The sequence below is a fragment of the Lissotriton vulgaris genome, chromosome 3_1, assembly GCF_964263255.1.
Source record: "Lissotriton vulgaris chromosome 3_1, aLisVul1.2, whole genome shotgun sequence".
In the NCBI taxonomy this organism is placed as follows: domain Eukaryota; kingdom Metazoa; phylum Chordata; class Amphibia; order Caudata; family Salamandridae; genus Lissotriton; species Lissotriton vulgaris.
Genome location: NC_141689.1, coordinates 1,926,573,933 through 1,926,862,290, shown reverse-complemented (window position 1 = coordinate 1,926,862,290; position 288,358 = coordinate 1,926,573,933).

The window sequence follows — 288,358 nt, the reverse complement described above, 5'->3', positions numbered from 1 at the left end:
CGAAGACGGATAAAGGGAGCTACAAGCCAAGAAAGCATCCTCTTGTTCCTGTGCTCTGAAGCTGCACCTCCCCGCTGCACGTGAGCTCGAGACGGAACGAAGAGCCAATTTTGAGCGTTGTAATCTTTCTCTTTGTTTTACAGATATCTTCGCTTGAGAATGCCGGGCAAGAAGGTCGGAAAGCGGGTCGGGACCGATCAGATGCTCCGCATGCTCATAAAGGAGGTAGCCGATTTGAAGAAGCAGATGGTGGCTAAGAACGGGGAGGGAGGACCGAGGCGAGTCATCGGACCAGCTTTGCCAGGAGTAGTCCCTAGTGGGAGAGGCAAGAGGTCCAAAAGGGGGGCACTTGGGGGGGAAACCCCGGTTCCCGATACTCCACTTGAGGAGCCAACCTCGGTTCCGAAGGAGGGGCATCCGATCCCCGTGGTGGTCACCCCCGTAAACGGGGAAGATATGCCTCCCGAGTTGGCGGCGCAATTAGCAGCGTGGTTGGGAAAAGATAGTGAGGGCGCCATGGCTGACGACGCCCGGGCAGTAATGAGACAACTGCGGGAATCTAGAGAGGCTGCGAAGGCACCATCTTCTGTTCCCCCACAGGTTCCGGCGGCTGAAAGTGCAGCAGGCCCAAGTTCGGCAGCAAGTGCAGCATCTAGTTCAGGTAAGCGGCCATTGCCGATTGCGGGGGAGGGGTCTGTACCTTCACGAAGGGAGAAAGTTGCCCAGCATGTGCCACTGGAAACTAAGGAAAAGATTTGGGCGGATAAGTATGTGAACATGTTTTCTTTGCTTACCGACCATTACGAGATGGAGCATGTGAAGAGCCAAAAGAAGCTCATGCATCCGAGTGTTTGGCGCGCAAAAATGGCCGCCTTTAAGGTGGATGAAAACATAGGTACTTGGGGCAGAGCGTGGGGCATTTTTACCTCCATCATGGGTGAACGCAGGCCCGAATTGTTGACCGAGTTGCCTATTTATCAGTCACGTATCATGGAGTATTCTCTGGCGTACCGGGGTAATCAGTGGTTCTGTTATGACATTATTTTTAGAAAAGCTAAAGAGCACGACCCAGTTCTAACATGGGATTGTTTCGACTCCGTTTCTTGGCAGAAAATGGAGAGTTCAGGAATGTTAAAAGTGCCGTTGTCAGGGAGTAACGGGGGTGAATCTTCCCGCCAATCCTCTGGGACACCCTTTCGGACGGGTGCAGGTAACGAGAACCACTCGAAGCCGAGTGGCAACACAGGTAAAAGGGGGATTTGTTGGAATTTTAACAGGGGAAAATGTACGAGGCCCCAGGGGTCATGCAAGTTCAGACATGAATGTGGGGGGTGTGGGCAGTCATCCCATCCTGAGTCCATGTGCAGAGCCAAGACGGGTGACAACGGTGGTAGGGGAAGCGCCAAACAGGTCTGAAATAGTCCGAGGGGCGCCTTTACCTACTCCGATTGATACCATGGCAATGATTCCTTGGCTCAACGAATACCCGGATCATGCTTCCGCTGGGGTGTTGCGGGACGGGTTTTCATATGGTTTCCGCATCCCAGTGGGGGATTTTCAGGGTGTAGCTAGCTGTAAGAACCAACTGTCGGTCTTGCAACATACGGCGGTGGTTCAGGTAAAGATTGGGAAGGAGGTGACTCGAGGTCGTGTCGCCGGTCCATTTGATTTGCCACCAGTTGCTAACTTTGTTTGTTCCCCTCTAGGGGTGGTCCCCAAGAAGGACCCGGGGGAGTTTCGGCTAATACATACCTTGTCAGCCCCACGTGGTCTTTCTGTGAACGATGCGATAGACCCGGAAGTGTGTTCGGTGCGGTACGCATCTTTCGATGAGGCCGTCGCCATGTTGAATCGCCTGGGCCCCGGGGCGCTGATGGCTAAATCAGACATCGAGTCAGCGTTCCGGTTGCTCCCGGTGCACCCACACGATCAGCGTCTCCTTGGTTTTATGTTTCAGGGTCGCTATTACATGGATAGATGTATGCCGATGGGGTGCTCTATATCCTGTGCCTATTTTGAAAAGTTCAGTTGTTTTTTACAATGGGTATTCACAAGGAAGACGGGTTTTCAGCATGTTATGCATTATCTCGATGACTTTCTGTTCTTGGGGGCAGCTGGGGATTCTGAATGTGGAAAGGCCTTACATGAATTTTGTGTCTTAATGAATCATTTTGGTGTGCCATTGGCGCCAGGTAAGACTGTGGGTTCCTCAACTTTGCTCGAGTTTCTGGGGATCGAGCTCGACTCAGTAGAAGGTTGTTTTCGATTGCCCAAGGAAAAAGTGTTAAAATTCAGGACATCCCTTGAAACATGTATTCGAGCGACGAAAGTAAACCTGCATCAATTGCAACAAGTGGTGGGCCAGTTGAATTTTGCCCTGAGAGTAATGCCAATGGCTCGCCCCTTTTCCCGCTCGATTGCACAAGCCATGGTCGGCCTGAAGGAAGGACATCACCGCACGAGACTCTCGGCAGAGGTTCGCCAGGACATGCGCATTTGGTTGGCATTTCTGGCGGATTTCAATGGTCGAATTGTCTGGAACAAACCAGCGGTGTCCTCCGGGGAGCTGGGGATTTGGACAGATTCGGCGGGGAGTATAGGTTTTGGCGCCATATTTGGTACACAATGGTCGACTCAAAAATGGCCGTCATGGTGGCGCGAGTGCGGGCTGACGAGTAACATTTTCTTTTCTTGAACTCTTCCCTATTTTGGTGGCCTTGAAAACATGGCCGGAGGGGTTTCGGGATCACTCTGTGGTGTTCTGGTCTGATAACATGACTGTGGTTGAGTGTATCAATAGTCAGGCAGCACGTTGCAAATGGATTCTGAGACTGCTCAAAGAAATTGTGTTATTGTGTATGCAGTTGAATGTGCTCTTTAGGGCAAGACATGTCCCGGGGGTGCTGAATCAAGCGGCTGATGCACTTTCTCGTTTCCGTATGCAGGCCTTCTGGGGTTTTCTGCCCACAGCGGACCCGGTGGCGGCACCCTTTCCCGAAGCTCTCTGGTCTCTCGGTGCCCCGAACTACAAAACCTCGTGGGAGAGAGTTTAGCACCCAGGACAAGGAAGGCATATGAAGGGGCGTTCCGTTCCTATTGGTCCTTTTTAGGTTCTGCTGGGGGGGAGCTTTGGGGACAGGAAGAGCTTGTCGTAAAATTTTTGCTGTTTTTACATCAGGCAGGCAAATCAGTGGCTACGGCCCAGAGGCATCGGGCCGCCATTTCCTTTATGGCAAAGGCCCATGGGATCCAGGACCCGACAGCGTCTTTCGTGGTGCAGAAAGCGCTTCGTGGGTGGCAACGCCTTGAGGGTCGCAGAGTAGATGAGAGGCACCCGATAGGTCTGGATAGGTTGGCCTTGTTATTGTCCGTACTCCCTGCAACGTGTTCATCTCGGTATGAAACAGTGTTATTCTGAGCCGCATTTGCGCTAGCATTCCATGGGGCTATGCGGGTAAGCGAACTAGTGGCGAAGAACAAGCAGGATACGATGGGGGGACTGTGCCGAGAGCACATTCAGGTCAAGGTGGAGACGATGACTGTCTCGTTTGTCAGGTCCAAAACCGATCAGGGTGCGACTGGGGACTGCATAATCATTCAGAGGTTTCCCGGGTCTTCCATGTGCCCTGTTGTTTGCGTAGAGGAATATTTAGCGCAGAGGGTGGCATCATGGGGGGGGACCTTGTTGGGACACGCTGACGCCACCCCACTGACGAGGTTTCAGTTCCAGCGGGTGCTTGCGATGTCAATTTCGGCCGCGGGCTTGAACCCCGGCGAGTTCGGGACCCACTCCTTTCGGATAGGGGCTGCTACTGAGGCTACAGCCAGGGGTCTGAGTGTTGAAAAAGTGAAGCGTTTGGGGCGTTGGTCCTCGAACTGTTACAAGAGGTATGTGCGGTTGCACATGTTGTGAAGCTGTAACGATGTACTCACGCTTCTTGTTTTTGTTTGGTTTTCAGTTGCGCAAGCTTTCGAGGCGGGGCGGACTGTGCAGTCGACCCGACACCTGGGCACCAGCGGTCAGACATCACCGGCTGCGAAAAAGGAGGTGTGGGTCGTTGGCCACTCATACGTGAGGCGTGCCGCGGACGTATTCAAGGCAGGTGACATGATTCACATGGCTGGGGAATACGGGTACAGGGTGACCTTCTACGGAAGGGGCGGGCTCTGTATTGACCAGTTTCAATCCTTTTTCGAGGGTTTGTTAGGGCGGACAAGGTCACCGCCGTCTGTAATCATAGTCCATCTTGGGGGTAATGATTTGGTGACCACTGGTAGACGACTGCTTCTCGAGGCAATGCTTTCCACTGTAAGTTGGTTGGCGAGGAGAGTTCCAGGGTGCACAATTGCATGGTCCCATATGATTCCACGAAAAGTGTGGCGGGGGGCGATTTCGGTTTCTGCTCTGAACTCAGTGAAGAAAGTAAATAACAAGTTGGGTAGACTGTTTCGTTCAAATACACTGCAGTCTATTCCGCATGGTTGTATCAAGGGGGACAGTATGTATATTGAAGATGGGGTACATTTGTCCCGGGTGGGGAATGAGTTACTCATAGGGGACCTCATTGCTTGGCTGAAGAGTTTAAAACATGACCTTTAGGTAGGAGTTGTTGTGGGGGGTCCGGATAGCCGGTCAGCTATCCGGCCTGTGGCGGTAAGGTCATGATCGGTGAGCAGTAATTGGAAGATCCCTATGGGGGGGCGTCACCCATTACGGATGGGAGCGCTCGGGGGAGGTGGCCATTGGCCCCTCAACGGGGAGGCGGTCCCTTCTAAGGATGGGCCGCCGGAAGGAAAGGAAAGGCGGTCAAGGCCCCTTCCTGGATAGGAGGGGCTACGGGCCCTCCTGGGGAATTTCCCGGGGCCAGGACATCTGCGACGGCAGATGGGGTAAGTTGTGTGGGGTTTGGGAGGGGGTTTACGCTACCTTTTAGACACCTCACACGAGTCCTCGGACGACCGTTAAATGGCGTCGAGTTCATTGGGGCCCCCGTCAAGTCAAAGGGAAATTGGTAGATGCACTTGAGGTACGCCTCTGTGCGGTCGCCCCCCTCATAAGTGAGGGGGGTATTTCTGGTTTAGGGATCTGACACCGGTTACGACCTTGCCGTTGGCCCTTAACGTTAGGATGTACAGTTTCAAGTCAAATGTTTTGTAGGATGTTAGTTCGGCTAGGAGAACCTTTGTATTAGAGATCTGTTAAGGTTAGCCAAACATCGTAATGTGGAAATGAAATTGTACATAATATGAAACAGTTATTTTAATGTTTTAATTTTGTTTCATATTTTAATAAATACGGCCGGGAAGGGTCACTCCCTTCCCGCCTTCCAAAAGTTCAGAACAGTTTCCAGTTTCCCATCCTTGGGGATTGCGTTGAGAGGGGGTGGCGGGTATCTCAGCCATATGGAAAGGGGCGACCACTCGGTCCCCCCGAACGTATGGTGGAGTACCCCGATCCCTCCGGGAGGCCATCTTGGGCAGGGGGCGAGTCCCGGCTGGTATGCCCGAAGCGGCGTAGCCGGGGCGCGCCTTTTTCCCGCCCTGGAGTGGGTTGTCCTAGACACTGATACCGCCGGCCACGCCCCCGGGGGGCAGGCGGAGGCGGGTTTACGCCCGCCCGAAGACGGATAAAAGGAGCTACAAGCCAAGAAAGCATCCTCTTGTTCCTGTGCTCTGAAGCTGCACCTCCCCGCTGCACGTGAGCTCGAGACGGAACGAAGAGCCAATTTTGACCCACCCACCAGCCCCTGAGGACAGCCAGTTGTTTTAAATAACATTTTTGATGTGGTAACTCTATTTCTTGCAGGTTGTGATGATTGTCGTGTTATTTTGAGTATGCAATAAAGAATGGTCATTTACAGTATGTTTTTTCAAATAAAGTAATTCTGCATTTGTGTTGATCAGTAATCATACGTGAAATAGTTATCGTTGTTCTAATTTAGTTTTTTAGTTAAATGTCGTATTTATTTTGGTCGGGCGGTAAGGTCATGATCGGTGAGCAGTAATTGGAAGATCCCTATGGGGGGGGCGTCACCCATTACGGATGGGAGCGCTCGGGGGAGGTGGCCATTGGCCCCTCAACGGGGAGGCGGTCCCTTCTAAGGATGGGCCGCCGGAAGGAAAGAAAAGGCGGTCAAGGCCCCTTCCTGGATAGGAGGGGCTACGGGCCCTCCTGGGGAATTTCCCGGGGCCAGGACATCTGCGACGGCAGATGGGGTAAGTTGTGTGGGGTTTGGGAGGGGGTTTACGCTACCTTTTAGACACCTCACACGAGTCCTCGGACGACCGTTAAATGGCGTCGAGTTCATTGGGGCCCCCGTCAAGTCAAAGGGAAATTGGTAGATGCACTTGAGGTACGCCTCTGTGCGGTCGCCCCCCTCATAAGTGAGGGGGGTATTTCTGGTTTAGGGATCTGACACCGGTTACGACCTTGCCGTTGGCCCTTAACGTTAGGATGTACAGTTTCAAGTCAAATGTTTTGTAGGATGTTAGTTCCGCTAGGAGAACCTTTGTATTAGAGATCTGTTAAGGTTAGCCAAACATCGTAATGTGGAAATGAAATTGTACATAATATGAAACAGTTATTTTAATGTTTTAATTTTGTTTCATATTTTAATAAATACGGCCGGGAAGGGTCACTCCCTTCCCGCCTTCCAAAAGTTCAGAACAGTTTCCAGTTTCCCATCCTTGGGGATTGCGTCTAGAGGGGGTGGCGGGTATCTCAGCCATACCCTCACACGAGCATTAGAGAACCTGTTACTTCTTTGACTCATCCACTTCTTTCCGGGATATATACTAAGTCAAACTTTCACCAGCGGACTCCTTTGCTTACCACTCAAGCTCCGAGAAACCAACTACTCCTTCCGCATGCGACCCTTATTAGGCGATATCACAAAGGGAGTTTCAACCGTGGACTCGTAGCTATCATTTATTCACTAATTCATTCAGGAAATCCTAATTAGCGCTTCCAGTTCTGCCTAACCATGCACTAATCTCCCTCCCAGCCAGTGACCTCACAGCCAAGTGGATTCTACTCACCACTTGCTATTCTATTTCCCCGGGGATTCCACACAACACAAAACGATTACTTACAATTTGTTAATAACATGCAATAATATAGCAGCATTTCGTAACATATAATTTTCAAAACATTTTATAACACTTTTAAAGCAATAATAAACTTATTTTAGCAGCAATAAGATTTTAGCAGCACATTTTATTTTTCACGGTTCAACAGAAACTATCTTATCTACCTATCTTAACTAGTCCTAACCATCATCTTGCTACCGGAAAATTACTGATAGAGCGTGCAGGTCGCCCGACTCTTTATTTCACCAGATTACATGCACTTGGGCCCATGACGTGTTTATGACTGTACTTTTATGAATCGGGCGAGTTTACACATTACTATCAGTAATTCGAGTGTTTTCCGTACTACTATTTCCAGTGTACCTGTTTTACCAATCCTTGTCTCAGGTACCTATATTCCTGATAGATCAGGAGCTAAGCTAGCAGGGGTAGGAGATAAGTCTAACCAATAATACCTCATACATTTGCATAACAATTTACGATTGTAATAACCACAGACACCTGAAGGGTTTTTAAGACTTTATATAAAGTATTTTTTAGAGTTTGTGTGCCATGAGAATAAAGTTAATACAGATTAGAATATCAATAACTAAAATTATAACAATAATGTAACTATGGATGAGAGCAAGCACCATGAAGTGCGAGTGAAAAACTACAAGGTAAGGGAAACAGAGAACATGCTATTCAGTCTTCAGACTTATACTAAGGAAGGAAAAACTGGAAAATCATACTATTTAGTGGAGCGCTAGAAATACTATATGTGATGTAAACCATACTCTATTCTAACTACTGATTTAAGCATAGGTTCAAAACTGTGTGTAAGATAGATCACACTAAGTACATAAACAGTTTTAATAATGTCCTACAGGTAAGGGAAAAAATTGGAACATAACTAATAAAACAATACCATGTAAATCTTTGGAGAAGACAGAGGAAATAATACGGGCAAGAATGCTTTATTAAAAGGAGAAAGGAAAAGAGAATAGATAGACGGACACCCACAATTATATATTTACCTAGGACGGGAATGAGGAATAACCCTGGCCACGGGTCAGTTAGGGAAAAGGCGAGGACAAGGACCCTCAAGGACTTAGGATGCCAGTAGGCGAGCAGGTACAGCTCATGGACAGTCAGGACAGGATACCCCTCAGGATTTGGATCAAGACTGGGCTCCCCAAAGGGCATGACCAACACCTGCAGCTTCGGATGCAACGCCTGCGCTACTCCCTCGCCAATAACCCCGATTGGGTTTTTGAATCTCCCAGAAAAGTGCTTCGCCAGCACTTAAGACTATTCCACCCCTTGGAGTTTGTGGAAATTACGGACAGAGTGCTCTGCAGCTCTCAGTATCAATCACCTATAGAGTTCATAGGGTTGGTGACAGGTCAGCTACTCGGACAAGTCAGACAATTTCTCTATCTAGAACTAGGCTAGTTATACTGTTTTCGGGTCTATGGACCACCCATAAATGTTGCAAAGACAGGATCCCCAACTTTGGATTGGACAAGAGAGGTGGTTAGGTCACTGTCACCACCTAAAATTTAGTGTTCCCACAATGAATATAATTTTTCGTACCCACCCCTTACATTCCAGCTCCCATGGCATACATGTAAAGAGAACAATAAGGCACACAAACATTATCACATAAATTGTTGCAATTCAGGTACAAGTCGAAGTCTTCTCCTAGGCCAAAGGGTAGGTTCCCAGGAGCATCTCAGCTTCGGCAGCCAGCTGGCTGAGTTCCACTGTTGCAAGACTTCGTTTCTCATGTCACGTGGTGAGTCCCTGTTAGACTTCTAAGATATCTTAAGACTTAATAATATCTATAGCATTAGAGGTTACGCAGAAATAGACAGTTAAGCAAAAGCGGCAGTAGCAAGCGGAGAGTATGTTAAAGACAAAGCGGCCATATTAGCAGTAATGCGCATGTGCGAAAAATCCCTCCAGAATTACGAGTGTGTCACATCACATGGGTATGACCGACGCATGCGCAGACTAGATTTCTGCAAAGCAGCGATTCTGTAGTATGCAAGTTTTGTTAAGATTAATAGACACATAGGCAAGCATCTCTGGGACACCCGCGTGTTGTGTGAAAGTGTATTATTAATGACAAAACAGGTTGATTAATGACATTATAGATTAAACGAGGTACTTGAATGTGAGCAAGTCGCTTTACATGCGAATCCTTGCTCCATCACATGAACTGAGGCCTGTGCACCATGCTCCGGAAAAGACTAGTTGGACATGCACTCTGGTGCCCGAGGAGAAATCGACTTGCTGCCTGCAGTGGTGCAGAGAGGTCTGCTAGGAATGGATTCCGCTGTGAGGACTATCCCCCACACCATGTCCGCGGGCCCCTAGACCCACAGGTAAGCCGGCTGCATAGGTCCCGGGGGCCCTGCAGTGAGAGGGGCCACAGGCAAGCCTGGGAGCTGGTCACTTGACTGGCATGTCCGGCCTGTGCCGGCTGGGGGCCAGACGGAGCGTGTGAGCAGCTGAGTTTCTGGGAGGCTGCGGGCCGCATGAATGATACAGATGGCCGGGGCCGCCGAAGTGCTGCTTTTGCGCCTAGGCAGTACCATTATTGAGTACGCATTGGCCCTGATTAAATTGGCTGCTGGCTGGGGTGCTATGCACGGCGGTCCCTGTGGACACTGGGTGCAACACATTGCTGCGTGAGGGGGCCCAGTCCAAATTGATTTCTGCCTGAACATTGGGCCGCGCACACCACGAGACAGCGAAGTAGAGATTCAGACTGTCTCACAATTTTCCATCAGACTCACCTACTTTAGGGGACGTGAATCTAGCACATAGTTGAGCTAAGGGAGGCCCTGGTCATCCAAGAAGGCGCTGATCACATGATTGAAAGGGTGCTGTGCACCGCCTCCTACACTGGTGGTACAACGCATGCCATTGCAACTGGGGGGTCATGGGACGGAAAGACCCTAAACAAAGGATATTGCAGTTTCCGCACCAAGTTTAGCTCAGACAAACCCGGCCATAGAAATGGCAGAGAGGGGCGCGCAAGCAACCAGACCGGAAGGGGCTCTTCTTGCCCAGATGCATTGAAGATGGAATTGAGAACAGGATTCAAGGCCCTAGACGGACGCTTTGATTCACTGGAAAAGCGATTGGACACCATGAGGGCTAAATTGGATGTGCTCGAACGGTGATTAGACACAGTTGAAGGTAGAGTGTTGGATTTATAGGACGGAGATGCACCATCCGATAAACACCTCGAAAGAGTGGAGAAAATACTGAAGGGCGTCGCCATGAAAAACGAAGACTTAGAAGCCAGAAGTAGGCGCAACAATGTGCACATCCTTGGAGTCTCAGAGACCACAAGCACTAGTAGAATGGACACCTCTGTGGAGTCACTCCCAATGGGAATATTTGGTAGGCAATCCTTTACCACCACTTTTGTGGTAGTGGGCGCACTGCACTACAGGTCCTTGCCCCATTCCAGGTGACCCACTGAGACCTATCCTGGCCCGCCTTCTCAATTTCCAAGATAGGGGCACAGCACTGTGAATGGCAAGGGAAAATGGTAACCTATCCTGGCAGAGATCAACTATCATGCTGTTCCCGGAGTTCAAAGCCATGGTCCAAGAGGCTTGAAGGAAGTACACAGGTGTGAAAGCCACGCTCCAAAATCTGGGATTGAAATACAACATGATTTACTCTGCTCGAATGCCTGTTGACGTGGCAGGGAAAACTCGTGTATTTGAGACCCCCTCGGAAGTCCAATAATTTTGCCGCAAGTACAAAAAAAATGAAGGCTCCCAAAGGAAAACCCCGGTTGGGGCCTCCCCTCCACACAGTGGCTCATTGGCCAGTGTGGAATTATACTCCACAAAATATTGTGAACATTTGATCCACCAGTGCATTTTGTCAGAATTTTTCTGTTTTTTTTTCCGTTTTTCCTAAACGATTTGTTAATCTGCTGGAATTACATATGTCATTGTTTAAATGAACTAATTATCCTAGCAAATTCGGGTTGGTTGGTGAGGCGTTGCCACACCCCATGTGTGTATCACATTGATTGGATTATACTACTCTGAATGTATAATGTTCTCTCTCACTGCTCAGCACAATTCGGTTCATACATGGCACACTCTCTGTATTAGGCAACAGGGCATTTCCCTGTGGTTGTGAATGCAGGGATGGGTGGGTGGTGGGGGAGGGGATAGTTTATTTTGTCTACCATTCATTTCTTATTTTCTAGTCAGTGTGGCAGTTGTTTCACAGCAGGGGTAATGTGACCTTCCACTCCAGATTAGTGTTGAGTACATGGAACGTCAGGGAAATAAATAATGAAAAGAAGAGTAATAAAATGCCGGATTGATGTAGCGATTCTTCAAGAAACACACCTGCCTAAATCAACACAGACACATTTTGCCAAAGCATGGCCACCTCACAGATATTTAGCAAATTACAGTACGTATGCAAGAGGTACAGCCATACTGATACACAAATGCATACCTTTTCAACTCATCAGTTTTCAACCAGATGTAGGGAGCAGATATACATTGGTAGTGGGAACTCTTATGGGCCGACGAATAGCTATTATTTGTTTGTACGCACCTAACACCAATGATCCAGAGTTCTTACATGACGTGCACCCGCAGATTCTACAGCTTGATTCGGACTATGTATGCATGGGTGGGGACTTTAACCTTTTGCTAGAACCCGCATGTGAAAGTACATTTGAATCCTCAGCCATGAAGCCTCATGCGCGACGTGCGCTGTTGGCCCTTTGTGACGAGCTTGGTCTGATAGATGTATGGTGACATTGCTGACCAGTGCATACACACACTACTCGCACAACACAACATGCTGATAAGACTGGACTTTTGGTTTGTATCCCCTAACTTGGTTGCTTAGTACAAAGACTCTCAGCACTTGCCTAGAATGCTATCTGACCACTCCCCAGTTATAATGACACTAAAGTCTCATGCCTGGAGGGTACCGAAAGACAGTGGAGATTTGCCACTCAAGCCTTATAGGACAAGGTCTTCTGTGCTGAATCGCAGGAGGCAATCGATTAATATTTTGAGTTGAATATGGGGTTGGTCCAGTCCTGGGCCATACTCTGGGAGGCATTTAAAGCCTATGCTAGGGGTGGTTGCATTTTCAAAGAGTGCTGGGGTGCTGAGAGACCTACTGCGCACACTCACGAGTATCGAACAACAGCTAAGCTTATTAGAACAGGAACAGGCAAGAAACTCTGATCAGACTACAGGTGGTCAGGAGGCGGCGGCGTGAGAGGCAAACTTCTTGAGCAAGTACTCGGTTGCATGTCGTTATGGAGAAGGGGTGAGATCAATTGTAGCACATTGACGCGACTTCTGAGGCCCTCTTCGGGACGGGCTTACATCACCAGTCTCTGCTCGGCAAAGGGTAGGATAATTACCGGTACCCCTGATATCCAGGACGAGTTAATGGATTATTACTCCAGTCTGTATACGATGCGTGATAGACATGGAGATGAGGCCCGGGTGGCATTTTTGGAAAAAATTGCATTAGTATGGCTGGATAAGGTTATGCAGCAGTTCCTAGCAGAGCCATTCTCAGCAAAAGAAATTATCGGCACCATTGACGCCGTAAATGGTGCAACTGCCCCTGGCCTCAATGCTTTCACCAGAAATTACTATAAGGCCTACAAAAGCACCCTAGCTCCCTATTCATTAGAATTATATAATGAACCACTTGAACGGCAAATACTTCCTCCCTCACAGCTGGTAGCCATGATTATATTGCTCCCCAAGCCTGGCAAGTACCCGCTTTTATGTGGTTCGTACAGACTACTGTCCTTGTTAAATCTAGATTACAAGCTCCTGGCAAAAATGTTAGCACTTAGATTGGGACTGCTGATGGATAAGATCATCTTGCACGCCCATTCGGGATTTGTCGCACACAGGTCAACTGCCCTCAACATCTGTACGTTATTTGCGGTCCATCAGAGGATATCCCTGGAAGTGCCGGCTGCGAATGTGCTACTCGATGCCGAAATGACATTTGACTCCCTGGAGTGGCATTTTGTCCTTACGATCATGCAAAGGATGGGCATACCGAATGGGTTTGTTAATATCACAGCACTACTATACACTCCTCAGTAGCTAGGCTTTGACTAAATGGTACCTTGTCTTCCCAGTTTCAGCTTTCCCGCAGCACCAGGCCGGACTGCCCCTTGTCTCTGCTACTTTTTATCATAGCACTGGATCCCTTGATTGGACATCTACAGGAAAGACATTTACACAGGGGACTCCAATTCAATACTGGCCCACTATTTATCTCCCTATATGCTGACGACATTGCACTGTATGTGTGTCACCCTGAGGAGAATCTTGACCCGCTCATCAGAGAGGTTATTCGTTTTGACGGGTTCTCAGGATTGGGTGTCAATTGGTGAAAATCTGAAATCTTCCCGCTGACCACATCCGCTGCTAGGTGGGAATGTCCGTTACCCTTGACTTGGTGTGATGAGTCCACCAGATATTTGGGAATAGAGCTACATAGGGAGGTCGACCACATTATATTATTGAACTACGGCCCTGCACTTAGCACGCTGGAGCAACAGGTCGAGCGTTGGATAAAACTTTTTTATACTTGTTTCAAAACATCCCCATCCCACGCCCTAACATTTTCTTCCGCACAATATGGTCCCATTTGATAAGATTGGTATGGGGTGGCGGCAGAGCGAGGATTAGCTAGGACACTCTGACTCTACCATGTGAGAGGGGTGGTCTGGGGGTCCCCAACTTCCACATTTATTATTTAGTAGCGCAATGTAGTTTTGCTCATTCCTGGTACCACCCTGATGCAAAAATACCCTATTCTATACCGGAAGCTGATTAAGTAGCCCCTGACCATTCAAAATGATCCTACTGAAAGGGTTCCCTAGAGACTCTCGGGACATACAGACTGTATCCACCGCCAGCTGGGCTTGGGAGAAGCTGGCGAGAATGACTGGAGAACACACTCTATACTCCTCTAGCCTACTGGTAGTCAACAGCCTATGGCTATCCATTCCAGGAAGAAAAGCTCGTACAGTGTACACTCAGCGCATACTCATTAGATACGGTTGAGGATGTGTTTTCCGGGACGACATGTCTTCTCCAGTACAGAGGATAGGTTTAGTGAAGCTTTCTTCATGGACCACTTAGTATTGAGGACACTCCGTAGCGCTCTGAGGGCACGAATAACTGAGTTCCCACTGGAGCCCGCCTCCTTTCCACTGCTGACCCTTTGATTGCAAATCAAGATGGAGCCCACCTCATTTCCAAGCTGTAGAGAGCATCTATGGCATTAATCCCAAGCAGAGACTTCAAGATACGTGAATCCTGGGAATGAGATCTAGGTCACCCGATAGCAGATGAACATTGGGTTTTCAGTTTTACCCAGACTAAGGAAGTATCATTGCATAGTAAACATAAACAAATCCATTTTAAATTTTTCTGGAGGGCATACATGTCACTGGCCAAACTTCATTCCATAGATCCCTCTCGTTCACACTTGTGCCCGAAATGTGGAGCACGTCAACCTGACTTCGCTCACATGACCTGAACTTATGTTATAGTGGGGGATATTGGAAGGCAGTATATACAATAGTGTCACGTATGATACAACTTGAGATTAACCCTTTGCCAGAGGTAGCCCTATTGGGGTATGTTCGTAATTTCCCAAGACACGTGCAAAGATTTATAGCCATTTCCTTGTTATTAGCTAAGCGAGAACTAGCACTACAGTAGGGTAATAGATTCATTCCAACAACTAAAGCCTGGCTTAACAATCTAATTTATTGTAATACCAAACTGTGATTTATTTGCTACCACAATGCTGCCGTCGTCAAACCCCAAGGGCATATGGACCCCTTGAAAGAGCTCTGACTCAACATCGCAGCCCCCTAACTGGATTGTCCTCGCCATGGTGGGTTGACCAACAGTGAAAATGGAACTATAAACATATTGCAACACAAAGAGTAGCACATCCATGATACAATGTGAAATATGACGTTATTTTTGTTTCTTGCGCTTCATGTGCAAAGCACTCACGGAAAGATGTATATATGTGACACTGCTATTCATTATTGAAATTGATGTACTGCTGCATTGAGTAACTGCTACATATGTTTGTCAACTTAACATGCAAAATGAAAAAAAAATTACAAAATAAAAATGTAGTAAGCTAACCCATTGTTATCCTTTGTGAGATGTAGGCCTCGCAGTACTGAAAAACAAATTTGTGAGGTTTCGAAAACTTTAAAGTACATGTCCAATTTTTAGAAAGACAATGCACCCTGCCCTTTGGGCTGTATATTGCCTACATTAAGGTTGACTTATATATACTGAAAAGTTTGTTTTAGGCCTGGCAAGGGGTTTATTTTGCCAGGTCTAATTTGCAATTTAAAACTATATGGAAGGCTTGGGAACAGTTTTGTTGTAATTGTTTTTTATTAAACAAATAATTAGTGCACCATCACAAGCATCTGGACACAGGGTATTATAAATCTAATAGATAGTATAATTAGCAATACATTTCGCTCATGCACACATCCTGTCCTACTATTCTTGGTCTACCCCGTTGTTTTGGTCTCCCCTGTGTTCTTCACCCAGTGTCAGCCCTATATGTTTCCAGCGCCAAACATATCTTCTCCCATTTTGCTGTCCGACCTCTACTCTGGTAGGTCACTTTTTCTGCCTGTTGGTACCAATCTTGGTAATTTCCTGAGTCATTAATTTTTAGTGTGTCCACTTTTTTCCCAGTAGGTGCCATCGTGCATCTGTCAGAACCTGCTGCCCCACCACCCCTGTCATTTTCGAATCACTCCCCTCCAGTAACGCTGTATCACAGGACAGGCCCAGATTATATGGAAGAAGGTACCCTTCTCTTTGCATCCCCTAACGCAATGGACCGAGTGGCTCCGGCCCAGTCTGTAATTAAGTGTTCTAGGGGCATAGGACCTGTGTAGTATGCATAACTGCACCAGCCTAAACCTTGATCTTATGGCAATCTCTCTAGGCCTTTGTATGGCTTCCCTCCAGTCCTCTTCTTCCTGAGAGGAAGATCTGATTACCACGCCTCCCTCAGGGGGACTAAGGGGTCCCGGGAGTTATTCATGATCTTCCGGTGGGTGTGCGATACTGCTTTATCTATCACCAGATCTAATAGTAACCTGTCTTCCAATGGAGAGTACTCTGGTAGTGTATCGCCGTCAGCTATATGGTTTCTCGAGCGTGCCTCAACCGGAAATAAAATGAAGCCTTTCCGACTCATTTAGTGGATATTCTGTCTGTAACTCCATAAAAGTAATCATTGAGCCCTTTTTCCATATGTCCCCCAGTCGTTCCACACCTATAAGGCGACACTTCTGGAATCCATGGAATTTCCCCACTTCCCTCGGCATATCGCTGTCCCAAAGTGGGGTCTGTTCAGTCAGCTTAGCAATCCACCATAATTTTTTCGTGGTCTCCCACCAGGCACGTGCCACCATCTGTGTGCGTGGTGGAAATGATTGCCAGGCTTTTTTTTACAGTACAAGGCCCTTACAATGTTCCAATTCCCCATGGCCTGTCTGTCCACCCGATAAGCCGATTCTGCCACAGGTGAGAAAGCCCAATCATTGACATTTATGAACTGAGATGCCAGATAGTAACTTCTGATGTCAGTGATAGCCAACCCGCCCTTGTAAACCCCTTGCTGTAATTTTCTTAGTGCAATGTGTGGGAACCCCTGTCCCATAATAGATTTTGGAGCTCACAGGCTATTCTCTTGAATGTTGAATATTGAATCTGGGATCTGGTATGGCATATTTTGCAGTACATATAGCAGGTGGAGGAGTGCCACCTTCTTAAATACGACCCCCTAACCCATTATTCAGACCAGGAGGCACAACCAGTAGGCCACGTCTTCTCGTAGTCTCACCATCACTGGGTTTAAGTTCAGCATCAGGAAGTCCGAACCTTACTTGGTAATGTTTATTCCCAAATATCTAAATTGGTCCCTCCACTTCAGTGCTGCACATGCCGACATGAGTGTTGGTTGCTCCAGCGTCAGAGGCAATACAAATGATTTTTCCCAGTTTATCTGGCAGCCTGAGTACCTGCTGAATAGCTATAGTATATAAATGAGTCTATGTATTGTCTGATGCGGTTTGAAACTGTATAGCAGTACATTGTCTGCGTAGAAGGAGATGCGTTCCTCCCATCCTCCTCCTATGTCAATCCCATATACGAGAGGGTCATTGTGAAACCAAGCAGCAAGTGGCTCCATTGCCATTGCAAAGATTAGAGGAGAGAGTGTCCATCCCTGACGTGTCCCTCAATGTATTTTAAAGGACCTGGACACTGTCCCATTTACCCCTACCCATGCAAATTGGTCGCTGTATAAAAGGGCTCGAAACCGCAGCCGGAAACGCAGCCTGGTCAGGACCTCAAACAGCCATTCAACACTATTGAATGCCATATGCATATCCAGTGCCAGTACCACTGCTGCCTCCTCCTGCCTTTTCGTTATTTCATGCATTACTCCAAAGAGTCTCCTAAGGTTCAGCCTAGTGCTTCTATGTGATATAAATCCTGAATGTTCTGGTTAAATTATCGTTGTGATTACAGGTCGCACTCAGTTTGCTAGGTCTTTAGCTTGTACTTTAGCTTAAAAATGAATCAGAGATATGGGTCTGTATAAGCTGCACCGATCCATAGACTTCCCTTCCTTGGGTATTACTGCTATTGTGGATAATCTGATATCATCCGCTAGTTTGCCCTCTTCAAGCGCTGATTGGAACATAGTTAGCATTGGTTGTGCCCCCTTATCAGCGACACATTTGTACAATTCCGTTGGCAGCCTGTTTGGCCCTGCCACATTCCCGGTCTGCAAATCTCTTATGGCTCCTGTTATTTCCTCCACTGTCAGGTCTATATGTCTTCCCTTTCTTCTGCTGAAAGATTGGTCAAACGAAGATCTCTCAGAATCTCTGCACAGTCTCCAATCATTCTAGTGTTTTTAGACTGGTATATCATCTCATAATAGGTTGCAAAGGCCTCAGCTATTTCTCCATTTAATTTACTTATTGAGCCATCAAAGTTTTGTATTTCTAAAACCCAGTTGCGAGGTTTATCTCGCCTCTCTAGCCATGCTATTAATTTACTTGCTTTATCCCCTATATCATAGACTTGCCATTGTGTAGCTATTGCCTGTGCTCTGGATGCTCTCTCTTTTAGGTCTTTAAGTTCTGACTGGCCTAGCCGCAGTTTGTGTTTCACGGGGGGTTCTACTGTGCCCCTCTTCCAATTTGTTCCTCTAGTTTGAGTATTTCCTGCTCATACTCCTCTCATCTAGCCCAGCTTTCTTTCCTTTCCCCCCATGAGTGGCTGTGCCTGTCCCCTTGCCACTGCCTTATATACCTCCAATAGAGTAGCGTGAGAGCTAACCGTTCTGGTATTTTCCTCAAAATATCACTCAATTTGTTCCCTAAATTTGTCAGTAAATTCTTCATCTCTGAAGAGCCAGGGTTATACTCACGAATGTAGTGCCCATTCTCTCACTGGGCCCTGAAGCGTTTCTTCTACGGGTGAATGCCCCGATATTCCTCTGGCTTTGTGTTGCACTTCCCAAAATAAACCCCCATATATGTTTTGTGTGAATATGCAGTCTAGGCAGGACCCACTGGCATGCACTGCAGAAATGTGTGTGTACTGCCTAGCATTTCAGTTGTGAGCTCTCCATAGGTCTGTAAGGCCCATTGCTGTCGCGAATGGCCACAACAGTCCTAGCACAGTTGTTGATTCAGGTCTTATGCTCCTATCTGTTTCTGGGACATTTCAGCATTCATGTTTCCTTCCAGTATTAGGAGTCCCTAGGGCATTTCAAGCAGTGTTTTGTTAACCTTTGGGAAGGTGTCTAATTGCAGCTTTGGTGTTATGTATAGGGAGCATATGTTAATAGTTCATCCCTCCCACTTCCTAGTCCATGCTATATATTTGCCTTTGGTGTCTCGTCAAATCGGGTTTTGTTTTTGCTAAGTATCACCATCCCCCTTGAGCATGTATGTGCCCTGCATGAGCTATTAGAGAGTAGCCGTACTGGTTCAGTATAAGGAAGCAACACTAGTTCTGGGGAGTGCCTATGTGGATATTGGAGGACCATTGTGCGTTTGATTTGTTTCCAAGACTGTTAATGTTCCGGGGCAGAATCTTGAGGGCGTTAGTCATTTGTGTCACCATGGTTAAAGTGTGGATCCCCCCCACTCTTACTCGTCCCACCCTCTCCCTTTCCCCTTGTGTCTGTGGCTTGTGTATTGAGCTCTTAGGTGCCCTTAACTCTAACTTGACCGTAACATTCCGCTTTTGTTGCAAACAATTATTCAAATTACTAAAACCTTTCCCTTGTTCCCACTCCCTCTACCTGCCACCCTGCACGATTGGTGCCTGGGCCACTGGAGTATGACACAATAAATGCTGCTGGACCACTATCAGCATGTAATTGCAGGCCCTTGTTACGTGTTGTACCACTTTACTAGGGACTTATGAGTAAATTAAATGTGAAAATTGAATGTAAGCCGCCAATTGTTCCAATGTTTTAGGGAGAGAGCACAAGAGCATTACCCCTCGTCAGCAATGGTAAAACGCACAGAGTCCTAAATCTTACAAACACAAACTGAGAAAAAAATGAGGGGAGAAGGGAATATCTTTGATGGTGACACTGCATAGTGGGCCAAGTCAAAGGAACTTCAAAAGAAAACATCTATGCAATGTCTCACACTCTCACATTGGATATCTAGCCATTTCCATTTACTGATTTAAGAAATTGGGTTGTTAGTTGCATGGGGTGTGAGCCCTAATCAAGCAGCAACCTCAGTCCTTGTCAGGGGAAGGCATAAGCAATCCCAAATTAACCTGATTTCAAGGATCCCATTGACAAATGCTTGCAATGTAAAGACCAGAGTTGGTGATGCATCACACAGTTGAAGCGATGCACCAATTTCGAGGAGCTGCGAGGCTGTGATAAGGAGGTTGTCATTGAGGCTGCTGTCAATGAGGGCTGGGAGGGACTGCACCAAGGATGCATTGCACAGCAGTGGTTCCAAAGGCTATGCAGGTTACAGCAGTGATGAGAGTCAGTGCACTTGGTCCAATCCTCTAAGCAGTGGAGTTGCGTAGGTTCTTCTTGGGGTTGTGCAGTGCAGTGAGGTGATGCATTGGTTCCACTAGATCCACAGAGGCTGGCAAGGTACCTTAAGCCCCCTTCCAGTGGCCCATGACTGGGTGGGTCAACTTGTCAGGGTAGACTAACAGATGGCAGAGTCTAGTTGCAGAGTTGTTGGAAGCTAGTTGTGTCTTTGAGGCTTCAGATCAGGAGGCCATTATGGGTCAGTCCTTCTCACCTAGGCAGCAGGGCTGCAGGTAGCAGGTCAGCTTTGCAAAGCAGGACTCCAGCAGAGTGCAGTCCAGTAGGGTGGCAGTTCTTCACAAGTGTAGCAGTCCTTCTTCTTGGCAGAGTATCCACAGGTCCAGAAGAATCCTGGAGTTGCTGTCTGAGGTCTAGTACATATACCCAGTTGTACCTTTGAAGAAGGGAGAAGCTTCTAGAGGCATGCTGTTGGAGTGCACAGATGCCCCGCTTTCCCTGACCTGGCTCCAAGCTAACTACAAGGGTTATTCAGCCCTTCGTGTGGAGACAAGACACAGCCTATACAGTTGTAAGTATGGCTGTGATTAGCATCTCCTTCCCATCCTACCAGTGATGGCCCATCCAGTCACACCTTAATTCCCATGGTGTGTGGCTATCTAGGAGGACTATACAAAGCCCACTGTAGTATATGGCTTGTTTGGTAAGTTATTCCTGTATCTTTATGGAATGTAAAGAGTTTAGAATGTTGTGAACTGTCCATATTCCTAGGCTTGTATTTATTCTGATGTTGTGGAATGCTGTGACATTCTTCTTCCTACTTAGCTGGCACATCGACCTGCACTGATTTCCTCTGATACAAATAAAAGCTGTTTACTAAGAAACTGCATTGAGGATTTATATACTATTGCTACATTGATTTGGCAACAATTGGGGTTCTTCTCCAAGATCCTCCCATCAATTATACTTCAAGCTGGATACAATTTTGCCTATTTTCAGCCGCAAGATTTTTTTTGTAAAGAGCTGGTCCAGTCCTACTGAAAACGACGGTTCAAGCAATTAAATTCACTCCACTGGTGAGTTTTATTTTTGCCAGTCAGTTTTAGTCAGTGTGAATGAGAGAAAGTTTGACTTTTCAACTTTTTGTAAAAAAAACCCAACAATTTTAAGTTGTCGCGCTCCTGACTAACGGTCAATTTTCAAGAACAAGAATTCTTACTGTTTCCAACGATCTATGCGTTACCTGGTTTCAAACTCCTCAGAGCTTCTAAGCGTAAGCTTTTATTCAATGCATTTTGGGATGGAACGTGACGTCTAAAGGACATGCAACTTCACCTTTATGCAGCGTACGTACTGCCATTTTGCCTCTATTTTTACTTTTTCTCTCAATTCAATTTATAAAGTGTCCAGTTTCAGTTTGCAAGCTCCTGGATTGTAAACTTTTACCGATATATCGACCGGATCTCTCATTAGTACTGCTCCTTTTAATTTTCTTGCTCAAGTAAGTAATTTTTATTACATTTTCTTTCATTTATTATTTTTACTCACGGACGCCAGTGACAGAGCAGCCACTGCTAGTTCTTCCTACACCAATATTAATATAAATGTAAGCAATCCAAAAGAATTTCTGACAGCACCTGGTGATCCCATTATTAAGAGGGTAGAGTGGAAAGAATATTTTTTAATTACATAGCTACTTTAGAAGAAAATTCTGGAATCTCATCTCCTGAAAGAATAAAAAGAATTCTTTTACATTCCCTAGGTCCGGAAGGTTTGAGAGTTTATAATCAAATGCAGAAACGTCATAGACCTGGGGACATTGACGTTTTTAAAGCAGCTATTTTAGATCTTTCTGAATATTATTCTCCTACTGTATGCATAGGCGTATCTAGATGTGCTTTCTTAAAGGAAAACAACAACAACATGAATCAGTGGAAAAATATGTTTCATCATTAAAAACACTAGCTGCATCTTGCAAGTTTGCACGGCAAACTGATTTGCGGCCAAGTAGTTGTATGTACTAAATAAAAAGGCATCCAAGATAGGTTGTGAATTGAAGGTGACTCAGCTTAAAAGTCGTATTTGGCTTAGGTAAAAAAGCGAAACTTTCTGACAGGAGTTCCAAGGCATTATCTGAGCAAAATGATTCTCTTATTGTAAAAAAAATGGCAGACTCCAAAAACAGAAAATAATTTAGTGGGAGAACTAACAGCCTGATTCATGCACATGCCGTTTTGCGTGTCCCTAATAGCGAATCATAGCGAATCGCTATTGAGGACACGCAAAACGGCATTCATGTAGGAATTGCTACTTAAATAGCGATTCCTACATGTTCTTTATTTGCGAGTAGCAATTTGCTACTCGCAAATACTCCCCAATCATTCCTATGGGCCAAGAGGCCCATTGGAATGAATGGGGATTTGCGAGTAGCAATTTGCTACTCGCAACTGAGATAGCGATTTTAAGGGTGCCAGGGGTGTCCAAAGGACGCCCTGTAGCACCCCTAAAATGCACTTTTGGACAGGTGTTGCGCACACACATGTCCAAAGGACATGTGTGTGTGCTACATGCAACTTTGAATGATGCTTTTAAAAGCATTTTTCTGAGTTTTTGCTATTTACCGACAGGTCTGACCTGTCGGTAAATAGCGGCCCCAAAAGTCCAAAATCGCAATTTTGTTGTGTGTCATGAATAGCATTTGAGGAATCTCTATTAGAGATTCCTTAAATGCCATTCCACGCAAATATGCGAATTCTTACATAGCGATTTTTGCATTTGGTATCATGAATACCAAATGCAAAAATCGCACTCGCTAAGGGCCAGATTCTGAGAATCTGGCCCTTTGCGAGTGCAATTTACCTACATGAATCAGGCTGTAAGAATTTTCAAAATAAAACTTTAAATCCAAGGAACACATATAAACCAAGAATATAACAATATTATTCTTTAACTTTTGTTTGTTACCGTTGTGGTAGCAAAACACATAATGCCAGTTCTGAAAAGTGCCCAGCAAGATCTACAAAGTGATTAGAATGCAGGAATTTAGTGCATTTGCCAAGGTTTGCAGAAGAAAACCTAGACAGAAACCAAAAGTTACTTGCCTCACAGAAACTGATTCTAACTCTTCAGACTATATGATTCTGAATCTCACGATTCCGAACAAAATGTTATGGAAAACAAGAAATGTAACATTTTTCTCAATATTACTGGCACTGACAGTAGTAAACCTTTATGCATAGTAAAATGTGGGGGTATTCCTTTGCAAGTTGCAGCAGATTCGGGTTCTCCTTTTACTATTATTGCAAATAATGTGTGGGATACGAAATTTGTTGGTGCAGTAGCATCACATTTAGAGCATACAGATGTTCTTCCTGAAAGCTTCACCGGTGACAAAATTGATATGTTGGGTTACCGCTCTCTAGTCTTTCATTTTAAAAAATCGTACCACTATTTGCAAACTTTATGTAGCATCTGAGGGTCCAAAAGTTTTGGGTTGGAAGTATCAAAGAGCTTTACATATCATTCTTGATCCTAGCAACCCAGATCAAGTTCTTGTTGCTTGTGAAGGCGAAAGCACCAAGTATTGGGTCCTCAAAGAATTCCCTAATGTGTTTTCAGGTAAAATTGGTAAACGCAAATGATTTGCTCATCGTATTAAGGTGAAAAGTAATGCTGTACCTAGAATACATAAGGTAAGAAATGTTCCCATTATGGTGAAAGAAAAAGTTAAAAAATAATTGGTTAAACTACAACAATGTGGCATCATCAAACCCATAGTGGGTACAGAATGGATTTCTCCATTGGTCATCGCTAGACGTGTTCAATGGAAAAATCTGTCTATGTGTTGATCTGAGGAGTCCCAATGATAATATAATTGTCGATCAATTTCCTTTGCCAAGGATAGATGAAATGTTATCTTTTACTCGTGGTGCCAAATGCTTGTCTACGATTGATTTATCTTCGGCATATCATTAGATTTCCTTGCATCATTATAGCCAAGATATAACTGCATTTTGCACTCCATGTGGGTGTTTTAGTTTTCACTGTTTGTCTTTGGGTTAGCCTCTGCGGCTGCTGTTTTTCCAAAGGTTAATGGTGCTATTATTTGAGGATATGCCAGGGATTACATTTTTTCAAGGTGATATTCTCGTTATGGGGTGTGATTCCCATCAACATGATTCTAGATTGAGGAAAGTGTTAGGTGTTGTAAATAGCAAAGGCCTTACTGCTGTAATTTCTAAATGCAAATTTTCTGAAAACAAAGTCATTTATTTAGGTTACAAGATCAGTGAACATGGTATTAGACCTAAGACAAAACTGATTGGAGCCATAATCAATGCTCCTGCACCAGAGGCGTAACAAAACCTTAGGGGGCCCCCTGCAATGTACTGCAAGAGGGTCCCCTTATTCGATCACCTGCTGGTTTACAGTACCTCACTTGCATAACCAACCTCAAAGCTATGACAGGGTTTTCACTGATAAGAATGGCTTCAAGGAGATCAACAGGTTCTGCAGTCAGGGAGACATTAAGGTATATAGAAACAGTTTTTGGTGACATGAAGGCCAGTCATAGGACTAAGAGCATTTCAAAGTTAGTAGTGAGCAAAAGTGGGACCTTTGTGCTATCGAAAATTCCATTTGCAATGCACCAATGGACCATGTTACCAGTCATTTTAATCTCTCACATTTCTCAATCAATCTTTCCCAGCCAGCCTTTCATCTTTAGCCCTTATTCTTTCATCACCGTCTCTACTTTGAACAGTTCACCCAATCTCTTACTCCTCCAGCACAGCTAGCCTGCTCCATCATATTTTGGATTTCCCCCCACTAGCACTCCTGTCATTTACCTTCGTCACTCTTATTTCTATCATTCCCAGTTTCCCTGCCCCCTTCCTGTTCTCTTCTCTCTCCCAGTTCTCTTAATTGCACTTCTTTACTCCAGTTTAATACATTTCTTTGAGGTTCCTCTTCAAACACAAGCATATGTCCCTCATGTTCCTGCTGCTGTCATGGCCCTCCACACTTCCCCTACTTGTTCGGACAATTCCTCCCACTGGTCTATTTCTCCTGTGTTTCTTTGCACCTCAGTCTCCCATTAGGTCACTCTATCTCTTCCAATTTGCTGCTAACCTCCAACTCTGATTTTCTCATTCTCTAACCTATACCTCTAACTTCTCGCACTCACCTCTATCCTTTCCAGTTTTATTGCCACCTTAACGCTCAATTTCCTCTCCCTTCTCATATTTACCTACAACTTGCACACACCACATTCTCTAATATCTATACCATCTCTCCCTCTAACATTTAATTTTACCTTTGACCACTAATTATAGCTCTTTAGTTCATTTCTTACTTTTCAGTTTATTCTTCACATTCTCTCACTATCAACTCTCACTCATACTCTCAGCACTGTCTATGATCTTCTTGTTTCTGCATCCCCAGTGTCTGAACTACCTCTATCTTTACCTATATTGCTTATTTCTAAACTCATATCACACTTGTTTCCTTCACAGATACTTCTCTTATTCCCATGCACCTACTTTCTTCTTGTTTCTGTCCTACTTTTATTACTCCAAATGTTCTTTTCAGCTCACTTAACTTCAGCTTCCCTTACTCCTTACCCTTTTTACTTCCATATTTTACACTCGTGTCGTCTTTCCTTCACATTCCATAACTTCACTCATCATGTAACATCCATGCATATCGAGTCTAAACTCCTTATCACTTTGCAATGTATATTTCTCTCCCTTTCGGATTAACCACCAACTCTTGCACAGTCTTTTCCTCATGGGCACAGGCTCCTGCTTATGCACTTCACCATTGTTCAGCCGTTGTTCTTACTCTTTCTAATCTTGCTGCCTCTTACTTTCTATTTTCAACTTTTGTTGTGTTCCAGTCAGTTCCTTTCTCTATGTGTATTTTGGTTACTTTCATTTTCCTTTTACGAATTCTCACTCACCTTGCATTTCTTAGTTATTAAACCTTTCTTATATCCATTTTGATTTTCCTTCATCATATGCTTTCTTTCTCATGTGTTACCCCATTCCTTTCATAAGCTTCCATAGAGGTGTTTTACATTCTTTTTCTTTTTTCTTCCTCTCACTTTTCATTTCCCCACTCACTTTCTCTCATTTTACCTCCACTTCATTGTTCCTTTTCCTTCACTATTCCTTCCCTTCTATCTTCCTTCTTTTAACTCCTATTTTGTCAGCATTTCTATGTCACCATGCTTAAGTCCCATCTCCTACACCATAAATATTGTTGTATACTTCCCCTCGCTGGGTTATTTATGACACTATGCCTACGTTTATAGGATTATTTTAAAAACTTGCAATAGAATGCAATAGCCAAAGCCTCAATAGAGCAAACCTCTCACTCAAACAGGTACAGCATCAACAGGAGCTTTCAAGTTTCTCACATTCACAATAAGCTGTTCATAGGTAGCAGTAGTGAAACCTTCATTCACACACCTACAGAATGTATTTAGCAGGTAGCAGCATTTGAAAGGAGAGAAAAATATCTTCATGCAGAATATGCACAAGCAGCACCAATGTAAGTTTTCTTCAGACAAAAGACAAATAGCACACATAGCTTTAATGCAAGCTGTCCTGATGCAAAATAGGCATAACAGAGGCAAGGTCTGTACAAGCTTCCTTCATACAAAGAACAGGCACACCACAAGCAACAACACGGCAAACTTTCCTTGTAAAGAAAAGGTGCAGCATGGACATCACAACCAAATTGCTATCACACCAGAGCATTACTGTGAGCATCAGTGTGAGTTTCCCTAACAGAACAGGTCAAGCATGGGCAGGAGATGTGCAAGCTTCTCTCACACTTAATATGAAAAATATGAGCATCAGCTGTAGATGTCTCCCTGAAGAAACAGATAAGGCACAGGAAACATGAGGTCTATAAACATCCCTCACAAGAGCGATACACCATGGGGAATTCGAAGCAAGGTCGACCATGCTCATTAGAAAGGTGCTGTAGTGGCAGCAGCTGTGCAAGCACCTCTCTCTCAAACACATAGAACCCCACAGTGGCAGAGCAAGCCTATGTGACAAAACATGTGGTGAAGTATGAAGGGATAGGTGTGCACAGGTGCCAACTGGCAACATGTGACATTGTCAGTCATTCCTGGCATGTTATCCAAAAGCACGGTGCAAACAAGGATTTCTGATTTAAAAGCTAAATACAAAACTACAAGCACCAGAATGCACAATGATATTGGATAAAAATCTAGAACAAGCTGATGTTTCTCATATGATGACAGAGAAGAGAGTTTGGGTGTTAGTGAAAATGTGCATTCCTCTATGTCAAATTTGCCAGGCACGAATTGTAAAATGTGATGAAATATACAATCGGAGTGTGCCATTAGGTGCATGTGGGTTTTGCATTTAAGAAGCTTTGTTTTAAAATCTTGTAGCTTTCAGAGTTATAATATAGAGGTTTTTTAGATAACTGCTGGATCAAATATGCTTTTTAAAGATCGTTTGTCTTTATTTTACCATTGGTTTCAATTCACCTTATGGATCATCCCTGGTTTCCATTTCACTATGTGTTTTTTTGGTACCTGTATATTATTTTCATCTGTTCAGGCCACTTAAATGAACAATATAAAACGTAGTTTGGAGTGTTTACAGTAATCTAAGTAAAGAGGTAAGTCAGGGGACTCGGCACCATGGAAAATGAAATGTGAATGGGTGATTGGCACTTTGCGTCACTTCCTGCACTGAAGACAAATCTAACATTTCGCATTAGGGTCACCCAATGTGGCAATCTTTGTTGGCACTCTGCCCCACTGCCATGACTTCCTTTTCCATGGTTTCCCTCGCTACCTCCCTCCATCGGTGCATCGCAACTCTCCATAACCCCAATGTATTGTACAAGAGCACGCTTTTCACACACACATAATACACAGAGACAAGAAATCATACACATGTGTAAATCAAATGTAAGTAAATGTTACATTACAATGTGAGCTGCAAGGAATCATCATGTCATCCATACTGATTGGCATTATGGGCCACTTGCATCATGCATTTTACCGGTCGTAAATGGTGGATTTGCAGAATTGGGCCATTTGAGACCACTAAAATGCATTTGGTATGTATGAATAACATGTTACCGAATCGTAATTTGGAACTGCGAATACATACCGATGCGATATTAGGAAGGGCTGTGTTTAGGAGGTCCCTTCCTAAAATTGAATTGTAGCAGTATGTTGTAATATTTTGCGACTGGGGCTGAAATTCTGTCGCAAAACTTCCACATTTTACCACCTTATTAAAGTTGGTGGTAACCCATTCGCAAACAGGTACGGGTCCCTTCCTTTGAGGATGTTTGTAAAAATGTTTTTTAAGAGTGGGCAGTAGTCCCACAGACTACTGCCTGCTCTTAAAAAATGAAGAGAACTGCACATTTTTCATTTTTAAACACAACCCATTTTCCTTTAAGGAAAACGGGCTGCATTTTGTCAAAAACATATTGCTTTATTTAGAATAAGCCACAGACATGGTGGTGTTGTAACGACACCAGGCCACCATCCCTGTGATTTTTGAGATCCCTAATGGGTCGCAAATTGCAACCTGCCTCATTATTATTAATGAGGCAGGCCCATCTGTGATCCATTAGGAAATGCTAAATGAAAGTCATGGAGTTTCATACATTGAAATAGCGATTATATAATTGCAATTCACAGAGAAACATAATTAGATAATCGCTATTTGAAACTGGTACATGTGGCCCTATATTCTCTGGAGAAACACAAACTCAGAATGTGAAATGTAACAGTGGTTGGGGTTGGATATACCAATGAGAAGTTTTTCTACTACTGAAATGAACCCTTTTTAGCAACTTTACAATAACAAAAGTTTGAGGAAAAAATAAGGTTCTAAGCTTATGCCTTGCAGTTTGCATGCAGCTCTTTGATAATGGTACATAACTCACTGTGCTATATTTTGAGAATTGTTGCTTACGAACTGTAAATACCAAAATATTCTCTGTTAGAAAAGCAGTAGGTTACTGAACTATCACTATAAAATGCAAATATGCTGGTTACACACTTGCAGGTAGCTCATTAACCCTATGTACTACTTCATGAGTCATAACCATGACTAGAGATAAACAGCTCTCTGCAGCGAGTACATTATTCACCAGAGCTGTTCTTACAGTTCTTATGGTGCCTTGAAACATTTGGGGCACACAAAGATCTCTGCAGGTTGCTTTTGTCTCCCCTGCCATAAAGACGGTGCTGCACTGCTTTCCAGTTTCCTCTCCAGTGCTCATCTCTGAAGCGCTGTATGTGCAAATTGGAACTGCAGCAGAAGAGGGAAACATGTTGTAATTCTCCAAGAGCCCCTCGCTTTCAAATGAAAGGCACTCTTCCATACATTCTTTTTTCCTGTTCACCTCAGCCACTAATGATAGGCCTCTGACCAGCCTCTGTTGCATTTTTATGGTTACACTCGTTTAGATGATATAGATTTTCGGCAGCTGGGCTGCTGGATCTGTGCCCCCCCCCCCTCTGACCTATAAGGTGCAGGGGCACCCCAGCCCCAAGGGGGCTGCGGGGGCCTCCATTACGCCCCTGTCCTGCACCTAAATCCAAGCATGAGTTAAGATCATTCTTGTGCTTAGCCAAATTTTATTCTAAATTTGTAAACAACTTCTCTGAAAAAACCCATACTATGAGAAACATACTTAAGATCAAGGGTGTTTTCTCATGGTCTGAGGAATGTCAGAAAGTGTTATCTCTTATTAAAAAAGCTATCTGTAGTGCATCCAACTTGCAAGGATTTGATCCATGTGCTCATACTTTTGTTACCACTGATGCAAGTTTAAAAGGTCTTAGTCCAGTGTTTACCCAATTAACTGATATGAAACAAGAGGTTGTAATCGCTTTTGCTTCCAGGTCTCTTACTCCTACAGAGGAGACATATTCAGTCATTGAAAGAGCGACTTTGGCTGTTGTTTGGGCTTTAGAGCATTTTAGGATTTTTTTGTGGGGGAAATGGTTTGTTGTTAGAAGTGACCATAAACCCCTCACAAAACTACTTACGACTGATGGACTCTCCAGAGCCACGACTAGATGTGCCAGACTCTCTATGCGTTTACAAGATTTTTTATTTGAATAATATAATCTTCATTGTTATGTCTGTTACTGCTGTTGTCTGTCTTACCCCTCTGTCTGTATGTGGTCTGTGCCCCTTTTCTTCCCTCTGTTCCCCTCGCTGTCCCCGTGCTCTCTCTGCCCTGTCTTTCCTTCTGTACCCCTCGCTGCCCCGTGTCTCTGCCCGGTTTTCCCTTCTGTTCCCCTCGCTGCCCCGTGCCTCTCTGCCTGTTCTGCCTTTTGTTCTTAGCTGCCCTGTATTTCTGTATTCTGTATTTTGCCTCTGTGTCACTCGTTTTTCTGGTATTTCCCTCGTTTTTGTGCCTCTTTTGCCTTCTGTTCCACTTGTTTTTTGTGCCCTTCTGCACCTGTTCCACTCGGTTTTTTGTGCCCTTCTGCCCTCTGTGCTACTCATTTTTCCCTTGCTTTTTGTGCACTTATGCCTTCTGTCCCACTTGTTTCTTGTGCCCTTCTGTCCTTTGTTCCACTCGTTTTTTTGTGCCCTTCTGCGCCACTCGTTTTTCCCTTGTTTAGTGCCCATTTTGCCTTGTGTTTCACTCCTTTTTTGTGCCCTCTTCCCTCTGTTCCACTTTCTTTTTTGTGCCCTTCTGCCCTCTGTGCCACTCGTTTTTCTCTCGTATTTGTGCCCTTCTGCCTTCTGTTCCACTCGTTTCTTGTGTCCTTCTGCCCTCTGTTCCACTCGTTTTTTTTGTGCCCTTCTGCCCTCTGTGCCACTCGTTTTTCCCTTGTTTTTTGCCCCTTTTGCCTTCTGTTCCACTCCTTTTTTGTGCCCTCTGTTCCACTTGTTTTTTTTGCCCTTCTGCCCTCTGTGCCACTTGTTTGTCCTTCGTTTTTTGTGCCCTTCTACCTTCTGTTCCACTCGTTTTTGTGCCCTTCTGCCTTCTGTTCCACTCGTTTTCGTGCCCTTCTGCCCTCTGTTCCACTCGTTTTTTTGTGCCCTTCTGCCCTCCGTGCCACTTGTTTTTCCCTTGTTTCTGTTCTCCTTTTTCCTTTCGTTACCTTTGTTGTCCGTCACCACCCTCGCCGCTGCGTTCCCTGTGGCCCTGCCCCCCTGACTGCCCACATCTCATTCGCTGCCCCCGCCTCCCGCCTCCCAGCTGCTCCTCCCTCCCACATCCCCATATGTGCCAGCGTCTGTGGGGCCGCGCCTAAGGCAAGCCCGTCTGCACCCGTCCGTGCCTGGATCGCGCCCAGTGCCAGAACCCCTGGCCCCCGCAACCGCCGCCACTACGATGCCAGCACTCTGCACGCTCTCAACTCTGGACGGAGCCACACCTGCTTCAAGGCCTCCCCAAAACACAAACACGGCCCCTTCACCTGCTGGAACTGCAGCTACACTAGCCTCAGAGCCGACGAACCACCTGCCAAGAAAGACCCCAACCATCGCCGATGCATACTACTGACCAACCGCTCCGCACGCAAGCATGCCATCGAGCCCTGGGACCTGCTCGACACACCATCTCCGGACGTCGCCTTCCTGACAGAGACCTGGTTTAACGACTCCTCCACACCTGACATCGCCATAGCCATCCCAGACGGCTACAAGATCTCCCGCAGAGTCCGTACCAATGGAGTCAGAGGAGGAATCACCATCGTCCACAAGAACATCATCAGGGTCTCGACTAGCACCGACGACGTGCTCAGCACCTCTGAACACATGCATTTCCAGATCTACACAGACCCTAACTCTACCCTCAGAGGTACCCTCATCTACCGACCCCACTGACCCTGCCCCAGTTCAGCGGCTCCATCGCTGACTTGATCAGCATACACGCCCTGACCTCCACCGACTACATCCTCCTTGGAGACCTGAACTTTCACCTTGAGAACAACAACCACAGCAACTCCACAACCCTGAATCGATAACCTCGCCAACCTCGGACTCAAGCAACTCGTCACAACGCCCACCCACTCCGCCGGCCACATGCTTGACCCCGTCTTCCACTCAAGCCTGCACGTCTCCATCAGCCACACCACCGAACTCCTCTGGACCGTTAACCGCTGTATCCACTTCACCTTCCAGAAACCCACCACACACCACCGCACCCAACAGATCCCCCGCCGCTGCTGGAGCAAAATCACCGAAGACCAACTACACGCAAACCTCGCTCTCACCCCACCCACTGAACCCTCCAACACCGACGACGCTGCACACAGCCTCAGACGCTGGATTGAGGAATGCGCCAACACCCTCGCCCGGCTGAAGAGGGCCAGCTGGTTCATCCCAGAACTCCTTGCCTCCAAGCAAGCCTGCCGGAAACTAGAGAAAAAATGGCACAGTGAACAAACTCTGGACAGCCACGCAGCACACAAGGACGCCATCCGCAACCACCACCACCACCTCATCAGGGTGGCCAAGAGGACCTCCTTCAAAGACCACCTCGACAACAACGCACACAATAGCAAGGAGCTCTTCAACATTGTGAAAGAACTCTCCAACCCCAGCTCCAACACCAACAACATCCTGTCGTAGCAAGCCCTGTGTGACTCCCTCGCCACCTTCTTCCACTGCAAGATAGAAGACATCCACGACAGCTTCAACACTCAGACAGCCACAACATACAACAATACAAGAGACCCTCCACACACCATCCACCATGACCCCCTTCTAGCCTGTGCCAGCGTGAGCATTGATGACACCATCAAGACCATGCGCACAATCCACTCCGGCTCTCCGTCAGACCCATTCGCGCACCACGTCTTCAAAAGAGCAAGCAACTACATCGCACCCCACCTGCGCAACGTCATCAATCTCTTCCTCGAGACCGCGACCTTACCAGAGATCTGGAAATGAGCCTAGATCAACGGCGTACTCAAAAAACCTAAGGCAGACCCAAGAGACTTCAAGAACTTCCGGCCCATCTCTCTGCTCCCCTTCCAGGCCAAGGTCATCGAGAAAATCGTCAACAGACAGCTAACCCCATACCTTGAAGAAAACAGAATCCTGGAACCTTCCCAGTCAGGGTTCCGCAGCAACCACAGCACTGAGACTGTTCTCATTGCCGCCACCGATGACATCAGGACCCTGCTGCACAAAGACGAGACCGCAGCACTCATCCTCCTAGACCTTTCTGCCGCCTTCGACACCGTCTGCCACTGCACACTAGACAAGCGCCTCCACGCTGCAGGGATCCAAGACAAGGCTCTGGATTGGACCACCTCCTTCCTCTCAGGCAGAACCTGCCTCCCCCCATTCCGTTCCGAAGCCTCCGAGATCATCTGCGGCATAACCCAGGGATCCTCCTTCAGCCCGACGTTGTTCAAAATTTACATGACTCCGCTCGTACACGTAGCCCGACAGCACGACCTCAACATAATCTCCTACGCTGACAACACTCAGCTGATCCTCTCCCTCACCAAAGACCGCATCACCACCAAAGCCAAACTCCACGAAGGAATGAAGGCGTCGTTGACTGGGTGAAAACGCGCCGTCTGAAGCTGGATTCGGACAAGACGGAGGTCCTCCTCCTCTGCTCCAACACTTCAGCCTGGGATGACTCCTGGTGGCCAACGGCACTGGGGGCAGCCCCGACACCCACCGACCATGCACGCAACCTAGGAATCATCCTCAACTCAACCTTCTCAATGACCAAGCAAGTCACGGAGGTCTCCTCCTCCTGCTTCAACACCCTCCACATGCTCCGCACGACCTACAGATAGACCCTGACAGATACAAGAAAGACAAGCACCCAGGCCCTCGTCAGCAGCAGACTCGACTAGGAAACGCCCTCTTTGCGGGAGCTCCGATCAAACTCTTCAAAGGACTACAACGCATGCAAAATACCTCGGCACACCTGATCCTCGACATACCACGCCACGGCCACATCACCCCCCACCTGAGAAAACTGCACTGGCTCCCCGTCAACAGGACGATATCCTTCAAGCTCCTAACCCACGCACACAAGGTACTCCACAAGACTGTCCCAGCCTACCTCAACAGCCGGCTCTCCTTCTACATCCCCAACTACCAGCTATTCTCCGCCAACCTCTCACCCGCCACCGGCCCGCCGCATCCTAAGAACAACCACCTGTAGGAGATCTTTCTCCCACCTCGCCGCCAAGACATGGAACACCCTCGCACTGAGCCTACGACAGACCCAAGACCTGCTGACCTTCAGGAGGATACTCAAGACCTGGCTGGTCGATCAGAAGCGTCCCCCCAGCGCCTTGAGACCCTTGCGGGTATGTAGTGTGCTTTACAAATGATTGATTGATTGATTGATTGATTGATTGATTGATTGAATGAATATGTTCCTGGAGCTAAGAATGTCATAGATGATTGTCTTAGCAGACTATAATTACCTCTCACAGAGATTGATTGTAACATATGTAAATAGTTTTCCGTTGCCAACGTTCTATCTAACAGTGATTTTCAGAATAGCAATTTTCAGGAAGAGTGGTTAAAGGCTGATAATAAAGACACCATTTTAACTGATGTTAAGTCTAAAGTTGATAATGGTTGGAACATCTCTAGTAAAAACATCCTTTGGAATAATCTGAGAAGTTTTTGTGAAATAGGCGATGAACTCACCGTGTCTGATCATTTACTTTTAAGGGGTGATAAAGTTATCCCCCCTGAATCGTTAAGAAAGCAAATCATACATTTATCCCATGAGGGTCATTCTGGCATTTCTCGTACCACATTCATGGTTAGAGACCATTATTGATGGCGTGGCGTTGACAATGCTGTTGAGAAGATTGTAAGAGCTAGCATAAATTGTGAAGTTGCTGACAAATCAAAAAAAACTTTTAATCCACCTTTAGGTGTAGTTTGTTCGCCAAATTTGCCCTGGGAAGAAGTGTCTTTCGACATTATGAGTCCAATCAATTGGATGGATGGGACAATCAAGTACATCCTTATTCTTGTTGATTTGTTTTCCAGGTGGTTTGAATTAAGAGTTGTAGAGAAAGTTGACACAAAAACTGTTATTGACTTCTTGGACTCTATTTTCCTACAAGAAGATTTTCCTGCTCCTATATTGACTGACAATGGAGTGCAGTTTAAATCTAAAGAGATGTTGAATTTCCTTACTTCTGCTGGCATTAAACTAAAATTCACCCACCTTTATCATCCTTCCAGCAATGGTACTGTTGAGAGACTAAACAGAGTTTTCAAAGGTACTTTACAGTTCTGTAACAAGTCAAGGCTTTCTTTGGAAAGTGAATGAAAGAAGATGTCATGGGCTTACAGAGTAACCCCCATGCTTCCTTGGGTAAAAGCCCTTTTTCTCTTATGAGGTGTAGAATTCCTTTTTCCAAGACTAATCCTAGTTGGATGAAATGTAACAACATGTCTTTTTGCAATCTAAATGAGGTCAAAACTAATTTAGCTGATTCCCAAGTTAGGAACAAAGGGCCAGATGTAGATAATTCTGGAATACCGAGTCCTTAATAGCGAATTTTACCGATTCGCTATTAAGAACTCGGTATTTCCGATGTAGGTAAAACATCGGTAAAAATCACTGATTCAGTAATAATCGGTAATAGTTAGCGATTCGGAAATAATTGGTAAAAATAATTACTGATTTCCCATTACCGAATCGATATCACCGATTCTTTAATACCGATTCAGTAATTAGCAATTCTGTAGTTAAAAAAAATGGAAATTGCCGAATCCACAAATCTTGTGCTTTCTCATGACCTCACAACCAGGAAGTGGCCACACCCATGAAGCTGCACTGATCCTGAATCTGTTCGAGAGTCAGGGAGCACAGTAAACAACCCAGGTGAAACTCTTCCAAGTGTTTGCTGAGAACACAGAGCATATATGGAAAACTAGGAGAGGGAAAAGAGGCAGCTAAACACAAGAGGAAACATAAATGTAGTATGAGGGAGCTGGAGGCCTTTATTGAGGAGGTCACAAAGGACCATGACAAACTCTTTGGGAAACATGCTCTGCATGTGCCTGAATCCCAGAAGAGGCAGATATGGCTGGTCGTCCAGGAAAAGATTAATGCCATTGGAGTAACCCAGCGCTCCATTGAGAAACTAATAAAATGCTGGTATGACCTCAGGAAGCGTGCAAAGGGGGCTGGCAGAGAGAAAGAAGCAAGCCAACCTGACAGGTGGAGGGAGAAACGCAGCACCTGCACCAACTGCCCTGGATCTCCTGGTGGAGTCCACCTTTTAGCCGGAGAGTGTGAGTGGGAATGGGGATGCAGACAGCTCAGCCAGAGCTGGCAACAGACAAGGTAGGATGCATGCTCTGCATGCTGTGCCCACCACTCCCTAACCCCAATCCCCAATGAGGCATTATGAATCCCACTCCAGTACATGTTTTACTAAAAACTAGCAATGCATTATGAGAGACATAGTCAGAAGTAACACACATCATAACAGTCAGTCCACTGAACCCAAAGGCATGTGACACACATCAGAAATTAGCAAGCAGAAGACATTCAGTTTGATTGGCAGTTATGAAATTTGTTATTACGCAAATACTGCCAGACAAGTGAGCAAATGTACATTCTTTCTCCACAGGCGAGCCATCGTGCAGGACTGCAGACGGGAGAACAGGAAAGGCACCCAGGAGAGAGAGAACACAGGAGGAGGAGGAGATCCAGTTGCCTAAAGAGCACACCACCCTACCACCACCACCATCACCAACACCATCGCCATCACCACCACCACCATCACCATCACCGCCACCAGCACCGAGAGCCAGGAGGCATGCAGTGGCTAGCTTCCAGCAGATGGAGGTGTCCGAAGAGGACAGCATGGGAGGCCAACAGTCCACGGTAGCAGAGGATGCCAACAGTGCAGGCACATAGTTCCCCACTGAGCGTGTCCACACAGGTGCCAGACACCGCAGGGCAAGGGCAGCCAGTCCATCTTCACAGGGCGAGGATCAGAGTGTACTTGCCGGTCTTGATGGAAACATGCTCAAGGTGCTGCACCTGCAAGGCAAAGCGATAAGGTCAGTCCAGCGGCAGATGGTACAAATGAATGGGCATATGCTGCAAATCGAGATGGGCATCAGTAGCATGAACAATACTGTGGCAGAGGGCATGAGGGACATGTCCAAGGCAGTGAGGCTGCTGTGCAACAAAATGGATGAGGACCACTTGGCGAGGTGCAGGGAGGGGCAGAAACTACACTAAGGCGATGAACCGCCTCTCCACTGCCACCTCTCTGCTCTGCAGGAGCTCGCTGGCCATTCAGGAGGAGGTGTCCCACTTCAGCCGTGACGTGGCAACGGGCTGGTCACAGTGACCAGTGCACTGGAAGTGCTACAGACAAACGAGGTAGCCAGTACAGGTGCAGGTGATGGGGGGGGGCTAGTGAAGAGGCAACTAGCTGGAGTAGCATCACGCCCCCTATAACAGCGTCCAGGAGGGGCAGTGAATGGCACAGTGCTGCCACAGGACAGACTGCCAGTGAGGATAGTGTGCCCAGGGAACGCAGCAGTGCTGCGCGTGGGCCCAGGAAGTAATGCCAGCTATCACATGGTATTGCAAAATGGGTGATGTAACCCATTTCGCCTTTGTAATCTGCATTTTATTTTTGCCTGGCATGTTAGGCCCTTCATGTTGTGACGATGTGCTATGCTAATTAAACACTGTCACTGACTTGTAGTAACTGGCTGTGTCTCCTTACTTACTCAGAAATAGTTGCGTGTGATCTCAGCCCGTCTGTGTCTCCCATCTGGTGCTGCTGCCACACCTGCTGTGCTGTGCTCTTGCTGTGGAAAATCCTCAACCTCGTCCTCAGAGTCAGTTCCACTGCTGTTCCTTTCTTTGTGGCAAGGTTATGCAGCATGGCACATGTTGGTATTATTTTACAGCAGATGATGGGATAGTACTGACGTGCACCTCTTCTTTTGTGGAGGCAGCAGAACCTGCTTTTTAAGAGTCCGAAGGTGCGCTCCACAATGTTGCGCGTGGTTTTATGTGCCACATTGTATCTTCTCTCCCTTGGGCTGGATGGCTTGAGGTATGGAGGCAGGATAAATGCCCGCATGGCATATGCGCTGTCACCTAATTGAGAAAGGAAGTGCCAATAATAACAGTCACCAACACATTCATCCAAGGTTTACACCAGGATGTGTCAAAATGATTCACCTAGCAGGTATCCTTCTCCAAATTCACCCCAGCTAGATGTGTGTAGATCCTACTGGTCCTGAATATGTAGCAGTCATGGGGACTCCCTGGAAATTTGGCAACAATGTCAGTGATGATGTGGTCCGCATCGCATATGACCTGCACGTTGATGGAATGTGTAGATTTGCGGTTCCGGTATATGTACTCTGTAGCTGCAGGTGGGCAGATTGGTATGTGTGTCCCATCATTGCACCCTATTAGATGTGGGAACTGGGCCTTCTGGTAAAAATCCAGCTTTGTCTTCTGCAATTCTGCCTGTGTGCTGGGGAAGTGTATGTAGTGATGCATTCTTTGCATCATGGCATCCAGGAAAGAGTTGAAGAAATGGGACAAGCAACTCTGTGACACACCACCTGCCACAGCTATCACCCCTGATAACTTCCTGATGCAAGTAGGTGCAGGCTACAGAGCATCTGAACATGTGTTGGTATAGTGTGCACCCTTGGTGGCTGATGCTCCAGGAGTGGGTGCAGGTCCCGTATCAGGTCTAGGATGGTTTGGGGGTCTAGCCAATACCTCTCATGGATTTCAGCCTCAGTCAGTTGGAACAGTGTAACACGTAGTCTGTACACACGTTCCTCCTGTCTCCAGATCCTCTGTCCTGCTGCTTGCAAACGTAGCCGCCTTGCAATTAAGTCGAGGGCAGCCATTGTGTTCACACTGTTGCATTTTGGGGCTGTTTAAATGCAATGCTCCTGATTACCACCTGCTTTGAGTCAGTGGTAATTAGCGACTCCTAAATACTGAAAATTTGAAAATTCTGTAGTACCGATTTTTGGTACATCGGATTTGTGATTTTTTAAGGATTTCTTATTTAGCTATTTGGTATTTGGGGGTTTCGGTGTCTGCAAATCACAAATTAAGGAATCGGTAACTGGGTTCCCTTATTTTTACAGATTTCTTATTTGCGCTGGCATTTGGTGTTACCTACATTGCACATGGCTAAATACCAGTCGGTAACAGAGAAATTCTGCAAATTTCGGCATTATCGACCGGTATTTAGCCTTCTACATCTGGCCCAAAGTATATTACAATGCCAAACAAGGAACTATACCTGTAAACTTGCATATTGGTCAGTGGTTTACATCAAAAGTGCTAGGAAAGTTCCCAAACTTACATGCTGATACTCACCAATCTCTTGGATAGGCCAAATCACCTTCCCAACACCATTTCTGGTGTTATGAGGACTCCAGTCAGGGAGGTAGGGATTTCAGTTCTGCTCCAGGTGTTGTTGTTACACCTAATGTTAGCAGTGACACTGTTGATGACAATACTGTAACCTGTGTTAATGAAATGTTAAATGTTAGTAGACCTTGCTCTGAAGTGAAATCTTCCTTTGGAAGAATTTTTAAAAAACCTGAAAGGTACAATGAATTTATTTGTTATTAAGTTTTTTATTATTATTATTTTTATCTTTAAAGAGGGGATGTGTAGTGTATGGCTTGTTTGATAAGTTATTCCATTATCTTTATGGAATGTATAGAGTTTAGAATTTTGTGAATATTCCACATTCCTAGGCTTGGATTTTGTTCTGATGTTTTGGAATGCTGCAACATTCTTCTTCCTACTTAGTGGGCACATTGACCTGCACTGATTTCCTCTGATACAAAACGAGGCCATTTACCAAGAAATTGCATTGAGGATTTATATACTATTGCTACACCCAACTGCCAACTACACCGTCATGTGACCAGAGACCAGTAGCAGTCATCAAATAGATAAGGCAAGAAAATGTTAAGTTTCTAAAAGTCGATTTACAAAAGGGGGTGGTGATGAACAGAGTGTCTGAATTGAGCAGACCACTCTTACCCAGTCCAAAGATCAGGGCTTGATCCATCACCGTTATTTATCTCACTGCCCCATCCCAGCTCAGAACCTGGCTATATGCAAATCAGTCTGTCCCTGGCCCAGTGCATCATGGGAACAGGGCAGACTAAACTACCAAGCCAATTCTTTACCAGAAAGGAGACAAGCTACCGGGGACCGGTTTCTGGCATTTCAGCCTCTTCGGCCCGGCTTGCTTGAATCCTGATGGAGCAGTGAGAAAGGGACTCATGTCTGAGTATACCCTGCCACACCTATAGTGGCCAAAATCGATTTACAAAAGGGGGTGGTGATGAACAGAGTGTCTGAATTGAGCAGACCACTCTTACCCAGTCCAAAGATCAGGGCTTGATCCATCACCGTTATTTATCTCACTGCCCCATCCCAGCTCAGAACCTGGCTATATGCAAATCAGTCTGTCCCTGGCCCAGTGCATCATGGGAACAGGGCAGACTAAACTACCAAGCCAATTCTTTACCAGAAAGGAGACAAGCTACCGGGGACCGGTTTCTGGCATTTCAGCCTCTTCGGCCCGGCTTGCTTGAATCCTGATGGAGCAGTGAGAAAGGGACTCATGTCTGAGTATACCCTGCCACACCTATAGTGGCCAAAATCGATTTACAAAAGGGGGTGGTGATGAACAGAGTGTCTGAATTGAGCAGACCACTCTTACCCAGTCCAAAGATCAGGGCTTGATCCATCACCGTTATTTATCTCACTGCCCCATCCCAGCTCAGAACCTGGCTATATGCAAATCAGTCTGTCCCTGGCCCAGTGCATCATGGGAACAGGGCAGACTAAACTACCAAGCCAATTCTTTACCAGAAAGGAGACAAGCTACCGGGGACCGGTTTCTGGCATTTCAGCCTCTTCGGCCCGGCTTGCTTGAATCCTGATGGAGCAGTGAGAAAGGGACTCATGTCTGAGTATACCCTGCCACACCTATAGTGGCCAAAATCGATTTACAAAAGGGGGTGGTGATGAACAGAGTGTCTGAATTGAGCAGACACCTACGCGTGGAAGGGTATTCTCAGATGTGAGACCCTTGCTCATTGCACCATCAGGATTCAAGCAAACCGGGCCGAAGACGGCTGTAATGCCAGAAACCGGTCCCCGGGAGCTTGTTTCCTTCCCAGTGTAAGAATTGGCTTTTGTAGTTTGGTTTGCCCTGTTCCCATCATGCACTGGGACAGGAACAGACTAATTTGCATACAGTCAGGTTCTGAAACTGGGATGGTGCAGTGAGCTAAAAAACGGTGTTGGATCTAGCCCTGATCTCTTGACTGGGTGAGAGCTTTCTGCTTAATTCAGAGACTCTGTCCCTCACCACCCCTTGTTGTAAATATTTTTGTCCACCCTAAGCGTGGAAGGGTATTCTCAGATGTGAGACCCTTGCTCATTGCACCATCAGGATTCAAGCAAACCGGGCCGAAGACGGCTGTAATGCCAGAAACCGGTCCCCGGGAGCTTGTTTCCTTCCCAGTGTAAGAATTGGCTTTTGTAGTTTGGTTTGCCCTGTTCCCATCATGCACTGGGACAGGAACAGACTAATTTGCATACAGTCAGGTTCTGAAACTGGGATGGTGCAGTGAGCTAAAAAACGGTGTTGGATCTAGCCCTGATCTCTTGACTGGGTGAGAGCTTTCTGCTTAATTCAGAGACTCTGTCCCTCACCACCCCTTGTTGTAAATATTTTTGTCCACCCTAAGCGTGGAAGGGTATTCTCAGATGTGAGACCCTTGCTCATTGCACCATCAGGATTCAAGCAAACCGGGCCGAAGACGGCTGTAATGCCAGAAACCGGTCCCCGGGAGCTTGTTTCCTTCCCAGTGTAAGAATTGGCTTTTGTAGTTTGGTTTGCCCTGTTCCCATCATGCACTGGGACAGGAACAGACTAATTTGCATACAGTCAGGTTCTGAAACTGGGATGGTGCAGTGAGCTAAAAAACGGTGTTGGATCTAGCCCTGATCTCTTGACTGGGTGAGAGCTTTCTGCTTAATTCAGAGACTCTGTCCCTCACCACCCCTTGTTGTAAATATTTTTGTCCACCCTAAGCGTGGAAGGGTATTCTCAGATGTGAGACCCTTGCTCATTGCACCATCAGGATTCAAGCAAACCGGGCCGAAGACGGCTGTAATGCCAGAAACCGGTCCCCGGGAGCTTGTTTCCTTCCCAGTGTAAGAATTGGCTTTTGTAGTTTGGTTTGCCCTGTTCCCATCATGCACTGGGACAGGAACAGACTAATTTGCATACAGTCAGGTTCTGAAACTGGGATGGTGCAGTGAGCTAAAAAACGGTGTTGGATCTAGCCCTGATCTCTTGACTGGGTGAGAGCTTTCTGCTTAATTCAGAGACTCTGTCCCTCACCACCCCTTGTTGTAAATATTTTTGTCCACCCTAAGCGTGGAAGGGTATTCTCAGATGTGAGACCCTTGCTCATTGCACCATCAGGATTCAAGCAAACCGGGCCGAAGACGGCTGTAATGCCAGAAACCGGTCCCCGGGAGCTTGTTTCCTTCCCAGTGTAAGAATTGGCTTTTGTAGTTTGGTTTGCCCTGTTCCCATCATGCACTGGGACAGGAACAGACTAATTTGCATACAGTCAGGTTCTGAAACTGGGATGGTGCAGTGAGCTAAAAAACGGTGTTGGATCTAGCCCTGATCTCTTGACTGGGTGAGAGCTTTCTGCTTAATTCAGAGACTCTGTCCCTCACCACCCCTTGTTGTAAATATTTTTGTCCACCCTAAGCGTGGAAGGGTATTCTCAGATGTGAGACCCTTGCTCATTGCACCATCAGGATTCAAGCAAACCGGGCCGAAGACGGCTGTAATGCCAGAAACCGGTCCCCGGGAGCTTGTTTCCTTCCCAGTGTAAGAATTGGCTTTTGTAGTTTGGTTTGCCCTGTTCCCATCATGCACTGGGACAGGAACAGACTAATTTGCATACAGTCAGGTTCTGAAACTGGGATGGTGCAGTGAGCTAAAAAACGGTGTTGGATCTAGCCCTGATCTCTTGACTGGGTGAGAGCTTTCTGCTTAATTCAGAGACTCTGTCCCTCACCACCCCTTGTTGTAAATAAGTTTCTAAAAGTGACATTTTCAGAATAGTAATTTTAAAACCCTACATCACCATAGGTTATAATTTTAAAATAGGATTCCAGAGACACCAAACATGACCTAGTTTATCTCTTCACATTATGAAAGTACACTTATAAAATATAATAAGGCATCTCCAGTGTTATCCTATAGGAGAGATAAGCCTTGTAGTAGTAGTGAAAATATTAATGTAGGCGTTTTTCACTACTGGAATATGTAAAGATTTACAGTACCTTTTCTACTTTTTTGCACCCTGCCATATGGGCTGCTCAGGGCCTACCAAATGGGTGACTTATAGGTATTAAAAATGATGGTTTGGGCCTGGCAAAACGTTTACTTTGCTGCTCGCAATGGCAATTTATAACAGCACACACAGGCTCTTTAATGGCAGGTCTGAGGCATGTTTAAAAGGGTACTTATGTGGGCGACACAATCAGTGCTGCAAGCCCATTAATAGCACTTAATTTTCAGGCCCTGGGTACCTATGGTACCACTTTACTGGGGTCTTATAAGTAAATTAAATATGGCAATTGGGTGTAAGCCAATATTTCCATGTTTATAGGCAGGAGTATATGCACTTAAGCATTAGTTAGTAGTGGTAAAGTGCTCAGAGTCCCAATAGTGGTAAAACAAGGTCAGAAAAGTGGAGGGGTATTGAAAAAGTTGGAGCTGCCAGTTCTAATGCCCAGTAGAAATGCCCATACATGGGTGCGCATGCGCGGTTCTTCCACAGAACGCAAAGAAGAGGAGGAGGCCATCCCGGGAACGCAGCAGCTAAGGTAAGGTGTTTTTATTTACTTTAAAGTCCTTTTATTGAACTTGTAAGCAATTGTTAATAGGGCGAGTGGGAGGCGGGTGGCATAGAGGAGCTCCACAGAGTTTGTTCTCAATTCTGTGGTCCTCCGCATAGCCCCGCTACACCCACTACGCCCAGAGTTACAGGTCAGACACTCTTGGAACAGTGGGGCACCACTAATGATCCAGATCACACTGCATGGCTACATAGGCCTTAGTTAACCCACGCCATGGAATGCCTCTCAATGATCCAGGAGCACAAGGGTGAGACAGAAGCTGAGTTATGGACCCCTTTTATACAAATATTGTCCAAAGAATTCTGGGAGGTAACGTGCCCCAATTATCTCCAAATACTACACTTGCTTCCTGAGGCAGCGACATCCTACAAATGACGGGTCGGTTATTGAGCTACTGTTCACTGGTGTGGAGGATCGCTCCCACATTAAGGCGAATGCTTGCCAGTGCAGATACCCCTTTTTTCTTTTTCGTTTTTGGGGGGATGGGGGGTCTTTTCATTTTTTTTGCATATAATCTATTATGCTGGGTTGTAGGCAAAGAAGCTGTGTTCGTGTATTATGTCTTCGACTTCCGCTGCCGGCCTGTATGGTTGTAGGCATACAGCTGTGTAATGCTAATACTGCAGGATTGTCATTTAAAATGAATAAAATATTGGTTCCATAAATAGTAAACTGACAATGTTAATAGTAACATGGTCATGCCTTCTGCATCTTGAGACAGTGACTGGTCACGTTGATGAGCCTCAGTTGCCATGAATCATAGGCCGTCTAGCTAGTGCAGTAAAATGCTTTTTTCTCATAAATGTTTTTATCTGATTCAATGTCAGCTGGGGACACTTTTGCCTCACATTCCTTTTGGACAAAAGGTAACCATGTCAATAATCCCAGGAACATAGTACACTCTTTCCCAACCATTTGGAGACTGTACTGTGTATCTATAAATGTAGAGGCAGACTGTGTATTCTGTCTTAATTGTATTTTGTATTTATGTAGCACTTCCTACCCCTGAGATGTTGAAGTGCTTTTCGGCGAATAGCACGCTACTATGGAAGGAAAGAAAAATGAGTGGGTATTAGTAGAGAAAAAATATTAATTGTTATCTGGACTCGTGGACTTGTGTGTCTATTACTTGGATGAATATGATAAAGGAGGTTAAAAGAAGGGAAGAGCTAGAAAGGGTTATTTGGGTGTTCACAGGAGTTTGAGAGGTTTGGGATTAATCAGAAGTAAAAGTAGGGGGACAGTTGGAAAGAGGGTTAGGATGAGTCATAGCGTGGTGGTTTGGAGCGAGGTCGAAAGATTTCATTTATCTCTGCAGTAGGTGGAAAATATATAAATACATATTCACACATAAAAGTTATACATACTTTAACGTTAACAAATTACATATTTGAAAAATGAGTTAGAAGTATAAAATTGTAGTATATAAATACCCATAGGTACATAAATTGATACATGTTTACAAACTCAGGAATTTTGTTTTCTGCTGTTAAAATATAAAGTTTACAATGCTGTCCCTCAATATTTCAATAGTGAAGCACTAGAGGCATTTTCCATAATCATATTTACACATTGTGACAGATATGTGTTATTATAGAAAAATAAACCCATAGGCATACACTAATCACCTTATATGTTTTTGATGTACTGATCTACTTATATATGGATATAAGGATCCATTTCTAGATTCAAAGGTTTAAGATTAGTTATAGTGAGGAAAACTTAATTTATTATTTCGATAGAAAACCAACCTAAACTATACATACCATATGAATTAAAAGGGTATAGTTATACTTCAAAGTTATTTTTGTGCCATACCCAAATCATATTAGAACCCCAGCACCTCTGTGCACAGTGTTGTGAACTTGCTAGTCAGATTACATTAACTGTAACCCGACTCAGCCCTCTACCATGCACCTTCTTATCATAAATGCTGTAAATTCAGATAGAATGACTTCTGTTATGAATGCTATGATTTAACATGCTATAAGCCATGTAATATGAAAGGGTATAAGCAGTGCCTGGGGAATGTGGGGAATGTGTGAGGAATAGTTAATGCATTCCGGCTAGTGAGTTCACAATACTGTATACGGATGTGCAGGAGTTATAGTAAGTTTTGGACAGGGCACAAAATATGACTTTAAGTTATACCTATACATTTTTACTTTTTATGGTTTGTGTGGTTTAAGTTGGTTTGTGCTGAAATAATACATGAATATTTCCCTACTACAACTAATCTTAATCACCTGTTTTTTCATTGAATTTTTATGTTGTATATAACATACAAATATATATATATATATATATATATATATATATATATATATATATATATATATATATATATATATATATATATATATATATATATATACATATATATATATTCGAGAACAGTCACACCTTTGTCCTTTTGGTAAAAGGACAGTATGAAGTATGGACTCCAATCAGTGTTTTCAACAAAGTTTCATTTATTCAGCATGAATGGCAGCAAAACATAGTCACTCCGACGCGTTTCGGGGCTCCTCCCCTTGGTCCAAGGGGAGAAGCCCCGAAACGACTTCGGAGTGACTATGTTTTGCTGCCATTCATGCTGAATAAATGAAACTTTGTTAAAAACGCTGATTGGAGTCCGTACTTCATACTGTCCTTTTACCAAGAGGACAAAGGTGTGACTGTTCTTGAATTATTTGGGCTCGCTGCCCGTACGGACCGCTGTTATCAAGAGGAGGGGTCATAGCAAGATGCGGCGGCTGCTGCACGAATGACGGATATATATATATATATATATATATATATATATATATATATATATATATATATATTTGTTTCTAATCATATAACGTTGAATATTACGGGACTCATTGATTAACATTTATGTTCTGGTACCATGATACTTTTGCAATATATTAATGTTTAATATGAAGCTTGGAAATGCCTCCAAGATCATTTTATTTTCAATAGCGGTTCATCAACAGTATCTCTGTAACATTTTAAGATTATTTTATATTTTTTGCTCTGGAAGAGGGAAAATCATTTGTTAAAAAGCCAACTTGGAAATTGTGGACAACTGCAATGGCTGAAGAAGATGATCCAGTGATTTTGCAAGAGGATGAAAAAGAGGTGGAGTGGAGGAAGACATTGAAAGGTTCCATAGTATGGGAACTATTTTCATTGTCACCTGGTGGGAAACAGTCCATTCTAAACTTGTAACATGCACAACTCCTGTGGTACAACAAAAATGGAAAAAGCAACTGCAGACAATTCATTCCATCAAGTTGGCACATGAAAAAATTAGGTTTCAGAAGGCGATAGAAGAGGTTGTACAGGAAGATCAGCAGCTGCTACTTAATTAGTTAGTACACCTCCTTTGACGACTTCATCTGCTTTAGCAGCACCTCCACCACCACCTGGTGCATCTTTTCCTTCAGCAATACCTGTTCCTGACACTGAGGTGCAATACATCATTTCAGGCACAATATAGTACAGCAATATATCAGTACAGCCAAATACTTTCTCTTCTTCCATGCTGTCATTGTTGCGGGAGAGAGATATGACCATCCATCATGAGCCTGTCATTGCTCAAACGTGTCCTCCTCAGATTTATTTGCCTTTTTTGGCTCCCTCTTTCCTCTTCAGACTATTGTTTTGGTTAATCACGTTCACCTTGTAAAAAAAAAAATCAAGAAAAATTATAAACACAATCAAGAATTATTATTATTTTTTTAACTATTCAAATGTCTCAAAAGATAAGGAGCTTCTACCAATATTAATCATACTTTTTCAGGCATCAGACATATTTACTAGTAATTAATATAGACATAAATGGTTAGTGTAAGGTAAGTCAATCATGAGCCTTAAGGTGAATTTATAGTAGATTGTAAATTAATATGAGACTGCTACAGTGATATCCAGTTGCATTTAATAAACCTACCAAAAAGTCAATCCATCATTGGTTTCCATTTTAAGTGTTTCTAGACATAACTGAATACACAAAGGGGAGCTTTGAGAAGATTTAAGGACCTGCGTGGGCAAACTCACCAATATTACTGATACCTGCCACACAAAAAACCCACAGGTCCAATTGAGTGAGTCTGATGGGCATGTTGGTAGAAACAACCAAGTTGGGGTTCTGTGGAAGGTGAGGCTGAAGGTGAGACTGAAGAAGGAGAAGAATGTTAGTCTTGGTTCCATAGTTTTATCAGAGCATTTAAAGTTATGCTTGAAATTGGAATGCTTTATTGACATAAGCTTGTTTTGACAAATGTTTTAAGGACGGTTCCCCTCGTACACAAGATTTCATGCTTCATCATGGGGCGCCTCCTGGTGTCATGAGCCTAGTTGTAACGCGGGCTACAACCGCCTTGCTGCGAGGGAGGAGCTCAGGCATGTTTAGATGAGAGAAGGGGTTATCCTTAAACCCTATGTGAGCTTAGTGTGTTGTGTTGAGAGTGCAGTGCAGGGGTAAATCATGGTTAAAACTGACTACAAGGTTAGCATGACAAAGTTTATTATGCTACCTTGTGACAGGTTTAAAATCAAAGAGAGGAAAATGTAACTGCCACCTTTAGAGACAGCTGTAACATCTGGTTTTACCTCTGTTACCCTCTAATACAACCTGGGAGCAACGTAAGGCCAAAAAGCGAGGATTGCCTGCATAGGAAAAATATATTTTACTTTAAAATCTCTGAACTGTAGTTGAAAGCCTTGACCTATTCTGAACATGTCTTAAATTCTGAAGAAGTCTTACTGGCAGTAACACTGCTATATGTCAATTGGAGGGAGGAGCTATAGTAGAGAAGGCACACTGTTAAACACACCTTTCAAAACGAAAATTCGTTTTCACCTTCCATCATGATGATCAGTCGTGAACCAGTGGGGTATTTTAAAGTTTATTCACCACAGGATTAAAATCTGCTGGGTAATAGCTTGTCTCTCTGTGCAAGCATCACAGTGTAAAAAATAGTGTGGTCCAAAAGGTCTTAGCGTTCATTTACAGACTTCCATAACACAACCTGTAGGAAGAAATAGACACGTTTAGGGTGGTGTTTCAAGGAACAGTTGAGCAGTTCAAAGCATCCACTATTCACCGACAAATATGTCATTAAGAGATGCTCCCAAGCACTGGAAAACAAGGTTGCCTACATAATATTGCTACCTCTAGACTTTTTAAAAAAAAATCTTTTTATTGGACACAAACAGATAACAATACAAATTCACATTTAATGCAGTATGCAATTCTCCTTTGACATTTTGCTTAAGTGGCACAGGTGGGTGATATTTATCTTAAGGTGGCACAGGCGATTAATTTGTTGCAAACAGCCCTCATTCATATTTAACAGTTCTCGTCTTTTATACATCCAATTCTTCTGAGGAGGTCTGCTTCGGTATCCTGGATGGTAAACATAAATCTCCCCTATAGGAGTTCTATTTACCCTAAATGTTATCAATATTTTTGGGCACCCCTAGACAGATAGACTGTTTTCTCACGGAACATGCACCAATCCATATCTTTCCCCCATTCCTTCACTGTCGCTACCTCTTGTGCTCCCCATTTTCTTGCAATGTTTTTTTTTTTAAACCATTGCCCCCAACGCCACCCACAATCTCTCCTTAGGTCTGTGTGCTACCACACATTAAGCAAACACCACTTAGGGTCTGGTACCAGGAGTACTCCCAATACTTTCCTCTTGCATCAGATAACAGCCCTCCAGTAACCACCGATGAGCGGACAATACCATCAATCAATCAATCAATCAAAAAATTTGTATAGCGGGCTACTCACCCGGAGGGTCTCAAGGTGCTTGGGGGAGGGGGGTCCGCTACTGCTCGAATAGCCAGGTCTTGAGTTGCCTCCTGAAGGAGAGGTGGTCTTGGGTCAGACGGAGGTGGATGGGGAGGGAGTTCCAAGTCTTGGCTGCCAGGTAGGAGAAGGATCTTCCTCCCGTGGCGGCTCTTCGAGTGCGTGGAACGGGGGTGAGGGCGTGGCTGGTTGATCGTAACTGGCGGGTGGGAGTGTAGAAGGTCAGGCGGTTGTTGAGGTACCTGGGGCCCAGGTCGTGGAGGGCCTTGTGTGCGTGGGTGAGGAGTCGGAACGTGATTCTCTTGCTGACGGGGAGCCAGTGCAGGTCTCTCAGGTGTCCGGAGATGTGGCTGTGTCGGGGGATGTCCAGGATGAGTCGTGAGGAGGCATTCTGGATGCGTTTGAGTCTTTTCTGTAGTTTGGCTGTGGTTCCGGTGTAAAGGGTGTTTCCGTAGTCCAGTCTGCTGGTGACGAGTGCCTGGGTGACCGTCTTCCTGGTTTCGGTGGGGATCCATCGGAAGACCTTTCGGAGGATGTGTAGGATGTTGAAACATGATGATGAGACGGCGCTGACTTGTCTGGTCATCGAGAGGTAGGAGTCCAGGATGAAGCCCAGGTTGCGTGCGTGGTCCGTTGGTTTGGGTGCGCTGCCCAGGGCAGGGGGCCACCAGGAGTCGCCCCAGGCAGAGGGTGATGATCCAAGGATGAGGACTTCCGTCTTTTCTGAGTTCAGTTTCAGGCGGCTGTCCATCATCCACTCGGCTACGTCTTTCATCCCTTCTTGTAGGTTGGTTCTAGCGGTGGCTGGGTCGTTGGTGAGGGAGGGGATCAGCTGGGTGTCGTCGGCATAGGAGATGATGTTGAGGTTGTGCTGGCGTGCGATGGCTGCGAGGGGACTCATGTAGACGTTGAAGAGGGTGGGGCTGAGTGATGATCCTTGTGGTACGCCGCAGATGACTTCGGGGGCCTCGGATATGAACGGGGGGAGGCAGACTCTCTGGGTTCTTCTGGCGAGGAATGAGATGATCCACTCTAGTGTCTTCTCTTGGATTCCGATGTTGCTGAGGCGCTGCACTAGGGTGCGGTGGCAGACAGAATCGAACGCTGCGGAGAGGTCCAGGAGGATGAGGGCCGCTGTTTCCCCGTTGTCGAGCGGGGCTCGGATGTCATCAGTGGCTGCGATGAGCATATGATGTCTGTAAACGTACCTACTCGGCTACATCACCTTCTGCACGTAGGTTCCTCTCTATATACCATCTTGACTAAGGTGGATCCTGTGAAATATATTCTATGCAGAATCTTCTGCTGTACTAGTTTCAATTTTGACAATATCGCTAGTACCCTAGGTGACGCCAATGCCTCCTGCCACTCCTCCCCCTCCAACATCCACAGATCTTGCTCCTATTTGTCACAGAGCTTTGGAAGGGGGTCAGGTGAGTTTTTAATAACCTTCAAATAAGTCAGTGATATCCCCTTACGGGGTATATATCCATCCAGGAGTCTGTCCTCGAGAGGCGAAGCCTCTGGGGGGGATACATATCCTGGAATCGCGGTTTATAAAGCATGTTGCACCTGCAGATATCGGAACCTCTCAGTCTCTGCTAGGTCATGCTCTTGCTGCAATGTCTGAAAAGTCACTACTTCTCCCTTTTTCCAGAGGACTGCCACCCGTGATATCCCTATAGTGTCCCATTTATAGAAACCTTTCGATTTCTAGAGGGAAGCTAATTTTTACGAATCCAGTAATGGGGTGGCTATGGTTCTGTGCCCATACCATGCTGCTTTATGCCATATGCCACACATGTACGGAGTGGTTTGTAGGACCTGTCAGTCCTAGCTTCTTCGGGTTGGAATACAGTGGTCACGAGTAATTACTTCCTGGCAAAAGCCACCTATCCATCGCATATCCCGGATCACTGTGATATCAATAAGTACAGTGATTAATGGCTGCTAATTGTGCTGCCCAGTAGAATTTTTTGATGGGCGGCAATCCAATTTCCCATCGTACCAGCTTTGTACCAACTTCAAGAATGACATTTGTGGTGGATTACTCCCCCAAAAGCAGCTCCCTCTGTGCACTTTCTATCGCTCTAAAATAGGACACTGGTGCTACGCCTGGTGAGTTCTGGAGGATGTACAAAAAAATGTGGTAGTGATGTCATCTTGAAGAATGCTGCTCTACCTAACAATGTAAGCGGCAGTGCCTTCCAATGTTCCATATCATGTTTAAGTCGCTGTAGTGGCGGCAACAAATTAGATGTATAATATAGCTTAGGATCTTTGGTAATGTATACCCCTAAACACTTGAATCCGTCTTTGACTATTGTCACCGGGCAGTCCTTGGGAAGGGCAGGAAGGTTGCCATGTAATACAAATATTACCGATATTTTTATTGACTACCACTTGGGCCAGCGGGTCAGTGTATAAGAGCCGCACCCATCCAATAAATTTCGGTCAAAATCCAAGCCTTTCCAGAACTGCAAATAGATATGGCCAATCTATGGTATTGAACGCCATAGTTGCATCTAAGGAAACCACTACTGCATCCTCATCTATCATGTCCACCCTTCCCATGATCCCATGTAATCGGCCCAGGTTCAGTGAGGTATTCCTGGCCGGACTGGTATGGGTGGACCAGTCCAGTAATGACTCGGGCCAACCTTGTAACTAGTAGCTTGGCAAGAATTTTCACCTCAGCATTTAGCATTGATGTAGGTCGATATGATGAACATTCATGCTTAGGTTTCCCTTCTTAATGAATCCCAACCAGCGTGGCTATTATCTGGTCTTGTGGGAGATATCCCTTCTCTAAACTCTTTTCATACATGTCCATGAGGTATGGGGCAATTCTATCCGGTTTCAATTTGCAAAGCTCAATGGGCAGGCCATTGGACCCATTGCCTTTCCAGACTGAAGATTCCAAATGGCTTGGGCTATTTCCTCTCTCGCTAGATCACTATCGAGTCAAGCTTTGTCGTCATCTGCCAGTGTAGGTAACTGCATTTTCACCAGCAGCTTTTTCACCTCGCTATCCTGCCTGTTAACTTCGTATGTATAAAGCTGTTCATAATATCTGGTGACTTCATTTGTGATATCTTGCATATCTTTAAGACTATCCCCATTATCTCCTTCCAGCTCAGTGACTAATCAGTTTGCCATTTCTCTCCTGTTGAGCAAAGCCAACAATTTCCCCACCTTATCGCCCAGCACATATATGCACCAAACACTTGTGCCTGTCTAAAGTGTTTGCCATATCTCTAGCTTCATCTCTATACTCTGCTTGTTTGAACTGGAGAGCATGTGTAACTTCTCACCCCTCCTGTCCAGCAAGTTAATTTTCCAGCTTTAATATCTCCTGCTCCATTCGGCTTAGCCCTGCATTGTTTTCCTTTTTGCCCCTGCTATTTGAGACACTGCATGCCCCCTTATCACCATCTTGAAGGCCTCCCAGAGGGTCTGCACTGAACCCACTGATCCCTCATTTTCTGTAAAGTACTGATCGATTTCCTCGGAGACCTTTTGCTTGATTGTCGGGTGCAAAGTTGCCACAGATTTATAAGCGCTACTCTGGTGCTGCTGCCCTTCCCTATCTCAACCTTCAGAAATATTGGGGAATGATCCAAGATACCTCTTGCTAGGTGACTAATATGAGAAAACTGAGGTGATTCTGTTCGGTAATTGTTCTCCTTCATGGTCCCAGATTTGGTGGGCAAATGATGATGGCCAAATGATCTGGGAGCAGCACCTATCCCGGTCCCCAAAGTAAAAAACCTGGGTGTGATTATAGACCAGAGACTGGACTTTGAAGCACAAGGTAAGTCAGTTTTGTCATCAAGCTTCTTCATGCTTAAGCCATTAAGAAAATCCTACCTCTGATTCCCATAGAAAGCAGAAAAACAGTAGTCACATCCCTTGTCCTTTCCAGGGTTATATCTTGGCACGCCAATGAAGCAACTTCAAAGTCTCCAGATGATCCAAAACGCAGTCGCAAGACTTCACCTGGGGATTCCCAAATTCCAGTCAGTGGGAATCCATCTCCAAAGTCTGCATTGGCTGCCAATTAAAAATCGGAGCAAGTTTAAAACCCTGTGTATTACATACAAGGCACTTCACGGGGCCAGCCCTCAGTTCCTGAAATGTTCATTGAACTGGTACTCCCCAAATAGATGTCTGAGATCACAAGGAGCATAAGTGATACTTTCTTAGAGAGTTTTTAAATCATTCTGTGGCTGCAGAAGATTTGTGGTGGGAGCCACAATGCTCCAGAACTCCCTCTTGTTTAACATCAGAAATCTTCCCCCTCTGACTTTGTTCAGGAAGGCCATCAAGACTGGGCTGTTCGTTGATTAATGCTTCTGCTTGCTTCTTGGTTTGCTAGCACCAAGACACCATTGGTAATCGGGCCCTGTATAAATAAATTTGGAACATAACATAATCTGCTAAGTATGCCTGACCTGATCTGCTGGTACGAGTATATAGTCTATTTGTGAAAGGCTTTAATGGGCCAATGTGAATGTTAGCTCATTTGGGTGGTGGACCCTCCATACATCCACCAGCCCAAGTGTGTCTAAAAAGTGTGGGAGCACTGCTTTTGGTAAGCCAATAACTCAGGGTGGATGTCGATCCATACCGCCTGATATCACACAATTAAAGTCCCCTCACATTACCAATTTTCCGGTGGGCAATGTTAACATCGCTGTCCCCAGGTCCCTCAATAACACTTCTTGTAGGCCTGCTGGCAAGTGTACCGAGAGTATGGTGAACACTTCACCCTCCCAGCTCCCAGACACTGCTGCATATCTCCCCAAACGGTCTGAGTATACTTGTTCAACAGTCATGGAGAAGGGCTTTCTTTTTAGCATACCCACTCCCTGTGAGCCCGTGGTAAACCCAGAGTGTGCCACTAATTGATAGCCCCATCTAGCCAATGCTTTGCTCATATTACCTATGAGGTGGGTTTCCTGGAGCAGGACTATCTCTGATGCCTGCCTTTTAATGAACTGCATTACTATCACCCTTTTCAACTTGTCCCTAAGCCCATTTACATTCCATGACAAAAGACGTAATCCTGAATCATGCACTGTTTCCATGTGACCGTTTACCATATTGTGCCAGATAGGTCTTAGGCATGAAAACTCTAGTTCTCCTAGACAGCCTCAGGGGGGAAAAAAGGCGAGGGGCCTTTTCCCGATCAATAATGCCTGTTCGCCTCTATGCGGCTAACCTTGTCACTTCTGTGCCCTTTAATGTGTTGCGTGAATCAGCAACTGTACAACATAATAATATTAACACAATCCTCATACTCCCCACCCTGCTCCCCTGCACTCTGGGCATCAAACTGCCCTCTTCCCCAACCATGCTGAGTGCCTACCGTCCTGTACAACTAACTAATGTAAACTGGGGGTTGGCCATAAGCCGGAACCCCAGCTCCAACCCCCGTAAACAATATTCTATCGGGTTCACTCATACATCCAGACCATTGTTATTTAGTAACTTATCGTTCTAAGCTCAACTCAGTTCTTTGGCGTCTTTGAGTGTTTCGATCGTTCAGCCATATACACCTTCACCCGCAATCTCCATTGTTGTTACATCTTGTCGTCTTCTTGGGTGCTAAGGTTTAGTTGTTCCATTGCGGTCCTTCCCTTTTTTAGAATTGGGATCCTTAGCAGACCTCCACCCCTCCAACCAATCCACTGCCGATTCTGGAGTGTCAAAAAAACATGACTTCCCATCTGCCTCGACCCTGCGTTTCGCTGGAAATAACATGGAATATTTAACCCCTTTGTCTTGCAGCTGTCTTTTGTTCTCCAAGAAGGTTCTCCTTTTCCTCTGGACTGTTATAGTAAAATCAGGATAAAATGCAATTTCACTATTCTCATTCCTGCATTGGAGATGTGTGAGCCATTTGTAGTATACTGTCCCGGTCTCTAAAGTTTAATAGTCTGGCCAACATGGCCCTAGGAGGGGCACCCGGCTTGGGTCTACACCCTGGGACCCTATGTGCTCACTCAACAGTAAAGAAGGTGGACAGTACCTTCAGCTTGAGGTAGTCACAGATAAGGGTTTCCACAAAGAGATCAGCTGCCTGCGCTTCTGCCTTCTCCAGGACCCCAAGCATACTCACGTTATTTCTTCAGGACCACCCTTCAAAATCATCTATAGCCTTTCCATTTTTTGGCTGGTATCTTGTAGCTCTTTTATTTCTAGTTGCATCTTTCTACCTTCTTGCTAAGTCCCTCCACGACCACCTCTGCATTCCTCACTTTCTCACTGATGGTTTGCATATCGCCCTCATCAGAGTCACTTCAGTTGTTATCGTGTCTATTCTTGATTCAACTGCTGTACATATTCTGATTATGGCTTCCATTATATCTTTTCAGGGATGGATCATCGCTCTCCGGTTTCTGCGCTGTATCATCACTCTCTTTACCAGCGACCACTAGATCAGTCGGCTTCTGCATGATATACTTATCCAGTTTAGTCTGGTGGGTTCCTTTCATAGTTAAACCCCCGACATTTTGGCCATGTGACCAATGATCTGCTCAGATCGAGGCAGACCTTATATTCTACTTTACTAACTTGATCTCTGTACTCCTTGGTTATTGTTGCTTGTTCCACTCAGGAGGCCACTCTACCCTGGCACCCTTTCACTTCCAGTTCTCAACTATTGCGATGTCGGAGTTTTGCATTCAGCATAGCAGATTGTGGCTTGACACTCGTAGGGAGTGTTACAGTTTGTCATCCGGGTCTCCCCTTGGTTTTCGGTACTGCTCAAGGCAATTATACTTGACCCCCTTTGGAGGTAATTGCTAATGTCCTCTTGATACTGTGACTGGGGTTAGTAGGGAACTCTTTGGTGAGATTTTCCTTCTCTTAGTACAAACTACCTCTGCTGCATAAGCCAATGGGACCGTTTTCACCACTCCACTGCTCTGTTATATGTTGGTTCACCCGCTACTGACCCGGCTCCGTTGCTGCATGCGTTTTTCGGCTTGCACTCAGTCTATCCCCCGTCTTGTTACTCACTCAGTGCCATGTTGAGACTTCGGAGTCTCCTTCTTTGTGCGAGGTACTACATTTATTTTTCCACACAGTAGAGATTTCTGCGTGTGTCCTGTACTCTCTTATTCTTTCCAGGGGGGGGTCATGTGTTTTCTATCCCTGCACTCCTACTGCTTCTCCGCCTTCAACTGTCTTCACGTCAGGGTGGCTCTGTAGTGGAAAATACCAGTTTTATTGCTTTGTACCCGGCCTCTGCACTCCGATCTCTGTTCACTGCTCTCAGGTCCGATGGCACACTGCACCGCCAGAGTGACAGTCCCAGCCAGGTCAGCCGCTTCTATGTGCTTGTCCCTCTTTTGCCGCTTCACCGTTCCCTTCTGGTCAGCCACTCTCATTAATCGAGGCTTCGGACTCTTTCTAACCTGCACCCTTCGTTGCACACCATCCGAGCCTCTGGTCTCTCATCTTCACTTCTGCCGCCTCTTTATGTTAGCGCGGTGGAGTTACACCCTGGTCCCACCTCTTCTCAGCCACCTGCTAACCCTCCGTCCTGGTGGCTCCATGACGGAGAATACCCGCTTTATTACGGTGACCCCGGCCTCTGTTCTGAGATCACTAGTCGCAGTCTACCTCTGTACCGATGACACCTCACACCTCCGGATATACGATTCTGGCTGAGATCATGGGCTCTTCGTGGCATGCCACTCTCTCACTGCCCTACTGTTTCCTTCCGGTCGGCTGTCCCCATTAATCACGGCCGATGCTTCAAGCTTTTTTCCGGGCCTCGCCCTTAACGACACACCGTCTGTGCCTATGTTCTTGCCAATTCACTTCTGACACATTTTTGTGGTGGTGAGATGTAGTTGCGCTCTGGTCCCAACTCACATGCAATTTATTTCAGCAGATTAATTAGGGGAAAAAGCTGTATCACGGAGCCTTAGAGAAGTGCGGCCTTAGCTCTCTGCATCGAAGCCACATCCTATCTCTAGACTTTTTGGAGGACGCAGACAATAATAATCTCACATTATACAGTGGTCAATTTAAAAACTGACGCAAACTCTTTTTTATGAGATAGATATATTTTGTATAAAAGTAAAACAATCCATTAATAAACTCAAGAAATGATTTGTATATAGAGCTTTGGATACCCTCTAATCACTGTAAACTACAGATTATTTATCATTGACTGATTAAACAACTTTCCAAGGATGAAAGTTAGCTTTGACAGATTTTTTACTTGAAAATTGGAAATCACTGCACATGCTTATATCATCTATGAGTGTTTGGAAAGCTGGGGCATACTACTAGCATCTTTAGTGTCATTAAGATCAGTTTCTGCAACAGAAGATTATTCAGGTTGGAGGAGGAGTGATACAACCTGTTAGAAACGGGGATTCCCGGTAGGCTAGGGCACGCGCCAGAGCCAGGCAGAAACCCCCACTCTAGTCAGGGCGAGGGAAGTACACACTGAGGATAACCCCTGCTCACCCCCTTGGTTGCTTGGCACGAGCAGTCAGGCCTATACCAGAGGCAATGTGTAAAGCGTTCGCGCAACACATGCACACAGCGGCCACATACTAGGCACACTACAAAAGAGACTCCACACAAGGTTATATAAAAATAGCCTTTGTATTATAAAAACATATTAGAATCACAGACATATACACTGAGCCTACAGGCACCAGGACATTATTTACAGGGGATTATGTACAGGGCAGCGCCAATCGGGTCACTGCCAGAACCATCACACAAGTACATGTAGTAAGCATAAAACAACCAGTAATAACAGCCCATAGCTACTGGCCGAATAATGAACTTAACATCCTTGTAATGAGCATAAACAACATTAGATCATGCATGAACCTAATGACCTGATGTCAGGCATCCCCCTAGCATAAATGCAACATTGTCAGGCATACGCAAATACATTATGCAATAAGCATAGGACATAAATCACATTTGCATGAGGCATCATCCTAAAACATCCTAGCATGACATTAGGCATAGCAACATGATGCACCTCCTTAGGCGTAAAACACCCTCGTTCACCAATACATTAGGCATAATATGGGAAATCTCATTAGGCATACACATCTGCTCTAGGCATCATCTACGCATCATAGGATGACCTTAGGCATCATCATCATTTTAAAACACGAGGCATAATCATAGGGACATAGGGCTTAAATCACATTTAGATCGGGCAAACAGCACATCACATTAGGCATAAATCATAATCTTCATAATAAGGGTAGCCAGTGACCATCAACTAGGGCTGCTTCTCGCACAACACATTATGCCTAAATCTCATTAGGGCACCTTAGGGATTACCAGCTGTATTGAAAGATCACTGCTAGAAAAAGGGGATCAACACATGTGCCTTTCCACCCATGCACTACAACCACGAGCAGTACTGGGTATGGGACGGAAAAGTATGATTGGAAGGAAGGCAGGGCAACCTCATTACACCTCATGTCCCTCGTTGCAGCTGCCCACGCTCTTGTGGTGCAGCTGTAGGAATATGCACTGGCCCTCACAATGTGCAGATTGAAGCCCAACTCTGGGACTCCACAGTACAGAATTGCCCACGTTGCAACTGCCCACTGTCCGGGGGGGCAGTTGTGTGAAAGGAAACAGCACTGGTTCATTGGAGCACCCTCCGGGACTCTGAAAGTAAAAAAAATGCCCAAACATTGCAGCGGCCCGCAACTGAGGTGGCGCTGTGTGTTCACAAAGCACTACCCAAGTTGGTGCCCCCCTCTGGGGCTCGAAAGTACAAAAGTGCCCTAACCGTGGCAGCAGCCCGCTCCTGAGGTACTGCTGTGGAGTGTGACCCGGTATTTGCACCACAACACTTGAGAAGGTGGCCCCCACCTCATCACAGCCAGAGCCCAGCCCCACTCCTTGAGGGCTGAGCAGGGGACGTCGCAGCCGGACCCGCTCTCCGCTGGGGCTCTATCCAAATCACTGGAGCCCCGCACACCAACAGTCCGCCTCCAGGCTTCCCCTTTCTTCACCCGGACCCCTACTGTGACCAGGGACGTCAATGGGAAACCCGCACGGCTCTGGACAACTTCTCCCAAGGCAGGGGGAGGCGGAAATGGAGCCCATGCGGTTCCATCTCAGTTGGCCCCGCCCACAACCAGGCGCGGGCGCCGACTTCTGTCCCCGGTGTTCTCGGGCCGCAGTGATGCTTCTGGGGACAATGTGCCAGCGCGGGGTAGGCTCCCGCCTGTCTTCCTTGCTGCTACGGGGCTCCCTCTGCCCCACGGGAGCCCCTTTTCTCACGTCCAATTCTCCTGTCTCTGGCCCAATCACAGCCTGACTCCCCTGACATCACGGGGAAGCCCTCGCTGTCCTTCTCGCTGCTCTGTCTGTGGCGGTGATTCAGGCTGCAGAGACGCGGTGTAGGCACCGGTGCAATTAAAAGTATAAAGCAGGTTGGACTCCCGCTGGTTAGACGGCCAGGCAAAATGTTTTATAAAAACATAAAAGTGCAGCAAACACTTGGGGTGAGCTCCCGCTGTATTCTAAAAAAACTAGAGGTGGGGTAGGCTTCCAGTTTTGTTTGAAGAGGGTCCACATGCAGGGTGGGCACACACTCCGTGTAGCCCACGAGGGATTCCCTACGCCGGGTGTTTCCTCCAGGGAACACCACGCAGTACAACGCTGCAAGATACAGACGACCCTCGCCTCCTGGGCAGCTAGACTATAGCGCAGAAATGGAGGATGCAGAATCCAGTCGTAGCACCTACAAGGTGCTAGGGCTCCAGAGCTCTAGGGATGAAAATTAGTGCTCCTCTTCTCCTGGAGCAAATGTCAAGGTCTCAGGTTGGGCAAGGATCAAAAGGCAGTAGGGCAGCGCAGCCAAGACAGAGTAGCAGTACCTAGGCGCAGTCAAACTCAGTCAGGTGGCAATCCTCCTGGCGCAGCAGTCTTTACTCCAGCAAAAGTCTCTTCCAGATCCAGTAGAAATGCAGAGGGGAAAATGGGGCCAGCACTCAACTTCCCATGGCGGTTCCTCCTGGCAGAGTGTCCCCTCCACGTCAGCGCAACCACCCACATGGCCTCACAGCCCCTGTATTTATACACCTCCCTGCCCTGCGTCTGGAAGGAGGTAGAAGTTTCTGGAAGGGTCCAGGGGTAAGGTTTTCCAAAAGGGTCCTGGAAGTTCCAGTCCCCACTGGCACTGGGAGGGGTGTTAGTAGGGGGCAGAGCTAGCCTTCTACAGGGCAGGCCCTGACCTGATCAGGGACAGGGGATTTCTCCACCCACTACTCCAGTTGCAGACTTCCCACTCAGCCTGACCCTGCCTTGCTGGAGCCACCCACTCCTCACCAGCCCCGGTCACTTCTAGAAACAGACATGCAGGCATGCTCACAGCACACACAAGTGCCAACTTCTAAAAGTGGCATTCCTAAAATAGTAAAAGTAAATCTACGCACACCATTGCACAGCATTTATCATATCCATTCCACACATACCAAACTTGCCATACTCATTTTGTTTTATTTAGGAATTATCCCACAAGGGGGGAGTTTCCAATGTTAACCCATGGAAGGCAGAGAGCGCACACACTCTGCACTGCTAGCCAGTTCTAAAGTGCCCAGAGTCCTAAAACCACAAACACCATGAAGGACTGGGTTCTGCTAAGACCCAGCGGTGCCAGGGATAACACCTAAAACCTTTGTGGGTAACCTGTTCCGGCGTACAAATGACAGAGACACGGGACACTTCCTTCGGCGTCAAAGATTCGAGGTTTATTACTGCAGGGAACACAGAAGTCACGAGAAGTACAAATCATGTAAGTTCACGGAGCCTGCTTCGAATTGCTACTGTGGGTCGCTCCTTTTATACAGTTTTTGGCTCATAGGTTAACATGGTACACAAAGGTTTACAACTTGGTTCCCATCATCAAAACCATAAGGGGTTGCTTTCATGTATTCAAGGCCCGGAACATAAGTACGGAAACGTTTGGTGGTTCCCAACTGTAAAAACCCATCTTCCCACCATTAGTACATTCCAATCGGTAGTAAACAGATCGAAGAAGGAACAGAAACAGGTGCAGAGGAAGACAGAAACAGTGGGGAGATCGGAAAGGGTGTAAAAGGGGTGATATCGGGAAACACGAGCTGCAGGCATCAAAGGGACGTGCCTAATGAGATGCACGGCTGAGACAATAGAGCGACACGGCAAGATGTGCCTCGAGCGGGGCCATCTGCCTTACAGTGTCATCCCCCTCATCATAAAGACACTTACAAAGAAAACGTGTCTTCCGCAAGAGTCTAGGGAATCCCAGGGTCGCGAAGCGGACAGAGGCCGTTCGCTGGCTACTTGAGGGCAAGAGACAAAATGGATGCCGCATCTAAGATGGAACCCGTGGGCTCGGATGTAGAAACCCACGAAACAAACAAACGGTTTAGGCTAGCACAGCGAAAATGCGTACACCCACTAAACTCGTCATTTGCGGTTCATAGATACCAGACTCGACCATATTCGTGCGAGTCCAAAACACCACTTATGATCGTCACGGAACCTCAGACGCTCCTTTTGCCCTCATGTAGGCAAGCACTAGTCGGAATCATACTCGATATTCATCAGACCATCCAGATGCTGCTGCAACATCATTCTATCCAACTGAGCTGCTTTGGTAACAGGCGGCTGTCTTATACACGTCGTAGTACAGAGGCCACATAAGGCAGGACCACACTGCACACAAAGGCAACACGTGAACAGAAATGCTGCAACAACCCCGATGATCATCAGAATCTTCCAACCCCAGGTCGACATTAGGCCCCAAAACCACCCAAGTAGCGTCCAATCCCCTACGTCCACGTGTATGGACTCGGAGATCTTATGCAACTTTGAAATGGCTTGATAGACAGTCGGAGCGTTATCTGGAATGAAAATACAGCAGCTCGAATGGATCACCTTACATACTCCACCTCGATCTGCTAAAACAACGTCTAAAACCATACGGTTTTGTAACGTCATGAGCCTATCCACCTGAAGTTCTGCCGTAATGTTGCCAAGGGCACTGGCAGTGATATTAGCTGTCGATTCCACCACTCGGGTCAACTGTCTCAGGTTCCTACTATTGACCATAGGTCCCCAAAACGGAAAGAAACCCTTGAAAAAGTCTCCTGCCTCTTGACCGGCAGTGTCCTCTTCGCTAATCACGTCCCTCACAATTCGAGTCTTGTGGTAATCGGAGGCGACTGTAAAAGTCGGTGGCAACAAATTTGCAATGTAACATGGGCCCGCAAAGTCGGAGGGCAACCACGTATACGCACGATCATGACACACGAAGTACGTACCCTTGGCAGTCAGAAACACAGGGGAAGAGAGCATCGGTAAGACATACGTCTCGGAGCAAGCACTCTCTCCAAGATATGCTCTCAATCTACGGCCACGACCTTTTAGACAGAAATTACCAAGGTGGGGTACGATCCATATTGGAGACGAGCTTCTATGCTGTCTTTCACCCACGAGCGCACTATACTCAGCCTCACTCAGATCCCTATAGGCTCGCACCTCTTCCTCTGGGATGAGCGACGGCTCATAGATATCCCTATCTAAATCAGCGATCGCTATAGCCAAAGGCTTGTGGTACGGACCAGGACCAAAGTGCGGAGGACGTGGCTCTCGATTGGGGTAGGAATCTAGTGCACTTCGAAACATTGTTTGGAATGCTCGAGCTGAACCCTGGGAACTATAAGGAAGAACCAGGTACGGAATTCCCTTATCGGTGGTATGTGGCATCAACCCACACACCCAACAATTGGCAGTGTTAACCACCAACTGATGTTGATGAAGGAGCTGAATGAAGGAATTGTTCAAAAATTCCGCACGTCTAGCCTGTTCGTGTTGGGGTAAGATGTGGAAGAAATGAGGGGAAACAGTAGAGGTAGGTTTAGGCTCGGGAGAAGGGGTAGGTGAGGCAGAAGGCAAGAACGTCAATATCAGGTAATACACCCCACCCACCAATAGTGAAGAAACAGTTAAAAACAACAGGAACACTTGAAGCATGAAGCATTTGGTACGAGTGATTTGCTGCAACTTGAATCTTTGCGCCTGAGCTTTTTCCAAATCCACTAGCTTAGAGAACGGCATCCTCTAAAACCGTCCGCAACGTTTCTTGACGCACTTCGTTCTGTGTAGCAGTAGTCAATCCCCAGGAGTTCCCAGGAACCGACGGCCTTCGACCTAGTGTCAAGACCTACTAACCAGAAGGAAGTACACGCGCGGCCCTATGGCTCACCCGAATGCAAGGTATTTATTTACAAGTATATACAAAATCTCCAAGCTGTGGAAGCAAAAACACATATGGAAACAAACTCACAATATTTACAAAAACCAAAATCATACGAGTGTGTTCAGACTGAATAGTATCAATGGGGTAATGCGAACTTCAAAAAGGGGGGAAGCAAAAGCTTTTTTTTATTTGTCCTTGGGATTGGATCGCAAAAAGTATCGGGTTTTCCCGGGACGTGTCTGTTCGTCAAACAACTGATCCGATGGAGGGACAGAGTTCTGCTGATCAGTCAATTGTTCAGATCTTGAGTTTGTCGATGGTGAGTGTTCAACAATGTCTTTCTGCTGCACTGAGGGCTCTCCAACAAGTTGAGCATCGCTAAAAGGGACAAAAGTCTGTGCAACTTCTGTTTCCGATGAAGCAATGCCTTTCCTCACCCACGAGTCTGCTGATAAAGGTATAGGCACCTTTTTGGTGTGGGTGGCATGCACCCAGTGCTTACGACCTTCCAAACGAACTGCAGTCCTCGTGGCGAGTATTACTTGGTAGGGTCCAGTAAAGCGGGGTTCGAGATTTCTTTTTCTTCCAAAATTACGAATCACCACCCAGTCTCCGGGCTGGAGCTGGTGGCCTGGACCCTCCGTCTGCGTCGGCAGTGCTTCAAAGACCTGTTGGTGAATTCACCTAAGTTTAGCAGTCAGATCATGAAGGTAATCAATCAACATTGGGTATTCAAGATCAGAGAACACACTCGGTCTAGGGACCTCCCAAACATTTGCAGGACGGCCGAACACTATTTCATAGGGACTGAGCCCTACTCGGGAGTGTACAGTCGCCCTTGTTGACAACAGAACTAGAGGCAAAGCATCAGGCCATGAAAGACCAGTTGTAGCCTGAATCTTCGCCAGCTTTAATTTGAGCGTGCCATTATAACCCTCAACCAGACCCGCTGACTGAGGATGATTGGCGCTATGGAACTTTTGAGTAATTCCAAGGCCCTTACACACATTCTTCATCACACTCCCCACAAACTCACTTCCGTTATCAGACCATACAATTTGTGGCATTCCGTACCGAGGAAAGTATTCCTTCAGTAGGATTTTCGCAGTGGACAAAGCAGTATTATCTTTGAGAGGGTAGGCTTCAATCCATCGGGAGAATGCGCAAACCACAACTAAAACGTATTTCAGGTTATTGCATCACTCCATATGGATGAAGTCTAGCTGAATTACTTCAAAGGGACATGAAGGGGGTGCAAAATGGCCAGGAGGTGTAGGGGTTCCTTTTCCAGGGTTGTACATCATACATATCATACAATTCTTAACCAGTCTCTCAGCACATTTAGTGATACCGTCATTCTTCCATACAGGGGACAACAACTTGCAGATACCTTTCGCACTAATATGTGCTAACCCGTGTGCCATCGTCACAACGGCTAGTACATACGCATCTGGCAACATCCATCTCTTATGCTCCGACAAATCAATCCAACAACCATTCGCATCCAACTTTCCCGTACTCTCTTTCCACTTGGTCTTTTCAGTCTCGGTGGCCTCATTCTGTATCGCTTTCACACTCTCGATGGTATCCTCACACATACCAGTCTCTGTAGGCCACCTTACCGAACTCGTCACATACATTCTCGTGCTAAGGTTCCGGGCAGTCTCCTTAGCAGTCTCATCCGCAAACGCATTCCCACGGCCAACATCATCCGTCACCTTACGATGCGCACTACATCTAACAATCGCCACCTGCTCAGGCAATGTAAGTGCATCCAGAAGATCATTCACAAGCTGTCCATGCTGAATCTTAGTGCCATGCGACGTCATGAAACCTCTCTCTCGCCACAATCATCCAAAGCTATGCGCGACGCCAAAAGCGTATTGGCTATCGGTAAACACATTCACCCGTTTCCCTTTCGACAACACACACGCTCTAGTCAGAGCAATCAGCTCTGCAGCCTGGGCAGAATTCTGATTCAATCTTGCAGCTTCCACAACCGTACTCAATGTCACTACAGCGTACGCGGTCGTTACATCGCCATTCGGCAACTTAAAACACGACCCATCCACATACAAAGTCCCATCGGGATTATCCAAAGGAGTATTTTTCAGGTCCACACGACCTTTGGTTTCCTCCTCAGTTCGTAAGTAACAGTCATGGGCTGCTACTTCATCTGATTCCATACTGATCGGCAACAAAGTTGCCGGGTTCAGGACGTTACAGCGTTTTATTTGAATGTGACTTGCCAAAAGCGTCAACTCATACCCAGACAACCTTGCACTCGTCAAGTGCTGAGTTTTAGTACGATTCAAGAGAGTGTCAACTGCATGCGGAACCATCACCGTAAGCATATTATCCATGACCAATCCTGCAGATTGTCGGATGGACACCGCAGCTGCCGCTGTTGCCCTCAGACAACTCGGCAATGCTCTTGCTACTGGGTCCAAGGTCGAGGAAAAATATGCACATGGACGCTGCTTACCACCGAATTGTTGCGTCAAAACACTCACACCACAACCTTCCCTCTCGTGAACGTATAGTGTAAACGGCTTACTGTAGTCAGGGGTACCTAACACAGGAGCCGAACACAATGGGTCACGCAGTTCAGAAAAACTTTTCTGACATTCTTCCGTCCATGGCAAAGGAGTTGGAACGTCCATGCATGTAAGAGCCACCAATGGTTTTGCTAGCAATGAAAAATTTGGAATCCAATGCCTGCAGTATGACGTGATACCTAAAAAGGCACGCACATCTCTCTGAGTTGTTGGCACAGTCATTCGGGCAATCGCTGCAATTCTCTCTGGGGTCAACCTTCTTCCCTCCTTTGACAATAAGTGACCTAGATAGGTTACTTCTTGACAACAATATTGTAGCTTAGAAGGTGACACCTTGTGATGTAAGTCACAGAGATGCTGCAACAACGACACCGTAGCAATTCTGCAAATGTCCTGAGTGTCTGCAGCCACCAATAAGTCATCGACATATTGAATTAAGGCCGCACCGGCCGGCAACACAAACGCATCAAGTTGACCCTTCAAGGCTTGACTGTATATCGATGGACTTTCACAGTAGCCCTGAGGAGCACGTTTAAACCGGAAGCTGCGGCCACCAAGAGAGAAACCGAAAAGATCTCTACTCTCCTCAGCAATTGGTATACTGAAAAACGCATTTTTCAGATCGATCACGGAGAACCAAGATGCAGAGGCTGGAATCAGAGTGAGTAGTGCTGTGATGTCGGGCACCACAGGGAACTGAGGAACCACAATTTTATTCACCTCCCGTAAATCGATAAGAAAACGATAAACAGGGGGTTTTGACGGATCAGTGCGCTTCAAAAAGGGAAGTACAGGGCTATTGCACACGTTTCCCCGAGTCTCCTCGATAACGTCTTTCTCAATCAAATCGTAGATGATGGCTAACAGTGCCCTTTCACCATCAAGGGAGATACGATACTGGGGAATACGTGATAAACGCACATTAGATTTCAAGTGAACAACATAAGGGGAGATGTCAAGCAGGCCCACGTCATTGGGACCTGTCGCCCACAAAGATGCAGGAAGAGAACTCAATTCCGGTGGAAGCTTATCGAGAGACAAGTACATAGGAGAGACAACTCTCTCACCCAACGTAAGCTTTACTCCCGCAGGAGAACAATACAAAGTCGCATACAAACGTTTTAGCAAATCCAGGCCCAAAAGATTTTCACCACAACCAGTGGTCAAAATCAACGGAGCTTGCAGCTCACGAGGCCCAATTGTAAGGGGCAAAGGGCACGAAACCGGATTGCTAACAGGGGCGCCAGAGAATCCAACGGAAAAATTTGTTAAGCCAGACAAAGGTGCGCCAGGGAGTTTCGAATGCATGATAGAACTTTTCGCTGCACCAGTGTCCAACAGAAAAGGCTCAACGACGCCCGAGGTGGCAACTGCGACTTAAGGCCCTCTCTGATCAACCGGAACTGATACTACTACCTCTCTTTGTACATGGCTGTCCTAGTAATTACTATCGTCGACATTGTGATCAACGTAATAATCGTCTACATTATACAGAGCAGATCTGCTTTGCGATGATCCACGCTGATCGAAGCAATTGTTAGAATCGGAAGAATTATTGGAACGATCAGTTTGAACACCACGACCTCTACCACGTGATGCTTGTTGGGGGCCGCTACGACCTCCCCTAGAAGAATTACCGCTGTTTCGATCACGCAAAACCGGACAATCGAATTTCAGATGACCCTCGTTCCGACAATAGGCACACTGATTGTACCCCAACGAAGATCTGTCAGAAGAGGAGTCATTCCGAGATTGCGATCTGTTCGACTGAGACTGCGGTCTATTCCGTTGTTGTGAATCGTTCTGATTCGAACGTGGAGGATTCGCTTGCTGCAACAACACTTTTGTTTTGAGCTCTTTCGTCTTTTTATCAGCGCGATCATTCTCTTCTTTCTCTCTGTTCTCATAATATTGTGCTGTGGCCAATATTTGAGCAGAAGTAGAAACAGCCCAAGCACTTTCCGAATTACGCAATTTATTGCTTAAGTCAGGCAGCAAGTTTGAAACAAACTTATCCACAAACAATCGCTGTCCACCCTCAGTACCCATATCCTGACCACTATGATCAATGAATGCCTCCTCAAATCTCGTAAAGAAATCAGAGACACTCTCGTCCTTCTTTTGCTTGCAAGCGGACAGTTTGTCCCAATTCACCTTCATGGCTGGCATAAGCGTTTTCATAAGAGTGATAATTCTCTGAGGAAGATCCGTAATCAACTGTTCAGGCTTAGCCCCACCAATTTGACGGGTGTCTGCTGCCACAAGAGCAGGCCAGTCACTACCTAATTCTGCCGCATGATTCTCCTGACGAATCTTTGCCCATACCGGTTGCGGTACGACATTACCGAACAGCATATCGATATCGGCAAGATTCATTATCGTAGCATCCACGAGCTGCGATAATTCTTTGTAGTATCCTGCAGGATTTTTGCGAGGATCAGGCAAAGATTGCTTCACCTGCAAAACCTCCGATCGTTTCCATGGGAGATGTATCCATACCCTCTGAAAATGTGGCAGAATAATAGGAACAGCCTGTGCATCACCAGGCATCCACACCGGTGGAACTTCGCGCATGGGATACTGACCAGGCGCTCCTGACGGTCCCTCAATGTCTTCTACAAACAATGCTCGAGGCATTATGGAAGGACGGAAAGACAGCAACTGCTCGACAGCACGTAGAACATTGCTGCCCACTACCATTCCGCTCGAAAACTGAAGCTGAAGGTTAGTTAGAGCAGACATCGTTTCTTCAGGTGCATCAACTGATATTAGATCTCGCAAAGCCTTGCACATTTCCTCAAATACGAACCTCTGTGTCGGTATATTAAACTGAGAAAACGTGTCAAGTACCACACATGGTGGATTTCTAATAGGATATTTCATCCAAGCTATCACCATATCATATAGACAGTCACGTTCCCGACTACCGGGAAGCTGACTACGTCTCTGAGGACCATCTGAACCAGCGGTCTCAAGAATCGGACCAAGAGAATTGAAGAAGTTAGCGGCTACAGAAGGGACACGACGTCCAGTAGACGGGGTAGTAGAATAACCCAATGGGGTAACAAGAGAAGTACCAGGAACAGAGGGAACAGCAGGAGAAACCAGAACAGTAGAGGCAGCGGGAGCAGGAGTATGAGGAAGTACAAGCGGAGGAGCAGTAGGGACAGAAGCAGGTAGAGGAGCAGGGACAGCTGGAAGTACAGGGACAGGAGCTGGTTGGGGAACAGGAACAGGGGGAACCACAGGAGTGGTGGTACCCTGTACATACGGAGGTGGTGACTTCATAAGATAAGACATTAAACGATCCTCTGTACCTTCCTCCTTTTTATCCGTATCCACCGGTAAAGCGGGATACCACTTATCTATAGACATACGCTGCAATCTATCGAAAACTTCCTTTTCCTTTTCCTCCTTATCTCGCTGAAACTGCTCTGCTTTTCTTACCGTGGTAACAACTCCATCTCTCTGATTACGTTTAATCTGTCTGATTTCTTTCTGCTTGGCTTCCTTACGCCACAACCGAAAGGAATCAAACATGGCCGGCCTTGATTTTCTTTTAAACAATTTGGCTTCAAGATTATCTAGAATCGGGATTTCAAAACTACCATGAGGTGGCCAGCTAAGGGCACCATCATCTTTAGTATAGCGCATCCAACACTCATTGAATGTAATCGGACCTAACCCATGCTTGCTATACAGCTCATAATTTGGAGTTCCAATCGGAGGTATCGGACGCGAGTCCTACAATTGGGAATCCGCACCACAACGTCTAAAACAACTGAACAAAGTACTACGGCCAGGCATCTTGCACACTAACCGAGTTTCACAAACTTCAAGCGTTATAGGATTAACAAAGTCCCTGCAAAGAGCAAAAACCCTCGGTTTTTGGCAACTGCAGACGTCAAATATCACAACAAAGAACCAAGTACTAAGAACCACAAATGCAATGGAACCATGCAACAACTAAGCACCCACAACTAAGGACTCTAGGAGCGACCCACAAATACTTAACTCAAAGATCGATGGCGTCACCAGGAAGGCCCGTCTATCGTCTCGCTGTACCAAGGTCTACGCCAAGCGCCAAAACAGGTCTACAGTCAGGGCAGCAGTCCGTCGCAGCCGTCAGGAGGCGGGAATCTTCGCGGGAAAAGTCGTCGACAACAGGATCGATGAAGCGGGGTGCACCTTCCCTCGGAGATTTCACACGAAGTTCCTCACGATCGTCGGGCTTGGACCGGTACCACTGATGCAGCCCCACGTTGGGCACCAACTGAAGGACTGGGTTCTGCTAAGACCCAGCGGGGCCAGGGATAACACCTAAAACCTTTGTGGGTAACCTGTTCCGGCGTACAAATGACAGAGACACGGGACACTTCCTTCGGCGTCAAAGATTCGAGGTTTATTACTGCAGGGAACACAGAAGTCATGAGAAGTACAAATCATGTAAGTTCACGGAGCCTGCTTCGAATTGCTACTGTGGGTCGCTCCTTTTATACAGTTTTTGGCTCATAGGTTAACATGGTACACAAAGGTTTACAACTTGGTTCCCATCATCAAAACCATAAGGGGTTGCTTTCATGTATTCAAGGCCCGGAACATAAGTACGGAAACGTTTGGTGGTTCCCAACTGTAAAAACCCATCTTCCCACCATTAGTACATTCCAATCGGTAGTAAACAGATCGAAGAAGGAACAGAAACAGGTGCAGAGGAAGACAGAAACAGTGGGGAGATCGGAAAGGGTGTAAAAGGGGTGATATCGGGAAACACGAGCTGCAGGCATCAAAGGGACGTGCCTAATGAGATGAACGGCTGAGACAATAGAGCGACACGGCAAGATGTGCCTCGAGCGGGGCCATCTGCCTTACAGTGTCATCCCCCTCATCATAAAGACACTTAAAAAGAAAACTTGTCTTCCGCAAGAGTCTTGGGAAGCCCAGGGTCGCGAAGCGGACAGAGTCCGTTCGCTGGCTACTTGAGGGCAAGAGACAAAATGGATGCCGCATCTAAGATGGAACCCGTGGGCTCGGATGTAGAAACCCACGAAACAAACGAACGGTTTAGGCTAGCACAGCGAAAATGCGTACACCCACTAAACTCGTCATTTGCGGTTCATGGATACCATACTCGACCATATTCGTGCGAGTCCAAAACACCACTTATGATCGTCACGGAACCTCAACCATGTCAGCAAAAAGGCTAGGAGAAAAGCAAAATGTTTAGGGATGACCCTGCAAAAAGGGCCAAGTCAAACACAACCCAAGTTATTTTAAGCACCACAGAGCTGGGCACGCCCTCACAAGACCCGAACCAAGGCCGCAAAATGTTCACCCAGGCAATGTATCTTGTGAACAAAATGTTGTTTGGGTGTGGAAATAAAGCAAGGAGATGATGAGATTAATATTAGTCTACATGTTAGGAGGGTAAAGGAGGTTTCCAAGTCAATTGCTGCTGTAGCACTTTAAATTGATTTTTTTTTGATGAAGCTTGGGGTACAGAAAAGATTTACAACAGGCCTCTGCGCTCATGGCAGAGGCCTTACAGTCGTGGAGGAGTCTCCGCATTCGAGGCAGAATATCCACAATGAGAATTCTCATTGCAGAGATTCTGCTTGAGTGCAGATACTGCCTCACGACTGCAGCGCCTCTTTCACGACTGCAGGGACTCCCCGAGGACTGCAGCAACTCTGCCATGAGTATGGAGGCTCTAATACGACTATAGCACCTCCGTTATGAGTGCAGAGACTCCCCCAGGACTGCAGTGCCTCTGTCATGAGTGCTGAGACTCTCCCACGACTGCAGTGCCTCTGCCACACGTGTGGAGTCTCTCCCATGAATGCAGTTCTTCGGCCACAAGTGCAGAGACTCCCCCAGGACTGCAGTGCCTCTGCCATGAGTGTGGAAGCTCTCCCACGACTGCAACGCCTCCTTTACGAGTGCAGAGACTTCCTCAGGTCTGCAGTGCCTCTGTCATGAGTGCTGAGACTCCCCCATGACTGCAGTGCCTCTGCCACAAGTGTGGAGGCTCTCCCATGATTGCAACGCCTCCGCCACATGTGCGGAGACTCCCCAAGGACTGTAGTGCCTCTGCAATGAGTGCGGAGGGTCTCCCACGACTGCTGCGCCTCCGTTACAAGTGCAGAGACTCCCCCAGGACTGCAGTGCCTCCTCTACAAGTGCGGATCTCTTTGTGGATCAGGCCCAAAATGAGAGAGACACACAAAAAACAAGTCCAAGAGTGAAAGCGAGATTACCCTGAGAGAGAAGGCCTGGTCTAAGAGAGAGGAAGAGAGAGAACAAGACTAGCATGTGAGAGACACCACAGATAGTGAGAGAGGCAGAGTAAAAGAGTGACTGAGCTCGGAGTGAGAGGCTTGCGAGAGAGAGTGTTTCTGAGTGAAACTGATATGAGTTTGAGGTAAGAGTAGTTGACTCATGGATCTATCCATGACACATTGTGAGTTATTTAGCATCATGATTCTGGCCAATAGGGGTCGGTCCTTCGTATATTATGGCCATACTTGACATCATTCACTGTGGCAGCCTCTTGCATAATAGTGGCTGCTCAATCTTGACCTTGTATTGCCCTTCTTAATACAATTCTAAATATTCATGGAATAATGGTAGTGAAAATACGTAACATATGATTGGCAGCGCTAGTATTTCATGTTGATTAGAAATTAAAATAAAACAGAGTCTTGCACGGAAGTCATGTGCATTGGATTTTGTAACAACTAGTTAACTCCCCATTTGAAGTAAATGTTTGGGTCATTGAAATGTAAAAACAATGATATCAGCTGATTTTCAAAAGTTGGAAAAAGACTCAAAAAGAACACTTGAATTCACAAAAAAAACTGAAAACGGGACACACTATATCGTTTGTGCTATTAAATATCTTTTTAATGCATACCTCTTTCCTTTCTATCTACTGCCTTAGTAATTATGTTGATAAAGTGCTGCAAAAGTGGTACTTAAGTAAGACTACACTTTCAAACCATTCTGCAAGGAAATGGCAAATGGCTAGTAGCACTGTGTGGCACTGTGCAAAAATAAAGAAAACAAATACTGTTTCTGTGCACTAGGTGCACTGATTGACTTGCATGGTGAACTCCTGCAATAAAGTTGATCATAATGACAGCTGGAAGTGTCAAATAAGATGCCCTCTAGCCTGACCCTGCCTCCCTGGAGCGACCCACTCCTCACCAGCCCCGGTCACTTCCAGAAACAGACATGCAGGCAGGCTCACAATACACAGAAATGACAACTTCTAAAAGTGGCATTCCTAAAATAGTAAAAGTAAATCTGCGCACACAATTTAGACTGCATTTATAATTTCCATTCCACACATACCAAACATGCCATACTCATTTTGTTTTATTTAGGAATTATCCCATAAGAGGGGAGTTCCCAATGTTAGCCCATGGAGGGCAGAGAGCGCACGCACTCTGCACTGCTAACCAGTTCTAAAGTGCCCAGAGTCCTAAAACCACCAACACCATGTCAGCAAAAAGGCTAGGAGGAAAGCAAAAAGTTTGGGGATGAACCTGCAAAAAGAGCCAAGTCCAACCCAACCCAAGTTATTTTAAGCACCACAGAGCTGGGCACGACCTCACAAGACCCGAACCAAGGCAGCAAAATTCTCACCCAGGCAATGCATCGTGTGAATAAAATGTTGTTTGGGTGTGGAAATAAAGCAAGGAGATGACGAGATTAATATTAGTCTACATGTTAGGAGGGTAAAGGAGGTTTCCAAGTCAATTGCTGCTGTAGCACATTAAATTGATTTTTTTTTTATGAAGCTTGGGGTACAGAAAAGATTTACAACAGGCCTCTGCGCTCATGGCAGAGGCCTTACAGTCGTGGAGGAGTCTCCGCATTCGAGGCAGAATCTCCACAATGAGAATTCTCATTGCAGAGATTCTGCTTGAGTGCAGATACTGCCTCACGACTGCAGCGCCTCTTTCACGACTGCAGGGACTCCCCGAGGACTGCAGCAACTCTGCCATGAGTATGGAGGCTCTAATACGACTATAGCGCCTCCGTTATGAGTGCAGAGACTCCCCCAGGACTGCAGTGCCTCTTTCACGACTGCAGGGACTCCCCCTCAGGACTACAGCGCCCCTGCCATGAGTGTGGAGGATCTCCCATAACTGTAGGGCCTCCGCCACGAGCTCGGAGACTCACCAAGGACTGCAGTGCCTCTGCACTGAGTGTGGAGGCTCTACCACGACTGCAGGGGCTCTGTCACAAGTGCGGAGATGTCCCCAGGACTGCAGTGCCTCCGTCACGAGTGCTGAGACACCCCCACGACTGCAGTGCCTCTGCCACGAGTGTGGAGGCTCTGCCACGACTGCAGCACCTCTGTCACAAGTGCAGAGACTCCCCCAGGACTGCAGCGCCTCTGCCACAAGTGTGGAGGCTCTCCCATGACTTCAGCCCCTCCGCCACAAGTGCGGAGAATCCCCCAGGCTGCCATGAGTGTGGAAGCTCTCCCACGACTGCTGCACCTCCATTACGAGTGCAGGGACTCCTCCAGGACTGCAGTGCCTCTGTCACGAGTGCTGAGACTCCCCACAACTAAAGTGCCTCTGCCACAAGTGTGGAGGCTCTCCCATGACAGCAGCGCCTCCGCCACAAGTGCGGAGACTCCCCCAGGACTGCAGTGCATCTGCAATGAGTGTGGAGGCTCTGCCACGACTGCAGCGCCTACATTACGAGTGCAAAGACTCCCCCAGGACTGGAGTGCCTCCTCTACAGATGTGGAGCTCTTTGTGAATCAGGCCCAAAGAGATAGAGACACACAAAAAAGAAGTCCGAGAGTGAAATGAGATTGCCCTGAGAGAGAAGGCCTGGCCTAAGAGAGAGGAAGAGAGAGAACAAGGCTGGCATGTGAGAGGCACCACAGATAGTGAGAGAGGCAGAGTAAAAGAGTGACTGACCTTAGAGCGAGAGACTGGCGAGAGGGAGTGTTTCTGAGTGAAACTGATATGAGTTTGAGGTAAGAGTAGTTGACTCATGGATCTATCCATGACACATTGTGAGTTATTTAGCATCATGATTCTGGCCAATAGGGGTCTGTCCTTTGTATATTATGGCCATACTTGACATCATTCACTGTGGCAGCCCCTTGCATAATAGTGGCTGCTCAATCTTGACCTTTTATTGCCCTTCTTGATACAATGCAAAATATTCATGGAATAATGGTAGTGAAAATCCGTGCCATATGATTGGCAGCGCTAGTATTTCATGTTGATTAGAAATTGAAATAGAAGTCCTGTGTATTGGATTTTGTAACAACTAGTGAACTCCCCATTTGAAGTAAATGTTTCGGGCATCGTAGTGTAAAAACAATGATATCAGCTGAGTTTCAAAAGTTGGAAAAAGACTAAAAAAGAACACTTGAATTCACAAAGAAACCACTGAAAACGGGACACACTATATAGTTTGTGCTATTAAATATCATTTTAATGCATACCTCTTTCCCTTGATTCTATTTCCTTTAGTAATTATGTTGCTAAAGTGCTGCAAAAGTGGTACTTAACTAAGACTACACTTTCTAACTATTATGCAAAGAAATGGCAAATGGCTAGTAGCACTGTGTGGCACTGTGCAAAAAAAAAAAAAAAATGCTGTTTTTGTGCACTTGGTGCACTGATCGACTTGCATGCAGTACTCCTGCAATAAGATTGATTATATTGACAGTTAGAAGTGTCAAATAAGACGCCCTCTATCTTTCACTTTTCTTGTGGCTTTTTATATTCCACGGATATACAACCTTCTTTGTCAGGCAGGATGCTATGAAACAGAAATGCACATATGTACATTATTTGAACTACCTCATCAGTTCCATAATTGAAAATCTCCAACACTCAGACAAAATGAGTAACAAACTACAAAAGCTTAAACAGTCTAAGGGATAAATCCCTTCATTTGTATTTTTCCACCTGGTATGCAATTCCTGTTCTCCCTACAGTCATTTAAACTTGTGATCCCTCTGCTCGGCGTTTTGCCAGCGAGTATCGACGCTCATTTGACCTCTCCTTCTCATGCCTTTTTCACCCCTCGGCCTGTTGCACTAAACCTCCCTTCCATGGTCAGTTGCCCTCCTTGATGTCCCCTTATCCTAGCCAGCCTTCCCTTCCATGTACCGGTCAGCCCCCTGAGACCATCTCGCACACCACCCTTTTCCAAAATAAATACCCTTGACCGACCCTCCGTCTACTTCCTTCAAGCACAAATACAATCGCAAATATTATTTGTATTGCTATGTTGCAGTGAATAGGCCTGGTGAGTGGATCAGCCAGTACAGTCTCCAAGTACATGCTTTCTGTTCTATCTGAGACAAATGTGTAACTGTGGACTTCCATTCTTCTTTTCCTGATAGAGAGGGGAACCTTTTTGTCCAGCAAGGAATCGATGTTTTTTGCTTTGTAGAAGTTACATTGGGTAATAAATCTCTGATCTAAAATGTAAATGGTTGGCTGGAGCTCTCGGTTGTTAAAAGTGATAATGGAGAAAGAGCGTGGCAAGCAGGGTGACGGATCTGCGAAGGTGGGAAGGAAGACAAAGCAGACTCGTTGTCTGCATTTCCTTCTGCTTGATTTATAATGTTCACAGTGAAGCAGGCAATAAAGATGATGGATGTACTCTTTAATTAGAGAGTTGTAAAACCTATAATTATAGCTATTATCTCCACTACTACAGTATGCTGCAGACATAAGCAATTTCAAGAGTCACTAAACCTGCATAAGAGTTCCAAGCTCTACTTTGTTTTGTTACTTTCTGCAGTGTATAATGGCTTGCAAATGATATGTTGCATCTGACGAGTTTTATTGAGACGCTGAGACGACTAAAAGACTTGCTGTTTTCTAGCGTGCTACTTTGTTTTATTCAAGTATATCTAGCGAAGCCGAGAAAGGCTGAGTGTGTATCTTTGTGCATGGCTATTTTTAGCAGGAGAGATGTACTATCTTCTACTTACATTTTAACTTGAAGTTAGTACAACTTGTTTGCATACTTTTTAAACATGTTGTAGTAATATTTGTCCGAGATGCATCAAGCCATAGTTAACACTTCATTAAATCATACAGAAAGGCACTTTGGTGATGGTCTGGCTTGACAGTGCAGCTGTCACCTCACAATTTTGTTAGCATCACTAGATAGGGCTTTGTATCTACTCACATGTTGTAAGCCAGGAGTACATGTTTTGATTGGGCAGAAGTTCTGTGATTCCACAAAAAAGTGCTCCATATAACTGTGATCATTTTGTTTATTTAACCTGCTGACTGAGCGGAATGTTTAAGGGCACAAACATTACATTGCAATGTTATTAAAGTGTCTTAGGTAACTGTATATTTTACTGTGTTTTCTCTGACAGCATCACAGATGGGAGGAATATACAGCCCGAATCATCAAGCGAAATTGCGCTCGCAAAGGGCCAGATTCTGCGAATCTGACCCTTTGCGAGTGCAATTTTTGCATTTGGGATTCATCATCCCAAATGCAAAAATCGCTATTAGAGAAATCGCATATTTGCGAGGAATTGGATTTAAGGAATCTCTAATAGAGATTCCTTAAATGCAATTCATCAACCAATTATAAATAGCGAATTCGCAATATTTGGTCGCAATTTACCACAAAGTCTGACTTCGTGGTAAATTGCGAAAAAAGAGTAGAAAGCACTTTAGTGCATTTTTTTCTTTTGCATGTTACACACACACATGTCCTTCGGACATGTGTGTGCGCAACACCTGTTTAAATTTGCATTTAAGGGATGCTACAGGGTGTCCTTTGGACACCCCTGGCACCCTTTAAATCGCTATCTTATTTGCGATTAGCAAATTGCTATTCGCAAATAAGGAATACTCCCCATTCATTCCTATGGGCCTTTTGGCCCATAGGAATGAATATGGAGTTATTCCTTATTGGCGATTAGCAATTTGCTAATCGCAAATAAGGAATGTGTAGGAATCGCATTTTATTTTGTGATTCCTACATGAATCCCGTTTTGCGAGTCTGTAATAGCGATTCCTTATGAATCGCTATTAAAGACTCGCAAAACTGGTCTTTGATGAATCTGGCTGATAGTCATTAGCCTACAGGGGTGTTTAGGTCTGGTATAGCAGTGAAACTGTCACCTGACCTTTTAACATTCACCAATATTGTTCTACAGTTCTTTGGTTCCACAGAAATACTGTCAGTTCTCAAGCTATTTACTGGTAAAGCTTCCCATTCCCGTACAACAGTCAATTAAAGCTAGACCTCTTGGCATTGCCAATGCTTGTCTTATATATGGGAAACCATGAACAGTGTTTTTATTTATATTTGAGTGAACACAGTTATTTTTACTTTGTCAAGTCTGTGAGAGAAATGATGTACGGCTCCTTACCTCTAAACTGTAACTCTTGATTTCAATATTGGAATTCGTGTTACACACTGTTATTCAAAAGTGTTATTATGAACAGCTACATGATTCACCTATATTTGATCTAATACCATAAATATATACAGGCACAATAGAGCATATGAGAAGCCACGGCAATGTATCTTAAATTGTGAAATGATAGTCCACCACAGCACAATTGTAAGACTGAATAAATCTTAATCATGATGCGCGATGGTGAGCACACTGGGACATGACGAGGAGATGTTTTATCGGTGTTAGTTTGGTTTGGAGGAATATATGACAGTTATACCTGATCAAGGGGAGTTGGTTGGGAAATCCCTGACATAATATTCAATATGTATATGCTGGACGTGGCTCTCCGTGCAGAGTCATCCCCAAACTATTTGAATTTTCCTTCACCCCTCCTGTTTTCTTAATTTCATTTTTGTTGGCATTGGTACAATATACCCCTGATGTCCACTGCTAAAGAGCTCGGGCTCTCCCCCTAAAAGATGGTAAAATTAACCTATACCTTATTTGCACATATAAATTACTTATAAGTCCCTAGTATCTGGTACTACATGTACCCAATGTCTATAAGTGAAATGCTATTAGTGGCCTGCAGTAATCATTATGCCAGCCACTAAAGTAGGCAATCAATTAATCAAAACTCCTGTTTTCGATCCGAGAAAAAGATCATTAAAGTTCAGAGATAATTTTTTTAATACAATAACAATATACATACAAAATTCAATTGACAATATGTAATTGTATACATTACAAAATCATGATCTTAAAAACAGCTTATTTGATTTCATATAATCTCCACAGATGTTCTGCTTCGAATGGACATTTTAAGAAAACAACGGACATTAAAACAGATTTGTGGACTATTTAACAATTGGAGATAAATTAGTGCTGTTCTACATTGTCAGAGAGCAGACCTAATCAATAGGGGTTTGAGACAGAATCAAAAATATGTATAGTAAAATCCACAGAAAATGCATTAAAGACTGTTACTACTTGGAATAACAGGGACAAGGGGGGAGTGCTGTAGTCCACGTACCTTCAGTTCCATAAAAAACAAACTAAACGGCAAACCACCCCAACATAAATCTAAAAGAGATCTTTCAACCGAAGTATCCTGTGTTGCAAACACAGTATAATAATACCAGATATTATGCTTACAGCCAGCTTTCTGGAACCTCAGTGCAGTGAACAACTCCAGAAATCTGTTTTACCATTTTTTTGGTAGAGTTGGTAATCAAATCAGGGGTGGTAAATACTTTTCGCAAGACAATATAACTCAAAGGTTTGCATATGTAACTCAGTCAAGAGATGGTAGGCCCATATCCAATTTCAGGCAGTCTTCAATAGCTGTCCTATTCAGGCAAGCCTCCTTGTTGCTCCAAAGACTAACCCATAACAGAAGAGGAGCTAGTTTAATGCAGTATATTACATACTCTAGTTTTGATTCAGAGTGTACAATAAGACTTGTGCTTGATTGTGGGAGATTGAACAATTTCCAACAAATTCTTTTCTCTTCTACCTGGATAGGGGCAGCATTATGAAACCCCCAAACTCCCGCTCCATATGTGGCAGTGGGTATGTGTTGAGTTTGGTAGATAGTGAAGAAGGGAGAGCTAGTAGCCCTTCCATCCCTCTTAGTGAGATTAAAAAGGAAACTCAATGCCCTCCCAAGTTTCCGGAATGTGGTATTTACTTTCAGCTGCCAAGAGTTGCTTGTATCAAAGGACAGTCCTACATAGAAAAATGATTCACTTCGCTTAGCTGATTGTCACCCAGATTTAATACTGCCACAAATTTCTTCACTGCCCAGTGGCCATAATGTGTGGCTTTGCATAGTTGGTTTTCAGGTCTAGATTTTTCGTGAAAAGGACAAAAGAATCCACCAAATGTCAGCGGGCGTGGGGGGTTCTAGTCAGCAACACAGCATTTTCGGCATATAATCAGGACAGCATGGCTGGATTGGAAATTATGAACACATTCTTGGTGAAGCCTAATGAGGAGGCTCTCAAGTTGTTAATGTGTAGAATAAAAAGTAGCAGTGCCAGTACACACCCCTGGCGCACTGCAGTAAACAAAGTGAAAGTATTGGAAAGTTCGCTTGAGTGGCCGTACCGTACTCTTGCGCTTAAGTTTTTAAGAAGGCCATGTAAGAAATTCATCATTGCAATATCAACCGCTAATTTAATTAGCATCATCCAACATTTAGTTCTATTTACACATTCAAAAGCGGTGGGAAGATCCATGAAGGCTAGGTACAGTGGACAACGCCTGGTGAAAGTATGTTTACTTACTATCAGATGTAAATTCAGGCATTGATCCACTGTGCCCAACCTCGGATGAAAACAATATTGGCTGTTAGTTAGAATACTATTATTAATGGTCCAAGTCTGCAGCAGGTTAAAAATAACTCTTTCCAGTACATTTATAGAACTATCCACCAATGAGATAGATCTATAGCTTTTAGGTGATCCCTATCACATTTTTTAAAATTAGGCACTATTGTAGATAAGAACCATGATTCGGGGATAATACAGCTTAAGGAGTTATTAAAAAGATTTGTAAGTAATGAGCCCCAGAGTTCAGTATTGCATTTAGACAAGTCCATATGGATCCTGACAGGCTCCGGTAACTTGTTGCTCGAACTTGCTTGCATAGCATCTTTAACTTCACCAGGGGTACACTGTAATAAAATAGGATCAGAGGAATAGATAAAAAGTTGTTTTAATAAAGCCTTCTGTTCAACGTCCCTTTCACACTAGTAAATACAAGAAAAATGTTTGACCCAATCCTGGCCTGTAATATTACAGATCAAAAGAGAGTTTGAAGGAGCATTCCTCAAAGAGACCCTATTTATGGTTTCCCAAAACTGTTTACTGCACTTTTGCGTCGCTGTCAATTCTAGCATCTCCCAATCTTTAAGAAATAAAAGGTGTTTGTTTTCTTTGATAGTAAATTACTAGGGCTTACTGTCCTCCTGGAATGCCACCACATTCCTAGGGGAATCAGGTAATACTTTTCTCAGATTACAATTGTCGGCGGAACATTTCCCATGAAACTACTGGGGAGTTTTAGACACGGGTACAGGGGGTTTCAGTGAGGATTCTTAATAATAATACATAGTCGACGATAATGATGGGATAGCTCAGCCCATGATCCGACTTCAGACAAAATCTTTAGAAAAACTAGAATAATTAGAAAAATTAAAAAAGTGGAAGATTATTCTTCAATAGATCTACTGAGATTGCCAAGGGATGATTCATTTGCCAGACTAATCTCAGGTCATCTTTACAATATTTCTTTATACAATTGTTCATTGAAGAACTTTTATCCCTAGATTTAGAAAAAAATCCTTCGAGAAGAAGGGTATTATGATCGCTCCACAATGTTTCAATTATAGTGCCCTGCCTACACCACTGCAAGAGGTATTTGGATGCAAATACATAATCAATAGTAGATACTGCCTTTTTCCTCCATATGTTGGTTTAGTATGATTGCTCCCCTGAAAATAGGCAATCACATCTTCTAAATCCATTTTGGGCAGTTAAAACCAGCCCCCTGGTATTGCACTGTTAGACATTGGGTTTCTGGTTGGCTAGGGTGTACACCTATGGCAGTCAGAACCCGCCAATCTAGTCAGGGGAAGGGAATTACACACAAAAGGTAACCCCTACTCATCCCCTTGGTAGCTTGGCAGAGCAGTCACACTTATCCCAGAGGCTATGTGTAAAGTGTTTGCGCAACACACACACTAGTGACACACTAGGCGCCCCACAAATTGAGACTCCAACCAAGGTTATATAAAAATATCATTTGAATGGTTCATAAAACACTTTAGACCATAATAACATAAATCATTTTGGCATCCAGCCAGTTGTCATTAAATCACAGGTAGTGCACTCCAGTAAATCTCTATAGGGTGCACACATTATAACACATCATACCAACATTATACATAACCCCATCACTGTGAACATAATGCAACGTCTTGGATGATGCCTGTTATCCTGATAACGGCAAGGTATGCATGTAATACATCATTACATTAGGGGCATAAGTATGGAGCAGTTACCTTATGGAGTGAAAACATGTATCAACATACATCGCTAAAAGATAAATCACCAACTCATTTATAGGATGCCCATACCCTTGCGCTCCTATCAGGCACTATGTGGTAATTCCTGTACCCATACGTAGGCTACATGGCCACCTGACCACCTACAACAGTGAGTTTGGTAATTCCTTGGAGTTTTACAAGGAAGCAGGGGCCTCAATTGAGGGCCCCACCATAAGGCCCACAAAACGACAAGTGCCCCCCTCAAGTGGTATGTCACAAGAGGTAGAGGTGGGGCACACTCACTTGCCACCTCTGCGGGAAGACGTCACTTGTCCAACCTGCATGGGAAATCACCAGAGGAGGCTGTCCCAGACAAGCGAGGCAGATACCATAGACAATGCAGCAATAATTAGTGACCCCACACCGGCCTCTGCAGGCAAGGAAAACAATTGCAGAGCATCACCCACCAGCCAGCCTTGAGCTGTACAGGCTCCTCTTGGGCGGCAGCACTGAATGGCACTTCTTTCGAATGCGGCATCCATAGTACTTGCCCTCCCTCTGTTGAAGTTTCCTCCATTGGCTGGGCCAACCTACCAGGGTATGCTACACAGTTATGGCACATGTCCTACCTTATACCTACACAGTATCCTGCATATAGGGATAGCTAGGGCCTACCTTAGGGGTGACTTTTATGTAGTAAAAGGGGAGTTTCAAACAGGGCAATCACTTTACATGCCACATCACTGTGTAGTTAAACTGCACGTGGAGGCCTAGCAGAGGCTTGAGACAGGATTGAAAGGCTACTTCTGTGGGTGGCATAAGCAGCACTGCAAGCAGACTAGTAGCATTTAGTTTACAGGCCCTAAGTATATGGGATGCCACTGTACAAGGGACTTTAAGGTAAATTAACTATGCTAAACTGGTGTAGACCAATCTTACCACGTTTACAAGAGATAGCACATGGACTTTACCACTGATCAGTAGTGATAAATTGCCCAGTTATAAAACTAACAAAAACAGGTCAGAGAAAGTAAAGGAGGAAGGCAAAAAGTTCTGGGATGATCCTGCAAAAAGGACCAAGTCCAACACACAAAACAGTATCAGCACCAGTACGACATATGCCCACACCCTAAATATCGCTTCCCATTTTTGCATAAAAATCTCCTCAAATTAACATCCTCGAAATAGACACATTTTCTATTCCATTTGGTTTAATAGTTGCAATAAAATAAAATAATTCTCAAAATAGACTGAGATATGACATTTATTAATCTTTATTGTAAATGTAAAAATTAACCAAATAAAAACTAAAAAAACTTCTGATATCTTTAATTAGCAGGACCTAATAAGCTGGTTACCCGTATTCATAATAGATATTTTAAGATGTAAGTTAAGCTTTACCCATATGGTATGGCCTCCCTGAGCTCTCCCATAAGAGGAGGCAACAGCAGGGCAAGAATCACATGAGAAAGCATTGTTTTTTACAGGTTCAAAGGCCCAGGTCTCCTGGAACACAATATGATCAAATAGTTTTTTGTAAGTAAGCCAATCGGGGATATAAATCTTCCTTCTGAGCCCAGCCACATTCCACCTAATCAAAGCAAAACTATTAGGGACGCATAAGTCATCTCCCTGCTGAACTACTGCTGAAGATAAAGGGTTAGTACTTGAACTAGAAGAATTTCATTAACCACTATATCCTCCACAGGGACAATTTCATTATTACTCAATTAATTGTATCGAGAGGATGGGTCATAGGTACTCTTATACAAAGTAGTCACTTCTTCAGTATCAATGGGCTGCTTACAATATCTTAATCTGAGAATATTTTAAATTAGTTTGACAGGGATGGTTTTGTCGTTGCTATTGTACTGTGCAGCTGTTATTATTAATCCCAGTGATAGTATCCTGGTGCTGGGGCAGGTAAATCCATGCTTGGTATTTATATGAAGTCAGTCCTGATCCTCCACATTTGCTAGGGGAGCAAAAGGATTACTGCACCCAATATTAAGTTTATCAATAGAAGGATGCAATGAGGGACACCTGGGCTGGTTAGAGTGTGACTCAAGAGTACATGGTCTATAAAAAAAACAAGTGGGAGAGCATGAATGCCACTGTTTACAGCAAAGGGCAACAAGTCCCAGGACAGAATTCTCTTTGCATTTAACAGGTATCTAAAATTACAAGGATTCAGTCTCCAAGAAGAAGAGAAGGGCCTACCCATGCGACACGTTGAGTCATTATAATGTTGTTGTAAACCTGCACATTAAAGTTTGCGTTTTTGGCCAACTGCGGCATACCTTATTGTGGAGGTCAGTAGAAGACTCACTAGAGAAATTTGCTAGGACAACAACATAGGGACAGCAGGCAGGAGGCAAATTAATGTCCTGAAATTGGTGATTATTTTGACAAACTGCGTGCCCCTAATGATGCTAGTAGATACTTGGATAGGGGAAACAGGCTCTTGCGTACTGGGGACTGGAATTGGTATGTCCAAGGGCTTATTAGTTTGTGTAATAGACTGTAAACGCAGAAAAGGTCTATGGCTGACATTAGCTTCCGCGCTGCTCTTTCATTTGGGACCTTTCACTCTTCGTACCTGCTTGTGTTGTTGGCGCTGGACGCTCTCCCCTTCCCTGTGAGTACTCCCGCTGCCGCTTTTCCTACACCTGCGGCTGCCGAGTGGGGGACTCAATTACCCAGGATCCTTTGCGGTACTGTTTGACGCCGTCATACCTGCGCCCGGAGGCGCTTTAAACTTCATGCAGCCCCCGCGTCGCGGGATCGCGCGCGGATTGCACCGGGCAAAGCCCAGGCAAAGGGCGGGCCGTCTGTGGCCGTCCGGGGCTGGAAGAGGCTGGGCTTGGCCACCCCTCTTTTATTTTATTTATTGTATTTGTCTTAATATTTGTTCATTGTCCATTCTATTCCCTTAGGTTTGTCCCCTATACTCAGTATTGTGGCTTTGTATTGGTTACCCCTGATATCTATGTTATTCTGTTTTTTGCTTAGCGTACTAAGTGTCTAGGCTTTTTAGGCTGTGCCATTGCCCTGTACTACTCCTTACTTGGGTATTCCTCAATTACTATCTGTATGGAGGTCCCATAATGTCATCTACTTCTGGGAAAAGTAGGGGGAAAATCAATGCTGCTTGCAATACGGGTGGGTCTATTTCCAGAACTATGGACCAGTTTATAACTCGGGCAGCTGTCGTGCTGGAATGAGAGATAGCTCTTACAGAGAAGAGACTCTCACTTGAACCTATTTTTAATAAGCGCTCCTTAATAGGTACCATAAGGGATGCAGTTACGCCGGACCTTTCTTCCTCACACTCTTTCAAGGAAGTAACTCGATTGAACATTAGCAGTGCTGTGGATGTATCCGCTGTATCTACTGATTGTTCTACTGTAGCTTCCATTATACTAAAGACCACACCAGAGCAGGGTTCTGTAAGAGCTGCTGCTACACCGGCCAAACGGAAAAGAAAGCGAGGGGGAGGCGCTCAGAGGGGTAGGTGTCCTAAAGTTTTTAAAACTACTATTCCGGGTAGTGCTTCTGCTACTACGCCCTTTGAGGGAGCTGCCATTATGACAAATTCTCCCTTAGCTTCAGTTAATAGGATTCCCAACCATTTGTCAGTTCAGGCTCCTGATAAACTATTGTGTCAAATAGAGCACCTCATGAAGTCTCTGATGCTCCCCCTTTTCGAGAGGATTAAACGGATTCACGAAAACTTGAGGAACTTGGAAGTAATTGTTAAGACCAATACTACGGCCCTAGAAAAGGTTGCGAACGAGACAAGGTCTCCAAGTGTCCAGCTGTGGGAGACAAAGTCTTGGACTCAGGTACTGATACAGTAACTGGCTCCATAAACCTCCTTCCTACAGTGCCCACCAGCCATAGCCAGTTTGATAGGAAGGGCAATTTAGGGGAAGACAACTAGTACTTCTGACAATAAGAGAGTCGAAGTGCTACGGTGTGTGGGAAGGCAGCAGCAAGAACCACCCTTAGTGCCAGAAGTAGTTACCCATAATGAGAGGGTAGGAAGTCGAAAATGCTCACTATTGATCTTCCGCCTGACTCAGCCCCATATACTGTAATCCTGTCAGGAGTACCAGAGTTGTCACAGTTTAAACTGGAAAATCATAGGGAGTTGAAGAATAAAGTCATCTTTTGGCTCCGCAATTTTAGGCCTCTCCCAGCCCATATCAATGGGGAGATTTTACTTGTAAGGAGGGTGAGCTGGCTGGGTAGTAGACGTAAGGTCAGAGTAGGGGATTGCGTAATTGTAAATTTTAGAGATCCCAGAGCCGTAACGTATATTTGCGAAGGATGGGAGAGTGGTGGAGAGGGAGGGATACAATCGCACAGCTTATGCCACTTCTATCCGAGATCAAATATGGGTATACCTTTGCTCTCGATGAAGTGGTTTGACCCTCATCTTAGCCCTTGGAACCCGGTATCCAGGGGCGAGCGTCACCGTCCCAGGCTTAACCAATTTAATACCCAGTTCAGTCACTCTATTTCCACACATAATCGATTTGCCCCGCTATCGACTCTAGAAGAAATTGACTGACTTGGGGAAGGGAAGGTTTGGAATAAGCCTTTACTACCTGGGTGTCTGCCTTCGCCTCTGTAGTCTTGCAATGCAGATGCCGGACTCGGCCCTTCTCCACATCACCCCGTGTCTAAATTCTATTCCCAATATAAACAGTTCCATTCCTGTCGATGCCGAGGGTTGCCGGGTGGAAGTTTTTAACCCGGTTATTCCTATGGCGAAGGCTTCCTCTTGGAAAATGGCTGGCTTGGAATCCAAACTAATGCTACCTGACTGGGCTAGCTATATTGATAAATCTGACATTTGGTCTTTTCAGGAAACTTGGGCTTTAACCCCCGTTTATCGCTCAGGCTTTCTGCATTTCTCCAGACCAGCAGTGAAAGGTGCAAGGGGTAGACTGGTGGGAGGCTTGACAATCTGGGTACGCCAACGTGAGGGAGGGACAGTGGTGGAGATCCCGATTGATAGTCCGGACATCATGGCAATTCGGGTAAGCTCTATGAAAGGGCTTGATGCTATTATTATTAACATTTATTTGAGGGGTCTTCCAGGGGGAAAATGTTCCCCGATCGCTCACTTACTGGAGAGTTTTTTAAGCTCAGTGTTAATAGGGTGGTGACTGGGGATTTTAACACTTGCTTCGAGCCCCTAGGTACGGATGATGGGAAGCTCTCAGAGGTTGAGGATTCATTGTGGGGGATCCTTCGGCTGGAGCTATTACCCATCAAGAAATGGACACAAGCTGCTCTGTTCATGAAGGGGTTGTGCCTGGATAAGGGCATGCGGGCAGCTAATGGTAGATTGAAGTCAGATAGGTTAGGGGCAGTGACATACGAAAATGGAAGATCTGGGTCCAGTATAGATTATATTATGGTAAACTTAGAGATGTGGTCTGGTTTGATAGACATGGAGGTCATGTGTAGAGCTGAAAGCGACCACAACCCCCTAGTCCTTTCTATAAAAGATAATAGTTTTTCTGAGCCTAATATGGTTGACACCCCTATAGTCCAGGCTGAAGTCATCATAGCCAATGACGAAAGAAGGGTAAGATGGCCGAAAATAGCCATTAATGTGGGTGCATTGTGTAGGATCAGGAGTTTGCTTACTTCCACACTTGACAAGCTCAATAGTTTTGGGTCGCAGGCTGAGCTTATTGACAACATTTCTAATATACTTAGCGACTTTTTCTCAAAGCTCAAATTAATATTTGTTAAGGGCCTTCCACCCAATTTTAGGAACAGGGAGCTGAGACCCTGCACATGGTTTAACAATGTATGTAAACAGGCTCAAAGAGCCTTACTTTCAGCCATAAAATTCAGAGCCCCGGATGCTATTTGTTGCTGCAGGGCTTCATATAAGGCTGCCCAGCATTCAGCAAAAAGGAATTGGGATGAGTATCGCTGGAGGGGGTTGCTTCAGGTTTGTCAGGGGTGTAATATGACAAAATTCTGGCATTACCTTAAATGGGGCAACCGTCCTCAAGACTTGGTTCCTTCTAACTTTGTGGAGCCAGAGCAGTGGGTCTTGTATTTTGGCAATCAATTCAAAGTTAATATTAATACTGCTGCCTTAAATCCATCCATTAAGTGTGATGAAGCCTTGGTATTTGCCCCTAGTGAAGTAAAGGCGGTCCTAAAGGCAATTCCTTGTGGTAAGACCTGATTGTGTTCCTGCAGACATGTTCAAACATGATTACGATCTATGGGTCCCCTATCTGACTCTGTTAGCTAATGCCCTTGCGAAAGGAGCAGTGGTTCCCGATTCATGGTTGGGGGTACAAATTCTGCCTATTTATAAGAAAGGCGACCGTTCCGCACAAGCTAATTATCGCACAATTAGTCTTATTGACGCAGTTCAAAAAATTTGGGTCGTATACAGTGCTGGATGTCGGATTTTGATATCTTAACGCTGTTACAGGCAGGCTTTCGTTCACATGTTAGTACACTCGAACAGGTATTCAGGTTTATGCTCCTATATTGGAAAGTGGTACTCTAAGGGGGTGGTTTGCTTTTTGCGGCCTTTGTTGATCTTAGGTCTGCTTTCGACCTAGTACCTAGGAATAAGTTGTGGGAAGACTTATTGGGGATGGGCATTCCCAAAGAGCAGGTGGCTCTACTTATCAACATGCATGCAAATACTTATGCCAAAGTCCGATGGGGCAAGCCAAGTGAGTTGACAGATAGGTTTGAGGTCTCTAAAGGGGTTAGACAGGGGTGTGTGTTAGCTCCTACCCTGTTCTCCCTGTTTATTAATGGGGTGACGAACTATGTTTCTAACTTCTCGACCGATGCACCCTCCCTTGCTGGCAGGAAAGTCCCCCTGCTCATGTTCGCTGACGACACGCTCATAGTTTCAAAAACGAGACAAGGTTTACAACTTGCTTTGTCTCCTTTTGAGCTTTTTTGCAGCGAACATGAGCTGGAGGTGAACCTTGGAAAGACCAAATTTATGGTCCTTCGGGGCCCAAGAGCCGGTAAAGCTAGGGTCAAAATTAGCAGGGTCACCTTAGACCAAACAGAGGTCTTTACATATCTAGGTGTCACCTTGAGTGAAAACCTTAGTTGGAAACCCCAGATAGACCTCTTGACCCTTATGCACGCCCAGCTTGGGGGTGCCCTACTGAAGGAACATTCTAACTCTCATACTAAGCCCATGGCCTCTCTGGTTAAAATCTATGGCTCCAAAATTTTACCCTCTATTATATATGGTGCTGAACTGTGGGGTTACAGCGATATTTCCCAATTAAAGGTGGCTCAGAATAAGTTCTTTAGATCAGCAATAGGGTTACCCCAATCCACACCTCGTCTTCCCCTATTATTTGACCTAGGATGTAATCCTGTAGAGGACATGGTACGGTATATACCCCTGGCGTTTTGGCGGCGCCTGTGGACCACACCAAATCTGTCCATGTATGCTGAGGCCCTTCTTGAGATAAAAGGATTACAGGGCGCTTCTAGAGTTCCCTGGTTATCCGCTCTTAAAGCGTCATTGTTGGATATGGGGATGGGGCCTTATGGGCCAATCCTGCTACTGCTGTCTTTCCTTCGAAGAAGGCTTTTAAGGAAATGTATTGGAGTAGGATCAAGGATAAGAGATTATGTACTGAGTGGGGTATCTCTATGACCTCGGCTTTTCTTGTTATTAAGGATGTTCCGAGTTATGAAGATTATTGGGATACTTTAACTAAGCCACTAGATTGAAAATTGCATCACCAGCTTAGAGTGGGCTCACTCCCCCTACGAGGGTTAACGTGTTCTTGGAAGCCACAAGGCAGTGATAAATGTCCCTTTTGTGTAAAGGTAGAAGAAACTATTGATCACTTTTTATTTTGTTGTCCATTGTACTCACTACCCAGACGTGTCTGGTTAAGACCCGTATGTTGTTCACTGGGAACTAGATCTGCAATGACCGCCAGTAGAATATTGAAAACAGACACCTCAAACTATATTGTTATTGGTGTGTCAAAGTTCGTTAGTTGGGCCTGGTCAATAGGTTCACGGAACCTGAGTTCATAATACACCAATAGAACAACGTATTTGAGGCAAATGGTGGTTTTAAAATTTTGATGAGAATCTTTTTTTTCGGAACCAGTCATGTGTCTTTTGTTTCAAATATTTAATAATGTTTTAACATTTTTAGGTTTTAGTATGTATAGTATTTATGGTTTTTAATGAATATTATGAAATGTGCTTAAATGCATGATGTGTATTTTGTCTTTTATGATGCAAATCGAAATAAAGACCTTCTTGACTGACTGACTGGAATCTGAGGACTATTTCTTACTGAGAGAGAAAGAGGGTCTCGAGCTGGCATATCAACTCCATTAACACTTTTGTAAATGGCCTTTTGATGCTCCAGGCTTACTGATTCTAATTTCCCAATAGTTAACTCCAGACTATCTAGTCTATCTCTTATACGCTTCAGACAATCATTTAAAATGGCAGTAAATTTACACTTCATTGTTTCCCACATTCAGTCCTGCACATCTCCCAAATGTAATACAATGTCAGAAACCAACTTTGTGGTGGGTGATAGTAATGAAGAATCTGACAGATGCCTTGATTTATGCATATGCTTAACAGCCAGTGGATTTATGGGAGATGGCTAAGTCAAAGTAGACGTGTTTGTCTTATTCTTTGAGACAGCAATTCCAACAGGGCAATTGCTTCCAATTAAAGTTTCTGCATTAGGCTCAATGCTTTCTTATGCATCAGACCTTGACACTTCCCCAGCTCGCACATCTTGATCCAAAAGGGGAGATTCTCTCCGCCCCCCCAAAGACACGCCCCTCTCCGTTAAATCAATCTCTTTATAGACTACGCTCACCGCTCTTGCCAGAAAAGAGTCCATTGTGTTCTAATTGCTTCTTGTCTCCACCTTGATGTTAATATCCCTTTTTCCCATTTTGATGTGCGTAGTAGGAGGAACTATAAAATATTGGGCTTACCCCAGTCATTGCAAGCTGCCTTGAATGCTCCTTGAGTAATGGATATTTCAGAAAGCAGAGACACAAGGTGTTACTATTCTACACTTTCCCCCCTAAAAGACCTCCTCATAAGTCTCCTGGTATCAGCTTGCTAATTGAAGAACCAAAAAGCGGGCCCACACACAGCCGCGTCTGGCTGAGGACAGGTATGGACAGGCCAACTGTTGGCCCAGTCTTTGCCTGGTCATGCTCCCGGACGCGTCCTGCAACCGTCCCTCACAGCAGAAGCCCAACAGTAACAAATATCCGCCTCCGGGCCTGGAGAAACAATGTGGGCAGTGGCTTGCTGCAAGTGAGTTCGGAGCCTGGAGTCCTCTACCCCCTTCAACTTAGTAAGCTTCCTGTGAAGCAGGAGGCCAACAGCCACAAATACGGTCTACGGGGGAGGAGAAACAACGTGGGCGGTGGCTTACTGAAAGTGAGTTCAGCATCTGGATTCCTCTATATCCTCTGACACAGTAAGCTTTCCACGAAGTGGGTGCCTAACTGCAAAAAATGTGCGCTTCTGGGTGCAGAGATACAACATGGGCGTTGGTTTTTTGCATTTAAGTTTGGAGCCTGGAGTCCTCCGCCCCCTCTGATGTGGTAAGCTTCCTTTTATTTCTTTAAAACTTAGGATATCTCAATCCTGCCACTGCAGCCTGTAGTGCAGTTTTAAACCACCATTTTAACCTGGCCAGGTAAACCTTGTGCCAGGCCTAATAAGAGCTAACTTTTGATTGGGAGAAGAGAGAAATGTAATGTTTGGTCTCCGATGAATTGCTGATTAAAATCATGTTGATGGTAAAGTTGGATTTTACATTACAATTTTGAAAATGCCACTTTTAGAACTTGACATTTTCCTTCCCAAATGCTTCTAAGGCCTTCTAAGAGTTTTCAGCTGCTCAGACCTATTAATAGTAGAGTGCATGACTTTCACTACTGATGAGTGGTGTTTGTTGCATACAGTTTGGGAAACCCGAACTTGTGTTCACATGCTACCTCACCAGAGTTGGGGTAGGCAGCATCAAATGCAATTTGACATTATCTCTTCGGTACATTTCTCATGCTATTGCTTTCTTCCGATGTGAAGATCAAGACCTTTGCAAAATGTACTCCCAAATATATGCTCCATACAAGCAACATAGACTAAATTTTTACGTTTTTATTCTGTGGTTAATCGGGTAATTGCCTCCACGTTATGGAATCCATGGGCAGTTAATATTATCAGGGCAACTTTACCAATGCTTGTGGATTATACTCCTCATACAGAAAAGGAGATGTTGCCTGCAGCACAGGTTAAAACAATGCAAAATGAATAGATAGATGTGAGAAAATGGCTTGTTAGATGATGGAGTGACTAATAAGTGAAGAAACAAATATACCCCTTGACAGGGTGAACCACTTAAGTGACTACACCAATTTGAGCACAGATCAGACAAGCTTGACTTAGAATTATATGAAAAGTATTTAATACATGCCAAAATAGTAATTATGTCAAAACTACACAATAAATCCCCCAATCTCAATTGGAAATACTGAGAATATTTGAATTTAAAAAATGACACAAAAATGACTACAGAATGACACAAATCCAATATATGGAACTAGAGATATGTCATTTTAGATTAAATTAGTGCCCAAAACATTAACATCCCGCCACAATCAACTGGTTGTGGTAAACAGGGACTTAAGTTTGATTTGAAGTTCACCACAATGAGGTGGTTTGGATACAGGGACTAGGTTTGACTCGGTCAGATGACGTGCTTTGGGTCTCAAAAATGGAAGTCAAAACCTCCAATGGAGCAAGGCATAAGGTTGTAGCAGAGAAGGTTTCCAAAAGGTCAGATAACAATTGGACGCAGGTGTGGTGAAGCCACTGGTGTTTGGCAGGATTGGTTAGAGTGGGAGAAAATTTAATTTCATACCCGGTAGAGGTACCAGGCGGGCCGTATACCTTTGCCGTCATCACCCAACAAAGTTGTCTTCAATCTTATTTAGTCACTTTTTTGGAGCTTGGGCTTCTTCTGCAGGGCAAGTTGGCAAGTTGTAGCCAAAGAGGGCCCATACTATCTCAACGAGGTTCCACTGCAGATGATTTTCCTTGACACAAAACGCATTCAGCAGGAGAAACCTACATTTTCAGCAGATTTTTGGTCAGATTGGCTAGACAGGATTGTCCTTGTCCTGGGGAGGTCTTTAGAGTCAAAACATTCCTAAGTCCTAGGTCTTCAGGGGTCGTAGGAAAAGGCCAGCTATTAACAGCCAAAGATTGCAGGACCTCTGGAACAGCATTTGGGGTACACGATTCAGCCCAGCACAGGACACCCTCAGGTTCCAGGCCAGGAACAGTTGGAACAGGTCAACTGGGCATTTTCAGGAGAGTCTTCTTGTTGCTAGTTGTGTCCCTATTGCACTAATAGAAGGACAGCGTATAACCCTTGGAGTCATCTTCTTTGTTCGGGGTACAAGAGAGAGAAAGTCTAGTACTACAGACATAAGGGTTAATCCTCTTCTGTTGTTGCTCGGGTTTGGTAGTCATTTGAATGAAAACAAAACTAAAATAGTAATTAATGACAAAATAGATCTGGTGGATCAACGTATCGTGGCAAATGCTAAGTATTTAGGTGTTGATATTAGCTCCAACACTACTGCCATTGTAGATTTGAATCTAGCCCCATTATTATCTAACATGAAAACCGATACCAAGAGGATGAACAATCTCCATCTGATACTTATTGGCAGATGTAATGATATTAAAATGATTTTTTTGCCCAAGATATTATATTATTTTAGAGCTATTCCTTTGGAATTCAATAGGACTTGGTTTCGGAAATTCGACCAGGTAGTGTCGTGGTTTTTATGGGCAGGTCAGGGCCCAAGATGGGCATTAAGGTCTATGACCTTACCCAGAGATCGGGAGGCTGGTCTGTCCCTAATTTCCAAACTTATTATTGGGCTATCACATTGAAGTATTTTGGGCAACTGGTGAATGAGGACAGTCCGGACCGGTCAGATATTTCTATTTTTCAACTTATCTGTGGGGTAGAAGCAAGTTGACTTCGCATACTACAAGAGGGTCAACTTTAAGGTTTTGATTGGGGCATACAAAGTCTGGACCGTAGACAGCTTCATAGGCTCTCCGCTTTAGCTAATAACATGGTTTGCTGGCGGAAATTTTTTCTTATGCTTACTTTAGAAGATGGGGGGAGAGAGGGATCCATTACATAGGGGACCTTCTTTGTGGCAATAATCTACTCTCCATTGATGCCCTTAAAGATAGATTTGGCATAGAGAATAGGGTTTTTTTTAAATATCTTCAGGTTCGGTATTTTTTGAGAAAACATTTCTAAATAGGAATAGAATTCCGTTATTTGATATGCTTAAGGGCAATCATATAATAACTGCGGCCATCTATAAACTAATTACGGATAGAATGGGGATGGCCTTTTAAGGCATTTTGATAGATGGCAAACACCATTACAAGCGGGACGGGGGGAGTGTGAGGACTCTCTGCTCTTTAGCCAAACATCCTGTATGTCAGCCAATTTGCAAGAGCAATGCTTTAAAACTTCGTGTGATTTATATGTAACCCCCGCACGTATACATCGATGGGGTGGTACCACAGGGATACACTGTCCACGTTGCGGGCTGCTAGCCGTGGACAGCACACATATGTTTGCCACATGTCCAGGTCTTTCCCAAGTATTATCTAAAATCGAACAAAGACTCAGGGCTATATTGGGCTACATGGTGTCATTGACCCCGCAGGTTATTATGTTAGGAATATCTAATCAAGCCATGGAAGAGAATGATAAACAAATGGTGTTTATCGTAATGGCTGTATTCCGTCTCTGTCTGGACACGGTTTGGCTTGATGCAGATCCCCCAACAGAATATGTTTGGTTTGGTAAATTTTTCTTTACATGCAATTGGGAGATCGCAGTGAATAGGAGGAAGGGAAGGCGGGGAAGAGAGAAAGGGGAGAAACTGTGGCTGTCTTTAACTAATTGTCTTAACAAGGAGGTATGAATGATCTTGATTTCTGGCACATTCATTTATATTTTCAATTCCATTTCTTTACTTACTGCTATAGTTTGTTTTAGGAGATTTATTTATTTATTTATACAGGATTTATAATGCGCATGGCTGCCTCAGTGACGAGGCGTCCCAGCGCAACCAGAGACCAAAAGGGAGCAGGGGGGTTACAACAAGCGTCCTTTATTATTAAATGGCAGGGAATACCCATGTCTTTACAGACTTCAACATCATCAACATCAACAGATTAGATATGACTCTGATGTTCACTGGGAGGGAGATCCAAAGGTTGGCCGCCAAAAAGCCAAATGAGCCGCCTCCGCCCTAACTTTCCTTCCTCGGGGGACACAAACCAAACCACAGTTGGTGGATCTCAAGGCACGCCCAGGTACATAGGGCTTCAGTAAACCCGAGAGCCCAATAGGGGCTTGGTGCATCAAGATTTTATGCCTTCCCTGACCTACTGTTGCCTTCCCTGACCTACTGTTGTATTGCCACGCTTTTCATTTTAAGCATTTTAGAACCATGGCGGGCCGTTTGGACCAATCATCGATGGGTTTACTATTTTCTGCTTTGTTAAAAGAGGTTCCCAGGGATTAAGTTTCTTCCTTTATAAGTTCGGGGACCCAAAATTCTTTAAAAAAGTGAGGTTGAAGATCTTGAGGTCAGCCTTGAAAAATTGGGTATTTGTAAGGAACAAACTAAACATTTCTTATTATGCGCCGCAGGCACCCATATGGGACTCACCAGGCCTTCCAGCCTGTCTAAATGATCAACTATCATTACCATTGAAGCAGGCAGGGCTGGAGAGGTGGGGAGACTTGCAGGGAGATGGCCAACTTTTAAGTTGGGATATATTGTCGAATCTAACTAGGGGATCTCTGACGCGGTTTAAATATTATCAACTATCAGGTTGGTGGGTAACGAGACCTGTGACACCCGGAGATAATAACCCCCCTAACCCCAAATTTGATGCGGTAGCTAGAAGGGGTAAGTGGAAGAATCAAATATATTTTTGATATTCAGCGATGTTAGAGGGTGAGGATGTCACGGAGGCTGAAATTAGCAAACTGTGGTGCAACGCTTTTACCCCGGCCAGCGGGCCCTTCATGGATTTTTGGCATGACTCTTTCAGGGTGTTAAACGCTGTAATTAAGCCGGCAGCGCTGAAAAGAAATCACATATACACTATGTACAGGGTTTATATAACTCCTAAAAAACTGGCCAAATTTTCAAATATAGACTACAACTGCCCAAGGTGTGGCCTTTTTAAGGCAGATGATGTACATATGTTCGTGGATTGCCCTGAATTGGTGGATTATTGGAGCAAGAAAAGGGAATTCCTGGAAGAAGTCCTCTTAATGTCTATATCAGTCCCAAGGTTTACAGTAATGTCTGGGCTTGTCACGAACTATCAGGTGAATGATCTTCCCACGAAATTTGTATTTTACATTATCATGTTAGCAAGGCGTGAGATTTGCAGGGCATGGAAAGATCCAACTCCCCCCACTTTTGCTAACTGCCTGAGGCAGATTATGATAACTAGTAAATCAGATGTGGCATGTGATCCCAGAAGTGAGACGAACGTTTGGGCGGCCTTGGCGGCATGGCAATCTCGATGATTGGTATTCCAATGATTTGTCTGGAGCCCTGCTGGTTCCCCGATCTTCTAAGCAGCATGGGGCGCTCAAGGATCGGCGAAAAAAGGAGAATGGAGGGGAAGGTAGTGGCTACTTGAGGGTACGGGTAAACCAACTTGCATCAGGCCGAAATCAACGAGGGCCGGTACAGAACGACTATTGGTGCATGGAGGAGCCAGTTTCCCATCAAGAGTTCCATCTGTGATATATGAGGATTACCAAAAAAAAAAAAAGATTTTATGCACAATGCACAGCACCTTAAAGTGAACCCGGGCTTCAATGGGCAGCCAGTGCAACTTTAAGAGCACATGAGCCACCAACTGCGATCTAGGCAGTGCTACTAGCATACGTGCTGCCGCATTCTGGACTCTCTGGAGGCGTTTAATACTTGCTCTATTTGCGCCCAGATATAGAGCATTTCCATAATCAAGTATCGCCAAAATGGAGGCTTGCAAGATGGTTTGGCGCACTTCAGATGGAAAAAGACCTAGCAAAGGTCTAAGGCCTCTCAGAAGCCCAAAACAAACCGCAGCAACTGCTCTTGTCTGTTTCTCGAAGGTTAGACCGGTGTCGAACCAAACACCTAAGGTCTTTACCATCTTTTTCGTTAACGGAGCGGGTTTAAGATGGTCAGGCCACCACTGCTCCGACCACAGCTCTTGGTCTTTCCCATAGAGAAGAATCTCAGATTTGCTGGCATTCAATTGAAGGCAGTTAGCCTTCATCCAGTCTGAGATCACCAACAGATCCGTCCAAAAACGTTCCAAATTTGCACTGCAATTTTTGGAAAAGGCAATAACCCACTGGGTGTCGCCAGTGTACGACACCAAGAACAGCCCCCTACCTCTGGCCACCTCCGCCAAAGGTCCCACATAAAGATTGAAAAGAAGTGGGCTCAAGATGGAACCCTGCGGCACCTCACGAGATGAAGGATGATCCTGCGAGTGAAAAGGGGGGACTGACACCTGAAATGATCGTCCAGTCAAGAAGGAATGAATCCACTCCAGGGCAACATCCCTGATTCCGATCGTCCAAAGGCGTTCAAGAAGGATCGCGTGTGACACCGTATCAAAGGCGGCGCTCAGATCCCATAGGACCAAGGCCGCGGAGTCTCCTGCATTCAGCCGGTTATGGATAGATTCCGTAACGGCAAGGAGAGCTGATTCGGTACTATGGCGGGAGCGAAACCCATGCTGAGAGGGGTCAAAGATGTTATGAGTGTCCATGTGTTTAGATAGAACTGAATTTACATGTGCCTACACCACTTTCGCCATAAAAGGTAACTGAGATATAGGGCGATAGTTACCTGGGTCGTCCGGATCAAGCGATGGCTTTTTAAAGAGTGGAATCACTTCTGCATGCTTCCACTCCCTAAGGACTGAGGCAGATTTCAGTGACAGATTAACTATATGTACTGCCATAGGGGAAATAAGAGAAAGAAGCTGGTGGAAATAGGCTGACGACATTAGGTCTGCTGGCGATCCCGATTTGATTTTAGCACTCAGGGCCCCAAACTCCTGCAGCGACAACAGAGGAAAGGCTGACAAACAATTGTCCACCCTCAAATCATACCCTGTCAACACAGCGTTCTCAGTGGGGGTACTCCCAGTGGAAAAGACCTTGTAAATGAATTCCACTTTCTTCGTAAAATGAAGTGCCAGGTCTTCGTAGCGATGGTTCGACGTAACAGGGGAAAGATTAGACATCCCTGCACTCTTCATGTTTTTAAGCAAGGTGAAAATAGTCTTCATAGGATTAGTACTGGCCATAATTTTATTGGCTTCAAACTCTGCCCGCGTTTTGCGGATGAGTTTGTGATTGTCTTTAACTGCCTTTCGATACACTCCTTTGGCAGAAGGCTCATAGGAACGGCGCCATGCACGTTCAAGTTGTTTACATCCGTTCTTTGCCTGAGTTAGAAGGTTGGTGAACCAAGGGTTGGATAACCCACGTCCCTTTCCACTTCGCTTGGCTGGAATGCAACTGTCCAAACCAGCTATTAGCCAATCGTGAAAGCTCCTAAGTGCCCCCTCAATATCTGGTGGAAACTGGGGGCTATGCTCCTTTAACCAGGTAGCAAGCCGCTCCTGGTCTAGCTTATGCCAAGGCCGTTTCACCATTGTAACTGGGCGAGCTACATCAATCCTACCATGCCACAGTAGGGAGAATGGAATTACTGAGTGGTCTGTCCATGTTAGTGCAACGGGAGAGGCAATTTTCAAACAATCAAGATTGGAAAAGATGGGTTCAAGCAAGTGTCCAGCTACATGGGTGCCTTCTGCGACCAGTTGTGGAAGCTGAAAAGCTTCTAGATCTGCGAGGAAATTATCAATCTCAGCCTTTCCTTCCAGCTCGAGATGCAAATTCAGATCCCCCTAAATAGTGAAGTTGGCTGCTTTACAGGCCAGCTGTCCAATTTTGGTTACAAGGTCCTCACAGAATTTTCCGGAGGGCCCTGGGGGTCTGTAAATTAAAAGGCCCGACAATGTCAAATTGCTGTTAAGTTTTATTTTAAACAGTGTACTCTCACAATCTACTATTTGTTCCTTAGACAGGCTAACAGCGAAAACAGCTTTGGCTTTCACTGCAATGCCACCCCCTCTTCCCCCTTCTCTATTAATATTATAAAGAGAATAGCCATCCGGAAGGGCTAACCCTGGTTCTGCCACTGTATCCTGAGTAAGCCATGTTTCAGTTAGGAAAAGAGCGTCTGGACACTCATCCATTATTAAATCAAATACCTCCTCATAATGACTTACCAAAGACCGACAGTTAAGGCTGAAAAATTTGAATTCAGTGCAACTGGATGAGCAAGTAGGTTGCTCCTCAAGGAACGCCTTAAAAGCACAGAATTTGCACGCAAAAAGTAGGCTCTTGAAATCCCACGGTACTGATGGACATTCAAGCAACCCCCTTTAAAACACAGGACAGTTCCCGTCATGTTTCTTCTTTTTTTTACTTTTGAATACAATAATTTACCTGAAATATTTTGTCTGCCTCTTGAGTTCATAACCTCTGAAAAAAAATATATTTTGCCATCAGGGTGGGAGTGGAGGGGTTAAAATGGTTAAAAAATATGGGGTATCTGGCACTGTTTTTTCTTTTTTTCGCTGTATCTAATATTATGTTTTTTTACTGTGTTCTGGCATCCCAATAAAACTTTATTAAAAAAAAGAAAAAAAAAGAAAATGCCTACTTTTTTATGACCTGTTATGACCAAGTTAGGCCCATGTATCAAAGCGCCTCACTTCTTACATGGTCTCATTTTTCACTATACCATTTCTGCTGTGACATTTTGCACTTATTTGCATGCAAAACAATGATGGATTATTTTCTCAGAAACTACTTTGTTTACTCATCTATCTGTGCACAACATTATCATGATGCCTCAGACATCATGTACAAGGCCTTTTTATACACTATGTACAAATGTTGTTCTATCTTCATCCAAGGGACGAAAGGGCTATCTACATATCCATATCATCGCTAATCTATACGCACATCACAAGGGTGCTTTCTATTATAAATGAAGAGCATCCCTAAACATTGATAGAGAAGGCACCTCAGGTGACATTGAGAGTCTCTAAATGCTGGGACTACACTATGCAGCGGTCTGACATCTACTTGAGGGCTGTCAAGTTTGTGACTGAGACGGGCTCTTACATTCTCTTCTGCCAGGTTATGAGGTTGGATCGTCCCTTGGGAGGATTCCTGGCTTCACACCAATACACACTCTAGGTACACTTAGAGTAAGGTTTGCATAGTAGGAGTATGCCTGATTGCAGCCTTGTTTATATGCCTGCATGTACACACGGTTTAAGCACTGTAGTAGAACTGTAACTACTATTCACACTTTTGTTGCTTGTAATCACTTTAATCGGCTTCTATCTACTGATTATCGTAACACATGTATTCTATATAAGAATAACGTTGGTTCAATAAATATATTAAAATGGCCCACTGTGTATGTTGTATATTTCTCTGAGCACAAGTAGGCACCTGTGAATGAAAGGTCCTGATCTGTTTCTACAATCCCTGAGGGGTCAGGGATGTCAAGTTCGGTGGTTGCCAGAAACTATTTGCTCCCTGGTAAGATTAGGGGGGCTTATGGCGGTACTGTGAGCTAGCTGGTGATCCCTAGGCCAACATATCCTCCGGGGTGTCCAGAATCAGTCTATCAATCAATCAATCAGGGGAATTGTAAGGGCGCTACTCACCCGTGAAGGTCTCAAGGTGTTGAGGCGGGGGGGGGGGGGTCCACAGATCTGTTTAACCAAAGAGCCAGATCTTGAGGATCTTCCTGAAGGTCTGCTGTCTGCCAGTAGCTTTTTCCAGGTCTTGACTGCAATGTGAGGGAAGGATCTCCTGCCTGCTCTGGCTTTGAGAATGTGCAGGGTTTCAGCCAGTGCGAGATTGGAGGATCTGAGGTTTCTTTTGGGTACGTGGAAGTTGAAGTCTAGGCACCCTACCCAAATTTTATGTTGTCCAAACAAATGGGCAGGTTCTACTGATTAGTGGAAACTACACAACAGATCACCCCTATCATTTTAACAGATGCTGTTGGTGTTTAGACTCTGTACACTGGGACTCTGTTAAATAGGCCCCAGTGGATGTGCTCTAAACCCTAAAACCTTAATGAATTGGTTAACAATCTTAATTGGCACATTGCCTAGAAGTTCCCACTACAATGTTTGCCAAACAGTGAATCGGGAACCTCTGGTGAGTTGTGAGCCGATTGTTGGTGGGTTGAGAAAGTCCTGGTCTATATGAAAGTAATACTTAAAAAGATTAGCCCTGTATGTATGACAGTGTACTGCTTCCATGCATCAGACGGCCCATGGGGGTAAACGTGTTGAACAATGACCCTCTGTTTAGATTTAAAACAAATTCTTGCAAGTATTTACAACCAGGGCTCCATGTGAACCGCACAGGATATGTTTGCCGTTTTTATTTACTTCACAAAGCAGCTTAAACATAAAATGTGTTTACTATCCATGATCAAAACAAACAATACTACTAATTTATGACTTTCACATATAGGTTGAGAGAGATGGACATAGCTTCATGGCCAGAGCTGCTGAATCTGCATCTGGAGAACCAAGTTCAAGTATCGGTGTTAGCTCAAAATCCTTTCTTCTGGACAAATAACATAGGGCCAGATGTAGGTGGCCCATTACCGGTCGGTAAACCAGAAATTAGGTAAATTTCAGGCTTACCGACCGGTATTAGGCCATTTCCTATGTAGGGGATGGTTCGGTAAATACCGAATCGGTATTTACCATTTCGGTATTTACCGAATCATTATTTACCGATTCGGTATTTACCAAATCGGTAAATGGCATGTAGTAAGCACTTTAAAGAGTGCTCATGTGCTTTAAGGATTCGTTATTTACCACCAACTATTAGTTGGCGGTAAATAACGAATACCTTTGAAAATGCAAATCTGTGCATTTTCAACAGTGCCATGTGGCAGACATACATGCCCTATTCAGGGGTGCAACAGGGTGTCAATGTGACACCTTGTCACCCTTGAATGTTTCCCTATTTTACCGATAAGGTACTTACCGATTCGGTAATTCACATTCATTCCTATGGGCCATGGGAATTACCGAATCAGGAAATACAGAATCGTACCGATTCAGTAATTTTTAGCAAATTTTTTCCTACATTGCATTTACCGATTCTAAAATACAGAATCAGTAAAATTCGGTATTTTAGAATCTGTAAATGTACTTTACCTACATCTAGCCCCCAATCTCCTCTGCTTACAATAAAATTAATCTGACCATGTGTAATGTAATCTGTGTGTGTGTGTGTAAAGCACTCCCATGTCCTTGGAAAGTGTTCAAGATGTTACTCTGTTACAGAAGGGGCGCCTCAAATTTGCTGAAATCACTGTTTTTAACACTTAGATTTTCCAGAAGCTGTGTGATTTTAATGAACTAATGCCATAGGCCAGCACCTCTCTCTGAAAAGTATTTCAACACCAGACTCCAGTGCATGTCACCATCCGCCACTTTTATGGGCAGATCAATATCTTAGCCATAGTCCCATACTGAAGGGTGTGTTCAAGGTTGTGATGTTTACAAACAATAGCTGTTAACATATTAAAAAATCACCCGCCTCATATCTACTAATGATAGGAGGGTCGCAAAAGTTTGTTATTCTAAAAAAATGGCTCATGCCTCTTAAAATTTTGGGAGCACTGCACTAGTACATGTTACCATGTGTATCTAGGATCTGCAATTTTAATGTCACTAGTGGACTAGTGTGCCCCTACTAAAATGTTCACAAATAACATAAACCTAGACATGCCACAGAAGCCTGAATCTGCAGTTACAAAACTGCCAACTTGACCTGTCAAAATAACCTTTTTCCTAAGCTTAAACCCTCCTGTTAGGTTTCGCCTGCACAGGGCCTGCGCTGTTCTTGCGAAATCTCTTGTATTGAATACATCTTAAAAGGGGGCTATTATCAGTTTCCATAGCAGAATTACTTTGTTCACTCACTTGTATGAGGAACTTTTTTTTGTTAAATTTCAGAGGGTACACGCCCTTATGATGCTTCTACAAAAGCTGTTCACGCTGTTTAAGCCCCATTCACTGTCAAGATAAGATCTCTTCCCACAGAAAAGGCAGACAGCTTCTAACAGCATGCTGGAATGGCTGGTTTTAACTTTTACTTAGTTTTGTAAAGCAGATGCTTTTGCCTTAGAACGTTTGTGATATTTCCGATTCATGACTCAGTACTTTATTTTGCACTTTGTAGGCATTATCGTTTTTTTTAGCTTGGTCATTATGATCAAATTCCAAATGTAATAAATATTGCACGTTAAAAATAAAGTTAATATACAAGAGCTATTCTATACATGTTCCACTAACAGGCAGCCACAAGTGCAGTTACCTTGCAGACAATAGGGTCATGATTCGAATGGTGCAACAGGTGAAGTGGCACTGGGGAAAAAGCTTTAGGGACCCCACCAAACAACTAAAATTGCTATATTTTACTACTAAATAAACAGCCACAAGTTCAGTTACCATGCTGATAGCAGGGTCATGATTAGAATGGTGCTGCAGTTGCAGTGGCACCAGGCCCACAAGTTGCCAGAACCCCTCTAAACACCTTATATTGCTATATTTGACTACTATTCAGGCAGTCAAAAGTTGTCTTAACTCCACAACACACCAAATATTGCTATATTTTACTGCTAAACAGGCAGTGACAAGTGCAGTTATCATGCAGGCAACAGAATCATTATTTGAATGGTGCAGCAGGCGCAATGGCACTTGGCTCAATAGTTATCAGAACTCCTCTAAGCACCTAATATTACTTACTTTCACAATTAAACAGGCAGTAACAAGTGCAGTTATCTAACAAGCGCTTGGATCATGATTTTAATAGTGCATCTGGTGCAGTGTCATCGGGACCAAATGCTCCAGGCACCCTATTAAAAACCAATTTCTTCTATATTTTACTACTAAACAACCAGTCACAAGTATAGTTACCTTGTAAAAAATAGGGTCATGATTTGAATGGTGCAGCTGGTGCAGTGGCATCAGGTCCAAATGTTGTCAGAACACCCCTAAATGCCTAATATTGCTATATTTCGCTACTATATTGGCAGACACAATTGCAGTTATCTTGCAGTTATAGGGGGCTTGATTTGAATGTTGCAGTGGCACTGTGGCCAAAAGCTTGAGGGACTTCACTAACACCAAAAAGTGCTATTTTAACTACAAAATAAGCAGTCACAAGTGCACACACTAGGGTCATGATTTCAATTGTGCAGCAGGTGCAGTGACACCGGGGTCCAACGCTATAGGAACTCACCTAAACACCAAATATTACAATATTTTACTACTAAACAGGCAGTTACAAGTGCAATTACTTCTATTGTAGCTCCAGGAAGTGATTTTGGTCGTGTGTTCTGGCATTGTAACTGCGCTGCAACTCCCGATACGAAGCGTCTCTCTCAGAGCAACCTAAATCACTTCCTGGAGCCACAATAGAATTACCCTTTATGATCACTAAACTGGATCTGAATAGAGATTCACTATCAGCCTGATTCATGAAGTAAAATTGCTCCCGCAATCGCTGCGAAAATGCAAATGCGGGCGCAATTTCCGTAATCGGCATTCAACATCAAAATAGCGAATTCGCAAACACATATTTGCGAATTCGCTAATATATTCGCAGAATCCCGGCAGGTGAGCATTAGCGATTCGGAAATAGCGACACACCACGGATTCTGCGAAAATAATTGCGAAATCGCAATATAATCGCAATCGGTATTCAAGAAAAATCGCTATTAGCAAAAAACCCAAAAATCGCTATTTGCACCGCGCAAAATAAGGACAACTCAAAGCAGGTGGTAACCATGAAAGCCATGCAAAAAAAACATTCAAAAAACCGTTGTCCTATCACCAACAGGTACTGGCCTGACCAATCACACATAAGGACCATCATCATCAGCAGCATTAGGAGTCCCACAATGCCAGGACTGTACATGGTGGTGAGGCGTCGCAGGCTAGAGCGATTAGCACGGAGGAGACGCAGGATCCAGGACAGGATATTCCGCCAGCGGGTCACCTTGCTGGGCCAAACCAGAGAGCAGATATATGCTAAATACAGGCTGAATGGGGAAATGATAATGCAGCTAATACAGGACCTTGACCCCCTGATGCAGCACCCAACAAGCCGTACCAATGCTGTGCCTACACATGTGCAGGTATTGTGTAGCCTGCACCTCCTGGCCTCCGGGAGTTTCCAGGGGATAGTAGCGGCTGCTGGGGGGATATCCCAGCCCACCATGTCACGCTGCCTCCACACTTTTGTTGACGCCATGCTCACCCAGCTACACCGTCACATCAAATTCCCCGCCAGCCAACAGGAATTGGACATGACCAAGCTACAATTCTACAATGTAGCCCATTTTCCACATGTGCTCGGATGTATAGACTGTACCCACGTCGCCATCTGCCCACCAGCTGGCATGGAGTATATGTTCCGCAATAGAAAGTCCTACCACTCCCTCAACATCCAGATGGTCTGCAATGCTAAGACATACATCACTGACATTGTCGCACAGTACCCAGGGAGTACCCATGACTCCTTCCTTTTCCGGCACAGCGGACTCCACACACGACTGGTCAGGGGAGAGTTTGGGGAAGGACACCTACTTGGTAAGTACACTTTGTTTGAAATGTCACATTGCAAAGATGCAACAGCGCAGCACAGGCAATCACCATCTGCTCCTCTCATTCAGGTGACAGTGGCTACGCCCTCCGTGAATACCTCCTGACCCCATACCTCAACCCTGCTACACCCCAGCAACGGCGCTACAATATGGAACACATACGGACAAGGAATTGCATTGAAAGGACATTTGGCCTGCTCAAAAGCAGGTTCCGCATACTGCACAAGACAGGTGGGGCCATGTATTACAGTCCTGAAAAGTGCTGCCGCATTGTGGCTGTCTGCGCAATACTACATAACATTGCAACCAAGCGCCGGATACCTGTTGACATCTCTGGCAGTGAATCTGAGGGGGACAACCGGCCACCTGCACATGCGAGCCATGCACATGGGGAGAACCCAGCAGAAGGGCACAGACGTCGCAACCACATCACAGTGAACAGTTTCTAGTACAACCACTTCCATCACCCCACAAATCAACAATGCATGCAAAATGTAATGATGACACAACGCTAATGTGTGTAGCAAAATAAATGTATTTGTTAAATTCACAAAAATAAAAATAAGGTTCCAGTCCAAATAAGTACAACAAACAGTATTACGCCATACTGCTGTGCATCACTACATGGCAGGTTTAACCTCAGCCTGTGCCATTGATTAACTGCAGTTCTCAGGAGCGCCTAGTGCACGTTGCGCCATAGCGCCTCTGAGGGGCATCCTCCTCCGGGGCTTCAGGCAATGGGGGGGGCCTGGTGCTGCGGGTGTGTGGTGGGGCCTGTGAGGCAGATTGAGAGCTGACGCTGGACGCCCCCTCACTCGCATCATCACCCCCCACAACAGATGGAATAGCTGGAGGGTGAAGAGCAATGACGGCCGCGGTGAGGGTCTCCAGCACCCTTGTCATGTCCTCGCTGCACTGTATGATTTGGTGCTGCTGGGTCAGGGAGCGCCGCGCCAACAGAGAAGTAGCATTCGCTGCTACGTAACTTGCCCTGCTGTAAGTGGCCAGCCGGGTCATTAGTTGGCGGTGGCGCCGGCGTGCTCCACTGCGCTCTCTCGATATGGCAGCGGTGTTGGCCTCCATGGCTGCAGCCATGCGGGCCATTCCATCTCCCACACCTGCCATGGCTGCAGTCATGTTCTCCAATCGTTCTCCCACACCTGCCATGTCTGCCCTCATGCCTTCCATGTGGCCTGCAACAGAGGCCACATTGCGCCCTATCATGTGCAGTTGCAGCTGTATAGCTCCCTGCTGCTGAGCCTGGCGCTGGTGAATGCGAAGCATGCGTCTCTTGACGCTGAGCCGCGCCAGTCCCTGAGCATTGGCCCGCCTGCTAGCTGCTGTGGAGTGCTGGCGTGACCTGCCACGCCTGCCCTGCTGGCCTGAGTGTGAGGCTGGCCGCTGTGTGGACACTGGCGCAGCCCCGGATGTAGAGGCGACAGCTGCTGGGGGTATGACCGCCGGTGTTGCAGATGCGCCAGACGCAGGGGGTGTGACTGCTGGTGTGGCTGTTGTAGTAGATGCAGGGGGCACAGGAGTGACTGCCCTGGCTGCGGCTCTGGGAGGAGCAGCGGTGGCAGGAGGCACAATGGGGGCTGGCCTGCCAGCGGATGTGGGTGCTGCACCAGTCGCAGGGGGGACGCTGCAGGTGGTTCTTGCTGCTGGTGTTGATGCAGCGGCAGGGGCTGGTGCCTGGGTTGGTGTTGGCACTTCCTCCTCCGGGACGCCCTCATCGATTTCCAGCCTATCGTTGTCGCTGGTATCGCCACCTGTGGGGGTAAGTGGTGGATCATTAGTTGCATGTATCTGGCAGACGTGCAGTTGCTACATGCATGCTGGGTGACATTCCCTGAATGGCAGTGGCTTTGTGTGCTTTGGGACCTCTCTGGCTGCATTGTGGTACTACAACATTGTGGCCAGACTACATCTCCCACAATGCTTCAGGACATTCCTTGATGTGCAACTATGGCATGCCTATGGGACATTGGGGGAGCCTATTTGGTCATGGACATCCATAGGGGGCAGGGTCGCAGTCGCATGCCACTTACCTTGGGTGTCTTGGGTGGTGCGGGATGAGTCCAGTGTTGTAAATCCGACACAGGCCTCCTTCTCCAGGGTGTTCTCGGCCTGGTCCTCCATGGGAGTGTTGGGTGGTACAGTTGGTCCTCCCCCTCCAGTGCCCGAGGATTCCCCAAGGCGCGCCGCCACCTTCTCCTTGGCACGGCCTCGGAGGTCGTACCACCGCTTTTTTAATTCCTCGAGGGACCTGTCCGCCACTCCCACGGAGTTCACAGCCGAGGCTATCCCCTGCCATATGCGCCGCTTCTCCTGTTCAGGTACCCTCCGAGAATTTGCGCCAAACAGTCTGTCATGGTTGGCCACAACCCCCTCTATGAGGTGTTCCAGCTCCTGCTCTGAGAATTTCAATTTTCTTTTGCGCCCAGACGAGCTGCTGGTGCCAGGTGCAGGTTCCTCAGCCATTGTACCAGGGTTGTGGATCAGTGTTATTTTTCCAGATTAGCTGCAGCTCTCCAAAATGCTCCCTCTCTCTCAGCCTTAATGTGGAAAATGGTGGTGGGAACCGGCAGCTTCCTGGTTGTGATGTCATCACTGGGCTCGAAATGCGACTTCCCGTTTTCCCGATCTCGCGAGTTTGCGATCTCGCAAATAGCGATATCGCAAATAGCGATATCGCTATTTGCGAGCTCGCAGTCCAGGCGCGGGTAGCCGGAAATAGCGATTATTCAGCGATTATCGGTCATCGCTAACGGAATTAGCGATCGGGTGCGAATCGCTTTTTTTAATCGCAATTCTTCATGAATTGGGATTTGCGATTTCTGAATAGCGATTCGCTTTTTTTCGCTATTACAGAATCGCAAATGCCGATTTTCATGAATATGGCGGTAAATCTTTCAGAGGAGAAACAACATTGAATTATCTCTTCTCATGCGAAATAACTGAGAGGATTACACATCTTACTATAAGCCCTGAAGAAGTCTCTAGAAAAAGAGACGAAACGCGTTGGCTATGGCTATGTGTGGGATGATTTTATCGAATGGAAGAATTCTCTTACTCTGAATATTAAAGGAAGAAAAAGTTTTGAAAAAAGAACACCGACTACATTTGGATTATTTCTTATGTGCTTACTTGGAACATGTTTTGAAATATAACTGTATATAAGAACTTTTCTCTAACAGTATTTATCAAATTGTTAGTGCGCTGAGACCATTTTTTGTTGTACCAGTTTTTGTAGGTTGTTACTTACAATTTGTGGGGATGGAGGGGGAAGCACTCCCAGGTTTCTTGCACCTAGTTACAAAACGACACTACCGGTTAGGTAGTGTGCGGGTTCTATTGGCCTCTGCCTCTTGTATCTTGTTAGTTTCAGTATTATTGAGCCTATTGAGTCGGCAGAATATGTTTCTCCCATTGTTTTAGTGAGGAAACCCGATAAAAGTTTAAGAATGTGTGTGGACCTTCGAGCTCTCAATGCAGGTATCATTGTAGATTGTCATCCCCTTCCAAATATAAATGAAGTGGTATCGATGGTGGAGGGGGCAAAGGTGTTTTCAACTCTAGACCTGAGATCAGCCTACCATCAGGTTCCCCTCACTGAAGAGTCAAAATGCCTAACAGCTTTTATCACCCCCAAGGATTATACCAGTATACCAGAATGTCGTTTGGGTTAGCATCAGCGGCATCAGTATTTCTAAGAGTCATGTTCAATATATTTAAAGATTTGGATAAGTTTGTTAGATGCTTCCAGGAGGACATTTTGATTTTTGCAAACAATAATGATGATCATTTACAACATTTAAAGTGTGTGTGTAAAAAGTTGAGAGAAAATGGTCTTACATTAAAACCTAGCAAATGTAAGATGTTTCAACACTCTGTAGAGTACTTGGGACACACATTGTCAGGTGACGGTGTGGTGCCAAAAAATCAAATGTTGATGGCATCACTAATGCTCTTGCTCCTGAAAATAAGGAACAGTTGCTCTCCTTCGCAGGTATGTGCGAATACTATAGCAAATTTGTATATCATTTTGCTTCCAAGATGGAGCTTTTAAGGGAACTTCTCAGACAGAATGCTGTGCTTGTTTGGGAACAAGAACAACAAAAAGCTTTTGATCTCATCAAGTCAGATATTCTACAAGCTCCCATCCTTAGACCGTGTTGTTTGAACAAAATGTGTATAATCACGGTGGATGCCAGTATGTATGCTTTGGGCTCTGTACTGTCTCAAATATCTGGTAAAGAGCAAAGGAATGTTTGTTTTGCTTCACCTACACTGAATGAAACTGAAAGGAGGTATACAGTTATAGAAAAGGAACTTTTAGCCTGTGTCTGGGCCATAGAACATTTTTGTAATTACATATGAGGTAGTAAGTTTCTTTTGAGAACGGACCATAAACCGTTGGTAAACATTCTTTCGACGGGTGGTGGATGGAGTTCTACTGCTCGTATAGGCAGAGTAACATCAAGATTGCAGGAATATTGTTTTACAACAGAGTTTGTGCCAGGTAAAAAGAATGTCATTGCAGATTTTATGTCTTGCATGCCTTGTAAATTGAGTGGTGATGAAGTTTCTGTAGAAAATGAAGTGATTACTTGTTTACAGGATGTTCTGTCGGGTTCGTTTGAAGATATTTCTGAGCAGGCTTGGAATCTTGCGGATGATCATGATGTCACTTTACAGACTATTAAGAAGTACATTTTGGAGGGTTGGCCTGATAAAAAGAGTATTTTGGAAAGTGCTATGCCTATGTTTACGGTTCTTGATGATTTGGAATTAGAAAATTGTTTGGTCTTCAAGTCTAGGAAATGTGTACCTTCTTTTGAAATGCAAAATGTAATTTTAGATATTGCACATAGAATGCATCCTGGAATGTCTGCCATGAAGCGTCTGATAAGAAATTATTTTTGGTGGCCCGGTATAGATAGAATGGCGGATCGCAAAGTAAGAGAACGTGAGGTTTGTATTGGAAGTGAGAAGATGTTGAGGGTCAATGTTCCTCCATTAAAAACTTCAGTTTGGCCAAATGAACCTTGGAAGAAAATTGCTTTTGATATTTCTGGTCCGTTTATGTGTCTTCCTATTGATTCCCGTTATGCTTTAGTTTTGGTTGATTACCACTCTAAGTGGCCGGAGGTTAAGTTTGTTTCTTCAGTTTGCACTAACATGGTGATAGAGTTTTTCAAGGAGGTGTTTTCCAGAGAAGGGCGTCCTTCCATTCTTGTAACAGATAATGGGGTGCAACTTACCTCTTTGGAAATGGAAAATTTTCTCAAACTACAAAACATCAAACATTGTACTGTTTCTGTGTATGAACCGCATGAGAATGGTTTAGTTGAACGATTCAACAGGGTTTTGAAAGGTTTTGTTTCTGATGTCATTAAGATGGGCTCTGGGTGGAGAAATTTATTGAGAGAAAAACTTTGGTTATACAGGATAACTCCACATTCAACAACGGAAGTTAGTCCTTTTCATTTATTAAAAGGGCGTGACCCAGCCTCTACTATTTGCCCATGGTGATTTAAAGACAAGTGTTCTAATAAATCTTTTTCTGATGGTCTGATAAAAAATGTGGTAGAAAGAGTTGAGTGCAAACAAGCTAAGGTTAAAGAATGGTATGACAACAGGTGGAAGGTGAGGAAGTCAAATTTTTGTATTGGTGATTGGGTCAGGATTAGAAAACATGGTTTTCTCACCAAGTGTTCAAATAAATGTGGTAAACCTATGAAAGTTGTAAAGGTTTTTAGTAACAGTATCATTACTCAAGATGGTAAGTTATGGAACATCAAACGTGTTGCTAAATATCCTTCTTTGCAAAGTTGTACCAATTATCCTTCTGTGCAAAATGCTTCTGTGCCAGATGTACAGTTAAGTTCCAATGGTGATGTTGCCTCGAGGGTTAAGACATCTGTTCGCTCCAGATGTCCACCAAGTAGGTTTGCTGATTATGTAACCTGATTGTTCTTTTCTTTTGGCAGATTATCATTTTTTTTGTTCTATACTGTGATTGCTATTGTTTGTTAAAAAAAAGGAGATGTGTTACATTCTGTGTTGTACATATTTGCAATATCTATGTCTCTTTAAACACTGTGCATCTTTCAGTAGTGTTGTTGTTCCACTTAGAATCTCCATTGCTGCTAGGCACCAGGTCAGTTGCCACTGTTCCTGTCTGTCAGCCAGATGCAGTTGTTGCTGTGCCGCAAATCCTGGAATAAAGTTCTTTAAATATACATGTTTCAGTGTACGCTGTAACAGTAGTGCCTCTATATTGTTTACACGTCACTGTGGGGGCGTGATTGGCTGAATGGAAGACGTTTGAATGAATGACATTTCCTGTACATATTCAGCCGGTTTAGGGGACGCATGGTGTTAGCGTACTCGGCTACACATGGAGTTGGCGACATCGCATATACAAAAAGGAACCTAAACTCTGGTAAGGGATGATGAGTACGTGGTCAACTATCTAGGGTCAAGGGACGTACAGTTTGTTTTGACCAGTTGTGTTAGTTTTTCACATTATGAGTGCGCCTCACTTAAACGGCATGAGATTAGCACTCTCATTCTGAAACGGCTTAGTGCAATTATAGATGCCTTTCATGCCTGCTCAATACGTAGGCTTGGAGTCCAGTTTAAAGGGGGTGAAGAGATGTAATTTTATCACCATTCGATTAGAAGCGTTAGAACGCATGGCAATAGATTTCAAACAGAGGAATTTAGGTACTAGAATTGTTCTATGTAGATACAAGGAAAAGAGCATTGGTGCTCGTACCGGCCACCAAGTTGAGTATGAATTAAACTCAGCACACATTAGTGATTTGTGGTGCTCGTAACTGCCACCAAGTTGAGTATGAATTAAACTCAGCATACATTAGTGATTTGCGGTGATACGTCTAGATATTAAGATGCGATTGAGGTTGAAGTGCGCGCTATACTTAATAATGAGTTGTCATCTGTAAGTTCTTTAATTAATGATGTGATAACCACGCTGATTGCTAGATAACGGTGAGGCTTGACACTAGTGACTCAGACTGTGTACATATGATATTTTACAACGGTTTGAAGACTGGATATTTTGAAAACCTGAGATATTGAGCAAGATATTGATTTGACGTCACCTGAACAGAAACCCTCTGTGGGTTGGAAGTATCATCACAAATTGAGTAGGTAGATTTTGATTGCTCACAGAAAATGGATTAAGGATGCTTTGGTGGGATGATGGACTCACCTATATGTGATGTATATTTCTCTTGATTTACAGAGTACTTTACAGAGGAGACATAGGGATTTATGGCGTTTGGTTGACACATCGTCGGTTTTCACTTCGATTTCACATAGCTAATACCTAATTGGCCGCATGGCCTAATCTTGCTCAATGGAATGGGGTCTAATGTTTAATTTTGCAACACCCACTCACTTCCAAATATTCACTGGCATCTGATCCTTCAGTCTGGTGAGGGGTGACGCACAGAGGTTGTTCACTTTGTTATTGGCTCTGTCTCTCCATCTGTCTTAGGTTATAGACAAACTGAGATTTCCTCATGTTATTTCATTTTTGACATGAGTGTGTTCCCCAGTAAATACAATGGTTTCTTTTGTGTTTGTACTTGCACACCCTTGACAAAGTCGCGGGATATCCTCCCTGTTTGCGACAAAACACGTGTTGGCTGTTGGGAGCTATTTGAAGACCTACGAAATTAAAAACAACCAAGAACAAAGAGAAAAGAAGCATGTTTATTACACATAAAAGTGTTTATTAACTATGTACATTACTTAATTGAATAATTTGACTTATACTTGTCGTGTGCTGAGGAGTGTTATTGTGGGATAGGAAGTGCTTTGAAAGTGAGTAGGAACACCCCTGAGAACTGTTACCCCTTTGGTTAGGGAGTGGCCAGGAGTTACTTCCTGCCACAGACTGTCACTGGGCATAAAAGTGGCACACTCAGTAAATTCCTCAGAACACATTTGGACCTGTGGTAGACAGAAGAAGGACTGCTCCTATTGTGAAACCTATGAAGAGAAGCTCCAAGGGCTGGATTTGATCCCACTTGTACCCAGGACGGAAATCTAGACTCCCTGGGTCAGTTGGCTGACTTCTCCGTAAGCTACAGGAACACAAAAGCTACATGAAACCCACTTTCTTGAAGAACCCAAGTGACCAGCTCCAGCTGGACCTATTCTGGACACCGCAGGTGGCTTTCCCTTGAGTGAGTCCTGACCTCTAAGTGGAGTTCCTGATGTTCTCAGGCCCTTGGATAAATGCGTGAGTGTACTAACCCTAAAAACAGGATTAACCTGCCAAGTCAATTTTATAAAGGTATGTTGCCAATGAGCTGAAGAATTCAGGCTGCTCCAGTTCAGAGCATTTCACAAACAGAAAATTCATTCAATAGAATTTCACGGAGAACATGTCCATCTCATGATTCCCTGTTTGACTATAGCTTGGAGCCATGCCCCGCTGAAGGAATCCAAGGTCCAGAAAAGTAACCTAGTCTAAAGGTAGAAATCTTTACTAGGTGAAGGAGTCAAAAGTATTTGACTGGCAAGGGACCTTCCTTGGGCATGAATTTTGTATTCCTACCACTGTGAGCTTTACCACCAAAAGTCAATTGCATAACCAGGACTTCACCCGATGGATGTACGACATTGTGCAACCCGTCTCAACCACAGCCTACCAGTGGGCCATGCTGAGGATTTTTGAATTTTCACCAGACATTTCAGAGACTAACTCAGAAGGTAAACTTCTTACCAGGGCAAACCTGGACTCTGTATATGGCTTGCAGTCCATTGTGGTCAATCTTAAGCTTTGACTTAGAGTAAGGCTAGTGCAACCAGTTGCCTATTTTTATTTGTATTTGTATTTTGCATTTATCGAGCGCAATTATCACCAACAGGTCTGTAAGCGCTATCAAAAAAGAGAGGCAAGGCCTGGCCTGCAGATGCAACGGGGCTAGTATTGGAGAGAGCCCCAAACCTCTAGGCAGAGAACCGTTTTTAGCTTCTTCCTAAAAGAAGAAGGGTGCGCTCTTTGCGCAGTGTCTCTGGTAGTTTATTCCACAATGGGGGGATAGCGATGGAAAAGGCTCTACCCCCTTTGGAGGCAAGCCTGAAACGATGACAAGTCAGTAAGCAGGCCTCTGAGGACCAGAGCGCTGGACTCGGAATGTAAAGTTTTAGGAGATCTTTAACATACGTAGGAGCTTGGCCATAAATGGCCTTATGCCTAATGCAGAGACCCTTGAACTTGGTACTCTGCTTTACTGGGAGCCAGTGCAGGTGTTGGAGGAGAGGGATGGCATGGGCTCCTCTGGGCAGTTTGAATATTAGCCGGGCAGCATCATTCATGGTAACCTGATGTCTGGCAAGTAATTTCTCCGGGAGGCCAATGTACAAGGTATTTCCTTAGTCAAGACGAGAGATTATCATTGCCGACATGATCAGTCTGAGAGTGGGGAAGCTCAAAAGGTGGATGAGCTTAGGGAGCTGTCTCATCAGGCCGGCGCAGGTTTCCACTACTGCAGACACCTGCTGGGTCATGGACAGGTTAGCATCTACTTTAATTCCTAAGCTCTTAACAATTATGGCCGGGACTGGGTCAGCGCCCAGTTCCTGGGGCCAGAAAAGATTGCTCCAGGGGTTAGAAGCGGTGGTGATGGCCAAGATCTCCGTCTTGTCCGGGTTGATTTTTAAGGAGTTAATCGTCATCCAGTTGGTGATACATTTAAGGATATTTTGTGTATTAGCATGAGAGGCTGGGGAGTTGTCGATCTGGATGATGAGTTGAGTCTCGTCCGCGTAGTTATAGATCTGGCAATCCATGATGTTTAGGGCGGCTATCAAGGGCTGCAGGTAGGCATTAAAAAGAAGAGGGTACAACTCTGATCCCTGCGGGACTCCACAGGAAAGACTACCCGATTCAGACGTGTGAGCCAACAGCTGGATTCTCTGTGACCGGTCGCTGAGGAAAGATGTAAACCATTTAAGGGCTGTGCCCTGGACTCCAAGATCATGTATCTGCGACAAAATAAGACTGTGATTAACCGTATCAAATGCCGCGGACAGATCCAGTAAGCCCAGGGCACACAGCCTTTTCCGGTCAGCCCGGAGCCTAAGATCATCCAGCACTGCTAGCATGACCATTTCTGTGCTATGATAGGCCATAAACCCTGACTGGTTGTTCTACAGGAGGTTATTTATTTCAAGATGGTAAGATAGAGATTTCAGCACTTGCTGCTCCAACACTTTTGCCAGGAAAGGGAGTTGGGAAATAGGTCTAAAATGTTTTACATTCTTCACATCCACTCCTGGCTTCTTTAGAAACTGGATGACACGTGCTTCTTTGAGTTTAGCGGGGACAGTACCATATGCCAGGGATTGATTGAGAAGTGAAAGTACCTCGTCCTCAATCCCTGGTAGCACCATCTTAAAGATAGTTGGTAGGCACGGGTCTGCTGGGAGCCGGACTTGACCCGTCCCATTAGGGGGGCAAAGAGTCAGTGGTCAGAGTCAGGAAGACAGTGAATGGTGCCGCAAACAGAGGTGCCAGGAAAACTGGTGACAGTGAACAGGGCACGGTGGAGGTGGTAGTAATCACGTTCAGTAGGTCCTTGACTTTGTCAAGGAAGAATGATTGTAACTTGTTACAATCCTCTGGACTATGTGCGGGCTTCACAGTCTCTGTTTGTCTTAACTCCGAGAGTACACAAAAGGTTTCTTTTTGAGTATCCTTAGCTGAGGTAATCCTAAATTGGTAACATTTTGCTTTCCATGCAATGATGGCTTTTTTATAGGCTCCAAGCGCTAAATGGTACTCTGTGCGGGAATCTGCGTTGTAGGATTTCTGCCATGCTCTCTCCTGTTGGCGGAGGATTTGCTTAAGGGCACTTAGGGAGTTATTGAACCATGGGGCCCCTTTGCCTCTTTCCCTAATTATGACTCTCCGCAGGGGGGGCAACTATGTGTTTGGCCTGCCTCAACCTGGTGGACAGGGCAGTGCTGGCAGAGTCAGGTTTTCCCCCAGTTGGATTAGAGGGGACAATGTTTTATAGGGTGTTAACCAGGTCGTCTGCTCGGATTTTTTTTGCAACTTCGCAATACTTTCCACTTGGGAGCAGTGTTAGCTACACGCTTAGTAGATGGTAACTGGCCACTAATTAAATAGTGATCTGACCAGGTGCAGGGACTGATGTCTATTGGACAGATAAACGGGTGGGATGACCAAACTAAGTCTAGTTTATGGCCTTTCTCATGTGTAGGAGCGTGTACCACCTGTTTAACCCCTTCCATGCTGCCGTCGGCCATTGGCCGACGGCAGCACTTCCTCCACAGTGCTGCCGTCAGCCAATGGCTGACGCGGACCCGCCCGTTTTGCGGAAGTGCTGCACTGCCGCGAAATCGCGGCAGCATGGAAGGGGTTAAGTTCCAGAGAGGTCAGTGCTTCGTTGAGTTGGAATGCCTGGCTTTCCATGGGAGTCTGATCCAAGAGGAAGTTAAAATCTCCCATTATTAATAAGCATTGGTAGTGTGTACTAATGTAACAGACTAGTTCACTAGAAGGCTCCACAAATTTGGGGGATGTATGCGGGGGCCGGTAAACTATTAAGATGGCTTGGCAGGTAGTTGGAGAGCAAATTTTTGCCCCCAACATATCTGCCCCCTCAATGCTTTCTGCGCAGATGATTTCGGCCTTCAACTCTTGTTCATGTAAAATTGCTACTCCACCCCCTCTGGTGCTGCCCGGTCTGTTGTAGTAGACAGCAGCATAGTTTGGAGGCAGGGAGGCAACTATATCAGGGGTAGAGGACTCCTCAAGTCAGGTTTCTGTGATGCCAAGGAGGTCTAAGGTGTTATCTTGCAGGAGGAAAAAACCTTGAGGTTGTGTTTTCATAAGGAGCTGGTGTTAAGGATGGCCACCTTGGGTCCACAGGGTACAGGAGTGGCTTTGAGGGAAGAGCAGGGAGCCTTTGTGAGACAGTTCCCCTATGGGCTCTAAGTACTTTTTTTGATCTGAATGTATCAGTAGTAGAAGCACTGAGAGGCACAATATTATGGGCCAGACTCAGGAGTTCTTCCATGCAATACCGGGGGCGGGGGCCAGATGTCTTGGTCCCGGTTGGGCGCGGGCGGGCGCAGACGGGCGCCGACGGGCTTCAACGGCGCGCCATCGGCACGCCAGCTGCACACGTCTGCTGCACGTCCAAGTTAACATCTGCTTTTATCCTTCCTTCGGGGAAAAGACTAGAGCGCTACCCGCGCTGTCCCCCCAAGTTGGCTGCCTGCTCCTACCGGTGGTGCGTGTGTGTCCTTCCAATCCCCCCGAGCACCTAAATCGTCTGGGAAGTCGGCAGGGATCATCAAAAACAGTGCGCGCAGGTAGGAGTGTAAATAACAATGAAAAAGCCTATGATTAGTACTTTGTGACTTTTGCAGCTAAAACTTCATTTAAACTTTAACAATTTATATCTCTGCTTCCCTTATTAAATTTTTGTTGTTTTGGTGTCTATTACTTCATTATAAATTTCTCAATTTTTATCAAATGGATTAGTATTTTTATTGTGTTGTTTTTCACCTTTTTAACAGTTCTTGTACTGAAAAATGCTTTAAACATTTCTCCTATGTTAAGCCTGTATGCTCAGTGCTACATATACCAAGGGTTGAGCTCAGGTTAAAATTATTGAGACCTAACAGGTTCTGGTACAGAATAGTGACCATTAGTAATTGGTGAGGACTCGCATGCCTTAATACTACGAATCCACATTCTTATAGTAATTTTCTAAAATCCAACTTCAACTGTGAATTGGACTTTTTAATAACTATGACAAAATGTTCTTGAATTATGATTCGATATGTTTCTTAGCTTACGATAGCATTATTAAATTTAATAGTGAAACCCAGTGTTTCAGAATGGAACAGCTAGCCTTGCTACTGTGGAGGTAGCATTTTAGGGGCTTATCACTGTAAGCACATTTTGAATATTAACTTTCTACATGTCATACATTTAACTGCATTCTTCTCAAAGTAAGAGTAACGAGATGGACTTCCCTTTAAAACATAGGGGCAGATTTATGAAGGGCTTGCGCCACGTTTACGGCGCCGTTGCGTGACGCAACGGCGCGGAAACGGGGTGCATCCCTGCGCCCTATTTACAACGTGACGCATCTAGGAGATGCGTCACGTTGTACAGCACTGCGCCATGAGGAGGCGTTCCTGCGCAGGGGGGGCGTTCCTGCGCAGGAACGCCTCCTGAAAGTGGCTGAGTGAAATCTATGAGATTTCACTCAGTCACTTTCAGGGCAATGCTGCGTCAAAACCCTGCGCCTGCTTGAAGCAGGCGTAAGGCTTGAGGCAGCATTGAAAGAATAGGCCCCCCCAGAGCATTGCTGGAGCTGCGTCGCGCTTGCGACGCAACTCCAGCAATGCGTCACTTTTACGGCACAGATGCGTGACGCATCTGTGCCGTTTTTGCCCCATGGTGCGCTGCATCATAAATGCGGCGCACCATGGGTGGCGTAGCTGTGGCGCACTGTGGCGCATGTTAACTGGCGCATCCCTCGGGATGCGCCAGTTAACATAAATCTGCCCCATCGAGACAACCGACCAGACAGGGCAAAATCACTATCAAAAGAGGAAACTCTGGCCTTAATCCGAACATATGATCTATCGGACCGCAAGGGAGAGGAAAGAATCAAAACAATACCACTAGACTCCAACAGAACATCAAGAAAAAACGATAGAACATCCAACCTCCACAACTTACAGCACATACAGCTAACACCAAACGAAGCCGAAAATGAGAACCCTACTAACAAAGAAAAACCTCTGACCTGTCTACTAATCAACTGTCGATCGGCAACCAAACATGCATCGGACATAGCAGACCTCATCATCAACAAGGACATTGATTTGGCAATCCTCACAGAAACATGGCTTACGGAATCCTCATCCCCAACCATGGATCTTTTAGTACCACCCCAATTCAACATTTTGAGACTTGATAGACACATAAAGCTAGGGGGAGGGATAGCCTGCATTCATCGATCTGACATTGAGGTCAAACAAATTCAGGCCGACCCGCTAGAATCCTGTGAGTATCTAGGTCTTAACATAAGATCAACCAACAGCCAACGATGCAACTTGCATACATTTTACCACCCACCAGGAGACAACGCAAAGTTTACAGAAGAGTTAATGGAGATCATAACAGCCAACTCTAACAATGATGCCAATAACATATTTCTAGGCGATTTCAACCTTCACTGGGAAGACTGCAATGACAAACTGGTCAACACGCTTAAAGGTTTCCTCATTGAACTAAACCTCACACAAGCGTGCACACTACCCACACACACAAAAGGAGCGACGTTAGACTGGATTATCTCAAGAAACAAAGATGCATCAATCCGCGCCATAACACCATGTGACTGGTCTTATCATCACGCCATAACATTCGTGATACCCACAGTGGGAAAAGGCAGGACCAGACAACCTTTTAAGGCCAAAAAATGGACTCGAGACACAAAAGAAGCAAATATGGAGCTACTGGTCGAAAGCTGCGAAAGAGAGTTAAAGCCACCCAACAACCTGGAGAACGTCAACGAGCTGACGGATCACTACACAGCAACTGTCGAAAATATCGTCAATAACACCATGCCATTAAAATTGAAAAGAATCTCAGAGAAGACTAAAAACCCGTGGTTTAGCGAAGCACTAAACGAAGAAAGACGCAAATTGAGAATGGCTGAAAAGAAATGGAGGCAACATCCGTCATCCGTTGAACTGGAAGCACTCAGAAAAATTAGAAACCAATATAATAAAAAGATCATCAGCTCAAAAAAGGAATTCAGAAGATCAGAACTGGATAATGCCAAAAACAGACCACGAAAACTCTTTGAAATCCTAAAGGAGCAATCAAACAAACTAGCCAAATCGGTGCAAGAAAACTCAAAAACATCTCTACGCTGTGATGAATTTTCCACATTTTTCACGGAAAAGGCCAAATCACTCGAAGTAGAGCTTAGAAACGCTGCGGTGAACCTTCCCACCGAACCTCGGTTTACCAACGATTCCGACTCTACAACGGATCGCACTAAGGCAAAAAATAAGGCAAGTTGGGAATCATTCGAACTGTACGACCAGCACACTATTGCCAAGATGCTCACAGAAATCAAACCAAACAACCACTACCAAGACCCCCTGCCTGCAAAATGCGTAAAAGAAATCAACCACATCCTGATTCCAATATGGACCGAAATAATAAATGCTTCACTTTCACAAGGGATCCTCCCCGACTGCCTAAAAACAGGTCAAGTCGTACCCATAATCAAAAAACCCACAGCGGATGCATCAGATCCAAACAATTTTCGCCCAGTGACCAACATCCCTTTACTGGCCAAGCTGACTGAGAAATGTGTGCAGAACCAACTGAGCCAACATATCACCAAGTTCTCCTTGCTAGATGAATGCCAATCAGGATTCAGAGCAGGGCACAGCACGGAAACAGCGATCCTCCATATTGTTGATGATGCGCTACAGGCTCTTGACCAAAATCAAGCATGTTTACTGATTCTCCTTGACCTGTCATCGGCATTTGACACAGTAAATCATGAAGCATTACTGACCAGGCTACGGGACAGGATGGGATTGTTGGGAACTGTGCTGAAATGGTTCGAATCCTTTCTACAGAACAGAACGCAGCGCTTCCTGGTTAACCAATCAATCTCACTTCCATGCCCGATCTCATTAGGAGTCCCTCAAGGATCGACTCTATCCCCTGATCTTTTTAACCTATATGTCGAACCACTCACAGAAATTCTCCAAAAGTCTCAACTATCCTATCACATGTATGCTGATGACACGCAAATATACTTAAAGATCGCATCCCTGAAAGACTTGGAACTAATGAATGAGACACTAAAAATGGCACTTCAATGGTTAACCACAAACCATCTGAAGCTGAACGCACATAAAACAGAGTTCCTACTAATCTCACCACCAAGGAACAACTCAGAAATAAAGGAATGGACGAAAGTCGTGACTGCGCTGAACTGCACCCCAACCCTGGTCAACTCAGCTAAATCACTAGGAATCACCTTAGACGAGAATCTTGACATGAAAGCCCACATTAACTCAATGGCGAAAAGTGCCCGCTTTCACTTGAACTACTTAAGAAAATTGAAACCATTCATCACAGAGGCGGACCTCAAACTGGCAATCCAATCCTTAGTTATCTCGAGGATTGAATATGGCTGCACCACCTTAGCTGGCTTACCAAAAATGTCTACGGCACCTCTAAAAGCCTGCCTTAACGCGGCGGCAAGACTTATCACCGGAACCAGGAAATATGATCATATATCCCTGCACCTGAAAGCTTTAAACTGGCTACCTTATGAAGCCAGAATCCAAATGAAGATAGCATGTATCACACACAGAGCGCTACACGACAACACACCAAGGTATCTAGCCAAGAAAGTTCAACTGTCCGGCGGCAACCGACCAGCTAGGAGTGCTAAGGAGTTGCTGCTACGGCCAGCCATCTTCCGAAAGAAAAAAACCTATGACAGAGCGTTCACAGGAGCTGCCCCCAGAATATGGAACTCACTCCCTCCAAATATCAGGAAGATCCAGAATCTGGTTGCATTCAAGCGGGAAGTGAAGAGCCTACTGATGAATAGATACATTACCTAGTGAAGATCACTGTTCACGATTCTGATATACTAATGCCTTAGTACTGAGCTTGTATGGCACGAGTAAGGGAAGCATAATCAATACTAAAAGGAACACATATTCTTTGATATGAGAACAACCTAAAGGCCACCACTAATGGATATTCTGACAGATCACGAGAACAGCACCCCATACGAACATATACCAAGCTACCTCATATTGGTTATTTGTTATGTATACCTGTTTTAGTTACAAATTTAGCCATAGCATATTTTAACGCGAACGCCTCACGTGTTAGGAATATATAGTTGTTGTACTTTAACTGTTTTTATATATGTTAACTGTTTTTATATATGTTAACCTTCTACCTCTCCTATGTTAAGCGCTCTGATACCCAAGGGTCTTGTTCGCGCTATACAAAACTCTATAATAAATAAATAAATAAATAAATAAATGCCTATTTAGGGGTAACTTATTAATATTTAAAATGAAGTTTAAGACCTTTCAAAAGGGTTTAATTCACCAGGGCAAATTGCAGTTTTAAGACTGCTCCAGTCAAGCTACAATGGTAGGGATGACATCATTTTGAATCTGCCACAGTAGTCGATGGCACAGTAAGTGTTGCAGTCTACTAGTGCCATTTAACATACAGGATATGTGTACACATTGTACAATATACTAGGTATTTATAGGTAAGTTATGTGAAATCGATCATTTTGAAAGGGGGAGCACATCACTTTACTATTGGTGAGCAAGGGTAAAGTGCACAGAGTTCGACAGTCAGCACATACAGATAGGGCAAAAAATCCTAGTGGCTCACCATTCAAAAGATGGTTATTTCCTCTCTTCAACGGTTTAGACAGCTCCTTAAAACCTCTTTAACAGGTAATTCCACCTTTGTCACATCTCCTCACACCCAGATTAGTGCCAAGACACCCTCGGGTATACGCCGCGCTCTAAAAAAAATAACTTAACATAACATGACATATTTGCTACAATAGCTATATCTTGTCTGCCTTATCAAGACAATTGTTTGACAAGGTGCACCTACACCCACTATTAATCTGCTAACTATTAAGGCAGTGTAGGAAATTGTCCAACAAAGCATTATAGATTTTCCTTCCAGATCATCTGCAATATTCACGCCTTAGTAGAAGCTTAGATTATTGATCATATGCTTCCGACATGCACGATGACTGATGCCTAAGAATGTACTATTTGGGGAAGAGTATTTGCCCACATTGAAGTCACTACACATTGACTTCCTTGACTGTGGTATAAGCATATGTTCTAAGAGAAATTCAAAATGAACTTAGAGCTTCCCCAAATCTACTTTAAGGTATGGATTTTTGAGTAATGTTGAAAGGGTTGCTGAGATCTTTCTCAGCAACATCAAACATGAAGCAGTTCTCCTGTACATGTGCCAGCATCTTCCAGCTTTGCCACAAGAACAGAAAGTTATAGAGCTACCTAAAACTGTATTGGAAGTGTAGAGGTCTATGTGCAGTCATTTCAATTGTACATGCACAATGAATTCTAAGCTCATGACAGAGATATTGAATAACAAAGGCAGAATCCTCAAGACTCAGAAGAAAACTAGTCTCTCGTCTCTATCTAGGATGCCTCCCTTGGTGATGGAAGATGTTATGGGATCATCCGCACTTACGTTGTTCATTTTTCCTGTTTGTCTTTCATATAGACATATAGGGGCATATTTACAAGGGAAGTGGCAGAGTGAGGCGTTAGCCTTCTTGACTTAATGCCTCACTCCGTCTCTTCAGAAATGCAGCTCTGCACCATATTTATAAGAATATGGTAAAGCCCTGCATTTCTCCCAGCGCTGGCGCTAAACTAAGCAGCCTAGTGTTAACGCAGGCACTCTTGCACCATAATGCATTATAGTGCATTTTCGAAATGATTGTTTATGTGCAGGAAGGGGGAACACTTTATATATATATATTTTTAACAGAGTGATCACATATAGACATTTGAAGTGATAACATGGGTATGCCAGATCTCCTTCTCTTTGACCAGTTGGAGGCGAAACATGAAGCATGTATTGATCAGCTGCGGACCCTTCAAGAAACAGCAACAAAGTTAACTTTGCAGAATAGCACAACAGGCATAACCTTTAAAACTGCTATAACTGCTACTCATTGATGACTTCTAAATCCGAGGGACATGTTAGAGGACACAGGGGTATATTACCAACAACTAGCGATAATTATCGCTATGTTGGTTTAGCGAAGATATTTGTATCGCCGAGCTGCGGCGATTTTTATCATTTAGGAGCCTTGCTATTATCTAGGTTTATCTCCTAAGCGATAAAAATCGGCCGAAATGCATGAATATTGCTGTAAAGTCAGCGATATTCATGCATTACCGAGCAAATGCTCTTATGTTATCCACCTACCATTGGATAACATGGCTAAGAACTGCTGAGGGGCAGATATTAGCTTTTGGAGATAATCACACTTAGCGCGAATATCTCCAAAAGTTGGTAATAGGAGATAGCGATGTTAGCGACTGTTTCCAGTCGCTCACATTTAGGCACGCCCACTTTGCATGTCATTAGTGATAAATATCACTGACATGCAAAGCGTTGCCCAAGATGGTGACTATCTCCTACTAGCTGTCTCTAACTGGTGTTAGCGACAGCTAGGTAATAGGGAGATAATTTTATCTCCGCTTTCTTGGCTTTTAAAGCCAAAAAAGCGGAGATAAACCCCCTTGATAATATGCCCCATAAATTCCAATAAAATACATTTTTGTCAATTTTCGGACCACCTACACAGGTGATTGTGTTAGATTGCATGTGCATCATTATACCTTCTCCGCTACCCGGTATAAACCAAAAGTAATGATTGCTCGCCTCAATAAGTGTCATCTAGCTGATTTTCTTCTGTCGCAATTTACCGACTCTTAGTGCCTCCAATTAAGACCAGCTTAAACTTGCTCAATACTGGACCTACCCCAATAAAGGGTTGACCAAGTTCTTGAACTATACTATGCTATCTCCTGAAGAAATTGTTGGTCATCCCCTATGATGTCTCCCGAGCCTGGTGTCAGTTACCCTGTCAGCATCTGTGCCCTCTAAAAAGTAATAAATACCTAATGCAGCTACAGGCGCCTTGATCTCTCATGTGCTTAGCTTTCCTCCTTCTTACACCATTGTAAGGCGTACATGGATTGTCATTTTACAATAGGGCTTTGGCAGGTATTTGCAGTTGTTGTGGTTGTATTCTCAGGTTGATCTGTCAGGGACATCACTCCTTTTCTGGAGTATCATAATTAAGCAGTTCCATTTGAATTACCTCCCCATCCACATGCACTTGGCACACCCGTTCTGTCTTTAACTGGCTCATAGTTAGCATGAGGTCAGCTTCTTCGTGTATCCTTTATGGAACACAGGGGCATATTGCCAAGCAATAGCGATAATTATCGCTATTGCTTGGTTAGCGTGAAAAAATTATCGCCGAGCTGCGGCGATTTTTATCGCAGATAAACCTTGGTATTACCAAGGTTTATCGCAAATGAGATAAAAATCGGCCGCAATGCATGAATATCGCTGAAAAGTCCGCGATATTCATGCATTAGCGAGCTAATGCTCTTAGCCATGTTATCCAACTCCCATTGGATAACATGGCTAAGAACTGCTCAGGGCAGGTGTTAGCTTTTGGAGAGAATCGCGCTTAGCGCGAATATCTCCAAAAGTTGGTAATAGGAGATAGCGATGTTAGCGACTGTTTCCAGTCACTAACATCTTGGCACGCCCACTTTGCATGTCATTAGCGAAAAATGTCACTGACATGCAAAGTGGGGCCCAAGATGGTCGCTATCTCCTACTAACTGTTGCTAACTGGTGTTAGCAACTGCTAGGTAATAGGGAGATAATTTTATCTCCGCTTTCTTGGCTTTCAAAGCCAAAAAAGCGGAGATAAACCCCCTTGATAATATGCCCCACAGTGGGATCCGGCCAACTATTAAACTTTGGGCCAAAATGAATTGGCCCAAATTCAAAGTATTCTTCGAATGACATCGTCATTCCAAAACTATTTCCCATCCCATGACATAGCAATGTAGTACAGCACTGTTTGAATGATTTAATCCTTATGCATCATCTGAGAAGAATGACCCATATCTCGATGCTGATAATTATCAAGAGACGAGTTGTTTTATCCCTACAGTTATCACTACATTCATCATGGTAACACTCCATGGTTTCTACCGTTCCATGTAATAGGCACACTACCGCATGCCATTCACTAAGCACCAATTAGTCATTCCAATAATGTTATATTTCGTTCGATATGGACCATAGTCATTTTTCTGGTCATCTATGAATGCCTCCCAAAGCGTTGGTGTCTTGGAATGAAGAGATAGATTCATCTCAAGTTCTTGAAACCTTTCTTGTGACTAGTTAGACAGATTGTCATAAAACAATGCCTTTCCAGAGTGTATGGTGAAATGATTGTTCACATGCTATGAGTTTCCTGCATGGCATTATGCTTTAGAATCAATTTTTTTCAATTAAGCAATTCAACAATCCAAATCAAATGGTTTTAACCTCTTGACAATATGCAGACACCCTCTGCTCCTAGAAAAATCGATTCACACTTCCCCTGTAGAACTTGGTAGAGGGACCTTTCTTTGAATTAAGTTAATACACTTTCTTTTCAAAACTTTCACTTATGTTACCAAAGGCACGACCCTTTGGTAAACCCAACGCAATGTAAGCAAGGTACCCTTAAATTTCCCTGAGGAACTCAAGCTTGTTAGCAAATAACCCCAACTCAAGATGTCTTTCTATCCAAATAGCAACATATACTGGGCTACGTTGTGTCAAATGTGGGTTTCAAAATCAAAATTGCCTCTGTTAAACTTCATATGCACCTGATACATGATTTGATGCTACCAGCCTACTTATTGTGATGAACCCAAAAAAATAATAATAATTGTTCCAATACATGCATTATCACAACCTGTGATTTTAAAATTATTTATTTATAGATTTGGTTCATAACAGAATTCATAATAAAATATGGTAATTTCGTTATGGGCGAATAACACACACCAGCAGCATCATAAAGGAATCAGCAGAGCATTCATACAATCATGTACAAAGTATAAACCGCCATTGGTGAATCACCAAAGTGAGACAATGTACAAACCAGCTTTGTGAATTCAATTGTGTCTGGAAAAGGGTTGTGAATGTTTCATAGCAGCTGTTAGACTTGAAAAACTAAAAAAAAATGGTGCTTCATACTTATCATTTTATGATACGTAAGAACATAGAGGAGTCCAGATGTCAGATGTGATGTGAGAGATAATGTAATGTGCAAATATCCTCAAGTTGTCACAATAGATTAGATCGTCTATCCATATTTTCACCTTAGTGTGCTTCTTTCCCCTATCTCATGGCAGCTTTTCCTTTTGAAAGAAGGAGAGCAAGAGCTGCATACCTACAGGAGTGCTTGGTAATGTATTTCACATAAGCCAATAGGGCTTGAATTGGGAATAGGAATATTGGCATAGACAATATTTCAGATAGATTTATAAATATTACCTCCCATATTGCAAATATCGGGACAGGCCCATGCTAGGTGAAAAGAGTCTTCCCTGAAGTCATGACATTTGGACCATCTTAAGGTGGTTGTAAGACATATGGTGTGCCATCCTTCTGTGGTATCATGTTGTGTATGTAAGAATTTGAAGCAAATTAATCCAATTATGCGTACTGTTTGTGAACACTTTGTGTGTATGCAAACTACAGATTTCCAGATGACATCAGTTAAGAACATATTAAACTCTTCCTTCCATTTCTTTGGACATAATATTTTCAGTCAGTGTTTGCCTCAATCCGCCCTCACTTAGAATGTGCAGAATGTCTCTAAAGACCCACAAAGGTTTATTAATTTTGCTAGGATTACAGTGTGGGGGTCAACCCAGCGGTCAGAGGGACCTGGGTAGTTAAGTGGTATAGAAAGAGTGGTCCCTGACCAAGTAAGAATAAATTTAAGTTTTGTAACAAACATTCATTGGCAAATATATTGGTGGAACACTATTGTTTATTCACATAGTGTCAATACGTGTTTCACTGTATTTTTTCATTTTTAATTTTTTATACACATATAAATAGCATTTTTACAGTGCCCACTGTAAAGGAAGGGGAGGGGTAGTGCAGTGATCAGGATTGGTGTGGGTAGGTGAAGTGACAAATCAATTGCACATTGCTTTTAACAATTGAAAATGGCTTCTCAAGGGAGCCATACAGGAGTTCATCCAAAATCAAGTTGGCATTATTATGACATCATATTAAACAGGTGTTCAAAATCACACTCTGATTATGTGTTCCAGTTAAATAGTCAACGTTTCGACCCTCGTTGTAGGGATGTTGCCCCTTACATGGCGGGTCTTCTTCAGGACAGGGGGAGTGGGGTGGGCATATCCTTATTCATGGGTACTGGAGCAATCCGAAAGGAGGTATTTTTGAATCACGTTATTGGAAATCACGTTCCTGGTGTTGGCCAGGGAGTCCTCTTGGTTATTGGAAATCTGAACGGTAGCGTCCCGATCTAGGCATGGGTCCTAGTTCTATTCTGACTCAGTCGCTGGGGAAACGGGTCGGAAATCCTCGTCCCCAGCATCCTACACCTTCTGCAATCACACTGCTGAGTGATTGGGCATTAGCAAATCATCTGATTTTCCCAACATTTGGCCCAAATGATTTAGAACAACAGGTAAATGTGCAATGATTAACATAACATTTAAAAGAAATTACATGCATTATAAAACGTACAAACTGTACTAGGCAGAGGTAGTCATTCGTATAGGTCACAGAAATGATTAAATGTAAGTTTTTCTTTAGTTAGAAGTGAACACGACAATGCTGAAATGTGCACAATGGAATTTAGAGACCTCACCTTAGTATTTGTTATAACTGCAGAATGTTCTGCTTTAACAAAAGGATTCAACTTTGGTAAGAAACATTTGATGGTGATAACCAAACTTCCTATTTACCCCATATTTCACATAAGATTTGAATAGAATAGTTGTTTATATTACTAAATAGTATTTTTGCAAGTTGATTTTTCTCTTCTACAGCAAAGTTCATGGTTGCACAAAGACACATTTAATATTTAGAAGGTTAAACTGTGTTCAATGACTACTGGAATGGAGATTATGAATCAAGAGGCTACATACTTAGATGTCTATAACAAACTTTTTGATAAAACTTTGGACTTTCCTGAGAAAGGAAGAGCTGAACTCACACTCGGACAAATGCTGTTGCCTGATTGGATCTGAAGAGGAGAGACCTGCTACACATTTTACAACATTATTTTTGCCTTTCATATTAATGTGTGCTCCTAGTATAAGTCACTGCTTTTTCCACACAGCTTTTCTCAGACAACTATTTAATTTCCTCATGTCCCTGTGTGGAAGTTGTGGCTACCCCTGCTGCTGTTCATCTTGTGCGTTATTATTGATGTTGGATTCCTTACATATTTCTGCTGTGACCGTATGCTTATTAAGCATTATGCTGTCTTTGTCTCATTCTTTTTTCTTTAAGTTTGAACTTTTCATTAGTTCTTTTACCTCTAAAATTCTGATCCAGTTCTTAATAATAGGATATTTTGCCTTTATGGAACACGCTTGATGAATTATTTGATCATTTGTTCTAACCACACCTTTATGATAATAGTGTAAACTTACTTGACTTTATTGACTAATCTGAATAAAAATAATTTAAGTAATCTCTTAGTGAGAAATAAACCTTTTAAATCTAGTTCAAACTCTCATCATTAAGTGAACTTAGAACTATCATTGTAATTTATTGTATAATGATGAACAGGCTCCTGATTCAAAAAGCTGTGACAAAGATCTGTCCCCTGAAGTGAGTTATACTCAGAAGCCAGCCTGAGAACAGGTGTTAACCATGAAATTGATGGTAAAAAAAAAAGGTTGAACCATAATATTGAAATGTTGCCCCGATTCTGCGCTTTCAGCCTTAAATGCTCCCACGAGTGTAGAGTTACTGTTAACAATGACTTTATTAAAAGTAAAGTTGCCTGCTGTTCTTCCTCCTTAGAGAGGCTGTTAGTGCAGAAATGTGAAATACTTGGGGCAATGAGTTTCCAGTGTATGTCGCATTCTTAAAGTGAGTAATACCTGAGAGTATCAAATAATGTCTGTTAGCAACAGTGTAGTTCGTATACATCTCTGGTTGCAAGCCAGAAATTATTATGCAAGTGTGTGTCATGTACTGTGGAGTTGTCTAAATATTCAAATTTGAGGGGGGGGGGGTTATGGCACCAGACATCAATGATAATGTGAATATGACTTAACTATTGTTTTCCATGAGCAGCATTGGATAGGGAATGGCAGATAGAAGATGATCTGTATATGTTGACTTCAATAATCATTCAAATCCCCTCCCCATGCACTGTAGCAGCTTTTATACCAGTTGCAGGATCACCCTTTACCAACTGCAAACTCTTTCTGAAATTCAATTCAGTGTTGTGGACGCTGCTATGAGGGAGGGGGGTGTCTAATACCACACATCCCCTTAGAAAAGTGTTTCAGACCGGTGTTTGAAGGGGAAGTAGCCACACCGGCTGTTTGCTTGTATTACTGGGCAGCCTATCGTCTTACTATCAATGACTGGTGGTTGAGGGGGTTTGAGGACCCCGCCTATGCCCTTCAGGGGAGAGCTATGGGTATGCAGGATCTCACAAACCTTCTTTATGGGTTCGATGTGCCCAAATCTCTTCTACGGGCTACCAGGGTGGTACTTAGGATATGGGCTGTGGCCAACAAGGCTAATGGCTGGTCTGGCAGGCTAACACTATAAACACCTTTGTAGAGAGGAGCATATCTTTCACAAGTTGTGGCCTTGCAAGGCTTCATGGTGTGGGCTAATATAGTAATCTCAACTTTAGGAGATGTTTTACACAATGGAGTGCAGAAATCCTTTCAGGAGATAAACAAAGAATATGATCTACACCACTCACAGTTTTCAGGTATCTGCAACTCTGACACGTGTTGCAGCTGACACTTCAGGGCAAAACTGAGGTACCAGAGTTCCCTTCACTTGAGGCTATTCTTCTCCTCATAAACATGTAAGACCAAAAGCTATCAAAGACATAAGATGTTGCTGAGGAGTGTCCCAGATTCTATGTAGGTGGTACTCAGGGTCTGGGAAAAAGAGCTAGGAGCACTTGATGATTATGATTGGAGTGAGGCCCAAGAGGCTTCTAGAGAGGCAGTCATAGCTTCACAGTTAGGAAGTATTCAGTTGAAACTGCTTCGCCAAGTACATTAGACCATGGCCAGACTCTCCTGCGTGGGCTTTATATCAAATGGGGGGTGCTTAAGGGGCGTAAGCTTCCTGGGATATTTATGCCATATGGTTTGGTACTGTCCTGTCCTTTCTCCTTTCTTAGAGAGGGTTCTTGGGAAATTAGAGAGAGTGCTGAGCCTGAGCATTCTGAGGGATCATACGTTGATATTAATTCATCTAACAGACAAGTTGGGTGGCATGCGATACCAGAAAGCACTCCTTTGGCTGGGCCTCGCAGTAGTAAGTAGCCAAGAGTGACATTGCAAAGACTGGGAATGTGGTATGTGCCTCGTCGGTTGTGGCATGAGCCAAAGGCAAAGACACCTGGAGCCTTGGCCAGGCACCCCATGGCCTAACAATGATATTGTTGACCAACATGGAAGAGAAGGGCTGGATAGGGGAACAAGGGGATATGAGGGCTTGGATTGCACAAATATGTTGTCATACCTATGTGATGATTATGGTCAAAATATCACTGCAAAGTGCTTTCGGCTTGGTGTTATGAGATATATTTGTACTGAGCTCTCCTCTCCTTCCCATAAACTAGTGGAAGCCATCAGAGTGAGACAATGTTGCATGATGTTCTCATAGAATGAGGGTATGTCGGATTTAGGCTCACAGGTGTTAATGAGTGTATCTTGAGCATGGCCCATGATCCCCTACACTAGTGGATGATGGCCCTGGGAGTCTGCAATGGTGGTTTCCTGTATGTAATACTGAGAGGACTGAAGCAGTATGATCAACCTTTGGGAATGTGTGCTGTAAGTAGGGCTAGGTGGAGCTCGTTGAGTTAGTACTCTGTCTGATGAATTCTGCAGAGTCATCGAAAAACGAAGTGGAATTCTGCACTGTTACACCGGCAGATGGAGTTTTGCTCCGCCAGCAGGAACAGATGAACAGGGTTGTCAAATATGTGGCTTAGCTGCATCTGGCACCTCTCAAACCTTTAGCAGTGCGGCCGGCCAATGCACATGAATAAACAACAATGAGATGGCCACAGATCAATGTACAGACTGCTTCTGTGAAATACCTATGGGGGGCTGCGGTGCCTGTTATAATCTGCAGTGCATGTGATTCTGCTCAAGCTGGCTTACTGCAATTGTAAATAAATAGATATTAACGTGAATAAATATTACAAGCTATTTCAAAGAAACACATGACACCTCTCACCCCTGTAACCTGCCACTGCCACCAGACACCGGTGCTGCATGTGATCTCAGTGCTGCCGTCATGCACGGCGCACTGTGTAATCTCTGCACTGTCTTTGATTCTTCATGACTGCAAACTGGAACACATGGATCTGAACAAAAGGGTGCCCATTTGGTCTGCAAGATGGCCACCTGGGTACAATTGCTCAGCATGACCACATCATTATGCTATACATGAAAGATTCTGATGTTAGCTTCCAGGGATGCTTACCTGCTGTGGCGGTAGGCATGCACACTGACATGACAGCCAACACATCCATGCTTGCTTTGACATCCACGCATGACAGAGCCCTCAATACCAACTCCGCAGTCCCCTGCAGTCTGTGCGCCACATAACAGCCCCAAACTTGCACTGGGACTGTGGTGGACAGTTTCAGAGCGGACTCAGGCACTGGCTTCACTCTCAAGCAGCCTGCGAGGGCTACATGCACCTCCAAGATGGGCGGACTCCCAGTACAATGAACACAGCAGAACTCACAGTGGCAGTCAGGAGTATGACCTCCATAAGCAGTTGAGCTGCCTGCTACCTCTGACGAGTGTGCTCTATCTCCTGCAGTCTCTCTTAGTCTGGCTGTTCTGCTGTGGGAGTGGCTCTTGTGGCGCCTCCCATGAGTTGGGTAACTTGGATTCCCTCAAAATGCCAAGAAGGATTGTAGCAGGGATTCTGCTCATACTCAGAACTGTGCATAGAGACTTGGAACCTCAGTAAATTAGGGTGTACCAAAACTCACCTTAGTAGCCAAAATCACCTACCAGACTAGCAATCAGTGTCTCATTGGTTCTTCCATACCGCCAATGATTTGACAACCCAGAACATGGAACTTAGAATACCTCAGGCAATGTGGAACACATGAACACTCTTTCGTTATACTCTCATATCAGTCCAAAACGGGGAGTAAATGAAGACACGTGCAAGTTTGAAATATTTATTTCTAATGCCATGTTCTCAGGCGCAGTATCTTAGCTAATACTGGCAGACATATTATAAGCAACAAGATTATCAGCATAGTTACTATTCTATAAAAAAGAAAAAGAAAAAGCATGTTAAAATGCTAAATGGAAATAGGCTACATTACACCTAGATTTCACCCTCCCTTGCTATTTGGTTATTTTATATCTAGAGAAGGTCGCTTGGGTTTACAAGGGTGGCCCCATACCTCTGGTCCTAGTAGAAATGGATCACATCATTTCCTACACCTGCTCTCTACATGCGAATGTTATCCAAAGTGTGTTTGCATGCCTGCGCAGTGCATTAGTAAATGCGCCAAAATCAGAGGTGGCCACAGCTGCACATATGTTATGTCTAGAACGTGCGCTGATCAGACCGAACAACAACCACTGTGTTGAAATAACCTTGAAGGCCTCGGCACTCACTGTTCAGACAAAGCTTACCAAGCAAAGCTGCTACTATAGGAAAATATATTATTCTCGTGTGAAGCAAAACAGTCTGCTAGACTCTAACCATTTGTAATAATGTGTGCCTTGTGCAAAAGGAAGCAGAAAGTAAAAATGGTGGTTAAACCTCTAATAAGCTCATGCTAACTTAACACAGTGTAAATGCAAGGCACATTTCCATGACACCCTCCTTTGATCCAAGCACAGATAAGACAAAGGGCAAATTTGGAAAGCAGAATTCAAGAACAACTGTCGGAACCTAGTTCAAGTTGCCAAAGGGAAAAAACAGGAACAAAAATAAAAACTCCATACTTTGAATGTACTACAAATCAAGTAATTCTACCTAAGGACATAGTGAAGTCAATAGGCAGCAAAAAATGAAACTGAGAAAAAAATATCTGATGTCCAACTTGTGACCTCGGTCATGGAAGAGAGAGAAGTGATAACACAACTCAATCCAATATTGTATATTGCAAAATATGTAGCAACAGCCTCTAATAGGAAGTCACTGTTCTCATCCAAAAACATGTCAGCCATCCAATTTAGCAAAGGGAAAGAACATGCATGTTCTTCAATTACCGGAGCCTCTAGCACCATCAGAGGGCAACTCGGCGTATCCTCAATGTAGCTGCGTGCCATTAGGGATTAGGGAATCGCAAATAACGATTCGCATAATATTTATGATTCGGTAAAAATCGAAATTTTTACCGAATCGCAAATATTATGCGAATTCTAATTTGCCATTTCGCAATTCACATTGATTCCTAATGGCCAAAAGGCCCATAGGAATCAATGTGAATTGCGAATTCGCAAATTAGAATTCGCAAAATGTTAATGCATTCCATGAGTGCAAGGGGGGGTTGTATTTTGAAGTGCATGTTTCACACACACATGTCCTAAGGACATGTGTGTCTGTAACATGACAGTGTATTAAAATGCAATTTTGAGCATTTTAATACATTTTCCCAAATTACCACGAGGTTCACCCTCGTGGTAATTTGCACCCCCTAATTGCGAATTCGCAATTTTAAAAGTAATCATGCATTGCTTTTAAGGAATCACAAATTTGCGGTTCCTTAAAAGCAATCGCATTTTTGGAATTCGCTAAAAACCTATTTAGGAATCGCAAACGCCCGAATTTACCGATTCGCACCGTTTGCACTTCCTAAATAGGTTGATGCATGTGGCCGATAATCCCACCGCCAGAACAAAGCAATTCATGAGCAACTAAGGGGCTCATAAGCTGATTATAATCCGCATCTGGAGACACCGTATTGCAGAGACACAGTGGAAATCACAACTCAGTTGAATGAAAGACAGGCTGAACGCATGCAAAGTAGGAAAATCAAAATGATAATCCATAAGCCGCACTCAATGTAGCAAGAGGCAGCGCTCCATAAAATTCAAGTATTCGGCCGCAGAGCAGCAGCAGTCGTGACAGATCTTCTCTCAACACACACAAGACGTGCATCCATTTTGAAATAAACATAACAGCAGAAGTACGCCTGCAACCAGAGCTAGCATTAAGGGAAATCCACCAAAGAAGGCTGGAAAAAATCAAGTGATAAAATGCCCGGAAGACACCAAAAATAGTTTTAAAAGAAGACACAAGGCCACTGCTAACAACTTTAAAAAAGTGAGCCAGCCCTGTGGTGGAGGATGCATTAAAGATAGTGTGAATTAATTCACCAAAATGCAAGAGAAAATCTGTATTTAATAAAGCATGCACTTCTGTACGGGTGTTTGCCACGTGAAGGACAAATGTTTCACGAGCAGATGTGAGGGCGACTTCTTTCTGGGACAATAGAGATCTTATACGAGTCATCTTGTTGAACTCGGCTTTCAAGGTCGGAATCGTCGGCCAGATGGAAACATCAAGCTTCACATGCGGAGGAGGAAACATCACATTTTTACAGCAAACCACACGCTCACTGACGGTAACCACGTAAGGAATTCCTGTCACCATCCCACAACAATCTTCATTATTTAAAAGTAAATAACTCCTGTTTGCCAGTAATGTGAACATTGGTATGATAGCAGGTGCTGGTGTACCTTTCAAATTACAGGCCACATTTGGCTCGTTCTGGTTACAAGAGCCATGCAATGGGATATTCCTACACATCAATGAGTGATCAGGTGTTGTAGTGCAATCCTCACAATTCAAGTAAACCTCTTTTCCCTCCCTAAGGCATCTATAGGTAAATGGTAGCGACCAAGCTTCATGGAGATAAGCGGTGCCCAGAGGTTCATATCTGCCAATTGCAAAGTACTTCATACAGGCTTCGAATTTGAAAAGGGGAAAAGGTAGAGTTATAAACCTGTGGATAAGCCACGTTGCCGAATTGGCCACAGCCACAGAAAATGGTAACGGTTCTAACTTTTCAATGTGTAACATAGAAAAAGTTGCATCTTTAATGACATAAAACGTTGCTTTTCAGTCAAATTATACGGGGCAAATAATGATGACGTTTTCATGTAGTGCCACAGCACTTTTCCTGCTTTCGAGGTTTGTAAAGTCCATGCAAACTGCATAATAGAACTCAATTGATTTTGACCATGGTGCAAAACAGACACTTCATCTTGCACAATATCAACAACAGATGACACAATATTATCTGAGGTGCAAATGAAGAAAGCGTGTTAATTATGTTATCTACAACTGCTAGCACTTTTTCGAAATATGCTTGATCTATAGCTCTGATGCGGGAAGCTGCCTCAATTTGGGACAGTTTCCAAACTTCGTTGTAAATAGCATATATACATCTTTTAGATCTGCCGGAAGCCGGGCCTTTCACAAAATCATTCAGATCAACATCGTTAGTCAATTTAGATAAATGCAGCTTAACTGACGCCAAAGTGGAATGTTTGTGCCAACTCTGACATAATTTGCCTACAGAATAGGTAGTCACAGAATGGCCACTTTCAAAACGGGGATCCACCCTGACCTGTGTGTAGCCTGGAGTGTAGCCTGGAGCTAAACCCAGAAAACAATGCTGGCATAAATCAGCACTTCTGTGCCACAGCAACCAACCCTTAGGATCCAAACTGGATATGTTAAAGGAAGAATTCAGTAACAGAGTCTGCACTTGGTATTATTATTCCAACCGGAATATTCTTCGAATTCAGGAAAGGAAGGAGCATTTAATTATTTTGTGGTAGCCGATCCAAAGCAAGTAGTTTGTGAAATTGGAGAATTCAAAAACAAAATATGGTTCGGGGTGAGGCATGCACGATGCAAAGCCTCACTGCCTTACACTTGCCAACATTTAGAACCCCAAACAGATTTAAGATCCTTAGTATCTTTCCACAACTCATAGCCTTCAACGGCCAATTGGTCTAAAAAGGTCTTTGAATACAATAATTTTGTGTGGCTAAGTCTAACCTTGGAACTGGACTTTTTCAGTCATTTTAAAATAAAATGCATTGGGATTTGACTGATTAAAATCAGTAAAATGGAACTGCCTTGTACAGGAGAGGGACAATGTTCCCACTGGGTATAATTAACAGTATTCCTCCTGGTATTTGCTTTATGCAAATAGTGATTGCCAAAATGTTGATAACAAAACAAATCACCATATTTTGTAGAATATAGATACAAATCTTCAGCATCAAAGGCAGCATAATATTTCAAATCAGAAAACAAAGCTTATATGGCCTGAACATCCCAATCATCAGAACGTATATTTTGTTTAATTACATCCCCCATCGAAACTCTTAGGACATTCGGGACATTTATAACCTCATTGGGCCCATTGATTTGAAAACTAATAGCATCCCACACAATCCCATCTAAGATGGGCCAAGCAGTGATATTAATAAAAATCAGGTCCCTCTTCAATCTGTGTAATGAGGAATGGGGAGCCAATGTTCCATTAATATGTCGAATGCATGTTCTCTCTTCAACATAGTGTCCGTTGACAAGGCGGAAAAAATACACCACAAATCCAATAGACATGAACAGGTAAATTGAAAAAAGCACCAACCAAATGTAGGTCCAAGGAGGAATCAAAAAATGTTTTTTAAACAGTACTGCGAGAACAGAAATATTGGAAGGGGATTTCAATGTGTGAGAGTCAGTGTCAAATGAAAATCTGTGTTCTGTAGCCAAACAAGTTTGCAAATCAGGCATCGATAAGTCAGTGGGGTAAGTATATTCACTCTCATCAAGGTGAGCACCAGGTAGTGAACTCAATAAAGGACTTGAAACTGCAGGCATCTCGGGCAACATCAGGCCTGGGGTTAGGAGCCGGGGCCAAAACAGAATTTCTCAAAATCGATGGACATGAGACTGCAGGAGTAATACTAAGAAGAATCGGCCACTCTGTGTAGTTTGACATTGTCAATGGAGATATACCTTCTATCTTTACAACTTAGAAGTGGTGGTAAAATTATTGTTCTTGTGCCCTTCACTCAAAGCACTGGAACCGGAGCTCGATATGAGGGACCAAACTCCTTCTTGTTTTCGATCTTCTCTCGAACCAGTTCTCCAACTTGGGGTAGCCAGCCAACTATCGGAATCTGCAACGCAGCTTCAGATGTGGAGGGCAAGTGTTCCTTTGAAAGACTGTCTCTCGTCTTTTGTAGATCCTGTAAAACATTGCAATGTTCATCTACGTCAAAGGAGGCAGCAACTTCCGCCTGGCCTAGACCGCCAAGGTCCGGGACAAACATCTTGATACCGAAGAGCATTTTGTATGGGGTCCGCCCACCCTGAGACCTTCTAGGAAGATTATTAAGGGCAGGCTGCATGTTATTGTGGTGGACCAGCCAGTTCCTGCCAGTGCCTATAACCCTAGCTGTCAAAGACTGCTTTAAATCTCGGTTAATTCATTCCACATCACTATTACTCCCAGGTCTGTATGGAGACGAAAACTTGACTTGGACCCCCAACGAAGTCATGGCATCCTAATATGCCCTGGAGGTGAAAGCAGGACCCTTATCCGAATGGAAGGTGCCACAGGCAAAAATCCCTACAAAGACACGCAAGTCAGTTCGTGAATCAGTGCTACGGTGTGGCTACAACCACACAAAGCGTGTGCATGAATCAACAGCTACTAAGATGTACTTATACGCAGTATCAGAAGAAAAAGAACCGCAGTGATCTAAGTAAACTCATCCAAGTGGCTTATTAGAAATGTACAACTGACTCTGGGGCCGACACGCAGCAGTTGAAGGTTTAATCCGCTGGCAAATGTCACATTGATGGACATAATCACACGTCTGTTTGTACAGCTGCATATATGTTATGTCTAGAACGTGCGCTGGTCAGATCGAACAACAACTACTGTGTTGAAATAACCTTGAAGGCCTCGGCACTCACTGTTCAGACAAAGCTTACCAAGCAAAGCTGCTACTATAGGAAAACATATTATTCTCGTGTGAAGCAAAACAGTCTGCTAGACTCTAAACATTTGTAATAATGTGTGCCATGTGCAAAAGGCAGCAGAAAGGAAAAATGGCATTTAAACCTCTAATAAGCTCATGCTAACTTAACACAGTGTAAATGCAAGGCACATCCCCATGACAGGATCTTCAGCACATCACTTGTGGGCTTCTTTACAAGGCTATGCGCAGCCGGTGCATCACTTCAGAAGTTGTAAGAAGTGACATAATAGTAGTGCTAGGGCCTCTTTATGTATGATGTATGTTATCTGATGGCCCATCAAAACTGTACAGCACGCATGATAAATGAATGTTGTGAAATAAGCAGCTCTGGAGCACAACTGCACTACCTGCTCTGTCATCATATACGTTGTGTGGACAAGTTATGCAACGCACGTCAGCTCCATGCTTCCCTGGTACTCATTTCTATCACCTACAGTAACACACATACTAGTGCATTTCTATGTGGATATCAAATGGAAACTTTTAACCACTTGCTGTTCTGCTCTTCTGTCCTTTTGAATTAAAGTTTTGCCTTGCTAAAAACCTTTATCCTTCAAAACAGGATAAGAACTTGCAATGAGGCAACAAACTTGGTTTCTAATACAGTGGAGCCTGGCAACCTGGCAAAATTTGGCAAGTATGTTTTCATGTTGCAAGCAGAATTCAAAGTTGCTGATAAATTGGACTAACATCCTAACCATCACCGTGAAGCACCACAGACTTTATCAGAGTCCTGTAAAAACGAGATACAACAGGTCAGATTTCCATGCCTGTAAGCACAGCTTTGTACATTTAGGGCCAGATGTAGGTAAGTATATTTTACTGACTCATAAATACCGAATTTTACTGATTCAGTATTTATGAATCGGTAAAATTGAAGGAGGGAGATTTAGGTAAATTTGGTAATTGAATTACTGAATCTGTAAAAATCGGCATTTACCGAACCGGTAAATACCGATTTGGTAATGCCCATTGATTCCTATGGGCCTTGAAGCCCATAGGAATCAATGGGCATTACCGAATCGGTATTTACCGATTCGGTAAATACCGAATCCTGCAAGGGTGCAGGGGGTGTCACTTTGACACCCTCTAGCACCCCAAATACAGGTATGTGTGCCATGTGGCACACAGACATGCCCTAAGGGCATGTCTGTCTGTCACATGGCATAGGTGTGCATGCACACATGTGCATGCACACCTGGATTTGGTATTTTACCACCCAATTGGATTGGGTGGTAAAATAACGAATCTGTAAGGCCTTTGGGACTCAGAAGAGTCCCACCTACATCTGGCAGTTACCGAATCGGTAAAAATACCGATTCTGTATTTTACAGATTCGGTAAATTTACCGATTCGGTAAAATTGCCCACCTACATCACAAATACCCATTTGCCGGTCGGTAAATTGCCTCCTACATCTGGCCTTTAGTAAATATGGCTCTTACTAAATATTCACTCCTAGACATCATGTGCCATTTTTAGTCCCTCAGGAGGATCTTTAATTTTAACTCTATTCCTCTTGCATTGAGAACATGATGTACCTTTACTGTCCTAGCACTTTCTGGACATTAATGAGATGATTTTAGTTTCGATCTTGCATATGAAATGGCAATTTTATGATGCCTACATTAAAATGTAACCGAATCTTTAAGCTCTTGCATGTAATTTATTTGATTTACACTTATGTTTCTCTGCATTAATTGGAAATGATTTTAATTAAGTAATTACTTAAGCAATTAAGGAATTTTGACTGACTGACTGATACATACTAGTGTGAGACACACAGTGTCACAGAAAGCTCTTTTGCACATATTGTGACAGCACTCTAGGCACAGCATTTGACCCTTTTGCATGGGGGCATCTCAAATTTTCTTGTGAATACTACACAAACATATCCACGGGTCTGGACAAACATACAATAGACTGAACAGAATCTACCTCACTATCAAGTGGAAACTTATTAATGTCCTTAAGGAAATTGGATCCAGTGGTTCCATACTTTGTCATCATCTGGGTCTCCTCCTGGTGTCACTGTAGTGACTATGAGGGCTCAACCCCTATCAAAATAAAGGGGGGAGATGACTCGAGGATGATAAAATTAGGACCTGTTGATTTTGTCCTAACAAAATCATGAGTAACTGAATGACCTACAGACGTTAACAACTAATATATGTGATAGGAAAAAATGCACTGCGTTTTTTTGCACTGCATTTTTTGCACTGGTTTTTTGCACTGCATTTTTTCGCGGAATGACTATGCCCAGCATGCTCTGACCTACAATTATCTGCCCAAAAGACTAAAAAAAAAACACCCTTTTTGCTCTATAACAATTAAAACCCAAGGGATAAACACCCGACAGCACACAGGACAATAGACAACAATATGCAACAAATATGCACAAAAATGACTTAGGAGACACAGCAGGGACAGCAGACATGACATACCAGCTTAAAAAACTCCAACACCACTCTCCAGCACAAGCACAACACCATCACTCTCAAGCACAGGCAGTAAAACTGTGATTTATTGTGAAAGTGAAACTAACTTCACAGTTCCTGGTTTGCAGCATGCAGGATCCATTACATCACTTTCCTTATCCATAACTTCACTTCCTGGTTGGAATGCGGAAGTTCTTCAGCTGAGCCATATATTTTTCTTTAACTCTACTGTGCAATGCGTCGATTTCACAAAAGACCTGAATATGGAAAATACAGTTTGTATTGCTCTTAGGTGGAGACGTGGCATTTTTCACTGACCCTACTGCAGGAAAATTTCCCACTGAATAATATTGTACCATTTTTTGTATTCAAAAGGACTAAATTATGTTTTTGGGGTGTTTTGGGATGTGCAAATAATGCAGAAAGTTACAGTACACGCAGTGTTGCATGTGAATAGTGGACTTGACATGTTTTCAGTGTATGCATAAGTTTTATATGTGAGCTCAGAAGTCTACATATGTGTGGATTAATGCTGTTCACAGATATTACCATGCATCGTACCCAAACACTTGTGTAACACAATGGGGCAACTTACCAGAGGCGCCCTGTGTGCTAAGTTATTGCTAGCACCCATTTACATATTATTAGCTTCCCACAGGGGTGCCAGGAACTACAACTGCCATGGGGTCAGTTCACCCACATATACGACTGCTCAGCCTACTGTCAAACAGTGCTGCGTCCCTAAGTTGCGTCCCTTGACTGGGGTGAATGTTTGATGCATTCAGATTTCCAACCATCATTTGTTTCCACAGCATTTTTTGCCCTAAGTGAGATAGTAATTCCAATACGTGGGCCCCTTGCTCGCTATGCCACTTGATTCAAGCTAGCCTGGCTGATGAGTGGTGATACCCCGAAACCTGTCTCAGGATACTTATTTCTAGTCTAGGGGGACCTGACTTGGCAGTTTGGGCTGGACTGTTCCCAGGAGAAGCTGGGTCAAGACTGATTTGCATATGACTGGGTCTAATCTTGGGTGATGTATCGGGCAAAAGAACTATGGTTTTAACCCAGAGTTCTTGACTCGGGGTGAATGTTTGATTTATTCAGCATTCGGTTCACTATTTGCTGCTGCAGCAGTGTCCCTCAGTAAAGGCATCAGCCTGGGTGGACATTTGTGACTCTTCATCAATCGTCTGCACCCACATGGAAGGGAATGTAAGACTGGTGCCATTTGTTTTCATAGAGTATTTGCATTCCATTTCAAAGGGACATATCCTACAGGAAAGTTAAAATGTCATATCTTGTGTCCATCATAATCCGCAATCATGGTGATTGTGCTATGTTCGATTACCATGGATGCCTTGGTGTGGCCTCCTACATAGGGCTGCAATTAACTTTATGTGAATCACACTGTGATTACACTCTGCATCAAGGTGGTGTTGCTTGTGCAGAGGAGTGGGTGTTCACATGCAGATCTGTTTGACTGGCAATGTATAGTATGTATCATTAGTCTCTGTGAGATGTGATGATGTAATGGATTATGCATGTAGATACAGCTATTGTTGTAGCATTTTTGAACTGTAGTTTAGTTATTGCATTTCCATTCACATACTATGTGGAACACTGAAAGTCATCATACAATGAGTGACCTCTAATATTGTGCACAAATATGAGGCTGAACACATGATTAGCATCAGTAGGCACACACAAACACACACAGTTATTGCACGCTCTCTACGTGACTACACCAGGTTAATTGAGGCAGCCAATGGAGGACTACCTGTTACATGTAGTTAGCATGCAGACTAAGTTGGTCAAGGCTGTTAGTAACACATAGCTACATACGTAATCTGAGGGACAAGAAGTAACAGGTACAATGTGAATCTTTAGGTGTTCACTTTGACTATGGAAATAAGAGGCATACACAGTGTTAGTGCTCAGAGATGTATTAACAGATTGACGAATAATGTGTGCTATTTCATATTTATTGGCTATAATTCAAAACATTTATGGTTCTATGTAAAGATTGTTTATAATCCTGTCCTTGCACTGTGTTGCAGCAACCTATGGTCCTGGTTGCTGACACTCCTCATCTTACTCCTCCTCATTATCTGGCATTTCCTGCTCCCCACATCTGCTCATGACACATTTGTCCTGACACAGGAATAGTGCAAAATGCATGAGACCAAAGTCATTTTACACACCATTGGTAGTGAGAAAAGTGATCTGAACTAAGATGTGTCCAGGCTCTGGAAGTAGTATTTTAAAACTCTGAAACATTGTTCAATTATGGACATGGTGCAGCATTGGGCATGATTGTATGTCTGGTGTGCTTCTGTTTCTGGGTTATTGACTGGAGTCATGGCCCACGGCATCAGAGTCCAATATTGGTCATCTCAAAGAAAGAAGATGTCATATTAGTCAAATGTCATGACAAGGGATAGCCCAACATTCATTTTTATTCAGTTCTGTATCCTGCTTGACGCATACACCTTCCTTACAGTAATAGATTTGTTATGATATAGATGGACATACACGTATGTGGGAAATGGAAATGCCTAACACTGAGCTACACATGCAGTGGCTGCTCTCTGTGATTCACTTCCTATTTGTCAATCTGGTGAGTCTACATGCCATGCCGGTAATGAATTTTCAGCAGTAAGGAGAGTCAATTTGCCATTGAGTACACACATGTCCTACATTCATCCATTGTGTCTATTAATGCCTACTAATGCCACTCATGAACAGATACCTGTCTGATTTGACAACTTGTAACAGGAGCAGGTGTTGTGTGTTACTTCAGTCACATATATTTTGCATTGAGATTTGGTGTTAATGTTGACCTATGTGCTACACCAAGGGAAGGAGAGTGAGGGGATGTATCTGTGGGGCTTGGTAGTATGCATATGGCAGTGCACATTGTCCACTAGGGTGACAGTAAACAATGGGTTTTGGATAAGAGTAAATCTTTCACCATACAGTCCAACTGGTTGACTAACTTCACCACAAGGTCTCACGTCTTGTGAACACTGTAGGTTATATCTTATGCAGGATTCCGAGTTCAGGGTTGTGTGGCTACACAGGCCCGACCCGTGCAGCATTGCGCCCAGACAGTCACAATATTTCCTTTGCTGTTATGGGAGATGTAGTTTGTGCATAAGTCTGCACCTTGCTGCACATTTAGGCGTCCTGGCTGAATTATTTTGTATTTTGTGCACAAATGAAATCAAGTGCACATAGTATGTGATGTGTGTATAAGATGAGTGCTATGATTCCACATGCTAGATCTGATCCTGTGAGGTTCATATATGACCATGATTCTCACTTTCAAAGGTCTAGGATACAACTTCTTGCCTTTTGACCATGGGATTTACACGTGAAACACGGATCACTGAAAGAATATCGATGATACAAATATAGACTTACCAAAATATCAAGGATAAAATATAGAATGCAAAAATATCGAATCCCTATCTCCAAACAGGTAAGTACAAAAATATTTAATCAAAAATATTGTTGTAAAAAATATAGTCGGTCAAAATGTCGATTTTTTTTTTATGTCTTAAAAGTAATTGAAAATTAATGAAATAATAAATATAATTAACTTAAACATACATAAAATACTTAAATAACCTTACAATTAATAAATAATTCATGTAAGTAAAAAAAAATACAATTTCATTTTTTAGTACATACATATATATGAACATAATATTAATAAAAATTATACAATATTTTTACCGTTGGATAGCGTAGTGCTAAAAATTACTATTCCCACTCCAGAGAGTGCAACAGTAGGAAAAGCGTTGGATAGTGGGAAGGGTAAAAATTACTATTCCCACTCCAGTGAGTGCAACAGTAGGGAAAGTGTTGGATAGCGGGAGGGTAAAAATTACTATTCCCACTCCGGAGAGTGCAACAGTATGGAAAGCGTTGGATAGCGTCGGCATAAAAATTACTATTTCCACTCCAGTGAGTGCAACAGTACGGAAAGCCTTGGATAGCGTAAGGGTAAAAATTACTATTCCCACTCCAGTGAGTGCAACAGTAGGGAAAGCGTTGGATAACAGGAGGGTAAAAATGACTATTCCCACTCCAGAAAGTGCAACAGTAGGGAAAGCGTTGGATAGAGTAGGAGTAAAAATTACTATTCCCACTCCAGAAAGTGCAACAGTAGGGAAAGCGTTGGATAGCGTAGGAGTAAAAATTACTATTCCCACTCCAGTGAGTGTAACAGTAGGGGAAGCGTTGGATAGCGTAGGAGTAACAATTACTATTCCCACTCCAGTGAGTGCAACAGTAGGGAAAGTAAATACTTCATATATGAATAAAAGTAAATAAAATGTTAATACCAAAAACAAATTATTTAAAAGTAATTAGCAATTTAATATAATATAATATTTAATCAATTAAAAATACAAATAAGAATTAATTATTTAGAATAATTACCTATTAATACAAATTATTTATCAATTAACAATCAATTAATTAACAATTAAAAAATTATTCAAAATTAATTCAAAATAAATACCAATAAATAAACTAAAAAATGTAATTAATTAGAATTAAATTACTTCCCACCCTATTCCCCATAAACCCAGAACCCCCAACAGAAAATAAATTAATGCAATTAACATAATTATCAATTAATCAATTAATAAAAATTAATTTCCAATTATATTTTAATTAATTACTAACAAATAATTCAAAATAAATACCAATAAATAAATAAAAATATTTAATTAATTATAATGAAATTACTTCCCACCCTATTCCCCTATACACCCACAACCCGCTACAAAATTATGTTACTCAAAAATTAAATACCATAAAATTAATTACTTGAAATAAACTATAAAATAAATATACACTTTTCACACATATATTAACATAAAAAACACTTTAAAAAAATTGATATTAATAAAAAATCGATATTAACTTACTTCCCTCAAATTCGATATTTGTGTTGTCTATATTCTATCCATTCGATATTGAGTCCAAACTAAAGGGGAGGGTATGATCCTAAAAAGCTTGTTCTCGTTGCCGAAATCAGCAATGGTACAAGCAGCAAGATTGGAGATAGGAGTCACTTCCTGGGCAATTACAACCAGGATGGCACTAATACAGTTCTGGCAGCGTCTGGAGACAGGGGAACCTCCCAGAAAAATATCACAGTGGTGTAGAGAGGAAATTACCTCCAGCGAGTTATCATTGGCTAAAGAAACAAGACTCTCACAAAGGAAGCTTATGGGAAGCTAGGAATAGAACTAGATACCCAGTTAGGACACACCAATATAGGCAAAAAAGAACTACGGTCATTGAGAGCGGATGTGTCCTGCATATGCGATCAAGAGTATCTCCGGCAAAAAATATTGGTGTCCCATATGATCCAAGTATGGGTTTCAGAAGTCCACTCCTACCCTTACTTTGATAGGTTGCCGAATCAGCACTTAAGAAGAGAGTTTTTAAAAGTGAGAATGGGCATAAACCCCTGTTATGATAAATAGTAATGGCAATTGCACATGTACGTTAGGTACCTCCTGTGATATTATTCAGATTTTATTAGACTATAGGATTACCCTTGATATACGTAAGGAGATTTTAGGCCCGCTATTCAAAACTTATGGGATTATGAACAGAAAGCAAGCTGTAGATCTCCTGGTGGGGATGGTAAATCTGGATATAGCTTGCGCTTTGGGGAAATACATGAGCCGAGTCAGGGGGTATCTCCAGAGTACAGAGGTATAGGCGTATGGTAACGAGATATCACTTTAATGTATGTATTATGTTTGGAAGGCCTGGTCACATATGTTTTCTCATGTTCACCCTTGTGATTTTAACATCCTAGGAGGATACTGTTTAATAACAAAGCTATTGGGGTTTCCTCCCGGAAAGGACTGAATTGCAATTTTATACATTTTACATATTTTGTGTTTTTATAAAGTTTTATAAATGTATTGTGTATACTTTTATGGTTGTAACAACCCAAATAAAGTTTTAATGACTGACTGACTGACTGAGTCCATTCTATATTTTTGATTCGATATCACTGCTATTCTATTCGATATTTTTGTTGTCTATATTCTGTCCATTCGATATTGCGTCCATTCTATATTTTTTAATTCGATATTACTGCAATTCTATATTTTTAACTCGATATTTTGACTGTATACAGTGAAACACAGACTAAACACCGGGTTTGCCTAGCTTCAACAGGCTATTTGGAAGAAAGTGTTTACTATTTATAGCATTTATAATTGTGTTTGACACTATTGATTGCACACACAGGGGCTCATGCAGCATCTGCTGCCCCTTGGAAGCAATGGATGTGAACTGATTTATCTGACCTGCATCCAAACAGATTTTGCGGATTGTGCCTTTCTGTTGACATACAGCACATCCACGGTTTGTCATCGTTTGCAACATCACATGATAGGGAGTGCTGCTACCACCAGCCTCCCCTTGCACCATAGTGCACGTGTCAGCTTAGTTTCCTCATATAGTGTAATGCTTTAAGAGACACATTCCAACACCAATGACATTCCATGTATGCAATTTCATCCTTCTATATCTTGTGCAGAATGCTGGACACATAGTTATTGGACATGGCAAATGAGATGAGATTCTGTGTCGTAATTTCACCTCCTCTTGAGAGGCACACTATTTGCACACTATCCCAGGATCGTTGAACTAAGTTATGTGTGTATGTGTAAGGTAATTATTGGTGTTGGATGGGACAGGCCACCGCAAGGACCATGGAAGATATCCTTAATGGTAGGGTGGATGAATAAAGCACTTTGGTTTAAAAATTGCAGCAGGTTTTTGAAAAGTAGCAGTGTTTCAGAAAATCCTTTTACATTTGGCGACGTTTGTTTTGCAAGGATTTTTTCCAAGGGAATGCCTACCTTGCATATCATCTTTTGTAAATACCTCTAGCAAAACTGGTGCAGAAAAAAATAGGCGCCACCAGTGGAAAAGTGCTGCTAATAGGCTCTAGGGTCACTTTGCAACTATGTTGCTAAAAAAACACTGCAGCACCAAACAAGTGATGCTGCGACTGCATTAACTCCTTGTAAATATGCCCCTTAGTTTCAGACCCTCAACTCTTTACCTCATATCATCACCCCTTTTGAATGCCTAACCTATAGAACACTTTTGATCTTTTTCACTCTACCAGTAATTTTAGTGCTCACTTTCCTTACCTCACTATCTGAGTAGCAGTATCGAACTTTATGTTGCTCCCACTTTCAGAAGAAACCACCCCAATTAACAACTCAGTACTCAAAGAGCTTTCTCTGCTATTTTATAAATATCTTTAAAAGAGGAATTGAAGATTGCTCTCAGTAGCCTTAGCCTCATTGCACTGGTTTCAGGAATAATCATTATCTTTCAGAATTGTCAATTTCCTGCAAGAGTATAATGCTAATAGCCAGCTATGTATTTCTATCACACAAAGGAGGAAAGCAGCTAGTTTTTAACTGTTTCAAGATGTTTTTCTTTACTTGTTTGTGGAAGCGCTTTCCCTGCATCATCATAATCAGCCACATCTATGGCCTGCATAGTTTTAATTACATCTGTCAGAGGTGTAACTGGATCTCCCATGTGAGGATACACCTGTACCTCATGTTTCGGTCACAATTTCAATCACTTTTATATTTTATTCACCCTGCTCCTGCGTATTTCCTTCCGTTTACCCGACGACCACAAAATCATTAGTTATTTCTCAATAGAGAAAGAAAGTTATAGGCTGGTGATAATATGTAGCACCCTGCCTCACCTTAGTTAAAATCCCACTTTAATCTGAATGATCAGTACTATACTCTCTTAAACTTACAAATATGTATTATTAAATACTGAGCTGGGAAAATAGGGGTTTTCTTTTTCTTATTCTCCTCAGCAAATACTTTACTGTCTGTTGTCTATGTTTTTTTTATTTGCCTAGTAGCACAGCTGGAGGCTTTCCCTCAGAACAGTTTGATAGCTGGGCTTCTTGTTTCTTAGAAAGGTGAGGATTTCATAAATGTGAGTTTCCACAGGTTTAAAGACTGGGCATGCTGGCTTTTGTGAAATCCTTCAAACCCAGCATCATTCAATACAGAGCTTGATGGATAATAACTAACCATAGCAAAGATTTTCTTTAGTTTACTTCACTTTAATGAACAAAGTTCAGTGGTCTACCAGTCATCTGGTCAAGCTGCGTAGCCTGCTCTCTGTGCTCTGCAAACTGCACCCACACCCATACCTGCTGCTCAGTTAAATACAGAGCTCTATCAACTGTTCTCAAGTCAAGCCAAAGAGTAACAAGCATTGGCATAGCCAATAGGTCTGGCTTTTGGGACCTTCTAAGTATTTAGTTATGCAGCACAATATCCTTGGTGCAACAACATCAACTATTGCGTGGCGAAACACTTCTAAGGTCCCAAAGGAGAGACCTACTGGCTATGCCAATGTTTGTTAATTTTTGTTCTTTGGTGAAACCGGGCAGGTGCCGGGGGGGTCAAGGGTGAGGGGCAGGGAGGTGAGGAGTGAATGCCAAGAGGGACAAGGGTGACTGTCAGACCATGGGGGTGAAGGGTGAGTGCCAGAGAGGTGAGGAGTGAGTGCCAGGGAGATGAGACGTAAGAGTCAGGAGGGTCAAGGATGAGTGCTGGGGAGGGGAAGGGTGAGTGCAGAGAAGGGGGAAGTATGAGTGAGTATGAGTGCCAGGGGTGAGGGTTATCTGCCAGGCCAGGGGAGTGAAGGGCTAGTGCCACAGAGGTGAAGGTTGAGTGCCAGGTCAGGGAGATAAATGGTGAGTGCCAGGGAGATGAAGGTTGAGTGCCATGGAGGTGAGATGTAAGAGTCAGGAAGGTCTAGGGTGAGTACTAGGGAGGGGAAGGGTGAGTGCAAGGGGTGAAGAATAGCTGCCAGGCCAGGGGGATGAAGGGCTCGTGCCATGGAGGTGAAGGGTGAGTGCCAAGGTAGCGAGTAGTGAATGCCAGGAGGGACATGGATGAGTGTCAGGGAAGTAACAGTTGAGTGTCACGCAGAGTCAATGCTGAGTGCCAGAGAGGGAGAAGGATGAGTGCCAGGTGCAAGGAGTAACTGCCAGGCCTGAGGGGTGAAGGGTGAGTGCCAGGGAGGTGGGGGGTGAGTGACAGACTGCAAACAGTAGTGAGCTGGGGTCTAGAAGGAGGTGCGGAGATCATCACCAGGTGTGTGCCAGGCCAGATTTGGGTGTATGCAAGAACCTCTGAAAGGTGGGTGCCAGGTCACTCATAACCTTAGTACAGGTTTGGGGTGCACAGGAGACAGAAACATCTTAAAACAAGAAACTATTCAAAATCCTGAATACTCCACTTTATGGTCTTACAACCTTATGTGGAAAATATTTAGCAAATGAATGGGCTTCCATAGCGGACTTGCAGCTTGTTACAGCAACCTATAGAGATCAAGTTTGCTTCACAAATAATCCAAAGCTAACACAATTTGAATTAGTAATGGTAAGATTCACAATGAACTAGAGACAAGTAAAAAAAGCACCCCAGAATTGAACCGAGGATACAGAATAATAAAAATTGTGGCAATATTGGTCTCCTTTTCACAGCTGACAGCCAAAAAACAGTGTGTTGTGGAGGACTCGGATTCTGGTAGAATCAGAATTTTCAAGAGTCCATTTTTCATGTTGAGTGTGTGATTGAGTGTGTGGTTGTGGCTGTGTGTGTTTGTGGGTGGTTATGGTTGTGTGTGTGTGGTTGTGTAAGTGTGGTTGTGTGTGGTTGTGGGATTGGTTGTATGTGTGTATTTGTGTGTGTGTGTGTGTGTGTGTGGCTGCGTGTGTGTGGTTGTGTGTGGTTTGGGTGTGGTGGTGTGTGTGGTTGTTTGTGTGGTTGTGTATGGTTGTGGGTGTGGTTGTGGGTGTGGTTGTGTGTGTGGTTATGGGTGTGGTTGTGTGTGTGTTTGTCTGTGTCGTTGTGTGTGTGTGTGGTTGTGATTGTGTGTGTGGTTGTGTGTGTGTGTGTGTGTGTGTGGTTGTGTGTGTGGTTGTGGTGTGTGTTGATGTGGTTGTGTGTGTGTGTAGCTGTGTGTGTGTTGTGTGTGGCTGTGTGTGCTTGTGGTTGTGTGTAAGGTTGTGGTTTTGTGTGTGTGGTTGTGCGTGGCTGTGTGCGTGTGTAGCTGTGTGTGTGGTTGTGTGTGTGGTTGTGTGTGTGGTTGTGCATGTGGTTATGTGTGTGTGGTTGTTTGTGTGTGGTTGTGTGTGTGGTTGTGTGTGTGTGGTTGTGTGTGTTTGTGGTTGTATGTGGTTGTGCGGTTGGATGTGGGTGTGTGGTTGCGTGTGTGTGTGTATGTGGTAGTGTGTGTGTGGTTGTGTGTGTGTGGTTGTCTGTGGTTGTGGTTGTGTGTGTGGTATTGGGTGTGGTTGTGTGTGGTTTTGTGTTTGTGTGGTTGTGTGTGTGGTTGTGTGTGTGTGGTTGTGTGTTTGTGGGTGGTTGTGTGTGTGTGGTTGTGTGTGTGTGGTGGTGTGGGTGTGGTTGTGGGTGTGGTTGGGGTGTGATTGTGTGCAGGCGTGGTTGTGTGTGTGGTTGTGTGTTTGTGGGTGGCTGTGTGTGTGTGTGTGTGTGTGTGTGGTTGTGTGGTTGTGGTTGTGTGTGGTTGTGGGTGTGGTTGTGTGTGTGTGCGGTTGTGTGTGTGGTTGTGGTTGGGTGTGTGGTTGTGGGTGTGGTTGTGGATGTGTGTGTGTGTGGTTTTGTGTGTGTGTGTGGTTGTGTCTGTGGTTGTGGGTGTTTGTGTGTGGTTGTGTTAGTGTGTGTGTTAGTGTGTGTGATTGAGTAGTTGTGTGTCTGTGTGGTTGTGTGTGTGTGGTTGTGTGTGTGGTTGTGTGTGTGGTTGGGTGTGTGTGGCTGTGTGTGTGTGTCGGTGTGTGTGTGTGTGGTTGTGTGTGTGTGTGGTTGTGTGTGTGGTTGTGTGTGGTTGTGGTTGTGGGTGTGGTATTGGGTGTGGTTGTGTGTGGTTTTGTGTTTGTGTGGTTGTGTGTGTGGTTGTGTGTTTGTGGATGGTTGTGTGTGGTTGTGGTTGTGTGGGAGTGGGTGTGGTTGTGGGTGTGGTTGGGGGTGTGGTTGTGTGGGGGTGTGGTTGTGTGTGTCATTGTGTGTTTGTGGGTGGTTGTGTGTGTGTGTGTGGTTGTGTGGTTGTGGTTGTGTGGGTGTGGGTGTGGTTGTGTGTGTGGTTGTGTGTGTGTGTGGTTGAGTGTGTGGTTGTGGTTGGGTGTGTGGTTGTGGGTGTGGTTGTGGATGTGGTTGTGTGTGTGTGTGTGGTTGTGTGTGTGTGTGGTTGTGTGTGTGGTTGTGGGTGTTTGTGTGTGGTTGTGGTTGTGTGTGGTTGTGTTAGTGTGTATGTGTTAGTGTGTGTGATTGAGTAGTTTTGTGAGTGCGTGGTTGTGTGTGTGTGGTTGTGTGTGTGGTTGGGTGTGTGTGGCTGTGTGTGTCGGTGTGTGTGTGTGTGGTTGTGTGTGGGTGTGTGTGGCTGTGTGTGGTTGTGTGTAGTTGTAGTTGTGTGTGGTTGTGTGTGTGTTTGTCTGTGTGTGGTTGGGTGTGGGTGTGGTTGTGTGTGTGTGTGGTTGTGGCTGTGTGTGGTTGTGGGTGAGGGTGTGGGTGTGGTTATGGGTGTGTTTGTGTGTGGTTGTGTGTATGGTTGTGTGTGTATGGTTGTGTGTGTGGTTGTGTGTGTGTGTCTGTGTGGTTGTGTGTGTGGTTGTGTGTGTAGTTGTCTGTGTTTGTGTGTGGTTGTGTGTGTGTGGTTGTGTATGTGGTTGTGTGTGTGGGTGTGGTGTTGTGTGTGTTTGGTTGTGTGTGTGGTTGTGTGGGTGTGGTTGTGTGGTTGTGGGTATGGATGTGGGTGTGGTTGTGTGTGTTGTTGTGTGTGTGGGGTTGTGTGAGTGGTTGTGCATAGTTGTTTGTGTGGTTGCGGGTGTGGATGTGGGTGTGGTTGTGGTGGTTTGTGTGTGTGTGGTTGTGTGTGTGGTTGTGTGTTCGTGTGTGTGTGTATGTGGTTGCATGGTTGTGTGTGTGGTTGTGGTTGTGTATGTTTGTGTGTGTTGGTGTGTGGTTGTGTTGATGTGTGTTTGGTTGTGTGTGTGGTTGTGGTTGTGTGTGTGTGTGTGGTTGTGTGTGTGGGTGTGGTTGTTGTATATGTGGTTTTGTGTGTGGTTGTGGTTGTGTGTGTGGTTGTGAGTGTGTGTGGTTGTGTGTGTGTGTGTGTGTGCGTGGTTGTGTGGGTGTGTTTGTGTGTGTTGGTGTGGTTGTGTGTGTGGTTGTGTGTGTGTGTGTGGTTGTGTGTGTTGAGGTTGTGTGTGGTTGTGTGTGTGTGTGTGTGTGTGGTTGTGTGTGTGTGTGGTTGTGTGTTTGTTTGGTTGTGGTGGAGTGTGTGTGGTTGTGTGGTGTGTGTGTGGTTGTGTGTGTGTGTGTGTGTACTGTAATCCATGCAAGCTGCATGTTGGGAGCAATTAAATAAGGCCTGATACCAATTTGTATAGTTGGTAGGCATTGACGAGAAGAGTAAATACGTAGTTGTGCAGGGAAGAGACTACAAAGTCTGAGACCAATAAGTTTATTCATAAGACTAATAATAATAAGACAATTTTGATGCAACTTGAAAAAGTTTGCACACCATGGTAATTTACATTTGGATTCAAACGAAAGTGAAAGTGATCAGATGGAGGAGGAGGGGAAAGCACAGGAAATAAAAACAAGCAACTTGATGACCCATGACAGAGGAAACAGATGGTGGCTGCGCGCGTGCACGCTCGTGTGAACGCAAGCGTGTAGGACGCCAGTAGCACTTTGGATCAGGCGAGACCTAAAAAGGAAAAAAAATGTATTAAATACAATATGTCAATGTCTTCTCTCCCTCTCCACCTCCAAAAGCCACTCACCTACCCCGACCTGCTGCCCTTTTTGTTTCTGAACAAAAGTAGCCCAAATGTTCACATCCCGGCACATTTTTTAAATAGTAACCCCCTCTTTCAAAAGTGGCAACGTTGTGCAGGTGTAATAGGAGCATGATTAATGAGTGGATCAAATGGTTCGCAGATCACTTTTTACACTTATGAAACTAGATTTGGTGTGATCTGAAACAGCAATGTAAATTGTTTTCCTGGAAAAATCGACCAAATTGAATAAATGGTTGCTCTGGTTAAAATGTCTTCGTTTGGAACAATTATGATGTTAACAAAACATTCCTCCGTATTTTCAGAACATTCCCTTTGAGTATGTTATAACATTATATGGATTGCTAAATACGGTCTTAAAAATACCTTATGTGGCAACAAGGGAAAATGCCTACTATTCACACTGCAATGCTAAGGGAAAAGGATTAAGCCAATATGGCAGTTCAAATGGTTGGCCTCTTGTTTAATCATCTTGTACCTCCTGCCACAAAACCTGCTAATACAGAGTTTGCACCTGTCATTGAGATTGTTGTGGCACAAACAGTTGTTACACTGAGGAAAATTATGTTCCTATGAGTTTCAGTTACTCTTAGGATCTTTACATTGGTCCAGGAAGAACTAAACATGTTATTAGATGGAGCAGTTGCCTGAAGTTGTTTTTAAACCCACCCCATTATAAACATGCTCTGAGAAAAATCCCAGAAAGAAAGGGCACATATCAACCCTATCAACACCTGGGATTCCATCACTTCTATTTCCTCTTTCATCTGCACTTTGGTAGCCAGTGGTATGAACACTGCCCTGATGGACATTTACGAGATACTCTCAAAGACACATTCAAAAAAACTTAATTTAGAGGTTTTGACAAGGAGTTAGGTGTGCTTGGTGGTTAAGGGAAGATACTGGCTTTGGACACGTTATTTGTTGGAAATCACTTCCAGCAAGTCATTGTGCCATCCTTCATTTGCACAGTATTCTGGGTTGCACATGGTGTTACACAAACTTCATGCTTAACTCGCCAATAATTAAACAACTGTATGAGGCACCTTGCAAGATGGTGCAACTATATACAGTGCAGATTGACTATATGGTATATGGTAGTGATAACTAACAATACGTTTGGTATGGAGAGAGTGAAAATGATCTGTGCTGACTATTTGTTATCTACTGTTGGATACAGGCAACTTGTCTTGATGATTCTAAAATCTTGGTGTAAGTGGTCAATACACTAGCAGTTTTGCCCACACCTGTCATTTTCTTTCCTTGACCCATAGGTAGGAAAACACTTTATGAGGTACTAGCAGCCTGCCCCAGCGTTGCCTGGGGCAGAAAATACAAAATACCGCGCAGTATATATCAATATCAGATATTTGGGACAACATGTATAAAATGCTAATACCTTAAATTTTGGGCTATACTGACTAGCCTTGTAACAAAGCAAATTGAAAACTAACTCCTGTTTGGGTTAATATATAAATAAAATGCTGCTACTTAAAGTACTTAGCGAAATTAACCAGGCTTATGGGTGGGAGGCTATACTTGTATAGAGTTCGCTCTAATATAGTGCAAACAAAAAGGTTTATCCCCCCCCTTCTTCTTCTCCGTTTTTTAGAAGTAAGTTGTTCAGTGGAGATAGGCTAATTGATATTGTTGGTCTCCCCATTCTCTAGTATCACAACGACCTCATATAGACACAGGCAGGGAAAGGAAAAAATTAGATTTCCTGAACTATCTTGAGGCAACAACTGCCAACATTGGAAGCGTGGAGATATATAAGGGAAGAAATACATTACACTGGCAAAAGGTAGGCATGAAAGGTAATAGATAAATATTAGAAAATCTCAAGATCCCATTGAATGTAGGTGCCTTAAATACTTTCTCTTTTTGAACAGATCAATATAAGAATAAGTAAGTGCAGGACCGATAAGTAAATAGCTTGAAAAAGGGAACTACTTCACCCCACACTGCCAGAAAAGACCGCAGTGGTAAGAACCTTTTCCAAGATAATATAATGTCAATATTATATATATATATATATGGGAATAGGAATTATACAAGGTAAAAAGCATTGTGATGTATAGACAAGACAAGACAGTATACTAGCAGGGAAAGAACATATGCCACAAAAGTAACCTCCAGGCTTAGATCGATTTCTACTTCTCTTTTTCTCAGGTGTTAATACTCTCCATCTGCCCTTGCCCTCCTTTCCTTCTGTCCTTAACCTTGAAAAACCCATACTATAATGCACAGGAATATGACGGAAAAGCATATTCTGTATAAAATCTCTTGAAAATATACATTGAAACTGTACCATGATGATATGACTTGATAACGAGCAGACAGGGAACTATGTGTTGTTAATGAAATTATGATACATGATCTTAAACCTGTTTGATGCTGTTCCTTATCTTGAAGTGTGTTAAATCTTGAAAGTTTTGAAAACCAACAAGAATCATCTGTGGCTCTGATAAAAAGCTGTTGACTTTCCATTTCTCTTTTAAGGCCTTCCATGCAAATCTTTCTGCCCCCCTTCCATGGCGGCACATCTTAGAGAGATGTTTCTGGGACAACCAAAAAGCGTTTTTTATATGATTGTACAATGTGAGTCAGTGTTGAGTGTTTTTTAATAGCTCTTTAGTAGTCTTTCCCTAAATTTTTGGATTTTGTGCAATTCCTCTTTTGGAGGAAATGTGTCCTTCAAATTTTAAAAATGAATTGTGAAATGGGAAATGTGTAACAACCTTTAACACAGAAAACTGATGTTAGTCTTTTTGTATTTTCAGCCCTGAAGAAACTCCCTGGTAGGGAGTGAAACGCGTTGGCTGACCTTTTTGTATACTACTTGGTGATCTGTATTTTAAGAATGGATAAAAATAAATAAAGAATTTTTCTACTATCTAAATGAAACGTTTTGTTTGGACTTCTATTTGGTGCGCCCCCACAAACATCGAACAAACCATCTAACTGATCTGGAAAGCACAGCAACGCCAAACAACAGCTGGAGTTGGGGTTGGTAGCACAAAAAATATATACACAAAAAATAGGACTAACTTTGAAACTGGATTTTAGGTGCGGCATCATAGGGTCCACTGCTGTTTTTTGTATTGATCTTCATTTGTAAGTGTCTCAATACTAAGTGCCTTATTAGGAGTTTGGTAAACATGTTCCGCCATCACAATCCTGGTGGATATCTTGTCCACCATATTACATGTGTCATAGGCTACAACGCACTTGTAATAAGGCAGACAGGATATCTACTATGTTTGTTGCAGAGTATCCTGTCCAATAAACTCTAAATAAGGTTCTAAGGGTCCCATGTATCATTGGAAATTGCGGTCGCGAAGGGGCAGATTAGCAGAATCTGCACCTTTCCTACTGCAATTTTTGCATTTGGGATGCATCCTCGCAAATGCAAAAATCGCCAATTAAGTAATTGCTACAATTTTTATTATTTAAATTGCGATTGCATTTAGGGAATCACAAATTTCAATTCCCTAAATGCAATACAACAACCCAAAAAATGTGTGATTTTGCAATTAAGAAACGCAAATTAGCATCAGTTCAAAGTTGATGGTAATTTGCGAAAACTTTGAAAAATGCACAAACGGGCATTTTTCAAAGTTCTATGTTGCACACATACATGTCCCTGGGGCATGTGTGTGTGCAACATGTGTTGAAAGTGCACATTCAGGGGTGCATCAGGGTGTCCTTTTGGACCCCTTGCACCTTTTAAATTGCATGCACAATTTACGAATACCTATTTGGTACTCACAAATTTTTCATGCAATTCCAATTGATTCCTAAGGGCCTCTAGGCCCATAGGAATGAATTGGAAGCAATTCCTTATTTGTGAATCACAATCTGCGAGTCGCAAGCGATTCCTACATGCATAAGCATTTGCGATTCCTAAATTGCAATTTCTTAAAAATGGAAATTTAGGAATCGCAAAAGGCACAGTTTGATGCATGTGGCCCTAAATCTCTCTGCTACGGCGGTAACTGTTTTCCAGCTCATACGGGTTACCATGCTTACTTACCGATCAGCCTTTTACCCTTTTAGAGGCATACTATTATTGGTAAAACGTTGCTGACGTGGTAGTAAATAAAAAGAGTACTACAGCTAAAGGAATAAATGTGCACATAAAAAGGGACTGTTTCATCGGCTATTTAATTGGAAGCATATACAGGTATTTCAATACAAACCAATGCAGGTGATGTAGTATGCAGTCTAACAAACATCTATCTGCATAGTTTATCAAGCACATTAGCAAACAGCAATAATCTTTACATAGGTAATGTTCTTTTAAAATAATTCAATTATTTAGCTTTAAATAAATCACATTTGACGCCATCACGTTACAAATAGCAAATGGGGTCGTTTTTCATTTTCTAGTTGCCATTCTTGGATATTTGCACTCATAAAATGTGACCTTAAAGTGTCCTACCCTTTCTATTAAACATAAGCCAAAATTCTACCCAATGAATTTATTATTTACCAGTGGGATGCCTGATGGGCTCCTATTTTACAAATCTTAAACCACTCATTTTAAATTATTCACAATATAACTAGGACCAGAAGAATTCCCCGCTTCCACGGCTCACACAAGCGGGTGATAAAACATTCTATTTATTTTTGCACAAGCTGTAAAACTGATTTGCCTGATCAAATAAAGCGAGCTATTCATTTTTTATAGCTGACACATTACTGAAGTGTATCATAAACATGGAGCCACACTTATCTTTAAAGATTCAGTTCATGCAATACAATTATTCTTCAGGAAACACAGGAAACCGGCAATGTAATATAAATGACGGGAGAGGCAATATCTGGATTATGAATACACATAACAGTGCGAACAAATGATTTTAATGACTTTATTGAGTATCATTCATCCCGGGCTATAAGGCTCGTGACAGTGATCTATAACCCAGAATATTGTATCCAAGATAGCTTGATGAAAAAGTGCCTCACTTCCCATGCCAGCGCGCGGCGTTTTTCATCTCTTCCCATATTTTCAGAGCATTGTTTATCCATGGCTCCATTATTCACTGAGCTCTGCAGTTTACAAACACGGGCCTGGCAGGTGGGAAAAAATAGTTGGGCCTGGAATAGGAAATCAATCAAATCCTCGCCATGCAGCCGCCCGAAGCCTCTTTTTAAGCTCGTGTCTGGGCCGGATCCGCGGAATAGAAAACATTTGCTCATAATAGATAGATTATTTTCTTCTGACTGCTTACTCTGCCTAAAAAAAGCACCATTCATTCGCCTTATTCGTCTCTCCTCTGAAGAGGTGCAGCTAGTAGGCCAGTTTCCTAATATGGAGTTTAGATTGTGTCCGGTGTGTTGGTCTTTGTGTAACACAATGGCCACGCTTGGCATATCAGGGCACGGCATTCTGATGAAAAGATGACGACATACAATAGATAACGTTTTGGAAATAGTATCAGACCTAGACCCAGGCACCCAACCATTGCTCACTGCCTGCACAGAGCCAAGGATTGAGCGAGTCGACTGTACCGGGAAATATCAACAACAAACCCATTTGTCTCAAGGAGTACTTTAATAATGATGCAGTTGTGCTGACGGCTAACGGGAACTCACTGCAAAACGCCATCCAGTACGGTTTTAGGTAAGGTAGTTGTATTTTGGAGCAGTGGCTCAACGTATATCTGCTAATTGGGAAATATGTTGTTGCTAAGATGGGGGGGGGGGTGTTCTAGCATTCATGGACCTGAGCAGTGCCTTTAACCAAGTGACATGTTCAAAGCTGCGGAGAAACTTAATGGTTTTAGGATTAACCCGGCCTCTGGTCGATTTTCTCAGAGCTCCTCCCACTGATGTGAATGCTTCGGTCAGGTACGCATGGGAGGGGGATGCAGGGATTCCTTTACCCTCCCTAGGGCGTTCATTAGGCAACTGCTGTGTTTTAGCGCCAATTTGTTTTTGCTTTACAACAATGGCCGGAATACCTTTCTAATGAAAAGGGGCGACCACTCGGTCCCCCCGAACGTATGGCAGAGTACCTCGATCCCCCCGGGAAGCCATTTTGGGCGGGAGGCGCGTCTCGGCTGGTATGCCCGAAGCGGCGTAGCCGGGGCGCGCTTTTTCCCGCCCTAGAGTGGGCTGGCCTAGACACTGACGCGGCTGGCCACGCCCTCGGGGCAGGCAGGGGCGGGTTTACGCCCGCCCTGAAGACGGATAAAAAGGGACGCAAGACCAGAAGGCATCCTCTTGTTCCTGTGCTCTGAAGCTGCACCTCCTCGCTGCACGTGAGCTCGAGACGGAACGAAGAGCCAATTTTGAGCGTTATAATCTTTTCTTTTGTCTTACAGATACTCTGTCGGAGAAATGCCCAAGAAAGGTGGGAAGAGAATGACGACTGAACAGATGGTTCGGGTCCTCATGAAGGAGATGACTGAGCTGAAGAAGCGGGTGGCGGAGAGAGACGGGGAGGGGGGGCCGGAACGTCCGTCGGCTGGAGCAGCTCCAGGAGGTAGAGCCAAGAGGCCAAGGAGGGGACCAGCTGGGGGAGACGTCCCGGTTCCCTGTACCCCGCTCGAAGCGCCAACCCCAGTACCGGCGGAGGGGAATCCGATTCCTGTGGTGGTCACCCCGGTGTCCAATGAGGATATGCCGCCCGAGCTGGCGGCACAACTTGCAGCGTGGTTGGGCGACAGTAGTGAGGGCGCCACGGCTGCCGAGGCCCAGGCGCTGATGAAGCAATTGCGCGAGAAACGGGATGCAGCCAAGGTGTCCGCGCCGGCTGCAGTTGTTGACAAGCCACGAGGGACGATTGCGACCGCGGATGCAGCGTCCGGTGCAGGTAAGCGGCCATTGCCGATTGCGAGGGATGAGTCAGCACCCTCTCGTAGAGAAAGGTTGGGTCAACATGTGCCTTTGGCAATTAAGGAGAAGATTTGGGCGGGGGAATATGTGAACATCTTCTCGTTGCTTGTTGATCATTATGAGGTGGAGCATGTTAAGGGTCAGAAAGATCTTATGCATCCGAGTGTTTGGCGCGCTAAAATGGCCGCCTTTAAAGTGAATGAGAATATTGGCAATTGGGGCAATGCATGGGGAATTTTTACGTCGATCTTGGGGGAACGTAGGCCTGAGTTGCTTTCCGAGTTGCCGACCTATCAGTCACGAATCATGGGGTACTCGACATCACACCAGGGTAACCATTGGTTCTGCTACGATAACCTTTTTAGAAAGGCAAAAGAGCATAATAAAAGCTTAACCTGGGATTGTTATGATTCTTTGACATGGGATAAAATGAAGGAGACAGGTATGTTGAAAATGCCATTGGTAGGAAGTAATGTTGGCGAATCCTCCCGCCATTATGGGGGGACGCTCTTTCGTTCAGGTACGGGTACCGACGATTACTCGAAACCTGCCGGCAATACAGGAAAAAGGGGGTTCTGCTTCAATTTCAACAGAGGTAAATGTACCAGGCCCCAGGGATCGTGTAAATTTAAACATGAATGTAGTGGGTGCGGGTCGTCCCATCCTGAGTCCACGTGCAGAGCCAAAACGGGTGATAACGGGGGGAGAGGAGGCGCCAAACAGGTCTAACGTAGTCCGAGGGGCGCCTTTACCTACCCCGATTGATACCTTGGCGATGATTCCCTGGCTCAGTGAATACCCGGATCGTACTTCTGCTGGGGTGCTGCGGAACGGATTTTCGTATGGTTTCCGCATCCCGGTAGGGGACTTTCAGGGTGTGGAGAAGTGTAAAAATCAACTTTCCGTCCTGCAGCATACGACCGTGGTTCAGGATAAGATCCGGAAGGAGGTTGCTCGAGGTCGGGTCGCCGGCCCGTTTAGTGTACCCCCGGTACAGAATTTTGTTTGTTCTCCTTTAGGGGTGGTCCCCAAGAAGGACCCGGGTGAGTTCCGACTGATTCATAATTTGTCAGCCCCACGTGGTCTTTCTGTAAACGATGCAATAGATCCAGAAGTGTGTTCGGTGCGGTACGCATCCTTCGATGAGGCCGTAGCCATTTTGAATCGCCTGGGGCCCGGGGCGCTGATGGCGAAGTCAGATATCGAGTCAGCGTTCCGGTTGCTCCCGGTACACCCAGACGACCAGCGTCTCCTGGGTTTCATGTTTCAGGGTTATTATTACATGGATAGGTGTATGCCGATGGGGTGCTCTATATCTTGTGCCTATTTCGAGAAATTCAGTAGTTTTCTACAATGGGTCTTCACAAAGGAGACGGGTTTCCGACATGTAATGCATTACCTTGATGATTTTCTGTTCCTTGGGGCAGCCGGGGATCTCGAATGTGGCCGGGCCTTGGCCGAGTTTTGTGTATTAATGAAGCAGTTTGGTGTGCCATTGGCACCAGGTAAGACGGTGGGTCCTGCGACTTGCCTCGAGTTTCTGGGGATCGAGTTAGACTCCAGAGAGGGTTGTTTTCGTTTGCCAACTGACAAAGTGTGGAAGTTCAGGGCAGCCCTGCAAGTGTGTCTAAATGGATCTAAAGTTACGCTGCATCAATTACAGCAGTTGGTGGGACAGTTGAATTTTGCACTGAGAGTTATACCGATGGCCCGCCCCTTTTCCCGTTCAATTGCCCAAGCTATGGTCGGCCTAAAGGAGGGCCATCATCGCACGAGACTATCGGCTGAGGTCCGCCAGGACGTGCGTATTTGGTTAGCATTTCTGGCGGACTTTAATGGTCGGGTCATCTGGAACAAACCAGCCGTGTCCTCTGAAGAGCTGGGGCTCTGGACAGATTCAGCAGGTAGCATAGGTTTTGGTGCCATCTTCGGCAAAAAATGGTCGGCACAAAGGTGGCCGACATGGTGGCATGACAATGGTCTGACAAGTAATATTGCTTTCCTGGAACTTTTCCCCATTTTTGTGGCCCTGAGAACCTGGCCAGAAGGGTTCAAAGATCACTCTGTGATATTTTGGTCTGACAATATGACCGTGGTCGAGTGCATCAATAGTCAGGCAGCACGATGTAAACTGATTTTAAGACTGCTCAAAGAAATTGTTTTACTGTGTATGCAACTGAATGTGCTATTCAGAGCAAAACATGTTCCAGGGGTAATGAATCAGGCGGCTGATGCACTGTCTCGTTTTCATATGCAGGCTTTCTCGGGTTTCCTTCCCTCAGCGGACCCAGAGCCGGCACCCTTTCCCGAAGCTCTCTGGTCTCTCGGTGCCCCGAACTTCGTCACCTCGTGGGAGAGAGTCTAGCACCAAGGACGAGGAAGGCATATGAAGGGGCGTTTCGGTCCTATTTAGCCTTTTTGGGGACTGATAGAGAGAGGCTTTGGGGCCACGAGGAATGGGTAGTGAATTTTCTGATGTCCTTACGTAGGGCTGGGAAATCGGTGGCTACGGCCCAGAGGCATCGTGCTGCTATTTCCTTTGTTGCCAGGGCTCATAGTATCCAGGACCCGACAGCGTCTTTCGTTGTACAGAAAGCGCTGCGTGGGTGGCAACGCCTTGAGGGTCGCAGAGTAGATGAGAGGCGCCCGATAGGTTTGGATAGGTTGGCCCAGTTGTTGGCTACACTCCCTGCCACATGTTCATCTCAGTTTGAGGCGGTGTTGTTCCGAGCCGCTTTTACGCTAGCATTTCACGGGGCGATGCGGGTAAGCGAACTGGTGGCAAGGAACAAACAGGATGTGGCGGGGGGTTTGTGCCAAGAACACGTTCGGATCAGAGGAGAGGCAATGACTGTCTCCTTTGTCAGGTCCAAGACCGATCAAGACGGGATGGGTGACTGCATAATCATACGCAGGATTCCCGGGTCCTCCATGTGTCCGGTAAAGTGTTTAGAAGATTACCTAGCACGAAGGGTGGCATTATGGGGGGGGACCTTGTTGAGACACGCGGACGCCACCCCACTGACAAAATTTCAGTTTCAGCGGGTGCTTGCGATGTCAATTGCCGCTGCGGGCTTGAACCCGGGCGAGTTTGGGACCCATTCCTTTCGGATAGGGGCTGCTACGGAAGCTACAGCCAGGGGTCTTAATGTTGAACAAGTGAAACGAGTGGGGCGTTGGTCCTCCAATTGTTATAAGAGGTATGTGCGGTTGCACATGTTGTGAAGCTGTAATGATGTACTCACGCCTCTTGTTTTTGTTTGGTTTTCAGTTGCGCAAGCCTACGAGGCGGGGCGGACTATGCAGTCGACCCAATACCGGGCCAGCGGTCAGACATCACCGGCTGTGAAAAAGGAGGTGTGGGTCGTGGGCCACTCATACGTGAGGCGTGCCGCGGACGTATTCAAAGCAGGTGACATGATTCACGTAGCTGGGGAATACGGGTACAGGGTGTCCTTCTACGGAAGAGGCGGTCTCTGTATTGACCAGTTTCAAGCATTTTTCGAGGGTATGTTAGGGCGGACGAGGTCACCGCCGTCTATAGTCATAGTACACTTAGGGGGCAATGATTTGGTCACCACCGGTAGACGACTTCTCCTGGAGGCAATGCTTTCCACTGTAAGTTGGTTGGCGAGGAGAGATCCGGGGTGCACAATTGCGTGGTCCCATATGATCCCACGAAAGGTGTGGCGGGGGGCTATTTCTATTCCTGCTTTGAATCAGTCTGTTAGAAAGCTTAATAACAAAGTGAGTAGGTTGTTCCGTTCCAGGACATTGCATTCTATTCCGCATGGCTGTATTAATGATGACAGTATGTATTTGGGGGATGGTGTGCATTTGTCTCGGGTGGGGAATGAGTTACTCATAGGAGACTTCTTAGCATGGTTGAAAACGTTAAAACATGACCTTTAGGTAGGAGCTTTGTGGGGGGTCCGGATAGCCGGTCAACTATCCGGCCTGTGGCGGTAAGGTCATGATCGGTGAGCAGTAATTGGAAGATCCCTATGAGTGGGCGTCACCCAACACGGATGGGAGCGCTCGGGAGAGGTGGCCTTTGGCCCCTCAACGGGGAGGCGGTCCCTTCTAAGGATGGGTCGCCGAAAGAAAAGGAAAGGCGGTCAAGGCCCCTTCCTGTGTAGGAGGGGTTACAGCCCCCTCCTGGGGAATTTCCCGGGGCCAGTGACGTCTGCGACGGCAGATGTGGTAAGTTGTGTGGGTTTGGGGGGAGGTCTACGCTACCTTCTAGATAACTCACACGAGTCCTCGAACGACCTTTAAATGGCGTCGAGTTTATTGGGGCCCCCGTCAAGTCAAGGGAAATTGGTAGTTGCACTTGAGGTACGCCTCAGTGCTGTCACCCCTCCCAAGTGGGGGGGGGTATTTCTGGTTAGGGATCTTGACACCGGTTACGACCTTGCCGTTGGCCCTTAAACGTTAGGATGTACAATTTCAAAATTTCAAGAAAATGTTTTGTAGGTTGTTAGTTCGGCTAGGAGAACCTCTGTATTAGAGAATCTGTTAAGGTTAGCCAAACATCGCAATGTGGTAATGAAATTGTACATTAATATGAAACTGTTTAATGTTTTAATTTTTGTTTTAATAAATACGGCCGGGGAGGGTCACTCCCTCCCTCTTCCAAAAAAAAAAAACTTCAAGAACTGTTTCCGGTTTCCCTCCTTTGGGGATTGTGTTGAGAGGGGGTGGCGGGTATCTCAGCCATATGAAAAGGGGCGACCACTCGGTCCCCCCGAACGTATGGCAGAGTACCTCGATCCCCCCGGGAAGCCATTTTGGGCGGGAGGCGCGTCTCGGCTGGTATGCCCGAAGCGGCGTAGCCGGGGCGCGCTTTTTCCCGCCCTAGAGTGGGCTGGCCTAGACACTGACGCGGCTGGCCACGCCCTCGGGCAGGCAGGGGCGGGTTTACGCCCGCCCTGAAGACGGATAAAAAGGGACGCAAGACCAGAAGGCATCCTCTTGTTCCTGTGCTCTGAAGCTGCACCTCCTCGCTGCACGTGAGCTCGAGACGGAACGAAGAGCCAATTTTGACCCACCCACCAGCCCCTGAAGACAGCCAGTTGTTTGTAATAAACATGGATCGATAATTCTATTTCGTTTACAGGTTGTGGTATTATCGTCTTGATATTTAGTGTGTAATAAAGTTGGTCGATTTTATGTATGTTTGTGAGTAAAGAAATTCGGATTTAGTGTCCATTTATAAGCATGCCTTTTTCGGGCATAGTGGCCAATGTATTGTTGGTTTAGTTAGCATTGTCGTATTTATTTTGATCGGTCGGTAAGGTCATGATCGGTGAGCAGTAATTGGAAGATCCCTATGAGTGGGCGTCACCCAACACGGATGGGAGCGCTCGGGAGAGGTGGCCTTTGGCCCCTCAACGGGGAGGCGGTCCCTTCTAAGGATGGGTCGCCGAAAGAAAAGGAAAGGCGGTCAAGGCCCCTTCCTGTGTAGGAGGGGTTACAGCCCCCTCCTGGGGAATTTCCCGGGGCCAGTGACGTCTGCGACGGCAGATGTGGTAAGTTGTGTGGGTTTGGGGGGAGGTCTACGCTACCTTCTAGATAACTCACACTAGTCCTCGAACGACCTTTAAATGGCGTCGAGTTTATTGGGGCCCCCGTCAAGTCAAGGGAAATTGGTAGTTGCACTTGAGGTACGCCTCAGTGCTGTCACCCCTCCCAAGTGGGGGGGGGGGTATTTCTGGTTAGGGATCTTGACACCGGTTACGACCTTGCCGTTGGCCCTTAAACGTTAGGATGTACAATTTCAAAATTTCAAGAAAATGTTTTGTAGGTTGTTAGTTCGGCTAGGAGAACCTCTGTATTAGAGAATCTGTTAAGGTTAGCCAAACATCGCAATGTGGTAATGAAATTGTACATTAATATGAAACTGTTTAATGTTTTAATTTTTGTTTTAATAAATACGGCCGGGGAGGGTCACTCCCTCCCTCTTCCAAAAAAAAAAAACTTCAAGAACTGTTTCCGGTTTCCCTCCTTTGGGGATTGTGTTGAGAGGGGGTGGCGGGTATCTCAGCCATACAGCGAATGATAGTGATCGGCCCAAAGTGAAATCCGCTCTTGTACCCTCCCTGCTGTATGCAGACGATGCAGTATTGCTATCTTATAGGACTAATGGTCTTAAGAGACTTATTGACCTTTTTGTTTAGTTCATAGATAAATAAGAACTGGATACTAACATCTCAAAAGCACACTAGATGGAATGTGGTAAGCAGCCCTTTTAAACCAGATCTATTATCACCAAAGGGAAGATGATCTCTAGGGTAGAATCCTTTCAATGTTGGGGGGTTACCTTTGACCAACAGAATAATTGGATCCCTTGCCTCCCTGATCGCTATAGGTGTTTTAGCCAAGCATGTTGAGCTCTCTTTAGGGTTGATTCCACAGTGGGTGGCAAGCCTATCCGACCGCTGCTGCAAGTCTATAGATTGAAATGTCTCCTTGTGCTGCTTTGTGGGGCTGCTGTTTGGGGGTACCATAATTGTGCGAGTATCCAGCATGGGGAAACTCGATTTTGTAGGAAATTGATGGGTCTGGGCCTAATAGTTCCACTCTTTTTGTCCATGATGAATTGAGGCTTGATTGTGTGGATGATCATGTAAAACTTGCCTTGCTGCTTTTGTGGATTGCTGTGTGGTCAAGGGAGCATACTGCTTTTACTATCAACGTGATGAAAGATTGCCTTGGGTTTATTTTTGGCCACCAGATCCTGTGGCTTAAATATACCACGTTTTTTGCCTCATCCTTGGATCACCCAGACTTGTAATCTAGTCCACAGTTGTTAAAAATAGGTGACAGGATTTTAATCAGGGGCCTGTTTCTCATCATGAATAAGAAGATCACAGAGAGCATGGCTTTGTTGAAACCAGCTTTGAGATCTCTTTTGCTCCTGAGAACGAATGCTGGCCTGGATCCTTACTTTTCTTTGACAGGCACCCTAGGCAGAGATCACTCCTCACTATCTTGCATCTGTGCACCATGCGTTCAATTATTTGCTTTCCTCCATGTCAGGCTGACCCAACGTCACTAACAGCATGCCTCTGTGATGGCTGCTCACCACACTGGAGCATTTGGTTTTATTTTGCAAGTACTAATAACACCCCACGACGTAAATACCTTATACATGTTTTAAAGTCCAGAGGCTTTTATCAGTATAGGCTAGCTTTTCTGTATTTGCAGCTGCTAACCAACAATACTCTGTCTTCTGCTGTTTCCTCCTTTTTAGAAGGTGCCCTGAACAGGAAATAAATCAAGAATTCTTAAAGTGTGGCAGTATCTTCCAAGTGAGGGTTGATTTGTTGCTATGATGTATAAAGCTTTTTATTTACTTAAACCATGGGGCTGTGAAGTTGTACCCTAATTTTTGTATATATGATCTTTCGTTGTTTTTTCATTTTTACTGTGCGTTTTATACTGTACATGGATGTATTTTATAATTATATCCTATTATCAAAGAAAGATTTTTATTCATTAATTAAAAAATTTACTAAAGTGGCAGTCCTTGTCTGTACCGTCTTTTGAGTATGGTAATACCCTGTGTCCTGCTATGGGCTCTGCTTAATTTCTGGCTACAGATGGAAGTGGAAGATGCCATATTGTTGACTTCAGCAAAGCAGTTCATGTCTAACTCATTTTAACGATTGCATCGCTCCATGTGGCCTTTACTTGAATTTCAAATATTGACAGGAACTTTACCCTCTGTTTGTTTAAGCGAGGTGAGAAGCAATAGTGGTATATACGGTAGGGGTGCAAGGGTGAAGTTAGACACATAAACTATTAAACTGAGGGGAAACACTGATGGGCTCACTATCTGCCCATTCAATGACATCATATGCTATACGAATGAACTCTACCTGGATTGGTAATGTAAAAGGAACTGAAACAATGCAGCCATTTACATCGGATGGCTAAAACTATAATGCTTACCTTAGTAGGCAATTGACTAACAGGTTAGGGATGAGTATGATGAAATAGAATTGGGGCTTAGTTCGCCAAAGCCACTGGATGGATGAAAACCTAGTGGCCCAAGCTCAACACAGACAAGATTGAAGTAGTTATTTCCAGAAAATACACCTTGCTCTACCTGGTGACCTGCTGATCTCAGATCTAAATCCAGCCCAATTTACCATGTGAGGAACCTCACAATAGTAATCAATAACAAGCTCAATATGAGAGGCCATTTGAATGTAGTCTCCCATCCTATTTCCACACACTCATCCGGCTCAAGAAGAACTTGAAGCGGCTTCCCTTCAACACCTAGAGAACTGTTACCTAGGCCCTCATCAACAGCAAGTAAGACTACGGCAACCCAACTCTACGTAGTGATCAATGCCTAACTGACCAAAAGGTCCCAGACTAAACAGAAGTCGGCTGCCATACTCACACTCAGACTGCCCCACTTGCACCCACCTCACCCAGTACCTCAAAGATCTCCACTGGCTTTCTGTCCACATAATGATACTCTTTAATCTCCTCATGGACATATATATAGTCATGCACACTATCAGCCCCTCCTAATTCAATAATTGCATTAACTTCCACATACCTACCCGATTCATCTGTTCATCAGGACTTTCACTCCCACACATCCCCCACATACTGAGAACCAGATCTGGCTGCTGTGCTATAGTAACTAGGTCTTATTAGAGTATAGAATGTAGTATGAGGAATGTGTTTATGTTATGTAGAATGGGTATCATAAGTCCAAACTGACTTTCACCACAAGTGTTGTGGGTAGTGATTCTATAAGACCAAATATACTTGTTCAATTCATCACTCCAATTCTTGTTATTTTTACTAGGTAATTGTAACACACCTTTGATAACTGTTGACCCTCTTCACCACTGAATTACCGCTTGGGTGGTACAAAGCTGTGAATCTTTGCTCAATACCAGTGGCTTCCATGAACTTCCTCATTCTTGCAGCCGCAATCGCAGCGAAGACAGAAAATGACTCTAAATAGTACAAAAAGGGGGACCCCCTCTGGGAATTACTTTCAGGTCAGGGAGTAGAGGGGAGAACAAATACCAAGACAACAGAAAAGGCTCCCTCTTGACCTATAATTACTTATATAATGGGAGTTACCTCTCAAACACAGGGCATACACCAACAATGTCTACACAGAGTGTACATCTTTTCACATTTTATTTCAGTGGCTCTTTACCTGGTTGTGCACATTTAATTGATTTTGTGTTCTATATGAATTTGACGAATCAAGGATATATTTTCATAATCTCACTGTGTTGCAATATATTTTTCCTGAAGCCGTTGTGTAGAATGTATATATTTTTATAATTGTTGTATTTGAAAAATATGATATAAAAGAAAAAAAGACTTTTTTACTGCAAAATGAAATAAAATGTGAAAAAATGTACACTCTGTGTAGACATTGTTGGTGTATGCCCTGTGTTTGAGAGGTAACTCCCATTATATAAGTAATTATAGGTCAAGATGGAGCCTTTTCTGTTGTCTTAGAAAATGACTCTAACCCTTCTACAATTTAACTTAGGTACCCATTCTACATGACATACACACACTCCATATACTACATTCCATACTCTAATAAAGAACTAGTTACTGCACATCCTCCTTCCACAAAAAATTTGAAAAACAAAAAACAATAATTTATCCTATATGAAAAGAACACCCCCAACGGGAGGTGGACATTTAATCACATATAAAATCTTGCAAAGTATTAGGTGTCACAATACGTCTACCACATCTAGTGGATTTCTCTTTGTTCTCATAATCACTAACAGTCCTGGATTGTCACACAGGTGCAGATATCTGCTGAACATCAGAATCACAGACTTCAACAAGGCTGGGTTCTAAGTCACGATCCTTGATAGAAACATTTGGCACAGTGATATCAGGCTTACACATACAATCATTTGTAGTGGCAGTAGACACAGTGATATCCAGATTAATCATACAATCATTTTTATTGGCAGTAGGCACAATGATATCCAGATTAATCCACCAGTAATCACCATTCCCTTTTTCCTTGATACATTTTAGAAATAACAGCATGTTGTCGTGCCAAAGCAATACAGCTCATGTGGTGAACACTGACATCATCCAACATGACAGTATTGCGCATTACTTTGGTGATAGATCTGGGTTCAGAAAAGCGGGGAAATGTCTTACCTACTTTCTTGCCACTCTTAATTCTAACAAGTTGACCAATCTTTAAAGATACTTCTTTAGTGCCATGTTTAGCTTCCAAATAGGCTTTGTTCTTACTTTGTGAATTGGAAATACGCTCCCTAACTTGCATTCTGTCGCAAACATACTTCCTACTCTTGCCCATCCAACCAGGATTAATCTTACAGTAGGGAAATCATCTTATACGTCCAATCGGACTTTCACCACAAGTGTCGTGGATAGTGATTCTATAAGACCAAATTAACTTGTTCAATTCATCACTCCAATTCTTGTTATTTTTACTAGCTAATTGTAGCACACCTTTGATAACTCTATTGACCCTCTCCACCACTGAATTACCTCTTGGGTGCTACAAAGCTGTTAATCTTTGCTCAATACCAGTGGCTTCCATGAACTTCCTCATGCTATCTGAATTAAATCGATAGGTTGTCTCTACCTTTGAGAGTATTGGACAACAGTTCTTGGAATGACTATTGTGTTGCTAGTATTTTTTCAGATTCATGTGGTTTGTGTATGGAAGAATGGGAACAAGAGGTTGAGAAAGATGAGCTCTTACAGTTGATAAAGGACAAAATCACCAATTGGTGGTCTAGTGACTGCAAAGGAAATCCACTTTTGAGACTGTTTGGGAAGTTAGGGATGAATTGAGTTTGGATGGCAAGTTTGTGTGTCGGGGTGAGACAATAATCCCTCCCAAAGGAATGCGACAAAAGATTGTTCGAATCGGCCATGAAGGACATCAAGGTATTTCTAGAACTAAAAGTAATACCAAAGCACTATAATTGTGGTCTAGAGTGGATTTAGATGTCGAACGATTGGTTCGGGATTGTATTAGTTGTGGATGTGTTGACAAAACCCAGAAAACACTCAATCCCCCTATCTCTTCATTAAGGTGTCCTAAATTACAGTTGCAAGAAATTTCCTTGGACATAATGGGACCTGTAATTTGGCAAGACAGTAGTTTTAAATACATTCTTGTGCTGGTGAATTTATTTTCAAGATGAATTGAGGTTGAAGATGTCGATAATGTTGATACTTCCTCAGTCATTTTTTTTCTGGAGAAATGTTTCATAAGAGAAGGTTTATCCCACCCCATTCTCACAGATAATGGCATTAAATTTAAATTGGATAGTATGAGTAAGTTCATGGAAGCCACTGGTATTGAGCAAAGATTCACAGCATGGTAGCACCCAAGAGGTAATTCAGTGGTGGAGAGGGTCAATAAAGTTATTAAAGGTGTGTTACAATTAGCTAGTAAAAATAACAAGAATTGGCGTGATGAATTGAACAAGTTAATTTGGTCTTATTGAATCACTACCCATGACACTTGTGGTGAAAGTCCGTTCAGACTTATAAGAGAAAGATTTCCCTACTGTAAGATTAATCCTGGTTGGATGAGCAAGAGTTGGAAGTATGTTTGGGACAGTATGCAAATTAGGGAGCTTATTTCCAATTCACAAAGTAAGAACAAAGCCTATTTTGATGCTAAACATGGCACTAAAGAAGTGTCTTTAAAGATTGGTCAACTTGTTAGAATAAAGAGTGGCAAGAAAGTAGGTATGACATTTCCCCCTTTTCTGAACCCAGATCTGTCACTAAAGTAATGCGCAATACTGTCATGTTGGATGATGGCAGTTTTCACCACATGAGCCGTATTGCTTTGGCAAAACAACATCCGGTTACTTCTAGTAAGTTTATCAAGGAAAAAGGGAATGGTGATTACTGGTGGATTATTCCAGATATCACTGTGCCTACTGGAGAACCAGGCCTTATGGGCCTGGCGGGGCAGGGCACGCCTTAAATCTCCGAATTCACCTGCCTTGTCGGACAGAGTCACGAGAAACTCTGTTAGGCGTAGAAAACCAAGTTTATTAGCTGCAGCTAAGCACAGTTGTCCCCGAAGTACAGAGTAGGTTCTCAGGAGACTGCCACTTTATTCCTTGGCGCACAATCTTTTATAGCACACATATTTACAAAGTATACTCCCAATACATACAAGGCTAGCCAATAAGAAAAGTTGGAAAACAAGTTATCAAGTGTCTCAAATACGCCCTTCTTTCAGACCCTGTGTTCACCCCTCCCCTCAAGTTAATCAGTGCTAGTGCCTACAATCCAATTTGCAGGTGGAAGGACGTACTTGTGTGCCTCAAAGGATAGTTATGTAACAAGAGAATACAAGGAGAGAATAGCGAAGGCCAACCGGATAAGATAAAGTAAGGAAAGAATAGGGGAAGCCAAATAGTCAGTCGAGACAGGGCTCAATCAACCCAGACATGGATTAGTGAACTCGGCCAGACCCTGACATTGGTTTCGTAAACAAGGGCAGGAGGTTACTTTTTAACAAACGAGACACGTAGCAGCTGGAAAAGCCAAAAACACTCCGTTCGCCGAGCTGCCTGAGTGAGGGCAACACAAAATGGCGACGGGACACAGCGCCTCTGGCCTGGTTGCCCCCTCGCTCCTCCGCGCTCCTGCTCCAGGGCACCTTGCTGTGCCTGGTCTTCTCTGACGCTGAGAGCGGCGCCCCAGCCGCCGCAGGGCCGCCCGCTCAACCCGATCCCGTTTCCTGCCGATTCCCGCCTGCGGCCCCGCCCCCTCGCCAGTCCATTGGTGGACGCGACCCCGCCTCCCAGCTGACCCGCCCTCCCGGCTCCCCTCCTATGTCGCCCCCTCAGCGACCGTGCAGCGGACGCGCGCAGCGGGAGCACCGACTGAGCGCCCCAGCCTACTCGCCGGACGTACGACGCCGCCACCCTCAATGCACTCAACGCCGGCAGAGTCCCGGGCTGCTACCGAGCCACCCCGAGACGCACCCACGGACCCTTCAACCCCAAGACCACCCTCAGAGGCACCCTCATCTACAGACCCCCTAGACAACGCACACAATTCAGCGAAGACATCGCCGACTTCATCAGCCCACACTCCCTCTGCTCCGCTGACTACATCCTCCTAGGGGACCTCTACTTCCACCTGGAGAACAACAACGACCGCAACACCACCACCCTGCTGGACAACCTCGCCAACCTGGGACTCAAGCAACTGGTGACCACCCCCACCCACTACGCCGGACACACACTCAACCCCGTCTTCTCATCCAGCAAGGACATCGCCTTCAGCCACTCCACCGGACTCCACTGGACGGACCACAGCTGCGTCCACTTCAGCTTCGCAAGGACCACGATCCACCACCACCAGCAACAGGCTGCACGCAGGAACTGGAACAAGATCACAGCCGACCAGCTCGCGTCCTCCCTGAGCATAAACCCTCCCACCAGTACTACGAACCCTAGCCAGGCGGCCACCAACCTCACGAAGTGGATCAGCGACTGCGCAGACGAGCTCGCCCCCCTGAGACCCCGCCCAGCAGACCCGGTAGCAAGAAAGCCCCATGGTTCACCGACGAACTCAAGAGCTCCAAGAAGAACTGTCGAGCCCTTGAGAGAACCTGGCGCAGAGACCCAACACCGGACAACATGGCTGCCCTCAAGCTCGCCACCCGAAAACACCACCAACTCATCCGCGCCACCAAGAAAACTGCATTCAAGGAACGACTTGATAACAACGCCCACAACAGCAAGGAACTCTTCAACATCGTCAAAGAGCTCTCCAACCCCAACGCCGGAAACAACGACATCACCCCTTCGCAAGACCTCTGCAACTCCCTCGCCTCCTACTTCCACAACAAGATTGCGGACATACACAACAGCTTCAGCACTCAACCAACTATCACCACGACGGAACCACCGCCCCCCACCACCACCCTCCGTGCCTGGACTCCGATCAGCAACGAAGACACCGTCCGCACGATGAACTCCATCCACTCCGGATCTCCGACAGACCCCTGCCCTCACCACGTCTTCAACAAGGCCGACGCCATCATCGCACCCCACCTGGGGACATCATCAACACCTCCTTCGACACTGCTACCTTCCCGGAGATCTGGAAGCACGCCGAACTCAGCGCTCTACTCAAGAAGCCATCGGCTGACCCCACCGACCTCAAAAACTACCGCCCCATCTCGCTGCTCCCGTTTCCTGCAAAAGTCATCGAGAAGACCGTCAACAAGCAGCTGCGGGATCCCTCGACCCCTCGCAGTCTGGGTTCCGGGCCAACCACAGCACCGAGACCGCCCTGATCGCAGTCACCGATGACATCCGAGCACTGCTCGACAACAGAGAAACAGCGGCCCTCATCCTCCTCGACCTCTCCGCGGCCTTCAACACTGTCTGCCATCGTACCCTAGTACAACGCCTCAGCAACGTCGGAGTCCAAGAGAAGGCACTGGAGTGGATCATCTCCTTCCTCGCCGGAAGGACACAGAGAGTCCGCCTCCCTCCGTTCAGATCAGAAGCCACCGAAGTCATCTGCGGCGTCCCTCAAGGCTCCTCGCTCAGTCCAACCCTCTTCAACATCTTCATGAGCCCCCTCGCAGACATCGCACGCCAGCACAACCTCAACATCATCTCCTACGCCGACGACACCCAGCTGATCCTCTCCCTTACCAACGACCCCGCCACCGCCAGAGCCAACCTTCACGAAGGGATGAAAGAGGTAGCCGAATGGATGAAGAACAGCCGCCTGAAACTGAACTCAGATAAGACGGAAGTCCTCATCCTGGGATCCTCACCCGCCGCTTGGGACGACTCCTGGTGGCCCCCCCGCCCTAGGCAGCGCACCCAAACCAACAGACCACGCACGCAACCTGGGCTTCATCCTGTACTCCTCCCTCTCCATGACCAGACAAGTCAACGCGTCTCCTCGTCGTGCTTCAACATCCTACGCATGCTTCGTAAGATCTTCCGGTAGATCCCCACCGAGACCAGGAAGACGGTCACCCAGGCCCTCGTCACCAGCCGTCTGGACTACGGCAACACCCTCTATGCCGGAACCACCGCCAAACTCCAGAAGAGACTCCAGCGGATCCAGAACACCTCAGCACGACTCATCCTGGACATCCCCCGTCGCAGCCACATCTCCGGACACCTGAGAGATCTGCACTGGCTCCCGGTCAACAAGAGAATCACCTTCCGTCTCCTCACCCACGCACACAAAGCCCTACACAGCCAAGGCCCAGGATACCTCAACAGCCGCCTCAACTTCTACGCTCCCAAACGCCAGCTTCGATCAACCAGCCTCGCCCTCGCCGCCATCCCCCGCATCCGTAGAGCCACCACAGGGGGACGGTCCTTCTCCTACCTCGCCGCCAAGACATGGAACTCCCTCCCCACCCACCTCCGCCTGACCCAGGACCACCTCGCCTTCAGGAAGCAACACAAGACCTGGTTGTTCGAGCAGTAGCAGATCCCCCCCTTTCCCCCCCCCCCCCCAGCGCCTTGAGACCCTCTGGGTAAGTAGTGCGCTATATAAATGCGATGATTGATTGATTGACACAAAATGGCGGCCGAATATGGGACGAAGTTGGAAACCAAAGAACCTCACTACTGCCACTAACAATGATTGTTTGATTAATCTGGATATTACTGTGCCTACTGCCACTACAAATGACTGTATGTGTAATCCTGATATCACTGTGCCAAATGAACGTGACTTAGAACCCAGCCTTGTTGAGGTCTGTGATTCTGATGTTCAGCAGGTACCTGTATCTGTGCTTCAATCCAAGGCTGTTAGTGATTATCAAAACAAAGAGAAATCCACTAGATGTGGTAGACGTATTGTGACACCTAAAACTTTGCTAGATGTTATTTGTGATTAAATGTGCACCTTTTTTGTTGTTTTGGTTTTCTTATTTTTTGGAAGGAGGATGTGTAGTAACTAGGTCTTATTAGAGTATAGAATGTAGTATGTGGAATGTGTGTATGTCATCTAGAATGTGTACTTAAGTTAGAATGTAGAATGTGCAGAGTCATTTTCTGTCTTTGCTGGCATTGCTGCTGCAAGCCCCTTTTTACCCTGTACAACTTTACTTGAATAAAGAAGGTCAACTTGTAAGAACATTCTCCAGTGTGTTCATTACTACATGTGTCTTCAACTACCTCACTCCCAAAAGCCTGGAACAACCTACCTCAACAGATCAGAGCTGTCTCCTCAATTTTACCTAATCTCAGCACAGGTTTGGTTCATGCCGCTTTTGATTTCAGTGGAAGGGTACTCCACTCCAACCCAGGATGAGTAGTGCACTCTACCAATACCCATAACATACCAAACAAAGCTGGATCTTATTTGTGGTTGGTTGCATGAGCGGGGCTTAGAGACAGATACAAGGACAATCTCAGAGCCTCAGCAGCATTGATAGGCTGGTTTTTACTATGCACTGATGTGAAATCTGGGTCCTCATTCCAGAAGGCTGAGGAAAGCTTGTATGGAAGAAAAGCATAGTGGCTTGTGGGGCACACTAGATGCCATTCCTATTGGCAATTTGACTGCCATTCCATGGTCCGATATTCCCCAACCCACTTACTGACAACAATTATTGCAAAATCCTTTGAATTTAAGGACCCACATTCATTAACTGAAAAGTGGAAGAAATAAACGAATGTGAAATGCTCACTTTTGCAAATCCCGAAGTATTAATTGAAGGTAGTAATTACTGCTCAGAAAATGATAAATAGATACTCACTTTTTGTTCTAAAGCATGACATCTCTTTTGTGCCCAAACCTTTTTGATTAAACAATGAGTTAGCACCACTCTTCCCAAAACCTCTTCAAATCCAAGACAACATGATCAACTGCAGCAGACCACTAGAGCTCACATTTCCCACCAGTAAGAATTCCTAATCTCTTATTTGGCTACAGACAGATTGACTGAATTCACAAAAAATTCTAATTATCCTACAAATGTAAATATATTAGATGAAACTCCAATCATCATGAGCTCTGTCATAAAACGTGTTGTAAATATCCATATTATGTCCCACAGTCTTCAATGTTCAATAGCCACCATTGACCATAGGTCTACTTGAGAAGATTTTTCCTCTTCCCTGCACACAAACCTGCCTCTGACTGTGGCAATTAACAAGATGCTGTCGATAAGACATGGATGGAACAAAACACATATTCTAAAGAGCCTAAACTGAAGTTATATGATGGGTGAGTTGATTAAACCAAGAAAAACAAATTAATCGATAATGCCTCTCAATAGGCACCGTAGAATAAAGGCAAAAAAGTCAGTGTTTCGTAAGAAGAAAAAATAATTGCATAAATCAAACAAAGACATAAAAAAACAAGGAAGTAGAAGGCAATGTGCTTTGCTAAGAGATGAGATGAACTTCAATACTGTTGCAGGATTCACTCACTGTCCTGCTCTTCATGGTTGTAAGAATTAATTGAACACCGACACCTACTTACTGGCACCCTGCAATGGAAGGTTCTAAGTGCCTGAGGAATAAAAGGAGTTAGGATCAAGCACAATTTTCCAATTACAGTGTAACCCATTTGGTCACACAGCAAAGCTCATATTGATTGATGGGATTGGATATGGATTTACTATAAATTCAAAGCCAAGCTGATGTAAACCAGTCTCAGAAACATAGTATAAAAATACAGAATGACTAAAGGATATTTAAAGCAATGGATAAAATAGATCCTAAATACCAGAAAACAAATGAGGAATTCAGTAGCACCTACACAATGTATGTGTAGATTAAACGTTTTGATCCTCTTGCCTATACATGAGGTTGTCTAAGCACACCTACTAAACCCTATATTAACTTGGAATCAGGGAAACCCAATTAAATCAGGGAAGTAGAGAAATGTGTCTGCATAGTAGGAGGGGCGTGCTAGTGAGCCAAGATGGCGGATGCATCCTAGTGAGGCTCTGCACTTTACCCCTAGTATCCCGCAAAAACCTTTGGTAACAAGTGCAATACGAGCACTGCCAGGAACGTTGCTACTTCCAAACACTAGTAGGATGCAATGCGGTGATCGACGCAGCTGTACACGGTGCAGCTGAGGAGAAAATGGAAAGAGCAGTGGCAACATGCATGTAGGAGCCGGGAGGTTGCAGGAGATGGAGGAAGGTCACACTATTTCCATTGCAGGGCTACACTGCGACCTGGATCGAGAGGCAGCAGGCGCGGCCAGAACAACAAAGAGGTAAGCAGCGAGGTAGTCAGCTACTGGCGCTAGGCTTTTTTGACTTGCGTGAGAAGCAGCTGACATCATAGTGTGACTGGACCGAAACTGGCAACACTGGTCAAGGGACAACTGCATGGTCCAGCTTGACTCTCCGGCTCTGACGCTGTAGAAGACCCGGAGAAGACCTAGTTTGTTACTTACCCTGTTTGTGATGTAGCTGGTGATATTCAGCACTATACTGTCCCTCCACTCCAACCACTGACTCCTCACAGATGACTGCGGACACCTGTTCCTCCAAGACATCAAGCTCCTCCTGTGTTGCTGGATTCCCACCTCCAGTCTGCAGTGGTGCCTGCCGATTGTTGGACAGTTTCTGTTTACTCTTAAGCTTCTTGCAGTCAGCACATGTCCTCTTGACTTATGCTACTGCATTCACCTTGGTCACAATGGAGTGACAAATGGCATTTTTGGTCCCCAATGACACCCTGGAGCTGACGGAGAGCTGGTGTTGATTCCCTATCACACTGCACTCAGAATCGCATTTTCCTCCCGACTGAATCTTGTTTTCCTCTTCCTCCTCCCCTGGCACTCTAGCTGGTCATCCTGGCTGTTAAGGAGTTTGTTATCTACTGCTGACCTGGGTCCAGCCTGCTCCATTTTGCTTGCAGGTTTTTTTTGTGCTTTCTCTGGATGTTTGTGGTTTATTTTACCCATGAAACATGAAAAAAGTGACATGACGCTGACAAACGTAAATTTTCTGACCACTAACTGGCCAGCCGTCACTTTTTTCAGATTAGCGGCAACATTTTTACTGTCGATTGTTACTGTTTTGGGCAACATTCGCAGACGCGAGCAGATCCTATCGCCCTGTAGCGATGTATTGTAAATACGTCGGTACCATGGCTATCGTTTTTGGCAATACACGGTGGTAAGAAAATTGGCGCTGAGGAACGCTAACTTTGCTTTGCAGCCATTCTTGTAAATATACCACATAGAAGTTACAAAACGCAATTTAAAGATTGTAGGCAGAACTACCCGCACAAAAAGAGTCTTCCACTCAACAAGGCCACTTGCACTATAGTGCAAGGGTGCTAGGCTGCTAAATTTAGCGCCAGCACAGGAGTAAAGGCAGGGCTGTGGAGTTCTGGACTTTTTGGTTCCGTCCAGAGGTGTCAGGGAACAACACCCAAAGACCCCGGAGTTCCACCTGCCTTGGTGCGCAAATGAACAGAAACACGGGCTTCTCGATGGTGGCGTCAAAGACCAAAGGTTTATTACTGCAGGGACACAGAAGTCACAGAAACTACGCATGGGCAGTATCTAGGAGCCTGTTCAAATTGTACAAAGAGGGTTGCTCCTTATATACTAAATTTTGGCCTTCAGGCGAATTCTTCACATGTTGGTACATTCCCAAAACCTTTGTGTCATAAACAATAAATATTTGGCGTACACAGGAACCGTTGATAAAATCTGATACAAAACATCTACGAAGAGGGGTTCCCACTAGTTCATCACAATCCCTTGTCAATATTGTATTCAAGAGCCGGACCGCCTCATCGTAAATTTCGTTACCTCCCCCTAATAAAGATTTGGAAAGAAAGGAACGGAGCCAGGTGTGGAAGATAGGAAAGCGGGATAAGAGATGTTTGTGGGTTGTAAATGGGCAAGGCTACCGGCTTCGGCCGCCTAATCATGATCGGGACAATGGACACGAGAACCAGTTCAGTTGGGCTGGCCCCGGGCAGAGGAGGCAGCCTTTGTCGAGTCATGTAGCTACAGCGTGATCTGGTTTAAGGTGCACGTGTCATGAAAGAGGTGAATCTTCGGCTAAGGCTACGTGTCCTTAATCGAAATGAAGTGATCAGAGGTTATTGCGTATGTGAGGGCAAGAAACACAAAATGGCTGCCATGATCTAAGATGGATGCCGCGGGTAGATCAGAAATGTGTTCATAACAGGAGTACTCTTGCTCGTATCGTAGCGAAAACACCAGGATATGCTAAATGGATCATTTGCGGTTCGCTGATACCAATATTATGTATTTCCGACAATATTGAAAACACGGGTTCAAATCGTCACGGAACCTCAGACCCTCCTTTTGCCCTTACATAGGCAATTACTCAGTCTAAGTCAGAATCTAGTTCTATGCTCATCAGGTCAGTGACATGTTGTTGTATCATCATCCTTTCTCGTGCCTTTTCTCCAAACGCAGGTGGTTTCCTAAAACAGGTTGCAGCACAAAGACTACACAGGGCTGGACCACACTGGATAATCAGGCAGCATGAGAATAGGAATACTAAGATGACGCCAATGACCATTAGAACCTTCCATCCCCACGCTGAGATCAGAGTCCAAAACCACTCCATGAAGGACCAGTTTCCCTTGTCTACGTGAATAGAGTCGGAAATCTTGTGTAGCTTAGAGATCGCCTCATAGACTGTTGGAGCATTATTGGGAATAAAGACACAGCAGCTCGATTGGATCATTCTACATACCCCACCTCGATCTGCAAGTATAACGTCTAGAACCATACGGTTCTGCAACGTCATGAGTCTATCCGCCTGAAGCTCAGCTGTCAAATTGCTAAGGGCACCAGCAGTTTCGGTAATAGTAGATTCAACTACCCGTGTTAGCTGACGTATGTTTCTACTATTGGCCATAGGCCCCCAGAACGGAAGGAAGCCTTTGAAAAAGTCTCCAGCTTCCTGACCAGCGGTATCTTCCTTGCTGAAGACACCTCTCGCTACTCTAGTCTTGTGGTAGTCAGATGAAGCAGTGTATGTTGGAGGCAACAATCGAGCAATATAACATGAACCTGAAAAGTCAGCAGGTAACCATGTATATGCTCGGTCTCGACAGATGAAGTAGGTACCCCTAGCAGTAAGGAAGGCAGGGGAAGAGTTAGCCGGAAACACATAAGTCTCAACGCACTCACTCCTCCCTAGCTGAGCTCTCGGATTTCTCCCATTACCTTGCAAACAGACCTGACCTCGGTGAGGTACGACCCAGATTGGAGTTGAGCTTTTACGCTTGCTTTCTCCCAAACTAAGACGATACTCTGAAGAATTCCAACTTAAATATACTCGCAATTCGTCTCTAGGGTATGATGGAGTATTATTGACGTCCTTGATCATGTCAATAATTCCCTGGACTAAGGCTTTGTTGGCAGAGTTATATTTAGTAGAACGTGGTGGACGTGGAGGATAGGTTTCAAGGGCATAAGCAAAGATGGTTTGAAGGGCCTGAAATGATCCATTGTAGCTAAAAGGCAAAACCAGATAGGGAATGCCTTTATCCATAGTGTGGGGTATTAAGCCACACACCCAGCAGTCTGTAGTGTTAACTACCAGTTGGTGTTGGTGCAAGAGCTGTACAAAAGTGTTATTAATGAATTCTGAGCGTCGAGCTTGTTCATGTTCAGGAAACGAGTGAAAAGAGTGTATAGAGGAAACAGTAGAAGTAGCAGGATTAAGGGGAGGTACTGTAGTTACTGGCACAAAAATCAAACTTATACCGAAAACGATTCCACCCACCAACGTTATCAAAACAATTAAAAATGTAATGGCACATTGCATCAAAAAGCATTTGCTGTGAAGAATTCTGTAAAGTCTGTTTCTGCGAACATAAATCACATTTTCTCGTTGCAGCGCAGGCAGCTCCATCTTCTACAATCCGCTCGCGACCACTGATGATGTGTACGTAGATGAAAATGCCTCTATCAGCCCTGGGAGTTCCCAGAACTAACAGAAAGATCGACCTTGTGTCAGACCCCCACAGATTCAACTAGGCACACAGCCACGACCCTACGGCTACCCAGACGGCAAGGCAATTTCAAAAACAATAAAACAATAGCAAACTTCCTGGCTGAAGGCAAAAGTTCAATATTTCAAAATATCACAATATGCAGTTGCCTGCTTTATTTGTAAATTATATCTTTGCTTCGCAGGTACTGTTTGATCGGCAAATAGCATATCACTGGTATCTGTTGCAGTGTTCAAGTTCGCAGATGGCAGAGTTTCTTCTGATGCAGGAGACAAATGTTCAGAGTTCAAAGGAGTCTTTTCAGGAGGAGAGTCAGATTTCGGAGTGTCAGTAATCAATTCGGCATCGCTGAAAGGGATGAACTTTGGCGTGCGTTCAGACTCGGAGGCAACAATTCCCTTCTTCACCCAGTCGTCGTAAGGAAGTGGCAAAGGGACACGCTTAACATGGGATGCGTGCACCCAATGCTTGCGTCCAGCTACACGAACTGCTGTCCTCGTTGCAAGCAGGACCTGGTAGGGGCCGATGTATCTCGGCTGAAGGTTCTTCGTCCTCGCGAAATTCCTGATAACCACTTGATCTCCTGGTTTCAGCTGATGCCCTGGACTCTCCGGAGGCTTTGGTAAAGCATCGAAAACCTGTTGGTGAATAAGACTCAATTTAGCAGTCAAGTCGTAAAGGTAGTCTTATTAACATAGGATATTCTAGAGAACAAAACTCCTTAGGCCTCGGCACACCCCAAATATTTGCCGGGCGGCCAAACACTATCTCATAAGGGCTAAGCCCCACTCTAGAATGTACAGTTGCTCTCAGTTGATAACAAAGCCAAAGGAAGTGCGTCTGGCCAGGCTAAACCTGTGGATGCTTGTATCTTAGCTAATTTCAGTTTGAGGGTGCCATTGTAACCCTCCACTAAACCAGCAGACTGGGGATGGTTCGCACTGTGGAACTTTTGTTTCAGACCTAGGCCGGCACACACACTCTGCATAACTTTCCCTATAAACTCACTTCCGTTATCTGACCATACAATCCGTGGCATACCGAATCTAGGGAAATATTCTTTGAGAAGAACTTTGGCAGTTGATAGGGCAGTGTTGTCCTTTAGTGGGTATGCTTCGATCCACCTGGAAAAAGCACAGACTACCACCAGGACATATTTCAAATTATTACAGCGATCCATGTGAATGAAGTCTAACTGAATCACTTCAAAGGGGCAGGAAGGAGGAGCGAAGTGACCGGCAGGAGTTGGAGTTCCCTTGCCAGGATTATGCATCAGGCATACCATACAATTTTTCACCACTCTCTCTGCACACTTACTGATCCCATCATTCTTCCAGACCGGAGCCAACATCTTACAGATTCCTTTAGAACTGATATGTGCTACTCCATGCGCCATCGTCACCACTGCAAGCACATACGCATCAGGCAACATCCAACGCTGCTGTTCTGTCAAATCAATCCAACACCCATTCGAATCCAATTTGCCCGTACTCTCTCTCCATACACGTTTCTCTTACTCAGTTGCTTCTTTCTGAATCTCTTTCACACTTTCCATTGTATCCTCACACATTCCAGATTCAGCAATCCACCTTGCAGACGTAGCAACATACATTCTGCTCATCATGTCTCTAGCTGTCTGTTTAGCGGTCTCATCAGCAAAAGCATTTCCACGACCAACATCATCCGTGATTGCTTTATGAGCACTGCACTTCACAATTGCAACTTCAGTCGGCAAGGTTAGAGATTCCAACAAGTCGTTAACTAGCTGACCATGTTGAATCTTAGTCCCATGGGACGTAATGAAACCTCTTTCTCTCCACAAACGGCCAAAACTATGGGCCACGCCAAATGCATACTGACTATCTGTAAAGACATTCACTCTCTTTCCCTTAGCTAAAACACACGCTCTGGTTAAAGCTATTAATTCTGCAGCTTGGGCAGAATTCTGATTCACTCTTGCAGTCTCCACAATCGTCTTCAAAGTCGTTACTGCGTAAGCGGCAGTCACATCACCATTCTCCAATTTAAAACATGACCCATCCACATACAATGTGCCATCTGGATCTGATAATGGAGTATCCTTTAAGTCAATACGTCCTTTTGTCTCTTCCTCCGTTCTAAAGCAACAATCATGTGGTTCAGAATCACTCGACTCTTGATTAGCCGGCAACAACGTTGCTGGATTCAATACATTGCATCTTTTGATCTGAATATGACTCGCTAGTAATGTCAGCTCGTAACCAGATAGTCTCGCACTGGTAAGGTGTTGTGTCTTCGTTCGATTCATGAGTGTATCCACCGCATGAGGAACCATGACCACTAGCATGTTGTTCATCACCAAACCAGCAGATTGTCGAATGGAAGCCGCAGCTGCCGCTGTAGCTCTCAAACAACTAGGTAACGCTCTGGCTACCGGATCTAATGTTGATGAGAAATACGCACAAGGGTGTTGTTTATCACCAAACTTCTGTGTCAGAACACTCAACGCGCAACCTTCTCTCTCGTGAACATAGAGCGTGAATGGCTTACTGTAATCGGGTGTACCCAATACAGGAGCTGAACACAATGCCTTTCGTAATTCAGTAAAACTCTCTTGACATTCATCAGACCATGGCACCGGACTCGGAACATTTTTCCCAGTCAAAGCTACCAATGGTTTCGCTAAAAGAGAAAAATTTGGGATCCACTGCCTACAGTAAGAGGTAATACCTAGAAAGGCACGTACTTCTCTCTGTGTGCGAGGAACACTCATCTGCGTAATTGCTTTTATTCTCTCTGGGGTCAACTTCCTTCCCTCCTTTGACAAGAGATGACCTAGGTAGGTCACTTCTTGGCAGCAGTATTGCATTTTTGAAGGTGATACCTTGTGATTCAAATTAGACAAGTGATGCAATAACGAAACCGTAGCTGCTTTGCAAGTTTCCTTGTCATCGGCAGCCACTAGAAGATCATCTACATACTGCACTAGAGCAGAACCTGGAGGAAGGACAAAGGAATCTAACTGACTCTTTAATGCTTGACTGTAAATAGATGGGCTCTCACAGTAGCCCTGTGGAGCGCGTTTAAATCTGAAACTGCGACCTCCTAGACAGAAGCCGAAAATATCTCTGCTTTCTTCGGCTATCGGAATGCTGAAAAAGGCATTCTTCAAGTCGATGACTGAGAACCAAGTGGCTGTAGCAGGAATCAATGTTAACAAGGCAGTAATGTCTGGAACCACAGGAAACTGCGGGACCACAATCTTATTGACTTCTCTGAGGTCGATGACAAACCTATACACTGGAGGCTTTGTAGGATCAGTTCGTTTCAAAATCGGTAATACTGGACTATTACAAACATTTCCTCTAGTTTCTTCAATCACACCTTTCTTAATCAAATCTTGCACTATCAATAAAAGTGCACGCTCACCTTCACTAGATATTTTGTATTGCGGAATTCTTGGAAATTTCACATTTGCTTTCAAAGTTACTACATATGGTGGTATTTCTAAAAGGCCTACATCATTAGGACCAGTCGCCCAAAGAGAATCAGGGAGTGAACGCAGCTCTGGCGGGAGTGCATCCATTGACAAGTACATCGGAGAGGTGATTCTTTTACCCAATGTAAGCTGTACTCCTTCCGGAGAACAGTACAATGTCGCATATAGTCGTTTTAACAAGTCTAAACCAAGCAGATTTTCATTACAACCTCTCGTCAAAATCAAGGGTGCTTTCAATTGACACGGTCCAACAGAAATAGACACAGGACCAGATATGGGGTTGTAAACAGGGGCGCCTGAAAAACCTACAGAAACATTTGTTGAGCCGGACAAAGGTGCGCCAGGGAGTTTCGCATGAATGATAGAACTTTTTGCCGCACCAGTATCCAACAGAAACGGTTCGACTACACCTGATGTTGCTACTGCGACATAAGGCCCACTCTGATCCACTGGAACTGATACTACTCCCTCTCTCTGTCCATGGCTGTCCTAGTACCCATTTTGCTGAAATCCCTCATCCACTTCACAATAGTCTTCAACAAGATATTGTTGAGATCTATTTTGCTGAGTAGACTGCCCATTTCGTTGATCAAAGTGATTGGAAGGACGATCATTTGTCTGTGGAGGCATAGCACCTCGCCCTCGACCTCTAGAATTCTGCACAAAACCACCACGACCTCTCTGAGCTGCTGCTGCATTATTTTGCGCTAAGATCGGACATTCATTCTTGTAGTGACCCTCTTTCTTACAATACGCACACTGGTTCCATTGATATTGAGGCCTCGTTGAACTATAATCTGTCCTTTGATACGAATTCTGTTGCGTGTTAGTCTGATTTGTGCGAGGCGGATACGCCTGTTGCAAAAGAACTTTAGTCTTTAAATCTTTCGTTTTCTTGTCTGATTTCTCTTTTTCCTCTTTATCCCTATTTTCGTAATACTGTGCAGTTGCAAGTATTTGCGCAGTTGTAGAAACAGCCCACGCACTCTCTGAATCCTTTAATTTATTGCATAACTCAGGTAACAAATTATGCACAAATTTATCGACAAACAGTCTCTGTCCTCCTTCCGTGCTCATATCCTGACCACTATGATCTACAAAAGTCTCTTCGAACCTCGTGAAAAAGTCGGAGACACTTTCGTCTTTCTTTTGCCTGCATGCGGATAACTTGTCCCAATTAACACGTAATGCGGGCATCAGAGTCTTCATTAAGTCTATTATCCTACCCGGAAGATTAGCAATTAGGGGTTCAGGTTTTGCACCACCCGTTTGCTGACCATCCGCTGCAGTGATAGCTGCCCAATCACCACCTAAGGCAACTTGATGATCCTCCCTACGAATTTTAGCCCACACTGGTTGCGGAACTACATTTCCAAATAACATATCGATGTCTGCTAAGTTCATTATACAAGCCTCAACTGTCTGTGTTAATTCCTTGTAATATCCAGCAGGATTCTTACGCGGATCTGGTAAAGCCTGTTTCACTGCTAGCACTTCGGCTCGCTTCCACGGAATGTGTATCCATACTCTTTGGAATTGCGCCGGAGCAGCTACAACACCATTAAGAGCATCAGCTTGCACAGCTTCGCGCCAAATCGGAGGAACCTCCCTCATTGGATATTGGCGACTCAGCTTCGTCTTACCTTTCTCTAAATCTCTCGGTGAACGAAGAGATGGATCATTTCTAAAACTTAAGATCAGTTCCATCGCTTCTTCTATATTTTCACCTACTATCATACCAGCAGCAAACTCTTTCTGAACCTTAATTAAGTCTTCTAAATTTGATTCAACATCATCTTCTTCTATCTCCTCACGTAACAACGAGCACATCTCATCAAAGACATACCGTTGCGTTGGTTCCTTCCACTGCATAAATGTATCTAGCACATCTCTCGTACTATATCTCCTACTCTTCGAAATCCATCTGAGAGCCGTGGAATCTAAAATTCCCCGTTCCTCAGTGCTTGGATGCTGACTACGTCTCTGAACAGAGTCAGAAGTAGGAGTCTTGATTAAAGTTTTATAGAAAGGAGACAGCATATTAGACACAGAATCAGTGATTCTTCGACGAACAGAAAGTGGAGTCAACACACTCGCAGACGTAGAGAACACAGTAGAGGTAGGAACAGATAGAGGAACAGTAGGAGTATCGAGAAAAATAGTTTGCGGAACAGTAGGTGTAAGCGAGATAGATACAGGTATAGAAGTCGGCAACCCAGGAAGAGGAGGAGCCGTAGGAACATTCACATTAACTACAGGAGGTACAGGAGCTTGATTCTGAGGGGCAGGAGCAGGAATACCAGGTTGTCCAGCAACCGGCAATTGAACATTCGGTACAAGTGGAGCCGTCGCACCTTGTGCATACGGTGGAGGTGACCGTAACAGATAAGACAACAGAGGATCGTTTTCGGGGTCCTCTAGTATCTTAGCTGTTTTCGATGGCAAGGCAGGATAGCACTTGTCGATCGCTAAATTATGCTCTCTAATGGCCACCTCTATGGCCTTCTCACACTCATTATCTTGCAACTGTTTAGTTGCTTGCTCTAGAGTCAACTCTTCTTTCTCTTTCTGTTCTTTCTTTAACCTCTTCATTTCTCTTTGTTTGGATTCTTTTCGCCAGTAACGGAAAGAATCAAACATTGCCGGCCGGGCTTTCTTCCTAAACAATTTTGCTTCTAAATTTTCAAGAATTTTGGGTTCAAAACTACCATGCAGTGGCCAACTAAGGACACCGTCTTTCTCAGTGTAGCGGACCCACACCTCATTATAAGATATAGGACCCACACCATGTTTACAATATAAATCATATAGGGGAGTCCCAATCGGAGGAACCAGACATGAGTCCTCCAATCGTGAGTCACTGTTGCAACCGAAACAAGACAACATACAATTTCTCCGACTTACCATTTTTCAGTCCGGAACACAAAACAAACAAAACACGAAACAAATATGTGCACCTGAACCAAGAACTTTTAGGCCTACCAAAACGAACTAATGAATCGATACCCAAACTGAACCAAATAGATTATCGTAACCAGAACAACCAATGATAATCTTACGAAACTAAACCAAACCAAGAACCAAAAAGGATTTTAACAACCCTCACGAAGTAATCCACTAGCTAGCAACCACTAAATACTTAACTGAGGCACTGAAGACGTCACCAAGGAGAAACCCGTCACGTTTCGCTGTACTAAGGGCTGCACCTCGGGTCCAAGACAGGGCGACGGTCAAGGCAACGGCCCACTGCAGCCGTCCTGAACGGGAACCCTCGTGGAAGAGAACTTCGGGCCACTTTTGCGATATGCCGGGATCGATGAAGTGGGGCGCCTCCCTCAGGAATCTTCACACGAAGCTTCTCGAACTCTTCAGGCTTTTGGACCGGTACCGAATGACGTCGCCCCACGTTGGGCGCCAATTGGAGTTCTGGACTTTTTGGTTCCGTCCAGAGGTGTCAGGGAACAACACCCAAAGACCCCGGAGTTCCACCTGCCTTGGTGCGCAAATGAACAGAAACACGGGCTTCTCGATGGTGGCGTCAAAGACCAAAGGTTTATTACTGCAGGGACACAGAAGTCACAGAAACTATGCATGGGCAGTATCTAGGAGCCTGTTCAAATTGTACAAAGAGGGTTGCTCCTTATATACTAAATTTTGGCCTTCAGGCGAATTCTTCACATGTTGGTACATTCCCAAAACCTTTGTGTCATAAACAATAAATATTTGGCGTACACAGGAACCGTTGATAAAATCTGATACAAAACATCTACGAAGAGGGGTTCCCACTAGTTCATCACAATCCCTTGTCAATATTGTATTCAAGAGCCGGACCGCCTCATCGTAAATTTCGTTACCTCCCCCTAATAAAGATTTGGAAAGAAAGGAACGGAGCCAGGTGTGGAAGATAGGAAAGCGGGATAAGAGATGTTTGTGGGTTGTAAATGGGCAAGGCTACCGGCTTCGGCCGCCTAATCATGATCGGGACAATGGACACGAGAACCAGTTCAGTTGGGCTGGCCCCGGGCAGAGGAGGCAGCCTTTGTCGAGTCATGTAGCTACAGCGTGATCTGGTTTAAGGTGCACGTGTCATGAAAGAGGTGAATCTTCGGCTAAGGCTACGTGTCCTTAATCGAAATGAAGTGATCAGAGGTTATTGCGTATGTGAGGGCAAGAAACACAAAATGGCTGCCATGATCTAAGATGGATGCCGCGGGTAGATCAGAAATGTGTTCATAACAGGAGTACTCTTGCTCGTATCGTAGCGAAAACACCAGGATATGCTAAATGGATCATTTGCGGTTCGCTGATACCAATATTATGTATTTCCGACAATATTGAAAACACGGGTTCAAATCGTCACGGAACCTCAGCTGTACCATATTGTTGTAAATATGGTGCAGCCTTGCGTTCCAGAAGTGGTGGAGTGCAGCTTTAAGCCAGGAAGGCTGACACTGCACTCTGTCACTTCTTAGTAAATATGCCCCATCGATTCTGAAATTAAAGCAACTGAGCCGTGTCTAAATACATGTAACTTCTGTCCTTAATTTTATACTTCATATGTGTAATCTCATGTCGCTATTTCAATCAGTGGCTCATTTTGAAAGTCTGGCTTTTGAAAAGGTGCTTTTAATGAATGCAATTTTGAATTATGTTTTGGCAGAAGAGGACAATTTTGAAAACATCACCATTTGCTCCCAGTGTTTACCCTCAAAGGGGTTTATTATGTTCTGCTTTGCAGTAATGGGGGTGATTACCAATAACGTCCGGCTGATTTTACATTCTAAGGTAGTCATATTTTTATCTAGCAGCTGTCCTCCTCTGAAGCGAAATGTTGTCTGACATTGCATACATTTTTCTCATTAACAAGTTGCAATTTATGTAATACTTTCCTGAAAAAAGAGGGTTGCATTTCCATTAAAAATCCAAAGTCATTTGGTAGGTTCTGCCTATCATTAAAACACAGTGCAATCCATTTGAGCTTTGTGGCCTGTGATCATTAAATAATACAAAACGAAAGAGCTTCATTCTTCATTAATTTGACTTGCTGCTGAGTTCAATTCAGGTCTTTGCAACTGGTGTAATAATGATGGAAAGCCACTGAGTAATTGAACATTTTTCTTAATTATTGCTGTGATTATGTTAAGAACGCCATTTTTACTTTTCCACTTAATGCACACCCAGTATTAAACAGGCCTTTCTTCTGAGGTACAACGTCCATATAATGAAAGAAATGCTAGAAAGCTTTGAAAGCTTGCGTTAACAAGAGAATTGGCTAGCAAGCGCCTGAAGCGTTGCCAGAGGTGGATGCAACATAGCACAGAGCAAAATGAAGATAACTATAAACAAGTAAAACTCCCATGTCTTATTTTCTACTTTGTTGTTCTAATTTTTGTTTGTGCACATACTTAAAATACTTGAAAATGAATATTAGAACGATAAGGCGCACAATATTTATTTATTCATTCATGTGTGTTAAACATCATACATTTATTTATTCCTTCTGGGTCTAGTGCTAGTGCTTATTTGTGACTTTTAGCGAATAATAGTTGCAAATACCTGCTTATCCATACTAGTACCAGCCTTGTGTGAGCGGCTATAAGAATAGCCAATAAAAATGTTCTGCTGGTAAGGAGAGCAAGAAGAGTCGATTCTTGCTTTTCAGGCCAAAATGAACTCCCTGTTCCACCTCACACATACTAAAGAGGCAACAGCCTACCGGTGTACCCATGGTACAAGCCAGGAGGGTTAGAGTGGCATCTCCAATCACAAGTACATTTTATTCAGATAAAATAGGCAAATAGAAGTAGAAGAATTGTAACAAATGAAGAGATGACTGGAACAGTTATTTATGAAATAAGAACATAATGATAGCTTTCTGAATGATACAATAGTGCAGATGTCTAGAAATATAAAGGGCGCAATTCGCAAAGCTCTGGGGATTAACAGCCTGATTCATGTACATGCCGTTTTGGGTGTCCCTAATAGCGAACCATAGCGAATCGCTATTGAGGACACGCAAAACGGCATTCATGTAGGAATTGCTACTTAAATAGCGATTCCTACATGTTCTTTATTTGCGAGTAGCAATTTGCTACTCGCAAATACTCCCCAATCATTCCTATGGGCCAAGAGGCCCATTGGAATGAATGGGGATTTGCGAGTAGCAATTTGCTACTCGCAACTGAGATAGCGATTTTAAGGGTGCCAGGGGTGTCCAAAGGACGCCCTGTAGCACCCCTAAAATGCACTTTTGGACAGGTGTTGCGCACACACATGTCCAAAGGACATGTGTGTGTGCTACATGCAACTTTGAATGATGCTTTTAAAAGCATTTTTCTGAGTTTTTGCTATTTACCGACAGGTCTGACCTGTCGGTAAATAGCGGCCCCAAAAGTCCAAAATCGCAATTTTGTTGTGTGTCATGAATAGCATTTGAGGAATCTCTATTAGAGATTCCTTAAATGCCATTCCACGCAAATATGCGAATTCTTACATAGCGATTTTTGCATTTGGTATCATGAATACCAAATGCAAAAATCGCACTCGCTAAGGGCCAGATTCTGAGAATCTGGCCCTTTGCGAGTGCAATTTACCTACATGAATCAGGCTGTATACTCGATCCTAATAGTGTTGAACCTGTTTTAGCTATTGGAGAATGGAATGAAAGTAATGTTCTGTGATGAATTCCCTGAATTTATTATTGCACAGTAAGGCCATTTAAAGAATTTCCAGCATAGAATTAAATTTGAGGAGAATGTAGAACCAGTGCTACACAAAGTTACCTCATCGGACGTGTGATCCTTTACAGGAAGAGTTAAATAAATTGGTTATACCGGGTATTGTTAAACGTTTCGAGAGTGCTCTATAGCTAGCTTCACATGTGATCATCCAAAAATCAGGTGGGAGGGTTTAGTGCATTTGCATTGATTTAAGAGACATAAATGCAAACATTGGGTAGACCAATTCCCTCTTCCCAGAATAAATGAGACGATCGGTGTAATCTCCTCCATGTACCACCAAATGGAGCTGCACTTGGATTATAAATCTCTAACTTTATTTATTACACCTTTGTTGGTATTTAGTTACTGCAGAATTATGTTTAGCCTTGCATCAGAGGCTGCAGTATTCCTAGGCGTTATGAAGCAAATCTTGGAAGGGATAAAGAATGTGCTATGATTCCAGGATGACCATTTGGTACAATTCACCTGCCTCTGATGCCGGTTTGCCTCCATCCCAGGACCAATAGCCCTTGCAGAAACCTGCACTGTGCCCCTCACGCTGGCCCGTACTTCTTCAGAAATACTCCAATGGCTCCTGATCAATGCCAGATCACTGTTCAAACATGCCATCGAAGACTGGGACACCGTCTTAAACCTTAACTCCTAACGTCACCTTCATCACCTAGACCTGGCAACTGACACGCCAACACAACACCAAAGGTTACAAGATAAAACACTGCACTGTACCAACAGATACGGAGGTGGCATCACCATTGTTTAGAAGGAATCAATAACCTGTGTCACAACTGAAGATGAAATCAAGCCGATCTTCGAACACCTGAACTTACATAACACAAGAACTCCTTGGGTCTACATTTGTGATGTGTTTTCGAAGTGACTGATGATGTTAAAGTATCAGCTCTCACTAAGGGAGAGAAATCCTTTTAGGACGATTACCCTCACTCACAGTAGGTGACATGCTTCATCATTTGGGAATCTCCTCTCGGTGGAAAAGCCTAGTTCCAATGAGGGCTACAACCCCCTCACTGTGAGGGAGGAGCTCAGGGATGTTTTGAAATAGAAGCTGCTAAACTCTAAAGTCCTGTGGTGAATGAGGTAAAGTGAAAAAAACGCAGCGCAAATTAAAGAGAAATGTGATTTTAAAACTACCTAGTGAATAAAAATAGGATCTAACTTTTTTGGCTTGCTCCCACTGGTAGGAATAAAAAGCAGTGCAACAGCAGTATGGAATTTAGACTGCTGATTGTGGACACACGGTCAACATGTTTCAGCCCCTCTGATGAAAAAAGTATCCGGGCTTTCGTCAGGATCATAGAGATATACAAAGCTGCTGCTAAAGTGAACAAACCACAACGGTGCGGAAAATAATACTGTGATACAAGACCAATTTTCCAATGTATTCTTCCGTAATACCGGAAATACCCAATCTGATGGATATATGTAGCCTCACCTCAACCTGGCGATAGCTCAGGGAAGAGGGGCCCGCTCTATCCGTCGGTACCTCGTCACGGACTGAGGTTGTGACCTGAACTTACAACAACAACAAAACCACCATCAAATGCACCCTTGGATACAGACCCCCGGGACCATGAATCAGTCTCAGCGCTGCTATAACAGAATTATCAACCCACTCTCTATCGATTCTTAACACTGTGTCTTCCTGGTAGACCTCAACTTCCACCTAGATGACACCACTGACACCAACTCCATTGACCTCCTGGAATGAATGGACAAAATCAGCCTCCAGCAGCTGGTCTCAGACTCTGCGAACAGAGATGGACACTCTGGACCCTAACTTCATGTCCAACAACAGAGTCAAATGTAGCGACACCATGGAACTCACCTGGTTCAATCATTCCTTTGTCCACTTCACCATCACTGGACCACCATGCATCACCCCAATCATCACAGCGCCCCCTTACGCATCTGGACCAAAGTCACACAGCACCAATGGACGATGCCCTCAGCACCTCTCAGACTGACGTCTCCATGAACCTGAATCACGCAGTAGAGAACTTTAAAGCCTGGGTCACTAATGCAGTCGACTGAGCCAAATCAGCCAAAATTTTCAGATTCACCAAACGAGCCAGCTGGTACACACCAGAACTCAGCACAGTAAAATGCACATGCAACTAGAAAGAAGATGGAGCAGCAGCAGAAATGACAATGATCAAGCCACTTTCAAATCTGCCTTCAACAACTACCACCACAAACTCAAAGTTATGAAAAAGAAGGCCCTGTCACACTGCATTGAGGCCAACACTAACCAGACCAAGGAACTCTTCACCATCAACAGAGAGTTGACCTGCCCATCAGCCACCAAACAGTCAATCTCCTTGTTAGAACTGGCATCATTGGTGTGGGTTCCCCCTGTATTTTCACTTTCGTATCCTGGTATTTTGCTGTGTGTTGGACTTTGTTTTGCTGGTCTAGATGCTTTGGGCATTTTCCCACTGCTGTTCAGTGCCAAAGTGCAAGTGGTCCCTTTACCAAATGGTGTTATGTGTCGGTGATTCCATGATTGGCATATTTAATTTACTACCTAGTCCTTAGTATAGTGTACTGTGTGCACAGGGCCTGTAAATCAAATTCTGCTAGTAGGTTTGCAGCACGGATTGTGCCACCTACACAAGCAGCCTTGCAGAGCCTGTGTGCCATCTAATACTGCCATGTCCACCCACTTGCCATGCACTAACCTTCCCTTTTCTTACATGTTAGTCACCCCTAAGGTAGGCCCAAGATACCCCTGTGGACAGGGTGCAGTGTATGTGAAAGGCAGGACATGCCCTGATGTGGGTGGCATGTCCTGACAGTGAAATACTGCCAATTTCGTTTTTCACTATTCCAAGGCTACCTGTTCCCATAGAACGGAATGGGGAGTTTACTTATAATATCATATAAACATGCCTACCCATGGGAACAGGTACTAAAATAAAGTTTAATATGCCTGAACTCAGAATGTTAAAAAACATCTTTTAGTTGAGGTGATTTTTACATTCTGTGTTTGAAAATACCACTTTTAGAAAGTAGGTATTTTCTTGCTTAGCAATCCAGTGTGCCTCTCTTAGGATGTGTATTTATTGACTGTCTGGCTTTGGAGTAACAGGGGCTGGGGATGTACAGTGGCTCCAGGGAGTTTGGATGAGCCAGGGCTGGGCTGCATTTAGAGTATGAGAGGAGATTCCCTTTCACCTGGTATGCCTTCCACAATGCTGTCTCCACCACCTGCCAGGAAGCTGCACCAATGAGGACAGAACTGGTTTTGACTGAGCAGAGGACCTCTTTGCCACCAAAGAACAAAGGATTTCACTGTATACATATTGGGGCCCAAATCCCCAGAACTTTTGATCACTTTTGGTAATCAAGGGGAACCTTTGCCAAGGAGAAACGTTGGAGTAACTGATGACGAATACTGCCCCTGTTCTGTTTGCTGTCTGGGGTTGGCCAGCAGTGGTTAATTTCTGCTAAGGAAAGGGAAAAGGACTTTGCTCTTTGCTCTTTGCTATGTCCCCTGCTTGAGGAAGATCTCCAAGCATTTGAATTGATCTTGCCTCATGTTCAGAAGTCTCAGGGACACAAGGTCTTCACCACCATCTCTCCTGAACTTCCTTGCTGGGGGTTCTGACCTGCTAAGAGGGGCCTGCTGTTGTTTTAGGACCACTGGGAGCAGGAGAAATATTGCTCCTTTGAGAAGCACGGTGCATCCGCACCTCTTTCCAACGCATAGCCAAAGACATTTTAGCAGCGCTTACTAGCTGCTCGAGAAATCGCAGCACAACGCATTGAGTGCACCAATCTCCGAAGTTTGAGATCACTGCACCTATTCTGATGCAAGCCTTGCTGTGCAGCTGCTAAGAACTCCGCATCGTCCTAGATCACCACATCACATCGAGGCACCAGGTCGGTCGCATCGTCGATCACAAATGCTTTACACACTGCCTCTGAGATAAGCCTGTCTGCTCGTGCCGAGCTACCAAGAGGGTGAGCAGGGGATATTTTAGAAGTGTATCCCCCTTACCATGACTAGGAAGAAGGGTCCCTACTAGGACAAAGGTAGCCACCTCTGCCAACTAGACACCCCCCATCTCTAACACTCCTTCTCTTAGGAATTTTGTGATGCCCTTGCAGACCACCGCCACCTCAAGATAGCCACCATACACAGAAACTTGATCCCCAGCCTCCTCTGCCTCACGACTCCCATGAGAACAGCCACTGATCACCCGCTTGCCACATGAGAACAACTCAACATACCAAACATTATAGCCTTTATGAACTTCATCCACTCAGGAGCACCCTCCAACACATGCCACCATATACTCTTCAACCTCAGAAAGTCACCACCTCACCACCATCCTCAATACCTCCATCACCACAATCACACTCAGAGGTCAGACCCCTTCTAAAGAAGCCCTCCACAGACCCGGCGATCTCTATAACAAGCATTCCATCTCTCTGCTACTGATCACAGCAAAAGTCCCGGAAAAAGCCATCAACCTCCAACTCACCAAACACCTGCAGATAAACAACATGTTAGACCCTTGCCAGTTAGGATTCAGAGCCAAACACAGCAACGATACTGTCCTGATCACTGTGACAGATAACATCTGCACCCTACTCGACAGAGGAGAATCAGCTGCCCATATCCTTCTCGACCTCTCCTCAGCCTCCGACACTGTCTCCCACCACACGCCAAACATTTGACTGCGCCAAATCAGAATTAAAGGTGATGCTCTTAGATGAATGGCATCATTACTCAAAGGACACACCCAGAGAATCCACCTCACTCCCTTCACCTCACAACCCAAGTGCACCATATGCGGCGTCCCCCAAGGCTCATCCGTCAATCTAACCCTTTTCAACACCTCCATGACAGTGCTAGCAACATCGTTAGGACCCACAACATCAATATAATTTCTTACGCTGATGAAACCCAGCTCATCGTCCCGCTCCCAGTGGACCCTGTCACTACAAAGTCCATATTCCACAACTGCATGAAGGACGTCTCAGCCTGCACAAAGGACAACGGCCTGAAACTCAATGCGGACAAAACCAAAGTGCTGATTTTTAGCAGCCACACCTCCCTCTGGAATAATTCCCACTCTGAAAGACCAAGCCCGCAACCTCAGCATCATCCTGGTCAGCGAACTCTACATGAAACGACAGGAAATGACAGGTCAACAGCTTCTCCTCATACTTTAGGCATGCTCCGCAGAACCTTTAAATCCTCTTTTTTTTTATTGAGAAACAATCGTGTTGAAAGGATTTCAGGAACACGAACTTGGAAGAATGAAAAAAAACGATGAAAAAACGATGAGAAACGAAATTCACCAATTTAAGATGGCCGCCGTGGACATCGCTTTCTTTCTGAAGGCAGTGGACCTTGTTTAGAAAGCGTATGACGTCAGGCGTAGGCTGTGAGGAAACCTCGCGTTGCATTGACGTCGCGCAGGAGCTCGAACTGAAAGGGACTCGCGCTGCTGAAGACTCGCGCTGAGGACAACTCGAGGTAATGAAATAATATAATATAAATACCTCAGAACACGAAAGCGAGTCTTCCCTAAAATCGAATCTGCAAGAGTCCGCAGGTTTCCAAAAGCTCCGCAGGTTTAAATTGCTTGAAATCGGGATTTCCTTTTTTTTAAATCCGATAAAATTAATATTAATGAAATCTTCTTTTAAATGAATAAAGTAGAAGATATAAAGTTCTTTTTCCCTCGTCGCCAGTGTAGGAAAGACACAGGGTGACAGGAAGCTCGTTGAAGGAAGAGTTTATTGAGGCACGTCTGGAGCAAGTCCAGTCAAGGCAGTTAATGAGTCAAGGCAGTTAATGAATACATCATTCCAAACAACAAGTAACTTACACCTTCAAAAGATGCGATGGCATGTGCACAGAACAATAAACGACTGACACGAGATAACACGAGTCATACCTCGTGCCATCTCGTGTTAGAGACAGTATACAACAAGCACCCCATCAGCACCAGAAACTGTATGGATTATGGTAACACACTCTATGCAGGCACCACCAGGGAACTCATGTAACAACTCCAGATGATCCAAAACACAGCAACAAACCTGATCCTCAACCTGCCCTAAAGGACCCACATCACCCAGCACATGAGAGACTTCCACTTACACCTTATCCACACAAGATGCCATTTCAAACTGCTGACCCACACCTACAAAACCATTTATGACCAAAGACCTGCATACATGAACCCCTGCCTGAGCTTCCATCAACCATATAGAAGCCTCCTCTTTGCTCACCTCGCCTTTGCACAGACACCATGCACCTACTGTGCTATATATATTGGAGGTTTACAAAAGTGTTTAATGCAATATATATAGTAATATTTCTCTGACCTCACCACCAAGTCCTGGTAATCCAATCCAATCCCCTCTATGTTTTGCCCAAACTGACAGACTTCAGGAAAGGACTCAATACCTGGCTCTTCGACTGAAACCAGCAGCCCAACGCCTGGCTATCATCACAGGTGATAAGTTGAACTATACAAGTACCTCATGATTGACTGATTGATGATATACTTGTTTAATTATCTTCAGATGACTATCACAATAACACATTAAGAGGAGTTCTGTTGGCACTCAAGGATGCAGGTTTAACCATAAGGAGGAACAAAAGTCAAATTGGCATGTAATTAGCAGACTGTTTGGGTCATTTGATTTCCAAGCATGGAATCAAGTCTCAGTAGGATTTGATAAAGGTTGTAAGAGACCTACCTCTTCCCACTAACAAAGGGGAGTTGAAATCCTTTTAAGGATTAGTTGAATACATGTGTATCTCACTGCATCATTGAGAAGCCTATTAAAAATGGGGATTCATTTCAATTTGGATCTGGAGTTTCAAAGGTCTTTTGAGTTGACTTTAAAGGCTAATATTGATGTTCCATCCTTGGAACATTTTGACACAAGATGCAAAACTGTTCTAACCACTGATGCAAGTGCAAAAGGGATTGGAGCTTATTTAACATAAGTCGTAGAGTACAAGGAGGAAATGGCGGCTTTCAAATTTTTCTTATGGGGATTACCATTCACAGGACGCACAGACCACAAACCCCTTGTGTATATATTTTCCAACTAGAGAAGGGAGAATACTACTTCTTGAATTGCCAAATGGCTCATTGGATTGGAAGGCTTCAAAATTGAATATATTTAATAAATGTATGGCCGCATTTACAAAACAATGATGCAGTGCTGTGCCACAGCCATTTTGCTGCACAGAACGGCATCATATTAAAAGCACAGGGATGCACCGTATTTACAACAATGCAACACATCTGTGTGCTTTCCCTACACTGGCACACAATTGGCTACCCTGCATCAGCACAGACACCCTTGTGTCATGTTGCAAGGGTGCCAATTGCAGGGATTATTGTTTTTGTCTAGGAAGGGACACCTTCCAGCACAAAAAAATTATCAATGGCATTTTCCTCTTTCTACAGCATGCATGAAAGAGAAAAAAAGGAGGATAAATAAAGTATTTCTCTATGTTGCGCCGCACCTATTCCTCCCCTGGGGAGGCGTAGGATTCTGACTCATTCCCAGCTTTGTAACCTTTGTAAAAATGAGAATGTCAGGTTCCATGGATATTGCATGGAAACACCCACAGCAACACCCATGGAACACCCTTTTCATGCAGAGTAATGCACGATAGGGTCCCATATTTACAAGCCTAGGAAAAGTCATGCAGAGTGACTTTACATCGCCTTGTAAATATGTGCAGGCACACTGTGCTGCGTCTAAAAAAGTTACACACTTGTGGCACAATAGCATTGTGAATGAGACCATGTCAAGACTACCTTGCAAAGGGGAAGGAATGAAAGGGAGTTGTGTAGATGTGTAGATGATTTGATTTTATTGGTTTAGATTACGGTAATCACAGAAAAGGAGTGGGAAATAGGCATGGATAATGATCAAACTCTTAAACTGGCGAAGGAAAAGATTCTCCAGGGATGGCCAACCAAACCTGGAAATTTAGATGATGATCTCAGGGATTTCTGGGATCTACGTCAAGAGTTAAGCATAAGCAATGACAAAGTCATGAGAGGGAAAAGATTGGTGCTCTCCAAAGACCTATGAGACAGAAAATCCGAGTTAGCCCATGAGGGTCACTTAGGCCGGAGTCTTACAAAATCTAAGGCTGGAGCCATGTACTGGTTCCCTAGTATGGACAACACTGTTGAAGGGAAGACCAAGGAGTACATGACCTGTGCCTTGAATGATAAAATCAAGAGACCAAAAGGTGCACTGCTGTGCACTGTTGTCACAATGAGTGTTCCTCGGATAAACTTGGTCTAGTTATTATTGGTCCTTCAAATCTCTTGATGTGGGCAGGGAAATTTATGTTAGTATTTGTATACTATCACTCCCAATGGATCATGTCCAAAGTGGTCGGTAATATCACTACTCAATCTTTTATAAAACATTTACCTGATTCATTCATAAGAGGAGGAGCACTAAGCACCATGCTAACAGATAATTGGATGTGATTCACATCAGATGAAATGCAGGAACTTTTAGAGAAAATGTTTATACAACATCTCAAAACACCATTGTATTGCCCCAAAGCAAATGGTTCAATGGAATGTATTAATCGAATGATTAAAGAATGTATTCAGCTAGCAACAATGTCAGGGAGTCCTGTGGAGAATGTTCTTCAAACAATGCTTTGGTCCTAACACCCAACACCCAACTCAGTCACTAATGTGTCATTTCTTCTGGCACGTAAGTGTGGACTTCAGGGTACTAAAGTTTCTCCATATTGGCTTAGTGGTAGAGAACCAAGATGGGTATGCAGAGAGAAAATGGGCAACCAAGATAAACGGTATCTGGAGCTGTGCAAAAAAAGAGATGATCAAAAACATGGAACTAAAAGAGGTATTAGGGAGGTGGGCGATTGGGTAATTATCACATTTCCTGAATCCCGACAAAAGGGGGGCAGCACATGTTTTAAACCAGTGAAATTGGTTGTGATGAAAAATGTGGTGACTCTACAGGATGGTAGGACATGTATTATGAACATATTAACACCTGGGTATCTGGATATATGATGTCCGAATGAAAAGTCCCATGAGGTGTTGAGTTCTAATGGAAATTACCACAGTGTAAGGGCTCACACTGTTCCTGTTTGGCACACAGATCATATCTCCCATTAATTCTCGATGAAGGAAATTATAAACAGTGATATAATGTATCCCAGTGTATTTTGGTTATATCAGTGTTAAGGAGTCATTTCGAACCTATTCGGTAAAATGATTATATCTACCGTTTACTATAGGAGAGGGAAATGCTGTAATTTATTTCACACAAATTTTAAAATATATTAATAGGTGTCCCTTTACTATGTTCCCTATGTGTAACCTTTTCCCCTTTCCCTCTGCTCCCATATCCTTTCCATTACTTGGTACCTGCCAACATTCCATTGACAGTTGGAGTGACAGTTGCCGCATTGTGTGACTGTGTTCTCCTAACAGCGGTTGTGGCTGAGAGGCTGTTGTGTTATCTGGCAATAAACTACACTTTAACTCAATGCAGAGGGTTTCCACCTTGAAAAAGCGCCCTCCCCTATCTTCCACAACTAGATCTGGAAAGCTGGTGTGAGCACCCAAACGACTCATCAAGGGCTTGTAATATGTATATGTATTTGCTTCACTTTCTCCATTTCTGCTTCCTCAATAAAAACTCATGGCACCATAGACAGTAGGGTTCTTCTTTTATATGTATTTGTTCCAACTTTTATTTAACAAAGGGGGAGATGTTGTGTCCTGTGCTTATGTGCATGAAGACTCTAGTGGCCCTTGGCAGACTCCTTATGAGTATTACATATTCTGATGGGTGTGGATATGTGTGGTTAATAAAGTTTGGGTTGCAGAGTGTTCAGTTAACAGCTACATGCTGATGAATAAAGACGTGCAAACCAGAGCTCCACATATGGCATGGTCCCTTACATGATCCTGGGCTGGGGAGGACGAAAAAGGACACAACAGGTATTTTGTTACTAGTCTGATTGGGTTAGTCCAGTGTTCCATTTTCCAGTACTGTTATCTACCAATGGTTTTTGATCCAGAGCAAACAATTTAAATTATACCCTGTACTTTTCTGCTATCGTCTTTTCTGGATTGAAATTAAGTGCCCTTATTAACTACTGTCAGTGGGGTTGGGTAAAACTGTTTTGTTGCATTCTGTGTGCTTGCTTGGTTGGCATTTCAGGTACTTTGTGTTTCCTGCACTTTTCCTTGAACTACTTTTACTTCTGACCACAGAGAAACACACTAGAGCCTCCTGAAATGCCCAACTGTTTCTCACTTGTCAAGTGTATTATGTGTACCCATTTCTCATTTTGCAAATTTCTCTTGCCCACTCATAGAAAATAGTCTAAATTACTGTAGTGATTGCTACTCAACCTGTCTTGCTCATCCTCTGCTGTCACCATGTGGAATATTGATATTCATGATGACACATTAGAATGTTGGGTTCCTAGCTCTGTGAATTCAGTTGGGAGCTTGGGGCTGAGCTGTAAGGAGACAGCTCCTGGTGGGATTTTTATCCTTATCATCTTGTACCTTGACTACCATCCTGTACCATCTTATCAATAAATACCCATTCTTACAAGAACCTACGTTGGACTTCATCATCATTTACATCACTACAATTTCCCAATTTAAAATGTTGACCTTTGGATGATAATTAGGCAATAGAGCTGAGATGGGGGGGAAATGATCCATTTGTGAATGCAATTAAATGTTAAATTGTGCTGATGTACTTACTTTTGACACAAAATTATTATTGGTTGTTTCAGTGCAGGGAGGTTGATTCCAGGAATGCAACTGACACTGCCCTCTGCAGATGTTGAAGAAGGAGCATTGATTCAATACTCCGCCCCTAATGGCTCGGTTTTCGTCACATACTAATGATGTCTTCATGATCGAAAATGTATACCTATTGGCACCCTATTGTAAAATGGTACAATTGTTCAGAAAGCAAGTTTATTGTGTGGAAATGGAAACAATTTTAGCCTGCGGAAGCAACACTCACTAAAAGGGGTTCTCTCTAAGTGCATCACTATAACTTATGCCAAAAAGCGATTAATAATTCTTAAATTAACAATCTATATGTTTTCCTGTGTATGGAATACTCAGCTTGTTTCCCCTGTGCTATATTGATTTGCTTGTGTTATTCACCTGGTTTTGTACATATAGATCAAGTTTAATTAAAGTCTAATTCACTTTCACCCTATCATAGAACTGCTAACGAAATAAACACTGTTGAAACCCTATGTTGTGCTTGGGAAGGTTTGAAGAAGCGGACTGGGACCCCGCTGCTCTACGCACCCTCCACATGCGTATTACTCACACTTTCCCTTTCTTCAGGACAAGGGCTCAATAACACGTGCTCATAATATGGGCATCTCTACAATAGGGAACCTGTTCCCACAAGACACATTTCTAGAGCCACCACAAAGCCAGGGAGACACTCAAATACCAATATGTGAATTACTTCTTTATTACCAACTCCCTACAACTTGCAAAACAATTCACCCAACTTTACCAGCTTCTCCAGCTATAATGAACCCACTAGAACTGTTATTAACCACACCATCATATAACCTCCCTCACGCAAACAAATACTCCACGGGTTACCCCCAGGGCTCTGGCGGAGTGGAGGAATGACTTGGAAGATCTGCCTACAGATGAACAATGCTCATTCTGTTGCTCACAGCTGAGATACTTATCCCCGAACTACAAGCTGAGGCTTATACATTTTACATTCATTCACAGGTTGTATCACGCCCCCTTACAGTTACACAAACTAGGGCTACACCCAGATTTGCTTTTCTGGAAATGCAGACGAGAAGCCGCTACCTTTCTACATATTGTGTGGGACTGCCCATCTATATCCGGATTTTGGTAGGAGGTATATGACACCATACATGCGGTCACTAGACTGACACTGGGGTGTACCCCATTGGTAGCACTGTTGGGTTAGGTAGAGGATACCCCACTTGGGAAACGCTGCCTAACATCTATGATGCTACTGCTCGTGAAGCCTAGACTAGCTATACACTGGGGTGCCCCTAGAACTCCCCTTGTGGCTGCGTGGGTGCAAGACATAGCTTATTGTCAGGAGCAGTAAGCAGCGTTCTGGGACCTTATGCCAATGGCATCTCGCCTAAAAGACATATGGGAACCCTTCATGACATGGCTTAGAGGGAAAGGCGAGACTCTCCCAGACTACCCTAGGCCAGTGCCAGCTGTAACCTCACCAAGATTTCCCCAATAGTTGCTTAAATACCCTTTATATTGCGCAGACTACCCATACATATATGGAGGTCGCCTATCCTTTAACACGTGGATGGGTTAGGGGCTGCCACCCCCTTCCCCCTGATTAAGGTGCCCAAAAATCTCTAGGCCTGCTTAGCTCACACCTGCCGCTGCAATGATCCAGTCATCCTAACCATGTAAATTGTTTTAATGTATAAGGAGACATTCTTAAAATGAAGAGGACGCACTAGAGCATTGTACTACTAGATTTTTATAACTTATTGGTGTTATTATAATTCATGTAATGACACAACTTTGTATTATTTTGTGCAGTTTTTGCATGCTAATCTGCTTATGTTATATATATGTCTGAACAAAATATAAATACAAAAAAAAGTGTAATGCACTTTCGAGCTTTCTCCCAATTGCTTTCAGACCCTCTATGACTAACAATTACTCTGGGTAATTGGTAACTCAGGGGGTGGCTGACTGGAAATCATTTGTTGATCAGGAATTCTGTGTTGAGTCCCACGTTTCTCCCTGTAAAAACATTTGGCTGCTTGTAACACTTTCAACACCCAGTGCACCCGCTACTTGATCGAAACCTGAAACTGGTAACCCTGATTACTCCTAATAACTCCCATTATTGGGCCAATTCTAATTTATTGCTGCAACTCATAATAAATCCCTTAGTATCAGTACATGGAAGGTATTTATGATCAGTAAATAAAGGCAGGTACATCTTAGGAGCATTGTTAAAAAGATATTCTTAATAGATGAAAAATCATTGACTTCCCAGATAGATGATTGTGGGCGTTCTTAGGTACATTTATTTAAATGTTGAATAGGAGGAATGAGCCAAACTTTTGGCTTCCTAAAGGGTCTTGATCCAGCCGGCCAAGAGAAATTCTGTCTCATACAGTACAACTCTACACCACGATACTCACCATCATTTATAAATTTAACACTAGGCCCATAAATGACTGAGACATGAATTGACCTACTGAATCATATTGTAGTGTAGTTCCTATTTTCCCTATAGGCCCTGCGCATTGGAATAACATAAACAGCAGTGTAGACGTAGGACTGATGTCTTCTAGGTCTCTACTGACTATGTTAGACTTAATTTAGGTTTGCGCCAACTAGCTCAGAGGTCACTGGAAACTTTCTTGACTGAATAGGAAGTGATCAGCTTCCCTGGCTCAGACAAGAAGGGATTCAGCTTCCGACAACCGCATAAACATGACAACTTTGCTCCCTCAGAATAAGAGTCAATCTCTAGAGTCGTGTGAAAACAATAGACAATTATTTCACTCAGTCAGACGTGCGTTCTTAGTTTCACCAGAGTGCAGAGAAGTGAGAGAGACGGGCGTTTTCAATAAAGGGTATGATTTATTGAACAGTCTTCCTTCTCATGCAAGAGAAATGGATTGCCACGATCGCATTACTTAATATAAAGTAAATCACGTACAGTAAAAGGAGTATTATGAAATAATACTGCAAAAGCATTGATATGGTTTCTTAGCCATAAGATAGTTAAAATGAATAAAATATATACAATATATACACAATCATATATACATTAGCTAACGACCTCAACTGGTGCTTCTAACTACGCCTACCCCGGTGTACCTGACCTAAGCCTAATACGTGGGAGGGAGTAAGTAAGTAGCAGTTTAAGTTAAGTTGGTTTTGCCAAGAGTTTGATCCAAGATTTCTCTCTAAGGGTTTAGTCAGCACTGTACCTTTGGAATAGTATGTAGGAGGTCTGGTCTCTCCCTCTCAGGTCCCGATATCCCAGTCACCCGCAAGGGTAGGCTGGAAACGCGGAGCTGGATTTTCTCGGCAGGAGAAAAGACAGCTTCTTTCTCAGCGTGTCAAAAGAGGAGGGACAACGTCCGTGGGGTTCTCGCGTCTGCTGGGCACTCTGCAAGGGGACAGCTGTTCTGCTCCAGTATTCACCACCACCGTGTGTTTGCTTAAGGCAACGTTGGTATATTTATACCTGAAAGGTGCTGAGTTTGACGTACGTTTTGGACATAAGACGTCAATAAAGATGTCACTAAGAACTGGTCGTTCTTACAGCGCTCGCAGGAGTTCTATTACAAATCAAAATAAAGCAAGCAGGGCTTTCCCAGGTTGCTGGGGGTTTGGTGTGTCGAAAGAACTCGGTGTGCTCTCTAGGAATCTAAGGAAGTAGCTTCTGCTGTGTCATGGACTGCAGAGGCGATTTACTGAAAATATGGCTCTGATTATTATGCCAATATAGGGATATGTATTGATTATAGCTGTATAGGGGCATAAGGTCACAATATTGATCGGGTTCCTAGACCTACACATCACCCACTCCACGGTTTTATGTCCATCAATTACTAAAAACTTAAGCAATAAAGATGCATATTTATTCCAACCCACCCCAAAATACATTTTGCATTTGAAATGATGTATACGAAATACATGAAAATGATAATAGGTACTGTACGTCTTCAAGCAGTGTAATCATTAAAAAAAATGTTTGCATATATATTCAGTTGAACGATTTGCGAAACAAATTACACATGACATGTCTCTCAATACAGAAAAGAAGGGCGAGACTGTTTCATCACATATAAATACAGTTGCTGTAACATGTGCTAGAGGCTGAGGTAATATTTTGTCTCTAGATCTACTAAAAATAGAAACTCTGTTCTTTATGAATAGTTCTACTTTAAGCAAAGTACGTGTGCCAGAAAAAAGGTAAATATTTTGGAATTTAAAAAAAAATAATTTCATGATGAGCGGGGGAAAAAATAGTTCCAAACGTTTTTCAGTAGCTCTTGTTTATCAAAGCCCAAGTCCGAATTCAGAGTTCATGGGAACGCTGTGTGCCGGATTGTTTTCCAAAAAGGTATTGTTTCTGTTCAGGGGAGAACATCATTTCAGACAGACTCGCAAAAAATTGGTCTACATATTCAGGTGACAGTTCCACCAAGTTTGATAATACTGTAACGTGGCAGTCGTGAAAAAAAATGATTGCTATCATCGATTTCAGGATCAGCAATGCTCACAGAGGGTCGTACCTGGGTGATGTTGCTTTCATTTCTTGCTTCACTGCCTCCACCTAATCGTAGCACAGGAGTCTCAACGAATGCCGTCATCAGGATTGGTAACCGCTGGGGACAACACGGTGCATGAGCCGTTACTGGACTTAGCAAAGTACGATATCCATTAGTACTGCTGATTGTAGTGCCAGACAGGTGTCTAGAACGCATTCCTCTCCGCATAGCATACATTGAAGCATAGGTAAGATGCAGGTGTGCCATATAGGTCTGAATGAAAAAACCAGGTCATATTCAGATCTCTAAGCCGGGCTAGTCCAAGGACTTTAGTTATGCGGTCCCGGTAGCGTATTGCTAGGATCGTTTCTTCCATCCTTGCCGGAGTCATGTCTGCGTTTTGGCTTGCCATATCGGAGCAGAAGGGTCAAAAATAAAATCCCTGCTACGAGTCCCAAAAGTATTGGTAGGCCGCCAAAGACCGAATGGACAAAATTGGGAAAGATGCCCAGGACTGCTTCGAAGGGTGTTAACAGTCCCGAAAAAATTGTCTTAAATACATTCGAGATACCACTGGCATTCGATATATTTGGGATTTGGCTTAACATTTCTACGAAATGCACTGGGCAATTTGTTGATAAAAGTGTATGCATCTCTGCAGTTGTCATTGCAACTTGGAGATCATACGTCTCTTTTGATGACGTGATGGGCACTGTTGTCTGTAAAAGCACAGACTTCATTCTGCTTAAAGTATCAATTCGTATAGAAGAGATATTCAACGGAGGCCAAATCGGAGCCTCTGAGTCTCCAGGGCCGTTAGCATACAATGCTTGCATACAGCAAGTGACCATGGAACTGACGCTTAAGAGATATGCTTTCCCTGGCACCAAGCCACAACAGCTGTGGTCCGTTATTAGAACGTAACTCCCATTAGAAAGTTGTCTAAAGAATGGCTCTATCTTTGTTGCAGGTGTGCCGTGCTGGTGGCATGTAAGGTTATTTGAAGTCCCCTCACAGGCCCCATGCAAATTAATACCTTGGCACAAAAGTATACCGCTTAGTGATTGTTTACACTCATTACCACTAAGAAATATATTTTTGTTATTGTCACTATAACATATGTGTGTATAAGGTAATTTCCATGATGACTTAATGTATCCTTTACCCAACCTTTCATACTGGCCTGCTGGTATATACTCTAGGCATTTTTTAAATTGGAAAGTTGTTATCGGAATTGTGATAATCCTGTGTATTATCCATTCAAGGACAGGTCTTTCTGACATTGTCAATGGTAATCTCTCAAGTTTTTCAATGATCAGAATTGTATAGTCTGCTCCTTTCTGTGCTAAACTGATTTGTTTATCAGTAAGGTTAAAGATAGAAAACAATGACATTGTGTTGATTAAGCGCAATGGAACATAGCCTGAACGCAGGTTTTGCAACGTCCAGCCTAGCTGTACAATAGAACGTAATTGGGATTGGCCATGTTGTAACATTAGCAAGTCCTGGTCTATTATATCTATAGCAGATGATACAATACTGTCCAGTGAATATATTCTGGAGGACAGAGTCATTAACCCATTGTCCACAACAGAAAGTGATTTTTCCAAATTAATACGATCAATTTCTCGTATTTTCTCTGCTGTCTCAATTTGAGTCACTTTCCATGCCTCGTTGTAAGCAGCGTATATACTGGCCGCTATGAAACATTTTTGACGCTGTTGCGTGGTCCCATTATGAAATTGTGCAAGTTAGCACCTTCTTTAAGTAAAGATAAGTGTTGCTTAATTTCTGCCAGTGTGGATGTTTGTAGCCAATCAAGGCATAGTTTCCCTACACTGTATGTTGTTACTATCCCTGGATGTTGTCTCTGGGAGTATCTAGGGTCTGGTCTGGTCATTTTTAACCCCTGTATTTTGTTCAGGAATCTGTCTTGACAGTTATTCGTGTCTGTAGGCCAGATTAAACACTTTTTCCAATCAGGATGTGTTCTGTTTTCATGTAAAACATGGGATACGTCTACCTCAATATCTTTGGTTGCATTATCAGGTATTGGCTTTGGAATAGATGGTTTGTTAAGGTCGTTAATCTTGGCTAGGCCAAGACAGGTCGTCTGTTGAATTGTATCATTCAAGAAAATTATTTGTTCTGGGATCATGCAGGCTCGAAATACTGCTTCTAGGCCTTGTAACTGCCAATCTTTTGTACCCCAGATGGTTTTTGTTTCAATGTTGTTTTTCCAGAAATCAAAACCAAATGTAATCATTTTTTCATAAAATGCTTCTGAATATATCACGTTTGTATTTGTCAGCATGGTTTTTGTCCCTGTTTATAATAAAAAGTTTCTGCATCACTTGTGTTAAACCCTGAGAAGTATTGGAATTTCTCATAGAATGTTTTTGAACTGCTTTCCGGTGGAGTAGCACAATGTTCCCATTGGTTATATTTAAAAACATTTCTAGGTTGAGCAGATTTATGCAAATAGTGGTCTGCATAATGTGTAAAACAATACATCTGTTCATAATTCGATGAACCTTGCAAATAATCATGTACTGTAAATTTTGCTGACAAGACTAAATCCAACATCATATTATTTATGCTTTCAAAGTCCCAATCATCAGAGAATGTACTTGGTTTTACAAAGTCACTTAATGAAACCTTAAACTGATATTTCAAGAGTTCGACCGGTCCATATATTTCGTAATCTGTTTTGTCCCAAACTACCCCGCCAGGTATTGGAATGGCTGTGACATTCACTATGATAGTTCTCTTTTCGTGATGTGAGATGACTTGTGTGGCTTCAGAACTAAGTCTGACTTGCTGTGTCCATTGTACTTTATTTTCCCTCAATGAATGTTCCCAAACAAAGTACCATGATGAGCCAAAGCAGGAGGAAAAATACTCCTAGCACAATCCAAAATTCTAACCATGGAGAAATAAGATAGGTTTCTTTGAGGTGATGAAAGAGTTCCGTTGCTTTGTCTTTAAAAGTCTTTGTTGCTGGCGTTACTTCAGGCTCGCTTTGATCTTCAGAAAAGTTATCGAAATTGATGAAGTAGCCAGATGCAGTTCTGTCTATTGTTGGAATTGTTGTTTCAATTTGCCTTTCATTACCACATTCTGATGCTACATCATTGTAGACTGGTGTTTCACGACGAACTGTTTCAATTTGGGTTTCAAGAGGCAAAAGTACCATGGCATTTCTGCATAGTCCTTCTTTATTCACTGCAGGTTTATCAAATGTGATTAGTCTTTCAGTTTGAACCTCTTCGATACTAGCAAATTTGGGTATTCTGGTTTTTCTTGGGAGTCCACTGGGCCTACTACTTATTATTGGCCACATGATTGTGGTTTTACCAGGTCGATTGATACAACTCGGTTCTCCTTTTTACCAGCAAGGGGCGGTAGTACAACTGATCTTGTTCCGTTGATTGCTAAGACTGCTTTTCAGTAAGAAGGCCCAAATTCCTTCTTCACCGCTATTTTCTCTCTGACCAGATCCCCAATCTTTGGAATCCAGACAGGTCTTGCTGGGACAGGTGGTGTGTCTTCAGTGGTTGTTGGCTGTTGCTTTAACTTTATGTTGCTCAGGGCTTTTCTTGTGTAATTTAAATCCTGTAAAACAGCCAAACGATCTTTGATGTCAAAGCATTTTTTCTCGTCTTTTACCAGTGAAGCATGACTATCTAAGTCCTGAACATACATTCTAGTTCCGAACAATAGTTCGTACAGGCTGAAACCTTTTAGAGAATTTCTTGGCAAGTTATTAGGACTGCGTTGGACACTTGTTAACCCCTTCCCTGCTCATGACGAGCTCAGCTCGTCATGAGGCATGGTTGAGCTGTGCTGAGCTGAGCTCGTTATGTAAAATGGGATTTACTCATAGCTCAGCACCGGGGGGGGAAAACCTCTAGCAGCCAAGGTGTTAAATGCTGGACCCACCCATCACCCGAACCTAATACCTTTGCCGTTATAGATTGCTTTATGTCTTGTTTTTTTCTTTACACAACCCTGTTTCCCTCAGGATGGAAGGGACAAGAGAACCGCAACCCAATGCCTATGCTGGTCATGGCCTCCTTTTAAGCTTGAGAGCTAAAAGCAGGACCCTGGTCAGAATGAAGCATGGCAATTGCGTATGTGCCAATAAAGACTCGCAAATCTTTCATAACAGTTCTGGCGTCAGCCGAGCGCTGGGGCCACATCTTTAAGTGATTCTAGTCTTAAAAGGAATTAATAGGACACTGGATTTTATTTATAGATAGCCTTATGCTGCCTACAGAAATGGCCATGGCATTACTCCGGTTGGCTCGTTACTGCGGTCTCTGTTGCAGTCTGGACAGCTCTTCGCAAATTTATAATGTTGCAGGCTCATCCCCGGCCACCAGTATTCTGATTGTAATTCTGTCGGAGATTCCTTCATCTGTTTGTGCCTCGGACCCAATCCCATGTGTGCGTCTGCTATTAAAAAAATTCTCCGATTCGTGTTTGGAATTACCCTATCCCCCACTCCAGTGATTCGAGCAAAAGGAATGTAGTTTGCATCAATTATGTATGTATAATTGAGTGGAGACAGCTCCCAGTTTTGGCAGGTAGTTAAATCCCCTTTCCTGGCTGAAGCGAATTCGCATCAGCATTTGGACGTGGCAGTGACCGCAGATGAGTGGGTGACCCACTTCTCAAAGATCTTTAGTGACTCCCGCTCGGTCTGCGCCGCACGGGCTGATCCAACAGCTGTTTCCTCCAAAAAGGAGGTATATCCAATAGACCTCAACTTTACTCTTGGTGAGGTCATACGCGCTTTAACCTCCTCTAAAACCGGAAAGGCTCCTGGCCCAGACGGAGTCCCACTCGATATATTTGTCACTAATATTGAGTTATGGTCCCCAATTGTTACCCAGGTGATGGCGGCAGTTTTAAATATTGGCCTCTTGGACTCTTGGTCCTCCTCTATACTTCTCCCAATTTTCAAAAAGGGCGAAAGAAATAACCCAGCCTGCTACAGGCCCATCTCCCTCCTGGATTCATTGGGGAAGGTCGCGGGTCGCCTAATCCTGGAACGTCTCTAGGACTGGGCGACAGAGAAGAGCATCATTACCGACCTCCAGTATGGTTTCCAGGAGGGACAGGGTACTGTTGAACAGGCCCTAAATTTAACCCTTTTAATAGGAAAGTATGTGGGAGCTAAACGGGGCAATCTTTTTTTGGTCTACGTCGACCTTAGTGCGGCGTTTGACTGTGTGATCCACGCCAAGCTGTGGTCCATTTTGGAGGAGTTGGGTGTCGATCCCCCACTTATCAAGTTTCTGTGTGAGCTTTATTCTGACGCTTCGGCTTGCGTAAGATACGGGATGGGTGGAGAATTATCATCCCCTTTTCCTATAACTCGAGGAGTCAGACAGGGCTGTGTCCTGGCTCCCTTCTTGTTTAACTTATACACTAACGGCTTGGAAGCAGCCATGTTAGAAGAGAGCCAGGATCTACCTACCATCAACCATCGCCCTATTCCAGCACTACTTTATGCTGACGACTCAGTTATTCTCGCCAGAACCCTAGTACAGCTCCAAAAACAGTTGGACAAATACTGTAATTTTATGCTCTCATTAGGGCTAAAAGTGAACAAGAGTACGACCTTCGTCATGTATACGGGCCCCAAGGTAAAAACTTCTAAACACCTTTTTATTGAGCATACTAAACTGGAACGAGTTAGGGAATATCCCTATTTAGGTATTTTAATTGATGACCAGCTAACCTGGAAAAGGGCGATGGTAAGCAGAAAACTGCTTTACCAGAGAGCGACTTCTGCCCTTGTCTCTTTTTCCAGAAAATTGGGCAAACCAACTCCATCTGTGTTGCTTAAAATTTACCAAGCAAAATGCCACAGCATTGCAACATATGGAGCAGGTGTATGGGGCTACGTAAATACTGAAGATTTGCAAAAAAATCCAAAATGGCTTTGCAAAATATCTATTGGGACTCCCACAGAGCGCCCCTACATACGGTTGCCATATCGAGCTTGGTATTGACTATCTTACAGACAACATTAAATGTCAACCAATTCTCCTATGGCACCATATCTGGACTAAGCCACATTGCCATTTAACACGTGCCCTGATCTCTGAATGTTTAGAACTGACGTCTTGGAAAAGAATTCCATGGTTAATGTATGTTGTCAATTTTCTGAAGGACCTGGACCTTATTCATTACTTCACTGAGCCATCTTCTATAATTGAGATAAGCAGAAAAGCTTTGAAATTTCAATGTCTCAACCATTTAAGAGAATTGCGTCTCTCTGGCGAAGTAGCCAAACAATCAAATGTTCAAGTATTGATGGTCCAAGTGTCCCCAGGCATTCAGCCCTACCTTACATTTTATATATCGAACCATGAAAAATACCTATTAACCAGGTTCCGTTTTAATTTGTTTTTTCGTCTGGTCACCTTTCCAACAGTATCAAATTGGTCTCATGGCTTAGTAAAATGTCCGTGTGATCATGTCTCTCCTCAAACGACTATCCATGTTGTTTTGTTTTGTCGTTATTATGATCAAACGCGTAAACGTTGGATTATTCCATTGTTGCGCCAGATGGGGTTGAGGACCTGTCGCCCGGCATTCCTAGCACTGCAACAACTAGAAACACAATATGTGGCAAAGAATGTAGCGATGTTTCTGAAATCATGTCTAACAATCCGAAAAGCTATAGGAATAACGTCTAACTGAATCTTTGACCATCTGTATTAATTTTGTATATGGACTTAAAAGAATAATCTTTTTTATATTTTTAACTTGTAATGTAATAACGTGATTTTAGATGATGTATTTAACTTTTATGATGTACTTTTTATGATTATCAAAATGATCAATCGAATAAAAGATTTGAACTGAACTGAGTGGATAGTTCACAGGTAGCGCTGCACAGTTGCCTTTTGAAGACGTTTTTACCGCCAGCATGGTTTCCCCGTCTATGGGGGTCATTAGGATGTCGGGCGGATTTGCTCCGCCAGGGTGGCGGTGGCCACCGCCACCCTGGCGGAGCAAATCCGCCCGACATCCACAGCCCAATTCCCCCCCGCCATATTAGTATGGCGGGGGGGACCGCGGCGGTGCAAAACACCGCCCGCATGTTTTCCGCCCCGGTCGCCTTGCGGCCGGGGCGGAAAACCAGTAACATGGTGGCGGTGTCTGTTAGACACCGCCCGCCATATTACCATGGGCATTTGTCAATGCCTTTCCGTGGCGGCAATGCCGCCACGGAAAGGCATGCGGAGACTCCCTGCGGGGGCCCGTTGCGGGCCCCCTGGGAGTCCGGGGCTTGGGGGGTGCACATTGGGGGTACCTATGGTACCCCCCCGCATTTGAATGTGCAACACGGCAGGCACCGCGCGGTGCCTGTCATGTTGTGCTTTGAAATGCACAACGTGCATTTTTACCATTGCGGCGGGCGGAGATTTCAGCTCCGCCCGCCGCAATGGTAAATATACAGGATGCGCCCGCCTGTGTGGCGGGCGCATCCTAATGCCCATTTCGGGACCCCCGCCCTGTAGGCGGGTGGTCCACATCCCCGGTAGGGTGGCGGGCGGCCAAAGCCCGCCCGCCATCCTAATGACCCCCTATGTATTTTTCTGAACGCTTTTTTGTGGCTACGGAAGCCGGTTTAGTTGCTTCCGCTCTGGCTGTATCAGCCAATGAATTCCCTGCAACGTGAACGCCATAACGTTGATGACTCAGAGTGTGTATCACGTGAGTCTATTGTAGTTCCTTCTGTAAAAGAACTACTTGTTTCCAAAGCATTTTATGCTTGATTGTGCCACCTGTGTCATCTTTGTAATCATTTTGAACCCAGTTCTGCAAATCATTATTGTAAGAATTGACGCAAAAATGCGAATCGCACATGATTAGTGTCGGGAATTCACTTTCGGCATTTTCAAGCGCCATCTTTAAAGATCTGATTTCAGCTCGCTGAGCCGAACATTTTCTTAGTGATTCAGTTTTTGTTATTTTCGGTCTGAATTTACCGCGGAGCCAGCGACCTTTAACAATCGCGCAGGCTGCATTGTAGGATTTATCATCTACATTGTAATGCTGTACAAATCTGTCTGTATAGATTATACAAGAGTACTGTTGGAGAGGCAGAATTTCGATTGGCAGCAGATATTCTTTTTCATATTTTAATTCATTCAGTTTTTTCATGTTCGGGACAAAATAGTATGTCACGTCTTCTGCAGCAAGAGAATTTTCCCACTGTATCCATTTCGGATCTAGTGCCACTGTTTTTAGATTTACTGGGCTGAATAGTGCCTCGAAGGCTGATTCTGCTGTGAAAACAGTTATTCTTTTGCCTTGGGCTAGGGCTCGTTCTCTTGCTACAGCAGTTTGAACTGCTTTTACAGTGTTTTCTGTAAGACTGAATGTTTTTTCTGCTTGTGTATACAAATGTGATTTGTAAGCTATTGGTACAGTTTCTCCCTCATTAGAGGTCAGGTACGTGAATCTGCATCTTCCTGGGATGACCCGGATTACAAGGTTGTGTGTATTGTTACGTGTTTCTAATTTTGTTTTAGCTAACATGTCTGTTTGCAGTGATCTCAAAATTCCTTTGTGTTTTTGAGTCCAGTTGATTGGTTTAAAATCAGGTTTTATTAATTCGTAAAGAGGTTTAACCCTCTCTGCATAGTTTAGAATGTAAGTTCTTCCGAAATTCAGGAAGCCTAGAATCGATTGTAAGTTCTTCAGCATTTTTGGTGCTTGGAGTACAGCGCATTTCTCTAAGAAGTTGTCTGCTAGGCTTTTGCCTTCACTTGATAATTCGTATCCTAAAAATAGGACAGTCAGATGGGCAATTCATGACTTTTTAAAGTTGAATTTGTAACCCTCTGCTGCGAACCCAAGTATTATGGTGTTCACTCTTTTCAAGTGCGTATCCAAGTCGTCGTCTGTGAGATAGATGTCATCAACATAAGATAATGCCTCATCATCATACATTTGTAGTAACTCTGTTACTCTGGCTGAGAATAGTCCTGGGCTGTTCTTGAATCCATGTGGGAGCCTACAGAAATTTTTCTGTGACCCCATTATTGAGAAAGCGGTCAGGTACCTGCTTTCCGGTGCAATATTTTGGCAAAAGAATCCATTAGATATGTCTAATGTTGTTTTGTATTTTTTGCGAACTATGTTATTCATTCGTGCCGCACTGTGCGAATTTTGTACCGCAAATGTTTTGCAACATGAGTTAAGGTGTCTGTAGTCCAAGACTAGACGATACGAATCGTCCGGTTTGGAGACAGGAAACAAAGGATTATTCATTTGAGAGGTGCATGTTTAAATCACCCCTTGGTATTCAAGTTGATCTAAAATCTCCCTGACTTGTTTTTTAGCTTCTTGCTTAATTGGGTACTGCCTTTGTGCAGTTGGTTGACATTTTAACTGGATTTTGTGAGGAGGAGAGTCCTCATCCCATCCTAAATGACTTTTTATATAATGCAGGTGCTTGAGCTACTGCCCATTTCCTTTGATATATATATTTAGTGTGAATAGCAATATGATTTGAGAAGGCAGGCATAATCATTTCTTTGCCATGAGGGCACTCCCTGACAAACTCTGGGGGCCAATCTTTCTCGGCTAACAGGATGTCATAGCCCTTTGAGAGGTTATCCCAAAAGAGACCCCTTATTTTACTAGTCTTATCTCCCTCTATACGCAATGTTATTTCGTATATATTTTAGGAGGTTCGCTAACTCTGGTATCTGCAGTTTCTACTTGAATGTATTCATTCGTGTCCACTGTCTCCAGATGACTCATCACGATCTTGCGAGCTATGCTGATTTCTGCTGCGCTGTCTAGGATTGTCTGTACCCACTCTCTGTTTTTCAGCTGTGTCCTCAGTATTCTCGGCATGTTCGATTACTCTAATACTGGCTACCTTCTTTCTTGGAAATTTTTATTTTTTATTTTGAGCAGGTTCCTTGTCTTTGGACTTGGTGTGCTCCTCCCTTCGTTCTGACCGTCCTCTTCTTTCCGATTTCTGCAAAAAAGATCGAGAGGGACGTGTATCAATAATTTGATATCTATCAGGTTATTCAAGTTATCCCTATTTCTAAGGTTATATCTTTTCTCAGAGGGCTCCCTTTGGGGAGACTGGTGTTCTCGATTCAGAGTTCTTTCTCTCCGCCGAGGAGACCTTGCTCTGGACTGGAAAACTTTTTCTTTGGGAGTAGATTGTTTATTTCCATTCCAGCTCTTTTTAGGAGTGTTTAGATTATTTTTAATAAATAATTTTTCCGGATTTTCAAGTAGTTGGGGTTTCACTGGTTTCCCACCCAAACTATCTCTACCTAATTCTCCATAGCATTTTTCTATGATTCTGGCAAGTTCAATTGCTTGATCTGTTATATCTGTTTCTTTCAATTTCTGGTGGATCGCCACAGATGCTGCTTCTCCTTTTATGTTGGCTAATAATATAGCCGAGACCTGCTTGAAGTCTTTCAGTAATTTCATACCAAGAGTTAAAGAAGGTTCTGGACCGTATTCATTCTGAATTTGTTTTAGCACATCCGGTATTACCGCCATGGACAGAACACCATGTGTTTTTGTGTAAATGGAAGCAAAGACTGTGCCCCAAGTGTCACAGTCCTCCACATGTGGTGCGACCCCCATTGGAAGGCAGAGGATCAGAATTCTGTGTTTCTCAATAGGGGTAGTATTTGGGAATACTGCCTCTATCTGAGTTGTTTTTTGTGCTAGCCAGAATGGAATTTGTTCCCGTTTTGCGGGTGTTTTTCCCAGACATGATTGTATGTTCTGAGGTGTAATTTTATTTGTGTTCCCCTGATGATGTGTCAGCTGTGGAATATTAACAGCTGGTTGGACTGTTGCAGTCCGCATTACATATTGGACTAACTGTCTGTGAATTTTAATCAGTAATTTTAGCTGTGCTAAAAGTTCTTCTCTTGACATTTTATCAATGGCTGGATCTGGTGTGTAGCTGGCTAGAACCGGCCACGTTGCTCCTGGTCTACCTAGTGGACCGAGCCTGGTGATGTGATCATTATGTTTTAGGGCGCCTTTAAACCAGAGCAGGTGCTCTTGGTATTTTAATGGAATTTCAATCTCCTCGAAAGGAGCGTATTCTTCCGGTGGTTCCTCTATTTTGTAATAGTGGAACTCGTGTGTTGTAGCGTTTGCCGCTGGAAAGTTTATCCATGAATAGAATACGTCTGTCTGCCGATATTCGTGTGCCTCTAACACGAAAATGACAGTACTTTTTTAAACTTGTATTTAAAATGTGTGTATATATATATGTGTATATTGTGTATGAACTTATATGGTGTCTTTTTAATTGCAGAATAAAGATTTATAATTGAAAATTGAAATAGAAATTGAATACCTCTGTCTGCCGATATTCGTGTGCCTCTATCACGAAAATGACTGTACCACCTCGTGATGTCAATCCGTTTTCTATAAGTTTTATAGTTATAGTTTGTGTTATGTTTGCCGGGATGATAATTGCACCCTGTTCATCAATCCCTGTAACATCGAAACCCCGTTGATTCGCATCTACTGCGGTTTCATCGGTTTCTTTGTTTTCGCCATGTTCTGACATTGTTTTAATGAAGGTTTGCAGAGCAGTTTTTAAGGAAACAAAGATTAGGTGTACAATATTTTGGAACACTGTATCCTTCAACGTTGACTAAACCAGAAACTCTACATAGGAATCTCTTCCTACTAAGTTCCGGTGGATTTTAACCTTTCACCCACTCCAGACGTCTATTGGAGTATTTACGGGAGAAAGGGTCTGTGTGAAAAAGCACGACTGAGTTACTCTAACGTCTTGCGTTAGTTTTATCGCCTTACCAAACGTTGGGCGCCATGTAGTGTAGTTCCTATTTTCCCTATAGGCACTGCGCATTGGAATAACATAAACAGCAGTGTAGACGTAGGACTGATGTCTTCTAGGTCTCTACTGACTATGTTAGACTTACAACCGCATAAACATGACAACTTTGCTCCCTCAAAATAAGAGTCAATCTCTAGAGTCGTGTGAAAACAATAGACAATTATTTCACTCAGTCAGACGTGCGTTCTTAGTTTCACCAGAGTGCAGAGAAGTGAGAGAGACGGGCGTTTTCAATAAAGGGTATGTTTTATTGAACAGTCTTCCTTCTCATGCAAGAGAAATGGATTGCCACGATCGCAATACGTAATATAAAGTAAATCACGTACAGTAAAAGGAGTATTATGAAATAATACTGTAAAAGCATTGATATGGTTTCTTAGCCATAATATAGGTAAAATGAATAAAATATATACAATATATACATTCATATATACATTGGCTAACGACCTTAACTGGTGCTTCTAACTACGCCTACCCCGGTGTACCTGACCTAAGCCTATTACGTGGGAGGGAGTAAGTAAGTAGCAGTTTAAGTTAAGTTGGATTTGCCAAGAGTTTGATCCAAGATTTCTTCCTAAGGGTTTAGTCAGCACCGTACCTTTGGAATAGAATGTAGGAGGTCTGGTATCTCCCTCTCAGGACCCGATATTCCAGTCACCCACAAGGGTAGGCTGGAAACGCCGGAGCTGGATTTTCTGGGCAGGAGAAAAGACAGCATCTTTCTCAGCGCGTCAAAAGAGGAGGGACAGCGTCCATGGGCTACTCGCGTCTGCTGGGCTCTCTGCAAGGGGACAGCTGTTCTGCTCCAGTATTCACCACCACCGTGTGTTTGCTTAAGGCAACGTTGGTATATTTATATCTGAAAGGTGCCGAGTTTGACGTAAGTTTTGGACATAAGACGTCAATAAAGATGTCACTAAGAACTGGTCGTTCTTACAGCGCTCGCAGGAGTTCTATTACAAATCAAAACAAAGCAAGCGGGGCTTTCCCAGGTTGCTGGGGGTTTGGTGTGTCAAAAAAACTCGGTGTGCTCTCTAGGAATCTAAGGAAGTAGCTTCTGCTGTGTCATGGACTGCAGAGGCGATTTACTAAAAATATGGCTCTCATTATTATGCCAATATAGGGATATGTATTGATTATAGCTGTATAGGGGCATAAGGTCACAATATTGATCGGGTTCCTAGATAAAACACATCAATATGACCTAATTAATCAAACATGATAATAAACATTTAATTAAGTCAAAATTCATAGGCAATGGATTAACTAATGGTAACTCAAGGAAACAAACAAGACCAGCTTGTCATTTCAAAATCTTTTTTTAGTAACTTTATTTTAAGCAAAATGCATTTTAATGCGAAAACTTTTTATTAGCAATTTTCATTAAGCAGAATTATTTATTAAAGGCACATTTGTCTTAGCAGTTCGTACCAAAGTCAGCATGAGATAATGCTCAAACATTTAAATTATTTCTCCATAGCCCTATTTCCCCTAACTTAGCTAAAGAAAACCTAAAGGGAAAAAGTAAAGTCTCTAAGGATCTTACGTGAAGCGAAAATCTGGCAGCGTCTCTGGAGCACAGGAACAAACGAACAGTGCTCTTAGCAAAGGGGGCAGTTCTTATACTTTTTTCCTATCTAAAACTAACTAAAAGAATACAAGAAAGACATAATATGATTGCTCAAAAGACTCCTCCTGATGAAATCATCCGACTCTCGCATAGCAAGAGTCACGTTCTTTCAAGACCGGCTTTGTTCATTATTTTACGTGTCACTAGCTTCTGAAGTCAGTTACATTTGGCAAAACTTTATACAATTTCCTTCATCCGTCTAAGCCTTTCCGCCGCTGAACGTCAAGCACGTCCTTGACCATGGAGGAATCTGAACCAAATGTCCTTAGCTTCCACATAACCTTGTTTGCGAGCCATTCTCCAAGAATTAATGTAGAAAAATATTTCCACATTCAATCGTAGCTGTGCAAGGCCCACTTTTGACAAAGCTTCGGACATCCATTTTAGAAATAGGCCACAGGCCTTTTTAGCGTGAGTCTAGTATGCAAGAACACACAAGACAATAATTAATTCAAGAAATGATAATTATTCTGTTACCCACCCCCTTTACTAAAATCAACCCATTAGACTATGTTACCTAGTTTTGCATACGAAAGAATAAACAAACACAAACACATAAGACGACATTACATAATCAGAAGCACATTTTAAAGAATGCACATGCTATTACTTAAGTCAGCCTGCAGTTAATATATGACGAAACAAAGGACAAAGTAAAATGTATTATTCAAAGCAGAATAACAAACATGACAAGAGCACAAATGATTAAACCCGCGTGTTGGTGTTGGTGCATATTACTCTAGGTTGAATCAGTACAAACGTGCAAATCATGCAACACTTATTAGTAAAATAAAATCATGGGAGTTTCATTTCCCAGGGGCTTTTATTCAGAATTAATTCTGAAAGTCTGCTCCATCAACTCCCTCATCTGGTGATTTAAAAATCACCAAATAAACCCAAAAATGTATACTAAATTTTACTTTTTAGAAATGTCATATAATGATCTCTCTCTGTATTAGTAAATCTAAACTCCTGTTTCATCAGTCTGTCTGGAACTCTCATATTGAGCCCTACGGAACTCATCCATTTCTATCTCCTTCTTCTGAGCTTTTTCTGAGTTTATAAATCCTTTTCTTTTCTTTTCTCTCACATGCTTCTTTCTTTTGTGAATCATACAACTGATTTTTAACAAAAGTGTCACTATAACAATAACTATTACAGGGTAAAGCACTTTACCAATGATCAAACTGCCAATGTCAGCAAACCACTCCTTGATTGCCCCAAATCATTTTGCCAAACGTTCAGAAAAACTGTCACTTTCCATGGGTTCTATTTCAGAATGGAATTCTGTTATATTCTTAATTATTAATTCAATGTTCTGACTTTTATCTGGGATATGTGTACAGCAATGCCGAACATGCAAAATCCCACAGACTCCTCCCTCTTTTGCTAAAAGGATGTCTAAAGCAAGCCGGTTTTGCATAACCATGCTTCTGGTAGCAATGAGCTCTGTATTGACCAACTGGAAACCACCTGCAGTATCAGTGGACAATCTGTCAACAATTGTGGAAACCTTTCTGATTTTAATTGCATTCAGGGTAATACCCACCATAGGAATTATTGCGCCAAAAATATCTCCCATGATCTCTGAAAAACATTCTCTTTTGAACCTATTCAGGTGTTTGCCAATTTCAAATGAACCTTCTCCATTTCTGTTAACATAAAAAACTTTAGGAAAGACAAGACCAAGGTAACATGTACCATACCAATGGTGAGGAAGACTGAAATATGCTTTATTTCCACAAACAAAATAAATTCCTGGAAAAATTGGGTCTTTACTACCTTTAAATCCCCAACCCCCTACAATTCGGTAGGTGTCTTCACATTGGCTAGCACCGACAAAATAATTGTCGTAAAGCGTGTTATCTCTTCTAATGCAAAGCTTTCCACTAACTAGTTCATCTATATGAATAGCAGCAAATCTGTTTTCACCATTAACTTTCTCATCCTCGATCTGCCAAAACTTGGATTTAGTTTGTTTCAGCATTTCATTCCTCTTATAAATTGCTCTCCTCTCCTCAACCTGATCAAGGAAAGATCTTTCTTCATCCCTCATTTTGCAAGTTAATTGTTTTTAAAAGCGTACTTGTATGTAAGTTCATTTGTTACCAGGAAGTATTCCCTCATCTGCTTGGCAGAGCTAACTTTGTTAAGACTATGCACAATTTTCAGGTTAACAAAGATCTCATCAAAATCAGAATAATAATATTCCAGGCGACCAGTTTGATAGAACAAACTTGATATAACACTGCATGTTATTCCATAAGTAAGGGAAGGCATATTATACTTGAACCCTTCAGAAACTGAAGTAGGAAGCTTAACACATACATAGCAATCCTTAACATCCATGACTCTAACATACTCCGAAAGGAGCCTGGAAAATGAATTAGTAGAAAAATCTCCAACAGATCTGTCCTGATGGATATCTGGTTTATGCTCAATGATTCTGTTAGTTTTGCCTGCAACATCATGATCAGCTTGTTTTGATTTAGCTTTACTTGTCATATTTATTTTATAATGCTCCTTATCTATGCCAAAAGGGAAAATAACTGCTAAAACTAACCAAACTAAAATAATTAAAATAACACAAATAGAAGACATTTTGCAACATCTTCTAAGAATTGCACACCTAGAATTAGCATTAGGCATCTTTACTCAACCTAAACAAAACAAAAAATGTAAAACTTGAAATTTTACTAAATTAGTATATAACACACCAAACACACCCTCCCATTTTAAATTTAAAAAATTTCTTTTTTTAGTAACCCTCTAACAGCTTTTCTTCGACCTTGCGTCCATAAAAGTATTCAGCTAACACAATTTCTTAGACCTTGTGTCACCTAACACAATTTCTTCAGCCTTATGCCACACGCAAACCTCAATTATAACTAAACCCTAATCATTGTCACTATTTTCTTCCAAATCTTCCTGGCTACTGCTGCTGACCTCAACTATTGGTGGTATTATTATATGAGCCTACTCAGGAGATTTATACTTTTGATTTGGTTTCAATGGCCTCTTGCTTTTCCTGTTAATAACCTAAACTTTCTTTCCAAGTTGTTCTTTTTTGTCTGCTTCACCTTTTTGACTAGTAATTTCGTTGATCTGTTCTTTTGATTTGTTGACTATTTTGAATTTCAAATCCTCCTTTGGCTAAACATCACCTTTTCTCAGGAGTTTCTTTTTAGGCTCAATTTCATTACACTCAGCTTTCCAAGCTCTTTTTCTGAATTTTCTTATTTCAGACTCTTCATCACTGTCATCCGAATCAGTTTCAGAGATTTCAATTCTGTATCTAGGAACTTCTTTACTGGGCAGCTTCACTCCTTTAGGAACAACATCTCTGTAGCTGGTACTTGGCAATTCATCCTCTTCTTCTGGAATTACTTCTAACTTCCCAGTTCCAGATTTCCTGTTCCTGCTTTCAGAGCTTCCAATCTGCGTTTCAATACTCTCCTGATCTTTAATCTCTTCTGACACAGTTTCTTTTCTAGAACATCTTCATCATTCTCTGAATCAACAACAACAATGTCTAGATCCTTTTCATTTGAAGCTTGATCTGCTTCTGAATTTTCCAGATGTCGACTTCTCTGTCGATCTTCAGAATCCGGATCTTCAGGATCTTCTTCTTCTGAATCTGAATCTGCTGTAGTCTCGTCACTATCTTCGTCAGGGTTATCAGGTGCAGGTACACGAATGGTATGACTTGCATGCACCCACCTTTTCAAACCTCTGCACTTAACTGCATTAGTTGTGACCAAAATCTCTTGCCTTGCTTTCTGCCACCTGGGTACCAAACATTTCCTCCTCAGATGAACCTTTGTTCTGACCCAGTCTCCTGGCAAAAGATCATGCGCCTGCTCCTTTTCTTTTGAAATCACATCTGTTCCCACCTGATGGAATACACAGGTTACTACATCAGAGAGTTGGTTACAGTAGTCTAAAATTGGGTAGGCAGTCTAAATATCGAGTTGTTAATGTCGAAGTACCATATTATCGAGTCCTAAAAGTCGATGGTTAGAAATATCGACAACCAAAATATCGTTGTAGAAAATATCGATTTATGTGTGTGTCAATATTATCGAAGACATGAATTTCGAAATCAGTAATATCGAAGCTTAAAATATCGATAGTCAAAAATATCGATATGTAAAAGTGATGTTTTAAAGTAAGTTAAGTAATGATATAGTAAAATGTTGTCTATATATAAGGTAATTTATATATATAATTCCAATAATTTTAGTTATAAGTGTAGGAGCGGGATGTAGAGTTTATAGGGGATAAGGGTGGGTAGTGTTTTAAAAAAGTATATTGTAATTATTGAATATTAAATTTCGAAATTTAAGTAAAATTGTACATTTTCGAAATTTGATTTAAATATTTGTAAAAGGCGAAATTTTATATAAATTTATGGAGTATTGTTAAATTAATTGTAGTTTGATTTTGTGTATGTAGTAGAAATTTTTGAAAATATATATTGATATTTAAATATTTACGAAATAATTGTATAATAATTTTTGGAGCGGGATGTAGAGTTTATAGGGGATAAGGGTGGGTAGTGTTTTAAAAAAGTATAGTGTAATTATACAATTTAAAATTTCAAAATTTCAATTACATTTTTAAATTTCGATTATTGAAATAAATTTTAGAACTTTTCGAAATTTTTTAGAAATTTTGGGAGTCTATAAATTAATATTTAAATGTTCTTTTGTGTATGTACTACAAAGTTTTGAAAATATTAAATTTTTTTAAAACTTTTATAAATATTTGTAAAATAATTTTTGGAGCGGGATGTAGAGTTTATAGGGGATAAGGGTGGGTAGTGTTTTAAAATATATATTTTAATCATAGAAATTAAAATTTCGCATTTTAATTAAAATTTCTAAATTTAGAAATTTTAAATAAATATTTGAACAAGTCGAAATTATATCGAAATTTATGGAGTATAGTACAACATTTTTTTGTGTGATTTTGTGTATGTACTAAAAAGAATTGTAAATATAAACTTTTTATATATATTTAACATATATTTGTATAATTATTTTAGGAGTGGGATGTAGAGTTTCAAGGGGATAAGGGTGGGTAGTGTATAAAGAAAGTATACTGTAATCATACAATAATAAATTTCGTATTTTATTAAATTATTTCTATATTTCGAAATTTTAAAAACATATTTGTTAAATGCGTAATTTTATACACAATTATGTGATGTTTTTTAATTTTGTGATTTTGTGTATGTAGTAAAAAGTATAATAAATATATATTTTCTTAGATATTTAATAAAGAAATGTATCATAATTTTAGGAGCGGATGTCGAGTTTATAGTGAATAAGGGTGGGTAGTGTTTTTCTAGGGAAATTTTAAGGGTTCAGGGTCAGTTTTTAGTTTGTGGGTAAAGGGGTATTTTAGGTTTCAGGGTCAGTTTTTAGTTTGTGGGTAAAGGGGTATTTTTAGGTTTCAGGGTCAGTTTTTAGTTTGTGGGTAAAGGGGTATTTTTATGTTTCAGGGTCAGTTTTTAGTTTGTGGGTAAAGGTGTTTTGTTAGTGTTCAGGGTCAGTTTTTAGTTTGTGGGTAAAGGGGTATTTTTAGGTTTCAGGGTCAGTTTTTAGTTTGTGGGTAAAGGTTTTTTTTTAGAGTTCAGGGTCAGTTTTTAGTTTGTGGGTGAAGGGGTTTAGTTAGTGTTCAGGGTCAGTTTTTAGTTTGTGGGTAAAGGGGTATTTTTAGGTTTCAGGGTCAGTTTTTAGTTTGTGGGTAAAGGGTTTTTTTTTTAGTTCAGGGTCAGTTTTTAGTTTGTGGGTAAAGGTGTATTTTTAGGTTACAGGGTAAGCATGAGCGGATTTTGCGGATTGGCAATCCGCGAATTTTGCGGATTTGCGGATTCGCAATCCGCAAAATCCGCGAATTCCCGCGAATTTGCGGATTTTTTTTTTTTTTGTGTTCGCCCGTGTTTCTGCCAGTTCGCGAGGGTTTTTACAATTTCGCAATTTGCGAACTTACCTGTCGGGTCGCAAGTTTTGCGAACTTGTTGTTTCTACGTGTCCAGCCTGTTTGGGACACTCTTCTTCATCACTGCCACTCTCTGTCACCACTGCCACTCTCTGACTACTCATGCCACCCTCTGGCCCACCCATGCCACCCTCTGTTTCATCACTACACCCTCTGGTTGTCCAGTGTACATTATTTTCGGCAAAGCAAAGCACACCTTCCCTGCCTCAAGTGACCTGAATTAATTTGGGGCTGATTAATGTGTCACAGAATATTTTTTTAGCTGGCACCTGCTTCCTTAGTGCGCCCTGATTAGTGATCTTTTGCACTTGCTAAGTGCTTTCATTGTTGCAAAATTAGTTACAACACCTGCCCTGCCCCAACTGACAATAATGAATTAGGGGCTGATTAATGGATTTTAACTTCCAGCCTGGCTCCTGCTTGTCTCCCTTAGCTGTAATTCAGGACCTTTGTGGCATATGTGTAACTATTCTGAGGTTCAGAGCAGGGTCACATAATAGTTTCAACTGGCAACTGAACTCTGGAGGGGCCCCTCAGGAAGCACTGCAGGAAATGGCTACTAATGATGTGCCTGAACTTTTGAACCTGGTAAGTAGTTACTTTCAGTTTTGCCAAGATCGTATTTCTGCAATTTCGCACTTATTCGCGGGGCGCGAACTCACGCTAACAGTGCGAGCAGTGCGAGCAAAATCCGCTGCTCGCGGATTTGCGGATTTTGCGGGAAATTCGCAAATCTCGCGGATTGCGGATTTCCCGAAAATCCGCAAAATCCGCGAGCGGAACGGATTTTCCGCCCACGCCTATTACAGGGTCAGTTTTTAGTTTGTGGGTAAAGGGGTATTTTTAGGTTTCAGGGTCAGTTTTTAGTTTGTGGGTAAAGGGGTGTTTTTAGGTTTCAGGGTCAGTTTTTAGTTTGTGGGTAAAGGTTTTTTTTTGGGGTTCAGGGTCAGTTTTTAGTTTGTCGGTAAAGGGGTATTTTTAGGTTTCAGGGTCAGTTTTTAGTTTGTGGGTAAAGGGGTATTTTTAGGTTTCAGGGTCAGTTTTTAGTTTGTGGGTAAAGGGGTATTTTTAGGTTTCAGGGTCAGTTTTTAGTTTGTGGGTAAAGGGTTTTTTTTGGGGTTCAGGGTCAGTTTTTAGTTTGTCGGTAAAGGGGTATTTTTAGGTTTCAGGGTCAGTTTTTAGTTTGTGGGTAAAGGGGTATTTTTAGGTTTCAGGGTCAGTTTTTAGTTTGTGGGTAAAGGGGTATTTTTAGGTTTCGGGGTCAGTTTTTAGTTTGTGGGTAAAGGGGTATTTTCAGGTTTCAGGGTCAGTTGTTAGTTTTTGGGTAAAGGGGTATTATGGTGTTCTGGGTTAGTTTTTAGTTTTTGGGGTACAGGGGTACAGGGAAACAAATAAATTAAGATTAAATTTAAATTAAATTATTTAAATGAAATTAAAAAATAATATATTACATTACTTTTTTTAATTCATTTAATTTACGATAGTAATTTACATTGAATTAATGTCCAGCACTTACTCAAATTAATTGGTGATTGGAGTTAGAATAGTAAATTAAATAGGTTCTGTGTCCTGCACTTACCCTAATTAAATGGTGATTGCAGTTGTAATAGTAAATTATTACAGATTTTTGACAAACTATTACCTAAAGTAAATGGTGATTGGAGTCAGAATATTATATTTATTAATTCTGTGTCCTTCAAATATTGATATTATATGTATATGGGTGTATGATTAATAACTGTTATAGGTTCAGTGTATAGTATGTACTCTAATTACATGTGGTATATAGAAATAGATAGAACATTACAGTTATAATACATTTGCAAAAATATATAAAAATGCTTTTGTAATAGGTAATAGAAAATAATTACACAATTTTTGTTGACTATAATTTTTTTTATTGAACAATTGAAAAATACGATCACATATACATTTTATCAAGCTATGTTTGGTATAAATATTTAAAAAAAAGAAGGACAATGTTCTTTTAATAATCACATTTTTGAGTAGTTTTCTTGAAAAGTACTTTTAATTTGTAGAGAAAAAGTGGTTAGTTTACATAATGCAATATATGATATTATACATACATAATATAAATATTATTTCTTAATACAACATTAAACATGTGTAATGAAAAACATAAATCACAAATTTTCTGTAAATATAGTGATATACAGATGATGGTATTAATATATGAACACTTTTAAATGTATAATATAATATAAATATCTTTATTGGAACATTTACATCATCATCAATGATTTTTTTAACAATACAATATTGTTATGTATAATTATTATTATTAATAAATACGTTTTAATAATAATAATATTCACATATTCGTCATATTGTAAAAAAGTAAATCAGGAAAAAAAATACAATATTACACATTTAGTTATATAATAATTTTAATAAATATTACATTAAATATTTCTACATTTTTATACTTAATGTAATAAATATTAAAAGTATGTAAAATATAATTAATATACAGCAAAAAATATGTACATTTCACAATGTACTATGCAATTTTTTGTACATTACACATAATTTCGAACCATTTTTATAACAATAATGGACATTTATAGTAGTACTTTTCACAGTTACATATAATTCGGTTCTTTTATTTTGTAACCACTCTTTGTCTTTTTGCGTTATTTTGGGAAAGGGAAAGTCGCGGTTGGAAGCAGGTTCACGTTTGAGTACGTACGATTCTACTTTTATCTTTTTAAAGTATTGTAATTAAAAATTAAAGGTACTCCTTTGTTATTTTGGGGTTGGTAAATAAAGTATGATATAATGGAGTGCACTCAATACGTATTTTCGTTAACGAGTTTTTGGGCCATTTGAAATAGTTGGAGTTAATGAGTATGTGGTATCATTTAATTAAAATTAAAACAAATCAGAATGTTATGTTTATATATTACGGTATACTCCTTAGTGTTATGTCGGTGGGATTGTTTTCATTTTTTTTGTTTCGTATTTTGAAATAGCTATTTCCGTTTCCGATTACTCTTTTTTTTGGGAAAGGAAGTGTGTTTCAGTTGTTAGAACGGAGATGTATAACATTCTTCCTTCATATTTTGAGTTCTTTGAAATATTTATCACAGTTTTAGATAACTGTCGTCATTTTCAATGGCATTTAAATAGTCGTTTTATTTGGATGATGGATAGTTTTAGCACAGTTAATAGAAAAATATTTAATGATTTGTTGGATTAAGTGTTTGAGATTTACACATTGTATTGTCGGTAAAGGATTAATCTTTATGATGTTCTTTTAAAGGTAAGTTATTCATTTTTATTATTTTGTTTTGATGGAAACAGTATTAAAAAAAAAAAATCATATAATGATATATTTATTTAGTCTTTTTATAATAGTGTAAAAAAATATTTTTGACTGAATAAATATAGATTTATTATATTAGAATATGTGTGTTATCATATTCAGGATATTGTTTGATGTTTATCCATTGATTTACTTATTGCAATTAGTTTAATGTTTTGGCTATCATTTTTAAATATTCCAGTCCTCTTGTTGTAGGATATAGTTGGACTTGCTGTTGAAGATATAGATACATTTGAGCAGTTTGTCTAGAGATTTTTGGTTTTAGTTGTATGACAGATTGCTCTATACGTAATTCCTGAAAGCTTTGCTCTTTTTGTATAGCTGTGAGTAGCTTGTGTAATGTGGGTGTTGTACGTCCAGTAGAAGAGAGGAAGGCATTGTGCCAACCTTCAACAGCATTGTTCGTTTTTGCCTCTTGGTTCAGCGTTGGTAGATACACATTCCACCAGGGAATTAAAAATTTAGGCTGGCGTCTGTGGCCTGACCTATGTAGCCTTCCTACCCAGTTGTCCTCAAAGTAATCTAAAAGTGGGGCGAGTCTTTGCTCATTTTGGGTGTAGAAAGGACTTTCAATTAATAGATTGTAATGTTCTGCCACATCAGTTACTGGTACATATGCCAGAGATGTTTGATTTGGTATGCAAAAGTGATATTTGTTGCATACTCAACACTAAGGGCAGATTTTTGTAAATGTCTCCAGAGACATTGATTGAAATGAAAATAACATCCTTGAATGGATGTGTGTGGGTAACTTTTCAAAATAGAATTAATCATAGCTTGTTCAAAGTCTATGATGATTTTCATTGGGAAGTAGTCAGAAGTTTGTTCTTTTATTTTTTGCAAAATTTCTGAGTAAGTTGTGGCTTGTTTGTTCGGTAATAAACAGTATATGAAGGGGATACAGGTATTATGATATTGCCCATGAATTGTGTATAATTGGTAGAAAGGTTTTGGGCATATAGAAAAAGTTCCATCCATCATCCAAGTAGCACTTTCAGTTAATTTTTTCATATTGTTATTAGTTGCAAACATTATTATTCTTTTGTCCTTGCTATGATTATCATACAAAATAAATGGCTCGTCATTATGAGTGATTACAAGCTCAGGCGGAATTATGACTTCCTCAAAAGTTTTAGGAGTTGGTATATTGGGTCTACTTGCTTTCTTTGTCCTTGCTATTGTTCTTTTAATGGAAGCAATAGATGGTAGCTGACCTCTTGCTTCTCTGGGAACTTTAGGTAGTAATTCTTTCAGAATTACGTTGGTAGGTAGTTCTGATCTGCTACTTAATTCTTTGATATTCTCGAGAGTGGATCTCACTTCGATTTCCGAGATGTTTGGTGGGTGATTATGTTCAGTGGTATTAAGAACACTAGTTTCCCTTGTTGTAGCACGGCCATAGCATTTATTGGAGTAATATTTCGTACACTTCCAATTTACTTTTAGGTCTTTTTGTTTCTCCTGAGTATAAATGTAGCCCATATAGCATAACAAAAATTTGCCTTTCTGAGATGTAATAAATCTTGCATCATCAGTCATTCTTGAGTTCTGGTATCTAGAAAAGTTAATATATAAATATTAATAAAATGTGAAATGTATAAAAGATTTTAAATAAAGCAAGTACTTTTATAGTAATTTACTTACCAGTAGTAATGTTCTATGTATCGAAAGTAGGTGCTTGTTGAGTCCGATGTTGTTGTTCTATTGCCACGGGCTGTTGAAAAAAAATTAAGTTTGTTATAGTAAAAGTTACAATTTGTTTTTTGGTTACATTTTTGGTAGTTTATAACGTCTCTAAAAATACTTTAGTTTAATTGGATTTTAAAAGAGACATTTCCAAGATAATATTAACAGAAGCATACAAAGAGTCATTTTTTGTTCAAGTATATTCTATAGAGTTTATAAGGACTAGTTATGTTTTATTTCTGAACTTACCTAGAGAATTAGAGTAGTAGCAGAATGTTTGTTCTTTGATGTGAAGTATCTGTTTTCTGTAGCTTTGAGGTCTGTTTAGAGAGAAAGTTTTTGAAAATTACCAATGCGTTTATATGTCCCATAAACAATACACACTTGTTATAAAGCATTGTTACTTATTTGCTGAAAAGAACCTGGGATGACACATGTATTATGAGTTAAAGCAAAAGAAACATATTTAAGAACAGGATTAAATTATTTTTCACACAGCATTGTAACTTTTTTTCCCCAAAACATTCTGGCTTCACAATATGTATTAAGAGTTACAGCCGAAGAAACAAATTAGAGAGTTAGAAATTAGGACACTAATTGGCAAATAACGTTAAGTAAATACTAAAAATATGTAGATACCTTTTTTAAATGTAAAGTGTCCAGTATCTTGAAGTTGAAGTATAACTTTATTTGTTTGTAGAGTCTGTTTAAAGGCAAAGTACATAAAGAAACAACAATTTAGGTTACAAATCTTGGTCTATAAGTAATAGTAAAAAAGATTAGCATTTATTAACAGAGTTATATTATTACTTACTTGTAGTTTCAGGACGAATTTTCTTGCACAGAAGAATATAGATGGTGCTCCCAAAATTGGCAGTATGTGGTCAAGAAGAATATTCCCTGCAAGTTGTATGGCTGTTTGTCTATGTGTAATTAAGTTTGCTATTTGATTGGTCAGATATGTAAAGACGAGTTACTATTGGTTAGTTTGAATTTTTTTTAACTTAAACATTTAAGATATATCTTCTTATATTGTTTATGTAGAGGAACTGAAATGATATATTTATGTAATAAAAAACTCTTGTAATTAATATAGAATATGTACAATGAGTACTAAGTCTAAAAAATGTATGTTTACAATGACTTTATATCCAAATATCGTTAGTGTGCGAAAACACAATTTTTTACAGTTTATCTTACTTAATAATTTGAAAAAGAAAATAGTGAAGTCTTTTAAAATGTGTGTATTACTAAGAGAATAGATTTATTGGTGTTATATATTAAATTGAGTATTATTTAGCAATCGATATTTTTATATAGACGAAAATAGTGTTCTCGATTTTTTAGTATTCGATATTATTGTAGTGTGCTATATGTAGTATTGAGTGTCGATATTATGGTAGTCGAAAATACTGTTAACGATATTTGTGTCGACGATATTTTTGTACATCGATATAGTTTGCTCGATATTTTTGTCGTTTTCATGTTAAGTATAGGGTGTCGATATTAGTGATATCGATGTTTGAGACTCGATGTTATAGTAGGTCGATTTTTGTGTAATCGAAATTCTGTCAGTGATTCCTAAAGTTGCACTGTCATTAATTGCAAGCAACTTTCCAACTGGAATATAAGCCTGTCTTATTACTCTTCCCATGAGAATGTCTTGAGGGCTAAGACCTGTTTTCTTATCTGGAGTACTTCTCAAAGACATCAAAATAAGTGGAAGAGCATCAGTCCATTTGATTCTTGTAGCTAAACACATTTTTGAAATTCTGTTTTTAATTGTGCAATTGATTTGCTCAACGACACCTGATGCTTCTGGTCTGTAAGCACAGTGTAGTTTCTGTTTGATCCCAAATGCTTCACAAATTAGTTCAATCAGTCTGTTTTCAAAATGTCTGCCACAATCACTTTCAATAGTTACTGGAAAACCATATCTAGGTATGATCTTCCTTAAAAGCAATTTTGCCACAGTGATTGAATCATTGTGACGAGTTGGGAAAGCTTCCACCCATCTTGAAAACAAACAGACAATCACCAGCACATACCTGAGCTTATTGTGTTGTGGCATGTCAATGAAATCCATTTGTAACCTGGTAAAAGGACCACCCTTCCGACATTTGGTTCCCATGCTTACAACTGTTTTTCTGTTTGGATTGATTTGCTGGCAGATCAAACAACGTTGGCAAAGCGACTCTGCAATAACCCTAAATTTTGGATTATACCAAGTCTCCCTGAACTGTCTAATCATTGTGTCTCTTCCTAAGTGACCTGGTCCATGGTACATTCGTGTCATGTCAGCAATCATGCAATTAGGCATAACAGGTCTTCCATCTTTGTAAACCCAAATTCCATCTTCCTCCTGCTGTCTACAACCTTCCTTGAGCCATGTGCTTTTCTCCTCGTCATCAGCATCGTCTTGTAAGTCTTTTACTTCCTGACATGTTTCTACCACAGATATTAGCAGGAGAGAGTTCATTACATGTTCATTGTCCCTTTCCCGATTAAGTGAAAGATTGTTCTTTGCACAATATCGTGCAGTTTCATCTGCAAAAGCATTCCCTTTGGTAACGTAATCTTGACCTTTTTTATGTGCACCACATTTAACTACAGCTATCTTTTCTGGTAACTGAATACCATCAATTAGTCTTTTAATTCATTTTGCATTTCTGATTGGAGTCCCTACAGAGGTTAAATAACCTCTTTGAGACCAGAGCTGCCCATAATCATGGACTACGCCATATCCATACTGACTGTCAGTCACTATGGTAACTTTTTTCCCTGCAGCCTTTTCACAAGCACAAATTAAAGCAACACATTCTGCTATTTGTGCTGAACGAATTCCTTCAAGAGTTGATCCTTCAACTATTTCAGAAACTGTACAGACTGCATATGCTGCTCTCAGAATGCTCTCATCTGTTCTTAAACAAGAGCCATCAACAAAGTAAACAATGTCTGACTCTGGTAAAGGCACATCTTTAATGTCCTTTCTGGGTTTGGTGCAATATTCTAAAACATCCAAACACTCATGTTCCACATCATCATCATCAGGAGTCACATTATCTGGCAAAAGTGTAGCTGGATTGAGATTAAGACATCTCGCAAGAGATACATTATCTGATCCCAGAATAACTTTCTCATATTTCGTCAATCTGTTGCTTGACAGGTGTTGTGTTTTACTTCTGGTAAGAAGTGTTTCAACTGAATGAGGTACATATACTTTTACAGGAAACCCCATTATGATTCCTTCACTTTGCTCAAGGCTTACACTTGTTGTAGCCACTGCTTTTAAGCAACCTGGCAATGCTTTTGCAACAAGATCAAGGACAGCTGAAAAGTAAGCTATAGGTTTTCTCATCTTTCCATGTTTCTGAATAAGAACTGACAAAGCACAACCTTCTCTTTCACTGCAGTACAGTTCAAATTCCTTATCATAATCTGGCATACCCAATGCTGGTGCTTCACAGAGACTTCTCTTTAGCTTTTCAAAAGCCTCCAATTCTGTTTTTGTCAAAACAATTGGGTCCTTAATGTCTGCCTTTGTTAATCTTTGTAAAGGTTTCGCAATTACTAAAACCCACAAATCCATTGGCGACAATAACCAACCATTCCTAGAAACATTCTGATCTGTCTCTGAGTTGTTGGTGGCTGTATTGCTCGAATCATTTTTATTCTCTAAATTATCACTTGTCTAATTCCTTTTGTAATTCTGTGACCAAGGTATTTAACCTCTTGTTTGCAAAACTGTAGTTTTGCAGGTGACACTTTATGCCCTTCATCTGCCAAACGATTCAGAAGTGTAATGGTGTCAGTCACACAATTTTCCCTTGTTTTACCTGCAATCAGGAGGTCATCAATATACTGGACTAATGTTGACTCTCCAGGTAACTTTAAATCTTCCAGAGATTTTTTCAATAACTGATTAAAGATAGACGGACTCTCAGTATACCCTTGAGGGATACAACACCATGCTAATATGCGATCCTGGAACCGAAATGCAAAAATTTGCTGGCTATCTGGATGCAATGGAACTGTAAAGAAGGCATTACACAGGTCAATGACTGTGTACCATTCTGCATCATGCGGAATCTGATATAAAATTACCGCTGGATTTGGTACGACTGGGCAGCAAGGAACGACTATCTTATTAACCCTTCTCAAATCCTGAACTATTCTGTACGTTCCGTTTGGCTTTTTAATACCCATAATCGGTGAATTACATGGGCTGCTTTTAATTTCTTTCAAAACTCCTTGTTTAATGAATTTTTCAATAACAGGAATTACACCTTCAATTGCTTCAGGTTTCATTTTGTACTGAGGAACGTTTCGAAAATCTATTCCCTGTCTCACAGTAATTTTTACTGGGTCTACATGTTTCATTAAACCCATTTCATCACCAGTCAAATCCCAAATCTTTGGATTTACTGTCTCTTTTAGTTCTTCTGGTAAATTATTTTTATCAAAAGCAGGAAACATTTTATTTTGTTCATCAACCATTAATAGAGTCAATTTGTACAACCTATCTTCTTCTAAAGTTTGTAGCTCAATACCTTCTGGTGAACAGTACATTTTACAGTTCATTTTACATAACAAATCCCGACCTAATAGGTTAACAGGACTGCTGTTACAGACTACAAATCTGTGTTTGTCTTTGCAATTTCCAATTTCTACATCTACAGGTTTTGTCAGATTCGTTTTAATCTTCTGATTAGCTACACCAACTACCTGGATAGAATCACCCGAGAGAGGAAGATTTTCAATTTCTACTATTCTAACAGTAGAACGGGTAGCACCAGTGTCCACAAGAAAAGTGATATCTTTGTCATTCACCTTACCATTTACAAATGGACCTGACTGATCTACCTCAAGAGTGGCTCCAAGCACATATTCTTCTTCCCCCCTCAGGCACCATCATGAGTAATCCTCTGAATCACTGCTCTCGTTTTCCTTTAGCCAAAATTGTTGAGAGACATTTGACACATTTACTTTTTGCGATCTTTTTACCTGTTCAGCTCTGTAGAAACCCGTCTCTGGACTATATCTTTGTGTATTCATGCAATTTGGCAAAGGTGGCTGTGGAATTTGGTTTTGCTGAATCAATTGGTTCTGCTGATTCGCTAACTGTCGCTGTAGCTGTTGCTGCTGACTTATTTCAAACTGTTCATATTTATTCTTAGTTTTCCACTGAATACTTTTGCAAATAAAAAGCAGTTCATCATCCTGATATTGCTTCAAACAGTCAGTACCAATTGTGCCAATAATTAGTTCTTCTAAATCTGCTTTTAATTTTGCAACATCAAGCTGTTTTGACTCAGAAACTTGTGTTAAATCTGTTCTATTTACAGAGCCAGAATCTGATTCTGCAACTGATGGTGTGACATTTGACAAACCTTGATTTAAAGTTAAATTTGGCATTGTTTTATCTTTATGAATCTCTGTTAACTCTGAATACAATTTTTCTGCCACTTTTTGAATTTCTGCATTCAAAGGATTCGCTATCACAGAATGTCTGTTCTCACTCTGATCAAAAACTGGTACAACAGGACCAATTGTAACTGGAACTGTCACTGCTTCATGCCTTTTGTCAATTGTTGAATTAATTCTCCCTTTGCTTTAAAATAATCTGTTATATTTGGAATTTCCTCAGGCAATGTCTTTTTGTTATTTCTCGGGAAATTATTTCTCAAGTTAGAATTTTCTCTTGGGGAGTTTGTTTTACTTCTCGATCTCATTCTATCAGGTAATTTCATAAATCTGGGTGAATCCTGAACTTCCCTAGGTGCACTAGGAGAAACACCTGAAAAAACTCCTTGGAGTAGAATGTGAACAACCTGGTTGATAAGGCGGAGGACTATTTAACATATACTCTAAAACTGCATCAAATTCTTGATCTAATTCACCTTTTTCCTGAGAATTCTTTTGACCTGATTCTACAACCATTTCTAATACTGGATATAATCCTTCCTGCATGTCACCTTTCCTCCAACGACGCACTTTATCTTGATGGGTTTCTTTATATAAACTTCTTGGTGTTCCCCAATTTTCTCGCTCAAGCTCCATCATTTCAATTTCCCATTCCACTAAAGCTTCAAATTGAGTGGGTCTGGGTCTTGGTGAAAGAGCCATCATTTTATCTCTTAAGTTCCTTAGAACTTTAACATGAAATGACCCATCCTCCGGCCAGGCTAAAGCACCATCTCCCCTAGTGTATTGCATCCAATTTTCAGACCAGAGAACAGTATGAGAACCATATTCTCCTTCCATTTATGCTGTGGGTGTTTTATACTTATGAAGTAATTTTCCACCACGCGCTTTAATTTTCTTGTCAGGATTAAATTAATTTTTAATTTTCTGAAACCATGAAGGCTTATTCTCTTCTTTATACCAATAACTCATGTTTAAAATCAAATCGTATAATTTAGAAAAGATCGTAAATATTTTTTCTGTTGTTCCGCTGCTCTAACCAATCCGTGCGCGAAACTCACCAACAAGCCAATCAGGTTAAGCTACGTCACCACCTTGCTCAACCAATGAGAAACCAGTTTTCAGAAATGACCAATCAGCTAACAGCTCGGTTTGATCACGTGAACCAATCAGCGTACTTGCTGTGATGTATGTCAACCAATCAGAGCGCGAACCCTGTGACGTACACTGCAGCTGCAGCAAAGCTGCGCATGTCAGTGTCACTACGTAAACTCACCCCTCCTTTAAAAAATATTTTCACAGCGCCATTTTAAACAATTCTTTTCAAACAATTTTAGTTAATAACCACAGAAAAACAAACCATTTGTCCGTTTCGCTAAACAAAGTGATAGTTTTATCAAACATTCAAGAATTCACTCATGTGAAATAGACGACGCTATCTTCACAAAAACAATTTTTCAGCTTTCATACGAGAGAAACCTATTCATACAAACATGAACTCTTCAGTAGGACTTTAACCAACCAAATAGAATTCCTGATACGCCAGTAAGAATAGACAATGCCACCTCACCCTTCACACAAGCTCGGAAAAATCCTACTACTCTTTTCACAACGAGTTTTAAAACAGGCTCCTAGTCCCTATACTCGGAGTTACGATTTCATAGGCAAACCTTACTATTCATGCAAACTGTCATACCTAAATCCCTAAACTTGTGTTGTACAACCACAACACTTAGTGATATTTCTGTACCACTAATTTGAAACAGAACAAATGAACTGTGTAACTTCACCTGTTCACCCCTTTTCCAAAATTGATTTTGTCCACACTAAGTGTGGGAGGGTATACTCAGACGTGAGTCCCTTGCTCATTGCACCATCAGGATTCAAGCAAGCCGGGCCAACGACAGCTGAAATGCCAGAAACCGGTCCCCGGAAGCTTGTTTCCTTCCCAGTATAAGAATTGGCTTGGTGACGGCAGCGACACTGCAACGCATGACTGATATGCTGTGTGAGTGACTTCTGCGCCGACCCTGCGGAGTATGCGAATGCTGCGAAGTGGCCTTTCGCTGAACGAACATCTGAGGCTGCTACGCCCCACATCTACTCGCACGCCCGGAGAGGTTTTGGTGTACTACCCTTTGTTCAATTTCCTGGCTCCAACATGGCGGGCAAGGGCGAACCAGACAGAACCGGGAATCGGGTCTGTAGGAAGACGGTCCAACCTAAGACAAACAAGATTGATCGCTATGCCCAACAAAGGATCTCGCCGACTGCGGCCGCCCGTTCAAAAGACACCCTTCGGACGGGATCGCCGGACGAGTCAGAGCCGACACTCCGAGATATCATGGGGGCTATAGCTGACATCAGAACGGAGATGCACAAGCAACACGAGGTCCTAACGCATAAAGTCGATACTCTGGTTTTCGACCTTAACCTGATCAGGGCCGACCTCGGCAAGACTAATGACAGGGTGAAATCGCTAGACATCAAAACTGCGAGCCTCACGACCGATGTCTCGGACCTGCAGACGGAGGTCCGGAACCTGAGATCTGCCAACGATCTCTTCTCGAGGCGGCTAGAAGATTTTGAGGGACGTGCCAGGCGGCAGAACGTCCGAATTATCGGGGTGCCGGAGGGTGCAGAGTACTCGGCCACCGATCTCTTCGTTGAAGAACTGATAAAGACTCATCTGGCCCCTGCGGGCCTCAGCCATTTCTTCTCAGTGGAGCGGGCCCACAGAATGCCGGGTGGGCCGCCCAAGTCGGGCGCCATGCCATGGCCCATCATAGCTCGCCTGTTCAACTTTAGAGATCGGGACGTGATCTTACAGGCCTCGAGACGACCTGGGCCCCTCAAGTTTCAGAACGCGGATGTCAACTTTTACCCAGACTTTACTAGGGCGGTTCAACGACAGCGCCAAAGTTTTGCGAGAGTGAAGCGGCATCTCAGAGACTTGGGGATGAAGTACTCGATGATGTTCCCCCGCTAGACTACGTATTGAACATGATGGCCGTGCTGTATTCTTCGACATGCCTGAAGTGGTGAGCGACTGGCTGGACACTTTGCCACACAGACTCAAGGAACGAGAAGAACATTCGGAGGGTGCCTCGGGAGGCCCCGAGCGTCAGGAGTAGAACTCATTTTACTAACTTTGTCGGTCAGTGGTCCTGTTGACAATGACCAAAAGCCATACTGCTGCACTTTACGGTGTATATCCTTCTTACCATTATGGAGGGTGGCGGGGGGGACTACGTGATCTCCTTTCTCCTCTAGGGTCTTCTTGTAGTTTAGTTTATGGGGCGACAGGAACACTGCTGGTTGGGGGGGCTACTTAGTCTGCTGCAGGGGTGCAGGGTGGGGGGTGGTTTGATGGTTGGATCTGTTTGTTTTCTTTGTTTCTACTTTCTTCTTTTAAGGCAATGCAACAAATGCTCTAATTCTTTTAGGGTACCTATGAGGCCTACTGGGGTCGGCGAAGGCCTACGACTTGACGATGGGGGGTAGGAAATTAAAAGTTCTCTGCTGGAATGTTAACGGCTTGGGTGATCGCATCAAGAGAGGGGTGGTTTTGCAACTGTTTAAGAGATGTATGCCTGATGTTATTCTGTTGCAGGAGACACACTTGGCGGGAAATACGTGCCGAGCGCTTAACAGGAAGGGTTTCAAGATGGTGGCGCATTCAGGGTTTTCCTCAGGATCCCGGGGGGCAGGGATTATGATGCGCACTTCTCTCCCACTTGAGATCGACTCTAGCGTTGTAGATGAGAGGGGGCGGTACGCTGCCGTCTCGGGAAGATGGGAGGGACGGTCCCTGATTCTGGTTTCAGTTTACGTTCCCCCGGGGCTACAAAACAACACTTTTCAGGACCTTGGAGGCGCCATCTTGGGCTTACCCGAGGGGTTGCTTATGGTGGGTGGCGATTTCAACGCAGTCTGCTCGGGGACCTTGGACAGACATCCGCCCAGAGATCTCCGTAGTTCACAATCCTGGTTGCCAGATTTCCTCGACACCATGGGACTGATTGATTGCTGGAGACTTATGCATCCCACCCAGAGTCAATATTCGTTTCACTCCGGGGCGCATGGTAGCCTCTCTAGAATAGATTATGTCCTGGACCTGGCGGCCCACGCGTCGGCAAATTCCGAGGCCCGCTTGCTGGCGAGGGGCATCTCGGACCATTCCCCGGTCTGGGTGTCTTTCGACTTCGACATTGTGGTTACCGAGCGGGTGGTCGTAGTTAACCCGTGGTATTTTCGTAACCCGAAGACGCGCGGACTCCTGGCCAGGGCAATTGAGCTCTATTTCTCTGAGAATACTGGGTCGGTTGCATCGGCCGCCACTCTGTGGGCGGCGTTTAAGACGGTTCTGAGAGGTGAGGCTCTCTCCCTTATTGCGGACGTCCGGAGACGCCTGAGTTGCTCCATGCTCTCTCGCTTGAACAATCGAAATATCGTGATATTGTCTCTGATGCTGCCAAAGTCATGGGTAGGGAACAACAGGGTAGAATTTATGATGTCGGAGACAAGGCGGGCAAGCTCCTTGCTTGGCTCGATAAGAAGGAGAGAGCCAGTTGCGTGGTTCCGGAGGTGTTGGGGGAAGACGGCCTGCTTGTCACCGATCCGAGTGCAATAGTGGCGTCGTTCTAGGACTACTTTGAGACCATTTACACTTCGGTCTCGGACCGGTCTGAAACCGACTCCAGTGCGCTTTTGGCGGAAATAGATCTCCCGTGTCTGTCAGAGACGGACCGTGAGGACTTGGATAGGGACATCACTGCGGACGAAATGGCCCTTGCCATTCGCTCCCTCGGACCGGGTAAGGCGCCCGGCTCTAATGGTATCCCAGTGGAACTGTATAAGATCAAGCCTGATATCGTATCTCCGCCCCTGTGGAACATGTTCTTGGAGGCGCGAGAGACGGGCATGCTTCCCCGTGACCAGAGGCTGGCCACCATTGTGGTTATCCATAAGGAAGGGAAACCCAGAGATCTGTGCCGATCGTATCGTCCCATTTCTCTGTTGAATGCTGAGCCTAAGATTCTTGCCAAGCTGCTGGCCAACCGTTTAATTGGCGCTATTGGCGACTTAGTGCACCCGGACCAGTCGGGCTTTATTCCACATCGCAACACGGCCCTTAATCTTCGGAGACTCCATGGAGCCCTGGCTAGGGCCCACACGCTCAGGGAGCCGGCCGTTCTGGCATCGTTGGATGCCACAATGGCGTTTGACTCCCTCGAATGGAACTACCTGTGGGCAGTGTTGGCGAAGCTCGGCTTCGGCCCGGAATTTGTAGGGTGGGTTAAACTTCTATACGCCAGCCCGCTGGCCAACGTGACGGTCAATGGTCGTGTATCCGCGTCCTTTGCCCTTCACAGGGGCACTAGGCAGGGTTGTCCCCTGTCGCCCCTTTTGTTCGCACTGGCACTTGAACCGTTGGCAGCTTGGATACGGCACCACCCTGACATGCACGGCATTCGCTGGTCCCCTGGTTTTGAGGACCGAGTGTCGCTATATGCAGATGACATCCTTCTGTATCTCATCTCCCCTTGCAAATCTCTCATCGTGGTATGTGAAGTGCTTCGGCTCTTTGGCCAGCACTCTGGCCTGGTCATTAACTGTCAAAGTCGCACTTTTACGTTCTGAGAGGGGGGACACCTCATCTTCCGAGGGACTGTGGCATACAGGTTGCGAGACAGGGATTTAAATACCTGGGGATCTATATTTCAACTGACCCCAAAGCACGCTACGAGAACAATTTGCTTCCCCCTCTTGTTCGTCTCCGACGCGACGTAGAGGGTTGGCGTAGACTTCCGCTCTCCCTTCTTGGGCGCGCGGTAATATTTAAAATGATGTCTCTCCCCAGGTTCCTGTATGCCCTGCAAAATACTCAGGACCCGGTCCCAGCTAGATATTTTGGGGAAATTGAGAGCTTGCAACGTGCCCTGCTTTGGGATGGCCGGCCACGCATTGCTATCACGAAGCTCACGCTCCCATGGTATGATGGGGGTATAGCACTGCCAGACGTGCGGAGATACTACTGGGCCTCTCAGTTGGCGGCCCTTAATCATGGCCTTTACGGCCCGGCGAGTAGTCCGGGCTACGCCATGGATCGGTGGCTCCTGGGCGGTGGGAAGTACCATAGGGCGCTGTACACGAGATCTCTTGATAGGAGGATGTCTGGGCCAACGAAAACAGCTGTGCACATCTGGAGAACGATTACAAAGTCACAGGGGTGGAAGGACAGGCACACGATGGCAACTCCACTTTACGACTCTGAGATTCTGGGTAAATTGTGGCACACCAAGGGATTCGACAAGTGGGACATGATTGGCATATCTAGGGTGGATGATATGATGATACGAGGGGAGGTGAAATCTTTTGCCCGACTACAGACAGAGTTCCAGCTGGGCGGAACGGAATATTTTCGGTACGCTCAGCTGCGACACGTACTCCTGTCGACCATGCCGGAGGGCGAGACAATCCCCGAATATTCTCCCCTGGAAGATCGGGTGCTCGACGGCCATATGCCGGATAGCGCTAGTTCCCATACGTATAAAAAACTGATAAATATTCGTACGGACCTTCTTCTGGGGGTGAGAGATCAATGGGTACGGGACGGGATAGAGATCGATGACGAGGACTGGCAATGTGCGGTGTTGTCCCCCAAGTCGGTTGCTATTCCCGCCCGGCTTCGACTGGTGCAATTGAAGATTCTGCACAGAGTTTATGTCACTGGTCCCAGATTAATACACATGGGACATTCGGTGGATGGCCTCTGTCGACGTGGTTGTGGCGCCCTGGCCACTTTCATGCACATCATTTGGGAGTGTAGTGCGATAGCCTCCTACTGGAGGCGGGTACACATGATTATGAGCGAGGTAACCGGGGTGGAAGTTTACGCGGAGGCCCGGAGATGCCTCTTGAATATCTGGGGCCCAACAGACTACAACACTGCACAAACACAATGGGTTACCCTAGGGTATATGGTTGCAAAACGGGACATTGTGCAGATGTGGGGTGCGACAACAGCCCCGAAGGTGGCACAGTGGAAGGCCAACATGGACTGGTGTATGTTCCGAGAAAAGACTGTGTATGTAGCCAGGGGTAAGCCCAAGAAATGGCAGAAGCTGTGGGGGGCCTGGAATGAGTATAGGGGTGACATCTGCATACCACCGGAAACCGCCCCACCGGAAGAACATTTGACCCCATAGCCTATAACTCCAACTGGCGTCCTGGTTTCACTACTATCCTGTGCTTCCCTCCCCCCGTTGTTCTATGCATCCATATTGTTTCGAAACTAACTGTGATCACTGTGCCTAGCCGACTCCTAGATTGGGCCCCACTGCATAATGGTTTAATTGCCTTATTTCTTAGTGCTAGTTTTGGCGCCTTTTTCTGTACTTGTTCCTTTTCATAAAAATACAAAAAATGAAAATTTACAACCTTGACACGTGCTGGTACCTTGCTTCTTGCACTTTGACCCATTGTCTATTATTTTGCTGCCTAGCCTCCGGGATGTAAGGCTGAATAGCTGTGTGCACTATTTGAAAATAAAGGTTTTAAAAAATAAAAAAATAAAAAAAGAATTGGCTTGGTAGTTTGGTTTGCCCTGTTCCCATCATGCACTGGGACAGGAACAGACTAATTTGCATGTAGCCAGGTTCTGAGCTGGGATGGTGCAGTAAGCTAAAAAACAGTGATGGATTAAGCCCTGATCTCTTGACTGGGTAAGAGTATTCTGCCTCATTCAGAAACTCTGTCCAACACCACCCCCTTTTCCAAAATCGATTTTGTCCACACTAAGTGTGGGAGGGTGAACTCAAATGTGAGTCCATTGCTCATTGCACCATCAGGATTCAAGCAAGCCGGGCCGACGACAGCTGAAATGCCAGAAACCGGTCCCCGGAAGCTTGTTTCCTTCCCAGTATAAGAATTGGCTTGGTAGTTTGGTTTGCCCTGTTCCCATCATGCACTGGGACAGGAACAGACCAATTTGCATGTAGCCAGGTTCTGAGAAGGGATGGTGCAGTGAGCTAAATAACGGTGATGGATTAAGCCCTGATCTCTTGACTCGGTAGCAGTATTCTGCATCATTCAGAAACTCTGTCCATCACCACCCCCTTTTCCAAAATCGATTTTGTCCACACTAAGTGTGGGAGGGTATACTCAGACGTGAGTCCCTTGCTCATTGCACCATCAGGATTCAAGCAAGCCGGGCCGACGACGGCTGAAATGCCAGAAACCGGTCCCCGGAAGCTTGTTTCCTTCCCAGTATAAGAATTGGCTTGGTAGTTTGGTTTGCCCTGTTCCCATCATGGCATGCACTGGGACAGGAACAGACTAATTTGCATGTAGCCAGGTTCTGAGCTGGGATGGTGCAGTGAGCTAAAAAACGGTGATGGATTAAGCTCTGATCTCTTGACTGGGTAGGAGTATTCTGCATCATTCAGAAACTCTGTCCATCACCACCCCCTTTTCCAAAATCGATTTTGTCCACACTAAGTGTGGGAGGGTATTCTCAGACGTGAGTCCCTTGCTCATTGCACCATCAGGATTCAAGCAAGCCGGGCCGACGACGGCTGAAATGCCAGAAACCGGTCCCCGGAAGCTTGTTTCCTTCCCGTATAAGAATTGGCTTGGTAGTTTGGTTTGCCCTGTTCCCATCATGCACTGGGACAGGAACAGACTAATTTGCATGTAGCCAGGTTCTGAGCTGGGAAGGTGCAGTGAGCTAAAAAACGGTGATGGATTAGGCCCTGATCTCTTGACTGGGTAGGAGTATTCTGCATCATACAGAAACACTGTCCATCACCACCCCCTTTTCCAAAATCGATTTTGCCCCCACTAAGTGTGGGAGGGTATACTCAGACGTTAGTCCCTTGCTCATTGCACCATCAGGACTCAAGCAAGCCGGGCCGACGACGGGTGAAATGCCAGAAACCGGTCCCTGGAAGCATGTTTCCTTCCCAGTATAAGAATTGGCTTGGTAGTTTGCTTTGCCCTGTTCCCATCATGCACTGGGACAGGAACAGACTAATTTGCATGTAGCCAGGTTCTGAGCTAGGATGGTGCAGTGAGCTAAAAAACGGTGATGGATTAAGCCCTGATCTCTTGACTGGGTAGGAGTATTCTGCATCATTCAGAAACTCTGTCCATCACCACCCCCTTTTCCAAAATCGATTTTGTCCACACTAAGTGTGGGAGGGTATACTCAGACGTGAGTCCCTTGCTCATTGAACGATCAGGATTCAAGCAAGCCAGGCCGACGACGGCTGAAATGCCAGAAACCGGTCCCCGGAAGCTTGTTTCCTTCCCAGTATAAGAATTGGCTTGGTAGTTTGGTTTGCCCTGTTCCCATCATGCACTGGGACAGGAACAGACTAATTTGCATGTAGCCAGGTTCTGAGCAGGTATGGTGCAGTGAGCTAAAAAACGGTGATGGATTAAGCCCTGATCTCTTGACTGAGTAGGAGTATTCTGCATCATTCAGAAACTCTGTCCATCACCACCCCCTTTTCCAAAATCGATTTTGTCCACACTAAGTGTGTGAGGGTATACTCAGACGTGAGTCCCTTGCTCATTGCACCATCAGGATTCAAGCAAGCCGGGCCGACGACGGCTGAAATGCCAGAAAGCGGTCCCCGGAAGCTTGTTTCCTTCCCAGTATAAGAATTGGCTTGGTAGTTTGGTTTGCTCTGTTCTCATCATGCACTGGGACAGGAACAGACTAATTTGCATGTAGCCAGGTTCTGAGCTGGGATGGTGCAGTGAGCTAAAAAACGGTGATGGATTAAGCCCTGATCTCTTGACTGGGTAGGAGTATTCTGCATCATTCAGAAACTCTGTCCATCACCACCCCCTTTTCCAAAATCGATTTTGTCCACACTAAGTGTGGGAGGGTATTCTCAGACGTGAGTCCCTTGCTCATTGCACCATCAGGATTCAAGCAAGCCGGGCCGACGACGGCTGAAATGCCAGAAACCGGTCCCCGGAAGCTTGTTTCCTTCCCGTATAAGAATTGGCTTGGTAGTTTGGTTTTTGCCCTGTTCCCATCATGCACTGGGACAGGAACAGACTAATTTGCATGTAGCCAGGTTCTGAGCTGGGATGGTGCAGTGAGCAAAAAAACGGTGATGGATTAGGCCCTGATCTCTTGACTGGGTAGGAGTATTCTGCATCATTCAGAAACTCTGTCCATCACCACCCCCTTTTCCAAAATCGATTTTGTCCACACTAAGTGTGGGAGGGTATACTCAGACGTGAGTCCCTTGCTTATTTCATTCAAGCAAGCCGGGCCAACGACGGCTGAAATGCCAGAAACCGGTCCCCGGAAGCTTGTTTCCTTCCCAGTATAAGAATTGGCTTGGTAGTTTGGTTTGCCCTGTTCCCATCATGCACTGGGACAGGAACAGACTAATTTGCATGTAGCCAGGTTTTGAGCAGGGATGGTGCAGTGAGCTAAAAAACGGTGATGGATTAGGCCCTGATCTCTTGACTGGGTAGGAGTATTCTGCATCATTCAGAAACACTGTCCATCACCACCCCCTTTTCCAAAATCGATTTTGCCCACACTAAGTGTGGGAGGGTATACTCAGACGTGAGTCCCTTGCTCATTGCACCATCAGGATTCAAGCAAGCCGGGCCGATGACGGCTGAAATGCCAGAAACCGGTCCCCGGAAGCTTGTTTCCTTCCCAGTATAAGAATTGGCTTGGTAGTTTGGTTTGCCCTGTTCTCATCATGCACTGGGACAGGAACAGACTAATTTGCATGTAGCCAGGTTCTGAGCTGGGATGGTGCAGTGAGCTAAAAAACGGTGATGGATTAAGCCCTGATCTCTTGACTGAGTAGGAGCATTCTGCATCATTCAGAAACTCTTTCCATCACCACCCCATTTTCCAAAATCGATTTTGTCCACACTAAGTGTGGGAGGGTATGCTCAGACGTGAGTCCCTTGCTCATTGCACCATCAGGATTCAAGCAAGCCGGGCCGACGACGGCTGAAATGCCAGAAACCGGTCCCCGGAAGCTTGTTTCCTTCCCAGTATAAGAATTGGCTTGGTAGTTTGGTTTGCCCTGTTCCCATCATGCACTGGGACAGGAACAGACTAATTTGCATGTAGCCAGGTTCTGAGCACGGATGGTGCAGTGAGCTAAAAAACGGTGATGGATTAAGCCCTGATCTCTTGACTGGGTAGGAGTATTCTGCATCATTCAGAAACTCTGTCCATCACCACCCCCTTTTCCAAAATCGATTTTGTCCACACTAAGTATGGGAGGGTATACTCAGACGTGAGTCCCTTGCTCATTGCACCATCAGGATTCAAGCAAGCCGGGCCGACGACGGCTGAAATGCCAGAAACCGATCCCCGGAAGCTTGTTTCCTTCCCAGTATAAGAATTGGCTTGGTAGTTTGGTTTGCCCTGTTCCCATCATGCACTGGGACAGTAACAGACTAACTTGCATGTAGCCAGGTTCTGAGCTGGGATGGTGCAGTGAGCTAAAAAACGGTGATGGATTAATCCCTGATCTCTTGACTGGGCAGGAGTATTCTGCATCATTCAGAAACTCTGTCCATCACCACCCCCTTTTCCAAAATCGATTTTGTCCACACTAAGTGTGGGAGGGTATACTCAGACGTGAGTCCCTTGCTCATTGCACCATCAGGTTTCAAGCAAGCCGGGCCGACGACGGCTGAAATGCCAGAAACCGGTCCCCGGAAGCTTGTTTCCTTCCCAGTATAAGAATTGGCTTGGTAGTTTGGTTTGCCCTGTTCTCATCATGCACTGGGACAGGAACAGACTAATTTGCATGTAGCCAGGTTCTGAGCAGGGATGGTGCAGTGAGCTAAAAAACGGTGATAGATTAGGCCCTGATCTCTTGACTGGGTAGGAGTATTCTGCATCATTCAGAAACTCTGTCCATCACCACCCCCTTTTCCAAAATCGATTCTGCCCACACTAAGTGTGGGAGGGTACACTCAGACGTGAGTCCCTTGCTCATTGCACCATCAGGATTCAAGCAAGCCGGGCCGACGACGGCTGAAATGCCAGAAACCGGTCCCTGGAAGCTTGTTTCCTTCCCAGTATAAGAATTGGCTTGGTAGTTTGGTTTGCCCTGTTCCCATCATGCACTGGGACAGGAACAGACTAATTTGCACGTAGCCAGGTTCTGAGCTGGGATGGTGCAGTGAGCTAAAAAACGGTGATGGATTAAGCCCTGATCTTTTGACTGGGTAGGAGTATTCTGCATCATTCAGAAACTCTGTTCATCACCACCCCCTTTTCCAAAATCGATTTTGTTCACACTAAGTGTGGGAGGGTATACTCAGACGTGAGTCCCTTGCTCACTGCACCATCAGGATTCAAGCAAGCCGGGCCGACGATGGCTGAAATGCCAGAAACCGGTCCCCGGAAGCTTGTTTCCTTCCCAGTATAAGAATTGGCTTGGTAGTTTGGTTTGCCCTGTTCCCATCATGCACTGGGACAGGAACAGACTAATTTGCATGTAGCCGGGTTCTGAGCTGGGATGGTGAAGTGAGCTAAAAAACGGTGATGGATTAAGCCCTGATCTCTTGACTGGGTAGGAGTATTCTGCATCATTCAGAAACTCTGTCCATCACCACCCCCTTTTCCAAAATCGATTTTGTCCACACTAAGTGTGGGAGGGTATACTCAGACGTGAGTCCCTTGCTCATTGCACGATCAGGATTCAAGCAAGCCGGGCCGACGACGGCTGAAATGCCAGAAACCGGTCCCCGGAAGCTTGTTTCCTTCCCAGTATAAGAATTGGCTTGGTAGTTTGGTTTGCCCTGTTCCCATCATGCACTGGGACAGGAACAGACTAATTTGCATGTAGCCAGGTTCTGAGCTGGGATGGTGCAGTGAGCTAAAAAACGGTGATGGATTAAGCCCTGATCTCTTGACTGGGTAGGAGTATTCTGCATCATTCAGAAACTCTGTCCATCACCACCCCCTTTTCCAAAACCCATTCATTTTCTCTACAATACCAGATGATTTAGAACGATAACTAAAATGTAACTTTTGCTCAACCTGAAGAGCTGTACAAATCAATTTAAGGCTCTCATTTTAAAAATAAGGCCCACAGGCTGTCTTGATAGAGTTTGTTCAAATGTGGAATTACTTCTCTCAACAAGAGTTTGACAACTGTCATGGCATTGCTTTCCTTAGATGAGTAGGCTTCAACCCAAGAAGAGAATAAGCAGGTAATCACAAAAACATATTTAAGTCCATTGTGATCAGGTATTTCTATGGCATCGGCTTAAAGTCTATCAAATGGGCCCTCTAATTTGGTGATATTATTCAACATGATATTATTTCTCCTTCCTTGATTAATCCTCTAACAAAAGCTACATCTTTTACAAAGGTCTTCTGCAAAACTTTTGAATGTTGACTTAAACTGGTTCTTTCTGAATGTCCTGGTCATTTAATCCTTTCCTACATTAGCTTGAATCTGAAAGTACATATATATATATATATATATATATATATATATATATATATATATATATATATATATATATATATATATATATATATATATATATATATATATATATATATATATATATATATATACATATATTACATATATATATATATTCTCCACCAAAGTTGCCCTTGAGGATTTGCCACTCACGCAGGGGTAACTGCACTAGATGCCACAGGTGGGGGGTGTCAGCATGACTTCAAGCCTTTCGATACTGCCATACGCGTTTCGAGCTATAACAGAGCTCTTGATCACTGGCGCAATGAATGAGGAAGCAGGTAAGTATGGAACATCTCTTTTAATTGATTACAAGTCCCACCCATGTGGGCGTCACCGCAGGCATTCTGGATGTAGTAGTTTTCCTACGTATGCCCACAGACTCAAAAAGTTCCTTTTACGCAAGTGCGCTGCCTCCACAACCAAAGTCTAAAATGTTCAACCCGATAGGGCGGAAGATCCGAAGGCATCACCGATCACTCCCCCAATCTCACCGTGGCTCAGGCCCCCCACGTTCTTGGGAATGCTCGCATGCAAGAGCACTCCAGATCCGCTTGCTCAGCGGCGGGGCAAATCCGCGACCGGACTGGCCGCATTTATTTTCTCCACCAAAGTTGCCCTTGAGGATTTGCCACTCACGCAGGGGTAACTGCACTAGATGCCACAGGTGGGGGGTGTCAGCATGACTTCAAGCCTTTCGATACTGCCATACGCGTTTCGAGCTATAACAGAGCTCTTGATCACTGGCGCAATGAATGAGGAAGCAGGTAAGCATGGAACATCTCTTTTAATTGATTACAAGTCCCGCCCATGTGGGCGTCACCGCAGGCATTCTGGATGTAGTAGTTTTCCTACGTATGCCCACAGACTCAAAAAGTTCCTTTTACGATCGGTGATGCCTTCGGGATCTTCCGCCCTATCGGGTTGAACATTTTAGACTTTGTTTGTGGAGGCAGCGCACTTGCGTAAAAGGAACTTTTTGAGTCTGTGGGCATACGTAAGAAAACTACTACATCCAGAATACCTGCGGTAACGCCCACATGGGCGGGACTTGTAATCAATTAAAAGAGATGTTCCATACTTACCTGCTTCCTCATTCATTGCGCCAGTGATCAAGAGCTCTGTTATAGCTCGAAACGCGTATGGCAGTATCGAAAGGCTTGAAGTCATGCTGACACCCCCCACCTGTGGCATCTAGTGCAGTTACCCCTGCGTGAGTGGCAAATCCTCAAGGGCAACTTTGGTGGAGAAAATAAATGCGGCCAGTCCGGTCGCGGATTTGCCCCGCCGCTGAGCAAGCGGATCTGGAGTGCTCTTGCATTCGAGCATTCCCAAGAACGCGGGGGGCCTGAGCCACGGTGAGATTGGGGGAGTGATCAGTGATGCCTTCGGGATCTTCCGCCCTATCGGGTTGAACATTTTAGACTTTGTTTGTGGAGGCAGCGCACTTGCGTAAAAGGAACTTTTTGAGTCTGTGGGCATACGTAGGAAAACTACTACATCCAGAATGCCGGCGGTGACGCCCACATGGGCGGGACTTGTAATCAATTAAAAGAGATGTTCCATACTTACCTGCTTCCTCATTCATTGCGCCAGTAATCAAGAGATCTGTTATAGCTCGAAACGCGTATGGCAGTATCGAAAGGCTTGAAGTCATGCTGACACCCCCCACCTGTGGCATCTAGTGCAGTTACCCCTGCGTGAGTGGCAAATCCTCAAGGGCAACTTTGGTGGAGAAAATAAATGCGGCCAGTCCGGTCGCGGATTTGCCCCGCCGCTGAGCAAGCGGATCTGGAGTGCTCTTGCATGCGAGCATTCCCAAGAACGCGGGGGGCCTGAGCCACGGTAAGATTGGGGGAGTGATCGGTGATGCCTTCGGGATCTTACGCCCTATCGGGTTGAACATTTTAGACTTTGTTTGTGGAGGCAGCGCACTTGCGTAAAAGGAACTTTTTGAGTCTGTGGGCATACGTAGGAAAACTACTACATCCAGAATGCCTGCGGTGACGCCCACATGGGCGGGACTTGTAATCAATTAAAAGAGATGTTCCATACTTACCTGCTTGCTCATTCATTGCGCCAGTGATCAAGAGCTCTGTTATAGCTCGAAACGCGTATGGCAGTATCGAAAGGCTTGAAGTCATGCTGACACCCCCCACCTGTGGCATCTAGTGCAGTTACCCCTGCGTGAGTGGCAAATCCTCAAGGGCAACTTTGGTGGAGAAAATAAATGCGGCCAGTCCGGTCGCGGATTTGCCCCGCCGCTGAGCAAGCGGATCTGGAGTGCTCTTGCATGCGAGCATTCCCAAGAACGCGGGGGGCTGAGCCACGGTGAGATTGGGAGAGTGATCGGTGATGCCTTCGGGATCTTCCGCCCTATCGGGTTGAACATTTTAGACTTTGTTTGTGGAGGCAGCGCACTTGCGTAAAAGGAACTTTTTGAGTCTGTGGGCATACGTAGGAAAACTACTACATCCAGAATGCCTGCGGTGACGCCCACATGGGCGGGACTTGTAATCAATTAAAAGAGATGTTCCATACTTACCTGCTTCCTCATTCATTGCGCCAGTGATCAAGAGCTCTGTTATAGCTCGAAACGCGTATGGCAGTATCGAAAGGCTTGAAGTCATGCTGACACCCCCCACCTGTGGCATCTAGTGCAGTTACCCCTGCGTGAGTGGCAAATCCTCAAGGGCAACTTTGGTGGAGAAATATATATATATATATATATATATATATATATATATATATATATATATATATATATATATATATATATATATATATATATATATATATATATATATATATATATATATATATATGTATGTATATACAGACCACATTACATGAATTCATAGAATGCCGGGAGGATGTACCAGGGGTTGAAAGACAAAAATGGGAATTAACTTGTTGCAAAAAGAACTTTAATGATGTTTCTATTACTCCTGAATATATATATATATATATATATATATATATATATATATATATATATATATATATATATATATATTCAGGAGTAATAGAAACATCATTAAAGTTCTTTTTGCAACAAGTTAATTCCCATTTTTGTCTTTCAACCCCTATACATATATATATATATATATATATATATTCAGGAGTAATAGAAACATCATTAAAGTTCTTTTTGCAACAAGTTAATTCCCATTTTTGTCTTTCAACCCCTGGTACATCCTCCCGGCATTCTATGAATTCATGTAATGTGGTCTGTATATACATACATATATATATATATATATATATATATATATATATATATATATATATATATATATATATATATATATTTTCTCCACCAAAGTTGCCCTTGAGGATTTGCCACTCACGCATATATATATATATATATATATTCAGGAGTAATAGAAACATCATTAAAGTTCTTTTTGCAACAAGTTAATTCCCATTTTTGTCTTTCAACCCCTGGTACATCCTCCCGGCATTCTATGAATTCATGTAATGTGGTCTGTATATACATACATATATATATATATATATATATATATATATATATATATATATATATATATATATAATATATATATATATATATATATATATATATATATATATATATATATATATATATATATATATATATATATATATATATATATATATATATATATATATATATATTTTCTCCACCAAAGTTGCCCTTGAGGATTTGCCACTCACGCAGGGGTAACTGCACTAGATGCCACAGGTGGGGGGTGTCAGCATGACTTCAAGCCTATATATATATATTCAGGAGTAATAGAAACATCATTAAAGTTCTTTTTGCAACAAGTTAATTCCCATTTTTGTCTTTCACCCCCTGGTACATCCTCCCGGCATTCTATGAATTCATGTAATGTGGTCTGTATTAGGTTCAGCACAATGCAATTTACACAATTTGCATTTTCAGCAGTATGTACACTATTTCATTTTGTTCTAATCCTTGCGCTGTGATTCGCTCATTTTATCTCACATTCGCATTTTTAAGTGTGCAATACTTTGCCACTTGGTCAGCATACCTGTTTCCCATTGTGATTATATCACCACAAGACTTATATGTTGTACATTTTACCATTGCAATCCCTCTAGTTTATTGTTTTGCTTCAAAATATCACGAATATAGGTCCCATTTCTGATGGGGGTACCAGAAAAGGTCATAAAATTCCTTCGTGATCACAACTGCCAAAAATCACTAATCACTCCGAACCCATACAAGCGTGTCACTACAATCAACACTGATACTTGTGTTGAAGTTACTTTAGGCTGGCATGTTGCTTAAATGCAATGTAACAGACTGAGTAAGAAGCGTTTAGTGCTCCAAGATGGTCTTTCAGACAGGTACCATCTACAAACAAAATCAGATTAGTCCTTTCAAGAGGAACATCTTTAATATCAAGTCTTGACTTGGTACATAATTCTGTGACAATCACACAATTTTTGTCTTCATTGTTTTCTGAAACAGGTAGCAGTGTTGCAAGGTGCAAAGAATTAAGCTTCCTGATCAAGACGTTTTCAGCAGGCAATATGATTTGCTCATAACTTGTGAGGCAACTGTTTGTCCAGTACTGCCCTTTGGTATAAGTCAGTAAAATTTCAAGTGAATGAGGAACAACCACCATGAGCGTATATCCCCTTACACTTCCTTCACGTGGTTCACTTGCAATAGAAACAGTTGTAACTGCCTTTAGATAACCAGGAAGAGCTACAGCTACTGGATATAATACAGCAGAAAAATGAGCAACACTTTCTTAAGTCAGAATTGAAATAAGTGAGCACCGACTATTAATGTGGCAATACAGATAGAACAATTTTTCATAACCAGGCACTCCAAGAAAAAGTGCACTACACAAATATCCTCTTCATTCTCTGAAGACCTTCATGCATTTACTATCAAATTGTACCAGGTCCTTGATATCACTGTGTGTTAGACTTAATAAAGGCTGCTCCTATTCAATGTGATAATCAAGATAAATCACGTATTTTTTTACAGTACTCAATTTTTGTAGGTAAATCCCTCTGACGAGTGTCAACATAACGGCTCAGAAGTTCAATTTTGTCTAGAATTCTCTCTTCTTTTGTCCATGATACCACAAGTAGATTATCAATGTATGGGACCAAGACTTAGACAACTGCAATATATCCAAATCTTTTTTTAGGATGTAAATAAAAATCAAGGACTTTCAGGTTGTCCTCGCGGAAAACAACATCAAATAAGAACTTTATTTTTAAACTAAAAACCAAAAAGATGTTGACTATCCTCGTGTACAGGAATTGAGAAGAATGCTCTACATGACTGCATACAATGCTGCCTTCAAAGGAAGCTGAAAAGAATGTTACAGCAGGATTTGCTACCACCGGACCACATGGAACCACCATTGGATTTATTTTGTGGCGCTAAAATGGAGAACTGCAATATCAAGAACTCATCAAATAAACCACAAGAAAAACCCACCATGGAAAGTCCACAGTGGAATTAGGTATATAGACAAAAATAAAAGGGCACAGAATTACTAAAAGCTCCTCCTAACCATTCTATGTTTGCAAAGTTTTGTGGGTGTGAGGAACCCTTAAAATCTTACAACTCAAAAAGGAATTTCAACACCTGAGCCGGCATTATGTAAGACCCACAACACGGCTAGAGTAGTTGTAGCCTAAGTCTTTCCTGACAGAAGACCTAAAGTGTTTCTCTAATCCCACTATTAAGTATACTTGTGATTGAAACTACTTTCCAATCACAGGTACTATTTGATAGAACACACTACCATAACCTTTTTCTCTATACAGAGGGTTGCGATATGACTAGCAATCTGAGGAAAGCCTAGGTTACCCATTATCGGAACAGTAGAAGCTGAAACATTCACTCATATTGATTCATCACTCAAATTATGGTTAAACAATGTTTCCTTTGATTATTAATCCTATCACCTAGGAATATCAATAGACACAGAGTTAGTTCCACCAACTGTTAGTTTTAGTTCCTTTCAATCCTTCATTCTTCCATAATGCCCTTCACCCATACTACTGCACCCGTAAGGTGACCATTCCCAAGAGCTCCTCACCTGTGGGAAAGTTGTAGCCCAACCCATGAAAATGAATTCATGGCGTGAAGAGAACCCCTATGATGAAGCATGCTACCTAGAGGTGAGTGAAGGTTCTTGTCCTTACAACAATTATTGCTTCTAGTCTATGAGACAATCTTTTCTCCTTTGGTATTAAGACCATGTGAACTTTTTGTGTGTGTTGTGATTGGTATTGCAGGGAGGTAGCAAATCAGAGAACAGAAAATTAGAATGTCATACTGCCTTATCACCTAAGCAATATCCTACTACATCAATACTGATTCAGCTCACTCTGTTCTAACACCAGATGAAGATGGCAGAACAAACTATTACAAAGCAACAGTGAACAACTTGAATTAATGCAATAAAGCAGGCAGGTGTAAAAAACCTTGAACGTTGTAACATTACTGATCCCATGTTAAAGAGGCTTCTTCTAGAACAACATCATAAAAAAACATAAATTTGCTTAGCTGTGTGCAGCAGAAATAATAAACAGTGAACTTACAGGGTAAGACATCCATTTTAAATGAGATGTTGTCGAGGCCTAGCTAAGACCTAGTTAGCATAAGGCGAGGAAGGACTTAGGTACATTGTTTGAAAGAACATAACATCAGATAAGTATATACATGTAATTTTGAGTTTATATTCATATTCTGCACGTTGCTAATAATGTGCATGTTGAAAGGTAATATATTAGTAGGTTCAGGTAGGTACCTACAGCAAGTATTAGCATCACAATCACAAATTTACAGATGTGTAAACCATTTAAAAACAATAGAGTGAATAATTATGACACAGAACACAATAAAGCTCCCAAACACATCTATATAAATAGGAAATACTTTTAGGATTAAAATGACATAACAATGATAAAAATCCAATTTAAGGAACTAAAGATAAGATTTTTGAAAGATTACAAGAAAAACTAAAGCTTAGAAGAGAATGACACTCAAAGGGTTAAAAAGGTCATGCTGGGCCGGAACAAAGTCAAGAGTTCAGCCACCCATGATGCTACTCTTTTACACTTAATTCCAGAAGTGTTTCTTGATGCAGGAAAGGGGTCCATAGCACCCACCAAGGGTTCAGATCCTCTGGTTTGCCTCTTGGGGTTTAGGACTACAACTCCCACAATGCACCTTGTCAATCCAAGTAAAATCCAATTGAAGTTTCTAAGCTGGAGTTGTTCCTGTTGCTTATGTTGGAGGTAGTCCTTCTGACACTTTTCTACCTGTTGCCAATCAATGAGTCCACTCCTTATCCTTTAAGACAGGCAAATCCCTTTTATTGTGAAGCCTTGTCAGTGCAGCACTAGCAGTACTTTTGAGTGCACTCCTCTTTTGTGCAGCCTAAAGGGCCAAGCAGGGCAGTCCTTCTATGCCATACGCTTTGTTTGGGTCTTTGAAGGTCCACAACACCCGCCAATGGTCCCGAAGCTCTGATTTGCATCTTGGAGGTATGGGGCTACAATCCCCACAATGTGCTTGGTCAAATCCTTTAAAATCCAGGTGGGCTTGTCTTGATGGAGTTGATACAGATGACGTCTTGAAGATTTATTTGCCTGTTGCTTTCAGGTACTCCAATCTTTAATTATTTCAAAACCAGTTAAATTCCTCTTTTGTGAAGCCCATTGTACGCTGCAGATGCAGTCCTTATGAGTGCAGTCCTCTTGTGGTGCAGACCAGGGGTTCAGTAGGGCAGTCTTTCTTCTCTTGATATTTCCAGGCAGGGATCTGAGTTGCTGGGCCGCTCTCCCATATTTATTCCAGTTTCTGGGCTTGCAAGAGGAGGGACATCCCTAACCATAGGGGTGCAGGGTGCCAACCTCTGTAATAACAACTTCCTTAGAGGTGTTACATTTTTTTGAAGCAGTTTTGAAATACGGTTCCGGGAACATGGCGGCTGCGAGGTAGATGGTCGCAGACCACCAGAGAAGTGGGCGGAGTAGCCGCGCAGGGGAGTGCTCCCTGCTGTTCTCCGCACCATAAAAACATAACGCAACAAAGGTCACAAAGGGACAGTACATTTGTTTTTTTTGCTTAGATGAAGTTAGGCAGCAGCATTGGTACAAGGAGCTGCACAGAGGCAGGAAGAGGAGTCTTGGCATGGGAGAGGGCTACAGTGCAGTTGTGATGTCTGCGAGCAGCGTGAGGCCTCTCTCAGAGTGGCAGAGTCAGCACAAGTTCTTCAGGGACTGCTTCAGATAAGAGGAGCAGCATGAGGGTGATTCCAGCTGAGGAAGGCAATGTTACGATCCCCAAACATGTTAAGGAGGGCTGGAGGGGCATGTAAAGAGATCTACCAGCCCTACAGCACCCCCTTATGGAGCTAAAAAGTCCACCACTTTTAGAGAAAGTTTGTGCCACCCCGGACAAGATCTCCTGGTATACTCTGCACACCCAGGCACTCGAGAAATCGGCTGGGGTAAGTCTGGATCTAAAATTACCTTTGGGTACAGTGGACCCCCCAGGACTCGAGTGTTATAAGTGCTGGTAAAGTTGGGAAAACAACGGGGGCAAGTTTGGAAGTTAAAACATCCCCTGGGACACAGGTGCCAGCAAAATAGTTGGGCCAATTCCTTTTAAGGTAGCGAGGGCAAGGAAGTCCATAAGACAGCTGGGTAAGAGCCTGCGCGGATGGGGTACACAAATCTCACCCTCTCAGATCAGGGCTACCTAATCCCTTAAAACCTTTTACAAAGTATTGACTCACTCAATGACATTGGGAGTAGTGGGCAGTGGAAAAATACCTGAGCCCCTGAGGAACCCCGATATGGAGGGGGATAACCGTTACCCTATGCTTAGAGACGTAAATGCGGTCCTGGAGGCTAAAGGAGATGTGGAATCAGGAAGCAGACATAGAGAGGACGATGATATCATCTCTCAGATACCAACACAAAATAGTTTTTGCGTTCTCACATCTAGAGATGAAGAGGTAGGTGAAGAGGGGAATCGACATGAAGACACCCATATAGCAGAAACCTGGGGCTCGAATTTGCAGCCTGAAGTCCCCTTGGCACCCTTGGCTTCTATTCTTCTTGACCAGAAGGAGGAACTCAGAAGCAGGTTTAGGACTTCAGAAGCCAATCAAACTGATATACAAGCCTCCTGCATGGCTCTTCTGCAGAAAATGGTTGATGTTGTGGTACAGACACATGTGTTAGAGGAAGAAGTTGGGCGAAGAGAAAGGATACAGAAAAAATACTGAAGGCTAGAAGTTCTGGTAAAGGAAAATGTTGGACTCAGGGAAAACTGTGAAAGAATTGAGAATCACTAAAGGAGAAGTAACTTGAGGGTCCTAAATATTCCGGGAGCGGAGGATGGGTCTAACATCAAAGCCTTCATAGTTAAAACACTAAAAGAGACTGTCCAGGAAGACTGGCCCGACATTGATTTGGATCATGAAATTCAAAGGATACATCAGACCCCTTTAAGCAGTTTATGTAGTGACAGAAGCCAAGGAAAATACTCATAAACCTTCTTTCATACACAGTCAAAGAAACCATCCTGACAGCAGCACCGAGGAACATCTCATTGTCAGCCCAAAATTTGTCTTTTTCTATTAGGTTGGATGTCTGCAGCGACAGACCAGAAGCAGTGGGAGCTGGGTAAAAGGATGGAACAGTTAAATAAACTTGGAGCTAAAGCCCAATTGAAATTCCCGTTGATGCTGCACGTTATGTGGATCAGATGTTCAATTGACGAACAACAGAGGAAGATGATGGATAGTATTAAAAAGGGTGGACTACCTTGAGGAATAATTCTCAATAAGAAGAAATTGTTTAAGTAATCATAGGAATGAGAGATTGGTGGGGGGAGGAGGGGAGTGCACTGTCACCTGTTTTTTGTTTAGTGAGGTTTCTCCTTCTCTACAGCGATGTTCAACTCAATGCACTTCCAGGAGATATAAAGTTCCCCAATTAAAAATAGATCAGTGGGGATGACAATAAACTACATATTTCAACCTGGAACGTAAATGGCCTTAGATCTAAAAATGGACAGAGGCTGGTGATGAAATATCTGGACGACTCTAAAATCCAGGTTGTCATTTTACAAGAAACCCATCTAACGGCAAGTAAAAGCAGGGTAGCTTTTGCAAAACATAGCTGGGTAGAAAATTATGCTGTATCAGACCAATCAGAATACTGTAAGGGTGTCACAATACTTATAAGGAGAGGGTCAGGAGTGGAGCTGATTTCGTCCAAAACTGACAACTCTGTTAGGTGGGTCTTGGCAACTCTCAAATGTTTTGGTGCATATTTCATCTTTGTTGATATTTATGGTCCTAACGTGGCTGACCTCCAATATATTGTGGACCTACAATTGACCTTGGCTGGGGTAACCATAATTATTGGGGGCAACATTAATACTCTATAAGACTCTACGTTGGACAGGTCGACTAGCAGGAGAGGATCCAAAGCCCGAGCGCCTAAGACAAGACAGGCCCTCAAACATATGCTACATGGATTGAGGTTGGTAGATACATGGGGATACTTAATGGGGCAAAAGCAAGGATACACCATTCACAGCAAAAAATACAATAATTTTTCAAGATTGGATTAATTGTTAGTGGATATGCCAGGGAAATTAAAAGAGGTCCACATATCACTAGGTCATATCTCTGATCATGCTGTAGTTAGTGTTACACTAATGGGAATCAGAGTAGGGTACAATGCGAGATGGACACTGGAAAGATTCATCTTATTACACCCAGACGTGTTTACTCTTAAGAAAAAGGCAACTCGGGAGTTCTTCCTGGATAATGCCCATTCAACATCCAGGGGCGTTATTTGGGATACCTTTAAGGCATATGCGCGAGGCATACTACAAAGCCGGGTTGACTATAAGAATAAGAATAATAGGGCTGAGTTGAGAAATTTGGATGAAAGAATTGGGAAATTAGAAATCCATCTGCAGCAAATGACAGTGAATACGAAAATAGAGAGGAGATCACAAAACAGTTGGAGGAAGCTTGTGTGAGCTATAAGGTTAACCTAGAGATAAAATGTAGAGAGAGGTAGGTAACAGGACGCATGAAACAATTTGAGTATGGGGAGAAAGCCGGCTGCCTGTTAGCATGGAAGTCAAGGGTACAGAGGGCACAAAATCAGATCGGGAGTTAGTTATCTGCTCCCAAGATAATACCATGAGCAAGGATGAGGAAATCCAGGCTACCTTGGTCTCACTCTTCTCCAAATTGTATATGGAAGAAGCGCAGCCTGAAGAGGAGAGTCTAAATCAATATCTAAATAGGGTCGCACTCCCCAGTCTTACAACAGAGGACAGGAGGAGCATGGATGCCCCAATTACTGAAGTCGAAATCAGAGAACAGCTTGCATATATAAGGAATGGAAAGGCAGCAGGTCCAGGCGCACTACTGGTTGAGGTATACAAATTAATAATAGATTAAATAATCCTGGAAATTATGTCACTCTTTAACTATAAGGGCAAAGAGCGATACCGAGCTCATGGAGGGCGGCTGTAAATTTCCTGATAATTAAACCTGCAAAGGAAGGCAGACTCATACCGGCCAATCTCCTTGTTAAATGTAGATTATAAAGTTTACACAGGCATTCTTGCAGGGAGATTGGAAAAGGTGGCACCCCAACTGATACATATGGTTCAGAAGGGTTTTGTCCCAAAAAGGCAAATACAAGAGCTTACATTGTCGCTAATTGGGGCCATAGATCTAGCAGTCGAGCATTTGATTCCTCTGGCAGTGATCACTATAGATGCTGCCAATGCATTCGATCGGTCAGACGGGTATTTCGTTGGGCAGTTTTGAGATCAATGGGTTTTAGCACAGGTTTTGTTATAGCACTACAAAGGTTATATGAGTGCCCAACAGCTAAAATCCTCCTAAACGGCTCCCTGATGACGAGGTTTAACATCTACGGAGAGACGAAACAAGGTTGCCCCCTGTCGCCCCTCCTGTTCAATATATACATATCGAACCATTGGCATATATTTTGAGGAGAGACAATCAGATAACCCCTACAGACCTACTCCCCCCTCAGTAAAATAGCTTTATATGCAGACAATTTGATTATTTAGACCTCTGACCCAGCAAGTACATTACCTAGGGTGGAACAGCTGACAAAAGACTATGGGGCAATATCCGGTTATTTAGTGAATATCACTAAGACGGAGGTAATGAGTTGGAATGTGGAGGATTTTGGAGGTAGAGTGTGTGAGGCGATAAAATATTTAGGAATTGTGATAGTCAAGAAAATTGATTAGATTTCATTACGTAATTTGAAGATGGTGGCAAGGACATCGACAGGTCATTGTCCAGGTAGAAGAACTTACCATTAACGATATATGGCAGAGTTAACCTTGTAAAATTATCCATACTTCCGAAGTTGACATACTTATTCAACTGTATCCCAAAAATACATGGGAATATAACTTGTTTTATCTGGGGATTCCTGCGGGAGACCAGCAGCTTTTCTTTACAAATTTGGAGTCCAAAAATTGTTCCAAAAAGTAAGGCTAAAGGTTTTAAAAACTACACAGTATCTCTGTTATGGAATAAGGAAGATTCTAAACATTGGGTATTAATCAGAATTCGCACTGATTTGGGATTCCCCTGGGACACCAGAATGCCTGAGGGATAGACTAAGTCTCCTTTTAAAACAAGCAGAGATATCCAAATGGGGAGATTTGATATCCAAGGAAGGTTTGTTACCATGGGAGGTGTTGAGCACAAAGACTGGCAGCAGACTTTCTAGATTTAAATATATGCAGCTTGCATCATGGTTTACAACAGCCTCTAGGGAGACACAGGAGTTATGGGATTTTGAGATCCTGCTACAAGATGTCAGCCCAAAAAGTAAAGAAGTAGCAAAGTGGTATGGGTTTTTCCTGGAGGCAGAAGAGAAACTAGAGACACCTTATGCAACCTGGTCAAATGTACTTCGGGAAGAAAACGTACAATTTCTTTGGATGGACTCTCTAAAATTACTATACTCAATAGTCAAGCCTGCACACTTTAAACGTCACCACTTCTTTGTGATTAATAGGCTGTAGTGGACCCTCAAAAAGTGGCCAAGTTTGTGACACAGCCAGTACCCGCTGTAAGAGATGTAACCTTCCAAGAGCGAACAATGTACACATATTCTTTTTATGTCCTAAGATTCAAGAATACTGGAAAATTGTGGAAACCACTGTGAGGGATATTTTGGGGAAACTTGTAGTCTTGACAGAGACATGGTACTCCTTGTGGTGGATAATGTTATGCTCAACACTCTAAATTGCAAGCAAAGGGGCCTAGCATTCTATCTGTTGTTTAAGGCCAGGTGGGAAATTTGTAAACATTGGTTAGACCCCGCTCCCTCACACCCAACGGAGTGGTTAAAAGTGGTCAAGTGGACTAGTAATATGGGTATCAAATGCAAGTCACCAATGTCGGGGAAATCTGGGAGGATTTAATAAAATGGGCAGGTTAGCACGCATGGTATTTCGTAGGACTGCTGAAAAAATATCTAAATATAGTCCTATGATTATACCAGGTCATGGATCCAGAGATGGCTCATTGCCCCTCGATAAGAACAGAGCCTGGGAGGCCTGCAGCGAATGAATGAAATGGACCGCAAGATGGATTGAGGATGCCAAATGGTCCAAAGATGCAGACGCCATGTTGAAATGAGGACAAAAAACGAAGTGTTGAATATTTTTGTCCCAGAAAGCACTTCTCAACAAAAATCTAAATGGAGAAAATCTTTCCTGGAGGTTCAGGTCTGTCTAACACAACCCACAGATGTGGCTAACTTTTCCCTACACTCCCCTTCCATACCCTCTCCTAATTCAATTACAGGGGCTCCCATATGGCTCAGGTGCGAGAAGTGGTGGTGGGCCTGGTTCCCGTCCTTACTGTCTTTCTTCCTTTGAAGACCAGTTTGGCTACCCAGCCCCCTCCTGTCCTGGCATCTCCAGTAGTAGATCTCCTCCCATCAGATGTCTGCTTTGTCTCAGCCCAGGCCACATCACACCTAATAAAAGAAGCTTGGCTAAGCTTGCCAAAGGCTGTCCAATTAGAAGAGGCTGTTGCAAGGCTGAATTTGGTAACTTTAGGGTAGCACTTCTATAACTTCATTCCTGCCATAGTTATAATAAATCCAACCTTTGCAAGTTGCTGGGTTTATGGCAACTATTATTTTCATATTTGAAGTATTATTATGCTGCTCTTAAGATAAACTTTATTAACGTTAAATAAAATCATCCCATGTTAGTCTATGGAGTTAATGTACTACCATGGGGAAAAACTACCTTGACAGTTTTTCCCGCACCGTGGCATATATCAAAAAACATATTTTTTAATGTCCCTGCTTGACTTAACATGACACCCTACCCTTGGGGTAGCTAGGGCCGACTTTAGAGATGACTTATGAGCAAAAATAAGGTAGTTTATGACTTTGGAAGTACATTTAATTTCAAAGTCGAATTTGGAAATAGTTTTATTTTAAAAGCAGCCTACTATGCAGAGCTGGCTTTATAATGACAATAGGCACCACATCAATGTACACTTTAGTGCATTAACTCCACTGGACCTCTGAACCTACATTCCCTACCATTAATTAGGGACTTACAGGTAGGTTGTCTGAACCAATTGGAATTACACTTAATTGCAATGTACCTTTTAAATAGAGCACTGGCCCTGGGCCTGGTTAGCAGAGCTCAGGGGACAGTCAGTTACAGAAATCCAGTATCTAGTAGTCTAAATGGGGCAAAAAGTGGGGGGACATCTATGAAAAGCCCTGTTTTCTCACTCAAAATCCCTCCCCAGCCAGTATGCCCAGGAGATTTAGCCAAACCCTGGAAGAATATTTGTCAGGCAAGGAAGAAAGTAAAGAAAACTCTCTGTACTATTGCTGGGCCTACTCTGCCTCACATTATCCGGCAAAGGTCACTCCCTCTAGGAATTTGACCCATCTCCACAGTAACAGAACCCATCTTAAACTGAAACTTCACTACAGCTGTATCGGTTTCTCTTTCCCTTTTACTTTGGGTAGGGAGGTGCCCACCTCTTCTATCCCTAACTTGGCTATGGCCACACTTAGCTCAGCCACAGAGGTTACCCAACTCTTGAGCAACCCCACAATGACCAGCAGGGTCAGGGGGCCTAGTTTGTTTTTGGCATGGATTCTTCCTCCCATGCAAAATACAGTGCTGCCATGAAGGCCACTACCCAGCAGAGGCTATTGACAGCCACACCCTTAGCTCACAACTGATAGGTGGCTAAGCTGCTTTCAGGGCACCTGTTGGTTCTTGAAACCTCTTCTGACGTTTAGAGTGGGGGCTCCTACATCCTGTGGCAGACAGTATGCTTCCACTCTCTCATCTGCCAATGGAGGGGGGCACACTGCTTATTCGACTCTCTCAACTGCCAGTGGAGGGAGACACACTGCTTAGTGACAGCTGGCTCACTGCTCTGGAGGATTTCCTTGAGGAGAAGTGTAGCCTTACCAGAACAAACTATGGGCTTCCTCCTTTTGGGTTAAAAGACCCTTGGCTCACTGGGGCTGTATTTAAGAGTTACTTTGCTTTCCTTTCCGTTCCTTTACTTTTTTTCTTTCTTTTGAGAGCCCAGTCTGCTTTCTGCAGGAACTGGCTCCCCAGCATTTTTGGATTGGGTGTGCCCAGGGCATACTTCACATCTGGGATCAGACAAACCTCTGGGAGGTCATTGCCTAGAATACAATCTAAAGGGAGGTCAGAACAGATTACCACATTATATCAGCAAAGGATACACTCTCCTTCCTGGGGCACTATGGTAGCAGATTTGATTGTGATCTTACATTAAACTACCCTCATTTTTTGGCTCTCCTGGGACATACTGATCTGGGAACTCCAACCTGTCAACCACCATGATGTGACTGGCTCATGTGTCTCTCAGGCCAATGGCAGGAATCCCATTCACCTGAATGTGTTGGAAGTGTCCGCTACCACCCTCAGGGATCACCAGCTTACCATCTGGACCTGTCTCCCAGCAGACTGCTAAGAGGATCTCCTCATTTTAGGAGTCCTCTCTTAGGGATACCGATGGAATTGACTCTTTTTGCAGGGCCACCCTTAAACTTTTTGCCTTCCTCCTGGTATTTTTTCTGATATGGGGTTGGTGGTTTTAGGGCTCTGGGCACTTAATCACTGCTGTTCATTGTAAAGTGCATGTGCTCTGTATGGTAAAATATGGTAAGATTGGTCTACACCTGTTTGACGTATTTAATTTACCTTTCAGTCCCTTGTAAATTTGTATCTTAGATACCCTTGGCCAGTAAATGAAATGCTACTGTTGGACTTGCAGGGCTGCTTGCGCCACCCACCAAAGTAGCCTTTCAAACCTGTCTCAGGCCTCTGCCATTGTAGGGCCTGTGCGTGCATTTTACTACTGCTGTGATGTGGCACATAAAGTTGGTGTCACATATGTGACCCCCCTTTTACAACATATCAGTCACCCTTAAGGGAGGCCCTAGCTAGCCCTATGGGCAGGGTGCATTGTAGGTAAAAGGTAGGACATGTACCTTAATTGTGTGACATGTCCTGGTAGTGACAAACAGCCATTTTGGCTTCTCACACCTGTGAGGCTGCCCTCTCATAGGCATTGGGACATCCCTGATAAGTGCTTCAGTGGTAATACCTGATATGAGAGGGTCAGCGTGGTCAAGCTTGGCATGTTTGAAATATTGATAATAAATGCTGCATAATGGTGTGCGCAGATTTACGATCACTATTTTAGAAATGTCACTTTTAGAAGTTGGCATTTCTGTGTGCTATGCGCCTTTGTGCCTGCCTGGTGTGTATTGCATGTCTGGCTCTGGAGTGACAGGGACAGGTGAGGTGTGTGGCTCCAGAGGGGCAGGGCGAGTCAGCGTTATGATGAATAGGCAGATCTGATTTTGGAGTAGTGGGAGGAGTAGCCCCTGAGCCTGAATAGGTCCGTGTCTGCCTTGTACAATACTGGCTCTGCTCCCCTGTGGTGTGTCTGGGGTCAGGACCTACTCTAACAATGAAGGTGTTTTAGTAATGTATAGAAAAGTTGGAGTACACCCAGAACTGGATGAAACTGGGTTCCCCAGCCCTGTGCCCGGGCAGAACAAAGACAAAGCGTGGTATAAATATTGGGACTGTGAACCAATGAGGTGTACTTGTATCTGTTTTGGGGGAAAGAACTGCTGGGTGTCATGCGTGATCGCCGTGTGACCCAGCTGCGTATTCTGGGGGTCCCAACATGCTGGCCTGCCCTTACCCAGCTCTGCCCTCTAAAATTTGGGGGATCCTGCCCAGCAGGCTTAGTGCTAAAAGAGCTCTGGATTCTTTGGGGGGGGGCTGCCTCCTCCCTGATGTCTTGGGGGTGAAGAGCGATGTCCTCACGAGGGAGCCAGACTGCACGTTCGTGGATGGTGCCCTTAGGAATTAAAGGTGAGCGTAGTGTGCTTTGAGAGCGCTAAGAAACCTCCCACTCACAGTGCGTTGGGCGCTTCAAGATTCTTTTTAGTGCCCCCGGTATGTGCTCCTCCTGCAGGGCTCGTAGTGCCGAACCACTGCAACGTGTAGCGGAAGACAGGAAGAGGCCTGTGCCTGGTTGTGGGCGTGGTGCGGAAGGAAAATCCACAGGAAGTCAGGCAGCATTGGGGCCTGGTTGTGGGATTGGCCCACACACGGAGTAGAGATGCCACAGAATTAGCATTCTGGTGGGAGCCTACCCCGCGTATCTGCTAAAGTGAAAAGGAGGAGGCAGCGCCAAGGGGGCTGCCCGAGGAAAGGGGAAAGCATCCTGTGCCCAAGGAAGACCAGAAAGGCTGCATGGAGCCCTGGTGAGGGGCCCAGTTGCATACATCTATACCGGAGCCTCACAGTCTCCCTTCCACCACTTCCTGCCAACCCTACCGGGAAGAGGGAGAGGGGGGCCACCCACAGCAGACAACCTCTCAGGTTAGTGGTACCTGGGGGAGCCTCCCGTGAATAAGGGTTGTTGCCCGACAATGGGCCCGTGTCTGCAGTTCAAGGTCCTGTTGCGGACCTGTAAGAGGTATTGTTGGTGCCTAGGGGGTGCCAATTTCCTACAAGCGGAGCCCAGGTGAGAGGGGCTGCCATGGCACTCTGCTGGTGTCTATTTAATTCACAGCTACACCTCCAGACTGTGGGCAGCTGCAACAATGGGGACATTGCTTTTTGCCCCACAATAGGAGGCCCGTTGAGTGGGGCTTGAGAGGCACGGTTGTGCCCAATTTCACAGCTGCACTTCGAGGTTGCGGGCAGCTGCCACGACAGAGGCAGTTCTTTTTTAAAAGAAGAGAAACCGGGTTGAGTTGCATCCTCACCCCATTTAGAGCCCTGACTTTTGATGGACATAGGGCATGACGGGGAAGTCCCAGACGAGCCCTGAGGAAGGCCAGTGGCCTGGGAGCACCTGAGGTGCTAGTAGGGTGCAAGGCCCTAAGGTGGTGCACAATGTGGATTATGCCTGAGGTGATGTGTGCACCTAGGGATTGTTACTACGGTACACTTCTAAATGTGATTCATGCCTAATACGTTTATGCCTAGGATGATGCATAATATTGTTTATGCCTACTGTGATGATGCATAATGTGTTTACGCCTAAAATGATGCATAATGTGGTTCATGCCTACCGTGATGATGCCTAATGTGTATATGCCTAAGGTGATGCATAATGTGTTTTATGTCTACTTTGATAATGCATAATGTGGTTTATGCCTAGGGTGATGATGGATAATGCGTCCATGCTAAGTGTGCCTTTACCAGTAGTTACTGGTTGTTTCATTACGTACCTGTTCTAATGGTTCTGACAGTGGCCTGTGTGGTCCTGTCCTGCATATAATACTCTATAAAGTACTACCTTGTGCCAGTTGGCACAGTGCATGTTTGTGATTAGGATCTAATGTGTTGAAGAGTAATTCAAAGGCTATTTTTTTATAACCTTGTGTGCAATTTCTTTTGTGGTGTGCCTAGTGTGTCGCTGCAGTGAGAGTGTTTAGCGCATATGCTTTACACATTGCCTCTGGGATAAGCCTGTCTGCTCATGCTAAGCTCCCAAAAGGGGATGAGCAGGGGTTATCGTCAGTGTGTAACTCCCTTGCCCTGACTAGAGTGGTGGTTTCTGCCTGGGTAGGCGCATGCCCTAGCCAACCAGAAATCCCATTTTTAACAGATACACTAGTCAGGCAAGTGCTAGCCACCTTCATGGAACAAGCAGGGTTACCCCTGAAGTGACTTGAAATCTGACAGTTAAAACACACTCTGTTCTCAAAAGGATTTTTAATCGCTGGGTCCCCCTACCTCTGCTTGTTGGAGTGGGATCTGCTCTCCTCATTTTTAGGGTTATGTAGTATTTAGCTAGTATCTTTTGCAGGCTTATCACCTTCCCTCTTTGGTTTTTGTGGCCCAAACCCCACTTCTTGGAGTCTCCCTCCTGGGATTTTTTTGGAACTCTTGTACGCACCCACCTATCAGCCATTTCCCTGGGACTAGACTACTTAGAGTCAACTAGATACTGTTGTAACTTGTCTGAGGAAAATGTATTCAATATGTGTCACTTCATGAACCGATTGAAGATCACCTCATAGGTACTTACCTTGTTATACTGTATCCTACCCTCTAGTGCCTTCACTGAGATGTCAACAAAGTCCACCCAAGATTGGGAGCTGACTTTCTGGGTGTCCCTGGCCTTCATCTTGTACTGCTCTGAGGTCAGACTAATGTTTCAGATCAGACACTGTTTCATGTGGGAGTAAGATTCTGTTGCCTTCCCCTCTAGGTTCTGGAGCCTATCCCTCCAAGCTACTGTGATCAACTCCCACTGGAGTGAACACCTGGCTTGAGAGCCATCCTTCCTCACTGTAAAGGCCCTCTCAAATGCTGTCAAACATTTATAGATGCAAAAGAAACAATTGATGGACAGAATGCTGGACAATGCAAATATTCACCTCCAGTTACAAGTATCTGGGTTAAATCCATCATTTTTTTGCTCACCACACCATCCCAGTTTAGACCCAGCCATATGCAAATCAGTTTTGACCCTGTTCCTTGTGGGAACAGTCCAGCATTTATATATGTCATCACCTTCTTGGTATGTAGGAACAACCCCCTTGGGGCAGCTTTGAGTCAAACCTAGCACCTCTTGACATTTCAAACTCTGTTTTGCTCCCACCATCCTTTTTCTATGTTCTGACTTGCCTACTGCTCTTTCCCCAGGGCCAAGTTATTTGCCTCTAAAGCTATGTAGACCAACTAGGCCACAAGCTCTCTTTACCTGAGGGACAATTCTGCTTCCTCTTGGGTTGATCCCATAGACCCTCCCTTCCCACTAGCTGGGGATTGGGGCCGGGGTACTGAAGTAGAAGACAGGCAGTCATCATCCTCCTCCTGGAGGTTGGAGGCATCCCTGTCTATCTCTGTAAAATCGTCTGTGTCCCCTAGCACTGCCTTCCTAGAGTTGGTGTGGGTTGGTAACTCCCTCTTTCTACACATCACCCTATGCTCAGCAACAGTGAGCGTGGGTCCCTGCTTACATGGCACCTACCCTTGGGGCACCTAGAGTAGACCTCAGGGGGTGACATATGAAAAAATCTGGTATTTTAAGACTTTGGAAGTACTTTTAATTCCAAAGTCGAATTTAGATATAGTTGTATTTTAAAAGCACTCTACAAAGCAATGATGGCTTTAAAACAACAGTATGCACCACAGCAGTGCACACTTAATTGCATTACATCCACTGGATTTCCAAACTCACATGCCCTACCACATACTATGGACAAACAGATAGGTTGTCAGTACCAATTGGAATTACACCTAATTATTGTACTTTTTAAACAGAGGACTGGCCTTTGGCTTTATTAGCAGAGCCTAGGGCACAATCATAGTCAGAAAACCAGTTTTTAGTAGACAAAACGGGCCCAAAAGGTAGGAAGAAAGCTGTCAAAAGCCCTGTTTTCTCTTAGCCCCGGTTTCTTAATTTGATTATGGCTGCTCGAATTACATTATTATCAAGGAGGCAATTACGAAATATTAAGCTTAATAACATTAATCAGCATCTCATTTGAGTCTGGGGCTTTCCTTGATAAACTGTTCATGAGTGTGGAACTTACTTCATCCACCTGTATGGAATAACTAAATTGTAGAGACACATTGGGACCAGGAGTGTTGTCCAGCACTGAGTGATGAGAAGAAGAGTTCCTTGGTATAAAAAGTTTACAAAACGTTTACAAAGTGTTCAACCTACTGTGGGAATGAAATTCTCCACAATCGAGCAGTTGGAGTTACTAAAAAAGGGTATTGTGAAAGTAATTTCACCCAAAAAATCCCCACAGACTAATAAAAGTTGGTATAGAAAATCACCGAGAGCAACACATTAATATAATAATATATGCTGATAGGATTATCTTGGCTTGAACCATTCCTCAAGGTTTTAAAATGTTTCTCAACAGCATCATAGGAACAAATTCTTCTTGCCAGAAGACACCGGACCAATGTCTATGTCTTCGTCTATGTTTCTGTCACATACAAGGAATGTCTACAAGATTACAATCTTGAACCCACAACCACTTAAAGAGTTCTTGAAATCAAACTCCATATTTGCTCACAATTTGTATTTTTTTCTGGAAATTCACTTATAGGGGCATATTATCAAGGGGGTTCATCTCCGCTTTTTTGGCTTTAAAAGCCAAGAAAGCGGAGATAAAATTATCTCCCTATTACCAAGCTGTCGCTAACACCAGTTAGTGACAGCTAAAAGGAGATAGCGACCATCTTGGGCCCCACTTTGCATGTCAGTGATATTTATCACTAATGACATGCAAAGTGGGCGTGCCAAGATGTTAGAGACTGGAAACAGTCCCTAACATCGCTATCTCCTATTACCAACGTTTGGAGATATTCGCGCTAAGCGCGAATATCTCCAAAAGCTAACACCTGCCCTGAGCAGTTCTTAGCCATGTTAGCCAATGGGATGTGGATAACATGGCTAAGAGCATTTGCTCGATAATGCATGAATATCGCTGACTTTTCAGCGATATTCATGCATTGCGGCCGTTTTTTATCGCATTTGCGATAAACCTTGCTAATAGCAAGGTTTATCTGCGATAAAAATCGCCGATGTGCGGCGATAATTTTAAACAAGTTAGAGACAAAAATTATCGCTAGTTGTTGGTAATATGCCCCATACTTCTTTGCTATTCGCCTCTTGAAAAGGCATCGGGAAGTGATGCAGGTAGAGGGAGGGAGAAACAGGAGCCGAGCCCTATAGAAGAGTCACTTCAGGCATCTCTGCCCCATTTTTCTCCTGGGGCTGTGGAATCTTGGCTATTTTCCAGCTCTCCTATCCTAAGAGGCAGACATGAGAAGCAGAAAAGTCATTTTTTTAAACGTTAGAACTGTACAGTAGGCTTTTGGTTCAAGTACAAATGATGTGAAACTTGTAAAGATTAAATGAACTCGGAGTTCAGTCTCTCAATCATCAGAAAATTGTGCCACATGCAGTTTTGTTGCAGATTGCAGATTAGACTGCCAGACTGTGTGGTTTCAGCAGGGACTCTGCTGATCAAAGAATCATGCCATGCTTTCCCCCAAAACACATTGTGAACTGAAATACTTAACCAGGGCTCATTTTCTTTAATAATGTGCGTGCCAACCACACAGATTTACAAATACTTGTAGAAAATGCATGCATGACTCCAAACCAAACCCAGAAACAACAGCTTTTTATTCCTTTTGTATACCTGTTTGAGTTTCATAGATATTCTTTGTTTCTTCTTTTATAAATGCTCTTTGCTTGAAGCATTTCTGCAATCCATGACCCCTGTGTAGAAAACATTCTCTTCTACAGCAATCTGTGAGTGCCCTTGTCAGCCACTGAGCCATTACACATCTGTTCCTTTCAGAAAAAAAGAAATCTGGCTGTTATACTGAGCACAGCGTATCTTGCTGTTTTTGAGAACATTTAATCAATCCGTTAAAGTCTAACAATATTACGTGGTTAGCTTACAGTCTGTGCAATGTGGTTCCTTTACACCCACCAGATCATGGCCCTCATTTACAAAAGATATAAGCAGCTGGCATCGCAAGCCATTTTACTGGGCCAGCCTGTGTCATTTTTAAAGCATAGGGATGCGTTGACTTTGCAACAATACAACCCATCTGTGTGGTTTCCCTTGCACACAATTTGCTACAATGCGCCAGCACAGGCACCCTTGCTTCATGTTGCAAGGGTGCCTGTGTTGACAGCAGGATTGTTTTTGTCCACAAAGGGACACAAAAACAATAATTTATGGCATTTTCCTCTTTCTATGCATGCTGCACGAGGAGGAATACAAGTCGGTCTCTTCATTGCTCCACTTTTATGTTTCCCCTGGGGAGGCATAGGATTCTGATGCATTCTTAGCTCTTCCAAACTTTGTAAATCTGGGAATGTGTCAGGTTCCATGGATGTTGGAATGCCGGCAGATTAATGCGTGAAAGGGACCCATATTTACAAGGCCATGAAAAGTCACACAGGGTGACTATGTTGCCTTGTAAATGTGGCCAGGCATACTGCTCTGCTGGTGCATCAGCGGCACAATGGACATGTAAATGTGGCAAAAATTATGAAAGGGCCAAAGCATCAATCTTGATGTATGCAACTAAGTTAGCTCAAGCTGTAAACACTGGTTTTGAAACAGCATTATGTATGTGTCCTTGCTTGATGGTTGATATATATAGTGAATGTCTATATTCAAAGGACATCCAGGATTCGCAGTAGAACTTACAATGTACTGGTTTCTGACTTTGCTTTCTTAAATCATGATTTTAAATATTTATTCAATAATTAGAAAATGGTGAACTGGACCGAGCACTGGACTTCCTGTCTATGGTGTCCTCATTCGCTACTGGCATCTCCCCCCTATAAACTGCTTCCTCCTCATCAGTATCACCATCCTCCAGGGTTATGGACTGGGCACCCTCACTCTCAGAGTCCACCTCAGTCTTGCGGTCCTCTACAGGGTCTCCACCAAATCCACCCTTTAAATATGCAGAGGGGTAATCGGAAAGGTCCCCACAGGGCTCTAAGGGTTCCCCCTCCTGAGGCCTCATAGAGAAACAACTTCCTGTGAATGTGACCTACTGGAGTATCCCTCTCTCTCTGCTGAGGTCCGTCAATGCTGCTCCGTGTACTCCATAAGGTAATCCTCATTGTAGGTTAACACCATCCTGGCGAGGTACACCCGGGACACACAATCCACAGTGCAACAGGGTAACACAATTCAAAAAGACCACTTCCAGGAGGAAAGCACAATCAGGGCAAAAAAACAATAATCCCCAAAACCTGTGATTACTTTAACTCCTTGCGTCATGAGGCGTGTACTGTACGTGGCCGTGTACTGATGACGAGCTGAGCTCGTCATGACACGTGCGGCACTCACACGCAGGGTTAATTTCCCTGCGGTGCTGAGCATTCTAAAAAATGGGCGTGGTCATGACGAGCTCAGCTTGTCATCAGCACAGCGTCACCCTGCAGCATGACGTACTGAGCTCGTCATGAGCACCGTGGCATTGCGCGCCCTCCTCCCCCCCAGCGCTGCAGGGGATTAGCCCCGCGGCAAAGGGGCTAAATGCTCAGTTTTCAGAGCAACCCGTTGTCACTGTGGTACTGTCAAACTCAAGTCCTATCCCACCGCTGAACACCAATGATAGAAATGGGTAGCGTGGTGCAGAGCGGGCGGGCCAAACTCCAGAGGAAATGGGTAAAGCATCCGTGCAGCACACACAGGCGACAAACAAGGCACACTACAAAAAGAGACTCCACACCAGGTTAGGTGAAAACAGTATGTGTATTGTAAAATAAACACATCAAAGGGGAATCACAGGTGCAGATAAACTGTTCACAGGGGGACTATATATAGGGCAGCGCCAATCGGGGACACTGCCAGAACCATCATGAGTCCACGAATAAATGACAGGCCATCAATAAATGCATAACAGCCAGTACCTTCTGGAAAGATGATGAACTGGGCACTGTTTCACGACAGACCTAAACCTCATTAGTAGTAGGCTTAACCATGGGAGCGTTAAATCACCTTAGATTAGGCAGTTTATGCAGGACCCCACTAGGTAGCATTAGGGTAAAAGTATTACCAGCATTGAGGCATTAGGCATACAAACAGTATCAATAACCTATTAGGCGGGAAAAGCATTAGGCATCAACCTGTGGGCATAAACATAGTAGGCATGAAGCATTCTCATTAGGGTAAAACCGCTAGGCAACATCACCTTAGGCATTAGCGGATGCAAAAAGCACCTCCTGCGGTAGATGGGGCCTAATCATATTAGAATGGGGAATACACATAAGGCGTTTTATCATTGCGCACATTAGGACAGAACATTAGCATAATGGTGCATCCCTAGTAACCCCCAAACATCCTGTAAGCATTAGGGGGGAAAGAAACCATTCGCTATATAACCACATGCATTAGGCATAAACAACATTAACAGTACACTTTATGTAACTACACCTGTAATAGCTGCCCCAAGGTTGCAGATTCACTTATGGCGCTACTGCGCCTGGGGAGCCCCTACTCTGGGCTCTCAAATTACCAATGGCCCAAAATCAGCACTGCAAACCGGAGGGAAAAGCATTATGTATCATCCTAGGTACCAATGCATTATGCAACAATATTATGCAAGAAATCATATGGGGCAATAGGCCTCACCAGCATAAACACAGTTCGCCCCAATCGGGGGCAGAACACTCTGAAACAGGCCCCAGGCCACTGGCCTTTCTCCGGGGCTCAAATGCTTTATGTCCCACAAAGTCAGGGCTGGGTGCGAAAACAGCAAAAGCAAAGTGCACAAAGCACTGGGGCAGGGCAGGAGTGTCTCTCACTCCTCTCTCTCTTCTCCTGAGGAGTACAATCCCCTCCAAAACGTTGCAGCTGCCCATTGTGAACCAAGCAGGCAGGGGGGAATCCCACACACTGGGATCCCCTCGTAGCGCTTTAGAATCCCAGCGCTGCAGACGTCGGCTACTCTTCTACGGGGCACAGTTGTAGCGCTGCAGGTGCCAGCTCCTCTTCCCCTGGCATCTTGAATATAGTGCTTGCGAGACACTAGGTCCCACTAGAAGCTTCAGGGGCAGAAGATAGTGTACCTCTTCTGGTAATCAGGAAAACAGTGCCCACCCGGCGCTAGAGTGCAGACAGAGCAGCCCAGTCACTTCAAATATGGCACTCACCAGGTGCTAGGTGACTCACAGTTCCCGGGGTCCCACCCGTGGGAGTAGCACCCACGCTCCTCACCTCCTTGGAGTGCAGGCAGTCAAAGTATAGCACTCATGAGGCGCTAGGGCAGCAGAGCAGGCAGGCCAGGCATGCAAGATCAGCAGACAGTGGGCAATCATCAGTACAGGACAGCAGCTCCCAGAAGCAGTCATCTCCAATAAAGTGGCACTCCTCCTGACACAGCGGTCTTCACTCCAGCAAATGCTCTCACTGGCCCTGTGGACTGCAGAGGGGTACAGATGGACTTAGGGGCCAGCACACAGGCCCATGCGGCGGTACCTCCTGCCAGAGTAAACCCTCTCATTCCAGTCCACCATCAGTCTGAGCACATGGCATCTCTACTGCTCTACATATACACCCCTCCACCAACCCACCAGAAAGAGCTGGAAGCTTCTAGAAGGTCCCTGGCAGTTCCAGCCTCACTGTCAAAGTTCCTGGAGGTCAAGGAGCATGCCAGGTGAACAGGTTGGGCCCTGTTTAGATCTTGAAAGGTCCACAACGTAAATCAATCTTATGCAAACAATGGATCGAGAAAGTCTGGAAGGAGTCTGTGTTAATAAAAACTAGCCAAAACGCCACTCAGGATGCCTCTTTGAATCCAAAAAGTATACAATGAAGGCCTCAACACAGGAAGATATTCATGATTTCAGCAGAGATGATGGATGAGCTATCACACCGATGCCAACCAGTATGCTTTAGTGCCTGCCAGTCTGGGTGCCACAAACCACACCGATGCCATAGGATGCAAAACTTGTTCTTACACTGAACAAAACAGTTCCCTAGTCAAAGTATGTGGCACATCAAAAAACCTCAAGCTCCGCAGCCCTATTTAATTTCTCAGAGAGAAAAACGGTGCCATGTCTACTCTGTCTTGATTTGTATTGTATCTGTATTGATTTGATGTTATTGAACCTCATTGTTTTGTTACAATGTAATTATTCAGAAACGGTAAAACAGAAGGAGGACTGATGACAGACACCAGTTTAGGCCAGTTTGTAGAAGACTCAAACATGACGTGCCACTCGCCCAGGGACACCTGTTGAACTCAACTTGGCAGACGAAGTTCTTGAATTACAGGTAAAAGGTTGTAAATGAGAAGAGTTCTTCCCATTTAAAATGAAGGTGCAACATTACAGAAATCCCTCGATGGACAAAGGACTCTTCAGGTTGTACATTCAGGCCTGAGTCCCTTTCTCACTTTGACACTGGATTCAAGCAAGCCGGGCTGAAGACGGCTGGAATGCCAGAAACCGGTCCTCAGAAGCTTGTTTCCAGTCCAGGGAAGACATGCCTTGGTAGTTCGGGCTGGACTGTTCCCATGAGGCACAGGGTCAGACTTATTTGCATATAGCCATGTCTGAACTGGGGTGGCAGAGTGGGCTAAAGAACGGTGATGGATTAAACCCAGAACTTCTGACTGGGTGTGAGTGTTTGATTGATTCAGATGCTCCGTCCATCACCACCTCATTTTGTACCACTTTTGGCCGCCATAAGTGTGGCAGGGTATGCTCAGACGTGAGTCCCTTGCTCACTTTGCCACTGGATTCAAGCAAGCCGGGCTATAGACGGCTGGAATGCCAGAAACTGGTCCTCGGAAGCTTGTTTCCTGTCCAGGGAAGACATGGCTTGGCAGTTCGGGCTGGACTGTTCCCATGAGGCACAGGGTCAGACTGATTTGCATATAGCCATGTCTGAACTGGGGTGGCAGAGTGGGCTAAAGAACGGTGATGGATTAAACCCAGATCTTTTGACTGGGTTAGAGTGTTTGATTGATTCAGATGCTCCGTCTATCACCACCCCATTTTGTACCGTTACTGCCTCACTGCCTGGTCATCACCTCTTTGGTCATCCTCCCGCTGGTGCCGCAGCGCTCACAGGGACTGCCAAAAGGATTGAACTACAATCCCCCGGGGGCTTTGAGTTATCGCGGCAGGAGCTGCACAACACCTATGCGCCTCCCGGCGCATAAATCAACGCCAGGGCAACCGCGCGCGGAACGCCCGATAATCTGCTTACTGCCTTACTGCCAGGTCATCACCACTTTGGTCATCCTCCCGCTGCTGCTGCAGCGCTCGCAGGGAGCATCACAAGGATTAAACTACAACCCCCAGGGGGCTTTGGGTTATCGCGGTAGGAGCCGTGCAACGCCTATGAGCCTCCCGGAGCATAAATAAACGCCAGGGCACTTGCAGCATGGGACGATCGGTAATCTGCTTACTGCCTTACTGCCTCAGTGCCTGGTCATCACCGCTTTGGTCATCCTCCCGTTGCTGCCGCAACGCTCGCGGGGACCGTCACAAGGATTGAACTACAACCCCCAGAGAGCTTTGGGTTATTGTGGCAGGAGCCGTGCAATGCCTCTGCACCTCCCGGTGCATAAATCAATGCCAGGGCACCCGCGGTGCGGGACATGCACGTGCCGCACCCAAGCCTAGCCCGGGCCAAGGGCGGGCCCGTCCTTGTCTGTCAGTGTCCGGATGAGGCTGGGCTGGGCCTAATCTCTTGTTTTTTTTCCTGGACTGTGTGACTGTGTGATCACCGGGACGGGCTCATCCTACCAGTTCAAGTAACTTTTTATTATTTAAATATTACTGTTGGTCTTTCAACTAGTTCCACTGTACAAGGGAGGAAATAGCTAATATACAGTACCCTATTGTATATGATCATCTAGTTCCCATATTTCAAAAGAGCACGGGTATTCCTCAATACTTTGTCAGCTGGAAGGGGATAAAGAGACTGACCGGGGCCGGTGTAACCAGTGTTTTCACAGATAGCACAGTGCGGTCAAAGGATTCAATTATGGGGAAAAGAAAGCTACCAAGCACTCAGCAACAACGAGTAAAAAAAGTCTCCAGTGAGGCACAGCAAACTCTACCGATCTACCTTACAGAGGCAATGGGGGCATTGGATAAACAAATATCCTCAGTAGAGGAGTCATTAGAGGCAGGCACGACTTGCACCATTATTGAACCAGGTAGAAGTTCTGAGGCACAAGGGGTCATAGGGCCTAGGCCAAAGGATAATCTATCTCGCAACAGTTGTTTTCAACACGTATCTGAAGAAATTATATTTAGTGACTCTGACTCCTTTTGACAACCTCCACAGAAAAAGTTAAGAAATCCTGCTACAACTGACAAAAGGAATGACGAGTTTGAAGGGGGCCCAGTCCACACTTAAACAGTTAAGATATTGGGTACTACCACCCCAAAACTGATTAAGCAGGGGAAAAAAAGAGTGGGGATAATTAAAGGCTTCTAGAAATCCAAGGATGAAACACATAGAAAGACCGATTCTTATGGAAACGACCTAAAGAGTTTAACAGTTCTGGTCGAAAGATTAGACCTACACCTACGAGTCTAATTGGATGAAATGGGCGAAAGACTATCTTTAATAGAAGCCTCATTGACCAATTATCCACATAAGGGAATCAGTGAAAAACGTATACCCATTCACCCCAGAAAGGAGAATAGCATCAACTGTGTTAAAAGCAGGAATTCTGGCTTGGTAGTAATAAATCCCCATTCCATTAAAAGAAAAGAGGTGGTAGCCCCCACTATGAGAAATCCCTCTGAAAATATTAAAGCCTTTAAGACAGACATTAACCAACTGAATATGACTGGCTATTCTGTTAATATTGCAGAGAAAAGGGATAGAATGGGTTGTAGTACAGATAAGGTCCCAGATAGTAGTCCAATTATCCTACCCGAATTCATCAGATCGGGCAACAATCCGGGGCATCAACTCCAGAATTAAATAATGACTATTCCACAAGACATCAACATCTAGATCTACCACCAGAGGCAACACCGTATAAAGTCATCTTAGCAAACATACCAAAATTGGGGCTATCTGAAAATGAAACCTGGGAAATGCTAAGAAATAAAGCATTGTACTGGTTAAGCAGGAGGGTTGTTTCCACTGAACAACTCTTCGCCGAGTTCAATATGATGAGGAGGGTCCAGTGGGTTGGCAATTGCAGGAAAACACTACCGGGGGACTGCATAGTTTTAACGTTCAAAACACCCCTATTGGTGGAAAATATCCTGTGGAGGGCAGGTAAAAATACTGTATCAACAAAAGGGATTAAAATACTACCACTGGGTTTCTTTTATCCACCACTCTTTAGAGCAGAGAGAGGTGACAACTTCATAAAAGTGGAGGCAACGCAAAATTATCAGTATAACCTTCTGATTGTTAATCAGTTTGCCACGGTCTCAGGTATGGAAGAGATAGATTGACTGATTCAGTCATATGAAACTCATTCCAAGAAAGACCTAGGATATATCTCTCCCCTGGAACATATTGCATAGACCCCACTCCTAATCCCAGCCCACAGGTACCATATCCAGAAATGTGTCATCTGTTTGAACAGCAGTCAATGCACACAGAAAGTAACTTATTCAGTAGTGGGCCAGTACTAAACTTGAGTTCCGAGAAAGAACAGGGAATAACTATGGCCAAGAGTCAAGTGGAACCCCAAATTAGGCCTATTGTGGCCGACTTTAAGTGGGAAGGTACTACTAATGAATTATTGTTAAAAATCTTTTTCTGGAATATAGCGGGCCTACGATCAAAATTGGTCAATCACATATGGCTTGACTTTGTTGGAAAATGTAATGTTCTCTGTCTACAAGAGACATGGGCCACCACTGAGATACATATTGAGGTGTTTAAGGCATACTATACCCCAGCTATTCCATCTACTTCTGGGAGGGCAAAGAGGGTCTGACAGTATACATTTCAAACCTGCTGGTGATCAAGGAGATAATTCTTACAAAGTAAGAACCTAACTTCCAAATAATAACCCCCAACATGAATAAGCAAGACATGTATGTATTGGTTAATTTTTATAACAATATGAAGAAGGAACAGTTTGTGGTAATCCTAAAACAAATCAGAAATTCCCTTCTAGAAATCCAGAATAATTGTACCCAAAATGTTTTTCTTGTATGGGGGTGGGGACTTCAATGTCACGCCATATGGAAAAAATATTAACTTAACATGTGGTTTAATTGATGAGAATAATAGTAACCGAACCCATTTTACCCACACACCATACGATGACTGTTTAAATGAGATGCTATTTCTTTTGGAAATGAGTTTTGCAAATGAACTACTTTCTCAACCAATCCCATTCACACAGACTTTTAATGGAAGAGGAGCAAGCACTACCATAGATTTTGTTTTTATATCAAACAGGTGCGCCTCCCGTCTGTTGAATTTCACCACCCACAAAAATGCTACTAGTGATCATTTTCTAATTAGTGTCTTAATATCTTGTTCGTATAAAATTGGTGAAAGTAAGAATAAGAGGAGATATGGGCAGAAACATTTGGAAATTCACAAAAAAAACAGGTATTCCTTAAAATGGGATAAAGTAGACCCACAGGAGTTTACAAAAGTAGTGGTCAAAAAATCTTTAAATTCTGTAATGAAGTGCTTAAATCCTTTAACTCCACACCATGAGGTTTTGAGTAGCTTCATGGAGATAACAAATGTAATAAAGGAAACATTGAGAGTCCAACTAAAACAAAGGAAAGACAAGCGTAAAGGATGGTTTAACAAGAATTCCACAAAAGCATGCGCTGATCTAAAATTTGCCCTACATAAAAAAGAGAGGGTCAGACAGGAGATTAGACAACTTTGAAAAGCATACAACCAAGCCGTGAAATTAAGAAAAAGCGAATTAAAAAAAGAAACTTGGGAGGAGCTACATAAAAGCTGTACAAATAAGGACAAAAACCACAGTTGATGGACAGAATGCAGAACAATGTCATACATTCACCCCAGTACAGAGATCTGGGCCTAAATCCATCGTTTTTTTGCACTCCACACCACCCCAGTTCAGACATGGCCATATGCAAATCAGTCTGACCCTGTGCCTCATGGAAACAGTCCAGCCCGAACTGCCAAGCCATACCTTCCCTAGACCGGAAACAAGCTTCAGAGGACCGGTTTCTGGCATTCCAGCCGTCTTCAGCCCGGCTTGCTTGAATCCAGTGGTGTAGAGTGCATGGGACTCACGTCTGAGCATACCCATCCCACTCGGGGTGACAAATGCAAAAACCACAGTTGATGGAAAGAATGCAGAACAATGTCATACATTCACCCCAGTACAGAGATCTGGGCCTAAATCCATCATTTTTTTTTTTTTAAGGACAGCACTGCTTTTTGCCGGGTGGTTAAATCCCCTTTTCTTCCAGTAGCCGGGGATTTGCCGACCATAGAAATTGCAATAGATGAAAGACACTGGGTGGAATATTTCTCTCAGATTTTTGGCTTACATACTGAGGAGAATTATGTGATAGTAGGTACGGTTAACATCACCCCTCTTGCTAGCTTGGTAGTCTTTCCTATAGCTCTTGATGTCAGCTTAAAAGAGGTCGAGCTTGCTCTTAAGGCGAGTTAAGGGGGAAAGGCCCCGGGACCAGACGGGGTCCCAGTTGACCTTTTTAAGCACAATATGGAGCTATGGACCCCCATACTGACGAGGGTGTTAGAAGCTACCTGTACAACCGGGCTTATTGAACCATGATCCCAATCAATTTTGGTCCCAATATTCAAGAAGGGAGATCGGCAGAACCCTGCTTGTTATCGCCCCATTTCATTGTTAGATTCACTGGGCGAAGTTCTTAACCACTTACAACAATGATCAGAGGACAATAAAGTACTGTCTGACCTCCAATACGGGTTCAGGGAGGGATTGGGTACCACAGAGCAAGGCCTTAACTTGACTCTCCTAATGGGACAGTACGTAAAGGCAAATGGGGGAAAGCTATATATGGCCTATGTAGACCTAACAGCCGCATTAGACTGTGTAAGCCATATCAAATTATGGAGGACCTAGGAAGTGATGGGTGTGGAGATCCCCATAAATAACTTTTTAAGAGAACTATATGCAAATGCGACTGCTAGGGTGCGGTTTGGCATAAATGGAAAGCATGCGGGCCATTCAAAGTGGAGAGGGGGTAAGGCAGGGTTGTGTCCGGGCACCCTTCCTTTTTACACTTTATACAAATGGCCTTGAGCAGGCTATGTTGGAGGGGTGCCAGGACCTACCTCTGCTACAGAAACTCCTGCCCTACTCTATGTGGACGATGCTGTAATTATGGCTTGGACGTCGATAGGGCAGCAACATGCCCTTAACAGGTATCATAAAGTTATGGCAAATTTAGATCTAAAAATAAATATTAAGAAAACTTTTGTATTGAGCTGTGGGACAGGCAGAAGGAAATAGAAGGATATTTTTATTGAAAATATAAAGTTGGATCCCACTACTACATACCCCTACTTAGGTATCCTAATTGACAATAAGGCCTCGTGGTTTCAAGCAATAAAAGCCAAGAAGATACTGGGGCAGGAATTTGGGGTTACAGTGCGGTTGATGAACTCCAGAAAGTCAAGAATGCCTTTCTAAGGTATTTGTTGGCAGTCCCACAAGGCACCTTTACGTTTATCTGCCACTCAGAACTGGGAATACCGTACATCACAGACACAATAAATGCTCAAACTGCCCTATTATGGCATTGCATTTGATCATCTCCAAAAACATAATTTAATCGGGAGATTCTGAACGATTGTCTTGGTCTTGAGAATGTACACAAGATAGGGTGGCTCATGTATGTGA